Consider the following 288,358-nt stretch of genomic DNA (forward strand, 5'->3'; position numbering starts at 1 on the left):
TGGCGTTGCTGGGTTGAATGCTCCTAATATCGGTACAAGTTATTTGCTGCACTCTGCTGCACATGAAGAGTTAATGTTGTCCGTTGTGCCTGAGAATTTCGGATGCACCTATGTTTGTGGTAATTTGGATCCTCAGCTAGTTGTATTGTCAAAATCAATGATAACAATGGGACATGTTTTCAACCCAATGCTATCGAAGAGGAAAGAGGTTGCAGACTACTGTTTCTTGAATGATCATAATATTTCGTAAGGGTAAGAGCTCGTTTTTATTTTAAAAATTTTCCGCTTTCTGTTTAACATATTATACCGCTTTTTGTTCTTCAAAAATATATTTATGTGACTCTTATTTTTCCTATTTATTCGGTTTTGAAAGGAGAATCTTGTCACTTGGGGTGTTCATAGTTACCTGAATCGAGAGGATATGGAATCCATGGTTCCAAACTCAATGATAATGCTTGGTGTTGTGGACTGGTGGTCCCTCTTTCTTAATGATACTTGTATAAGAGGAAGTCCAAGTCGACTTTTCTTTGGGATGGGTGCAACGGTTAGTTATTCTATCTTATCGTGTCTTTTACTTTATTTTTCATTTTGCATCACGTTTCAACTCTTTTCTCCACTTTGTGTTTAGAGTCCATTGGGGCGAATTTGTATGCCGTCGAAACATGAGAAGGCTTCCAGGAGTGATTTATGTGCGGAAGTCTTATTGTCATTTACTGTGTTTGTAAATAATAACAAGAGAGATTGTGATCTTAATTCTGATATGGTATGTTTCTGTACTTGTGTGTATTCTACTATTATTCTACTATTACTCTACTGTTATTCTGCTGTGTTTCTGCTTTTTTTTTTTAAAACTACATAATTAGTAACAATTTTTTTGGCCAAATATTTTCCCATATTTTCATCCCAATTCTTTTGTATGAGCACTTCAGCTGTTTTTGCATCAACTTCAATGCGAAGAGGGTTGAATATCTTGATAATGTATTTCAAGAGGCGTTGTTTGCTGATGATCAACAGCCGTGTGTACGTTTGGTGTATTGTCAAACTGTTGTAAGTCATTTATTGTGCCTAATTTTCTCTTGGTGTTTTGCCTAGTTTGTTGAAGTATTGTTACTAATTATGTTTTCTTTTTCCTTGCTTATTTGAAGGTGATTTTGATGTCTGATTTCCTGGTAAAAAAAGGAGTTGCCTAAGGCGGGGAGGTTAAATATTATAAAATTGTCAACGTCCCTTTTACCTGGCAAACCGCTGCGATTGAAAATTTGGACTGCGGTGTATATACGATGTTGCACATGCTCTTTTACCGTGGAACTGTTTTTGATTTTGACTTGGGTAATTCTGATTCAAGAGCCCTTTACCGCGCCGAGATCGCTGCCTTGTTGGTGCTGTCTGATATGAACGAGTCCAGGGAAGATGTGTTGAAAACTTTGGAGGAGTTGAACAAGACGAGAAAGGAAACCCTGAGTGTGCTTGAAGAGACACTGTGTATTGAGGATACGGAAGCGAGGGTTTCTCAAAGCGCTAAGAAACGTCGTGGTTTTGGCAGGGTGAAAACTGTTGGTAAGAAGGTTAAGACGACGCAGCCTGTTGTTGAGCCCGTCGCTTCTCCTACTGTCATTGATAGCACTGAATTCTCTATAAACACCCCTACTGCCAGCCGTCAAGTGGGAAGCATGGGTGTGGATAGCACCGTGTGTCCAAAGTCGGCTTTGGGTAGCCGTAAAAGGGGTAAGTCAGACGATGGGCTGGGTTGCTCTATGGATTGCGGGCCAGAGGATAGTAGTTTTGTTGCGGTGTCGGATTTGTTTTAGAAGAACAAAAAACAGTTCTCTAAGACGCTGAAGGTGCGGAAGCAAGTGGTGGACTTTGTTCTTCGTGAAGACGCTCACTTGAAAAAAGAGTAGGTGTCGATTTTCATTTCTTTGATTGTGGTGTTCCTGTTCAGTTAGTCTTTCTGCTTTCCACTGTTATTCTGCTGTTAATCTGCTGTTATTATGCTGTTATTTTGTCAAACTAGTATCAATAATTCCACTGTTAGTTCCCTTTGTTATTCTGCTATTATTGAACTGTTATTCTACTGTTATACCACTATTATTCCACTGTTAGTCCACTGTAATCCCACTGTTAATTCCCTTTTGTTATTCTACTGTTATACCCTTATTATTCCGCTGTTATTCCACTATTATTCTAATGTTATTGTTTTGTTATTGAACTGTTATTCTACTGTTATACCACTGTAATCCCACTGTTCTTATCATATGTTATTTTTTGTGAATGCAGTGAGATGTTAGTGTTGTACAACGACGACGTCGGCGTGTTTTTGGACAGGGAGGATATTGTTTCCATTGTAGATGCAGCTGCTATGATGTCAACAAGAGTAGTCGATGTTTGGTCGATTCTTTTGAATTCGTTGGAGTTTGAGGAACGTTCAGAACCAAGCTCAATGTTTTTCGGACTTCGTCATATGGTATTTTGTTTTTTCCTTTGCTATTTTGCGTTATTACCTACATATTTACTCACAAGTAGTGATATAAATTTAACACTTGCGCACTATTTTTGCTTTGTTTATGCTTTCTGTTTAGGAGGATGCTCTTTATTCACTCTTAGAGAACTTTGATTCCTCAAGCCCTCTTGACGGTCCGGGTAAGAAGTTGTTGAAATTCTGGAATGTGTTTTTCGATTCCTGCAATGGAAGATGTCGTCTGAACTCGGACCTTGTGTTTGTGCTGATTCTGTACAATGATCACTACTCTTGTTTCTGCATCAATTTTATGAATGAATCGATTGATTTTTTGGACAACATGACTCACGATGCGAAAAAATTAGCCGAGTACAGAAGATTGGCCGAGATTGTGGCAAACTATATGTATGTTTTTATGGAGGGTCATAATGTTATGAAGTCTCAAGATTGCCGCAATTTTGAAATCGTTGATGTTCCTTTTAAATGGAAAAAGAAGGAACTGTTGAATTCCGAGTCTGGGTGTTTCTTGCTGTACACGATGGCCGAATATGGTGGCAGCGTGTTTGAGTCCAATCTTCACAGCAAGATTGCTCGTCGAAGCTTCTGTGTTGAAATATCAGCTTCCCTGATCTTGGCGGATATTAATATTTATAGGCAAGTAGTTCTTGATAAAGCGACGGCTTGTGAGAATCAAAGGCCGAAGACGTTGGGTTTGGGGTCAGCTAGGAACAAGTTGAAAGAATTGAAACCCCAATCATCTGCTGCTAGTGAAGAATCAGGCGTCGTAGTGAATGCTATACCTTTGACTGTTGTGTATCCAAGAAAGTCAGACTAAGTTAGTGTAAACTGTTTGTTAAACAATTAGTATGCTGTTATTGCACTGTTATTCTATATAATAATTAGTTTATTGTGCTGTTATTCCCGTATTATTCTGGTGTTATTCCAGTGTGTACTCTAATTTAATTGAGTTTTCATATTACTTGTACTTTTTTCAAACACCATCCATTTTTACTCTAATCCCCCTGTTATTCTGTTGTTATTGCAGTATTATTCAGCATAATGAGCAGTTACTCTGCTGTTATTGCACAATTAGTCTACAGTTATTCGACTGTTATTCTAGTTTAATTAAGCTTTCCTATTACCTTTGTTTTCTACAAACACTATCCATTTTTATTCAAGTGTAAATTTAGTCAAGTGTAAAAGCAGTGGTTTAGACTTACCATTATTCTGTTGTTATTGCAGTATTATTCCGCATAATAAGCAGCTACTCTGCTGTTATTGTACTATTAGTCTACACTTATTCTGCTTTTATTCCACTAGTTTAATTAAGCTTTACAAACACTATCCATTTCTACCAAGAATATCCATTTTCTATTCAACTGTCAATGGCTGTTTTTTCTCAACTGTGATCTTATTGCACCGTTATTCTGCTGTTATTGCACTATTATTCCGCATAACAAGTAGTTTATTCTGCTGTTATTGTAGTATTATTCCACAAAAGGACTAGTTTATTCTGCTTGTTATTCCACTTTGTTAGTCCAAATTATTTTGTTAAAACTATTCATTTTTATTCAAGTGTAAATTTAGTCAAGTGTAAAAGCGGTGGTTTAGACTTTGCTTTTATTCCACTTTATTCTACCATTATTCCGCTGTTATTGCGGTATTATTCTGAGTAATTAGCGATTATTATCTTTGTTATTGCACTATTATTCTGTAAAGACTTCGTTATTCCAACATTACTTAAACATAGTAGTAAATAGTACTTAAAGATAGTACTTACATAATAAACATTCACGTTCTAAAATATTAAAGCCATTATTTTTAAAGCAATAAATATTTAAAACATATTTTAAAGCAGCAGCCCTGGACCATCATCGTTAGATTTTTATATCTTTATTCTATTCTCGACGCTGCGCAGTCCTTGGACAAAGTGCTCGAACTTCCACCGACTCATCCTGAAAAGGGTTTTTGTATCCTTCCATAAGTTCCATGGCTTTCAGAATCGGTGTCCAATCGGCGAGAGATTGAAGGATAGACTTGATGTAATACTTCTTCAAAGCATTCACACCAAAGCAATGAATTGATTGTCCATGTCGGCTTCTGTGTAGTTCCTATTTTTCTTTTCCTTCAACTGTCTACGCATACGTTCATTTTGAAGTTCAGCAACCTTCAACTGTGCCCTAACATTGTTGACCTCTCTTATTAAGGTCTCTTCACGGTTTTTTGCCGCCTCTACATTTGTCCTTGTCTCGATCAACTCTATCGAAAGGGACTCTATCTTCCGTTTCGCTTCATTGATTTCCTCCCTTGTTGGGGACCTTCGGTTATCGTCGATTCGTCACTCATTCTGCAGCATTGGAAGTATGAAACTTTTTGCATTATAAAAAGATGTTTAAAATATTTCAACCAAATTAAAAGCATACCAAAGCAGAAGAAAGAGAATTACCTTTTCTGCAACATCCAGTATAGTGTAGACAGTTAAGAAAAATAAACATCAAAGAAAAATAAAGAATAGAAAGATAAGAAATTACCTTTTTGCAGAGGAGATAAAGTTTTTTTTTGGAATGGACTTTTTCAGTGTGTGTGTTTGTTTTTTTTACTCGAAATAGCAGTATTTATAGGGGCTTGGGAAATACAAACAGTTTTTCTGTAATAAAGTATAGAAAGATAAGAAATTACCTGCCTACCAAAAAAAAAAGATAAGAAATTACCTTTTGCAGAGGAGATGCAGAGTTTTTTTTGGAATTTACTAATTCAGTGTGTGTTTTTTTTACACGCAATAGCAGTGTTTATAGGGGCTTGGGGAATACAAACAGTTTTTCTGTAATAAAGTATAGAAAGATAAGAAATTACCTGCCTACCAAAAAAAAAAGATAAGAAATTACCTTTTGCAGAGGAGATGCAGAGTTTTTTTTTGGAATGTACTTATTCAGTGTGTGTGTTTTTTTTACATGCAATAGCAGTATTTATAGGGGTTTGGGGAATACAAACAGTTTTTCTTTAATTATATTAGATTAGGTTAGGTAACTGTTTTTAATAAAAACTGAAAAGTGGAACTGCTTTTTATAAATATTACTAATCTGTTATTATTCAACTATTATTGTATTGTGTAAATGCAGTTTTATTTTGTGGGTGGTTTGTGGAAAACAGTAAGATAATATTATAAAAAAAAAATTAAAGTAACTAGTATTAATTCTCATATAATGTAGGTCTCACTTTATTATCTAGAAGTAACATTTTAGGATAAAATGTAATTCAAACAATGACAAATAGTAAAAGTCTTTGACATTTAGGCGAGGTCTTCATCGTAGCCGCTGTCTTTTGCGTCTCTTTTGTCTTTCTCAGTTCATGCATCTGATTCATATTCCTGCAAATTTTTGCTTAGTATTTGTCATTGAGGTAACGTAACAATTAGAGCAAAAATAACAACACATTAATAGAAGAATAGCAGTAGAATAACATTAATAGCAGTAGAATAACAATTAGAGAAAATTTAGTCAAGTGTAAAAGCAGTGGTTTAGACTGCTTTTATTGCACTGTTATTATACCATTATTCTGCTGTTATTGCAGTATTATTCCGCATAATAAGTAGCTACTCTGCTGTTATTGTACTATTAGTCTACACTTATTCTGGTGTTATTCCACTAGTTTAATTAAGCTTTACAAACACTATCCATTTCCACGAAGAATATCCATTTTCTATTCAAAATAACAACACATTAATAGCAGAATAGCAGTAGAATAACACAACAGCAGCAGAATAACAGAGTAACACCGGAATAATAGGGGAATAACAGTAGAATAAGAGGATAACATTAGAATAATAGGAGAGTAATAGTTTAGATTCATACCTCTTCATTTTCTGATTCTTCTTCATCATCGTCATCAGAAGGGGGACTTTCAGCAAATGAAAGATTACAAGTTCTACTATTGTGGTTCACCCACTTCTTGCAGTTACCGCATCTTCGCTTCCTCTTTTCTGGCTTGCTCTTGGCCTTTTCTTTCGACGACCTGAATCTTTTGCCACTGACCTTATTCTTGGCCTTGTTTGGCGGTCGAAGGTCAATATCATTTGAAGCTGTGATACCAAGAAGATCCTCGATTTCCTGGTTTTTAGTTTTCGGTTCAATTGGTCCTGTGATGTTCTCCCTAAACTGTGTCAGGGTTTTCTGCAGTTGCTTCATCTGTTTAACCGTAGCATAATTGTCCATCACCCCGACAGTTGCATAAATCTTAGACCAAACCTTTGACATCTCAGCTTTCTTGATGTCAGCTTCGTCAATGTCTTCTATGACCTTTCCATTTTCACCTTGGACAATTGGCTTGTAGGATTTCTTTGTCCATCTAGCAAGGACATAAGGCTCAGGTATCCTGTGTACCTGCCTACCATTCCACACCCACAGTATATGCCGACAGACAATGCCATGCCTCTCAAACAGCTTACATGCACATTTGCTCTCGTTAGTTTTGGTGTTAAATTCCACTCGGAAGTTTCTGTGCTTCAGTCCATCACGAACGTCATGGTACTCCACTGTCCCTACTGTTGTCAAACCCTCGACCCCCATGCTGCATATCGCATGTTTGACTTCGTTCTGAAAGTCTGCAAAGATGGATGTGTGTAGACAAGTGAGGCATGCATCTCTACCTTCATCGGCCCTACTTTCTTGAGCATACTATGCTCGTTGGCAGTGTCCATCCTCCTTTGTGAATGTCTTTGTTGTTCTATTGCCGAATTGTACCTCATCCAGAACTCGACAAGGGTTCTAAAGTGGCTTTCAAACCGTTTGAAATAGCTGTTTGAACTTTCGAATCTCTAGGTTGTCCGCAGCAAACAACCTAGAGGCAGATCGCGAAAGTAAGCGGGTATCCACTTTTGTCTGATTGCGAATACATACTTCAACCACCGGTTACTTTGCATACCATGTGCTTCAATAACGGTTTGCCAGTTTTGTTCAAATGCTTCTGTTTCTAAGTCGACATCCCAAACAACGGCATTTATGTCTGTCATAAATTCCGTGTCATTGAAGATTGCCCTTCCCACCTTCTCAGGTATTTTCTGCATGATATGCCACATGCAGTACTTGTGCACAGAATGCTTGAAGACATTTGGGCATGCCTTTTTAATTCCAGGGCATTGGTCTGTAATTATACACTGAGGTTGCTGCTGCCCCACTGCTTCGAGGAATTTTTTAAAAATCCACTCAAATGAATCCTAACTCTCGAAGTCAAGTAATCCAGCTGCAAAAGTTACCGTCTTCTTGTTGTGGTCTACTCCGGTGAACGGAATAAACACCATAAAATATTTGTTTGTCTCATAAGTAGGGTCAAACGAGATCGTGTCTCCATATAACTTGTAGTTGTTTATCCCTTCCTTATCAGCCCAAATAACCTTCATCAAGCATTTGTTCTCATCTTGATCATAAGCAAAATAGAACCCCTTTGTTTCAGCCAGCATTTTGAAATGCCCAATGAACATTTTAGCATCCTTATCCCCAATGTAACACTTGATATTTCGTTTGAAATTTTTGAAGTCTAGCAAAGAGGCACCGATATTCTGATAACCATTTGAGTATTCCTTGAGAATTCTGAAGCTCAATGTTGGACCTATATTGAGCTTAGTATGATCAATAATGGTCCTCTTAATGTAGCCATGGACGTCCCTTGAGAGCTTTTGGAACTCTTTGTTTTTGACAGAGTAAAGAGAGTGATTGTGAACGTCTACAAAGACGTCCACAATATATCCAAATGATCAATCGTCTGTTTTTTCACAGGTTCTCAACCTCATGTGCGCCTTGCAGCCACACCTTGTCAGAGCATGCTTCTTTGGTTGTCTAATTCTGCGCTCTTTGTTCTCTGTTATACTCAAATTACCAGCTTCGTGATTTGTTGCTTCAAGTCGATTTTCTTTTCATATCTCTATACCCTTATCTGCATTACTGGACAGGTGATTTGACGCCGACGCCCCCCTTATATTTCGCATTTGTGTACCTTCTCACATCAAATCCAAGCAAGCCAATGCGTATATCTTTGTAGAACTGCATCTTTGCATCCTCCAAGGTAAGAAAGAACATTCCACGTTTAGGCGTAAAATCGATCTCAACGGTCCTTACCTTTGCTCGGTACCCCGGGTGTCTTCTTTGTAATGAAGAGTTGGAACAAACTCATCGTTTTCTTCGTCTGAACAGGTTGGGCTGGTGAATATATTGTTATCAGAAGAATCCTCAATAGCTAAGACTGCATTGTCTTCAATAATAGAGACAGTAGATTATTATAATGAGTACAGTCAATGGAAAACAAAATGACAATAACATCAAAATAACAGTAGCATGGGGGAGAGATCAACATTGCAGTAATGTGACAATAACAATATGATAACAGCAGCTTGGAAACAGACGACAATCAATAACATCACAATAACAGTAAATGTGTTTTTCTTATGCTACTCTCTTATCAGCCGTATATTTTCATACTAATGCACAATAATATCACAACAATAGTACCATAATATCAGAATAACAGTACAATAATATCATCATATTTCTCTACTTTTACAATAATAGTACAATAATATCGAATAACAAGATTACTCGATTCTCTTTGTATTATAATACGAGATAATCTTGTATTTTTTATGCTACTCTTTTACAAGCCATATATTTTCATGCTATTGCACAATAATAGCACAATAATATTACAATAATATCACAATAACGATCAATAATATAATCATGTTCTTGTCTTTTTACAATAATAGTACATTAATATCGAATAACGATTCTCTTTTTCTACTCTAATACAAGCCAGACAGATACAATAATATCGAATAACAATTTGAGAAACACATAGAAATCAATAATTGATTTATAAACAACGGATAAAGAGATAAGAATCAATAACGATTACTTACTGTTTCCATATTTACTTTGTCGAGTTGATTTCTTCGCTACGTTGTTATTAATATCGTTGTCCATCTTTTATACCTGAAAACAGTAAAATCAAGTATTCAATTCAATTAAAATCAACGAATTTCACGAATTTTACATTAATTTCGAAAATACGATTGAATACACTAAAAATCAACGAATTTACATTACTTGTAATTCGATTGCAGCTAAAAATCAACGAATTTGTGTAATCTTATTAGGTTTTTTATGAGATTTATATAGTCGGCGTTCTGATTTTTGTGTTTCTCTGTTTTTGATTTGTAGAGAGATGTAGAGAGAGAGAGAATATCGTTTGAATGAAGTTTCTGTTTTCATGTTTCAGCTGCTTTTGTATTTTTCGATTTTTCCTTTTTTTTCCCTAATTTATCATTTAATCTCAGCCCTTGATTTCTTTTAATCTCAGCCCTTGATTTCTCCAATTCACAACTCACCATAAGACCCCAACTCACGAGATCCCGCATATATATATATATATATATATATATATATATATATATATATATATATATATATATATATATATATATATATATATATATATATAGAGAGAGAGAGAGAGAGAGAGAGAGAGAGAGAGAGAGAAGGGTTCTTATAAGGTCCTTATACCATATAAGGTCCTAAGTCCTTATAAGAGCCCTTGAATAGAAGGGATGGAGGGATGGGATTGTCTCTCAATGAGTGGCCACAAATTAATCCCATCTAATTACCTCCCTTAATCCTTCTAACTTCTTAAACATTCAGCCTCTCATAATCTCCTCTCATTATCCCACCACCCTCCTCTCTCTCTATATCTCTCTTTTATCTCAAATTCCCAACAAAATAAAAACCTAAAAATCCCACCACCTTTCTCACCCTCCTCCTCTCCTCTTTCTGAACCCCTCCTCCAAACACCACACCCGACCCACCACAACCCCACCACACACCACAGCCGACCCACAACCCGCCACACACCACCCGCTTCCCTCCTCCCTCCACCACCGCAACAACTCCACGACAACGGCAGGTGCGAGTAGTCAAGGAAATCAATACATTTATGAACAAAACTTTGTTTTTCATTATGTTGAAATGTTTTTCTTTTTTGTAATTTTCATGTAATTTGTTTGGATTGTTTTACTGTAATTTCTTGTTGTTGCACCATACCGACACAAGGCTGTTTGCCTCTTGCTTCCCTAATTAATTAATTAATTAATTTGCATTCTCTTAAAACTGTACTCCATTATTAATAATAAAAGTGACAAGATCGACCGGTTGCTTTTATAACCGATGGTGTTACATACTGTTTGTGCTTGTGTTGTTTGGTTTTGTTTTTTTTTTTTTTTCAGATCTCCCCCTCTATCATTTTGTTTATGTCGTTTCTTTTTTTTTTTAATTTAAAATTATCCTTTTTTTTAGAATTTGATTTCATATCTAGGAGTATTGGTTTATGGCGTGTTTTTATTTTCAGATCTCCACCTATTTCCTTTTGTGAATTTCGGTTTTTTTTTTTTTAAGTTTGGTTTTTTTTTTGGATTTTTTTTTTTCAGATCTACTTTTTTCAATATTGTTGGTTTTGTTTTTGATAGATTTCGAAAAATGAACCAAAGTCATACAACAATGAACTAAAGTTATACAAAAAATTGGACTAAAGTTATACAAAAATGAACCAAAGTTATACAAAAATGAACCAAAGTTATACAAAAATGGACTACAGTTATACAAAAATGGACTAAAGTTATACAAAAAAGGACTGAAGTTATACAAAAATAGACCAAAGTTATACAAAAAAAGACTAAAGTTATACAAAAATTGGACTAAAGTGATACAACAATGGACTAAAGTTATACAAAAATGAACCAAAGTTATACAAAAATGAACCAAAGTTATACAAAAAATTGGACTAAAGTTATACAAAAATGAACCAAAGTTATACAAAAATGAACCAAAGTTATTCAAAAATCGACCAGAGTTATACAAAAATGCACCAAAGTTATACAAAAATTGGACTAAAGTCCTACAACAATGGACTAAAGTTATACAAAAAATTGGACTAAAGTTATACAAAAATGAACCATAGTTATACAAAAATGAACCAAAGTTATACAAAAATGCAGCAGAGTTATACAAAAAATTGGACTAAAGTTATACAAAAAATGAACCAAAGTTATACAAAAATGAAACAAAGTTATACAAAAATGGACCAGAGTTATACAAAAATGCACCAGAGTTATACAAAAATGCACCAGAGTTATACAAAAGTTAGTCTATTTTTGTATAACTCTGGTTCATTTTTGTATAACTTTGGTTCATTTTTGTATAACTTTGGTTCATTTTTGTATAACTTTAGTCCATTTTTGTATAACTTTGGTGCATTTTTGTATAACTCTGGTGCATTTTTGTATAACTCTGGTCCATTTTTGTATAACTTTGGTTCATTCTTGTATAACTTTGGTTCATTTTTTGTATAACTTTAGTCCAATTTTTTGTATAACTTTAGTCCAATTTTTGTATAACTTTAGTCTTTTTTTGTATAACTTTGGTCTATTTTTGTATAATTTTGGTTCATTTTTGTATAACTTTAGTCCATTATTGTCTTAGATGAAAAAAAAGTATCTCACAAAAAAAACGAGATTTAAAACACGAAATCTTAAAAAAAACGTATACCAAAAAGAGATTTAAGAAAATGAATAATAAATGAGAACTAACAAAATAAAAGACAACTAAAATAATATAAAAGACAAAAAAAATAATGAATGGAAAAAACAACTCAAAACATACAAATTAACACAAAACGAAAAAAAAAAAAAAAAAAAAAAAGTTGAAAAAAAAAAAAAAAAAAAAAAAAAAAAAAAAAAAGGCGGCGGTGGGGTGGCGGCGGGGGTTGGTGGGTGGTTAGTTGGTGTCGGGTGGGGTGGTGGTGGGTGGTGGTGAATGAGGAAGAGAGGAATGAATGATTTATTTGAGTTTTTTGATTTATTTGGATTTTTTGGGTTTTTTATTTATTTGGATTTTTGGGTTTTTTTTATTTTTTTGGGTTTTTTTTTTAGAGTTTGAGAGAAGAGAGAAATGAAATGTGTAAGATGAAAGAGAAATGGATGAGTGGAAAACAAAGATATAGTAAATTAGTGATTAATTAGAGTGGATTAGTGAAGGAGGTGAGAGATGGTGAGATAAACTTATAAACACACTTTTTTGGGGTTGATCTCATCCCTCCATCTCCCTCCATCCAATGGCTTATAATAGAACTTATGGACTTAATATATCTAAGGACCTTAGTTGATCTCTTATATATATATATATATATATATATATATATATATATATATATATATATATATATATATATATATATATATATATATATATATATATATAACCATTACTAAATCAGTCGACGGATCACATACGTTCCTCACATCTATTTCAGCAAATAATTTCGTTATATTCTACACACGTGACTAAGACTAGTTATCCAACCGGCAAAGATCAGTCTATAACATCACAACACCACACTTCGTGGCGCATCACTACACCGTTTTCCATACCGTATGACACAACAAGTTAAAAGTAAATCCTTCGACTTAAACATGCCACAACACAAAGGTATTTAACAATGCACCCATCGTAATTTCTAATCCCCCCCTTGACAAACCTTTCAACTAGCTCAAAACTTACCATCATCACATGTAAGACTCATATTATTACAAGATGTACGGCCAACAATCGCACACGATAAACACTCTACAAACAACTACTCCTATTAGCTACCCTTACTTGTGGCTGGCTTAAGCACGATGGGGCCATGATTTTGAAATGAGGGCGCCTACTCACCCAAAATCTAGCATCGGCTGGGGCTCCCAACGTACATACACCGGGTTCATTTTAATTCGACACCCTATTTCATTTGGTTCTTTGGTTCAGGTTCTAAAATCGTCGGTTCTGATACCACTTTGTAACACCCCCGTACACCTGGATGCCTTACCAAGGACCATCTCAGTGTATGAAGGTGTTACCATCTCGGTTGCCCGAGGTAGTACATCAAATAGACAATAAAGAACATTTACAAGTTAATTACTTAACACTTTACAACCAAATACAAACTGATTACAAGTGGTGACGCAGACTACTATGGACTCATGCCTCTGCACATCTAGACCGGTAGCGTGGTGACTCGGTTCCCTCCATGTCCAACAGCAACAGACCAACTGTACCTACTAAGCCAACTGCTCACCATCCCTGAATGGATCACCACAGTTTTGAAAACATAACACGGGTCAGTACTGCACAATCAAGATAAGACAAATATGATAAGAAACCAGTTGATTGTAATACCCCGTATTTTGATAATAATTTCTGAGAATAATTTATGTACATTAATAATTGATTAAAGACATTTCTAATAATAAGTATAGGTAAGACGTTAATTAAATAATAAATTAAGCATCCAAGTCGGGAATTGGGCTTAGGTTATATTTGTGCTTTGGGCCGTGTGCCATTATCATATGGACCGAAATTTATTAGTATAGTATGGGTGTGATCGTGTTTTTATATCAGGAATTAATAATAAATAATTTTGAAATAATAATAATATGGGAAAATAATAATAATTATATTAATATCTTAATAATTAAATTAGTAAAAGAGATGTATGGTAATCCTACTTATGGTAAGACTAGTATAATAATAATAAAGAGAGAAACTTTCCTAAAATAATACTACCTTACTAGTATATAAGCAAGGCTAACCTAACCATAAATCCTTATTCCACATAAAAACTCATAATATCACATAAAAGATAGAGAGAATTAAAAGGGAAAATAAAGAAGAGAAGTTCATCATCTTTTATTTTGTAAGTTCATCTTTAATCTTTCAATGTTTAGAATAAAGTTACAGCTATTCAATAAATCTGTAAGTTGTCTTAAACGAACTACCAGACTATCTTAAAGTCGTTGTCTTCAAAAACGTAAAGAATAGACTTAGGTTATTATCAAGTCTTGTTGATGCCTATAAAATTCCATAGCAATTGAACGTGTAGATTTTCCAGAATAAATTCGTTATGAACATGTCGACTGAGAATCCGCGAATGCACTAGTGGTCTAAAGTTTATTTTGCAAACCTAATTTATAAATTGAAATTGAGTTGAGTCTTTTGAAAACATTAAAATTGGAGAGTCTAGATTATGTTAGGCTTTTGTTTCACTTTAAAAGGATTTGTTAAACTTATTTTAGAGGTCAATACTTTTTATGCGACGGAATTCGTCAGTATTTATGATTCCTTCAAGAAAACCCTGATAAGTCTGGAAATTGAAGAAAGTCTATTTCACAAGAATTGTATATATGTGTCTTAGGGTTCCAACCTCACTGGTCTTGCATCGTTTTGATTTTTGATGAATTAATTATGAATTTTATAGCGAGACTGAACAGTGCTGTAAAACGGTAGAATTAGAGATTTAGCTTTGAAGTTGTCAAAAGGATTAGGACGTGATGGGATTAGGATAAGTGCATGATTAGTTGGTTAATTATTGGTTATATAGTAATTGTACATAATTATTTTATGTAGGTTATGAATTGGTAAAGAATCAATTTTGATTGCTTGTGTGACTCGCGTGACTCGAAGATTTGCCAAAAGGTAGGATAACTACTCAACTCGTCTTGTCTTTGTTGGTTTGTGGAATTTATAAAAGTATTGTGAAATTGGATGGATTAATGGATGTGGATTATATATCATTGGATTGTTTATTATTGATTATTTATATTGGAATTTCGTTTGCATTGGATACCTCAGCTCGTGTCTGAGATGGTTTTTATAACTGGCATGGTGTATAATTGGATACCTAAACTTCGGTTGGGATGGTGAATACCTCAACTTCGGTTGCGATGATGAATACCTCAACTTCGATTGGGATGGTGAATACTTCAAATTCGATTGGAATGATGAATACCCCGGGCCAGGGATTGGCTGGATGAACGGGTGTTTCAGGTGATGAGCACAATTGTGCAAGACATTTATTTAGCAAGACATTCCCAAATAAATAGGACCTTAGATGAAGGCTAGATCACATATATAGTTATATCACTTATTTATTTTCCGCTGCGAGTTGTAAATATCTTATATTAAGTTTTAGTTGGTTAATTTGTAATAAACATGTAATCATTAAAGTTTTTAATTTAAAGTACTTTGGTGAGTTGGTCTTTGTTATTCACTACCTCGGGAAACCGAGATGGTAACGGTCCTATTTATTTGGGAATGTCTTGCTAAAGGTTTCTAAATAAATGGGGGTGTTACAAAGTGGTATCAGAGGAAAACGATCCTCAGGCCTAACTAATGAATAATAATGAACTTAGGACGTGTCTAAATAAAATGAACCCCGGGTAGAAACTGTTAGGAGCCCCTCTTAGTGCGGTTAAGAAGCTAGCCTTAATTCGTACCATGGCCCTCTCAGTTTTGAACCCGGAACCTTGAGAGAATACTTGAGAGTTGGGGTAATTTAAAAGGAACATTGCTTATTTTGTTTTGAAAGTTTTGTTGCCTTGTTTGAATGTCGTTTCATTAATGCTTGCGATTACGTGGACATAACTTTGCTCTTTCGGTGAAGGGATGTGATATGATTTATTTTAAGCATTGTTATAAGTATGTTGATATGAGGAAGTAATTTGGCATGTATGTGGAAGGTGTGAATATGATTAAGCATGTGAAGTATTAATTATTGTGTGGAATTGGGAAGAATGCGATTTTGGTCGACTTCATAAGATTTTTACCCTTGATTGTTGTGGCTGCCATTTACTGTCTGTTTAAATTTCTTTTTCGAGATTTTTATGTGTGATAGCCTTGTGAGTTAAATTTCATATGTCATAGGTTTCGTGTTCAAATAACATACGGTTTAGGAGAAATAAATATTTTAGTGGACAGTGGTTAGAATATTCATGTACAGTGATGTTTTTGCGCCATGTTTTTGTAAAATTTGCCACATAAAAACTACCTGTCGATTTAGTGTAATTCCAACTACATTGTTTAAAATATTTATATATGTTTCTAAATTGATAAGCCACGTTGCAAGGTAAATTTTTGACAATTAAAAGTGATTTTTACAAATTGACCTAAGTTTATGACAAGTTGCTGTAAAATTTCTGTTTCGACCAAGTAGTTTGTAAAATGCATTATAAATTGATCTTATGAGCTTTGGCCTTCATTATTTTTCTCATGATTTATTAACTTTATGTGTTTTTCTAAAAAGTATATGTTCTCAATAAGTAGTTATGTTATTATGTATTAATGATTGTTAGGAGTTATGACGTGTTTTCCTAGCCTTGAAGATTGTTAGAAGTTATAACATGTAAAATGTATAACAAGTTTTGTTTTTGATCTCTTGAACATTATATTTGATTTTTTCAATTATGTGAAGTAGAATAACATGTCTAGTGATATGCGGAATGTGTTGCCCTACGCCATATATATGTTCACGATAATTGCATCCATGCTTAAGTTAGATGACGTTAGGTAAGGATTAAAATGAACGAAAAATAAATTTAAATCAATTATGAAGGAAGGGTGGATAGTACCTCATTGGCTTAAGTGATCATTATACTAAACAATTAGGCGTATTTTGTTATATATTATTATTTAGTCTGGCAATGTATTCGTCGGTAGTTAAGTAAAGTAGTTGAGTTTAAATAAAGATTGGTTCGAATATACTATACAATGTGGTTTTGCTGTTTAAAATTAGTTATGTTATCATTCGATGTTCTGTTGAAAATAATAGTCGTCTTATGTTACAATGTGTATTATATGTTCTGGTGATAAATGGTCTAATTATTTCCGTTGGTTGTTATCTCTAACTTCGAGGACGAAATTTATTTTTAGGGGGAAGGAATGTAATACTATGAATGTCTGAGTTATTGTTGTGATACTTTGTAATAATCGTAAATGGATGATTGTGTTGGATGGTGCTTAGTTAGGAGAATGTATATAGGTGTTGTGGTGATAGTTGGGGGCGAACTTCGGGACGAAGTTCATTTTAAGGGGGGAAGACTGTAATACCCCGTATTTTGATAATAATTTCTGAGAATAATTTATGTACATTAATAATTGATTAAAGACATTTCTAATAATAAGTATAGGTAAGATGTTAATTAAATAATAAATTAAGCATCCAAGTCGGGAATTGGGCTTAGCTTATATTTGTGCTTTGGGCCGTGTGACATTATCATATGGATCGAAATTTATTAGTATAGTATGGGTGTGATCGGGTTTTTATATCGGGAAATAATAATAAATAATATTGAAATAATAATAATATGGGAAAGTAATAATAATTATATTAATATCTTAATAATTAAATTAGTAAAAGAGATGTATGGTAATCCTACTTATGGTAAGACTAGTATAATAATAATAAAGAGAGAAACTTTCCTAAAATAATACTACCTTACTAGTATATAAGCAAGGCTAACCTAACCATAAATCCTTATTCTACATAAAAACTCATAATATCACATAAAAGAGAGAGAGAATTAAAAGGGAAAAAAAAAAGAGAAGTTCATCATCTTTTATTTTGTAAGTTCATCTTTAATCTTTCAATGTTTAGAATAAAGTTACAGCTATTCAATAAATCTGTAAGTTGTCTTAAACGAACTACCAGACTATCTTAAAGTCGTTGTCTTCAAAAACGTAAAGAATAGATTTAGGTTATTTTCAAGTTTTTTTGATGCCTATAAAATTCCGTAGCAATTGAACGTGTAGATTTTCCATAATAAATTCGTTATGAACATGTCGACTGAGAATCCGCGAATGCACTAGTGGTCTAAAGTTTATTTTGAAAACCTAATTTATAAATTGAAATTGAGTTCAGTCTTTTGCAAACATTAAAATTGGAGAGTATAGATGATGTTAGGCTTTTGTTTCACTTGAAAAGGATTTGTAAACCCTATTTTAGAGGTCAATACTTTTTATGCGACGGAATTCGTCAGTATTTATGATTCCTTCAAGAAAACCCTGATAAGTCTGGAATTTGAAGAAAGTCTATTTCACAAGAATTGTAGATATGTGTCTTAGGGTTCCAACCTCACTGGTCTTGCATCGTTTTGATTTTTGATGAATTAATTATGAATTTTATAGCGAGACTGAACAGTGATGTAAAACGGTAGAATTAGAGATTTAGCTTTGAAGTTGTCAATAGGATTAGGACGTGATGGGATTAGGATAAGTGCATGATTAGTTGGTTGATTATTGGTTATATAGTAATTGTACATAATTATGTTATGTAGGTTATGAATTGGTAAAGAATCAATTTTGATTGCTTGTGTGACTCGCGTGACTCGAAAATTTGTGAAAAGGTAGGATAACTACTCAACTCGTCTTGTCTTTGTTGGTTTGTGGAATTTATAATAGTATTGTGAAATTGGATGGATTAATGGATGTGGATTATATATCATTGGATTGTTTATTATTGATTATTTATATTGGAATTTTGTTTGCATTGGATACCTCAGCTCGTGTCTGAGATGGTTTTTATAACTGGCATGGTGTATAATTGGATACCTCAACTACGGTTGGGATGGTGAATACCTCAATTTCGGTTGGGATGATGAATACCTCAACTTAGGTTGGGATGGTGAATACTTCAAATTCGGTTGGAATGATGAATACCCCGGGCCAGGGATTGGCGGGATGAACGGGTGTTTCGGGTGATGAGCACAATTGTGTTTGCATTATATATCATATCATTTCACTTTGACTTGTTGTTGGTTATTCCTACTCAACCTCGTGGTTGACTGTGTATTCGTGAACACCTGCGGTGAACCGTTTTATGGGGAGCAGATTTGACAGGTACCAAAGATTAGCTGACTTGGGAGCATTGGGATGAGAGCCAAACTTGGAACCTTAGATGAAGGCTAGATCACATATATAGTTATATCACTTATTTATTTTCCGCTGCGAGTTGTAAATATCTTATATTAAGTTTTAGTTGGTTAATTTGTAATAAACATGTAATCATTAAAGTTTTTAATTTAAAGTACTTTGGTGAGTTGGTCTTTGTTATTCACTACCTCGGGAAACCGAGATGGTAACGGTCCTATTTATTTGGGAATGTCTTGCTAAAGGCTCCTAAATAAATGGGGATGTTACATTGATCATCCTCTATCTCCAACCTCCCTCCAACCTCCCCGAATGGATCACCACCGAAGTGTATAGCCCCGCCAGATTACCCATCGCAACAAGTAATCCTCGCCGCCAGTGGGGGACCGTAGCCAATCCCCACCTAAATCCCCCACATCAACGAGCGAAATCCCTGTCCCTTAATGTGCACATCCCCTCCCGTGACGGGTTCCACGGAGGGCGAACTAGGGCGTGAAGCCACTCCCGCAAGTGACTCCACCACAACCATCACAACATCATCACAACCACCTCCACAACACGAACACTCCGATGATCAGCAGAAAACAGTCATACATAATACAATCACATTCTTAAATCAATTAACAGTAACTGAGTAGGGAAACCCTACCTTATCGTCAATCATGCAAGTGCATCCACACACAGCAAAGCAAGACTCCGAGACGCATTCTACAACGACGACCATATCCTATTATACAACTATTCCCAACAATCAACTGAAAAGACAACAACCAGCGATTTACCTAATAACGCAGACCAACGGTGACACGGACAACGACCACGCACGCATCCTTCCTATGCAAACCCCATCCTTCCCATTGTTGAGGTGTAGACTACGTATAATAGAGTGTATGGAGGTAGAGGTGATAGGTGAGAGAGATAGGCTAGGGTTAGAGAAAGAGGAATTGTCGAACAAATGAGAAATGAAATGAATCTTGCGAATTTATGTTTTTATATCAACGCGTCAACAACAGCCATACTCGGTCCAGTACTCGCATACTCGGTCGAGTATAAACAATAATCGGTCGAGTAGTCCCCGTTAGGTCGAGTAAACACTCTCATAATATACCTATTCTATCCTAGTCTCTCATCCATCCCTTCCTAAGGTCTTTTCCTTGTCAAAGGATCGGTCAAAAGAGTCCTAAAACATCGTGGGTGTTACACTCATAATCTGAAATAGGGTTACAAGAGGCCCTATTTATACTCCTACTTAGCTTGATTAATAAGCTATATTTCCTAATCCTACTCGATGTCACAAATCTGACTCGAGATCTAATTCCTTAGCTTGCTCCTCAAGCTATCTACTCTTTTCCTAAACTAACTTGACTAATAAGCTATATTTCCTAATCTTTTACAAGTGGCCCTATTTATACTCCTACTTAGCTTGACTAATAAGCTATATTTCCTAATCCTACTCGATGTCACAAATCTGACTCGAGATCTAATTCCTTAGCTTGCTCCTCAAGCTATCTACTCTTTTCCTAAACGAACTAGGAAAGTTATTAAACTAATAATAATTAAAATACAATCAGATTTAAAGTACTCTAATTAAACTAGGATTAGGAAATAACAAGTTTTCCTAACTTGACTAGAATTAGGATATAAGCTAACCTTTTCTAATCTTATTCGAAATTAAATAAAATAAGCTAAATCTAACTCCACACGGTTTAGGAAACCGAGTCTCCATACCTCGAACTCAGAATCCGTGTTACTTGCTTGCCAAGTAATGCAACTCCATTGCTTTTTCACCAAGTAATCCTTGTATCTTGCTCCTTCCAGATATGTTCATGCATCATTCTCCGTAATACGCACTAGGTGTTGCCTCGTAAAAAACCTTGCCTGGAAAACCCGGTGGGACAAAACCATGGTTAAGGGAAAAAGAATGCAATGCGTATTTACTCCCCCCATTAAAACATCACATGACATCCTTGAGACGACGTAGCCCAAGTTGATTGATTAGCTTATCAAATGTCAAGTGCCTTGGTAAAAATATCTGCGAGATTTTCACTAGAGCAAATTTGTTGAATACTAATGACACCATCTTTCTGAAGATCATTAGTAAAAAAGACTTTCGGCAAAATGTGATTCGTTCTATCACCCTTGATGAATCCTACCTTGAGTTGAGCGATGCACGCAGTACTATCTTCATGTAAAATAGGTAGTGACTTATTTCTTGGAGATATATCGCATGATCCTTCAACATGATGAATTACTGATCTCAACCATTCACATTCTCGACTAGCTTTATGAATCAATAACAACTCAGCATGATTTGAAGAAGTGGCGGCTATAGTTTTCTTCACATAGAGCCATGAGATAGGAGTATTACCACATGTAAATACATAACCAGTTTGCGAGCGACCATTATTTGGGTCAGAAATATAACCTGCATCTGTAAAATCAACTAATTATGTATTGCATTTATTAGAATAATATAAACCCATATCAGACGTACCTCGAAGATATCGGAGTAAATGTTTGACTCCATTCCAATGCCTTTGAGTTTGAGAAGAGCTATATCTTGTTACAAGGTTTACAGAAAATGATATGTCGAGTCGCGTATGACTAGCAAGATACTTCAAAGCTCCAATTGCACCTAAGTACGGTACTTCAAGACCAAGGACTTTCTCATTTGCTTCACGAGGTCGAAACTTGTCGTTCTTCACATCAAGTGTTTTTACAACCACAAGAGTATTCAATGGATGTGCTTCATCCATTTTAAATTGCTTTAGCACTTTATCTATATAGGTCCCTTGATGTAACAAAATTTCATTGCCAAGATGTTCAATTTGCAGATCAAGACAAAATTTTGTCTTTCCTAAATCTTTAATCTCAAATTCTTTCTTCAAACATTCGACAACTTTTTTAATTTCTTCATAAGTTCCAACAATATTCAAATCATCAACATAAACAGCAATAATCACAAATCCGGAATTTTGACCTCTTTATGAATAGACACGGACAAATAGGGTCATTTTTATAACCTTCTTTTAAAAAATATTCACTAAGACGATTATACCACATACGCCCGGACTCTTTCAAACCATACAAACATTTGTTTAGCTTGATTGAATATTGCTTTCTTGGAGTTGATTTTAATGTGTCGGGAAGCTTAAAACCTTCAGAGAGTTTCATGTATATGTCATTATAAAGCGAGCCATACAAATAAGCTCTGACAACGTCCATAAGACGTAAATCAAGTCCTTCCCTCATAGCCAGACTAATCAGATATCGAAAAGTAGTTGCATCCATTACAGGAGAATATGTCTTTTTTTAATCAATACCAGGTCTTTATGAAAAACCTTGTTTAACTAAATGAGCCTTATATCTGACTATTTTGCCTTTTTCATTTCTTTTTCGCACAAACACCCATTTGTAGCCTACTGGTTTTACTCCACTGGGTGTGCGAATTACTGGCCCAAATACTTCTCGTTTAGCCAGTGATTTTAATTTTACTTCAATAGCATCTTTCCATTTAGGCCAATCAATTCTACGTCTGCACTGATCAACAAGCTTTGGTTCATGATCTTTAATTTCATGCATGATATCAAGCGCAATATTAAATGCAAAAACACCATCATCGACGTCGACTTTATTTCGGTTCCATGTTTTTCTAGACATGACATAATTTATCGAGATCTCTTCACAATCTTTATTTTTATGTACCTGAATCTCTTCTAGATTAATATTATTAGTCATGTCTCCAAGCTTTTCAAGGGGTTTTTCAAAAGCTATCTTATCCTCAACATTGCCATTATTAACTTTTGCTCCTTTTTATTTCGAGGATTTTTATCTTTGGAACCAATAGGTCTACCACGCGTCATGCGTACTTTAGACTCATTTGCAATTGAAAGTCCTTCAGGGACATTAATTTTAGCTGGAGAATTTACAGGTGGTATATGAGATTTTATCACGCCTTTTGGATCAGTGAAGGCATCTGCCAGTTGGTTTGTTACCCGTTGTAAATTAATTATCCTTTGAACTTCAAGTTCACATTGTTTAGTGCGAGGATCTAAATGAGATAATGATAATTCATTCCAACTTATCTATTTTACCAGTTGCGTATTTTCTCCTCCTAATGTTGGGAAAAGTGATTCATCAAAATGACAATCAGTAAAACGGGCGGTAAATAAATCTCATGTAGACGGCTTTAGATATTTAATAATCGATGGGGATTCGAACCCAACATATATTCCCAACCTTCTTTGGGTCCCACCTTTGTATGTTGTGGTGGACTAATTGGAACATATACACCACAAACTAGAATTCTTAGATGAGAAACATTTGGTTCGTGACCAGAAACCAACTTTAGGGGAGATGATTTATGATAACTTGTTGACCTGATGCGAATTAATGCTGCTGCATGTAAAACAGCATGCCCCCCATGCCGAAATAGGAAATTTAGACCTCATAAGCATTGGTCTCGCAATTAATTGAATGCGTTTTATTAATGACTCAGCAAGACCATTTTGAGTGTGAACATGTGCTACAAGATGTTCAACACTTATCCCCATAGACATACAATAATCATCAAAAGTTTGTGAAATAAATTCACCAGTGTTGTCAAAACGGATAGTCTTAATGGGATAATCTGGAGAGTGAGCTCTTAATCTTATCAATTGAGCTAGTAATCTCGCAAAAGCCAGGTTGCGAGTTGACAACAAGGACACATGTGACCATCTAGTTGATGCATCAATTAATACCATAAAGTAGCGAAATGGTCCACTTGGTGGACATATAGGTCCACATATATCACCTTGTATCCTTTCCAGAAATGTAACAGATTCGTTTCCTATCTTTGTAGATGATGGTCTAATAATCAATTTGCCTTGTGAACAAGCGGCACATGAAAACTCACTAGTTTGAAGAATCCTCTGATTTTCTAATAAATGTCCACATGAATTTTCAATGATTTTTCCCATCATTAATGATCCGGAATGGCCAAACCGGTCATGCCAAACAATAAAGTTGTTTTTATCTGTAAACTTTTGGTTTACTAGTTCATGAGATTCAACTGCACAAATTTTAATATAATACAAGCTAGAAGATCAACGCTTGTAGTTTTTCCAACACACTTTTCTTGTTCAAATTTGAACGTGTGATATATAGGTATTCAACCTCATTCTCATTTTCTGTCTCAACATGAAATCCATTTTTACCGATATCGTTAAAACTCAGCAAATTTCTTTTTGACTCGGGAGAGTACAAAGCCTCATGTATTTCAATATTTATTCCATTAGGCAACAAAATATTAGCTCTTCCTGAGCGTTCAATTAATTTTGTACTACCGGCAATTGAACAACCATTTGTCTTTTGCTCTTTCAGACAAGTAAAATACTTCTTATTTTTAAAAATTGTGTGCGTAGTTGCACTATTTGCGAGGCATACATCTTCATGTGTAGATGTGTAGTTCCCATAATAATCTTCATGAAACAAATTATGTACAATAAGGTATATGCATAAAAGATACAAAATAATTTCATACATTCATATGTCAAAAACATTGGACATGTTATAACTAATTAACAACATTAGCATTAGACAAAATAAAATTGTATATGAAAATACATGTACAGACTGAATTTATCATAAGACAATTTTTTTAGTATGTAAATTTAGCGCGTAGTACGTAAATACAGAGTATTGTTAGCAGTTGTGTACGGTTACATGTGTATTAGGCACTTTGTCTTTATTGACTCATGGTCTTAAAAGAATATAGTACGTACACATATTGTCACATCCATAGTTTTACGTGTAAAAAGTGTGGAAAAATAGTGAATGGTGCATCTCGTGGGACAACTCAATTAGTGTACATATTACGGAATATGTGCGTAATTATTTAAAAGAGAATTCATTGATCATATTATAATTATTTGTAGTATCTGGGAATGCCTATACAAACTAGTAGACTCAAAAAAGTGGATTGTGCTTGTCTTATTGAGAAGATATGTGGCAGGATCCATAATTATGGTGCAAGGAAATTTTCCTATGCTGGATGACGTGCCTTGGTGAAATCTGTACTTAACACTCTGCATTCTTACTGGGCATCTATGTTCATCATACCTAAAGGCATCATCAAGAATATTGAAGCCATCTGTAGGAATTTTCTTTAGAAGAATGGCACGGAATACAGAAGGGTACCCCTTGTGGCTTGGGATAAAATCTGCAGGCCAAAGGAAGAGAGACGTTTAAGGATCAAAGATCAGGGTGTGTGTAATAAGGCCATGGTTGGTAGACTGATAGCTTGGGTGGCTGAGAAAAAGGACTCTATTTGGGTTCATTGGGTGTATCAGAATCACCTAAAATGAAGGGACTGGATGAATTATATCATTTCTGCTAATTCCAGCTGGGTTTGGAGAAGGATATATAAAGTCAAGCAGGATATTGCCCATGGGTTTGTGGGTGGGGACTGGGTGGTACAGCCGACTGGTTATACTCCTGCAGGGTGCTATGAGTGGCTCAGGGAAGCCAGGCCACCAGTCCAATGGAGTAAGGTGGTATGGAATGACTGGGTAGTTCCTAAACATCAGTTCTTGGGGTGGTTAGTAGCTCATGAGGCCCTCAATACAGTTGATAAGCTTATTCAATATGGGTTGGAAGTAGATGACAAATGCTTGTTGTGTGGTCGGTTAGAGGAAAGATTATCACATTTGTTCTTTGAGTGCCAGTACAGTATGAGGGTGATATTGACTATGCAGCAGACTACTCGTTGCCAGTTCCCGATAACTCTTGATCTGGCATGGTGGACCAACAGGGGAGGTACTACTGTCCAGAGAGGAGTTCAAGTAGCATTGCTCCTGAGTGCTTTATACTCTATCTGATATCAAAGAAACAGAAGTAGAATTGACAGTGCATTGATGCGACCAGGCAAGATAGCAGAGCAGGTTATTAAAGGTGTGAAAATCAGAGTTAGAGGCCGAGAATCTGAGTATGAATGTAAATGACTTGGCCTGGCTGAGTCAGAAGAACTTATGTAATTAGAGGACTGCTTATCTTGTATTTCTCCCTAGTTTTGGTATATATACTACTCACATTTCAACAACAAAAAAATTATTTGTAGTATCCGTAAAATAAACTTAACACAGACGTACACTTGATAAATTTCGAAAGCAAAGTAATAGCTAAATTAAACTAAACGAAAAATAAATAACTTAATTAATACAAATAAATTTAGTCCAATTTCGGGACACTTACATCACCAATCAAAGGGCCAATTTCTCCATTAGGATCAAAGGTCATGAAATCTGATATGTCCAAATCCATAAATTTTCCAGATTCTAAAGGTAGATTGTTATCGCCATCAGCATAATTCGTCTCAAAATTTTCATACTCTGCAGCAAAATTTGCTTCTATATTCTTCTCTTTGTTATTTTTCAAAGACTCCTTGTAAAGATCAACCAGATGTTGCGGCGTATGACAAGTATTAATCCAATATCCTATACTACCACAACGGTGACATGGATTTTCACCAGTTTTCTTTATCTTATCATGTGGACGATCCTTTTGTTTCCCCTTTCAATGAGAATACGATCTTTAAATTTTCCACCTCTACCACCACGAAAATTGCTTCGTCCTCGTCCACGTCCACGTCCAAGGCCACTACCTCTAGCTAGTGTGACCCGGATATTTATTTGTCGCATTCACTATAAGGAATGGGCCAGAAACTGCGCATTCACTTCTGGGAATGGATCAGTCCAGTAGGACGGGACTGGTGGCTTTTTTTTAGCAGGATTTCATTATTTTGCTCAGCCACCAATAAGCATGAAACTAGTTCAGAGTATTTTTTAAAATTTCTCTGACGATATTGCTGTGAAAGTAGCAATTGTGAACTATGAAAAGTATGATATGTTTTTTTCCAACATATGCGCATCAGATATCTTTTCTCCACATAAAGTTAACTGTGAAGTTATTATGTGCATGGCTGAGTTATAATCAGTAACCGATTTGAATTCTTGTAACCTTAGGTGTATCCAGTCATATCTTGCTTTAGGAAGAATTACTGTTATAAGATGTTCATACCTTTATTTCAGATTTTGCCATAAGATCAAAGGATCTTTCACAGTCAAATATTCATATTTGAGTTCTCATGGAGATGACGACGGAGAAAAATCATGGTCTTGGCCTTATTTTGTTCGGATGCTGTATTTCCCACTTTAATAGCATCACCAAGTGCATATGACTTAAGATGCATCTCAGCATCTAACACTCATTCAGAATAATTACTTATAGAGATATCCAAGGCCGCTAATTAACGTACACAATGTAAAGTAATAATAAAGGTAGGGTTAGAGATTTGTACTGATAACGTGTTATGAATAATCATTATATCTATAAAAGAGGAATGATAAAAAGCTGAGGTGGCACAACGTCCTTTAAGAATTAAGGCAATGAAGCCCTCACATTCAACCTCACAAAATCAATTCTTTTTGAGCCAATCACGTTTTGCAATATGGCCACATCAGCACACCAAAAAAAAAAACAAGGGCAATTAAATCTGACGTTTAATTACCAAAAAAAAAAAAAATCAAAAGGTCCAATTAAATCTCAGTTCAATACTTCAATTCTAACGTTGAATTACCAAAAAAAAAGGGTCCAATTAAAACTCACGTTCAATTACCCTAACCCTTTGTCATTCTCCATGCTATCTCACGTTCAATTACCCTAACCCTTTGTCATTCTCTATGCTACTTGAGAATGACAATGAACAATTAGAATTACAAATTCCCAAGAGACTCAATAAATTTTCCAGAACACAAGCCTTTCTCCTTCCCAATATTACTTTATAATTGCAAATGAAAATAGCCCAATTGTCTTCATACTATCTTCATTTGCTAACGTATACATCACTTTTCATCACTTTTCAACCTGTAAACAAATTATAGATCAATTTTCACCACTTTTCAATAATTTGAAGCAAATTTCTTCAATTTCTCAAATGACAATTGCACCCCTTACTATTAGTCAACTCAAATATGGAGTAAGGCTTACAGAAATGAATGTTAGAGTGGTGCACAAGTGGTCAAGGCCGTAATTCATCAACAAATACAAGAGTGAAGATAAGAAGAAAACCGAAGCCATTGAACTTTTGTTTGTTGATTCAAAGGTATGTCTAATTTTTTTTTTCCAAGCAAATATTTCACATCAGATAAATACCCTTTATTATTAACTCCAATTGCAGCCAAATAATTCCCACAAACCCTAATTTATGATCCAATTTACTAATATTTGGCACTTGCAACACACTTGAAATTAGATGAATATATTTATGCAAAAAAAAAAGTTGGCAGTAAGATATTTAGTTCAAGTTTAGAAAAGAACGTAACTTTATATGTTAATTCAAAAATAAACAAATACCCAGATTAGAAAATGGGGAGATCTAATCAAATTAGATGAATATATTTATGCAAAAAGAAAGTTGGAAAATCAGTTGGCAGAACTCATCTAATTTAAAGTTAATTAAACAATTTTATGTGTGATAAATATTTTTTTGGCAGAACGAAGTCATCCAAGCTACTGTTAGGAAACAACTAATTTCCTATTTTAGCTCTAAACTCTCTGTGGGTGAAGTTTACACCATCCGTAACTTAACCGTAGACAACAACACCGGACTAGACAAGGCTACCCCTCATAGTTATCGTTTGAAGTTTGAGTTTTCAAGTAAAGTTCAAGCCACAACTGATTCATCTATTCCGATGCATGGGTTTCGTTTTGCTGATTTTAAGGATGTTATTGATGGTAGAGTTCCCGGTACCCATTACATAGGTATGACCCTTTCACATATCTAATGTTTCGTCACTGGTAATTTTTTTTCCTGCAATTTCTTTTACTTACAATTTTTTAAAATGTTCCACTTTTATGGCTATAGATGTTATTGGAAAAGTTTATGAGATTGGTCCAATCACTGAAACTACACACAAGCATAAGTGTCGCACCACTAAGCTAGAAGACCTTGAGTAAGTGCAAAGCCATTATCAGTTTGTCACTTCTTTCGCCTTTTTAATTGGCAAAACAAAATAAGGTACAATTTTGGGTTTGATGCAGGGGAAATCAACTATGTTGCACCTTATGGGAACCACACACGGTTGAACTCCCTGCTGCTCTATCTAAGCTACCTAATCCGGACCAGTCTAAAGTTATTGTCATACAATGTGTGCAGGCTAAAAGATTTGAGGGTACTATTACTTTGTCACCTTATGATGAATTGTTGTTTAATATAAAAAATTAGTTTAAATATAAACTTATAAAATTATATTTTTAGGTGTTTGGCGTGTCCAGACAACTTTTAACGCAACTGTATTTCATGTCAACCCCGATATACCTCAAGTGAAAGATTTTGAGCCAAGGTATCAATTTGTTTATACTCTTCTTCTTAGTATCATTTTGCACGCCCTATTTAATTATCAATTTTGAACATTCACAATTAAGCGAGAATAAACATAAAAACAAAATTGCACCACTTACCCCTACTTCTTCAATATATGTAGTCTTTCTACTCCGGCACCAAGTAACTCCTTGCAAATTATTGAAATTCCTGACGACGACGTTGACGATGATTACATGTCAAGAGAAAATATAAGGAGTATCAGTGACCTAAAAGAGAATGAAAAGGTGATTATTCTTTGCTAAAAAGCCTTTTGTTTGGCTACGTCAAAACAATTAGAAATACTAAAACAACTATTAATGCAGGCGGGTTATTTCTATACATATGGAAAAATTGTTAACCTTGATTGCACGGCCGGATGGTACTATGATAGTTGTAAGCTATGCTGGTCTAAGTGTATCAAAAATGACAAAGGAAAATGGGTTTGTACACGTGAACAGTGTGATGGTTACATAAACCGTGTTACGACAAGAATTCCTAGGTAAAATTATTAAACTTTATGCATTTTTTACAATTGTGCCATATAATTTCATTAACCTCACAAATTTTTCCTTAAACACCTTCTTTCCTACAGGTACCAAGTAAAGTTCGAGGTTACTGACCCGTTGGATGATTGCGTCCACTTTGTGGTTTTTGATACTCAGATCAATCAATTCATCACTCCAACCGCTGCGGAGATGCTTGCAAAAATTGAAGAGGTTTTATAATATCTAAATTTTACCTTTTACAATCAATTTTAAGGAAAATTCCACCAATATTCAATCATGGATAAAAATTACCGCCTTTAATATTCTATTTTATGTGTCATTTTTTTTGTCATAGCTTGGTGGTGATAAAGAAGATATACCTCGCGAATTGGATGCTTTCATTGACAAGTCATTTCTTTTCAAGGTCTATGTACATGAAAAGTTTAACGTGAGTCAAGGCTCAACTTCATACACGGTCTCCACATTGTCTGACGACGCAGACCTTGCTAACAAATGGCTTTCCAAGTACACTGAAATGTTCAAGGTCGGTTACAATTTTCTTTGTTTTCATACTTCCCTCTTATTGTGAGAATTAAACATAACTTCTTCTTGAGAATATTGTAACCGACTTTTCCTTTTCCAATTACAGGAGGAGTTTCATTGTTTTAAATCGAGGACTAAGCCTTTGCTTATCAAGGAAAGTTCGAAGGCCTTAATTGACATCATTAACGCTGAGGTAAATAATCTGGGTAAAACAATAACTTTACCGAAATCGTGCCCCAAAAATAGTTTCTTATACTAACAACTTTTAAAACTTTAAAATTTAGGAAGAAGAAAAGTCTCAGACGGACAGCAGCAGAATCACTCCTCTCAAAAGGTCCCGCCCAACCGACGACTATCAGTCTGCTGATGGTGATGCTAGCTCCGCAACAAAGAATAACGTCATTGTTAAGAAAGAAAAGTGATCCATCTCCATTTTATAATTGGGATTAGCATGAAGTATTTTGGAATGTTTGTCTTTGGAGTAGACGTTTCTATTTTAATTCCTTAATGCATCGTTCATCTTTTGGAATGTAACCTAAACAAGATATTTTTGTTGTTTTTATCTTTGACGATATGTTTTTTTTTATTTCTCAATCTTCAGCTTTTAATTATTTTCTATGTAATGCAACCTACTACAACTTAAATTTGATTTTTCATGTCGGTTTAAACATGTTAGGCGACATAAAAAAACATACGAGCAAAAAATAAAATAAAAATAAAAATAAAAATAAAAAAAAGGAAAAAAAGGATTTTAGGTTTAAGTTAGAATTTAATGAGGAAAATTGTGTTGGGTTGAGTTAACTGGAAATGAAATATGAAAAAGCTTAGTTGATTGATGACTTGAAAGCGAGCAGTGTGGATATAGTTTTGGTCAACATTATCGAAACTATGGTCAAACCAGCAAAAAAAAAAAATATGGCCACAACAGGAAAAAAAAAAGGTAAAAAAAAAAAGGCGAAAAAATTCAATGCAACGTGACATTGGAGAAATTAAAAAAGGATAAGAAAAAATTGCATTCAACCGTGTCAAAAAACGTGTACTTAATAATTTCATAACCAACCTAATTAATTTAACCCTTTGTCATTCTCAAGGTTACTCGAGAATGAGCCTCTTAGAACCTTCTAAAGCAGTCCCTTAGAATTCTAAAAAGTGCACACAAAAAATATGACTACAGCAGCAGCAGCAAAAAAAAAAAAAAAAAAAAAAAATTCAAAGTGCACTGCAATTATAGCAAAACCTAATTAATCTAACCCTTTGTCATTCTCAACGTTACTCGAGAATCCCAATCTCACGGGAATGATATATGATTTCTTAGCTGTTCCTTAATTCTCTTCCTCAACTTCAACTACCTATACATATAATACTCACACCATTCACTGTGACAGTCTCTGAATAAGAAAAGATAAACAATTCTACTTCTACTTTTCACCCATGTCTGGATCAAGTTCTGAACAACCACCAAGAAAGAAGAGTAGAAGAAAAAACAAAGAGGATGGAAAAGGTTAGTTTTTGTTTTAACTGCAGATTTTTTTTAAAACAACCCTTTACAATGATTTTCCTCTTTCACGCTTCTTTGTAGAAAACTCGGAATTTTCAAGAGCAACTCCTCAAACAATCCTTATACGTTCTTTAAACACCCCAAAATTAGGTATGTTATTTCATCTCAGATAAGAAGAAGGATGCCATTGAACTTCTATTTGTTGATTCAAATGTATGTCTATTTTTTTCCTTTTTATCTTTTATTATATAATGCAAATCAGAATTTGAGGGTTAAAGGTTTATATTATCAATCATTCATGCCAAGAAAACATAACAATAAGGTAATAATTCATTCAAGGTGTCCATCCAAGAGAATTGATGACGGATATGACAAACCGCAGACATATATCGATCTGCATGGAGAGATTTGTGTCTCTGTACGGTATAGTTCTAAACATCTAATTAAACCCTCAGAATTCAATGAGCAGAACTCATTTAATTTTTTGAATAATTTTAGTGTTCGAACTAAAAGAAAACTACTTTAAAATGGTAATGCAGTTAGTGCCAGGGAGCTAAGGGTCGGTAATATGAATTGCAGCAACCAGCACGTGTATAAAGTAGTCAAGAGAAGAGAGAGGATGAAGAGAGAACAAACCCCAGCTCGCATTTGATTAAGGCCGTCGTTAGTATGAACAAGTAGAAACCCCCTGGAGTCTGCTGGTGCTGCATATATACATCACATAACAGAATAACATTAGTATTTCAAAGTTTCAGATGATAACTAAAATTAAGCAAAGGAAAGATTGATCTCTTAAGAGTATATGAATCATTAGGGCTGATACAAGGCACGAAATCACGATGATTTGGAGGCATCTTCCATAATGATTTACTAGCACCAACCAACTGTCAATTCTTACCAACCATTCTAATAGAAAATTCAAATAATAGATCTAATAGAAAATTCAAATAATAGATCGAGTTGTGAGCCACAAATCGCTTACTAAAAGGACATGATTTATGTATGGAAACCCCATGCTCAATTTAACCCATGCAAATTAGATTAATATTAAGCTAAATGCAGTAACAATTTTTGTAATTGTTTTCTACACAAGTTTATTACCATGTTATTAGGTACTCCTACTTTACCTCTACAAGATTTGACAAACCAACAAATGCCAAGCCATGCTTCAAGTCAAACAAATAAGGGTAAAGCACCACTCTACCAGTCTTAATCTCAATCTCAATTTGGTACGTCTCTCAGTGTACGGTTTTACAAATATAAAACATGCATAAATTAATATTTCTAATACTTCCCATAGCTTTAATTATGTTACTACATATTTTATATTAATTTTGTTGTATATACGGTTTTTTAGTACTCTTAAATTCTTAAGTTGCTCTTACACTCTCAAATTGTTAAGTCAATAATATCTGAAAGTACCTTTAATTGACAATCTTTTAAGTAATCCATTTTTCCCGCTTAGTGGGATAACAACAAACTGCCATATTCAAAGTTACTCAACTACACAATCAAGGAAGGGTAAAGCAGCTCTTTACCAATCTAATTCAGGTATTTGTATCAATCTTCAGTTAACAAATTTAACTTTTTTCTACATAAGTTCATTACTATCTTAGTTTGTAACTTATGTATAATTAGCAACATTATTAGGTACTCCAACTCTACCTCTACATGACTTAACAAACACACAATTGCCAAGGCATGCCTCAATTAAACCTGATAAGGGTAAAGCACCACTTTACCAATCTCAACCAAAAAGTGGCAAGTCTCTCAATTTACGGATAATTCAGTTCATATCATGTATCAACCAATATTTTAAATTCTTTCGTAACCTTTAATTATGTTACTCCCAATCTTATTACGCAACTAAAGTGAATGATTTTACGCAATCATATCAATCACATGCAGATAATACTCCACAACTACAATTGGCTAATTCTATAAACAATTTCTGGAGAGGTAAAGATCTTTGAACTCTCTTTTTATAAAAATTAAGAATTACATATTGTATTTTTCTTTTAGCCTCTATTGTTTACACTTATCCGTCTAATAGATTATCAGTACGGGAAAAGTGTAAATGACTACTATATGGCACAAAACGCAAGGAAGCAACAAAAGCTAAGACTATCCCAAAAGAGAACTAATGAAAATCCTGGAGTTGGTGTTTCACATAACAATGTGACACAACAACGTCAACTGTATGCGAAATTAGCGAGACAAAAGAGGAAGCTTATCTTAAGTCAAGAAAGGATGGCTAGGAATTCTTCCATGTTGATGTCTACAACTCCATTGAGCACTATCACATTTGGTAATTATCATCGTTAATTTTTTAATAGGTAGTAAGAAACAAAAAATATTTTACTTATTAGGTACTATTTGTGTTTGTTAAGTATGTCAACAATGTTAGTGTCCTCTCATAATCTAACCCTTATTTGGTAATTGTTCAGCTAATTGTGGAGTTCAACTCTCCGGAAATCAGTTTCTACCCACTAGCAGCACTTCCGTGCAAACTACGAATCATAGGCAAAACATAATCGAAGAAAGGATGGCTAGGAATTCTTCCATGTTGATGTCTACAACTCCATTGAGCACCATCACATTTGGTAATTATCATCGTTAATTTGTTAATAGGTAGTAAGAAACAAAAAATATTTTACTTATTATGTACTATTTGTGTTTGTTAAGTATGTTAACAATGTTAGTGTTCTCTCATAATCTAACCCTTATTTGGTAATTGTTCAGCTAATTGTGGAGTTCAACTCTCCGGAAATCAGTTTCTACCCACTAGCAGCATTTCCGTGCAGACTATGAATCATAGGCAAAACATAATCGAAGAATTGGCAAGGGATCTTTCAACAGCCTATGATGTGTTTGAAGCTACCAACCATAGGTCAAATTCGGATGTTAACATTCCAGGTTAAATTCGTCTTCAATTTCAGTAAACTGCATTTTTTATTTTACGTGCACTTAGGTTTTTAAATTTGTCATTATCTATTTTCTTCATATCTTTTCTTCCGATTGACCTTCTTAATTAATAACAGAAGGGTAACATGATATCGGAGACCCTACTTACACCTGCACAAAATGTGGAGCTCAGATGTGGTATGATGAAAGAGATCGTATGGATACCAAGCCCATAGTCCCCTCTTTTACCATGTGTTGCAAAAATGGAATAGTTGAACTGCCCTTTATTAAAAAACCTCCTAAGTTGTTACATGATCTTCTAATGCGAAAACATCCCAAAAGTAAACATTTCATGGAAAACATACGTTCATACAATAATATGTTTTCCTTTACATCTATGGGTGGTAAAATTGACCATGCAGTCAACCGAGGTAGGGGTCCTTACACATTCAAAATAGGTGGGCAAAATACACATTTAATTGGAAGTTTATTACCTAATCATGACGGACCACCTAAATTCTGTCAACTTTATATCTACGACACGGAAGAGGAGTTGAGGCATAGGAAGAATGCAGGAAGGTGAGCCTTAAATTTATTTAATTTTTTTTAATCTTAATATTGTTTCTTATTCTTTAATTTATTTTTCAATTGTAATCGCAGTTCTACAAATCCAGGTCAATTTGATGATGGACTAATCGATGATTTAAAAAAAATGGTCGATCGTTACAATGTTTTGGCAAAATCATTTAGAATGGCAAGAGATAGACTTAACGAAGGTGCCGGTGGTGAGGTAAGGTTGAGGCTCATTAGCGGACGACAAACAGATGGGAGAACATATAATCTACCCACTGTGTCGGAGGTGGCTGCCCTCATTGTTGGAGATCTTGAGAACACGATTGATAGTCGGGACATTATTCTTGAGGAACGCAGCGGTAGACTACAACGTATATCAGAGCTACATGCTTCTTATTTAGCCCTGCAGTACCCTCTTCTTTTCCCACGTGGAGAAGATGGCCATAGGCTTGGTATCCCTCATAATCCACGTTCTTTAAGTAAATCAAGAAATAATCAGAGCTCTCGGGATAAGCTCACATTGAGGGAGTGGTTTGCTTTTCGCATCCAAGATCGATCGGCAGATAGGGAAGCTCCGACAATTTTGATGGGAGGTATAAGATTTGATGCCTAATTTATTATGTTGACAATTACCTTTCTTATGTTTTTTTTTCTCAGTCCAAAGTTAATACAAAGCTAAGTAAAATAGTTTCTTTTTTTTTTAGTTTGAACGTTTTTTTTTTAATGGCAGGTAAACTATTTCAACAAATCCTTGCTGATGGTTTGACAATGATAGAATCTCAACGGTTAAAGTATTTCCGTCTTAACCAACCAAAATTGCGATCGGAAAATTTCAAGAATCTCGCAAATGCTGCCGCTACAGGTCAAACTAACCCGTCCTCGGCTGGTGTTCGTTACATTGTACCGTCATCTTTTGTAGGTGGTAAAGGTTACATGAGGGAAACATATCAGGATACAATGACCATATGTAGGTGGTGTGGATATCCTGATTTGTTTATTACGTTCACATGCAATCCAAAATGGCCTGAAATAACTAGGTTTGTTCAAAAAAGAAATCTGCGGCCAGAGGATAGACCTGATATACTTACTCGACTATTTAGGTTGAAACTCGAAGAGCTAATGAGGGACTTAAAAGAACGACATCTTTTTGGACGGACAAGGGCAGGTGATGAACTATACGTTTTCATCGTATTTTTATTTTCCATTTCCAATTTTTTTTCCGAAGTTTTATTATTAACATCGACTATATAATATTACTTTGCTTGAAATTATCAGTTGTCTATACTATTGAGTTCCAAAAACGCGGCCTCCCTCATGCTCATATTTTGCTTTTTTTACACCGAGAGGACAAGTTTCCTGAAGCCGCTGACGTGGACCGCATTATAAGTGCTGAAATCCCAGATCCTGCGGAAAGCCCAACACTATATGAAGCAGTGAAAAATAGTATGATTCACGGTCCATGTGGGGATCTTAACCCAGATTGTCCATGCATGATTGACGGAAAATGCTCGAAAATTTTTCCAAAGAAGTTTAATGAAAGAACAACAATCGACGGTGATGGTTATCCTGTTTATAAGAGACGAGAAAACGGACCGACAATTGAGAAAGATGGAAAAACAATTCATAACGGATATGTTGTTCCTTACAATGCAGATTTGTTGTTGAAATATCGGGCTCACATTAATGTTGAATGGTGCAATCAGGCAAGATCAATCAAATACTTATTCAAGTACATTAATAAAGGATATGACCGTGTCATCGTTAGTGCAACTCGCAGCAACAATGGTTTAGTCAAATCCCTTCTTTTCTTATTTAACTCCTATTGTTCCATTCGTTTTTGTTTGAATGTTTTAATAACTTGTGTTTTTTTGGAATGTAGGTAGTCAGGACCCAAATCAGATTGATCAAATACAACAGTTTTATGACTGTCGTTACATTTCACCATGTGAAGCTGTGTGGAGGAGTTTTGCCTTTGACATTCACTACAGACACCGCCTGTTTTACTTACCGGATTACCATCTCCCCAATGAGCAAAATGTTATTTTCCATGATGATGACCCAATTGATGAAGTTGTCGAAAGATCTCACGGGATCCAGGACAAAATTCACTGCATGGTTGGAATATAACAAAAACCATTCCGATGGTAGAGATTTGACGTATTGTGAGTTCCCAAATAAATATGTCTGGAATAAAGACACAAAGGCCTGGACTAAAAGAAAAAAGGGCTTTACTCTCGGCCGAATATATCATATGTCTCCAAATGGTGGTGAGAGATTTTATTTGAGAACCCTACTGAACTTTGTTAAAGGACCAAAATCATATGAAGAGATTCGAACTGTAAATGAAATACCTCTCCCAACTTTCAAAGAAGTTTGCTATGCTTTAGGCTTACTTGGTGATGATAAAGAGTATATCGATGCCATTAAAGAAGCGAGTGAATGGGGATCTGGATATTACCTTAGGAATCTGTTTGCTACCCTTCTGTTGGCAAACAGCTTAGTCAAGCCAGAATTAGTGTGGGAGGAGACTTGGCCACTATTATCAGATGATATCCTATACCGTAGGAGAAGAGAACTACGTAATTTAGGTACTTTCTTAATTGTTTAAAACTCTTAAACTAATACCTTCATTATCGTTTTAATTTTTGCCTTTCCTTTTTACTGAACTTTAAATTTTCCATGTTTGCATTTCCATAGATCTCCAGCTGTCTGACGAGCAATTGAAAAATTACGCGTTATCTGAGATTGAAGCTTTGTTGCAAAGAAATGGTAGTTCATTGCGTAAATTTGACAACATGCCATTCCCAGATTCTGACATTCATGCTATGAATTCGAATAGGCTATTGGAAGATGAATTATCCTATGACAAGGAAGTTTTGAAGAAGGAACATGAAGTTCTCACTTCTTCCATGACTGATGAACAAAAAAGTGTTTATAGAAAAATAATGTGCTCTGTTCAAAGTGGTCAAGGTGGTGTATTTTTTGTTTATGGTTACGGTGGTACAGGTAAAACTTTTCTCTGGAGAACTTTGTGCGCTGCAATAAGGTGTAAAGGTGATATCGTTATCGCTGTTGCTTCAAGTGGCATTGCCGCTATCCTTCTTCCAGGTGGACGAACAGCCCATGCAAGACTTAGCATACCGATAAACGTAGACGAAAACTCCACCTGCCCTGGTATAAGACTAGGAACTGATTTGGCAGAGCTATTACTGAGGGCAAAGCTCATCATATGGGACGAGGCACCTATGGTTAATCGTTTTTGTATTGAAGCTCTTGATAGAAGTTTGAGAGATATCATGCGATTTTCATCAGAAGGAGATCCTGAGAAACCTTTTGGAGGGAAAGTAGTTGTGTTTGGCGGTGATTTTCGACAGATTTTGCCAGTTGTACCTAAAGGAAGCAGGCAATATATCGTTGGCGCCGCTATCAGTTCCTCTCCTTTGTGGAGATATTGCAAGGTTAGAAAGGTTTTTCTTTATTTTGTGTGTTCTTTTGTACGTTTTACTGTTTTAGAAGTCCTTATTTTAAATTTAGTAATGAAATTTAGAACCTTTAATTTTTTCTTCTTTGTTTGTTTTTTTAGGTTCTAAAGCTCACGAAAAATATGAGACTTCAAGTTGGAAGTTCAGAGTCAGACATCAATGAAATCAGACAATTTTCGGAGTGGATTCTCGAGGTTGGAGATGGACTAGCAGGTGGCCCAAATGATGGTGTAGCTAGCTTTCAGTTGCCCGAAGATATTCTTCTTCATCCTGGTCCAAATCCAATAGCTACCATTGTAGAGAGCACTTATCCATTGTAATACTACGGTTTTATGAGCCTCTGGGTACTCTATCGAGTAGGCCTTACTCTGTCGAGTAAGGGTGTTTTGTTTTTTTTAAAATAGTTTCTGACCTGTAGGGTACTCTATCGAGTAGCCTTAGGTACTCGATAGAGTAGCAGGGTACTCTATCGAGTAGCCTTAGGTACTCGATAGAGTAGCCGGCACTCGATCGAGTACCTCAGCTACTCGATCGAGTAGCCGGTTTACGGGGTGATGAATTGTCGGGTTTTGTTAATAGTGCGATTTGGTATATAATTACTTCCGTCACTTTCTTTAAACACTTTTATAAACCTAATTGCTTTCAAAAGAGAAAACAAACTACGTTCTTCGCATCAATCGCATTGTTGGCAAATCCCGGAGCTTGGAAGGTCGGATTTTATCTTTCTTTATACCTTTGTGATCCTTGCGTCGAGGGTAAGATCTACATACCAATTTTATAGTATTTCGTTAAGTTTCGTTAAACCCTAATTTTGGGATTGGGGGTTTTTTGTTATGTTTCTTGATTGGTAGCAATTGCATGATTATATGTTAGGAGGAGGATTCGTAGGAGAGGAATTTTGATACACTTTGTTGAGACCGTCGATTGTGTTCTTTATTCCGGTAGGGTTTCCCTACTCGGTATTACTTACATAATGTGTGGTGATTGTCTTGTAATTAGTGTGATTGATTGATTCGAGACGGTTGTGCTTATACATTGTTGATTGGTTCGGACGGTTGTTGATATTGTGATTGTGATTGTTTGTCTGTGGTTCTCGAGATGCGTTCTCGGCTGAGTGGAGTCACTTGCGGGAGTGGCTTCACGCCCTAGTTTCGCCCTTCGTGAAACCCGCCACGGAAGGGGATGTGCACATTAATGGGACAGGCTTATCGCTCGGTATGATGAGCGGGGCTTAGGTGGGAACGGCTGCGGTCCCCCATCGCGGGTCCGGTCCAAAGGGACGATCGGTGACGGAGATGGAGTGGAGTGCCCGATTGTGTATGATTGCTTGAGCCGTGTTGGTTGTTGTCTTGTTGATATATAACTTATGTAAATAGTATCGACCCGTTTAAATGTTTTAAAAACGTGGTGATCCATTCGGGGTGGAGAGCGGTTATTGAGCATGTATGATATGATGCGTGCGGGATAACGGGATGAGTCATCACGTTGCGATTAGAAGTCTTCCGCTATGTCGACGATGTCTAGTAGCTTGATAGTTTTATCGATGAGAGCGATTTGAGTACTCTTGTAATTCCTTTGACACTTTTGGTTTGAGATATGTAATCACTTAAATTATATTTACTATTTAAATATGTTTCTTTATTGTCTTATGATTATCATTGCCTCGGGTAACCGAGATGGTAACATCCTTATACCTGGGTGGTCCTGGTAAGGCACTTGGAGTATGGGGGTGTTACAAAATGGTATCGAGCGATGATCCCGAAACTCGTAACCAATGAACCCAATAAACATAGGGAGTCAAATAAAATGAACCCGGGGTAAAAGTTGTAGGAGCTAATGCAAAGACTTGGGAGACGTCCTAAAGTCGCGAACTCGCCCTACAATTTTGAACCGGTCACTGTGGGATATGAGTCGGAATCGCTATGTGTTTACCTTGTGTAGTGTGTACCTGTGTAGTGAAGTGTGGCATGAATCAGTGGATGTATGTATGTTGAGAATGGGGAATGTGTAGAAAAGATGGTGATGATGTGATTTCGTAAGTTATTGATTGAAAGCATGATAGTTGTTTTACGATATGGCATTATAGAAATACGGAAAGGAAATTTGTTTGATTGGAGTTATACATAGAGTTATGTATACATATATGTTGTTGGTAGTGTTGTACGAGTTTATATAGCTGAAAGTTTGAGTAAGAGCATGAATAATTGGTGGAAAAGATGATAATTGTTGCATGATAATATGATATTTTTTTTATAACGCATGTTGTATGATGGAAGAAATTTTATAAGGTTGTTATGCTAGTAACAGGTGAATATGATACTTGATGTCATATAATTGTGATTTTGTTTACGTAAAGTTATATAATAAAAACATGTGGTTAATATGTGATTGGTAAGTTGAATGATATATGTGCATCGAGTTATTTGTTGCTTGGCTTTTGAAGTTAGTAACATGTGGTTAGAGATACTGGTTTTATGAGCATCGAGTTGTTTTTGTTTACCATGTTGTCGTTTAAGTTGTTGGGAAGTAAAATCAAGTAGTTGTGTTTTCGATTATAGGGAGGTTGTCTTTAAACTGTTATAACTTGAGATGCATAAATTATTTTAATGTGATTCCAATTGGAGGTGATAGCTTGTCCTTTTACGATTCTAACGATAGGTCACACACCCAAAACGACCAAGAAATGAGTGAGTTATGACTGTTTTACGAAAACTGGACAGTGCTGAGAAATGTGTAGGTACTCGATCGAGTAGCCTTGGTACTCGATCGAGTAGGTGGGGACTCGATCGAGTACGTTAGTTACTCGATCGAGTAGCCCTGGTAATTTGTTTTACGTGCTTCTGATCTTCACCTACTCGATCGAGTAAGTCACTTACTCGATCGAGTGTCCTGTACTCGATCTAGTGACCCCTGTTTTGGGTCATGCTTATCTTTTGAATTCGTTGCATATTATGTTTGATTCAAAGTTGTTACTTTGCTTCTTTATGCATTGTTTTACATGTACGTTGGTCTTGACGCGTAAGTTACCCAATCTTGTGGTGTAGTGAGTGGCACTTGTGGTGAGTATGAGTTCGGTGGGAGGACATGAGTTATACGTGGTTGTGATAGATAGTGGAAAAAGAAAAGGAAGATCGTTATGGCTTAATTGAGACATAGAGCATGTTTTCTAAGATGAAATGAGATGAGTGATATGATTGTGTGTTGAGTAACGTAAAAGTAAGTGAATGTGGGCAAGGGATGATGTGAGTTTATGGAACGTGAGAATGAAAAGATTGAAATGAGGGACGCAAATGGTGGCATCTTGAGATGTGTAAAGAATCATGGAGGGGGATGGTTAGGAGTCGTGTGGGTTAAGAATATACATAGTGAAAGTTCGTTTTAAAAGGGTGAGAAGAGTAGTATATAGTGAACTTTGTGGAGACATGTCGCGAGGTGGATTTGTAGACAGTGAATGAGTTTGGGAAATTTGGTTTATTAAGAGATGAATCTACTGTGTGATTTCTTTGGGCAATTAGCGGTATGAAAGGAATTTTGATTTCTAGAGATGTAATTGTTGAACAGTAAACGTTGATTCTATGGATGGATTAGTGGCAAGGGTGATTGATGACATAATAAGAGAATATTTGTGATAAGAAAGAGTGAGATGATATCGATATGAAATAATTAGATGTGAGTTTTGGAGCAGTGAGAAAGTAACCGGAACACTAAAGAGTTAGGTAGAAGTGATAAGGAGTTGAATGGTTAATTGATTTTGTCGAGTGTACAAGAAAACAATGAGGGGAGTAAAACTAGGAAAATGTTGATCGGAGTTATGTGACATAAAAGTAAGGAATCGTCGAGATGTATGATACTATCAAGAGTAAGTAAGTTAGTGATTATACAGAAATTTCAGGACAACATGATTAATCATGAGTTTCGAGGAATTAAGGGAGTAAGAAGTTGGTGGAGAATTTGCACGATAATAGATAATTGGTGGAGAGTTAGATGAAAATACGAGTAACATAGTACTGGGAATGATGTTGATGTAATTTTGTTGGTGAATTTGATGATAGTTATTTGGAATGTTAACCGAAGATAGGAAAGAAATCGTGATGTTTAGAGATGAGTGAAAGAGGTTTGATGTCCGGACAGTGGTGGTGTTATGGTTTGTGACTAATGGTTAAGAGTGATGGTATATTAGAAAGGTAGCAATTCAAAAGAGGTTGAATTGGTAGGGACCTGATTGTTGTGTATAATTGTGAGAAGGTATAAGATGTGGTTAGATGAGGCGGATGCTAATAGTAGAATAGTAATGGTATGATTATACTTGGCAAGAAGTGATGGTTGTGCGAATAGGGAAAATGTTGTGAGGGGCATATGAGTTAAGCTCGGGCGGCAGGTAACCTATGTTGAGTGGTAACTTACGTGATCAGGACTGACCAGTTGGATGTGATTACGGGTCTATGATGTGTATAAATGTTTGTGTGAGGTTTTGACCTCACAAGAAGTGGTATAGTGTGATTATTATAAAGTCATATTTGAATGTTCTGTAATGCATGTGGGGTATGCTAATCTAATTGAATGGTATTCAAAAAGGTAATAATTCGAGTGATCTGGCGTGACTGGTTATGCTTGTATGTATTCATGATACATGTTAATCTGTGATATGGTAAGGGGATGATATTCATGAGGTTATCTGTTTAATTCATACAATATGTTGCGATGTGATTTAGTAAAGTCGATTTGAATAAGTTTTTCTTGTCTGAGAAGTTATTTTGAGTCAGTGTTTGTGGGAATTGTATGTAGCTGTGATGTCTATCGATGTGGTTGTGGTGCCTCGGGTGGTGATCCGGGCACGGTATTTAGTATTGTGATGCGGGTATTTTCGCACTGTGGTGTGGCTGGTGGTGGCGGTGTTGCGATGCCGTCACCGGTTGTGGTGGAGTAGGCGGGATGATTATGATTCGAGTTTCGAAAGTTCATACCAGTCATATATAGATTGTTGTTTTGTTTGATGTTGCTTCCTGTGAGTTTCAGTTTGTACAGATAGACAGTTGTTTTGTTTATTGATGTTTCTTACCAGTTAAGTTTTGGTATGAGGGTAGAGTATGATATGAAAGAGAGTTGTATATGTTTTCCTTGTTGTCATGGTATAGTGACATTCTGTTGATGGGACACAGTTGTCGGAAGTTGTTCTGATTTTTTGATCTTATTTTAAGATGAGGCTTTAGACATAATCATGGTAAGTGATTGGTGGAACATGAGTTGTCTTGATCCGGGCGCCGCAGTGGTTCATAATCGAGATTTTGGGACAAAGTGAGTGTAGGGTGTGGGGAATTAGTGTCATGTTAAGTTTTGTATGAGTTTTGCGGTAATAAAGAAAAGAACTTGAGGATCTAGTGTGAGTGTACGTAACGAGTGTAGATCGTGAGTTATGCTTTTGGGAGATAGGTGCCTTACATAGAGAGGTATGTTGTTTTGCAGTAAGAATGGAGAGTTAGTATGGTGATTTTGCCACGAGTTTTATGGTATAGATTAGGTGGTGTGCCGTATGAGTTGAGGTATGAAAAATGCTTAAGTAAGAAAGCCTTGGATATGTGCATGGCGAGTGTTTAGGTTATAGGTGATTATCTTTGACATGCGGTGGTGATGAGAAAATGAAAAGATATATCTAAGATTTAGTATTAGTGAGTTACGAGGACGTAACATTTATCTTAAGAGGAGTAGGATGCGATAAAAGAGATTTTGATGGTTGTACATATGGTAGTATAATTGGAAGTAGAGTGTTGGTGTAGCATAAGGTATGGATTTGTATATATTGTGGTTGATGTTGTTAAAAGGCCATGGTCGTGCTTGTAGTAGCGTGATGTTTAGGAGTGTGAGAATATTTCACTAGTGTTGACAGTTGAATGATGAGGTTATGAGTGTGAGTAAACTTCGAGGACGAAGTTCCTTTTAAGGGTGGTAGAATGTAACATTCCGTTTAATTTCTATGAGTGTCTTGATATTGGATTTGGTAGTGGATGATATATTATGGAGCTAGCAGCATTAGTGGATGGTAGTTGGTAGTGTATGAAGTTAGTGTTGGGAGAGTTTATGATGTAGTTGATACGACATCGTGAGCGATATGTGGAGGTAGGAATAGTTGGTGGAGTTTGTGTTAAGAGTTCATGGTTTCATGTTTTATAAGTTGGGGTGTTGTTTTAAGTTCTTAGTAGCTTTGTTGCGTCTTAACCGAGTTAGTATGTTTGTTTTTATGTATGGGTTGAACTTCGGGGACGAAGTTCGTTTTAAGGAGGGAAGACTGTAATACTACGGTTTTATGAGCCTCTGGGTACTCTATCGAGTAGGCCTTACTCTGTCGAGTAAGGGTGTTTTGTTTTTTTAAAATAATTTCGACTGTAGGGTACTCTATCGAGTAGCCTTAGGTACTCGATAGAGTAGCGGGGTACTCAATCGAGTAGCCTTAGGTACTGATAGAGTAGCGGACTCGATCGAGTACCTCAGATACTCGATCGAGTAGCCGGTTTACGGGGTGATGAATTGTCGGGTTTTGTTAATAGTGCGATTTGGTATATAATTACTTCCGTCACTTTCTTTAAACACTTTTATAAACCTAATTGCTTTCAAAAGAGAAAACAAACTACGTTCTTCGCATCAATCGCATTGTTGGCAAATCCCGGAGCTTGGAAGGTCGGATTTTATCTTTCTTTATACCTTTGTGATCCTTGCGTCGAGGGTAAGATCTACATACTAATTTTATAGTATTTCGTTAAGTTTCGTTAAACCCTAATTTTGGGATTGAGGGTTTTTTGTTATGTTTCTTGATTGGTAGCAATTGCATGATTATATGTTAGGAGGAGGATTCGTAGGAGAGGAATTTTGATACAAATTTGTTGAGACCGTCTGATTGTGTTCTTTGTTCCGGTAGGGTTTCCTACTCGATTACTTACATAATGTGTGGTGATTGTCTTTGTAATTAGTGTGATTGATTGATTCAGACGGTTGTGCTTATACATTGTTGATTGGTTCAGACGGTTGTTGATATTGTGATTGTGATTGTTTGTCTGTGGTTCTCGAGATGCGTTCTCGGCTGAGTGGAGTCACTTGCGGGAGTGGCTTCACGCCCTAGTTTCGCCCTTCGTGAAACCCGCCACGGAAGGGGATGTGCACATTAATGGGACAGGCTTATCGCTCGGTATGATGAGCGGGCTTAGGTGGGAACGGCTGCGGTCCCCCACGGCGGGTCGGTCCAAAGTGGACGATCGGTGACGGAGATGGAGTGGAGTGCCCGATTGTGTATGATTGCTTGAGTTTGTGTTGGTTGTTGATCTTGTTGATATATAACTTATGTAAATAGTATCGACCCCGCTTTTAAATGTTTTAAAATCGCTGGTGATCCATTCGGGGTGGTGAGCGATTATTGAGCGGTATGATATGATGCGTACGGGATAACCGGGATGAGTCATCACGTTGCGCTTAGAAGTCTTCCGCCGTGTCGACGATGTCTAGTAGCTTGATAGTTTTATCAGTAGACGATTTGAGTACTCTGTAATTCCTTTGACAGTTTTGGTTTGAGATATGTAATCACTTAAATTATATTTACTATTTAAATATGTTTCTTTATTGTCTTATGATTATCATTGCCTCGGGTAACCGAGATGGTAACATCCTTATACCTGGGTGGTCCTGGTAAGGCACTTGGAGTATGGGGGTGTTACATCCATCTTTAAAAGAACACTTAGGTGACCCTCAATACTTCAAGGAAAGGGCTGTCCTTGCTCCTACTCACGATATCGTGGAGTTGGTAAACGAGTTTGTATTGGATCAAATTGATATGGAAGAGAAAGAATACCTAAGCTCAGATGAAATAAGTAAAGAAGAGACAAACGGTGGGGTTCGGGAACTCTGTTCCACTGAGTTTCTAAACACTATTAGATGCTCTGGTCTCCCAAATCACAACCTAAAGCTTAAAGTTGGTGCTATAGTCATGCTTCTTAGAAACATTGACCAAGCAAATGGTTTGTGCAATGGCACCCGACTAGAGGTAACTCATTTAGGAAAACGAGTTATAGGTGCAACTGTTATTTCTGGAAGTCATATTGGCAGTAAAGTGTATATTCCCCGCATCACCTTGACCCCTTCAGACACCACTAGATTCCCAATTAAGTTTGAAAGAAGACAATTTCCTTTGGCAGTTTGCTTTGCAATGACTATTAACAAGAGCCAAGGGCAATCTCTATCCCGTGTTGGTCTTTATCTTCCTAGACCGTCTTTACCCATGGACAACAGTTACGTTGCTCTCTCGCGGGTTACAAGTAAGAAAGGTCTGAAAGTCCTTATTTTAGATGAAGACAAAGGCATGACTTCTACAACAACTAATGTTGTTTACAAGGAGATTTTCGAGAAATTATGAGATTGTCCGAGACTATCCTAATATCAGATTTTACTCTATTGTAGATTGTATTTGAATTTCTTCTAATTGCTTAATGTTTGACGTTTGTTATCTTTTACTCTTTTCAAAATGGCTATCCTTTTTGAAAATTAAGTTGGTGCTGCATGTGAACTCTCTACAAAACTTTTACATTTCATGAGAATTAAGAAAATAAACATTTTTAAACGAATGCAAGAACCTATGTATTTTTAACATTTTTAAATTAATGCACTATTTAATTGTCAATTTATATCATGAACAATTAACGAATTCTAAACATAAAGTTAAAATTTTACGAGGCTAATTTTTAAGAAACTAAACATTTTTAAGTTCATGCAAGATTAAGATTTAAGAAATTTTCGTCCTAGAAGTTGATGCAAGATTAACATTTAAGAAAATTCTAAACATCTGTAACTAACGTATAATTAATAATATGAAAAAAAAACTATTGATATTTTGACAAATAACAATATAAATTTCCAACAACAAAATTCTAAACAGAACAATTGAATTACGGGTATTCCCCCTATTCACATAACACAGAGACTTGACATTTTAACAGACAACCTTGAAACAACTATAATTTGATCAGCTAAACAGAACAATTGAATATATAACTAATGGCAAAGAGAGGCACATACCATAAGTTCCAAAGATATAGACCGCTGTCTATATCGGTTCAGGTAGGACTCTCTCAAGTTGATTAGCATTAGCTATACAATCGGTTTTCACAGATCTGGACTAACCACTATTTTCTTCCCTCATTAAGTGCATCAAATGGTAACATGCAATCATAAAAAACGTGTAAATCACAAATTGCCATTATAACAGTAATTAGAAAAAGGAAAAAAAATCGAAAAAATTGACTTAATGATCACCTTTTCATTGCATGTACCCAATCTTCATTTTTTCGAACCAATCGCCGGAAAAATCTCCTTCATCTTCAATTTTTTGCTACGAATCTACCAATTTTCGCAATTTTGATCTGAAAATTGCTTCTCATTAATTGAAAATTGTCTTTGAAATGTAAATCTGAAAAGAAGGACGACGAAATGAGGAGAGAAGAAGGGAAATGGAAGAACGAAATGGCTGAAATGGAGATGAAATGGCTGAAATGTGGATGAAATATTGAAATGCGTTATTGGGTGAGGGAGATATGAGGGGAGAGGTAGAAGATAAGGCTTGATTGGTTTTTGTTTTGTTTTTTTTTTTTTTTTTTTTTTTTTTTTTAATGTAAATTTAAATTAACTATACCTACTTTACGCAACAATTTGGTCTACTCGGTTTTCAGTCTTTTCATTTTGTGAAAATTTCAGTTTTATTAATTTTACTTACGTCAATAATTTTTCATATCCTAAATATTTCAGTTCTAACTTATATAATGTTCTTACTTAAATCTTCGTTAAACGTTTCATATTTACTATAGAATTACGGGTATTCCCCCTATTCACATTTTCATTTTTTTAACTTATTCTTTATTGTCAACAATATTTTAAAATGCCCTTATATATATTTATCGATTTTTATTTTTATTTATAAAAATCTGTACATTTTCATAAAATTACATAATCGATTATCTAAGTTATTATAATATAACGTCTCCTTTAAAAAAAAAGTATACAACACCGTGAATTTTCACGGGTGTTACACTAGTAGAGAGTTATAGAGAGAATATGGAGACCAGAAAAAGTATAGCTTTATTCATAGGAAAAGGTATATATAGTACAAAAGTACATCGGAATATGGTAATAGAATATTTTCTAAAGAGATAGTAATATATGGACATTCATATAATATCTAAAGATATTTCCTAACATAAAAGTCTAAGATCTTCAATTAAGAAAAGTACAGTTACGAGGGAGAAAAATAAACAGATTTGGCGCCAATAGATAATTCATACTCGTAGTTGATACTTGAACAATTGAAGCCCCCTTTCTGTATTCTTTAAACCCTTGCTCTTCACCACATTTTTCCGTAGTCTCGGGATTAATTTTTTCCCATGTGTACGATTGATTAAAACCCTTATGGCATACTCTTGTGTTTTCTTATCTTCCAGTTTTATTTTATTTTATTACTTGACTATTTTGCATAACTGTAGTTGTTGAGATGGGTATGTCAGAATTTTAATCTGTAGTAAAGATATGAACAAGAATTATGAATTGGATATTTGTTAGTTTAGCTAAAGACTGGGAATCTAGATAGTGTATGCCAATTGTTCGACGAAATTCTTGTGAAAAAATCACGATGTTTGGGGAAAATGTAGCAAAGATGCAAAGGGGTACAGTTGATAGAATTTCGGATCTTCCGGATTTTATCCTGCATAATATTCTCCCAATACTCGATACCAAAGAGGTTTGTCGCGCTAGTGTATTGTCTAAGAGGTGGTATGATGTTTGGTCTTCTATTCCAGTTTTGGATTTCCAGCTTCAGTACTTTAAGGTACATTGGAACAGTTCGAAATATGATTTTAATTTTATTATGACACTGATACGATTCAGATTTCAGAGTTTTCTGGGGTTCATATATAGGACTATGTAAAGGTATTTCACTCAGAAGTATGGAATAATGAAACTTAACCTTGAGCTTCCTATGGTGAATGAAAATATAGAACTTTTGGTTGATAAATGGTTGAAGATTGTGGTGAAAAGTCAAATCGAGGAGTTGGAAATTGGAATTCAAGGCACATGATCAAACATTCACCAGACAACATGCTGTCTGAGATTCTATTTCGGTCAAAATCGTTGAAAGTTTTGACTTGTGGGAATGTAGTGATGCCATATTATGAGACCATGGAACTTATATCTCTCAAATATCACTTTTAGCCCCTTGGTTGAATTAGATATTACAATAGAAGAGATTGAAACACTTTCACTTCCTTGGACAAGAAAAGTGAACGAGGCAATCAAATTTGTTGATGGTGAAATAATGCAATTAAACTTCAAAGCTTCCCCACCTAGAACGTTTGTATACCATGGTCTCTTTTATAGTATTACGTGGCCATGGAGCATGAATGTGGTTGCGTTGAAGAGCTTGAAAAAGTTGGATATTGTTTGTGCTATTATAACAGATGATACAGTTTTTTAGTTGGCTCACGGGCTTGTAGCTTTAGAACGCTTAGTATTAGCTGCATGCACAAAGCTGAAATGCATTAAAGTCTCAAGCACTTCGCTCAAGGAACTTAAAATAGTTGAGGGCTTAGACTTAATAGAGGTTACAGTTGCAACTGTGAATTAGAGACCCCTCTCTTGTTGAGCAGAGTGCTAGCTAGATCATTGCAATGCTCAATTTTTCCTGTTGTTGGTGTTGGATTGTATCACTACAGTTTGGCTTCTTAAGCTAAAGGAGTTTCTCGTAGAAACAAACGCCTTCAAATCTTTGTTGATTGAGTTGCCTAGATCTCTCGAGGTATGACTTTATACCCGTTTGATGATTTATTTACTTGCCTAAGACTATGTTGGCTTCTGTAGATTGAGAATTTGAGATAGAGGAGGAGCAACTAAGGAATGTGGTTATTGGCCCGTCATACAGAGTCAAAGAGCTAAAGCTACGTGAAAAAAAGTGCTTGGGCCTCTACGGAATCTTCACTTACGGGATTTATGGATAGACTGTTTTGGTGTTGTCAGCCTGATATTCTGTCAATAACAAGTTCACATAATTTGACTGCTAAGGTATGTTGCTTGCTGTTGCCAGCCTAATATTCTTCCAAATAACTTGACTAACCATGCTATGTTGCATGGTGGTGTGCTCGTGTAGTAGTTGTCTGCTCTATTTGATTATCTGCTTTGCTGTCCTATGAAATTAACTTTACAGGTCTTGTTATCGCCGTAATTCAAAATCTCCCTTATAAAAATGGTAGAATTGGGATGCTTTGCTTTGATGCGAGGGGGTGGTGGAGGAACTTTACCCCTTGACATAATGCATCACCCTAAGCAGGTGTTGGGTGACTGTTCCACTTCTCATATAACCTCGTCAAGTGTGACTTGACATGACCCAACCCAACTGTATCATAACTCGTTGAATTCTTTGTTGGTTTTCTTGTTTATATTGATTATCTTTTTAGGTAAAATGTGACCCTAGATGGAATGGGTGTACTTCTTGATTTACATATATACTTCCTCCGTCCCGATCAATTGTTGTCAATTATTGTTCTTTGATTTGATACAAAGACCATTTTGGATGGTTACAAAACCTCTTTTCATCTTTCACCATTGGAAGAATACTCTTTCTTGTGAAAACTTGGAAAAGTCAATTATATTTGTTTTCTATCAATTGTCTTGACCTTGAAACCCTAGTTGACCCCTCTATAAAAGGAACACTCTTCTCATTCATTTCTTAAGACTTTTTCTGAGAATTTCAAAGTGTTTTAAAAGCTTAAAAGCATTTCTCTTGTTTTCAAAATATTCCAAGTCTTCAAGTGCAACAGTCTTTACTACCGTTGTTTTAAATATCATATTCTTTTATCTAGAATCGTTTGATCAATAAGTTGTCCTTATCAATTCTTCTTGAATCAGTTTGAGGAAACTTGATCGTGTAAACATACCAAGGTAGAGTGTCGAGTTCTTAGACGGAGTAATTTTTGAAATATTGTCGCAACCGGAGTAGGTTATTGGTCCTTTTTATTGTAAGGGCTTTAGGTTGTCGGAGTAGATCACTTAACTAATCAATAAAAAGAAGATTGGACTAGGCCCTTAGAGCGTTGGCCGAACCAATTCAAAAACATTGTGTTGATCTCTCGTTACTTTCAATTCCGGTGCATTTATTTTACTCGTACTTCATTTGCTTTCTTCTTTAACAACGATCCTGAATACTGTTGATTTGGTTTGTAGCCTTAATCTTATTTGTTAAGACAAACAACCAACAGTCAGAACAACCATTGTTTTTCATTTGAGCAATCTTCTTCAACAAACGTGATACACTTCTAATTACTCAATTTATTTGATGTATCCACTTGTTCCTTATATCATTAATCAGCTTACTTTAATTCAATAAAGATCAAATTGAAATTTTTTAAATAGTACCTAATTCACCCCTTCCCCTCTTAGGTACTTAGAATCATAAACTCTTCACTCTGTCTAGGTATCTTACATCTTTTTTTTTTCCCTAAATGTTTAGTTTAAGTCTTGTCTCTCTAACATGGCATCGAATCCTTGTACTTTGAGAGGTTGAATGAGCAATTGTGCCGTTTTTCTGACTTTCTTAAAAAAAAAAAAAAAAATTGGATATTAGTTATATCAATTGTATTGGTCTCGTATAATTAATATCGACTTGACTAAAAAAATCGACTGTTATGGTCCTAGTATAGGCCATGTGATGTACCGGTCAGATAATGGTACCAACTAATGGAGGGCTAATTATGAGAGGTGTGGCATAAATAGACCTCCAAGCTTGTAAAATACCCTTTAATAAACGAAACTTTTACAATGTGTTAGTCAGGGTGTTGAAGTTTGTGTGGCTATGTTGGTCGTGTGGTGCAAGGCGTTTTACTGGCGTGTTTGGGTTGTGAGAGGTTAAGTTCCTTGTGTTTGGGCATGTATTGCGGGGCTGAAACTGATGTAAAAGGGTGTTGGGACTGTCGTGTGTTGGTGAGGCGTGAGGTTATATATGGAGTCGGGGTTGGTGGTGAGTGAGGTTATAAATAGAGCCGAGGTTGGTTGTGCATTGAGTTTAAGTTAGAGAGTTACTCGGTTTTTGTGCGTGGGTCGGGTAAATAGAGGTTAGTGTACCACCATGTAAACATAAAATGCTTTTGAGTATAGATTAATACTCCGTAAATGTGCAGCTTTGATATTTAAACTAGAAGCATGGAATTGCGCAATTAAGTTGATTAAACCATTTAATTAGATAAATTGTATAATAATTAATACATTAGTGAGTTTACTAATAATTATTATGTGTTGTATGTTAAACTCAGTTGTTGTAGAGGAGCGTTTCTAAAGCTACTTTAGTTAAATATGATATATTAATAAGGTAAAGTTAATCCTTAGTAACTCCATACTTTATTAGTAAATTATGTGTTAGAGTCGAATTGTCGTGTGTATAAATTAAGTTTTGTTGGATAATAGAAGTTGGCTTGTGGTTTAAGACAGAGTTAAAAGTATGTAGCTTGAGATTATTGCTTTGGAGTTAGCCCCAAGGGGACAACTCATGGTTCAGTTGATCGCGTACCTCTTTAGTTCTTCTTCTAAGGGTAAATTCTAAAAGGGTGCACCCTCGGAATAAAGGGCAAGAGTTATCATATTATTATTCATAATTAGTGTTTGCTTCTATACAAGCAAATTAGTGTACGGGTCTAATTGAAAACAATTACTTGTATTGAAGCAACACTAATTATGAACATGTTAAATCTTTCATATAGATACTTATATAACATGGTATACCAAATGTACATAAAAATATAACGGAGAGCAATTATAACCAAGAGATTACATGACAGAGAGTTCATAGGAGAGCAGTTATAGCCAAGGTTCGCGCTAACTAAGATAAGCTAAGATGCTAATATCTAAAACATAGATCAGTTGTTGTAGTTATTTCGGTTGTGTTTGTTGTCCTCTTCCCTGACACCAATCTTCTATTTATATAGGATTTCCATATTATCCAAAAAGTGATGGTAACTGACATCTTTCGTAGCAACCGTTAATTAACCTCTGATTTGTAACTTCCCTTATATCAGCTCGCACTTATATCTTCGCTATAACGCCTGATCGCTTGGGCTTGGTCCACTCCAGATTCTTATTGTGTACTTGGTGTTGGAGCTTGTGTCCTCCACAAATTAGTGTGATAACATTTGTAAATCTCTTACAGGTTCACAAGGGTATACTTCGTATATTTAATCAGTTGATTAACGTTTACCTAATAACGGTTGGCTTGCTAGAAAGTTTGACGTTATTATCATACAGATGGCGGTGATCAACTGGTCCCTAAAGGTCGCACCTATAGGATGTGTTTGAGAAATGTGGTTATAGAAATATAATCACATTGATGCCCAAAATGACTAAAAAGTTAGTCAATGTGTTGATGAGATAATTATTTAATGAAAATTAAATAATATTAGTTGAGATTTAATTAATCATCAATTCGTAAATTAAATATAATAAGTTATATTTAGATAAATATATATAATGTTAGCTTGGACGAATTAATATGTTAATTCGTAATTAAATATAATCAGTTATATTTAATATCATCAAGATGAATGTGTCATAGTGGTAATAGTGAGGGTACACATACCTAAGATTTATTCTTTCCTAATTGACTCCAAATCTCGGTCAGTATAAGAAAGAAAGGGAGAGAATTATTCTACCCTAATTCTTTTTCTTGACCTAGCCTCCTCTCTCATCAGAAAAACACAAAACAACTAAATTTTACAGAAGATTTTAGATCGATTTCTAGCATAATCAAAGGGCATATCTCAGATCGTCTTGGGTGCAACTAATAGGCGAATATCAATTTTGATATTGCTCTGATACCACTTGTGGGAAATAATCTGTATATTTCCCTTAAACTAGAAGGATTATAACGAATTTAACAATGATGATTAAAGGTCATAAACAAAATACATAAACAAAGTATAAGGATTTAGAATTAAATTTTTTTATTTTTTTTATTTTGGCCAATTAGTTATTGTGAATCGGTTCACAATTTTATGATACCGAGTTATTTTAAAGCGGTTTAAAATTTTGACGGATAGGAATTCATATTACAAGTTTAATATGGATTGAAATGAAATTAATGTGATTAAATTGCGGAATTGTCACTTAATTTAATTTAAATAGGTGGTTTGGATAAATTAATCAACATAATTAATGAATTGTGTAATGTATGTTTAATTTATTTTTAGTTGATGCTTTTAATTTTGTTGAATGAATCGAATGAATGAATTTTATTTACGTATTTAATTTTTGCAATCAGTTGTATTATGTAATACTTAGTGTGGCCTTAGTCAATCATGTTTTCGTAATGAAGGAAACATGATTTTTATGTAATTATGAGATCTCGAATCTCCTTTTTTTTAGTTTTGGGTTTTTGAAATTAGAATGTAATTAATAGGTTAATTATGTAATTTTAATTATTGTAATTTCAAAGAAGACTAAAGATGAAGATTCAAGCTCACTCCCGCTACATGGATCAAGATGGAACATCAAGACAAGCTTCTCGGGTCCAATGATGGATTCCAAACTTGTATTTATTGTTCATTTTGATAGGATAGGCCACACTAGGACTTTTACTGTTTTTTTTACGTTTTTTTCATTTTATTGCTTTTCATTCACATGCTAGTAATTGCATCATATTCCGCCTAAAACCAAACCACCTACTACTAAAATGCATGAAAATTGACTCATATAGTTGTTTGTTAGTTTTCATGGACATGCAGATGTCACAGTCTATAAGCCATCACTTTAGTTTAAATCATTCTCGCATGCTAGATTATAGTTCACTTAAAATGAATTAAAAATAGTGATGGGATCTTCCTCTAAAAACGGAAATTGAGATTAGTCTTTATAAGGGCAAACATCTATGAGTCCCTTCTTCGTCGGTAGGCCTAATATGACCCCTTCTACGTTGGATAAGTAGTTGTGTTGACTTAGTTTACCTCAACATCATAGTCCGAAAAGTTTCTCGTGATTATGATGGACTAAAGATAGAATTTACAAAAATTTATCGACCAGGAATTCTAACGGTAGAATTAGCTAACAGGTTAGCTTATCAATTTACAGAGAATTGAGTCTTGGGGTCATTTATATAATTCTTGAGAGAGGTCAATTGTATAAATGTTTTTGAGTTTTCGCGTTATGACATTAGTTCATTAGACTTAAAATAAAAACGATGCATGCTTATTATTTTATTCTTCTTTCGCAGTAAAGAACACGCTTATTATCAATAATACTGTTACAACAAATGGCTGGAAATAACGCAATCCCAATGCCTAGTGCCACACTAGATCGTTCATCCTGGCTAAAAGTATTCATGGACCAAATGAATCGGTCCACGCGATCGAAGAATGATGGGTCCAACTTTGCGGACCGGGAGGCGGCACTACGGAATGCCGCCATTGCGACGGTAAGCTCGGTATTTAATCGAGCCAATACCGGTCAACCCAGGCCCAAATGCAGGAGCCAACGAGTCACTCGCTTATAGTGATTTCGTTATGGAAGCGGGTTCGATAAAGAACGTACTCATCTTTGCAATGGAAACCAATTTGCAGAGACGCTTCATTGCCCAAGGTGCAAACAAGATTTTCACCACGCTCACTAATGAGTTCTCAAAGGCACCGAGAATCATCACATATGAGCATACCTGTCGCTTCTTTGATGCGAAACTCCAGAAGGGCCAACCGGTTAGCCCACACATTCTTCACATGATTGAGAATGTCGAGAAACTGGAGTCACTGAATTGTAGAATCAGTGAGAGCATTGTCATTGACCGAATGCTTCATTCTCTTCACGATGGTTTTGCCCTTTTCAGGGCGAACTACTACATGAATGACTTGAAAAAGAGTCCTCATGAGCTACACTCCCTTCTCGTACAGACCGAGAAGGATATGAAATTGAGTGGGAGCATGAAGCACCATGTTCTCACGATTCACAACAAGAGTAAAGGTAAGGGCAAGGCTCATGGCGACCTAGCTGTAGGTAAGCCAAAGTTCAAGAAACCAGGAAACGGTAAGAGTGCGCCTGGTGAGACTAGTGGCTCACAGGGCAAGACAAAGAGCAAGGGCGGTGACATAGAGTGCCACCATTGTCACAAGACTGAACATTGGAGGAGGAACTGTCCCGTCTACCGTGAGGACATCAAGGCAGGCCGCGTCGTTCCTGTTGGTATGTCATCTTATATTCATATGATTGAGATTAACCATGCAAGTTTCGGAACTTGGGTACTAGATACTGGTTGTGGTTCTCATCTGTGTAATCATTTGCGGGGCCTAAAGAACATCATACCTCTCGAAAAAGGTGATGTGGACCTGCGAGTCGGGAATGGAGCACGAGTTGCTGCTGCCTCGAAGGGAACATATGTAATCCAACTCCCTAGTGGTTTTGAGTTATCTTTAAATAACTGTTACTATGTACCCAGTTTATTTAAGAATATTATTTAAGTTTCCGTACTTGCTAAAGACGGTTTTACATTTTCAATAAAGGACAATAGTTGTATTTTCTCTTTTAATGAAATGATTTATGGCAAAGCAGTTTCCATGAATGGAATTTATATCTTAGATCAAACCACGGAAGTATTACACATGAATAATAAGAAATTAAAGGTTGGTGACAAAGATCAAACCTATCTATGGCATTGTCGAATGGGACACATAAATGAGAAACGCGTAAAGAAACTCGTCGATAATGGGACTATTCCCTCATTCGGATTTTCTGCATATGGCACGTGTGAATCACGTCTCATTGGCAACATGACTCGAATTTCCTTCAAAGGTGTTGGAATGCGCGCTAGTGACCTATTAGGACTCATACATACGGACGTATGTGGACCTATGTCAATTACCGCTAGAGATGGCTATAGATATTTTATCACTTTCACGGACGATTTGAGTAGATACGGATATGTCTACTTAATGAAGCATAAAAGTGAGTCCTTTGAGAAATTCAAGGAATACCAGAATAGGGTACAGAACCAACTGGGTAGAAAGATTAAAGCACTCCGTTCAGATCGGGGTGGCGAATATCTTTCAAATGAGTTTGATCAACACCAAAGACTGTGGACTCGTTTTGCGATTAACTCCACCGGAACACCTCAATTGAATGGTGTGTCCGAACGGAGAAATCGAACCTTACTTGATATGGTTCGATCCATGATGAGTCACACGGTAGTGCCTGATTCAGTATGGGGTTATGCTCTTTTGTCAGCTGCTCTTATACTTAACCGAAGTCCGTCTAAAGCTGTCGACAAGACTCCATATGAAATGTGGAAGGGAACGGTCCCCAACTTGTCCTTTATTCGGGTTTGGGGCTGCGAGGCTTATGTCAAGTGGAGACACGAGGATAAGCTCGGCCCGCGATCGGTCAAGACATACTTTATAAGTTATCCAAAAGGAACATTTGGTCATTACTTCTATTCGCCTACCGAACATCGAGTTTTTGTTGCGGCTAGTGCGACGTTTTTAGAGAAAGAATTTCTCGAGAACAAGACGAGTAATAGAACCTTCGAGCTGTCGGAGATTCCAGAACCAACGACCGAGGAACAGATGGAGGAAGCTGTACCTCCAACTGATGATACGGTTAATATTCCTGAGGAACCTAGGAGGTCGGGTAGAGACTCTCATCCTCCGGACAGATACATTGGTATGGTCGAGGAGAATGACGTTTTACTTCTGGAAAGTAATAAACCCGCAACCTATAAAGGTGTTATGGCCTGTTCCGACTCAAAGCTATGGCTTGAAGCCATGCAATCCGAGATGGACTCCATGTATGAGAATAACGTATGGGATCTAGTTGATTTACCTAATAACGTAAAACCTCTACATTGCAAATGGCTTTACAAAATAAAGCGTTCTGTAGACGCGCAACCAGATATCTATTAGGCACGACTTGTGGCAAAAGGTTTCACTCAAGTGCAAGGATTGCATTATGATGAGATTTTTGCACCTGTAGTCATGTTACGTTCCATTCGGATAATCTTAGCGATTGCCGCATTTCATGATTATGAGATTTGGCAAATGGATGTGAAAACCGCCTTCTTAAACGGTTATTTGGAGGAAGAGTTGTACATGGTGCAACCCGAAGGTTTCATAGATCCTAAGCATCCTAAGAAAGTATGCAAGCTTAAGCGTTCCATTTATGGACTTAAGCAAGCTTCTCGGAGTTGGAATCATAGTTTCGACCAAGTGATAAAAGAGTATGGCTTTATTCGACCGGTCGAAGAACCATGCTTATATATCAAGTCGAGTGGGAGCAAGATTGTATTCTTGATATTGTATATCGATGACATACTCTTGATTGGGAATGACATTCCTCTCCTTTCTTCGGTTAAAGAATGGTTGAAGAACCATTTCTAGATGAAAGATCTGGGTGAGGCACAGCGTATTTTGGGAATCCGTATCTACCGAGATAGATCACGACGGACGTTATCACTTAGTCAGGAGTCTTATCTAGATAAGGTTCTTGAGAGGTTCAGCATGACCAACTCCAAGAAGGGGAACCTTCCTATGACGACTGGGATGCAGTTGAGCAAGTCTCAGTCACCCACGACGCCTGAAGGTATTGAGCGCATGAGTCGTGTTCCTTATGCTTCTGCAATAGGATCGATCATGTATGCCATGATATTCACACGTCCAGACGTGGCATATGCATTGAGTATGACGAGTCGGTACCAAAAGACTCCAGGTGAAACACACTGGATAGCAGTCAAAAATATCCTCAAGTACCTACGGAGGACTAAGGATTGGGTATTGACTTATGGAGGCGATACTAAGCTATGCGCAACCGATTCTGTGCAGATGCTAGCTTCCAAACGGATCGAGATGATTCAAAATCTCAGTCCGGGTTCGTTTTCACTCTTAATGGTGCTGCGGTCAACTGGAAGAGTTCCAAACAGAGTGTTGTAGCAGATTCTACTACTGAATCCGAGTACTATGCCGCTTCGGAGGCAGCAAAGGAAGCGATATGGATGCGTCAATTCTTACAAGAGCTTTCGGTAGTTCCTAGTTCGAATGACCCGATCACCATCTATTGTGACAATAGAGGTGCCATCTTCCAGGCTAAGGAGCCAAAGTCTAGCAACAAATCTAGACATGTACTTCGGAAGGCTCACCTGATCCGTGATTACGTGGAGCAAGAAGAGATAGTGATTGACAAGATTGCGACGGATGATAACATCGCAGATCCTCTTACCAAACCGTTGAATTATGATAAGCATGTAGGGCATGTTAATTCCATGAGAATTAAACATGTTCCTGAGTTGTAGTACTTGATTATGAATTTGATACATTATCTTTTTCATATACTATTTATAACTTCATCGTTTTATATATATAATATTTTCTTTTTCATGTGGATTGTACTGACAACTTTGAACTCCACAAAGTGAACTGAATTACATTATATTTGTTTTGGTCCGTAATCGCCAATGTGAGCTGATAACTCCGGCTATTATATTGTGCAGTCGATTGATGGTGGGTTCAACGAGCCATAAGTCAAACGGTTGACTGATTGATCACAGATGCGAGATTATGACGATACCTCGTAGGACAACTTTTTGTGACAACGTAATGGAGTCCTAAATGTTTAAAAACATTCGGTGCCAGGTTGTGGATAGGACATCCATTGTGTTCCTAGAGTCGATTCTTTTGACTATCGACTGTCTCTTGAGATTAAGGCAGTTTTTGGGTGACTTTGGTTTGTTTCTCACGGTCTGCCGTAACTGGAGGCTAAGTAGATTTTTTCTGGGTCATTTCATACTGTGCTTACATCTGCAGGATTCGAGTTGAGGAAAATATCCAACCCTTATCAAGTATAGTTATTTCTCAGGGGCCAGGGCCACTCGAGGAGTTGTAACTGAAATGCATGGCCATGCTCGAATGTTGATTCGTTATCAGTTAAGTTACTCTCTAGTCGGGGAAACCACCCTTGATGATGATCGCTTCTAAAATACGACCTTTGTGAATACGTATTTGCAAATTGTTTTACATTGAGTGGGAGAAATTTTATAGGATATGAGAATCGGTTATCGCACATACACTTGTGAGGACAAGTGGGAGTTTGTTGGAGCTTGTGTCCTCCACAAATTAGTGTGATAACATTTGTAAATCTCTTACAGGTTCACAAGGGTATACTTCGTATATTTAATCAGTTGATTAACGTTTACCTAATAACGGTTGGCTTGCTAGAAAGTTTGACGTTATTATCATACAGATGGCGGTGATCAACTGGTCCCTAAAGGTCACACCTATAGGATGTGTTTGAGAAATGTGGTTATAGAAATATAATCACATTGATGCCCAAAATGACTAAAAAGTTAGTCAATGTGTTGATGAGATAATTATTTAATGAAAATTAAATAATATTAGTTGAGACGAATTAACTGTCAATTCGTAAATTAAATATAATGAGTTATATTTAATTAAATATATATAATGTTAGCTTGGACGAATTAATCTGTTAATTCGTAATTAAATATAATCAGTTATATTCAATATCATCAAGATGAATGTGTCATAGTGGTAATAGTGAGGGTACACATACCTAAGATTTATTCTTTCCTAATTGACTCCAAATCTCGGTCAATATAAGAAAGAAAGGGAGAGAATTATTCTACCCTAATTCTTTTTCTTGACCTAGCCTCCTCTCTCATCAGAAAAATACAAAAACAACTAAATTTTACAGAAGATTTTAGATCGATTTCTAGCATAATCAAAGGGCATATCTCAGATCGTCTTGGGTGCAACTAATAGGCGAATATCAATTTTGATATTGTTCTTAGGCCAATTTTGCTAGGACCGAAGGTTAATTCTAAATCCTTATACTTTGTTTATGTATTTTGTTTATGACCTTTAATCATCATTGTTAAATTCGTTATAATCCTTCTAGTTTAAGGGAAGTATACAGATTATTTCCCACACTTTGGCCATCCTTTTATTGGAAAAACACCTAGAAAACCAAACACCCCGAAAAAAAGGGTACCAATGGTGTAAGGTCGACGACTTATTTGGAAAAAGGAAGTGATGTTTCGAAAAAATAATTGGCTTGGGTGTAATCCCCTATAAATCTAGTGCAAAACAGTGGCGAAAACATTGTCGAATGGAATTAAAAACACAATGATAAAACTAAATAATCAAACTCTGATTAAAATAAAATAATCCAGGGGAAACATTCCCGAAAAGGTGAGCCATACGACTGCAACTTTTGATAAAAAGGGCGAAAATTTAAAACCTCAAAATATGTTCAACAAAAACCGAAGTAAAACGAAAGCATAAGAGTAGGATTTACTACTCACTAGCTCACACCAGATCCCCATCAAAACCATCACATGTCATGTTATAGACATAACAACCACAATAAGTGGCGATTAACTCACGCGTTTTTCCAGCCACATTTCATCAAGTTAAAACAAGTAAATGCTAAAATTATCAAATACTTAAAAACTGAAACCTTTAACAAATCATAATATGTTTAAAAACATAATTAAGTATTGAACAATTATAAACCAAATCAAAGTTCAAAAACAACAAACTGTAAGATACCAATATCAATATACTTCTTATGGAAAACCAGCTTAATATCTTAGTATAGATTTTTACTCGAACTATGCTACAGTACCGCAGTACCAAACTAGCTTCGGAACTCAGTGTTACGTTGTCGGTGACTAATTCCAAGTTTTCGAGGCTCAATGTCACGATGTCGGTAACCAACTCCAAGTCCTAGCTAGGCTACTCAACCAATAATAGAGCGGCGTCTTAGTCCGCAGTGCAAAGCACTAGTTTAAGGTATGTACATATCTTTTGAGGTCTCATTTGACACACAGTTGGACCACTGATAATCCAAATCAGTGTTATTTAGCTGATGGCAAAATCTAAGCATATCCTAAGCTATTATTCTAAACTTATACCAAATTTTTTAATAAGTTATTTAAAATTTACTGCATGAATAATCATTATTCAAATCTTCTTTAAAAGGAAACCTTCCACATTTAGTAACTTCCAAAAATAAAAAATTTCCAAACTTAGAAACTTCTTGAAATAATAACTTCCTAAAATTAGTAACATCTTAGGGCTTGTTTGGTTGTCCATTCAATTCACGGGAATTCTAAAATCTCATGAATTGTGGTTTTTGGAGTTTGTTTGGTTATCCCATTTTTTTATAAAATGGGAAAGTTTCAAATTCCATAGGAGTTTCCAGCTCCTACATGATGGGGGGATTTAACTATCTACCCCCTCATGGTCATTGAAAACTCCTAGGAGACAAACTACAGCATGAGCAACCAAACGTATTATTTCATTCATGTGAATTTTGATGTAAGAAATAAAATCACGTGCATTACAAATTAACAAATCAATTTAATTTTTGTATGAACCAAACGAGGCCTGAATATAGGAACTTTAAAACAAAGCAATTATATTTAAATAAAATAAAATATTAAAATATTTTAAAAAAAGGTAAAATAGACATTCTGGACTCGTGTGAGAAATGACCATAACGCCCTTTTCCAAACTTTAGTCTCAAAACTATTATTTACCTGATTTGACTAAAACAGTGTTGTATTTATATAAAATCGATTTTAACTCCCATACTCATGAAATTTTACATGATTACTTATTATAACAACTATGACTAGGATGTAAAATTTTGTAAACATGTCTTTGGTATTTTAACCGAATTAAAATCCAGATTATCATAAAAACCGGAAAACACCATTTTACTAACTAAAAATAGTTTCTGCCCAAATTAATTACCAATAAATTTTTTATTATTCTGAAATGTTGTATAAATTCAAAAATATATTTTCCATCAACCATAAAAACAATTTACTATAATTGTATCATTAAAACAGCCAAAACAATGTTTAACCAACTAAAAATAGATTTCGACTAAAACCGTTTACAACAAAATTTATACCATTCTAAAATGCATTATTAGAGACATTAGAATAGTTTTATTAGATTTAAAATATCAAAAATTATTTAATACCAATTAAAACCCAATTCGGCCAAAACAACATTTTATCTATAAAAATTATCATTTGAATTAAAGAATGAAACTTTTATAATATTAAGTATTAAAATATACCATAGGATCAGAATAAAAGTATCAAAATGAAATTTAACCATGTTTAGTGTTTTAGAACCCTAAAACTCGATATATTGCGATTATAACAATAACAACATCAAATATAATAAAAAAGGGTTATTTCACAAGAATAATCCAAACTATGTCTCCCCTTCTCATATTAATCCTAACTATTGTTTAACTTAGAATAAGTCATACTATTAACCTCAGCTTCCTATAACACACTCAGTAACCAACTACCTGTTAATAAGGTCAAGCCTTACATAGAAATAAAAAAGAAAAGGGTTATTCCCATTGGTACCCTCGAGTTATCCACTTTTCTCACTGGTACCCTCGCTCACCTTTTCATAATCTCCAATTATACCTCTTAACTTTCTTCTTTACTCCCAACTATTACCATAACTATTTTCCGTCAAATACTTCCGTTAGATTTTGGACAACGTGTACTATATATCTCCCTCCCAAAATCCACGATTAAAATTCATATATTCCTGCTACCTCTGCTTGTTTGCCCTATTCAACTTCCTCTTTGCCCTATTCAACTTCCTCTACTTGTTTTTCTGATTCTTCGTCAAATTTATCAACACACACGAGTGGCAAGTCACATATCAAACTGCAAAAGAGGGGAGAAATGCAAGGTAAGATTATCAATCGTTGTAACAAGATGAATGGCAAGTCACATATCAAACTTTTTGACTCACTAGAAGACTTAAAGGGTGCAATTTTGGGCAATACTGAAACAGAATTTGCAGCTGAAATTGTCAACACCCAGACATCAGCAGCGGCTTCAGTCCATGGTTCATCAAGCAAGGTTCATAAGAGGAAGACAAGATGAAGAATTGCTGATATAATAGTAGTTGATTTTGTATTATGACTGATATGGAATGCTAGTTAGCAAGAAGATCAATCTCCTTTATGTCTTTAGCAGTTGCTGTAATGTTTTGTTTTGGTTCTAAAACAAGAAATTGGCATGTGTTTACAAACAAGAAGACAAGATCAAGAATTGTTGCTATGAAACATGAAAGTTTTTGTTTGAGAAACACATTCATCTACTGTCAAATTTGCTAGATTCCCTCCTTTAATTCCAAGTATCTAGCTTCAGCCTTTAATTACTACACAAAAGCTCTATTAAGACGGTATTATCCGTCTTAAGCTTAAGACATGTCAAATAGCATACGACTTGTCTTACCTATTCAAGTGGTAGATTATTTGACCCGTTTTAATCTTAAGACGGATATATCCGTCTTAAAAGAGATTTATTGTACATCACATTTATCATTCTCCAAAAAGAATCAGAAACAATAGACTAGTGATTTGTTATTAAACCCAACAAAGAAAACCATAGAAATTGCAAATTTAAACATGAAAAACAATCATGGTACAAATGATTAAAACTTAGAAGATGTCAGACAAACCTGGAAAAGAGAAATTGAGTTATTCATCTTCTAATTGGAGATATCAACGAATGTCGAGAATCAAATAGAGTATATTTAGTATAGTGAACAAGATGAAGTGTTGAGGATTAATCTAGTACTCCACAGCCAAGTTTTTCGAGAATCAAATGAAGTATATTCAGTATATTAGTCGTATATAGAAAGTTAAAATGAGATGTCATCACCATAGCCAAACTGCGAAAGGAAAATGAGGTAGGCTTACCTTATGTACAGTGAGCTTTTAGAGTGGACTTTGGGAGAGAGAGAATGTACATTTAGCAGCTGAGTCACAAAATCTAACGGAAGTGTTTGACGGAAAATAGTTATGGTAACAGTTGGGAGTAAAGAAGAAAATTAAGGGGTATGATTGGAGATTATGAAAAGGCGAGGGTACCAGTGAGAAAAGTGGATAACTCGAGGGTACCAATGGGAATAACCCAAAAGAAAAAAAATCATCAAAACAACAAGAAGATCAACTATGTACCAAAAAAAAAAAAGAAGATCAACCGACTAACTCATCCTCTTCAACCCTATATCTCCTCTAACACAATCAGACAATCACCAAATACCAAAAATAATAACTCCCACACCACCGTCCATCACCAACCCCTCATCTCATGTTCTTCGCTCCTGACAACATCTCCCGTCTTCGCCGCAACCCACCAACAACAACAACAAACCTTGTGATAAACAATACTTCACAGAATCAATCAAAAACAACAATTAACAAACGGAAGCGGCAGATTTGAATTCGAAACTCCATGAAATCAGCTATGCACATGTAGCAGTAATTTTTTTCTCTTGCTATTTTTTCTCAAGTGGGTATTTTTTTAGTAGTTTAATGACTATGCAAAAATGGTAGATCAACAAATTAGTGATGTACATGTAGCGGTTGTAGCAGTTGAAGAAGATAAAGATGAATTTACAAGAGGAGGTGAAGATGGTACAAATGATAATTGATGAATCAATAGTGAATATACATTTTAAGTGTATTTCTGTAAATGGGTTTGGGATAATGTGTTCTGGATTTGGTAAATTGTGGTCTGGGTATTAAATTAAAGGAAAAGGTGGATTAAAGTTTGTTTGGGTTGCAGTGGTTAATTTGTTGGACACAATTGGTGTTGTAGGTGAGTTGTATCATATAATAGGTTAAAAACGAGTAAACTATTCTGGAGTTGATAGAATTTATGTGGATATGAAGTTGATAGAATTTTGGGAAATCAATGGTGATTGTTTATGTGAGTGATGGTGGTGGGAGTATAGGGAAGAAGTGAATGGCAGTGCCCGCAGTGGTAGTAGCAGTAAAGGGGAGAAGCAAACATTTTTTGGTTTAAGAACATAACAACGAAGAATAGAACGAGGGAGAAGATGATGAATGGGACCCACCAGCACCTGTTACATTACCGTTCTAGCCAGTCAAAAATTGCATCAGTTCAATACAGGAAAAATGAGGTCACAGTTCAGATTATTATGAGTTAAACAATGGTTTGGATTAATACGAGGAGGGGCATAGTTTGGATTATTCTTATGAAATAACCTTAAAAAATATTAAATATGATAAACAAATAAATAAAATATATTTTGACATATAATGAAATATCAGAAACTTTCATGCCAAAATAACAAATTTTCGAGACATATAAATTATATATCATAAATTTGTTACAAGAACGATAATGTGAAAAATAAGAAACTACTCAACAATAACTAATGAAATACCGAGTCATAACCTTAAGAGTTACCTTGTTCCGGATCCGACTCAATAAAATGCTAGTCTTCAGGTAGATTCTTTACAACACTTCGTTTCCGAAACCAATCTGACTATTTGTCCCAAAAGTTAGCCCACAACAAAGACGTATAAAAGGATGAGTAAATAGGAAAAAAGTGATGATGGTGTACCAAGCCTACCAAATCAATTGGACATAGTTAGTAAACGAAACATAAGGTAAAGAAACAACAAGATACTTTGTACAGAATATTAATATTAATGATGCCGAGGGATGACAAATGATGAGTAAATCATTGAGGATTGTATACTAGAAGATAAAGGACAAATACTATGGGTATTTCATAGTATGACCTAAGAAAGTCGAAGAATTAGTACTGAATGGAGGCAGGGAGATCGAGAAATCTATAGAAATTTTTGTAGGGTTTGTATCCTTATTTTGTGAACGAGGAATGCGAATGGGGACATTTTTGTAATGCAAATAAGAGGAGTGGTTAAATAAAATAAATAACAAATAAATTTCTTTAATCACTCCTAACAACCGGTCAAGCTAGAGTAGGAGACAAAGATTTAAAATGAATTTGTGATCATAAAATGGGGCATTTGATTAAATAGTCGGTCCAAGAAGAAATCAGACTAAAAATCGACTTAAAAAGAATCAACGGTTTAAACAAAAACCGATAAATTTTAAATTTTAAATTTAAATACTACTTATAAAAATAAAATAAATGAGATTAGAAAAGTACGGATGTTACAATCTTCCCTTCTTTTAAAAAATTTCAACCTCGAAACTTAAAATTTTAAAACTGAAAACTCAAAAAAGGAAACACACTTGTAAAAATGTCTGGTGACAAAGACACATGAAAATTGAATATCCGACCAAAATAAATTATTGGATGTCAAAAGATATAATGGAAAGTAATAGTCTTATCCATTGAAACGTAAGGGTGCTTGTTACAGACAAGAAACTTAACGATCCACCTCAAAGACAAATGAAAATAGCGAGACAAAATTTTCATCATTTTTAAATAAGTGCTAGTAAGAGCGATATTGGTAATTAGACGTTTTAAACAATAAGTTCTGGCTTCAACCAACAGCAAAATCCGAAAGATGTGAATTTTTTTTTGAACCCTTAGGACAAATCAAATTTGCAAAAACGACATAACGTTTGAAAGTTTTTCGAGCCATTATATAACTTTATTTGAAACAATTCCGGAATATTTTCAAACGAGTTTTAAGACATTTCGAACCAAATTCAAGTACTAACCAAAAGTAAATCAAAAGTACAGTTTAAAGTTTTGAAATCATAACTACAAAATGTTAACAATTTCCAAGATAATCAAAAATTTTCAAAAGTCAAACCTTTTGTATAAAACAGAAATGATCGAGCAAAAGGGTTAAGGCAAAAGTTAGGAGAGTAACAACTAGAACGGATGTCCAAGAAACAAATATGGAAGTAGATTTAAGAATTATACAAAACTCTCTCAAGGGATATAGAAGAGGTTTATCATCTCGAGATTCTTAGGTCTCGTTTGGTTGCCCTCATAAAAATGGGTGAATTGGAAAATCCCATGATTTGGATAAATGAGGGATGTTTGGTTATCCCAAATCATGGGATTTTCTTTTTCCCATGAATTCACAACTCCTCCATAATGGAGGAGTTTAATTACCTAGCCTCCCCTAGGTAATTGGAAACTCCTGTGTCAATTTAATTTCAGGATGTCAACCAAACAAGTTTTGGGCAATTCACATGAATTGGCCAATTCACGTGTTTTGTAAAATCATGGGATATTAATTCCCGTATGACAACCAAACGAGACCTTAGTACGACTGCTGTATGGAAATTAACATTCCTAATAATTCCATTGAAACCAATATTAAGCTTAAAATCACCAAGCAACTAAGTGGTCGAGCTCGAAGTTGCTAGACTACCCAGACTTTATCCTCCAAGATTACAAGCTAGTACAACTTCCATCCAAAGCATTATACAGTTGATCCACCTCTCAAAACATCATGGTAAAAATCCATCAAGTAAATCACCATCCAATCTACTAAACAACATTCCTCGGGATACCAAAACACGACTAGTCCAATCAACTGATAAGGCTCATAAAACTGTTCAAAACTCATCAAGCTTGCACTCGAGAAATATTCTAAGATGGTGATAGGTTTATCGCGTACCTATGCAAAGATAAATTCCCTAAACACAAATAAATATAGTAATAGGGATCGAACCACAAGGAAACGAGAATTACGTCGTGAATTGCTATGGGTAGATTCTTATCAAGGTCGATTTCGTTTTTAGTTTGGTTTGGTTGTTTAATGATTAACAAAGGTTTTAATGTAAACTACATAATAAAAGGGAGTCTAAGGGGTTCGGGTCACACATGCAAGGGTAAACATATGATTATAATAAATTTGGTACTAATAACATTGTCAATTGCTTAGGCTTAGAGACATCCACCTTACGATATTAGTGTCAACCATAGACCAGGTCCTAGAGAAACTCTCGTCCATGACTAGGTTGTCCTACTATACATGCTTAGTCTAATTCAATTCCGTGCCTCTCGACTTATAGAACGAATGAACAAACTTAATCAATTGAATAAAGCCTTAAACAAAGATTAAACATTATGGCACAAGCATGTGATAGAAGCAATATGAACAATATTATTATCGACCTATTTTATCATGTTATATATTTGATTTATGCATGGCTCCCCTAGCTCTTAGACTAGGAAATTTAGCTAAGATGTAAATTGTGAATTTATATTATAAGAAATGCTAAACATGATTGTATGAATTGTATAAACAAGGCGATATAACATGTATAAGAAATAATGCTAATGTAATCTAAATTAAGTACTTTAATTATAAACTATGTGTAAACTAAATAGAAATGTAAAATTGCAAACTAGAAATAAGAATACCTTAATAGGGAATACTTGTAAAGGAGAAGACAAATAAAACCAAATGCTTGAATTGTATTAAGAACAAAATGTTTAAGGATCAAATGCTTAACAATATTGAAAACTAATGAGGAAACTAATGAGAGAAATTATAATGCTTGAGGCTATTGTAAGTAAACTTGAGACGTAAAAATTGGGTCCCTAAAGCCTTGGAATACCTCTCCTATTTATAGGAGAGGAAGAGAAAACGTAAACAATCAATGAGCATGCGGCCCCGATCGGGGTTGTGTGTTTCCGGGTATTTTCCACTTAATTGTTGAGGAATCCAAAGAACGTGATTAATGACCCTTAATTCACCCGGGTAAACGCTTCATCTATCATCTTTAGATCTCCCAAAAAGTATCCTAAGCATGTTGGAATCTTATGCTTTCCACCTTGACTTGGACTTGGACATTGGGCTTTGACTTTGATTGTTGGCAACATTTACATTACACATAGTGATCCATCAATTTCTCCATGCAAAACCCATTCCAATGCTCCATGCTTAGTCCAACACTTGGTCTTGTTTAGTTTAGTGAACTTGGTGTATAAAATGATAGGAAAAAGCCTCTAAATGCTTAGATTCCTATAAAAATGTAACAAACACAACAATACACCTAGAACACAAGATTAGCTCAAATATATACTAATTAAAGTATGATGAACAATAGAAACCGAGCTAAAATGAGGGGTAAAAGTATGTAAATTATACACTTATCAAACTCCCCCAAGCTAAACCCTTGCTTGTCCTCAAGCAAGAAACCAAATGCCATCAATTGCAATATTCAAACAAGCTATGCAAAATGATTTAAAAACCCGAATCAACATGGGCCAAGGACAAAGCAAAACATGGATGAGATTTACATGACGACGTAGCATGGAAAACTTGAAATGAAACTTTAAGCTCTTGCGTGATCTTTTGACTTATGGACTCTCACGGGGCACTCAAACTCTTTTTATGTAAAAGGACAATTTTGTGAATAAACACTCAACTATCCTCGACTTATAATAATGTGCCCGCAATCTAATATGGTAAACATGTCAAATCTAGTATGCCAAAACAAGCAAATGTGAGCATGATAAAGAAGCCAAATGAGTAGGAAGAAGGCAAATAAACATGGGTAAGAAGGGGGAACAAATGAATTATGGTAATGTGGAGCTAAGTCAAGCTAGCAACTACCAAATTCTAAAGGTGCTCAATCCCAATTCTAACCCAATTTTGCAATTCAAACCATAAGAAAATTCCCTAAAATAAAATGAATAATGCTTGAGAATTTCTCACGTCTTTTCTTCTTCTCTTTCTTTTCTTTTTCAATGCATACTTCTTTTTTTCATGCTTTTTTTTTTCATTCATTCATTTTTTTCTTTCTTCATTTTTTTCATTTTTTTCATTCTCATCTTTTCAATTTTTTTCCATTTCTTTTTTTTTTTAAGCATTAAGACCAAGCTCACATGACTTCAAACAATAAAACATATCCCAATGAGCACCCAAACACTATCCAACTAAGCTACTAGCTCAACAAGGGTAGGCAATTTCAATGATGTAGCTAGGGATAAATTTTGTGAAGGGGTCAAAAAGGCTAAAATATCATGTGAATGGCTCCAAAATGCTACAACAAATGAATGCATGCTTACCAAGAAATGACATGAGAACCATACTTGTGCGTTTTGATGAAACACACATTATAAGGAGACACCTATACTCACCTAAGAGAGACCGGATATGGATGAATCGGTCAAAAAGAGGCTCTACCTTACCATTTTGTAGCTTGCCACAAATCAAGATCTAGCTTATTCGGTTCATTCTTCATCTCCCACCTACTATGTCAAGACATCCCCATGTAGCTAATATCCCATTATGAAAGAATAAATCATTAGCAACAAGCCAATATTAGGATAAGCAAAGAGGAAAGAAGGCTACAAGCAAGCAAAAAGCAAAAATTTCTCTCAAAAATTTTCAAATTTCTACACTACATACAAACTACACTAGATGAAAATGCAATATCTCCCCCTAAGCTAAACATCACATTGTCCTCAATGTGCCAACAATTCAAATTACCCAATCAAACCATAAAAATGGCTTAAGGCACAAAACAAGAAGGACTAGAGGTTATGTTTAATGGGTTGCAAGATCTAAACTAAAATGCAAAGCAATGAAAAACTTACTCGACTTGCTAGCCTCCCCCAAGCTAGCATGAATTCGGGGGATGGAGATGTTTCCTTGTGATCTTTAGTGAAGAAATGCGAAGAAACGAGAGAGAAAGGAGGAAATGAGTACCGTCGGGTATGCTTGAATGATAGAAAGAAATCTATCTTTTTTTTTACCCGTATAAAGCATAGGCCAGGAAGTCACAGAACCACGACCCCGATCGGGGCTGGCAACCCCGATCGGGGTTGACTACCCCTTCGCCTTTTGACTCTTTTCCGCATTTGTTTTCATTCCTTCTCGTTTTCCAAAAACCACGACCCCGAACGGGGTCCTTGCATGGGGCTGCGTGCCAGATTATCTTTTAATTATTTTTCTTTTATTTTCACCTAAAAATCACAAAAAGAAACATCGTCAAGTCGAGTATTTTATTTCTAAACTACGAAAAACAATAAATTGCAGAAAATTAAAAACAAAAACAAATAAAAGCAATAAAAAGCTTGGGTTGCCTCCCAAGAAGCGCTGATTTAACGCCCCGCACGACATAAGAAGCTATTTGATTCAAGTTTTGTTCTTGAGCTTGCCACCAACCAAGCTCCATGTCATAGCTCCTTTTGCATTCCGCAACCATTTGAAATTTTTCAAATAAAATTTCCCTTTCTTCTTTTTGGCACTCTTAGTAATAGTGCCCTTAGCATCGTCACGTACAAAGCAAACAACACCCATATCGTCCTCCAATGGATCCGTTAGTAAATATTCAAGCGTAGTAGAGGCATAAGAAGAGTCCACAGTGCTAAATAAATAACAAGACTCTTGTAACATTGGGCTTCTAATGGTGTTATTTTTAATAAAGGAGACCCGGTCATCACCCACTTCCAATGTCAACTTCCCGTTTTTCACATCAATTAGCGCACCCGCGGTGCGTAAAAATGGCCTACCCAATATAATTGGGGTTTGTGAGTCCTCGGCCATATCAAGTATGAGGAAGTCAACGGGTATGAAAAACTTGCCAACTTGGACGGGAACATCTTCTAAGACACCTAAAGGTTGCTTTAAAGAACGGTCCGCCATTTGCAATGTGATACTTGTGCATTTTAAAGCACCCATGTTAAGTTTTTCACAAAGGGAATATGGTATGACGCTTACACTAGCACCTAGATCGCAAAGGGCCTTATCAATGGTATATGTGCCTATAGTGCAAGGAATAGAATAGCTACCGGGGTCCTTAAGTTTCGGGGGAGACTTGTTTTGTAAGAGTGCACTACACTCTTCGGTGAAAGCAATGGTCTCAACCTCATTGAAGGATCGCTTCTTTGAAAGGATTTCCTTCATAAACTTTTCATAATAAGGGACTTGGGTAAGCAATTCCATAAATGGGATGGTGACTTGCAAATTCTTACAAACTTCCAAAAATTTAGCAAACTTACCTTCCTCCTTGTGCTTTGCTAGAAGATGGGGAAATGGTACTTGAACAACTTCTTTTGGAGGAGCATCCTCCACATCTTTCACTATCTCTTTCTCTTTGGGAGCATCCACCTTCTTTGAAACAACATCACCCTCCTTAGCATTGGGAGGTACTTCTTCATAAATTACCTCATCACTTTCCTTGGGCATAGGGTTCTCAACAACTTTGTTATCAAGCTTGCTCTTCCTTTTTAGCATCAACAACCGATGGGGAAATGGTACACTGTCCCTAACAAGAGGCTCGTCACTAGCCTTCTTTTTGTCATCTCCCCCAAGCTTGGCCTTTTTAAGAACCACTTCTTCATCCAAAGTCATGGATGGCCCATCATAGTTTGTACCACTTCTCAAGGAGATAGAATTGACGGTCTCGTGTGGTGGGTTACCTTGGGGAGGTAGTTGACCCGACTTCCTTGAAGAGCTAGATGAGGCTAATTGAGCCACTTGTTGTTCCAACATCTTGACCGCGGCACTATGAGCTTGATCATTCTTTTGAATTTGAGCCAATAATTCCCTTTGGATTTGGACTATCATGCCCTCTAGCTTACCACCCCCTTGATTGTTTTGTTGGCCATTTTGTGGTGGATTTTGTTGGTAATTGTTTTGTGGGGGCCTTTGTTGATTTTGATAACCCGGTGGAGGGATATACTTTTATTGTTGAGGGACATAGGCATTTTGTTGTGGTGGGGGTTGAGGGTTAAGCACATTGTTGCTAGTGTAAGACAAGTTTGGATAAAATTTTGTATTCGGATTATAAGTGTTGGAAAATGTACCCGGTGGATATGAACTTTGTCTAAAAGCTTGAAAAGCATTTACCTCTTCAATAGGAGCTAGGTAGTGAGCGGCATAATGACCCGCACCTCCACAACCATCACAAACAACGATTTGGCTTGTTGAAGACACGACATTGAGTTATTGAATGGAATCTTTAGCATCTCTATCCACCAATTGTTGTTGGAGCAAGGCAATTTGAGCTATCAAAATGGAGTTGTCGGAGGATTCTTCTTTACCTTTGAGTGTCACACTTCGGGAATTGACATATTGGGCATCATGGACCGCCATAGATTCGATCGTGGCATGAGCAATATCGGTGTCAATTTGATCAAACCGCCCATTGTTGGCGGAATCAAGAATCCTTCGGGACTCGGCACAACATCCATTGTAGAATGTTATTGCTAGAAACCAATCATCTAGCCCATGATGTGGGCATTGTCTTTGATGCTCCTTGTACCTCTCCCAAGCCTCATATAAGCTCTCAAGAGCTTGTTGACTGAATCCGGTAATTTGGCTCCTCAAGGTTTGAGTTTTCTCCGGTGGAAAAAACTTTTGATAGAAGGCAAGAGCCAATGTCTCCCAATTGGTGATTCCCAAGGTGGTGCGGTCAAGGCTATTGATCCATAGTTTGGCCTTGTCTTTCAACGAGAAAGGGAAAAGTATCTCCCTTATTTGGGCTTGAGTAACGCCCGTTTTTCGGATCATGGAGGAATAGTCACAAAAGTTTTGCACATGCAAATTGAGATCCTCCAAAGGACTTCCTCCAAATTGCTTCCTCTCCACAAGGCTAATGAAAGCCGGCTTGATCTCGAATTCCGGCTCGGTAATTTGAGTAGTGGTGATACCGGCCGGAAGCATGGCCGCGGTTGGCTTTGAATGATCGGAAAGTTTCACCATCTTTTCGGTAGTAGATGGTGATGGTGGTGGAGATGATGAACAAGAAACCTCCTCCTCTTCAAGGGCTTCTAGATCAAATAAGACTTTCTAGCACTTTCGGCTTGTACGGGAGAAGAGGCCTCTTTCACTTCTTTCCAAAAACGTCGTCTTCTCCTAAAGGTTCTCTCGGGATCGGAATCCGGTGAAAGCAATTCTCCCTTGCGTGAGGACCTGGGCATAAGACAACAATCTCTAGAGAAATGATAAGTAACAGTCTCAAGGAACAAGTATTCCCCAAGACAAAGGAAAACAAGATAAAAATCGACAATTCAAAATGCAATAAAACCGTTACCCTGGCAACGGCGCCAAAATTTGATAGATTTATCGCGTATCTATGCAAAGATAAATTCCCTAAACACAAATAAATGTAGTAATAGGGGTTGAACCACAAGGAAACGGGAATTACGTCGTGAATTGCTATGGGTAGATTCTTATCAAGGTCGATTTCGTTTTTAGTTTGGTTTGGTTGTTAATGATTAACAAAGGTTGTAATGTAAACTATATAATAAAAGGGAGTCTAAGGGGTTTGGGTCACACATGCAAGGGTAAACATATGATTATGATAAATTCGGTACTAATAACATTGTCAATTGTTTAGGCTTAGAGACACCCACCTTACGATATTAGTGTCAACCATAGACCGGGTCCTAGAGAAACTCTCGTCCATGACTAGGTCGTCCTACTATACATGCTTAGTCTAATTCAATTCCGTGCCTCTCGACTTATAGAACGAATGAACAAACTTAATCAATTGAATAAGGCCTTAAACAAAGATTAAACATTATGGCACAAGCATGTGATAGAAGCAATATGAACAATATTATTATCGACCTATTTTATCATGTTATATATTTGATTTATGCATGGCTCCCCTAGCCCTTAGACTAGGAAATTTAGCTACTCATATTAAGATGTAAATTGTGAATTATATTATAAGAAATGCTAAACATGATTGTATGAATTGTATAAACTAGGTGATATAACATGTATAAGAAATAATGCTAATGTAATCTAAATTAAGTACTTTAATTATAAACTATGTGTAAACTAAATAGAAATGTAAAATTGCAAACTAGAAATAAGAATACCTTAATAGGGAATACTTGTAAAGGAGAAGACAAATAAAACCAAATGCTTGAATTGTATTAAGAACAAAATGTTTAAGGACCAAATGCTTAACAATATTGAAAACTAATGAGGAAACTAATGAGAGAAATTATAATGCTTGAGGCTATTGTAAGTAAACTTGAGACATAAAAATTGGGTCCCTAAAGCCTTGGAATACCTCTCCTATGTATAGGAGAGGAAGAGAAAACGTAAACAATCAATGAGCATGCGGCCCCGATCGGGGTCGTGTGTTTCCTGGTATTTTCCACTTAATTTCTCACTTAATTGTTGAGGAATCCAAAGAACGTGATTAATGACCCTTAATGCACCCGGGTAAATGCTTCATCTATCATCTTTAGAGCTCCCAAAAAGTATCCTAAGCATGTTGGAATCTTATGCTTTCCTCCTTGACTTGGACTTGGATATTGGGCTTTGACTTTGATTGTTGGCAACATTTACATTACACATAGTGATCCATCAATTTCTCCATGCAAAACCCATTCCAATGCTCCATGCTTAGTCCAACACTTGGTCTTGTTTAGCTTAGTGAACTTGGTGTATAAAATGATAGGAAAAAGCCTCTAAATGCTTAGATTCCTATAAAAATGTAACAAACACAACAATACACCTAGAACACAAGATTAGCTCAAATATATACTAATTAAAGTATGATGAACAATAGAAACAGAGCTAAAATGAGGGGTAAAAGTATGTAAATTATGCACTTATCAGCTGGAAACAACATTTGTCTCTAATATCCACAAGTACCATCTAACGAAGATAAGACTCTCTTAACCGTCCATGAAATTTCTAATCAAAAAACTGCAACAAACTAGGGGTACTAGCTCAACAAGTTCACAATCTTATTAATAATCTAAATGTCTTCAACTGAAAATTCTTCAAGGTAAATCGAACCAAAGTATTCCATAAAGCGCTTAGATTCCTTTATTAAGCTTAAGACATTAAGATACGATAGGTATACACAATCCTAAACTCCAAGTTCATACATTCCTTAGGTTAACACAATCAATCCAAACTGCAATTGTGCAAAGACATAGTTTATTCTCAAGGTTAACACTAACCAACCCAAAAAAAACTAAAAAATATAATATGGATAACCAAAAGTTCATAGGTTACAACCTTACATCCAGAACTCATCTATCTAAATCCATAAGAATCGGAACTAAAGTTAAATCTAAGTTCATCGATACTCTAACATCATTAAAGAGAACTTGCAAGAGTGTTACAACACACGGGATAATACTCCAAACAATGTCCTACGATGTCCCAAGTTCAAAATATAGTCATTAAGAAATATACTTATATTTTAAGGCTGAAATCTAAGATAAGATCCTTACTCCATTAATCACTAGCCACCATTCAAGACCGATCTCAAGGAACAAATGCTTCTACAGGACTAGGCATCAAAGGTAGAACTTACCATCCTCAACCATATGTAACAAGGCTCCATTAGACCTCAAACACACATAACTTCCATCACAGTTCACCAAGAAAGGGTCAGTCTAACCAATCAATCTTAAGAAGATAAATAGCAAAAGAGGAAGAATCACAAACAAGGATTCATTCACAAGAATAGGAGATGATCAAATATTTGTAAGAGTAAAAGAAGAGGAACCTTGATCACAGACTAACAAGATCTAAGATCAAAGAAGAAATCTAAAAACTTTCAGAGTTGCAAAGGGGTTCACTGGATCACCCCATCTTCGTGCAGAGAAACAAACACACCAGTCTTGGGTCGTTCCAACTGGCGGTTCCACATTGTAATCATCTCTTTGTCTACTGCATCATCATAGAACGTTAGTCTACTCTTGTTCATCTTGTCTGCAGCTTGAGCAAAACTAAATCTGGACTAAAAACCACCATTACATCTTCCTTGCAGCACCAAGTCCTCGTCCCTTCATCTTCTTCGTCGTGGAAGCAAAACATAAATTCAATGATAGTCATTGAGTTACACAAATACGTAGTCTAGCAAACAAGTCCTTATTTGTTTTTACTCAACTCTCACTAATTCATTTTCATTTTAATCAACCAAAAGATCAAAGTGTGAGCGTCGGGAGCAGTGATGCTCTGATAACAACTGTAATCCCCTATAAACTCTAGTGCAAAACAGTGGCGAAAACACTATCGAATGGGATTAAATACACAATGATAAAACTAAATAATCAAACTCGGATTAAAATAAAATAATCCACGGGGAAACATTTCCGAAAATGTGAGTCATACAACTGCCACTTTTGATAAAAAAAGCGCGAAAATTTATAACTTCAAAATATGTTCAACAAAAACCAAAGTAAAACGAAAGCATAAGAGTAGGATCTACTACTCGCTAGCTCACACCAGATCCCCATCAAAACCATCACCTGTCATATTATACACATAACAGCCACAATCAGTGGGGAGTAACTCAAGCGTTCTCCCAGCCACATTTCATCAAGTTAAAACAAGTAAATGCTAAAATAATCAAATACTTAAAAACTGAAAGCTTTAACAAATCATAATATGTTTAAAAACATAATTAAGTATTGAAGGTTAAAACCCAAATCAAAGTTCAAAAACAACAAACTGTAAGATACCAATATCAATATACTTCTTATAAAAAACCAGTTTAGTGTCTTAGTATAGATTTTCACTCAGACTATGCTATAGTAGCGCAGTACCAAACTAGCTTCGGAACTCAGTGCTACGCTGTTGGTGACTAACTCCAAGTTTTCGAGGTTCAGTGTCACGCTGTCGCTAATCAACTCCAAGTCCTAGCTAGGCTACTCAGCCAATAATAGAGTGACGTCTTATTCGACAGTGCGACATCCTAGTCTAAAGTATGTACATATCTCCCGAGGTCTCATTTTACACTCAGTTCGACCAATGATAATCCAAATCGTGCTATTTAGCTGATGGCAAAATCTAAGCATAGCTAAGCTATTATTCTAAACTTACACCTAACTGTTTCATAAGTTATTTAAATTTTACTGCATAAATAATCATTATTCAAATCTTCTTTAAAACGAAACCTTCCACATTTAGTAAATTCCAAAAATAGAAACTTTCCAAACTTAGAAACTTCTTGAAATAGGAACTTCTTAAAATTAGTAACATCTTAATAAAGGAACATTAAAACAAAGCAATTATATATTTAAATAAAATAAAATACTTTAGTCCTTTATTAATTTCTAAAATGCCCTTTTCCAAAATTTAGTCTCAAATCCATTATTTACCCGATTTAACTAAAATAGTGTTTTATTTATGTAAAATCGACTTTAACTCCTATACTCATGTAATTTTAGGTGAGTACTTTTTATAACAACTCTGACTAGAATGTAAAATTACGTAAACATATCTTCTCATTTGGTATTTAACCGAATTATAAACCAGATTATCGTAAAAACCGCAAAACACCATTTTAATAACTAAAAAATAGTTTATGCCCAAATTAATTACCAATAAAATTTGTATTATTCTAAAATGTTATATAAAGTCAAAAATATATTTTTCATAAAACATAAACCATAGAAAACGTTTATTATAATTGTATCATTAAAATAGTCAAAACAATGTTTAAGCAACTAAAAATAGATTTCAAATAAAACAATTTACAACAAAATGTATACCATTCTAAAATGAATTATTAGAGACATTAGCATAATTTTTGTAGATTGAAAATATCAAAAATAATTTAATACCATTTAAAACCCAATTCGGTTATAACAATGTTTTATCATTAGAAATTTCCTTTCAGATACTTAGGGATTCCTATCAACACTGCTAGGCTAACTGTTGACATGTATAATGGCCTGCTGCTTAAAATTCAGAATATTAGTAATAATTGTTCTAGCAAGCACCTCTCTTATGCTGGCAGAATCCTTATTCTTAATTCTATGATTTTTGGTCTTAACAACTTTTGGTGCACTGGTTTGCTGCTGCCAAGAAACATTTGTGATGCCATTGGGAAAATAAGCAGGGATATCTTTTGGGGGAGACATGGAAATACCAGGAAGCATGTTTTCAAAGCTTGGCATAGTATCTGTGCCCCTTGGGAAGAAGGTGGGTTCCAGATTAGAGAAGTTGATACCTGGAACAAAGCAGCTCTACTTAAATGGATTTGGAACCTGGACAATCAGCAAGGTGCCATTTGGAGGTCTTGGATTCAAAGCTACTTCCTTACTCACTGTACTATTTGGGAACTCACGCCTCAGAACAGGTTTCCTGAGAGTCTAAGAGGGCTTCTCAAAGTCAGGGACGCTTGTATAGAGCAGCTTGGTAGCATTTCTGCAGTTAAAGATCTCCTAGCTAGATGCTCTATCAAAGGGAAATTCTCAGTTCAGGCTGCCTATGAGGAGCTCAGGTACAAATACCCTACTAGTCCAGTGTTCAAAGCTATTCATAAAAGTACTGTGCTATCCAGACATAGAATCACTTTGATGTTAGCCGTGCAACAAAAGCTTGCAACCGTGGACCAACTGAATGGAAGAGGTCTTCACCTGGTAAACAGATGCTACCTTTGTAAATCTGCTGCAGAAAGTGCAGATCATTTGTTCTTCAACTGTCATTATACTCAAGAGTTACTGGGCCATATCATGAAGTGGTTGAACATATCAACTTCTTTCACTGATTTGTCCTCTCTCCTTGTGTATCTTGCTGATATGAATCAGAGGAAGGCTTGGAGATGTAGCATGCACAGCTGTAGTATTGGTGCACTGGTTTACTCTATCTGGCAGGAACGAAATGCTAGAGCTTTTGAAGGAAAAGAGCTGCCAATAACTACCCTGATCCGCAGGATCCAGTTCACTGTTAGTGCAGTCCTTCTCAATTCTGCTCCTGAAGCCATATATGAAGAAGTCTTGGCTGCTCTAAACTCCGCTCAATGATAATACACAATGTATAGAATACAGTTGTATAGGGGAGCTAACTGTCAAATTGTATAGAGGATATAGCTTTGTAAGAAATCCCATGTAATCCTTCTTTTTGGAATATATGAGACATACCATTCTTGCAAAAAAAAAAATTTTTATAATATTAAGTCTTAAAATATACCATAGAACCAGAATAAAAATATCAAAATTAAATTTAACCATGTTTAGTATTTTAGAACCCTAAAAATCGATATATTGCGATTATAACAATAAAACATCAAATCTAATAAGAGGAGTAGTTAAAAAAAATAAGTAGCAAATAGATCTCTTTAATCACTCCTAACAACCAGTCAATCTAGAGTAGAAGACCAAGATTTATAATGAATTTGTGATCACAAAATGGGGCATTTGATAAATAGTCGGTCCAAGAAGAAATCGAGCTAAAAATCGACTAAAAAAATCAAAGGTGTAAACAAAAACCGATAAATTTAATAATTTAAATCTCACAAATAAAAATAAAATAAATGAGATTATAAAAGTACGGGTGTTACAATGGGTCTAGTCGGTGGAACCGGTGAACCACAAACCCCTCCTTATTTATGAATATTTTAAAATTAGGCGCACATTGCAATAATTTTGGTTTCCCAACTAATATAAGTGCTAAGAACTACAATATATATTTAATAAATTGGACTATAAAGTGATTTTATGATTACACTTTTGGTGGTACTTGGAACTTTTCTCTTCAGTATTTGATGCTGGCTCTTTGAATGAATGTAGTAAAAAGTTAAAAGCTTTCACCGCCACTGTAAAACTTTTTTATTTCTATTTTTGCGATTGTAAAATTATTTTTTCTATAACTGACATTGTAAAAGTAGATTAATATGTTTATTGCCCTTTTGTAACTTGTTTTACTTGTTATAATAGGTTGCTATTAGCAACATTTTTTCCCCAATAGTCTTTTTTTCCGAGCTTAAGAACTCGTTTATAGTCAATCGAATATTAACTAAAATGTTTGATTTTTTTCTTTCTCAAATGTTCTAGGTGTTATCATTTAACTACTCAAACTTCAAAAATTTAAAGATTTTGAATTTTTTTTTTAACAAAATCTTCATAACATAAAGTTTTAGCAAACAATCTGTGCGTAACATAAATATTTTCTTACGAAAATCTTCAACTTCACTTGACTGACACATAAATTGAAACACCACGTGAATTTAAAACTTTACGGAAATTCTATCTTTTCACTTTAAACCAGACAATCCCTTTTTTACTACTAGTAAGAAAGAAATATTTTATATAAAAGTTTAGTCTACAAATTATTTAATTATGTTATTATAAACATTTGAGAAAGAACAAAAGTTGTAAATGAGAAAACGCAAAATTTTGACGATTAAATTTTTTTGAGAAAAATGCAAGCGGTTCGGTTTTAGTTAATTATGCAGAGAAAAAAATAACTTTAAGGTAAACCTTTATATTATGGAGATTTTGGTAAAAAATTTGAAACCTTTCCTTTTAATAACGTCTTAGAAATTGAAGGACATGACACAAAAGATTTAAGGAAATAAAAAATCAAAAAGTATGATTTGATTTTGGTTTATTAAACGAATTCTTAATTATCTAATAAAAATTTCATTAAAAATATAATTGAATTTGTTGAGGAAAAATTGAACTAATAGTAACCTGCTATAGCAGGTATAACAAGTCACAAATTGGCAATAAACATATTATTTCACTGTTACAATGCCAGTAAGAGAAAAAATAATTTTACAATGGCGAAAATAGAAACAAACAACTTTGACAATGGCAGTGAAAGCATTTAACTCATGTAGTATACTTATAAGTTTCTAGAAGCTTAGGCTCCGTTTGGCACGACACTTCAGGTAGCTTATTTGACCAAAGTAGCTTATTTGACCAAAATTTCAGCTACGTGATTTTTTTGCAAGTGTTTGGCAAGTAGCTTATTTGGTCAAATAAGGTACCTGAAATGAAAAGCTACCTCAGGTAGCATTTAAGAAAATAGGTACCTGAAACGACTTATTTTCCATTTTGTACCCCTTTATTCTATAATATTAAATAATTTTCATATCCTTTTACGTCATTTTACCAAAATCAGCTACCTTTTCAGCTAGTTTGTCAAACACATTTTTATATAATCAGTTACCTTATCAGTTCCTAATTTTCAGCTACTTTATCAGTTACCTTTTCAGGTTGCAGTTAGCTTTTCAGGTTTTAACTACCTTTTTAGATTTTAGCTACCTTTTCAGGTAGTTTTGCCAAACAAAGCTTTAGCCTGATAAAGTACCGTGTTATGATCTTATTCTTTATATTTGTACCTTTATAATGTGGTAAGGTTTGATGTCATTGACTTCCTATTGAAAGTTTGTTTATTATTGAGCTTTCTCTTAGTTATCTTATGTTGGGTTTGATTCTTATAAATGAAACATATGATCTAGTTTTGCAATTAAACAAAATTAAAGGATTTAATTATGAATTTTATGGGATGGTCATAGTAAACCCTTTTTAAGTTTATTTTTTCAAAATTACTAATATGCAAGCATCTTAAACAAAATTTACTAACCAAACACATCCTCGATAAAAAAAAATGTTAGTTTTTCTTTATATCTTACTACCTATACGTTTATTCTTGACGAGTATTTGTGTGATAAATTAGCCAAAAATTCAACTTTATTTTCAACGAAATATTATATATTAGGCAAGTAACTTTTGATCAAAATGTCTTAAAAAGTACACCGTAGTACTTTTGAAAACTAATTTAAAAACCTAGTACAAGTCCCTTTCAAAAAGGTCTATAAGAAAGATAGTAAAATTTTATTTACCCTTTTTCCTACATATTGTTATGCATCTCACAAGAATATTGTGGAAAGCTCAGACAGTTATGAGCTTAAAAAAGTTCAAATGAAACAACATTTTATTATAATATGAAAAATACACCAATAACATAAGAGGGTAATATGTTTCCATTAAAAACAGATTTACCCTATAACATTAAACCATCATGGTGGTTCTCAATTTTTGTGAAAGACACTTGAAAAATCACCAAACGTTTCACCATTATAGCCAAAATGTTGTTTGACAATAACTTCATAAACATGACTTGTCAAATGCCAACCATCCCAATTTACGCGCTTTTCAGGATGTTCACAAACTGGTACTCCCTTCATTCCACATATACTGTTGTAGTTGAAGTTATAGCCGTCATTGCCGATTCCACAACATGTCTTGTAAACAACATCCTTATCAAATCCTGTAATCAAATATTTAATTAAATTTTTATTTAAGATTACTAAGTTCAAAATAAAAGGTAAGAATTGTCACACCAACTAACCATATGCAATTGGCTTTTGAAGAATTTTCCTCATGCTTCCCTCAAGATCCATGTACAAAATTATAACCAGTGGGTGCTTTAATTGAAGTATTGTTATAGCTAGACGTAATTGGTCATTATGAAATTTGGAGAGATCATTTAAGGATTTAATACATTTTAGTTCGTCATAAATATTCGGATCATTTGAATTGGATCCGGCAAGATAGACGGTCATGCATCCCGGTAAAATATTTCCTGGAATAATAATTAAACGAGCACCTAGATGTATCAATTCCTGCATTACATAATCATAGGAGTATTGAGTAGCAAGAAGCATAACATTTATATGACAACCTTTAAAAATGAATAGGAAATTAAGTTGCCTTTAAAATGTACCTTAATTATAACTAATTTAAGATCGTAACAAACTTTAACTTCTCATTTGCAAGCAAAACTATGCTAACCTTGCCACATGTCAACTAACAATGGTATATGTAATCTATTTTTTTTCCAGGGAAGGACCGTGGTACCCCGTTTATAAACCCGATCCACCACCATCTTAACACACCCACCTAAAGATGATATGGTCACCTTTGAGCTCGTTTTTGTCTTCACTTAAGTTCAAAAGTATAAGGCCTTGTTACGAAGTGGTGAGTAAAATCCTTTATAAACATATCACAAGCTTGTTATTTTCCCGATGTGGGACAACTTGATCTCATAACTTCATGGGGTCTTACAACCTCCCCCACGACCACCTAAAGATGAGATGTTCATCTTTCAGTCCATTTTTGTCCCCACTTAAGCCCAAAAGCACAAGGCTTTGTAACGAAGTGGTGGGTGAAATCCTTTATAAACACATCACATACAAGCCTGTTATTTTCCCAATGTGGGACAACTTAATCTCATAACTTCATGGAGTGTTACACCATTATTACTCTAGACTATCTCACATTTCTGACATTTGGTCTCTTTTTGAGATGACCATATATGTTTTAAATGTAAAACGTTCAAATACTCTTCTACATAGATTGATGAGATAAGAGTTTGTTATTGCATTCAATTTTTTTGTATCATCCAAATATTTCACTTGTTTCATATTTAAGACGGATACGTCCATATTAAACAAGAATTTGTGATGCTAATATGCCACTGGAAAATTATTTGACATAATTAGTCAACTTTGTCCATTTTATTATATAACCTTCATCGTTTTGAAGACTAATGAGTAGTTTTGATAATATTTAAGAGGAATTAATGTTCCAAGGTTTTACATTTCACAAGAAATTGGAAGTTGTTTGTTGGAATATTATGAGTGAATTTCACATGAACTCTCACTTATTTAGGTGAACTAAGTAATCAAACTTCTTAGTTATGGATGAATTAGAGTTCCTATCGAATTTCAATTCTTGTGATTTGCGACAGATAAACATGGAGTAATTTAACTAATCCCGTGAATAGTAATTTATGTGATTTAGCGCAAAACCATAATGTTTATATAATATTTTTTCATAATGGTATCTATTAATTTATTTTTACCTTCTGTTTTAGTTAATTTCAAGTTATCAATTGTTATATTTGTATCTTGTTTAGCGTGAGATGATCTCTCGTACCAGATATTTTTTATTGAATTAATCTCATAACCCCACTTTTCTCCACCTATAAACTGTCAAAGTAGACTAGTTCAATTAATTGGATTAAAGTAACGGTGTATCATAAATTTATAATTGTCCTAAGCCTATGTTCATTACCTTACTATTCAACCCTTTAACTTTTGCATATACCTAAGGTCTAACATTTAATGAGACCTTCTTAATTAGTGGTCAGCCCACTAATTAGCAATTAGGCACCCAAAAAAGATAAGGGGCTAAATCACGACATTGCAGATTTACGGAACGAGGGAAAGGATGAGCTCTCTCTTCTCGAAAGAAGGCAGTGGGCTGAAGTGATTAAAAAAGGTCGGCAGCTTTGGCCAAAAGGCTTTTCAGTTTGATTCCGAAAGAAAGACAGACTAAGCAAGTACGAGAAATTGGCTAAGGTCTAAACTAGCATTTGGTCTTGAGATTTTTTTATTCCCAACACTTTCATGACACTTTTTGAAAAATTCTCCTCTACATCTTCAGATGACCATTTATTTTAATTTATCACTATTGAGATACTAATTTCATTTATGTAGTATTGGATTTTACCTCTCTAAAATCAATTATTGATTAATTTAGACTTGTACTCTTTATCTGTTTTAAATTTTTATTTTCTTTCATTACTACGACCATTAACCAGACTTATCAATAAAGGGATATTCGCGAAAGTGGCAATCTACCCCCTTAATTTTGTTCAATAGTAAAATCAAGCCTCTTTAGTTTTATTTGTAGCAATCAAGCTTCTTAACTTTAACAAAAAGTGAAATTTAATCCCGATTTTCATTTTTCACTTAAATCTCACCAAAAAAAATCTATTCATATTCATATTATACATCTAATAATACATAAAAAAAAAGTTAATCGACTTTACTAATTTATATGAACTTAATTTATACATATAAAGAACAATTTTACATTCATCTATAATACACAAAATAAAAATATGATAAAATTTCATGAACCGATCTTACATCTATAATAAATGTATGAATAGTTGCAAAATTTTTAGAAATACTCGTTATTACAATTTTATGTTGTATTTAAGTTATTAGGTTAAAAAAATTGATTTTATATTTAATTAATTATATTATAAAATGCTATTTAGTGAAATATTCATGAAAAATTAAGCAGTGAGGTTTAATTTCACTTTTGACTAAAATTATGGGTTTAATTGCTATAATTAAACCTATGGTGCTTGATTTCATTATTGAATAAACATAAGGGGATAATCCCCACTTTCGCGTATATACATTTCCATTAAAGTTGTAACTAATTTAACATGATATAAATATAGCTACATAACCTACCTATGACGTGCTTTTATTTATTATTTATTTTTTAGGTTCATATGGTTTTGCTAAAAGTACGTACAAATATATAAAGTGAAAAAGATACCTCCACAGCATTTGATATGCCTTGAACCACTTCAGGGACCATTTGATACATTATTTCAGGTGCTTTACCTAAAGAAGTTGCGAAATTGTAGTCATTGCCTCCAATTTCACCAACTATAAAAGCTGCCCTCCACAACTTTCTTCTGCATTCTGGAAAATTATAAATGTTTAACAGAATGTTAGAACCAAAAATCACAAATGAGGCTGTTGTATATACACACTAATATTTTGACTCAAGTTATGTTATATTTTTACTTTATACATGAATAAATGTATGCGTACAACAGTCTTACACAAAATTTAAATTTAGAGATTGAGGTTTATGGTGATTCTCAAATTCTCATGAATTCACGTTATCAATATAGCAATTACGTTTTGGTATTTATTTTACTCGGCGTACATAAGACGGTTTACACAAATCAATATGTGTGTGTGTGCGCATAGTAGGGTTCCGGTGAGAACCACCAACTCAATGAGAACCGTGAAAACCATCGCCAAATCTCCACCAAATTTTATTTCGATTATTTAAGTGAATCATTTACCGTTATTGTATTTTGTTCAAGCATATTATTAGATAAAACAAAATATTAAAAAGGTTATTTAACAAGAATACTCTAAACTATATGTGGTATTCTTATATTACTCTCAACTTCAATTAATTTCACAATATAACGATCTATTAACCTTCTCTTCTCATAATACAACCCGATAACCCACTACCTGCTAGTCAGGTCATCTCTTAAAAAAGAATATCTAAAACGAGTATGAACATAATCTACATAGTATAAAAGTTGGGTTTTTCTTTGGATTCTGATTGGCTAATGGATTTGAGAAAATTGGGTGTATTTGGGACCCCCTGATTTATACAACATTTAATTACTCTTTCTCATCTCCTCTCATCAACTCAATTTCTATTCAGATTAATCTTAATTATATATTCATATTCATATGTTAAAAAGTTTATGATAAAAAAAATTAAATACATTCAATGTTACACTAAAGATAAAATAAATGGAAATTTTGTACAGAAAATTAATACAAACTGGATAGTTCCTTTTCTTCAGAAGCTTTTACTTTCATTTTTTCTAAAACAAATCTTCATTGAACATTATACGTAGTAGAAAATAATCAAGTTATTTCAAAAAAAAAAAATAACAATCAAGTTAATTTGTCTTTGATATTTATGATTGATAAGATTTTTGTCATTAATTAAATTATTAAAAAAATAATTAAAATAATTTTTTTTCTAAATGATAAAATATTTAATAACCAAGGAAAAAAATAAAGTTGCGTATATAAGCCATTCTTTATTTAAAATAAAAAATATCAGAAACATTTTAAAGGAAAAAAAATAAAAAGAATGAATTTTTTGTTGAAATCGAAATAATTTAACTATGGTTCATGACACAAGCACAATAATCATCTGAAAATAATTATGGAAAATAATTTAAATAGTAGTCCAAAAAGAAAGTATATTTAAATTGAAAAAAGAAATTAAAATACTAAATTACCTCATTAATATAGAAAATACTAAATATAAAAATGCTAAAAAGGAAAAAGTCTTAAAAACAGGTTTAAATTTAAAAAAAGAAAGAATATTTGCTTGGAACACAAATACAGGGATGATTTAATACTAAGAAAAGCATCAGATCTACAATAAAGAATATAACAAAAGTGGTGAAAATATACTAAAATAAGTAAAAAGATATATATTATAATGATTAAAGTGTGAAAATATAGTTAGAAATGAAAACTTTAATATAAAATAATACACCGCCTCTTTTGAAATTAGCTTTTCAAAAATTATGAAGACCCAGATACAATGAGCAATAAATCTACAAATTTCGAGGCACAACAACGCAAATATATGATTATTCGCATTGATCACGCTAGAATCATGTTCTAATAGAGTGAAATGGGAAATACATGTGATAGATTTGAAATGTTGGATGAGTAGTAACCGTCATATGCTAATGTGGAGGCGGAGTGATTGGGGAGGGAGAAGGGATGTGGAATGTTGTGAAGTAGTGGACAAATGTTTACAATTAGGCTAATTAAAGAATAAAGGCCGATTAACATTATAGGTAATAAGGGGATAACATTAGGATGGATAATTTTTGAGATGGAGATAGTCAAAGAAAGGACACAAGATGAAAAGTCGGTTAGTAATTGTCAGAGAAATAAGGCGTCTACGGGGTATAGGTAATATGAAATAGGGTAAAATTCTTAGAAAGAGTTGATTTATGTATTTATATATCATAAATTATAGTGTAAGACGGTCTCATACGATGAGACAATCCACTTTTGTAAAAAAGTTGTTCATTTATTGTTAAAATCGTCCTTTTTTCCTAAATTATATGTACATTAATGATGAAAACCATATTATGTCATCAGAATGAAAAGGGTTAATTAAATTATATGTATGTCGAGTTTTCAATTATAGACTTACTTATATTATCACGACATTCACATTTAGTAACGCTCATTTATATGCTCTTGAGCCCGGCCTGTATCCAATAATAACGCATGGTATTATGACCAGTGCATTTTTTTTGCACGGGTTTAAAACTAGTAACTATTAACAATCTCATCCCATTACTTACTTTTCTTCATCAAAATCACTTACCCAGAATCAGTGAACCACTCAACCACCACCACCACCACCTACCTTTCACTCACCACCACCACCACCACCACCATCGTTGTCACTTACCAAAATCAAACATCACCCCCCCCCCCCTCCCCCTCCTATGACCCCCAATATACCATCAAAATCTTTGGATCAAAACACCATTCCGGTTCATCCTCTTTCTTCTCTATTACCGAGTTCACCAATGTATACGACGACGCGCGCAATCCTACCACATGTTGTGGCGGCTCTACTGCTTCCTTCTCCATCGAATTAGACGACGTCGTAGTTGAAGGTGTTGGAGGTCTTGTTGAAGGTTCTTGATCGTTGTCCATCGATGAATATGGAGAAAATGGAGAAAATGAAGAATCCAATGCAAATATGATAAGAATATCTTATCTTCACAAAATCCCCAGAAATAATAACCCGGAATTCACGAGCGCGAAATCCTAGGAGAAATCAATAATTATCGTCGGAGATCGATTCGATGATCAATTATTTCTAGTCGGCATTGTTTGATTGATTCAAGAACAAATTTGTAACTGAATTTGAAATTATTATTAAAAATAAATGGAAGTAATTTTGCCAAAACTTAGATTAATTCCAATTTTTTCCCCTTTTCGGAAATCAAACATCACTGAAGGGTATTATTATTATTATTATTATTATTATTATTATTATTATTATTATTATTATTATTATTATTATTATTATTATTATTATTATTATTATTATTATTATTATTATTATTATTATTATTATTATTATTATTATTATTATTATTATTATTATTATTATTATTATTATTATTATTATTATTATTATTATTATTATTATTATTATTATTAGTACTACATCAGGAATACGTCACCTATTACTTGATATAACAGGTCAAAATTTAGGGGATTCTATTTTGAGAAGAGGGTATACAAAGTTGAGTTTATTTTAAGTTAAAACATAGTTCATATTATTTTGAGAAGATGGGTGATAGTATGGAGTATTCGTATGAATTAACCCTATTAAAAAAAGTATACTTAATGTACAAAAATTCAATGGTACACTAAAACATGCTCTAGATGCAGCAAAAGGAGAATTAGGTGCATGAAAATTGTTACATACATGAAAATGATTATTAGATGCATGAAAATTAATAAAGTGTATTTTGCCTTGATTACCGTCAATAGATTATAATTTTTTATTAAGAAATATGTTATATAGGATTAAAATACGTCCTTATTTTTAAAACTAAAATTTTGTAAGAGGGACTTCTGAATATTATCATTGAGTTAGTGGTTTTCACATGAACCCAATTAGCATCAATTTGCACACATAACTATACTTCTAAATTTCAGCATCTTAATTTACATTATGGTTATTCAATATTAGTGACTTTTTGTGAATAGCTCGTCTCAACCAAAAAATAAAATGGCGGTTGACGTATAGTGTACGCGATAACTCACTTGTTAAATGTTAAAGGTTCCTAATTTGAACTTAGAACCACGTAGTCATCAATCTCTAACTCCATATCAATTCTTATATATACTTTAATACGTTATTGGGTTGTCTCAATCTGTACATTGCAGTTGATAGATCCATTTTATATATAGTTTACTCCCTATTTTAGCTTGGTTTTATTTCACTATTGCGCTTCTATTTGTGTATTTGTGAGCTAATTCTGTGTTCTAGGTGTTTTTGCTCGTATTCATTACATTTTGTAGTAAATGAAGCCTTCTGTAGCTTTTTCCTGTCAAATTAGCAATCACCCAAGTTCACGAAGCTAAAGAGAGCAAGTCTTGACCATGCAAAGATGTTTCGAGAAGCGTAAGGGCATTTAGGAAAGAATTGGAAAATCCCGAGCATTAAACTAATTTCGGTTGATGCACAAATAAAGAAATAAAAATGAAGCCCAAGTAAAAGTCCAAATAATCAAGCGGACTTTCAAGCTTAGGATTCCAAATGATGCTCTAACTCGAGGAATTTAGGAGCATTAACACGTAACATTGGATGCCATTTATCATTTAAGCAAGAATTGAAGACAATTGACCGAGAACACCACGACCTCGATCGGGGTGGGGTGTCCCCGATCAGGGTCACCTCCCCATTGATTGTTTACGTTTTATCCTACATACACCCCTATATAAGGGGTGTTGATCCGGGACCTCAAACACACTTCTTACACACACATTTTTTTCATATGTTTTAGTCTTAATTTTCAGAATAAAATGTAGTTTAGATTTCCTTCAAGCAATTCCTTTATGTTATAAACAATTTCATTCACGCATTTCAAGTTGTATACAAGTTACATTTCAAGTTATTTCCATTTGTTATCTTGTTCTTCATTTCTAAGTTCTATTTCCATTGTCAAGGTAATTTCCTTTCTAGTATTACTTTTGTTATTCATTTGTCATTTCCATTACTAGTTAGTATGTTCATGTTAATCATTTCATATGTCATTGGTTTAATCTTTATTATGCAAGAGTAGTTCATTTGTCTAGGGAATAATAGGGAAGCCATGCATAAATAGTTTTTGCAATTGTTGAATTAGGATGCTATAGTAATCATATAATAGTTTCTATCACATGCTTGTATTAAATTGTTAGTCTTTGATTGTTGACCGCTATCTTAGATTAAATTTGTTAATTCACTTTTATAAGTCGAGAGGCACGAAAATGAATTAGACTAAGCATGTTTTAGTAGACCGACCTATCCATAGCGAGAGCTCTTTATGACCCGTTCTATGATTGACAATAAGGCCGAGAGGTGATTGTCATAAGACCTAAACAATTAACGATATTATCAACTCCTATGTTTAACTTGAGTATTTACAGAATTTGGATGTGTAACCCGACTTTCTTAGGCTCTTTCTTTATTATTGATTTCTTTCATTGCTTTATCATTGTTTTACAAACCCAAACAAACAATCAATCGATAACCGACCTTGATAGAATTCACTTCATAACAACTTGTTTAGCAACTCTCGTCTCTTTGTGGTCGACCCTTATTACTACATTCATTTGTTTCTAGGGTATTTATCTTTGTTAGGTGTGCGATAGATAGCCTATCAACATCAATGCCTTTCAAAACTCCCAAAAATAATTTCATGGTAAGAAAGTGTGCATAGGGAATTTACCGAGTGGGCATGAACAAATGGATGCAAGATGTGATTTAAACCAGTTAACTTGTACAGATAATGAATGATTGGTTACGGTCGGCACGATCCCTTTTGCTATTAAAGCTGATACATTAAGAGCAGTGGCACCAATCACAGCAAAATTCACTCCTTGCTTAAAGTTCCCACTTGTATTTAAATAAGGCTCAATAAATGGTAGCCTAAAGTACTCAGCTGCAATAAGAAAAAAATTAGGATTTAATCAACAATTCCCTACAATATTTAAATACTTCCTAAGATTTAGGATTTTTTTGCTAAATAATGAATTGTTTTTAGTAGAAGCAAGTTATAATTGGCAATGTTCATTAACAAATTTGACTAGAATATTCAGCTAGTACAAATTTTAAAAGAGTTTGGTTACCACAAGACACGAGTTATAAAGTAACAAATTGTTTCTCTCATTCGAAAAATATTGAATAAGAACCTAATAACTACTTATTTCCTCCGGGTCACTTGTTGACCTATTACATTTTAAAGAAAAAATGAAGTTAATTACATCAACTTTGATTACCGGAAAAGTAAGTTCTATGATTAGAAATATAACTCATAGGTAATTAAGTAAAACACAAAAGCAATTTAATTCAAAGTAAGAAAAAAGCTTTAATCGTTGTTCGAGTACTTAAGTTTTACTGAAATATTAGTAAAATAGTGTAGATATCATGCTAATACATGACTTATTAAGATAAGGATATTAGAGAAATTGACAATAAATTACGGGACTTTGATTCTATTTCGAATTTTATCATAAAATATACTATTAATAATATTAATATTAAGAGTTAGAAAGAGAAGTTCAACACACTCACTCTCTCTCTCTCTCTCTCCCATTTCTCTCTCTCTCTCTCTCTATATATATATATATATATATATACATATATATATATATATACATATATATATATATATACATATATATATATATATATATATATATATACATATATATCCTATTAATTGAGGCCCAATCCTTGCAATAGAAGTTGAGCATAAAGTTTTAGATTGACTTATTCTTTTAGTTATAGGGAGATAGGGATATTGTAAGGAAAACTCAAACATTTACTAATATTTCAATATGTATCATTTTGCATTATTTAAGTTAAGATTTTTAGAATACAACTAAAAATCAAATTCGGGGTTTTGAACTTGCATCTAGTGAATGGTTGAAAAATATTTTACCACTACAAAAAACACGCTTTTCTTATTATTACTTAAAAGTTATTGTATATGTTACTTTTTTCTTAAAAAGACGGGTTGGGTCGCGGCCTATATAGTTATCGGCTCGTCCCTCGGCCGCATATTGGATAACAACATATGGGGCTAAGCTAACACGTAAACTTATATCGATCTTCTCGATTTATATGTGACCCCCTTATTCAAATCCTGATATTTACTATAAAAAAACCAAGCATGTAAAAAGCTACCTCTAAAAAGGTTGTCGTACCTAGATAGTCGACGATAAGACGTCCATCTGAAGGACGACCGGTTGGTGTATGGAAGTAGGTTACTCCGTAGGGGGATTGGGCAAAACTTGTATATGGATTCTCCCACTTAAAATTGCCCACATCCGAAAGAGAGTCCCCAAATTGATAAATGCTATCAACCGAAAACCTATAATCCAAACAATTGTAAAAATGTCAAGATAAAAAATAAATTTTGACAGAAATTGATTTCTTATCAATTTTCTTAAAAAAGGGAAAAATCATGTACTACAAAACCCGAGTCAATGAGAAATCATTGTTTTTATTTATACATTATGACATCTATAAAGTACATTGCTATTTTATAGCAATTGTCGTCAAGTTTAATTTCATCATTTTATAGGGACAAATGATAAAGTAGGATATACTGATTGTATACAATAAAAATAGAAACATAATTACGAGTATCATGTTTATATACATGGATTATATATATTTGTTTGTAGAAAATTCGTTATAAAATTGAAGGATGATTTAATACTTTTGCGCCTCATATAAGAGATTATCATCATTTAGTGTAAGTATGTTAGAACCCTTCACAATATATGTAGGCATTGTAAAGTGATGACGATGAATCCCGAACTCTATCTAAAGAAACCTTTTATCAATGCCAGATCTATCAAGATCGTACAGTTTCAGACTCGAAGGATTTTGTGGGAATTTGGGTCTGCTAGTTTTAAAACAGATCTACACTTGGATCTAGTTACTCAAACCCCAATGTTAATCCATCAACCGGTTTTATAATAAAAATAAGAGAAAATTAACACTGACCGTCTAGTATTTACCGTATTTTATATTTTACCACCCCGTACTTTGTTTATTACTCTAACCACTTACATTCCGTTGTATATATCCCACCTCCCATCGTATTTCATTCTCGGTCATCATTTTACTTAATTCCTGACTCATGCAATAAAGAGACCATACTATGACCAAAGTAACCTTCTTATATCCCCCCAATTTCACCAAGTAAGTAACCACGACTACCTCACCATATCTCCAACCACCAGTCATGAGCCACCACTTATTTCCTATACTCATCCCTCTAACGACCTTGACGGCTCGACCACCTTTAATACCCCTGATTTTCCAGTTGTGCACTCGGCCAAGTACAGAAGAGTACTCGACCGAGTGGCACTCACTCGACCGAGTTGTGTGACCTAGTGCCTTTTGGGATTAAACCCAGATTTTTTTCTGTGTCACTTGGCCGAGTGGTTGGTGCACTCGACCGAGTATACAGGTGCTAGCCGAGTGTAATACTACGGATTTCTTAAGTCAAGTACTCGACCGAGTATTGCCTACTCGGCCGAGTAGTGTTGATTGTGTAGTCTGCTTGGCTACTGCCGAGGAATACTCGACCGAGTATGATGAATACTCGACTGAGTAGAGGATATTCGGCCGAGATTACTCTATACTCGACCGAGTATCCGGTCTGGCGAGTAATATTTCAGCGGTTTGATGCGGGAGTGTTTAAGGATTATTTATTCGATAAAACAGTTTCTAAACATCATTTGCAACCCTAATCATTCTTACGACACCCTAATCACTCCCAAACCAAATCTCTCCTCTGTGTGTGTGTGTGTGGACATCGTGATGATCGTATTCAGTCTTTCGTTCTTTCGCCGGTAAGTCTTAACTCTATGTTGTTAATGGTCAATTCTAGGGTTTGCTTTATTTATGAATTTGGGGGAAATGGGATTGTGCAATGTGTAATTGTGTTATGTGATTATTGTTTAGGCGAGGACTTCGTAGAGGAGCCATTCTAGTTGCCTGATTCTCTTCATTGCTATTGTTGCTAAAGTAGGATTTCCCTACTCAGTCTCTGTTGATTGATTTAAGATGCGTTTATGTTATAATTGTTGTTATCTGCTGATCATCGGAGTAATGGTGTTGTGATGACGGTTGTGGCGTAGTGACAGCTGTGATGCTGTGGTGATGTGATGTTGTGGTGTGGTGGTGATTGTGATTTTGACTGTGTTGGTTATGGTGGAGTCACTTGTGGGAGTGGCTTCACACCCTAGTTCGCCCTCCGTGGAACCCGTCACGAAAGGGGATGTGCACATTAAGGGACAGGGGTATCGCTCGTTGATGAGCGGGATTTAGGTGGGCATTGCCTGCGGTCCCCCACTGGCGGCGAGGGTTACCTATTGCGACGGGTAACCTGGCAGGGCTACACACTTCGGTGTGTAGTCCGTTGCTGTGTACGATTGGGAGATTGGTTGGGAGGATGATCAGCTGGTTACATTGTGTATATGTCTTATCTTGATTGAACAGTACTGACCCCGTTGTTGTTGTTTGTGGAATCTGCTGTGATCCATTCGGGGATGGTGAGCAGGCTTGACAGGTATTGCATTTGGTGAGCTTGGGCGGTCATGGGAGAGCCGTCACACCAAGTTGTAGTATCACAGTTACGAGTCTTAGTTTATGATTCATGTAGTTTTAACATTCAGATTTACTTTTGTTGGATTTTGGAGTATTGTAAACATTTACTTTTACAGTACTTTTAATAAATGTGTTTGGACAGACGCTTATGATATATACTAACCTCGGGCAAACGAGATGGTAATGTTCTTTCATGCTAGGGTGGTCCTAGTAAGGCACCTTGGTATGAGGGGGTGTTACAAAGTGGTATCTGAGCCGAAGATTCCGGCACCTAAAACAAATGAACCCAATGAACTTAGGGAGTCTAAATAAAATGAACCCGGGGAGAGTGGTTTGGAGCTACCGCAAAGACTCGGGAGACGTCCCAGAGTCGCAATATGGCCCTCACTAACGTGAGCCGGTCACTGGGGAATGTGTTGAGAGTTGTTTACTGCATGTGCATGTATGTTAAAGTCTAATGGTTGGAACATGTAGTGGTAGGTGAATGTGTACGTGAAATTGGTTAAAGTATATTGAGTATTGGAACGGAGTAAAAAGAATCTATATGTAAAATTTTGTGAAACAGTTTTAGCATGAAAGTGATTGGCATGTTACATGTTTATTATGTGGCATTTAAATTTCTATCGTTATATGTTTGATTGTTGGGATAAAAAGCATGATAGGAGATACTGTGTATTGTTTTTGACTCGTTATTGGCATGACTCGGCCGAGCAGGGCGGGTATTCGACCGAGTACAGGGTACTCGGCCGAGTAACCAGGCACTCGACCGAGTATTGTTGGGCAGTGAGTAACAATAGCTACTGGATGTGTTTACTCGACCGGGTACAGAGATGTACTCGACCGAGTGGGGCTTACTCGGTCGAGTGTGGTCTATACTCGACCGAGTATGATTCTTGTGAATTTGACGTTGGCTACTGGAGTGGATTACTCGACCGAGTATCAGTGATACTCGACCGAGTAGTCCTTACTCGATCGAGTATTGCTGGATACTCGGCCGAGTGCTTCTTTGGCAGAGGGTCATTACATTTTGAGCCGTAGGCTTTTGTGCTTACGTTTCCCTGTTTCATATCAGCTCAAAATGCCGCCTAAAAGAACTGCCGCGCAAATTGAAGCTTCTGAGATGACCATTGATGAGATTGCTCGTATGATTGAGCAACAAGAGGCTCTTCTTGAGGCTCTTAAGAATGTGGGGAAGAGGGCGGAGAAGCCCGTGGATACTACTCAGCTTAGCATCAACATCGCCCGCTTCAACCCACCTACCTATGAGGGCGTTGGGGAACCCAAGTTGCTTGAGAAGTGGCACCGTGAGATGGAAATTCTTATGGAGATGGTCAAGTGTCCGCAGGATATGATTGTTGAACAGGTAGTGTATTACCTGAGAGGTGAGGCCGCCGTGTGGTGGCAAAACGTCAAAGAGGATGCTAGAGCCTTTTACCAAGCTGAGGGTCTAGAGGCTATTCCCTGGTCGGGTCCGAAGAGTGCCATGAAGGAGCAGTTTGTGCTGGAGCATATCCGTCACAAGATGAGGTCAGAGTTCGATTCCTTCACCATGGCTGAGGATATGACAGTCACCGAGTACTATCACCGGTTCCTAGAGTTGTCTCGTTATGCTAAGGATATGCAGCTGGGGCAGAGGGGTTTGGCTCTTCGATTTGAGAGGGGTTTGTCCGCCAAGATCATGAACCGTCTACCAGCTGGAGTTGTCATTGATCTTAAGGATGTGTACCTGAGAGTTGGTCAAGCTGAGAGAATGGTAGATCTCTCAAAAGAGGTTACAGAGAGAAATGCTGCGGAGAAAAGGAAGGCTGATAGTAGAAACAACAATCAGTCGGGTAACAAGAGGGGCAACTTCAACCATGCTAAGGCTTTTTCCGGTGGAGCTGGTTTCTCTGGGGGGTTCTCGTGGATGGGGAAGAGGTGGTGGCCGGAGTACAAGCGATAACTCCAACCTTACATGCTTTAACTGTGGTGGCGTAGGCCACATGAGGCGAGAGTGCACCAGTGCCAAGACTGGAGTAGGTTCGAGAGCTTATCAGGGGAACTTCTCTCAGGGGCCGAGTCAGAGTTTTGCTAGCAACCGGCCGGGTGGATCATGGGGCAGCCGGGGTGGTCATAGCAACAACGGCGGTTATAACCGCAACAGTGGTGGATCTTATCAGCGACAGAATAATAGTGTCACCCAGGATTCGGCAGCTAAGCCAAGTACCTCCAATGCTTCGGTTCAAGGAGGAGGGCAGAAGAGCAGTGGAAAGCTATTGATGATGGATAAGCAGGAAGCTCAGAATGATGCACATGTAGTTACCGGTACCTATCTTGTTCATAATGTACCGTCTTTTGTTTTGTTTGACTCGGGGGAAACACATTCTTTTGTGTCTAAGAGTCATGCTTTGTCTATGGGCTTGGGGGAGTTTGAGATTGTAAAGGATGATGTGTTCATACCTTCTGGGGAGTCTGTGTCATGTGTCAAGTTGTATAGGGGAGTGTCTATGTTGGTTGGACGGGTAGAGTTACCGGTAGACCTGTTAGAGTTTCCTATGGATGGGTTTGAGGTGATTGTCGGGATGGATTGGCTGGGTAAGTATGATGCCAAGATAGATTGTCGGCAAAAGAAAGTGTCTTTAAAGGGTCCTAAGGGTAAAAGGGTGTCTTATAAAGGGTTTGTTGTTAGACCTAAGTGTAAGTTCATAGCTGTGATGACTTTAAATTCATGTTTTGAGGAAGAAGTGCCCCTTGATTCTCTGTCACGTGAGAGATGGCCGAGTAGAGTCACAGGCAGCTGCTGAGATACCAGTAGTAGGAGAGTTTGATTATGTCTTTCCTGAGGATATATTGGGGTTACCGCGAAAGAGGGATGTTGATTTCAGCGTGGAGCTCAAACCAGGAACATGTCCTATTTCCAAAGCACCATACCGTAAGGCGCCTAAAGAATTAGCTGAGCTGAAGAAACAGTTATATGAGTTGTTAGACAAGGGTTATATCCGGCCAAGTGTGTCACCTTGGGGAGCTCCAGTTTTGTTTGTAAAGAAGAACGATTGGAGTATGAGGCTGTGCATCGACTACAGAGAGTTAAACCATGTCACGGTGAAGAACAAGTAACCTTTGCCTAGGATTGATGATTTTTTTGATCAGCTGAGTGGAGCTTGTGTGTTTTCTAAGATCGATCCGAGGTCAGGTTATCACCAATTAAGGATAGCAGATGAAGATATTCCAAAGACAGCTTCCGGTCCCGTTATGGCCATTATGAGTATGTACTAATGCCTTTTGGTTTGACCAATGCACCAGCAGCTTTCATGGATTTGATGAACCGGATCTTTACACCGTTCTTGGATAGGTTTGTGGTTGTTTTCATCGACGACATCTTAGTCTACTCCAAGACTAAGGAAGCGCATGAGGAGCATTTGAGGATGGTTTTGCAAACTCTAAGAGAGAATCAACTTTACGCTAAGATATCTAAGTGCAAGTTCTGGTTAGAGGAAGTGGCTTTTCTGGGTCATGTTATATCTAAGAAGGGAGTGTCCGTGGATCCTAGAAAGATCGAGGTCGTGACCAAGTGGGAATCACCGAAGAGTGTTGCTGAGATTCGGAGTTTCTTGGGCCTTGCCGGCTACTACAGGAGGTTTGTGAAAGACTTTTCTACCATAGCACGGCCTATGACAGCTTTGATGAGGAAAGAGACAAGATTCGTTTGGGATGAGAGTTGTGAGACGGCGTTCCAGACCTTAAAGGAACGTTTGACCACAGCTCCTATTCTAGCTTTGCCAGAGGGATGTGAGAAATTTGAGGTATATACCGATGCTTCAAAGAATGATTTGGGTTGTGTGTTAATGCAAGAAGGGAAGGTTATAGCTTATGCTTCAAGGCAGCTGAAACCATACGAAGAGAACTACCCTACGCATGATCTAGAACTGAGTGCAGTTGTTTTTGCTCTTAAGATTTTGAGGCACTACCTTTATGGGGCAACCTTCAAGGTGTTTTCAGATCATAAGAGTCTGAAATATATCTACACTCAGAAGGAACTTAATATGCGGCAGAGGCGATGGATGGAGTTGATCGGAGATTACGATATGGATATCATCTATCATGAGGGTAAGGCTAATGTTGTTGCAGATGCTCTGAGTAGGAAGAGCGTTCATTCGCTATGTACGGCTATTTCTTTGCTGAAGTTGAGGGATGAGATGTCCAGAATGGGGATCTGCATGATAAATAAAGGGGACACCATCGAGGATTTGACGATCGAGCCATATTTGTATGAGAATATCAAGAGTAAGCAAGAGTTTGATTCTAAGATCCAGGAGTGGAAGTCAAGGGTGGAGAGCGGCACAGTTTCCAGGTTTTCTATCCACACAGATGAGAGTTTTCATTTTAATGGGAGATGGTGTGTTCCTGAGAACGCAGAGTTGCGGAGAGTGATCCTGACGGAGGCTCATTGCACTCCTTATTCGGTTCACCCAGGTGGTGACAAGCTTTACAAAGACCTTAAGAAGACTTTCTGGTGGCCAAACATGAAGAGAGATGTAGCTGAGTTCGTGGCTAAGTGTTTGACCTGTCAGAGGGTCAAGGGTGAGCAGCGGAGACCACAGGGTAAGATTTAGTCTTTGGAGGTACCTGAGTGGAAGTGGGAGTCGACCTCTATGGATTTTGTTGTGGGGTTACCTAGGTCACAGCAAGGTAATAACATGATCTGGGTGATTGTTGATCGGTTAACGAAGTCAGCACATTTTGTTCCTATGAAAGACACCTGGTCTAAGATGCAACTGGCCTTGGATTATAGGAGACATGTGGTCCGATTACATGGTATACCTAAGGATATAGTGTTTGATCGTGATGCGAGGTTTATATCCAAGTTTTGGCAAGAACTGCAAGAGTTGATGGGTACTACCTTGAAGATGAGCACAGCTTTTCATCCTGCAACTGATGGTCAGACGAAGAGGACTATCAAGACCTTAGAGGACATGTTGAGAGCATGTTTTATGGAGTTTGGGGGCATCTGGGAGGACAGGTTGGATCTGATCGAGTTTTCATACAACAACAGTTATCATACGAGTATCGGGATGGCACCTTTTGAGGCTTTGTATGGTCGGAAGTGCTGTAGCTCAGTTTGTTGGGATGACAGTTCTGAGGTAGTGGTTTTAGGACCACAGCTGGTACAGGATATGGTTGAGCAAGTGCAGGTGATTCGGCAAAAGATGAGAGCAGCTCAAGATCGTCATAAAAGTTATGCTGACTTGCACCGCAGAGACATAGAGTTCGCAGTAGGTGACAAGGTCCTTTTGAAAGTGTCACCTATGTGAGGTGTGATGAGATTTGGGAAGAAGGGAAAGCTGAGTCAGAAGTTTATAGGTCCTTATGAGATTTTGGACCGCATAGGCGAGGTAGCCTACAGATTAGCTTTGCCACCGGCTTTGGTTAGAGTCCACAATGTGTTTCATGTTTCACAGCTTCGGAAGTATGTGAGTGACCCCTCACATGTGCTTGAGGTCGAGAACATCAATCTTGATGAGTCATTGTCGTATGCCGAGGTTCCTAAGGAGATCCTAGATCGCAAAGTACGCAAGACAAGGAATGGTGAGACCGTTTTACTCAAGGTACTTTGGTCTAATCACAATGTGGAAGAGGCCACATGGGAACCAGAGGAGGCTATGCGAGAGCGTTTTCCTAACCTTTTCGATCAGGTATATTGTCTTTTTAGGGGGGTAGGAGATGGTCGCATGCGTGTTTTTGTCTGTTTTTGTCTTAGTTGAGCCGGGTTAATCGAGTTGTGACGTTTTAAGCTTGTATAATGTTGATATATGTGAGTCGGGATGTCGTTTGTTTGTGTTTGTTTTGGGTAGAGTATGAACTTCGGGGACGAAGTTCTTTTTAAGGGGGGAAGATTGTAATACTACGGATTTCTTAAGTCAAGTACTCGACCGAGTAGTGTTGATTGTGTAGTCTGCTTGGCTACTGCCGAGGAATACTCGGCCGAGTATGATGAATACTCGACCTAGTAGAGGATACGCGGCCGAGTATACTCTATACTCGACCGAGTATCCGGTCTGGCGAGTAATATTTCAGCGGTTTGATGCGGGAGTGTTTAAGGATTATTTATTCGATAAAACAGTTTCTAAACATCATTTGCAACCCTAATAATTCTTACTAAACCCTAATCATTCCCAAATATCTCCTCTGTGTGTGTGGACATCGTGGTGATCGCATTCAGTCTTTCGTTCTTTCGCCGGTAAGTCTTAACTCTATGTTGTTAATGGTCAGTTCTAGGGTTTGCTTTATTTATGAATTTGGGGGAAATGGGATTGTGCAATGTGTAATTGTGTTATGTCATTATTGTTTAGGCGGAACTCCGCCTGTGAGTGTTTTCAGGCATTCACTGCCGGTCCCAAGCCCGGATAAAGGAGGAGGGTTGCGTTAGGTCTGTGGTAGCCAGCATAAAAACTTAGTCACATTTTATGGACATGAATCGTAATTTGAACATCGTTGGGGCGTCTCCTCAGAAGCGACGCGCTGCACTTCTTAGACCCGGGTGTAGTGAAAAATATGTGAGGGTTGCTAGGTCGTCGCCCGGAAGCGGCGCGCCATCTTTACATCTGGAGATGGTGTCAAATAGGCAAGGGTGCGCTACATCTTCTAGACCCGGGTGTAGTGAAAAATATACAAGGATTGTTAGGTCGTCGCCCAAAAGCGGCGCGCCACCTCGAAGTATGAGTGTGGTGTCAAATAGGTTTGGATCTAGGAAGCATGGTCAAAAGCGGGTAAAGAAATCAGGACATGACTTTAGGAAGGGTAGTAGGTTACATTTTGGTACTTGGAATGTTGGCTCTTTGACAGGGAGATTAGCTGAGGCAGGGAGGGTTATGAAAAGGAGGAGAGTGCATATAATGTGTCTACAAGAGACAAAGTAGGTCGGAGATAAAGCAAGGGTGATAGCGCCTTGGGGTTATAAGCTTTGGTACACGGGTAAAGACAAAAGTCGTAATGGAGTGAGTATTGTCATTGATAAAGATTACATCGATGATGTGATAGAAGTATCGAGAAAGAGTGATAGGATTATGAGCATTAAGCTTGTAGTCGGGGATGAGGTGGTGACTGTTATAAGTGCTTACGCACCTTAAGTAGGTTTGGATGCTTCTTTTCGACGAGCCTTCTGGGAAGATTTCGAAGAGGTTGTAGAACGAGTCCCTATTGGATAGAAATTGATCATTGGTGGTGACCTCAATGGGCATGTGGGTACTAGTCGAGTTGGCTTCGAGAACATTCATGGGGGTTTTGGGTTCGGGGAGAGAAATGAAGTAGGAAGTGACATATTAGATTTTGCTTTGGCATATGACTTGGGTGTAATGAACACTTGGTTCGAGAAAAGACATTCTCATTTGGTGACTTATAGAAGTGGAGGAAATGCTAGTCAAATTGACTTTATTTTGGAAGGAATGTGTGGAGGAAAGAGTACACCGATTGCAAGGTCATACCCGGGGAAAGTGCCGCAACACAAACATAGACTAGTGGTGCTTGATTTTCGGGATAAGAGAGACTTGAAGAAGAGAAAGATAATCAGTGAGGCACGGATCAAGTGGTGGAAGCTACAAGGGGGAAGCCAACAAGCGTTTTTGGATAAGGTTGGAAGTAGCGATATTTGGTCGGATTGCGAGGAGAAAGATATTGATGCAACGTGGGATAAATTGGAGCATGTTGTAAAGGATTTGGCAAGGGAGGTGTTAGGGGAATCTAAAGGGAATAGACCATCAAGTAAGGACACATCTTGGTGGAACGATATGATGAGACAAGCGATAAAGACTAAACGTGAATCCTATAAGGTTTTAGGGAAATGCATGAGTGATGAGAACTTTGAAAAGTACAAGGAGGCTAGACGAGCTGCTAAAAAGGCCGTACGAGATGCGAGGGCAAAGGTTAACCAAAAAGTGTATGCCAGGTTGGACACGAGAGAAGGAGAGAAGGATATCTGTAAACTGGCTCGCATAAGAGACCGAAAGACGAGAGATATTGGGAGAGTGAGGTATGTGAAAGATATGGAGGACAAGGTTCTGGTACAGGATAACGAAATAAAGGCTGGATGAAGTTCTTAGTTTGATACTTTATTCAATGGACATCAGGAGCAAGGTTGTGGGGATGTAGAGGTAACACCAAGCATGGTTAATCGGGAATTTGTGCGTATAATACAAAAGAGTGAAGTTAGAAAGGCGTTAAGGAAGATGGGGTGAAAGAAAGCAGAGGGACCGGATGGTATATCCATAGAAGTTTGGAGGTGCTTCGGGGAGAAAGGGATCGAATGGGTAACCATACTCTTCAACAAGATTTGGAGGAGCAACAAGATGCCATCGGCTTGGAGGAGAAGCACTCTTGTCCCTTTGTACAAGAACAAAGGTGATGTTCAAGAGTGTTCTAATTATCGAGAAATTAAACTTATGAGTCATACGATGAAGTTATGGGAGCGGGTAATCGAGCAAAGGCGTAGGAGATGTGTAGACATCTCGGATAACCAATTTGGATTTATGCCAAGGAGATCGACTATGGATGCGATTTTTATCATAAGACTGTTGATGGAACACCATCGGGACAAGAAGAAGGACTTGTATATGGTTTTTATTGACTTGGAAAAGGCATATGATAGGGTACCAAGAGAAGTACTTTGGTGGGCTTTGGCGAGAAATGGTGTGTCGCGAAAATATATTGACCTCATAAAGGACATGTATGAGGGGGTTAGTGCAAGTGTTCGCACTAATGTTGGGAGAACGGAAGAATTTCCCATTACCATCGGGGTGCATCAAGGTTCCGCACTTAGTCCTTTTCTCTTTGCTATAGTTATGGATGAGTTGACAAGGGATATTCAGGACGACATCCCTTGGTGTATGATGTTTGCTGATGATATTGTGTTGATTGATGAGACAAAAGAGGGGGTGGAGAGAAAGTTGGAATTGTGGAGGCAAACTTTAGAGACTCGTGGGTTTAGGCTGAGCAGGAGTAAGACTGAGTATTTGAGGTGTCAGTTCACTAAGGTGGCGGGGTTGAGATCGACAGAGGCGGAGAGTATTATTTTCGATGGGAATGTTGTTGAGGGATCTGATTTCTTCAGATATCTAGGATCTATTATTCAAAAAGATGGGGAGTTAGATGGAGATGTGACTCACAGAATTAAAGCGGGATGGTTGAAATGGAAGAGTGCTTCAGGGTTTCTATGCGATAAAGATATGCCCCAAAAATTAAAGGAAAATTTTTATCGCATGACAATTAGGCCTACCTTACTTTACGGTTCCGAGTGTTGGGCCGTGAAACATTGTCACATTCAAAAGATGAGTGTGGCGGAGATGCGCATGTTGAGGTGGATGTACGGACATACAAGGAAAGATCGATTAAGGAATGAGGTGATTAGGGAAAAGGTAAAAGTGGCGCCAATAGTGGACAAGATGATGGAAAACCGACTAAGATGGTTTGGCCATGTGAGAAGGAGACCTATGGACGCACCAGTTAGGAGGCTGGAGACTTGGAGAACAGAAAAAGTCCCTAGAGGTAGAGGAAGACCGAGACAGACATGGTTGAGAGTGATAGAGCACGATATGAGATTTTTGGGGCTTGAGGAGAGTATGGTGACAGAGAGGGCACAATGGAGGGAAAAGATACATGTGCATTTTTAGTATTTGATTTTTTTTTTTGACATATTTAGTGTTTTTTATTTATTTAATTTAAAGAAATTAAATTATTTATTCTTCTCTCCTTTATTACACTTTTTTACCAACCACTTTCTTATAGATTTTACTTGGTTCATTTCGGATCCTTAATTCTATTTCGGTTTTTAAAAATCGTTTTAATCTTTTCTCTCGATTTAAATTTTAAGTTTTTATAAAAGAAATCCGGAATTCGATTTTAAAGCCCCCAAGTTTACCTTGACTTTCCATTACATTTTCGTTCTTCTTTTTTGTTTTTCATTTTCCCTTTTTTTATTCGCATTTTGAGGCGTGCTTCACCCATGGACGGTTCGAAAGGATGATTCATGTCAGCCGACCCCAATTCATTTTGGGATTAAGGCTCTGATGTTGTTGTTGTTGTTGTTGTTGTTGTTGTTGTTGTTGTTGTTGTTGTTGTTGTTGTTGTTGTTGTTGTTGTTGTTGTTGTTGTTGTTGTTGTTGTTGTTGTTGTTGTTGTTGTTGTTGTTGTTGTTGTTGTTGTTGTTGTTGTTGTTGTTGTTGTTGTTGTTGTTGTTGTTGTTGTTGATTATTGTTTAGGCGGGGACTTCGTAGAGGAGCCATTCTAGTTGTCTGATTCTCTTCATTGCTGTTGTTGCTAAAGTAGGGTTTCCCTACTCAGTCTCTATTGATTGATTTAAGATGCGTTTATGTTATAATTGTTGTTATCTGTTGATCATCGGAGTAATGGTGTTGTGATGACGGTTGTGGCGTTATGACAGCTGTGATGCTGTGGTGATGTGATGTTGTGGTCTGGTGGTGATTGTGATTTTGACTGTGTTGGTTGTGGTAGAGTCACTTGAGGGAGTGGCTTCACACCCTAGTTCGCCCTTCGTGGAACCCGTCACGGGAGGGGATGTGCACATTAAGGGACAGGGATATCGCTCGTTGATGAGCGGGATTTAGGTGGGGATTGGCTGCGGTCCCCCACTGGAGGCGAGCGTTACCTGTTGCGATGGGTAACCTGGCAGGGCTACACACTTCGGTGTGTAGTTGGTTACTGTGTACGATTGGCAGGTTGGTTGGGAGGATGATCAGCTATTTACATTGTGTATATGTCTTATCTTGATTGAACAGTACTGACCTCGTTGTTGTTGTTTGTGGAATCTGCTGTGATCCATTCGGGGATGGTTAGCAGGCTTGATAGGTATTGCATTTGGTGAGCTTGGGCGGTCATGGGAGAGTCATCACACCAAGTTGTAGTATCACATTTACGAGTCTTAGTTTATGATTCATGTAGTTTTAACATTCAGATTTACTTTTGTTGGATTTTGGAGTATTGTAAACATTTACTTTTACAGTACTTTTAATAAATGTGTTTGGACAGACGCTTATGATATATACTAACCTCGGGCAACCGAGATGGTAACGTTCTTTCATGCTAGGGTGGTCCTAGTAAGGCACCTTGGTATGAGGGGGTGTTACACCGAGATTCCGTGAGTTGGGCTCCGTGTTTTGGGTCTTGCTATATAAACACCTTACTCAGCTTTCTTCTTCACTTTACAAACCCTAAACACTCCCAACTCCCTCTCAACCACCCAAAACCTCTCTAAAACATCCTTAAAAACCTTATCCTTATAGATCTATCTTATCTTGATGATTTGCGCACCAAGCTCCACACTTTCTTATTCTTTGCTTTTTTTAAGTTATTGTTCATTCTTTTTCTCCTCTTATTCTTAGTAGTAACCCTAGAATTTGGGGGTTTTGTCTTATGGGTATTTAATTAGAGTGTTGGGTAATAATATAGTTTAATTAAGGGATTATGAGTATTCTTATTGCTATAGAGCATATTTGTGATGGTACTTCCTTAATTAATTGTAGGAGGAGACTTCATAAAAGAGCCCTTCTAGTGTGTGTGCTTATTGTGGAAGATTTTCTAAAAGGTAGAGTTTCCTTACTCAGTCTTGGTAATATGATTGTTTGCATTTGTGTTAATTGCCATGGATTTCTTAGTAAATGTCATAATTACATTATAACATGATTTATTGAGAAATTAATAGGTGTTGGTTGCATATTATTATTGAAAATTCATTATATCATGATAATGGGTAAATGGTACTCCCTCCTATTCACTATTTTCTTCTCTATTTTCTTAAACGGATTATTCAGGTTTTCTTCCCTTTCTTATTTTGGAATCTTTTACTCTAATTTTATTCATCTCTCTCTCTCTCTCTCTCTCTCTCTCTCTCTCTCTCTCTCTCTCTCTCTCTCTCTCTCTCTCTCTCTCTCTCTCTCTCTCTCTCCTATTATCAAACCTCACCCAACTTTTACTATTATTTTATTCATTCCTCTTTCTTATCACCAAACCCCACCTAACTCGCAATTCCTTATTTAATTCCTAATTATTCATTCCTCTCTCCAATTCACAAACCCCACCATCTTCCTTTATTTATTCTTTAATCATTTCCTAAAATCTTGTGCCTACATCAAAGGGAAAGAAAACCCTGAATAGGAGGGAGTATTAGTTTCACATTGTCGTTGAAATTGCATTATAACATGAAATTGAGAATGAGTGACTAAGAAATTGGAATACTTGTGGGTACATGCACTCATGTCATATTGTGGTTCATGTTAATGTGAAATGGATTTATTTGATATATATTGTGTGGTACTTTGGTTACTTGTAGATGTTGGAGTATGTTGGTGGGATGTTGGTGGAGGATTGTTGGTGTATGATTGTGTTGTTGAAGAGACGTAAGACGGCTCGGGAGACCGTCTTAATATGCTTGGGTCGCTCCTTGGAGTTTCCCACTTCAAGGAGGACGCCCATATTTATGATTTGAGTATGGAGGGACTCGTGTGGTGTCACGACGTCTGGTAGGGGTCCGGTTAACGCCCAGGCTCGGTACTTTGGGCGTGTCCCGAGTATCTTTGACGGACAATAGTCCGGGTGTTGATGGCGGTGTTACGATGCCGTCGCCGGGTTGATTTGGAGGAAGAGTGGTGATTGGAGGTGACTTGTGATTCTCATACTTCACTCCTGCACGTGTTTATTGTATCTCACATATTTGATCTTTGCACTCATATTGTATAGTAAGCACTCGTATAATTGAGGCTGACCTTTAATGTCTTCAAAATTTGTGGTGAACCATATGCTATTTCCGGTCATATGGGGAGTAGTGGATTGACAAATAGCAATGTGCATATTGATGAGTCGAAGGCTTGGAGCGGTCTTTCACTTAGTGTGTCACCACTTAACATTATTAGTTTTTGACATTATTTATTAGACTCTGAGTATTTCTATTAAGTTTGTATATTTGGTATTGTAGCTTAAAGTCCTGGACATGTATTAATTCTCTTAACGCTTAAGCTTATCTATGTTAAATATGCTTCTAAATAGTTGTTCGCACTCACTACCTTGGGAAACTAAGATGTATACCGCTTCTATTGGCTAGGAAGGCCTTGTTAAAGGCTTCCTAATTAATTGGGGTGTTATACCACCCCAACACCGCAGATCACCCAAAAACACCGTACATACCCATCACGAATCACCCCACCACCGATGAAAACCACCCTTACCCCGCCACCCACCATTTCCTATTTCACTACTCACCGCACAATGATGCCAGAAATCAGGCCAACACTACCAAATGCTGGAAATTAACCACCTCATCCACCGAAAACCCTAAATGCAAACTTATGAATTAAAAATGGCGAGAACCATCCTGTGTAAGAAGCAGATGCTCCTGAGCTCTCAAATTAATAAACCAATCTCACTCCCGAACAATCTTCCATAATAGGGCCACATATAGAGGATTGAGATGGGAAACATGGTGAATAATGTGAGTTAATGTTTTGTCGTCGATGCTCCCATGATGCTGATTTTATACTGTCAATTTGCAACTATCATCTTGTATTTTGATTTGATGGAAATTTGGAATTTAGGGTTTGTGATTTGGGGATGTAATGTTTGATTTGAGAGTGATTGGTTGATGGAAATATTTTTTGTTTCTTAGGTAGTATATCAATATAAGGGTTTTGACAGTGGAAAGAGAGTGAAAAATAATTTTGGAGTATGGGTTGAATATGTTTCTTTAGGTAGTGGTCGACGATGTTGGGCTGGATATCGTGGTGGGAAGGAGGGTGGTGGCTGTTTATTGGTGGAGATGTGGTGAGGGGATGCTTGGTACTTTGTAAGCTTGGGGTTTAAAGAAGGTTAAGGGGTCTAACAAGCGTATTTTGGTCAAGTCATTGTTTATTCACTTAGCGAAACGGGAATTGGTAAAATAATGATTGAGAATGAAATATGGTGGGAGATGGGATATATAAATTATAATGTAGGTGGTAAGTTGTTATAAACAAGATATGTGATGGTAACTAGTAAAATACGGTAATTAGTAGATGGTAAGATGTGATTGTTTGTAAAAACAAGGTTTTTTAACTAAGCTGATATACTCATCAAGCATCAGTTACTAGAACTGCAGTCAATCTGCTAGCTATTTGAATATGCTCTCACCTAAATGCTTGTCATCTTGATTTACTAGGGCTGTTTTTTTTAGTTGATTTGGTAGTTTATGAGCTTGCTACTTGTAAGGAGTCGTTTGGTTGCATGCAGGAATTTCCATTGCCTAGGAAGTGAAAGATCACATGAAGTTAGAATTCATGTGAATTAGAAAATGTTGTTTGGTTGTATATAGGAATTGCAATTCATGTAGGCATTCCTACTTACCTAGGGGGACCTAGGTAAGCAACTTCCTCCATTATGGAGGAATTAAAATTCATGAGAAATTCCAATTCATGTGAATTGGGGTAACCAAACAAGTTACCTATTTTGCAATTCACATGAATTATACTTCCTGCGTTTTTTAGTGGGTAACCAAACGACCCCTAAGATTTCCAATTTTGGAACTATTGTGACCTTGTGAAGGATGTTGACAGTTACGAAATAGGCCAATCTAGGTGAACTAATGACAAAACTAAGTGAATTTGATTTGTTAGTCAACGTCTAGGTAGCACGGACATTCCTCCTAACTAGTCGTCCCGTGTTCGAAACCGTGTCGGACACCCGACACTCGTCGGATACACGCCTAAACATGTTATAATTTAGACGAGGAATAAAATGTCAAAAGAGATTGATTAGTAGATGGGTTTGTGTAGGAAATGAAAATTAGTTATAGTCTAGGGTCAAATTTTACCTTCACTTATTTAAATTTAATATCAAATACCTTACAAAAATAAAATCATACGTTATTGATAACCATAAAATATATATTTATTAAATTTAAATAGCGTGTCCCGTGTCTTAAATTTCATGAGATGCCGTATAACGTGTTCGTGTTTGTGTCCGTTTTGGTGCTACCTAGTTCATTGTTGTAGGCTTGTGTTTTATAACTTTGGAATGGCTGTAAAATTACAAATTTTTGTTTTAAAAGAATGATCAAAAATAAAATATTTATCGTTTTGGTTTAGTTTTGAAATTATTTATCAAAATGGTATCTATGTAGACTTGGGTTTTTTAAACCTAAACCACAGAGTAAAAAGGCCACTGGTAATGGTGTGTGTATTGTTACTAGAAGGACACATGTTATAAAACAAACACGCAATGGCGTGTATATAACCAGAAACACGCCATTTCAAATGGCTAGACCTAGCAAAAGAATCAATTGAGTCTGGTTTCGGTCGGGTCAATCGGCATTTGGGCTATTCGGGTATGCAAGAATTCGGGTCGGATCGATGGGTTATTTTCGGGTGAATTGTTTTCAAGTTATTTGGGGATAACAGTCGTTTCCGATAGTAAACAGTCGAATCGGCTTGAATAAATTTGGGCCAGATTCGGGTGCTCCATTCGGGTGCGGGTCGGGTTATTCGGGTCAGGCCATCAACCGAGTCGGTTTTACCAGGTCTACTAATGGCATGTCTTTTCAGTTTTACTGACTTGAGTTAGAGGAGGTTTTGATCTCTATTAACCAAAATACGGGACTATTAGTGGCGTGTCTATAGAAGCGCACACACACTAGCAATGGCATGTCTAGTTAGCTATATCGACTGGACTTACAGAAGGTCCTAAGTTCTATATATTAACCAAAAACATGCCACTATTATTGACGTGTCTATTTATACTATATTTTTTTATAAAATATATTGTCCAACACCCCTTTATGCATACTTATGAAGCTTAAAATGTAACTAGACCCGACTAGATTGAACCAAGGGGACTAAATGCACTATACTTCCTCTTATTCATTATAATCTTCCATTTGTTTATGGGCACAAGATTTAAGGAAAGGAATAAAATATGAGTAAAAGGGTTGGATAGGGTTAGTGATTGGAGAGAGGTGAATAATTAGGAGCTAAATAAAAAATTGTGGGGCCAAAGATTAATGAAAGTAATAAAATAAGAGTAAAAGAGTTAGATGGGGTTTGGATCGTTTGGTGATAGGAAAGATGAATGAATAAAATAAGAGTAAAAGTTTTCAAAATAAGAAAGGGAAAGAAAACCTGAATAATCCGTTTTAGGAAATAGGGAAGATTATAGTGAATATGAGGGAGTATTATGTTTTCTTATACCAAATTTTGGGAAGAAAAAATCACGTGAAATTATAACTCCATTATTCGAAGTAATTATAAAAATTATTCATCTAAATTATTTATACTAATCATAAGCTTAAATATTTTTTTTATATATATCGTAAATTTATGGATCAATTGATAAAACCACCCTTTAATATTCCATTTTTTGAAAATTAATACCTTATAAAAAAAATTAAAATTTAATACCTTAATGTGCACTCCGTCAACATTTTGGTACCTTAAGTGAAAGTGAATTCACGCAAATAAAAAAGGAATATTTCGACCATTTTTTAAAATTCCCACCAAACTCCATATTTTATCCCTATTATCATTTATACCCTTATGCTATTTTCAGTCTCTTCCCTTCCCTCTTATAACTACACGCTATTCAATTCTCAATCTCTCAGCATCTACATAGTATAAAAGCTGAGTTTTTTTAAATTTTCTAATTGGTCGAGAGATTTTAAGAAAACATGCATTTGTTTTGTTAGTGGTGGGCCCATTTGAAAAAACAAAGTACGTAATTAATTTCGGTCTTCTTTTGTACGTTTAGTTTTACAAATTTATATATGTATTTTTTATATCTAGCTTAGTGTATTTATGAACGTCATGTTTACTCTTTTCACATTTTTTAGTAACAATTCATTATTAAAAATACCCGTACATTTTTTGCACGTGATTAAAACTAGTTTCAACTAATTCTATCACTTCTATAATTTCATATTATCACTTTAAGGCATTTCATAGTTTCACTTTAAGGCAATATGTTTCTTTCATTCCATTCTTCAAATTTATATCTATTTTGTTTCTGTTTTTTATTTTTACTTTTATTTTGTAAAGTTAATTGTTGGTCTCAATATATAATTAGGGTTCTTAAAATTGATTGTAATTTTTTTAATTTTTTTTTCCAAGAAAATGTCAATGAGTAGGTGCGATTCTACCTCAAGGTATTCTTGTGATGTTCAACGAAAGAGTGAAGATACTTAGCAATGGACCAAAAAAAACTTGATGTTTTTATTGTTAATGATGATCACTTAAGTTAATCTGGGTTTCAATTTCTAAATTTTTTAAGCTAATTTTGGGGAAATGTGGTAATTTGGGTGTTTTAACTGAGAGAGGAATGAGTGTTGTGTGTTGAGGAAGAGTTTTTATAAAGACAGGGGTAAACTGGATATGACCTGAATTCATTTAAGAAACCAAAATGTTGACGGAATGCACATTAAGGTATTAACTTTTGAAATTTTCTTGATAATGTGTTAATTTTTAAAAAGTGGAACATTTTTTTTTTTTTTTTTTTTTTTTTTTTTTTTTTGACAGCTGTAAAGATAAAAAGTCCTAACTATCTAGGCATAGCCTTACAAGCAAGGCTATGCGCTACTTCGTTTGTCGACCTTGGGATATAGCTAAAAGAAAGACAATGGAAAGAACTGCTAATGGCAAGGATTTCTTCAAGGATCTCTTTAGTCAGGTGGTGGGCTTTCTCCATTCCTGCAAAAAAAGCAACTAGCGGTAAACAGTCCGACGAAATTTCCACATGCCACCGTCTTGCCTCCCTAGCCCAAAGAACTGCCGCGCGTAATCCCATAGCTTCCGCTTGTAGAGATGACTCCGCCTTAATTGTCATACACTTTTCAACAATTTTCTGACCCGTTTCCGTGTATGCCACCCATCCTATGCTTGCCTTTTCCCATGTCTTCCATCCTGCATCAACCATTACCCTAATACACTCACAGTTATAACCTGATCCAACTGCATAAAAAGGTTTACTCTCCCTTAACCACCTCCTCCTTTCATCCTCCATATCGGCCATATTTCTAATCCTTTTCTCTCTTTCCTTAGAATATTCAACTAAAGCCTCTTCTGCCATACCAACTTCTAGGACCCAGTTGCTTAAGAGGGTAGTTGGGTGGAATTTTTCCTTTTTGAAGAGAATTTTATTCCTTACACCCCATAAGCACCATAATGTAGCCATAAATCTTAACAACAGAACATTTGCCTCCTCAAGTTTACCCATGTAGTTAACCCAATGTATTATCCATTTCCTAATGTCTATAGTACTATCATGTGTAACTCGAATACCTAGTTCATTGCAGGCCCAAAACCTCTTTGAAATCTCGCAATCCCTAAAGAGGTGTTCCATTGTCTCAGTCACCATTCCCTCATTATTACATAATTTACAACTCGTCTCAGCTGGGATCGTCCTTTTTAGAAAATTGTTTCCTACCGGTAGCGTATCAGTAATGATCCTCCAAAGCAATAATTTCCACTTTGCCGGTCCCGGTAGTTTCCATAGTTTACTTCTGCAAAATTCCTTTTCCTCCCACCCAACTCTAGACCTATCCTTTTCCGACCCATGCATTTCCATGAAATTCGTGAATACCATTCCATATCCACTTTTCACATTATATTCTCCCGTGCTACTATGCGGCCAGAAGATAGAATCCTCCCTTCGGGACAGAGTAATTGGCATTGCCAGAATTTTGCTTGCAGTCTCCTCCGAGAATAGCTCTCGTATCTTTTCCTCATTCCAGTTTCCCCTTTCATCCTCCTCCCCCTCAATGTAAAGATCCTTTACCTTAAGGTTTCTAATGTTACCCACATCTACTGAAAGATTATTATTTCCAGCCTCCGCATACTCCCCTTCCACCCATTTACTAGTCCACACATTTAGTTTTGATGATCGTCCAGGTTTCCATCCCATATGTTTCTGGATTAGATTTAGACCATGGAGAACACTTCTCGAGCCCCAGGAAAAGCCCGACTTCTTCCTAATAGATCCCTCATCTCCTACCATGGCATTGCCCAATAATAATTTCCTGAAGACACGACTAAAATAAGAATCATGCCCTTTGGCAATCCTCCATCCATGTTTAGCTAACATGGCTTGATTTAAGCATTCAATGTTCCTTATGCCCAGCCCACCTTCGCATTTCGGGAGACTAAGGAATTTATGACTACACCAGTGGATTGTTTTTCCAGATTTACATCCTGCCCACCAAAAATGTGACAAAAGAGAGTTGAGTCTATGAGTCACACTTACCGGCACTTTGAACACCGATAGAAAGTAATTGGAGAGGTTTGATAGGACAAAAGAAATAAGGGTTAGTCGTCCCGCTGGGGATAGAAAAATTCCGTTCCACGATGTTATGCGCTTCATTACATGATCAATCAAGCCTTTAAAGAAAGTCTTCTTTGAACCCTGCACCTCAGTGGGTAAACCCAGATATTTACCCATTCCTTTGTTTCCTTTTATTTTGAGAATCTTCATGCAGGTCCTTGCATTCCTAATCTTCGTGCTAGGACTAAAAATTATCCCAGATTTTTCCTCATTTATAACTTGCCCTGATGCATCACAATAATCAACTAGCAATTTGTGAAATTCCTTTACAGACTCATCCTTATCCTGTAGGAAAAAGACCGCATCATCCGCAAAGAAAAGATGAGTCAATTGTCTTTCCCCTTGCGCTAGAGTGATACCCCGTAGAGTACCCTTGTTTTGTAGTCGTAATACATTTTTGGACAATACATCCATACACAACACAAACAGATATGGCGAAAGGGGGTCTCCCTGTCTCAGGCCACATTTTGGTTGAAACAATGGAAGGGGGGCACCATTGAAGAGCACCTGATATGACACTGTCGTTACACAGTTCATTATAATAGTCACCAGTCTGGGTGGTAATCCCACCTTAAGTAATACAGCCTTTAGAAAGTCCCAGTTAACCCGATCATACGCCTTACTCATATCAGCCTTGAAGGCGAATCGACCATTCTTTCCTTTTTTGTGTGAGTTGACTTTGTGCATGGCTTCATGAGCAAGTAGGATATTATCTGAGATGTGTCTACTTGGGAGGAAAGCGTTCTGAAAATCTCCGATAAGATAACCCATCACCTTTGCCAGCCTATTTGTGATACATTTTGATACAATCCGCATGAGAACATTACAAAGGCTAATCGGCCTGTAGTCATTAACCCCTTCTGGATTATCACATTTAGGAATGAGGGTGATGAAAGTTCTGTTCAATTCTTTGAGGATCGAACCCGAATTAAGAATTGATAGGATCGCCTTCGTAACATCCTTCTTGACAAAAGCCCAAATTTCGATAGAAAGTAGCGGTATTCCATCCGGCCCGGAGATTTTAGAGGGCCCATCTGAAAAACCGCTCTCCTGACCTCCTTGCTCGTGAAAGGTCGTTGTAGCCAGTCAGCATCATCACTTTTTATAGTTGAGTTCCAACTCATCAAAAGTTCCTCCCTTATTTGCGTATGATTGGCATCATGATTCCTGCAACCTGGGTTGAAGAGATTCACAAAATTTGCTTGGAAAATTTGTTTTATCCGGTTTGAGTCAAAAACCCAGTTACCGTCCTCCTCCTTGATGCCTAAGATAAAATTTCTTCCCGCCCTCCCCTTAACCCAGTTAAAGAAAAATTTAGTACATGTATCACCTTCCACCGTCCATCTTAGCTTAGCCCGTTGTCTCCAAAAAATAGCAGCAGCTTTTGAGAATTCCTTAACATTTTCATTACATCTTGTATACTCCTCATCCTCACCATTTAAGATGGCCATGTCCATGCCCTTTTCTAAATCCTTATCAAAATCATCCCATTTTTTGTTCCACATTTGTCTCTTATCCAACGCCCATTTCTTCACTTTGTGTCGCACCAGTGCCGTTTTTCGTACCACCCGATAAGCAGGAGTTCCTATAAAGGCAGTCATCCATGCTGCCTTTATAATTTCCATACACTCCTTATCCGCTAATACCCAAGCATCTATCTTATACGGTTTCTTGCTTGTATTTTGTGTCAGATGAAGATCAAGCTCAATCGGCGCGTGGTCCGAAATTTGTATCGGATAGTGTTTAATTCCAGTATTCGGAAAAATACTCAACCAGTCCTTGGACCCCATTGCACGATCAATTCTTTCATAGACGCGTTTATCACCTTTTCTATTATTGCACCACGTGAATCTTGGTCCTTTGAATGGGATGTCGACCAACTCATTGTTAATCCGCCATAGGTTAAATTCATAAGCCCCTTGTATAGTTCTTGTACACTTACTTTGTTTATCATTCCCATATTCTACTTGATTGAAGTCACCCACTATTATGTACGGGTGTTGCAATGATGCAATGCAAGTTTCCAATTCCTCCAAAACCGCATGTCTCATTTGAACACACGGTGCCCCGTAAAAAAGAATAAGATACCATAAACGACCATTGCATTTCTTCACTAAAAGCACGATAAAATTATTACAAGACACGACATGGCTCATACTAGCCTCCTTACGCCACCCTACCCACAACCCACCCGAACTTCCAACAGCATCAACACCAACAAAATTTGCAAAACCAAAAGGTCTAAAGGTAGGGTAGAGGTTACACGCATTACACTTCGTTTCAATAAGGAAAACAAATTCATAGTACTTACTACTTAGTAACGCTCTAAGCTTCGGAATTGTAGGGGCGAGCGTATTATTAAGACCCCTACAATTCCAGATTAGGCCAATCATGGGGAAAGAGGAGATTGATCTGGCTCAACCTCCGCAAAACCCTCCTCAGTTGCAGCATCCCATGAGTCAGAGGAGTCTTCCATTTCCACATCATCAATACTCATTCTGAAACTTTCCTTGATCTTCATCGCATTCTCCTTCCAGCTTCTAATCCCATGGCATTTCTTTTTTGCCAAGTGAAGCAGGTAGCCTTTTGCTCTATCAAAAGAGCTCACTGCCTCCTCAGGAACCAAGTCTTCAGTAATCATTGTGGAGCATTTCAATTGATCAATTGATCCTAAATTTATGGAAAATGAGTTAGCGCCACCCGGTGGTGCCGAATCTCGGCGCCACCATCTCACATGCAATAAGTGGGGACTCCCATAATAATGGGTATACCCATTACTATTAAGTGGAGACCCCGATAATAAAGACTGCATGAGAGATGTATGTAACATGTTTTTGTAAGTAGTTTGGACCTTAGGCTCTGTTTAGCAGCGCAAATCAGATACCTTTTTTCACCAAAGTAGTTTTTTTGCAAAATGTTTCAGGTAGCTCTTATTTATTTGCAAGCGTTTGGCAAGTAACATTTTTTAGCAAATAAGCTACCTGAAATGAAATGCTATCTAATGTAGCATTTGACATTTCAGGTAACTGATTATATTTTAGATACCATTTTTACCCCTTAACATAAATGATAATAATATTAAACCATGTCTTATTACGTCTTTTGACACATATCAACTACCTTTTCAGTTAGTTTGGCAAACAATTTTAATAAAAATCAGTTACCTTATCAGTTCTTAATTTTCAGTTACCCTTTCAGGTACCATTTCAGGTTTCAGGTACCTTATCAGGGTTCAGGTACCTTTTCAGTCAATTTTGCCAAACAGAGCCTTAGCCTATTCTATGATCCATTCAATTTAGTCTAGAACGCAAACGAAAACTGAAATAACATAAACATTGAATCTTGGGACATACTCCGTACTAAATAAAGGCTGGTTTGAACCGGATCAAATTAGTAAAGACCTTTTTACAATCATACCCAATAGTTACGTTTGGTTTCCTTTTTTTTTCCCTTACGTATTCGCTGAACTATTACTTCAATCGAAGTACTACCGATTACATTACATAGAGACGATCGTTCGGTAAATGTATTATATCGACCAATAATTTTGGTCGCATAATCTCTCAAATCGGTAAGTTAATTTAGTTATCGGCCAATTTAAACACTAGGAGCACACAGGGAAATTGTATGTTGCTTTAGGAGCAGGGAAATTTCAACATTATGTATATGACTTCTATTTTTGAGTATTAATTTTACTTACAATTGCGAAACCGTGTCCTGGGCTGGCGCCGGTCTCCCCCTTGAATTTCTGCAAAATACACCCCAAGGTTCATTGAATAAAAACCATCACTTGTAAGTTTTAACTAAAAATGCTCATTAATTATTAAAATGTTAACATGAAATTTATCAAACAATGCAGTACATACGAGCGACGAGATAAAAACCGGGAAATATGATCATGCGAAATAGAGACGATATCAGAGGGTTCCATGTCATGTAAATCATTCGACACTAATCTTGCGGGATTATCATCATGGACCGCGTTGGATAATGATAATCTTTCGAAACAGGAAATAATAATTAAAGCTTTTATGAATAAGAATGAGGAGATAGTTGAAGCCATAGCTCAATAATTAAGATAATTATAGCTATTTGATTAAATTTTTAGGGTTTATACTCTTTATTTTTGTGGAGTGCCCTTTACGTATATATAGTACACAAAAATTAGTAATGCTTGTTAATCTTGATCAGATTTTCCGCAACTTGTAGTTCACAGATGATTTTCTTATTAATATTAAATTTAATTTAATAGTATTAAAAATGCTTTGCACGATGAGTATCTTAAATTTCACTTCACACTGAAATACTGAATCAATCATCTCCTGATTCTGTTTTATGGTCTTCTGTTTCGTACGTGATCCAGTTACTTACACGGGTTGAGTATATAAAAATCACAAATCATTTAAACGGATATATCTATCTTAAGTTTAAAACAAGTGAAGTATTATCCCATTTTTATAGATATGACCAATATCTTGGTATTTTCTAGGCATTTCAATTTGTTTTTGTTATTAACCTCTATTTATTTGTATGAGGTTAATGTACGTCTTATTCCATCTTATCCAACCAAAGGTAACTTTCACTATTTATGGGTCAAAATTCAAAAATGTTGACCATAAATATCGCGAAAGGTATAAACTATGAAAGACGAAACTTTATATATATAGTTTTGTTGTGAAAAAAATCTTTCATAAAATTATAATTTTGGAAATAAAAAAAAGTCGCGTATATATGAGGTTAATATCACTTTGAATATCATTCAAAAGTAAGTGTTATCTTGGTGTGGATGAGAGGCAATATAATATCACTTGTTTATTTATTATTCGATAGTTAGTTACGGTTTTATAATCTCACGATTGATTCTTTCGATCGTTAGCCTACTTAATTAGCAGTGGATATAAGTTGACCAAGACCTTAAATCATTTGAATTCCCCTAAAAAAACCCAAATTAACGATATCATGTTTATTAATTGCTTTAGTTTAATTAGTGTTAGTTTATTGGACAAACAAATGTCCCAAATTGATTACTTTATTCTACATTCTTTTACACTTTTTCACGCTAATCTTATCTTTATTAATTCAGAAGACAATACTCAATCCAGGGCGTGCCACGTCATTAATTCAACTTTTTTTTTTTGGAAATACATGTTATGGTGGGACCCGTTAGTGTACAATGTATTTATTTCTTCAGAATTCCGGCTATACAAACATGCGACACATTCCGTCTTAGAACAATTACTATTAAATAATACTATGAAATAATTTTATACATTCCGAATAAATGAAATTAATGGCATATAAGCGGAATGAATTACAAATCGGAATAAATGAAACTAATTAGAAATAAATGAATTACATAATTTTTTTAATAAACTTAAATAATAATAAAATTACATAATTACGAAAAGAAATTACATATAATTACAGGATTGAATTACATATAATGCGAATAAATTACATGCATAATTTTTAAAAACTAGATAGTACGATATATTTTTTTTTAAAAAAAAAATATCCTTTGTTATTTCCTCTTAAACCATTGAATGGAACACGTATTTGTAACAAGTTTAAATATTAATTATGTAGATCGCTGATTTAGAGCAACTAGATAAGTACAATAGAAATGCAAAAAAAAAAAAAAAAAAAAAAAAAATCTAAAAACATTAATACCGGCCCAAATATATACCCGTGCCATTTTACACGGATTTAAAACTAGTTAATATTAATCCATTTTAATAGGTTTAACTCTTACTTTCGTTATATTACTAGTTTAGTAGTCTAGTCAGGTAAGTGATTTAGAATTTACTTTGGTGTGAGCACATGACCTTGAGCTTGTTAAATTTTAGCGTCATTACCAAGAAAGATAATAGTTTAATTTTTGTGTATTAGTATGGGGAGTTTAGTTAGTTTGTCTTAGTGAAGATTTAGTTGGCCATAAAGATTTTAATGAGTTTTAAGTGGTCTTAATTTATGGTTAATGTTTATTGTTCAAATGACAGTTGGATTAAATTTTTCTCAATTTAAGAATGATCCATTTACATATATTTTGACATGCTTTATTATGTGAACAATCAGTCCTTCTCATTGTGACTCGTAGTGGGGATCATTTGTCATCTTTCATTAGCTAGGCATTGTTACTAATTATGCTCAAGAATAGTCTATAATGAATCATTATTAGACAAATGAGGTAAGAGCATGTATTTTCAATGTTGGTATTTTTTGATCTTTACCTTGATCATCCGCCGTTCTTCTTTTGTAATTAATTTTAATAGAGTACATTTTTCACTTTTAGACCTTGCTTGAATTGAGGATAAAAGGAGAGGAATGAATATGAGAGTAATAGTTAAGGTGCATTTTCCATGTTTGACATGAGAGTAATTATTCACCTCCCGAATCTATTACCCTTATGAAAGGTAATACATCACCCACCCTCCTCCCGGGTAATGATTAAGGGAGTAGAACATCTACTCAGTAATTATTACCCTTATGCCAATCCTATCATCAATGAACTTATTACCCAAGTAATAAACTTCCCCGGTAATTATCACCCAATTAAAATTTACCCCGAATTATTCCATGGATTCCATTAATAAAAACGCAAGTGTAAGAAGAATTAATTTTATTAATTTTTGTTACTGTGGTCGCCAAAAACTTGTTTGTGTGCAAACAATTAGCATTGTACCTTTAAAGTACTCTGAAAGTCGTAACTAACCTACTGCATCATGTAATCGCCTTAAATGAGAAGCGCTTTCCCATGGAGGATTGGCGTTTGCCAAGGTGATTACTTGTTTATACAATTAACACAAATAAAGAACAAAATATATCTAGAGTAACGGACACTTTGAATTTTCTTTAAAGACACTCATATGCATGGAGTATCATAAAGTACCAATTATTAATTAGCTATATATATATAAAGTTAATAGAGTTTATAAATGTCACTTTTTATATTGTGGGTACAATCGTCGTAGAGTATAATTTACCCAGAAATATACGGCGAACAGGCACATACCACGTGTGTCCTTCTGGCAAGAGAAATATAGAATACATCAATCTTAAAAGTCTCCGTTTTAAGTCGTGGAAGTATACAAAGATTATTGAAGTGGTATCATTTTTTTATATTAGTAGAAGAGTCGCTATAGGAGTAATAACACAAATTTTTATTTAACATTATTTATCTTAATTTTAACACGGGTCAAATATATATCAAATTATATGACAAGTTGTCTAAAAAATAATAAAATTTTTGTCTTTATTACCTTTAAAGAGCTTAAACCGAATATATCTGTTTTAAACAAGATTTAATAGAGTAAGAAAATGCTTAGAGGCGAAGGACTGAAGGAGTTGACCGTGAGCACATTCAAGTTGTTAAGAACATGGTTTACCGGATTCGTCACAAATTTATGACGGGTCAAATATTACTTATATAGGTAAATAAAAATAACTCATTTGTTATTTTCTAGGCATTTTAATTTTTGTCTTATCTACTTATGTGGATGATATTTGGCCCGTTACAGGTTTGTGGTGGATATACCTGTCATAAGGAACTGTCTCGTTCTTTTTGGCTTAATTTCAGCTCATTTCAGTTGACTTTAACTCTATTTAGTTTAGTTCAATTAGTTCAGTTAAGCTCGTCACTTTATAAATTGACTCTTACTTCATTTCAGTTCAGCTCTAATAAATTTAATTCAGCTTCATTAAATTCAATTCTGTTCTATCGAAAAGAACGTGACCTGCTGGAAAACACAAATACATATCACGAGCATTGTGAATTGATAAGGCCGCATCACGCATGTCACATGCGTACCGGCATATATAGTGAATTCGATGACCATGGTACTTCTAAGGAAAATTTTTAAGGAAATTTTTTAAGTAATATTTAAAGTGCTAAAAAAGGAATGAAAATCTTAAATCAAGCATTAATGACATTAATTTACGCGTAATTGTGTCTTAAATTCCTAATTTAATTCCATTTTGAGAAGTAATTTAGTTCTTAAAAGGGCTGTATTTATCATTACCGAATTTTTAATATGCCCTCAAATTGTTGGAGTATACCCTTGTGTTACTTGATATATACTCCAATAATTTGATTATGATCTTTCACGAGTAACTGGTTTACGCATGCATTTTATAGTATATGCTTTTAATTTCTAAGGACCAAATTTAATATGTGGTCATTCACTTTGTTAATATGATATTTAAAAGGCATTACAAATGTTTTGCATGTTTAGAATTAGTACTCGTATTTAATTATGGATACGAATTCTTCTATCCAGTTTTGCGTGCTTGATAGTAGCCGTGATTGTATGTTATTGTCTTCTGTTTCCGGTTTTCGGCTCCAGTTACTGAAAAGTTTGGCAACAATTTATCTCTCTTTTCTTTGGTAACGTACCATTTTGGCTCACCAGTTATTTGGAAATGTTTAGTTATTAAGACTCTTGAACAAACACAACTAGTCTTGCTTGTGACGGGCTAATCCCGTTCTCATTGAAGACATGACATATCCGTCACAAGCTGAAGACGGATACCATTTTACCTCACAATGTACCCACTTTTTCTCTCTCTGCAACACTATTCATGTGGTCCCCTTTCTCCACTAACTCATTTTATTACCATTTTATCTCACAAAATATCCGTCACAAATGATAACCCGTCACAAGGGAGACCAATTGATAACAAATAGGGTGTTACAATAAAATGCACTATATACAAAAATAAAAAAATAAGGAATAGTAAAGCCTTACAAAGTTACACTAGTTATATAATGCTTCCTTTGAAGTTTCCTGAAATAAGGGTATACCTTAGTGCGAAAGCGATCGGATTGTTGTGCTCGCTAACTGTCCATTATTGTACCTTGTACCTCGGCGGCTACTAGAGTCCCGGAATATGTTCACACCCCAAATCCCAAATCACAAGTCCCATATTAATGGTGGACTCCCTAAGAGCATACTAATATATGTGTTGGTATATGGGTATGTATATCGATGCTAATATGTCTTATATTGAACCCCTAATATATTGTCTCACAAAGAGATGTTACAAGGGAATTGAATACCACTTAATGACATAATAATATGGGATTAAAGGTATACAATGGCACATAATAACACACAATTATTATGAGCATTTTCAGTTTGTAACTTCCACATGGCCGTTACAAATTTCAATACTCCCACTCGGCCACAAAACCAAATCCTTAACTGTAATACCCTGTATTTATAATTATATATATTACATTATATTTCTACGAGTTATGTATGAGACTGAATAATAATAATAATAATAATAATAATAATAATAATAATAATAATAATAATAATAATAATAATAATAATAATAATAATAATAATAATAATAATAATAATAATAATAATAATAATAATAATAATAATAATAATAATAATAATAATAATAATAATAATAATAATACCTAATACGATACAAATACACATATACTTATATTACCTTATAATCTACCATACCCTTATCCACCCACCTTATCCTAACACAATCTCAAAACCATCTCCACCCAAAACACTCATCCTTATGTCATTTCATTTTTCCACCACAAAACTTTAGAGAAAAAGAAGATTAGAGAAAGAGAGATTAGAAGAAAATGGAGATTTTGTCTCTCCGCCTCGAGATGGTAAGGTAAAACCGTCTTAAACATGTTTATATATTATTTAATTTATACCGTTGATCAGCCTCGACGACCTTGACCCGCCCTAGGACCATCGTTGACCACCATAGGACCATCGTTAACCGCTCAAATGGTGGTTTGACCGAGCCGCCTTTATATGAGTTTTTGTTGTTGTTGTTGTTGTACGACCGTCTTAAGACGGATTTTTACCTAGGTTATCGTGACTGATTTAGGGAGGCTTTGGGTGGTCATTGTTGTGGGTAGTGTGGGGATCACGGTGGTGGTCATAGGTGGTTGATGGGGCGGCAACAAGTGGTAGAAAATGGGTGGTTAAGGGAGGTGTACAGATGTAACACCCCCATACTCCAAGTGCCTTACCAGGACCACTCAGGTATGAAGACATTACCATCTCGGTTACCCGAGGCAATGATAATCAAATAACAATGAAGAAACAACGTTTAATTATAAATACTTAGCGAAGAGTTACAATTCTCAAAACCAAACCAAAAGCACGATACATGTTCTCAAACTGACTGTTCTAACTGAAATGTAAATAACTAATAAGCTACAGCGGAAGACTCCTATCATCGGTCGTGGCAATCCCAAATATCCCAAAGACTCATCTCAATACCTGCTCAATATCTGCTCACCATCCCCGAATGGATCACCGCAGTTTACAAAACAACACCGGGGTCTGTACTAATCACACAATTCAATATATACTAACAATAAGATAAACAGACATGACTTAATCACACACACACAATCACGCCAAATCCAATCATCTCAATCACCGATCGTCCACCGGACCGCCACGCCATGGGGGACCGCAGCCGTACCCACCAAATCCCCGCTCCACATAGTGAGCGATAACCCTGTCCATTAATGTGCACATCCCTTATGTGGCGGGTTCCACAGAAGGCGAAACTAGGGCGTGAAGCCACTCCCAAGTGACCCCACTCGGTAGAGGCCACGCCTCGCGAACCATAAACAACGATCACAACCACATTCACAATACAATTACTATATCAAACAATCCAAACACAACACATCAACCAATATCCCATTATGGGACTAATACTGAGTAGGAAATCCTACCTGGTAAGCACACAATCAGACGGTCTCTACTGCTGAATCAAAAAGCTTCCTCTATGAACCCTCCTCCTATCATACAACATATAAAGCCTACCAAATCACATACTACACATAAACCCCCAAATCTCTAAATTAGGGTTTAACCAAATCAAAGGAAAGACAATAAAAAGGGTACATAGATCTTACCCTCGATGCAAGGAACTCAACGGTATAATCAACGCTAAGAACTGACCTTCCAAACTCCGGGTATTGCTAATAATGCGATTAGTATGAAGAACTTGCTTGCTTTCTCTCTTAAACAGTAATTTAGGTTTTGCAAAAGTGATTTAGAATAATGACGACAAAGCTTATATACCTTAATCGCATAATTAACAAAACCCGAGAAAACTCCCCGTAAAACCGGCTACTCGATCGAGTACCCGAGGTACTCGATCGAGTACCCCCTTACTCGATCGAGTGACCCAGCTACTCGATCGAGTACCCAACAGGTCAGAAACTTTTCTAAAACGCAACTTACCCTTACTCGACAGAGTAAGGCCTACTCGATAGAGTACCCCAAGACATAAATACGGAGTATTACAGTCTTCCCTCCTTAAAAAGAACTTCGTCCCCGAAGTTCAAACCACTACTAAACAAAGGTACTCCCATAACATTCCCGACTCAACAATCAAACAAAATTCAACATAAAACATGTTACTAACCCAACTCATCCCGACACAACATATAAAAGGGGTATAAAACTCTTAAAAACTGTTCGCGATCATCTCCTACCCCCCTAAAAGAAACAAGGTTACGTCCCCGTAACCATACATACCTGATAAAAAAGGAAAGGGTAACGCTCTTTCATAGCCTCCTCTGGCTCCCATGTAGCTTCCTCGGTCTCGTGGTTAGACCAAAGGATCTTGAGCAGAACTGTCTCACCACTCCTAGTCTTTCTAACCTTTCGGTCTAGAATCTGTTTAGGCACCTCAAGATATGATAAGGAATCATCTAGCTCTAAATTCTCGGCCTCTAACACATGTGACGGGTCACTCACATACTTCCGCAGCTGCGATACATGAAACACATTATGCACTCTCTCTAATGCAGCTGGTAAAGCCAGACGATATGCAACTTCCCCAACCCGCTCTAAGATCTCATACGGCCCTATAAACTTCTGACTTAGCTTGCCTTTCTTCCCAAATCTCATAACCTCACGCATAGGAGACACTTTCAGAAGAACCTTATCCCCAACCTGAAACTCTATATCCCGGCGATGTAGACCTGCATAACTCTTTTGTCGATCCTGAGCTGCTCTCATCCGTTCCCTGATCATCTTAATCTGTTCCACCATCTCATGCACCATCTCTGGTCCTAAAACCGCTGCCTCAGCACTATCGTCCCAACAGATTGGACTCCTACATCTTCTCCCATACAAAGCCTCAAACGGTGCCATACCAATACTAGTGTGATAACTGTTATTGTAAGAAAATTCTATCAAGTCCAACCTCTGCTCCCAGCTACCACCAAAATCCATCACACAAGCTCGCAACATATCCTCAAGAGTCTTGATTGTTCTCTCGATCGCCCGTCTCGCCGCAGTGAAATGTCTTTACTCATCTTCAAAGTTGTTCCCAACGATTCCTGCAACTCCTTCCAAAACCTCGATATAAACCTCGCATCTCTGTCAGACACTATGTCCTTAGGGACTCCATGTAACTTAAGCACGTTCTTTCGATAGGCCATAGCCAATTGTGCCTTAGTCCACGTATCTTTCATTGGAACAAAGTGAGCTGACTTGGTCAGTCGATCCACTATTACCCAAATCATGTTGTTACCTTGTTGACTCTTTGGCAAACCCACAATGAAGTCCATGGAAATGGATTCCCACTTCCACTCAGGTACCTCTAAAGACTGAATCTTACTTTGTGGTCGTCGCTGTTCCCCTTTAACTCTCTGGCATGTCAAACAACGGGACACAAACTCAGCTGTCTCTTTCTTCATCCCAGGCCACCAAAACGTTTTCTTCAAATCCTTGTATAGCTTGTCATCACCCGGATGTACTGAATATGGTGTGCAATGTGCCTCTGTCATGATAGTCTTTTTCAACTCCTCATCATTAGGAACACACCACCTACCATCAAACCTCAAACTACCATCTGTATGAATAGAAAATCGGGACACTGTCCCTTTCTCTACTCCAGCTCTCCACTCCACTATCTTAGGGTCCAACGCCTGCTTACCTCGAATATCATCATAAAACTCAAGTCATCTTGTCATATCACCCATGGCATCTCCTTTCGCATCATATGTATCCCAAAGCTCGCTACCTCATCTCTCGGCCTCATCAAAGATAGATAGAGCCGTACACACGAGAATGTACACTCTTCCTACTCAAAGCATCAGCTACAACATTGGCCTTCCCTTCATGGTAGATGATTTCCATGTCATAATCGCCAATCAGCTCCATCCACCTCCTCTGTCTCATGTTCAACTCCTTCTGAGTGAAGATGTACTTGAGACTCTTGTGATCAGAAAAAATACCTTAAAGATTGCTCCATAAAGGTAATGTCTCCAAATCTTGAGAGCAAACACCACAAATTTCCAACTCTAGATCATGAGTAGGGTAGTTCTCCTCATAAGGCTTCAATTGCCTAGAAGCATAGGCAATCACTTTACCATTCTGCATCAACACACATCCTAGCCCATTCTTCGAGGCATCCGTATAAACCTCAAAGTTCTCGGTCCCTTCAGGTAATGCTAAGACTAGAGCCGTGGTCAAACGCTCCTTTAATGTTTGGAACGCCGTCTCACAACTCTCATCCCAACGAAACCTGTTCTCTTTCCTCATCAACGCTGTCATAGGTCTAGCTATCTTGGAGAAATCTTTCACGAACCGTCCGTAGTATCCAAATAAACCCAAGAAACTCCTAACCTCGGCAACATTCTTTGGTGCTTCCCACTTTGTCACTTTGCTTCTATCTTCGCGGATCCACAAACTACCCCATCTTCAGAGATCACATGCCCCAGAAAAGCAACTTTCTCTAACCATAACTCACACTTGGATAGCTTAGCATACAACTCATGATCCCTCAAAGTTTGCAACACGATCCTCAGATGCTCCTCATGCTCCTCCTTAGTCTTAGAGTAGACTAAGATGTCATCGATAAATACCACTACAAACTGGTCCAAGAACTGTCTGAAGATTCTATTCATCAAATCCATAAACACTGCCGGTGCATTAGACAACCCAAACGGCATCACCACATACTCATAATGGCCATACCTTGACGTGAAAGTTGTCTTTGGTATGTCCACCTCTCTAATCTTCACCGATGGTACCCCGACCTCAAATCAATCTTGGAAAAGACCGATGCACCACTCAACCGATCAAACAGGTCATCTATCCTTGGCAAAGGATACTTGTTCTTTATCGTCACTCGGTTCAGCTCCCTGTAATCTATGCATAACCTCAAACTCCCATCTTTCTTCTTCACGAAAAGAACTGGTGCTCCCCACGGCGATACACTTGGTCTAATGTATCCCTTCTCTATCAAATCATCCAACTGCTTCCTAAGCTCCTCCATCTCCTTAGGACCCATATGGTACGGTGCCTTAGAAATTGGCCCCGTCCCTGGTTTCAACTCAACGGTGAAATCTATTTCCCTCTTTGGTGGCAACCCCGGAATCTCGTCAGGAAAAACATCGGCCAACTCCCCCACCACTGGTATCGCATCAACTGTCGGACTCTCTATCCGGTCATCTCTCACATGGCACAAGATCAAAGGACATCCCTTCCTCGGATAAGACTTCAAGGTGACAAACCGCAATCAACTTAACTTTGGGTTTGACTAGAAACCCACGATAAGACACACTAACACCCTTAGGACCTCTTAAAGACACTTTCTTTTGATGACAGTCTATCTTAGATTTATACTTTCCTAACCAATCCATCCCGACTATCATCTCAAAACCGTCAAAAGGAAACTCTAGCAAGTCTACAGGTAGATCAACTTGCCCAACTATCATAGATACATCTCTAAACAATCTCCCACATGATACAGACTCACCCGAAGGTATAAAAACTCGCTCACTAACAGACTCATATACCCTCAAACCCAACTGTTTAACATGACTCGAAGACACAAACGACTGAGAAGCCCCCGAATCAAACAAAACAAAGGTAGGAATACCATTTACAAGAAAAGTACCGGTGATAACGTGCGCATCTTCCTCACCGCTTTCTTCTCCATCATGAATAACTTGCCATCGGTCTTCCGCCCACCTCCCCGGACAAGATCTTGGTGATGTGGTCGGTTTAGCACCCGACCCTTGATTGTTGTTGTTGTTCGTTGGTGGTTTCTGATAAGAATTACCGCCGTTGCGGTTGCCTCCACTCTGGTAACTCTGACTTCCCTGGTTTGGCCATGATCCAACCGGTCTGTTGCTCGCGAAGCTCCGTGCAGGTCTCTGGAAAGATCCCGGTGCACTTGTGCACTCATGTCTCTTGTGGCCTACACCACCACAGCTATAGCAGGTCACTCCCCAACTACCACTAACACTTCCACGGCCGCGCCCAAAGGAAGCCCCAGCACTGAACCCTAACCCAGAAGAAAATCCCTTAGACTGATTGTGGTTGCCTTTCTTGTGATTAGATTGGCCACCACCCTCGCTCTCAGACTTCCTCTTCTCACCACCTAACCTCTCCTGAGCCATCTCCACCAACCTCTCAGCTCTCCCAGCCCTCTCATAAGCTTCCTTAACATCAGTAAGGACTCCCACGGGTAACTTATCCATAATCTTAGGGGTCAACCCCCTCTCAAACCTCAACGCCAGGTTCTCCTCACTCAAACCCATATCCTCAGCATACCTAGACTTCTCATTGAATTGTCTGTAGTACTCGGCCACAGACATCTCAGCGGTCATCTTAAAACTGTCAAACTCTTCCCTCAACTTACTCCTCACATGTTCCGGCACAAACTCCTTCCTCACAGCCCTACGAAACTCCTCCCAAGGTATAGCAGGTAACCCTTGGTTTGTATATATCTCCTTAGTACTCACTTTCACTGTATCCCACCACTTGCCAGCTGCCTCCCTCAGATAGAACGCAGCGTGTTCCACTCTCATCTCATCAGGACAATGAACCAAATCTAATATGTTCTCCATCTCTCTCAGCCAACTATCAAGAAGGTTAGGCTCCCCAACTCCCTTGTACTCTTTCGGGTTAAACCTCGCGATATAGAGGCTGATTTTAGAATGATCAACCTCCTTCTCCTTATCCTTATCCTTATCTTTCCCCACAGTCTTTAAAGCCTCAGTGAGAGCATCCTGATGCTCCAACATCTTAACGATGTCATCTATGTTCATAAGCTCAGCTCTCGCATACAAAGCGCTTCTTGGGCAAGATCTTGAAACTATATATAAGAAAGGGTAGACATAAACACACGTACTAAACCTCAAAACATGAAAACACGCTGCCCAGAACCTACTCGATCGAGTTCCCACACACACTCGATCGAGTAACGGGCTACTCGATCGAGTGCTCAACATACTAGATCGAGTACCCAAACATCAGACCCCAAATAGACCTTCTGATCTCTTACATACTTGACCGAGCGAGTGACCCCCTACTCGATCGAGTACCCCTAGTTACTCGATCGAGTACCCAAAAACACGATTCTGGACTCAAAATCATCAAAAACCCACCCGATCAAGTCAGTCCCACTCGATCGAGTCATGCTAACTCAGAAACGCTACCCGCATGCTATATCATACGCTAACATGCTAAAAAAAAAACTTTATAAAACCACATATTATAACATAACTAAGCATATAATGCTACGCATCCTTTCGTACGATCTACGAGATCACTATATCATGTGATTAAATGCCACCTTATAAACATCCAACATGTTATCACTCCAACAACAAGTCTACATATTTCATTAACCTTTCTTTCACATTCTCAACCTTCTACTTCAAACATCCAACAATTAACACATTTCATCACATTCTTACACAAGTTAACCAAACACACATACGACTCGACAAACACTCCCCCCATGTGACCGATTCAAAATTGTAGGGCGACTTCGCGACTTTAGGACGTCTCCCAAGCCTTTGCATTAGCTCCTACAACTTTTACCCCGGGTTCATTTTAGTTGACTCCCTATGTTCATTAGGTTCATTGGTTACAGGTTTCAGGATCGTTGCTCTGATACCATTTGTAACACCCCCATACTCCAAGTGCCTTACCAGGACCACTCAGGTATGAAGACATTACCATCTCGGTTACCCGAGGCAATGATAATCAAATAACAATGAAGAAACAACGTTTAATTATAAATACTTAGCGAAGAGTTACAATTCTCAAAACCAAACCAAAAGCACGATACATGTTCTCAAACCGATGTTCTAACTCGAAATGTAAATAACTAATAAGCTACAAATAAAGACTCCTATCATCGTCGTGGCAATCCCACTATCCCAAAGACTCATCTCAATACTGCTCAATATCTGCTCACCATCCCCGAATGGATCACCGCAGTTTACAAAACAACACCGGGTCGACTAATCACACAATTCAATATATATTAACAATAAGATAAACAGACATCTTAACTGTCACACACACACAATCACGCCAAATCCAATCATCTCAATCACCGATCGTCCACTGGACCACCCACGATGGGGGACCGCAGCCGTACCCACCAAATCCCCGCTCCACATAGTGAGCGATAACCCTGTCCATTAATGTGCACATCCCTTATGTGGCGGGTTCCACAGAAGGCGAAACTAGGGCGTGAACCCACTCCCGCAAGTGACCCCACTCAGCCGAGGCCACGCCTCGCGAACCATAAACAACGATCACAACCACAATCACAATACAATTACTATATCAAACAATCCAAACACAACACATCAACCAATATCCCATTATGGGACTAATACTGAGTAGGAAATCCTACCCGGTAAGCACACAATCGACGGTCTCTCTTTCAATCAAAAAGCTTCCTCTATGAACCCTCCTCCTATCATACAACATATAAAGCCTACCAAATCACATACTACACATAAACCCCCAAATCTCTAAATTAGGGTTTAACCAAATCAAAGGAAAGACAATAAAAAGGGTACATAGATCTTACCCTCAACGCAAGGAACTCAACGGTATAATCAACACTAAGAACTGACCTTCCAAACTCCGGGTATTGCTAATAATGCGATTAGGATGAAGAACTTGCTTGCTTTCTCTCTTAAACAATAATTTAGGTTTTGCAAAAGTGATTTAGAATAATGACGACAAAGCTTATATACCTTAATCGCATAATTAACAAAACCCGAGAAAACTCCCCGTAAAACCGGCTACTCGATCGAGTACCCCCTTACTCGATCGAGTGCCCCAGCTACTCGATCGAGTACCCAACAGGTCAGAAACTTTTCTAAAACGCAACTTACCCTTACTCGACAGAGTAAGGCCTACTCGATAGAGTACCCCAAGACTTATAAATACGGAGTATTACAACAGATGGGTTATGCTGTTGTTGTCGGTTATGGTGGTTGCTGGTGGCGACAAGGGGCAGGGACGTCGTGGGGTGGTTGGTGGTGGCCGACCATGGCCAGTGGTGGCCGTGGTTGAGCCGTTGCTGTTGTTGTTCATGTTGGTGTTGGTGTTGTTGTTTGTTGTTAGTGTGGAGCTGTGGTGGCTGTCATTGTTGGTCGTGGCCACTATGGTTGGTGGTGGTAGTCCACGTTGGCAGCCACTGGTGGGTGGTGGTTGGCCGTAGGTGTTGGGTCGTTGTTGCGGGTTTTGGGTAGCTTTAAGACGAATTTTATTTATTTAATTACGTATTTAATTTAATTAGATTAATTAGTAATTATATTAGTTAACTATTATATTTAATTATCGTAATTAGGTGCTGACTTTATGGAGGAATATATTTGTATCCGGTTGCTTTATTGTTTAGCGGGATTTGCTAAAAGGTAGGTTAATCCTACTCAGTTTTAATATATTGTATGGCCATGTGAGTCGTATTTTAGTACTCAGTGCATTATAACATATTGTCGTGAATTCATATGTTACGGGAGATGATTTGATTAGTCGGTAATTGACATATTGTGTGGTATCTGGCATTTATTGTGTTTGTCATGTGTAATGGAGGGCATGACGGTTTATGTTGGTTATTTGTTGTTGAGGCGACGTGAGGCGGTTGGGAAACCGTCTCACGCTCGGGTCGCCTCTATAAGCTTCCCACTCCAAGAGGGATGTGCACATTAATGACTTGAGTACGGAGGGACTTATGTGGTTGAAACATGACGTCTAGCAGGGGATCTGGTTGGCTTCCGGACCCGGTGTAACACCCTCATACACTAAGGTGCCTTACGAAGACCACCCTAACACATGGAGATGCTACCATCTCGGTTACCCGAGGCATAGTAATCAAAGTAGAACATAAAAAAACGTATTTTAAGTAATAAAGTTTAATGTGCGTACAACAAAACCAAACTGAAAGTAAAATACAACTGTCTCAACAAAACACAGTGGAAGACTAAAGACTCCGACAAGTGATGACTCCATCCCCAACTAGATCCCCGCGCGTACTCCAAGGAAATACCTGCTAATCAACTGCTCACCATCCCCGAATGAATCATCACAGTTTTATAAACATTTAAACGAGGTCAGTTACTGTATAAACAAAATAACCAATCAACACATCCAATTATACAATCACATTCCTCCAACTCCATCTCATCACCAATTATCTGACTACACACTAAAGTGTGTAGCCCTGCCAGAATATCCATCGCAACAGATATTCCACACCGCCAGTGGGGACCACAGTCGTACCACTTAAGCCCCGCTCAGTACCATAGGGCGAATAACCCATGTCCATTAATGTGCACATCCCCCTTGTGACGGGAACCACAAGGGGCGAATCAAGGGAGTGAAGCTACTCCCGCAAGTGACTCAACTCAGCCAAGGGTGCACATCATGAACCACAGACAAACAACAACTAAAACACAACACCAATGTAAACAATGCCAATTCCAACCAACGATAGAACAAACATGCCAATCAACTAATAAAATCATCTTATAATATTTACACAATCAACTGAGTAGGAAAACCCTACCTCAGACAAAATCACCAACCATCAACGTAACATATAAAAAAGGCTCCTCTACAAAATCACCTCCTATAATCAAAACCACATAATCACAAATCTATCACATAATACTCCCAACCCCCCCCAATTACCCAATTAGGATTTAAAAAACATTAACTATCTGACATAAAAACAATATAGGAATCTTACCCACAATATGACGATCACAAAGGTACGACTAACTCAGAAATCCGACAACCCTAGCCTTGATTTGATAGCAAAGAGAGAAGAGAATTGAACGTCGCTTTGTTTTTATTTTGTAAAAGGTTTAAAAAATAAGAGTAAAAGTGAAAGAACTGTCAAAATCACTTTAAATACCTCTTCACGCATTACTATCAAACCCGACCAAAAAACCGTAAAACACGACTTACTCGACCGAGTAACTAACATACTCGATCGAGTACCCGCTACTAGATCGATTAACTACAAAACAGAACACTGTCCAGAACGCGTCAAAGACTTAGTCGACAGAGTAAGCCCTATTCGATAGAGTACCCAACAGCTCAAATATCTAAGGTATTACACTCGGTACGTCTGGGCGTGTCCCGGTACCTATTTATAGTTGTCGGTATATCTGGGCGTGTCCCGGTACCGTGGTGGTTGTGGGTACGTCTGGGCGTGTCTCAATACCAGAGTGGAGATTTTTTGATAGTATTTTGTTCATATTATAAACATGTTGTATACTCACACACTTTAAGTTGTGTCACACTTTATTTATTGAAACTGACGTTTGTGTGTCTGTGTAATTGTCACCTATTTCCGGGGTAGCCCGTGTCGATCCATATGATATTTCTGATCATATGGGGAGTTGGTTGAGTACAGATTTTGCTTGTTGACGTGATCGAGATTTGGGCCGCGCTACGGACTTTGGGGTCGAGTACATAGCCATTAGATAGATGATATAGTCATAGATGAGTTGTATTTCATTTATTCATTAGTTTATGTTTATAATAACCAAAATAGTTATTTATTTAATGAAGTTTCTTAATTTGTAATTCCAATTTCACTGCCTCGGGAAACCGAGACGGTAACATTTCCTAATTACCTTGGCCGGGTAAGAAGGAGGTGTTACAAAGTGGTATCAGAGCGACGATTTTGGAACCTAAACCAATGAACCAAAATGAACATAGGTGTGTCTAAATTAAATGAACCTGACATGAGTATAATAGGACGGTTTTGGGTGAGTAAGATCCCTCATTTCAAAATTAGATCCTATTGTTTTGGTTGGTCACTACGTGGGTGGTTATGAGTCGATAAACGTGAAGTGACATGTTGCATGATTATGCTTGTGTTATATTTTTGTTGAACATCTTGCATGATATGGTGGTTGTGTGGTAAACGATAACATATGATAGTTGACATAATGGAATTAGAATGTTTACTTGAATGAGACGAATGTGATACGAGTACAGGATTGTTTCATGTGAAATGCATTCATTTGTATGAGTATTGCATGTTTGAGTATGATGAGTTTTAAAGCCTTAATTTGCATAGTTGATAGCATTCTTACATAATGTAATTATTCATTTGGTACATGTTAAAATATGAAAATTGGATGAAAAGGACAATGTTGTATAACATGTTTAATTTGAAGGTGGTTACTACGAGTTGATGTGTGAGAGGCACTAGCCGCGTCCTTTGGCATGTTAATACCGCATATATGTTTGAATTTCACTAGTGCCATATTAAGGTGTGATTAGTAATAATTGTTAGTAAAATAGTCGGTAGTATAAGAAAAGTATTCTTTAGTAGGAAATTGCAAACCATAGAGAGGCACCTAACCGAGTGCGAGCTAGTACTTGACCGAGTACCAGTTACTCGACCGAGTGAACCCTACCACTCGATCGAGTAGACTAATTTCCAGAAACTTGAAAGTTTCTGGAAGTGAGACACTCGACCGAGTAGAGAGGGCACTCGACCGAGGGGACGACACCATGTGCCATTTTCTGGGTTGTAAAATTCGCGAGATTTGTATTATTACCTTAATTCTTGCATTTCTTCATCACTTTTCATAACAAAAATACCAAAATACTTTTAAATTTTTTCCAAAACTCCATGATGATGTTTGTTTCTTAGACTTAAAACTTTCTACTCCATTTTATTCTCTCAATTCTTGCTAATTAAACAATGTGAGTGGTTTTCTCATTGTTCTTAATTTTTCCTAATTTAGTTCCGTTTAAATCCACGATATTCCCTTCAAAATTTGTCAATTAATTCCATCTTTTGTTTAATTCATGGTATTAATCACCTTTTTCGTCATTTATGATGTCAAATATGAAATTTTCAAGTTGAATTTTACCCTTTTTTTTTTCTATGAACTCGAAAATATATTTCCTTGAGTCAATAATTAAACTTTATTGTTTGTTACTTGGTTAATTGTTTAACAAGGACTAAAGTTTGGTTAATATTTCTAACACTTGTCATACATTTGAAATTTTGTCTCGAAAATTTTGGAACTTGTAATGTTCATACGTTAGTTTTGATTTTTGGTGTTTAAAAACTTAGTTTAGTTGACTGATGAAGCTCAAGAATTTTCCTGTGCTTAAGTTTTGATTTTTCTTTGTTGGTAACGTCATGTATCACTTTGAATAAATTTTACCTTAAAACGTTGCCCGAAAAACTTCATTTTAAAATGAATGATTTTGATCTTTGTACTCAAAACATGATCCAATTGTTCCTTGTTACTTAGTTTTGTTGTTGTTGCATTGTGTTACTTTAAACTAGCAATTTTGCTTTACAAATCGCCTCAAGTTTTGACATGTAAGTTAGTTATACCAATAAATTCGATTTGTACTCCATTTTCTTTGTCTAATTATGTCATAAGGATTTAAATATTGTTTAATGATGTTAGGCATGCTCTCAAAATTTGAAAATTTTGTTTTAATGTTTTCTTAAATTAATTGAGTAATAATACTTCAATTTCCATTAGTAATGCTATGTATTGTCTTAAGTTGGTAATTTCGCCTTAAAATCTTGACCAAATTTTGATTCCTTCTTTTATCTTAAACTTGGTTTATCGGTGTTATAGGCAATAATCCTTATGAGTATCACTGTAATAACATGGTTTAAATCAAAAATTTCTTTCTAAAAATGGACCAAATTCTTTTAAGATTTCATGTGTACGCCACAAAATTTTGATTTTTGTATTTGAAATGTGGCTTAATTGTTTCATAGTACCCAACCTTTGTTAATGGTGATATTCGTGGAAAAGTGTTGATGCTCATATTTGGATTTTTGCGCTTAATACATAGTCTTATTGTGCCGCAAGCTTAAAATTTTGTTAATGATACGACGTATTGTCTTAAATCGAGAATCTTACCTTAAAATTTTGTCCAAAATTGTTTTTTTTTATATACCATACCGTATATGATTGAATTTTAAATTTTATATTTGAAACATAGTTTCTTTGTCCCATATTGTTGTAATCTTTGTTAGTAATGTGTTGTTTGGCTTATATATAGGAGTAATACCCGCCCTGTTAGGGACCCGCTGACAAACCTTAAACAATTGTTGGACCTTTTGGGATCTTTACAATATCGGCCTTGCGTCTTAGTAACCTTGGGGGATTGGGAACTGGATCTAGCGTAGGCCCGTCAATCGAACAGTTTTGTGACTTGATTGAGTAGAGGCCACTCGATCGAGTAGGTTCCATACTCGTTCGAGTATGGCGGGTTCAACATTAAGATATAAATTGTGAAGTCGAGAACCCAAATCAGTTTTCACTTTCATTTCTCCTAAACCTAGATCGACGACACTCTTTCTCCCACATCACCCTTTTGAGTCCCTCACTCTTGGAGTCTACCATAGGGACGGAGGCTCGAGTCGGGTTGCGTTCTTGTCACCGGTATGCCAGGTATATGTAAGTCATCATCATCATCCTTAGGTTTCGTTTATGGTTATGGTTGTTAGTAATAAGGGTATGTCTTTGTTGTTAGGTGTGGTAGGTGGTTACCATGCAATCGTAGGGATGTGATGCTAGCTGGGAATCGCTAAAGATAGGTTTTCCTACTCAGTACTGTTGATTAGTGGTTATGTGTATTGCGTGGTAATTCTGATTGTGTGGTAGTATGATTGTATGTGGTTTGTGAGGTGCGCCCTCGGCTGAGTGGACTCATTTTCGGGAATGGCTTCACGCCATTGTTCCGCCCCTTGTGGTTCCCGTCACAAGAGGTATGTGCACATTAATGGTCCTTAGGTTGTCGCTCTATGATTTTGAGCGGGGCTTAGGTGGTAAGGTTGCGGTCCCCACTGGCAGTGTGGATTACTGGTTGCGATTGGTAATCTATAAAGACTGCACCTTGGTGCTAGTCAGGTGAATGGTGAGTTACCGGAGTTGGAGGTTTGTGCTTGTTTGTACCTTGCCTTGTGATGTTATTCTTCAGTTACTGACCTTGTTTGGTTTTGTTTGTGTTTCTATCTTGTTATATGTCTGCGGTGATCCATTAAGGTGAGCAGTCATTCTTAGCAGGTGTTGATATATGAAGCTTATCTGGGTGCGTTGGAGGGACGTGTCTTTCACTAAGTCTTGGCATGGAGTAGTCTAACCGTAATTGTTTTGTTTCATCAATTGTATCTTTCCTTTTGTTGAGTTAAAGCTTGAATTGTAACTAACTATAATAGTTCTTTTATTGGCATTATGATATACTATTCCTCGGGCAACCGAGATGGTAATGCTCGTATCTGCTAGGGAAGGTTTTGTTAAGGCTCCTTGGTAGATGAGGGTGTTACAAAGTTGTATCAGAGCGACGATTTTGGAAACTGTAACCAATGAACATAATGAACGTAGAGAGTCGAATAAAATGAACCTGGTGTATGTATGTTGGGAGCCCCTTTGGCATTGATTTTGGGTGAGAAGGCGCCCTCATTCCAAAATCCTGTGTAACGCCCCGTAATTTCGGACCGTTAGTATATTTCGGAAATAATTTATTAATCAAATAAAATTTGATATTTAAGTATTTAAAGTAAAAATAATTCAAAGAAATATAATTTTATTATATTTTGAAGAAAAGTATTTATTTTGATAGTTTCGAAATGTTTAAAAATAGTTTAAACCGTGTAAAAACTTTTTATTTCGAAAAATGGGCATATCGGGGAAAATGACAACTCTATTGAAAATTGGGTAAACGATTTTGGAAATGGGTCGTATGAGTATTCAATTTTCTTGTAATCTCGTGTTTAAGAACTTTGGTCTTGTCGGAATTTGTATTTGACCAACGGTTTTAATTATTATCGAAACGAGCCAAAACCGACTCGTAAAATCCCGACTAAAACCCGCTCTTTCCTTTCCTTTCTCCCTTTCACGCGGCACCTCCCTTCCCCTTTCTATTTTTTCTGATTTTCTTATCAACTTCATCTTCCTTAACAAAAAAAAACACCATTTTATCTTAAATCTTAAGCTTTTCAAGCTAAAAATCATCATAACTTTCTCGTTTCTTGTCGGATTTTCGCATAATTTATATTTCCGGAATCCTCTCGTCGAGATCTACAACCTAGTATGTTTTAATTTCAGTTTTCTTGAAATTGTTTTAAGACGAATTTTGGTAAATTTCGGTATTTATACTTATATATTGTGTTTTTATTGTTTAATTAGGTGAAGAATTGGAGGACGAGTTTGGGGACTCGTATATTGTCGAGGATAGCGGCTAGTTGCTTGTTAGGGTTTGGGTTTAAGGTGCTAATTGCTCATTTTCTAGCTTAAGGTAACATATTTCGAGTTACTCGACGAAAAATCGTCACAATCTTTGATTTTTGTATGTTTTTGTGATTTTTAATTAAGTAGTTAATTTCACATGTTAAAATGATTGCATGCATGTTTAATTCATGTCCTTTGGATAGTTTAAGTTAATATGTTAGTAATGGGGACGATTAATTATGTTTCGAGACGGTCTTATCTTTTGAACAAAAACGGAAAAATGGAAGTGTGGGGGTGGCGGCGAGCCGCGCAGCGGCCGGCAGGCCACGGGGGCCCGGTCGGCCCGTTGCTTGTTTCGCGATTTTCCATGCTTTGTTCGTCATTTTAGGTTCATTAATGATATAATTCGAATAAGTGACATATGGTTAAACTTAGGGAATGAATCATATTAGTAGTTAAAAATTATGTTAATGGTAAAAGTTATGCTTATATTGATAGTTTTCACATGCTAGGATAGTTTATAAAATGAAATTGTAATGATTAGGCTCAAAATGAATTTTATAGTGATAATTGTAATGTTTTGTTGATTGTCCGAAAACCGAGCCTTGGTCCCTTTGATCGATTCGATGTCGATTAATTGAGTGATTGGTCGGCCGCAATTTAACCCGCACTGTCCGCAGGTCAGGTTGCGGGTAAAAATTCGGTTGGATGAAATTTTATATGAATTGGATAATCGGCCTTTTTCTTGTTTTAGGCCATTTATCAAGTTTTAGTTCACATGTAAAGTTGATTGAATTTAATAGTTCTTATATTGTAGAAACGTCCCTAGACTCCCTGAAGCCTTTAATATTGTTAAAATTGCTAGAATTGGAATGGGTATTGAATATCTCTTGCAGGTTGTTGTGTTTGTCATAGATAGGTCTTTATAATCTCTGACGAGTATATGTTCACTGCTTAATAGCCTTTGTGTTCCTGACTAGTGGATTTATATCCAAGTTGGGGCATGACCTCGTTACTTATTTTGATAGTAAGTGGTCAGCTTAAGTACTAGCCAACCCTTTGGTGGACTCCTTAGGGTACTCACTTTGTTTTAGAAAAATTGTGGGTCTTGGGTGCGGTGGTGTGTATCCGCATGTCTAGGCCTGCGCAGATTTTAGGCTAGGGTTGTGTTGTGTCTTGGCCATGTTTTATTAATATTAACCGCTGAGCCAAGATACCGGTTCGATTACCTTCCCTACTTCGTGGTATAGACTCGAGTTACAGAGTGACTATTGACGGTACTAAGAACTTATGCCTGTCTTTGATATATTGCCCTTTCTTGTTTGATGATTCTATGAATCATAGAAGGTGAGATGCAAGCCGGCTATGGTTGATAGAGTTTGGATTACTACTTGTTATATTTTTCACATGATAGTTTAAATTAGTCAATTTAGCATTCATATGTTAGAATACTTGGAAATTAGATTAAATTTTCATATAGTTTACATGTTTCATTACATGTTACATTAAATTTGACGTTTCGTGGCTGGGAGGACTCGAAGTTACTCCCCACTGAATTGTGGCTTTCGTGTTTGTATAAAATGCGATTGACAGGTTGAAGATTTAGATGGGGTCACAGACGAGCTAGTGAGCATAAGGAACCTTGGACCTAGTTTGGCTATTCTTATAGTAAACCTTTTAACTTTTGGTTTTGTATATAATTTGAAGGGACATATGTCTCCCTTTTCTCTTTTGGTTTGTATCATTATTTTTCCGCGTCTTTAGTTATGTATGTAACTTAGTTTGTTAGAAATTGCAGGTTATGACACTCTTCTTCTGGAAATGTTTGTGAATGGTTTAGGAAATTTTTTGAAATTACAGGTTTTATCTAGTTGAACCAATTACAAACATATCCTGTCAGTTTTTCCGTAGAATTTACGCCTTAATTTATCGCTAAATTTAAGGGTGTCACAGTTGGTATCAGAGCCTGTTGCTCCCGACGCACGTTTGTGCACCCCACCTAAAATTACTTGACCTTTAAATAATAAACTTGAGAGATGGGTAGGATGGGTAGAGTTAGGATTTTATGTGGTAGTCTGTTTGTGATTGCTAATTGTTAGGTTTGTTGATTGTTAGTTATTAATTTTGGTGCCGTTAAAGATTGGTTATGCCAAATGAAGAATGCTTCCACTTTCTCGATATTTCTTTCCGTTTTCAGTGTATCTTACCTTAATCTTCCAATTTCGTTGTTCATTCGTCTTTCAAATTCCTCTTATCTTGCCTTGGTAACTACTCTTCAATTCTTTCTCCTGATTCATCCTTGGTTCGTTTTCTCCTTATAACAGAAGTCCATGTGGACACCTTCCTTTTATTCCGCAGGATAGTCCCCTTGTTCAAGAGAACCCGGTTTTGAGAGAATGTAACTTTGGAGGGCGTGAACGAGTGAGAAATTGATTGCTTAAGGTTTGAGTTGAATAGGAGAATATAACTTGGGATCCTTTGGTTAGTCTTGTTAGTTGTGCTTGATATGAGAACTTAGTGAAATGAGAAACACCTTGGGATTTATGTCTATTGAGAGCTTGTTTGTTATAGATGATTGAGCATGGGTACTACCATAGCACATAAGATGGAATGAACCTGAGCTACTTCATTTGAGAGTCTCGATGTTTCCTGTGGAGAATTAAAGGAAAGATAGTTAGCACTAATCCTTGTAGGCCTTGAAAGGAATACAATAGGACATTGATGTTGCTTAATGGATTGGTATTGTACTTTGGAATTAGTTAGTTTGTTAAACCTTTTGAGTTGACCAAATCTAGTATAGAGTAGCCCTTGTTGACCTTTCGAAATTTGAGAACACGTGGTTGACCTTATTAATCATATCTGGATTTGGGAATTTTGGTGGAATGTTGTTCGATGTAGTTCGTGAGTTCAAGGATGTGATTCTAATTTATGGTATCGGAGACTAGAAGTATTAAGTCGTGAGATGAGGGAGTAAACAAGCCATGGTACTTGGGGATGACATAGTAAGTGAAGTTCGATGATGAGAATGGTAAAGGAGATACTTTGGGACATGGGTGGTAACAAATGAATTTGTGTGGTGAATTGATTTTGGCTCTTAGAACCAATTGAGTTGAGGAATACCTACCATTGTGGAGTCCTTGTTAGTCTTATAATTTGGTAGACTTTTGGGGCTTTGTTGAGCACCTTAGTGATGTAACCTTATCACATCGATCATAAGCTTTGATGAGTGTTTGGTAAGCAAGAACCCTTTCATTATGCTTTCTTCGTTCTCCTTTCCTTCTCTTTAACGATCATTGAACCCTGTTTTTATGCCAAAGTTTACGTGTCTTCTTCTTGCCCGAGATATCTTCTTAACTCGAATACCTCTTATTTTTGCCAACCGTTATCTTTACGGTCCGACTCCTTAGTTTCCTAATTTGTCAGGCTCATGCACCCTTCGAAAATATTTTACCGTTTCCCTATCCCGTTATCACTCCTTATCTCCTTAGTATAGTTGGTACCTTGTTGACCATGTTTACAGAATTAGTGAGATGTGACTTGAGGATACAGGATTGACTAGGTAGTCGAGTTTGTGATTGGCTTCCATAATCACTTTGGAGATGAGGGTTTGATAATGTATATGTTACCGTGTGAGAAATGTTAAATGTGGGATTATTAGTTGGTTTTAGTGAGTGATATTGATTACTACTTGAGGTATGGTATGAGAGTGAGAGTAAGCTACATTATTGGGAGGTTTTAGCACTTGTTTTGGTAACTAGAAAGGGGTTGGTATGTTACTACCTTGTTTTGAAATGAAAACCTTGCAGAATATTTGAGGAACCCATAGTTGACACTAGTTGGATACGAATATAACTTTGTTGGAAGCCTTGACCTTAGGCTTGTGAAAGTTGTTTTGGAATGTTATTGTAAATTTGGACCTTATATTTAATCCTTTGAGGAATCTTTCTATTGGAATTGGAATATTGTTGGGAAGTAGGATTGTGAATCTTGAGTAAACCAATCAGATGGTTTGTGTGATGAACCCATTTATCTGACAATTAGTGCTAATTATGGATTGGATAGTGCAACTTGTTGCATGTGGGTTGGTTTCAAGCATGAATGCGTTTTGGGAATATTGTATCTTGGTAAGGGTATAATATTGTTACTAGTTTCGATTTTGATTTTTGATTTTGTTCGGTGGAGGATATTGGTGGAAACATTTTGATTGGGATATGGTTAAGTTATAATTGTAGAGGATAGGATTGTCTCAAGGATTAGCTTATGCATAGACTTGTCGATGAGTGGTTCAGATGGCTCTTTGGATTAGTGTGGCCTCTGGTTGATGCCCTGTTGATGTTCGGAGGGCCTAGTAGGATGACTCTGTGGTTGGAAAATTGAGTGAACCTTTCTCGATGTACCGATCTTCCTAATTCCGATCTCTGACAATTGTCATTCTTGCTATTCTGGCTTGTTCCGTTGTGATCGCCTTTATGGAACTCATTTGACCTCTTTCTATAACATTTGAAAATGATTTCTCACTCTCTTTCAACCCTAGTGTTCAATTAGATACCTAAGCTATTTCTCGTTTTGTGTAATGATTCCTTTTTCTTACTCCTTTTCCGAGTTACTAAGCCATGTTTAATCATAATTAGTAAAGATATTATTCTTATTATAGAACTTTAAACTAAAACTTTGGAAATGTTTTTATGATTTTTAACGGTTTTAACATTAATGAGTGTTAAATCTCGTTGTTGGAGACGTCCCAATAATGGGTTTTCTCATTTATTGGTGTAAAAATATTTTTATGTCTTGATATGAATGTGGATGTTCTTGTCTGATCAACAAGAGTATCACCGTTTCATTGAAAAGATACCTATATTTTCTTATAACTATGATTTCTCCTTCTAAGTTTCGAGGGCGAAACTTTTTAAAAGGAGGGGTGATTGTAACGCCCCGTAATTTCGGACCGTTAGTATATTTCGGAAATAATTTATTAATCAAATAAAATTTGATATTTAAGTATTTAAAGTAAAAATAATTCAAAGAAATATAATTTTATTATATTTTGAAGAAAAGTATTTATTTTGATAGTTTCGAAATGTTTAAAAATAGTTTAAACCGTGTAAAAACTTTTTATTTCGAAAAATGAGCATATCGGGGAAAATGACAACTCTATTGAAAATTGGGTAAACGATTTTGGAAATGGGTCGTATGAGTATTCAATTTTCTTGTAATCTCGTGTTTAAGAACTTTGGTCTTGTCGGAATTTGTATTTGACCAACGGTTTTAATTATTATCGAAACGAGCCAAAACCGACTCGTAAAATCCCGACTAAAACCCGCTCTTTCCTTTCCTTTCTCCCTTTCACGCGGCACCTCCCTTCCCCTTTCTATTTTTTCTGATTTTCTTATCAACTTCATCTTCCTTAACAAAAAAAAACACCATTTTATCTTAAATCTTAAGCTTTTCAAGCTAAAAATCATCATAACTTTCTCGTTTCTTGTCGGATTTTCGCATAATTTATATTTCCGGAATCCTCTCGTCGAGATCTACAACCTAGTATGTTTTAATTTCAGTTTTCTTGAAATTGTTTTAAGACGAATTTTGGTAAATTTCGGTATTTATACTTATATATTGTGTTTTTATTGTTTAATTAGGTGAAGAATTGGAGGACGAGTTTGGGGACTCGTATATTGTCGAGGATAGCGGCTAGTTGCTTGTTAGGGTTTGGGTTTAAGGTGCTAATTGCTCATTTTCTAGCTTAAGGTAACATATTTCGAGTTACTCGACGAAAAATCGTCACAATCTTTGATTTTTGTATGTTTTTGTGATTTTTAATTAAGTAGTTAATTTCACATGTTAAAATGATTGCATGCATGTTTAATTCATGTCCTTTGGATAGTTTAAGTTAATATGTTAGTAATGGGGACGATTAATTATGTTTCAGACGGTCTTATACTGAACAAAAACGGAAAAATGGAAGTGTGGGGGTGGCGGCAGCAGGCCCGGCAGGCCCACGGCTGGCCCGGGTCGGCCCGTTGCTTGTTTCGCGGTTTTCCATGCTTTGTTCGTCATTTTAGGTTCATTAATGATATAATTAGAGTAAGTGACATATGGTTAAACTTAGGGAATGAATCATATTAGTAGTTAAAAATTATGTTAATGGTAAAAGTTATGCTTATATTGATAGTTTTCACATGCTAGGATAGTTTATAAAATGAAATTGTAATGATTAGGCTCAAAATGAATTTTATAGTGATAATTGTAATGTTTTGTTGATTGTCTGAAAAATCGAGCCTTGGTCCCTTTGGATCGATTCGATGTCGATTAATTGAGTGATTGGTCACCGCAATTTAACCCGTACCTGTCGCAGGGCTGGGGTTGCGGGTAAAAATTCGGTTGGATGAAATTTTATATGAATTGGATAATCAGACTTTTTCTTGTTTTAGGCCATTTATCAAGTTTTAGTTCACATGTAAAGTTGATTGAATTTAATAGTTCTTATATTGTAGAAACGGCCCTAGACTCCCTGAAGCCTTTAATATTGTTAAAATTGCTAGAATTGGAATGGGTATTGAATATCTCTTGCAGGTTGTTGTGTTTGTCATAGATAGGTCTTTATAGTCTCTGACGAGTATATGTTCACTGCTTAATAGCCTTTGTGTTCCTGACTAGTGGATTTATATCCAAGTTGGGGCATGACCTCGTTACTTATTTTGATAGTAAGTGGTCAGCTTAAGTACTAGCCAACCCTTTGGTGGACTCCTTAGGGTACTCACTTTGTTTTAGAAAAATTGTGGGTCTTGGGTGCGGTGGTGTGTATCCGCATGTCTAGGTCTCATGTGATTTAGGCTAGGGTTGTGTTGTGTCTTGGCCATGTTTTATTAATATTAACCGCTGAGCCAAGATACCGGTTCGATTACCTTCCCTACCTCGTGGTATAGACTCGAGTTACAGAGTGACTATTGACGGTACTAAGAACTTATGCCTGTCTTTGATATATTGCCCTTTCTTGTTTGATGATTCTATGAATCATAGAAGGTGAGATGCAAGCCGGCTATGGTTGATAGCGTTTGGATTACTACTTGTTATATTTTTCACATGATAGTTTAAATTAGTCAATTTAGCATTCATATGTTAGAATACTTGGAAATTAGATTAAATTTTCATATAGTTTACATGTTTCATTACATGTTACATTAAATTTGACGTTTCGTGGCTGGGAGGACTCGAAGTTACTCCCCACTGAATTGTGGCTTTCGTGTTTGTATAAAATGCGATTGACAGGTTGAAGATTTAGATGGGGTCACAGACGAGCTAGTGAGCATAAGGAACCTTGGACCTAGTTTGGCTATTCTTATAGTAAACCTTTTAACTTTTGGTTTTGTATATAATTTGAAGGGACATATGTCTCCCTTTTCTCTTTTGGTTTGTATCATTATTTTTCCGCGTCTTTAGTTATGTATGTAAATTAGTTTGTTAGAAATTGCAGGTTATGGCACTCTTCTTCTGGAAATGTTTGTGAATGGTTTAGGAAATTTTTTGAAATTACAGGTTTTATCTAGTTGAACCAATTACAAACATATCCTGTCAGTTTTTCCGTAGAATTTACGCCTTAATTTATCGCTAAATTTAAGGGTGTCACATCCTGGCCCCATTATGCTTAAGCCAGCGACTTTGAATGGGGGTATTGAGTCGGGGACTGTATGAACATGTGTGTGATGTGCAAGATTTATGTATAGAGGTAATGTCATGTGTAGTTGATAATGTATGTGATGCGTGATCGCTTTTATAATTGTGTACGTGAGTATGTGGATGGGACAAGTAGGATGTATTAGAAGCATGTGTGTGGATATATGGTGGTATATATGTTTGATAATTGGTTTACATGTTTGCATTATTTGATAAACTGTATGAGCATGTTATCGTTGTAGGATTAGATATGGATGTGAATAAGATAGAACACCGTTGCCACCATGGGTAGACATGTGGGCCAAGGTACGTAATACTAGATTCTTATGTTATATGTAACGCAAAAGAGTAGCGTTATAATGTATTGGTTGCGATGCTTTTGTTATATGGAACGCAAAAGATTAGTGTTATAGGAGATAATTAGTGACGAGTTCTACGTATGCCTTAGACTCCGAGCGATTTGTTATTTTGCAGGAACGATCAAACATTCATGATCAGCTGTTGGTTATTTTCGACTTACTCGACCGAGTAGGCCTTACTCGACCAAGTAAGCGGGTCACTTAACCGAGTTCGCTGGAAACAGAATTGATGTCAATTCTGCCAAATACCAAAACTCGACCGAACACCCCTAACTCGATCGAGTACCTCAGACACTCGACCGAGTTTCACTATTTCAGAACACTGGATTTCTAAGATTTTCGGGGCTTATATTTTTAAACTTCCTCATTCTTTACACCTTATTTCTTCTTTCACAACACCAAATTCCTCATAAACTTTACTGTTTACAAAACTTTGGTGAAAAAATTTGTGCTTTTGTCCTTCCAAATCGTTCTAAGTTCATCCACCTTATTCGATTGCAAACTAATTCAAGGTAATTTCACTTCCTTCTTTTGATTTTGATGCAATTAGAAGTATATGGTAGTGTTATAATTTCTGAAATTTTTAATCTTATGCCTTAAGATTGTATTATAATTGCTAGATTTTAATAAAACTCCCTTGAATCCTTGTTATTTGATGCTAGAAACAACAATTTGAGCCTAAATTTTGATGTAATTAATCCGGATTTTCTAGTATTTATCCCCAAATTTTCGACTTCTTTCATCTAATCCATCTTTAAAGGTTGGAAAAGGGTAGGGAATGCTAGTATTACTACATTTAGTGCTTGGTTTTAGGTATTCTCATCGAAAAATTCGTCTTAAAGCTCCATATTTTGAGTATACAAATTTGAAACTTTGTCCCAATTTTGCTACAAAAGTCGAACTGTTGAGCTAAATTTTGGTAAAAATCAACTCCAGATTCTTTCTAGAACTTGCCCAAACTTCGTATTTGGAGATTTTAACCCATCTTTTGTGATTTGAAAAGAGTAAAGGAAGTTAGTAAGACCATGTTTTGGTTTTAAATTTTACATATTTTGCGAACAAATTTATCTTAAGCATCGTCTTTTTTCATATATAACATTTGAAACTTTCCACTTTAAGTTTGTAAAACCCGATGTTTGGCTAACTATGTTAATACAGATGCCGAGAGCAGCTGCCACACGACCCACGAGCAAGAGAATTAGAGCAGCTACGACCGCCGTAGAGGAAGTAAGAGAGGGAAGTCAAGGGCCTATAGTTCCATCGGTACCCCAATATCCGACGGCAGTTTTCGCTGACTTCAAGCAAAGGGACGCCTTTGTGAATTCGCTAGATCACACCTTGCAGCCAACAAGTTATATAGATGTGGGTTTGTTGGAAGAGCTAAAGATTGAGGTTGATGTCTATCATATATTCGAGATTTTGGGTACGAAGGGTTTATATAGGTTAAGGAAGAATTCTTATGATTTTTTGACTCTTGAGTTCATGAGCTCCTTTTCTTATGACATAGCCGGGAAGACAGTGAGGTTTAGGTTGATGAACATCAATTTTTACCCGACTCTTGACCAGTTTGCTGACCACCTGAGGCTTATCCGGCCTAAGAAGGGTTATATTAGTGATGTCCTGACTGAGTGTGGAGCTAGTAGTTACCTGCCCTTGCTCGACCCGCCCCTACCTCTAGTGTTATGCTGATTAATGATTTGCAGCACATGACTCTGAATATTTTCCTTCGATTGTTGACTTGTTTTTTTTTATAGGAGGAAGGATATGAGTAAGATGAACTCACACAAGGTTATGTTATTGATCTCTTATCTTAACCCCACCCGACAGAAGCGTTTTGCTTATAGTGCCCCTGCGATAGTGTGTGCTAGCTTAGCTTTGATGGCTTAGTCTTCGACTTGCCATATCAGTTGCGGCGCTATCGCCACCCGTTTGGCTAAGAGGTTGACAAACTTTGAGGCTTCACCTGCCCTCAATCATATATGTGCCGTTATCTCGACCTTGGATAGGGACTACTTCATACATCAGAAGTGGTTGCGAGTGTTGGAGGGTGGAGGTCTAGCTTGGAGGGTGAGGGGTAGGAGCTAGATGAGAGTAGCTGACGCGGACCATCTTCCTATGACCGAGCCTTTGGCGAAGGCTGACCTTGGTAGTGAGGAGGCTGACCTTCCTCACCAGACCTACTTGATCATCGACGACCTTCTTAAAGAGATGTTAGAGCCGGTTGGGGGAGACCGTGCTAGGAGGGAGGATCAGGTGCCGAGGGAGGGTAGAGGACCCCGGAGAGTTAGGGAGGTTGTTCGAGAGTCACAGTTTGTTCAACAGGGACCACCTCAGTATCAGTACCCCGATTACCCAACTTCTATTAGCCCCCATATGCAGATGAGTGAGCTCATGGAGAGGGTGTCAAACGCTTTAGTGCTCCGGAACCTACATGAGATGGCTTATCTTCAGGACGCGGGGACTAACTTGGCTCAACCGGTATGGTGGCGTGGAGTAGGGAATGATAGTGGTGTGTTTCACTGCTACGGGGTGGATAGGGCCACACAGGGAGTCCCAGAGAGCTATGCTTATGTATGCCTTGCATCGTGGAGGAGCGAAGGAGACCCAAGGACATGAGCTGCCACCGGAGGGGGGGGGGGGGTTGGACCAGGTACAACTCCCACAGCAGGAGCTGTCACTTCAGGAGCTGGAGGCAATGACAAGATGGAGGAGGGCTTTGGCAGTGACCCTTGAGTGACAGTTCTTTTATTTTATGTTGCGTCATTAGACTTGTATCAGATTTTCCGTCTTTATTGAGGTCTTTGGATTTTATTTGGTAATGTAATCGGCAATAAGGCCATACTCGTGACTGGTTTTTAGACCTTCACTACTACAAATCCAGGCAACTACAACGCCCCTTTAACAACGATTATTCACGAAAATCACAATAGACGTTGTAGAATGTATGGCGCGAATTTTACTAAAATCAATTACAACGGGTATGGTTATAAAAACCGTTGTTATTAGTTTTAACAACGGGTCACACATGCACAACCGTTGTTAATAATTTGGCGCAAAATTGGCGCAAAGTTAGTGAAAAGTAATCACAACGGTTATTTTTGAAACCCGTTGTTAAAACTTATTTAACAACGGGTGTTTTTTACAACCGTTGTTAAAACTTATTTCACAACGGTTGTTGTTTAATAACCGTTGTCAATACCTTCCATACTATAAACCACACAAACAGAAGTCTGCTGCAGCCACAAAACACAACCCTTAATACACAAACACAAACACAAACACAAACACAGCAGACAAACAAACACAAAACACATACACACTCTCTTTCTCTATTTCTCTATTTCTCTCTTTCTCATCGTCGCTTTATCTTCTCGCCGTCACTGTGATTTCATCGTCTATTACGTTCTGTATTTATCAGGTAAATCTCGCCGTCACTGTTAGTTTCATCGTCATTATTTTTTTTTCTATTTATTTCTTTTGCATGTATGTGTTTTTATCGACCATTATGTTATTTGTTTAAGTATTGTTCGCATAATTAGTTAGTAAAACAATGAAGAAGCAAGATGAAGAAGTAAGATAAACATAATTAATATATATATATATATATATATATATATATATTTATAAATACATAAATTAAAAAAAAAAAATTACATATGTAAAAATGCAATTCTTATATTTTCATGGAGGATCTTATTCTGCTCTATCGTATCCGTCCTCTTCTCCTTGGCTATTTGGAGGTTCCGTTCAGCAGTTGCTATATCGTCATATAGCTGCAACTGCTGCTGCTCCGTCAAGCCATCTTCTTTGGCGTGCTTCAGTGCGGATCGAGCTTCCGCAAGGTAGCTCCTGAAACTTTCTTCAATATGGAGGAACCGGCGGATGAAGTTGTTGTTGTTCTCGATCATGGTAAGAGTCTTAAGGATGAAATCATTCATTTTGTTGGAGTTTTTTGAGTTTGATTTGAAAGATTAAGTAGAGTTTGTTTTAGCAGTTAGAGTTTGGAGATGAATATATGAGATAATGGAAATGTTAGTTGAGATATGCAATGTATTTATACTAAGCAATGTGTGGGTTGAGTTAATTGCTTTTTAATTAATATATATGTTAGGAAGTTGTGCCATAATCATCATCATATCTCTCAATAATGCTGCTTCAAATCCTATTACTAACCCTTCTCATTCCATATTATCCGTTCATATGTACAAAGATGTCGTAATAATGCATGCATCGGAATTCTAACAGGCCGTAATTATGCATGCATCTAGTAATATTTAATTTAATTTTTTTTTATTTTTTAAGAACAAACAACAACGGTTATTTTAAAACAACCCGTTGTCTTTAGTTATAACAACGGTTTTGTATATTAAAACCCGTTGTTATAACTTTCCCCCCAAAATTGAGTCACACTTTCCACAACGGGTTTTTATACATAAAACCGTGGTTAATAGTTTTAACAACGGTTTCCTTAAGTAAACCAACCGTTGTTAAAACCTTCTACAACGGACGCTTTAACAACGTCCGCTTTTTTTATATAACAACGGTTTTTGACCGTTGTTATAGCCTGTATCTGTAGTAGTGCTTGTGTATAGGCATAATGATGTCGGGAATAAAACCCTGAAACTTTGCATATTTCTTTGCTTGATGGGGCATTCGATTGAATCAGGGAGAATTCAGATCTACAGATACTCGACCGAGTACCTTGAACTCGATTGAGTATCATGTATGTTGCATATATTGAACATTCTGACCTGAACATACTCGATCGATTATGTCTAACTCAATCGAGTACGGCTAACTCGATCGAGTGCCACTATATGTACATGAAGACCATTTTTCTCGTTTGACATGGGATAATATAGGTATTTTGTAGAGCCATATGTCGTTATTATGATCATTAATGATTACCTTTGTGCTCTTTACTTGTGTATGAGTTGTATCCAAGAAGTGTGCAGTAATTGTCGTTCTATGTGGTTGCTAACTTTTGTTTAGTCATTTGGCGACCATTTCGGGAGGGGTTATGTTGACATCCATTTGCCGCGTTGGTATCATGGTGTAAAACCCCCATTTATTGAAGTGCCTTTAGCAAGACATTCTCAAGTAAATAAAGGTGTTACCATCTCAGTTGCCTGAGGTAGTAAGTATAAAGTCAAACAATTACCAAATACTTTAAGACGATATAAATTAAAGTGCCTCAAAATGATTTTATTACAAAATTCCAACGAGATAATTAAATATTACAAAGTACGTTTAAAACAATTGCATCGGAAATAAAATAAATAGTGTCTGAATAAATTTAAGGCGATTTCTAGACTCAAGTGATAATCTCGTCCCAAGCTCGCCCTTTAAACATCCAGCACTTCTCACAAGCTAACCTGAAATCAATCTGCTCCCAAATATTTGGTTCATCACAGGTGTTCACGAATACATAGTCAACCACGAGGTTAAGTAGGATAACTAAGCAACAACAATAATACGATAACCTGCAATAAGATATAATTAGGAACTCAAACCAAGACTGTCACACACACGGCTCAACCGTGTGTAGAGTAGGCAATGGGCCGTGCTGGGCCGGCCCGCGTGCTTCCCCCAAAATTGGCCCGGCCCAGGTACGGATATTGGGCTCCTCGGGCCGTGCCGTGCTAGGCCCACTGATCCAAACCTATGCCGCGACCCGCTCAAGGCACAACCATTTTCGTGCTCGGGCCGTGCCTGGCCCATGGGTTTTTCGTGCCTTGTCCGTGGGCCGGCCCATATGCTTTAATATTTTTTTTATTTAAAAAAAAAGTTATATAATTGATATATTTCTAGTACTTTTTGTTTAATAAATGATCATTAATGTTTTAAATATATATTTTATTAAATATTAATGTACTTTTTGTTTAATAAATGATGATTAAAGGTTTAAATATATATTTTATTGAATATTAACATACTTTTTGTTTAGTAAATAACAATCAACGGGCCATTCTTCGTACCGGGCCGTGCCAAGCCCGTCGTGCCGGGCTCCACCGTGCCTGGGCCGTGTTGTGCTTAGGCACGGATTTCTGAAAACAATCGCAAAGGAGCCCGTCTCAAGCCCAGTCGTGCCGTGCCCGTGCTTCCTCAATTTTATTGTTGGACCGGGCCGTGCAGTGCCGTGGGCCGTGCTTGGCCGTGCCGCCCACTGGCCCGCGGCCCTTTATGTCAACTCTAACCGTGTGCCATGTCACATGCCACAACCAACCACAACACAACTGACACCACACAGTGTACTGCTCAGGTCCACGACAACAACTGAACACCGTCGTGCCTGGTCGACCAAAACCGTACAGGACCACGGCTCTTCCACATCCTCGTGCATGACCGACCAAATAATCTCAAAGCATTGCCAATCCTCTTTCACAATACCAACCAACAATAGACAACCAACCAACAATGATAATAATATGATTATGAGATGCGCAAGACAACAATTATATCAATATGCTCAACACAACAATTATGACGATATGCTCAAGACAACAATTATAACAAATCAATGTTTTAACCAACAACAATTACCAAATAACATAGTTGAGTAGTTAACCTACCTTTTGTAACACCCCCATTTATTTAAGGGCCTGAACTAGGACTCCTCAGATAAATGATGGTGTTACCATCTCGGAAACCCGAGGCAGTAGATAACAAAGGAAAGAAACACAGTACTTTATTATAATGTTTAAAGTGACATTACAACTGAAATTAAACAAAGTCTCCAAATACGACCAAAAGATAAGTCTGATAAAACTATTAAAAGGACTAAGGTGGGCTAGGCACTAAGTCAGTCATCCAAGCTCTCTTCCCGGCCAGCTCCCATCAGTCTCTGAATACTGTCAATCTGCTCCCAATAATTGGATCATCACAGCGTACACGAATACACGGGTCGACCACGAAGGCGAGTAGGTAATACAATAACAAGAACATAAAACACATACTCCTCCATCACCAACACCGTCATCACAACTCACAACCCGGACAACCCACCATACCGATCCCCCGTAGACTATAAATATCGACCGTAGCCGATCCGCCACTTCGCACTGAGGACACCAGGGCAAGTCTGCGAGAACCCGCCTGGGCCTTATCACAATGTCATCATCACCACCTCCACCAACTCCAAGGTAATAATATAATAAAACAGTTCAACAATAGTACTTAACGGAATTAAATCGACAATCAAATTATAACATGTAAATCACCGATTCATAATCCAATCACATAATACGATATCAAGTCCAGTGTATTCCCCTACCTCAAATAGCGGTGATAAGCTAACTGCAGATCAGAAGTACTCCACCCGAAACTCGCCACCTAAACATTTATATATAACATAATTAATTCTCTTACTAATCCCGTTCCCATAATCAAAAGTTACTATAAATAGAAACTTTCCCAATTTAGAAATTACTAAAAATATAAGTTACTCAAAATAGAAAGTTTCCTAAAATGGGGAGTTTCCCAAAATAGCAATTACCACAAATAGCAAGTTACTAAAAATAGTAACTTTCCCGAAATAAAATCCCGACTCAAAGCTTGATTACATTATTCCGTCACCGCTACTTAAATTTAACTTAATAATCAAAACTAAAATTGTAAATATTAGAAGTATACACATTCCCGACTCATTAAAATAAAACCCGTAACAAAACTAATTCAAAAACAACGCACAACTCGACACACGCACACCCCCCTTTTCAACCCGTCACAAACCGCCCCTCAACCACCAATCCTCACCGCCGACCACCAGGCCTGACACCAGGTGTCCGGCCTGGTCACCTCCCACCACCACCAATGTGGTCGACCCCGCCGGTGGTCGAACCACCACCACCAACACCCCTGTTCACACCCGGCCGCCACCAAAACGCCATGAATGTACCCCCTTTTTAACCCGACAGCCACCACGACACAACCCCTCCTGCCTACCAACCACCACCCCTGACACCACCGTCGCAAGGCGACTCTGACACACGTGGCACCACCGATTCGACCTCCCCCGAGTCCACGGTGGTGCCACCCCTTTTCCCTATGTCTGAAACGCAACCAAAAATCCCCAACCAACCCGACACCTAAACACCACCACTGAAACCACCACCAGCCACGACCACCACTATAACCACCACCACCTGACTCGACTCCACACCAACAACGCATCCCACAACCCCACGACCACCACAACAGTCCCTAAAAGACGCAATACCCAATACAAAACAGTATGACAGAAATGAAAACAGGGAACCTTACCGTGACGGCCAACCCGAGCTTTTCCGATCAAGACAACCACCCTCGACCCCTAGCAACGACTCCCCGGACTCTGGCCGCAGACCCTACTCCCTCCACACTCACCGGCGTGCTCTCTTTGGCCGTGTAAAAGGCTTGATCGTGAAAGGAAAAAGGGGTTGATGCTTGTGATGTCAAAATGACGGTAGGGAGGGGAATAGGGTTTTAAAGGTGTATTAGGGTTTGATTTTAGGGTTTGGTGAGGTAAAAAGGTAAATGGGTAAATGGGTAATAAGTGGGTAAATGGGCTATGACCCCTCGACCCAAAAATGCCACTCAATTATAAACCCGACTCATCTCGCGATATAAATTAAACAATTATTTTTTTACGCCTTTACCATTACCTTTACGCTACCATTAAATAATAAAATTCGCCCAAACGATAATAAAATACGGGGTATTACAGTCTTCCCCCTTAAAAGAACTTCGTCCCGAAGTTCGCTCCCATACCAAACATGTCATACGAAAATATAAAAGACATCTCGTATAACTAACACGGTCAAACACACAACTAGACTATATAAACACGAAATGTTACATTCTACCCTCCTAAAAAGAAAGTTACGTCCCGTAACTTACCTCAAGTGAACAGATGTGGATAACTCTCTCTCATCGCGGCCTCGGTTTCCCAGGTAGCCTCCTCTGCTTTATGATTAGACCACAACACTTTCACTAAAGCCGTCTCTCCGTGCCTGGTCTTTCTAACCTTCCTGTCCAAGATCTCCTTAGGCGTCTCGATGTAAGTCAACTGCTCGTCCACCTCGACCACATCATGGCTCAAAATATGCGAAGGGTCACTCAAGTATCTCCGCAACTGAGAAACATGGAAGACATTATGTACCCTGGCTAAAGCTGGTGGTAGAGCTAGCCGATATGCCACTTCTCCAACTCTATCCAGGATCTCATATGGCCCAATAAACTTCTGGCTCAACTTTCCCCGCTTCCCGAATCTCATCACCCCCTTCATCGGGGACACTCTAAGAAGTACTTTCTCCCCCACCTGGAAAGAAATGTCGCTTCTCCTAGCGTCGATAGCTCTTCTCCGGTCTGGCTGGCAGCCCTCATCTTCTCGCCGAATGATCTCGCACTGTTCAACCATCTCTTGAATCATCTCTGGTCCCAAGACTACCGCATCAGCTCGATCATCCCAACACACAGGACTCCTACACTTCCTGCCATACAGAGCCTCAAATGGAGCCATCCCAATACTAGCGTGGTAACTGTTGTTGTATGAAAACTCAATCAACCCAGTCTATCCTCCCAAGACCCGCCGAACTCCAAAACACAAGCCCTCAACATGTCCTCGAGTGTCCGAATAGTCCTTTCTGTCGACCATCTCGTAGCTGGATGAAAAGCGGTGCTCATCTTTAATCGAGTACCCATTAGTGATCAGTAACTCTCGCTGAATTTGGATAGAAACCTTGAGTCTCTATCGGAAATGATGTCCTTGGGTACACCATGCAGCTTCACCACATACTGAACATAAGCCTTGGCCAACTCAGCTTTACTCCAAGTATCCTTCATGGGGATAAAGTGAGCCAACTTGGTTAGCCTATCCACGATCACCCAAATCATATTGTTACCTTTCTGAGTTCGAGGCAACCCAACAATGAAATCCATGGAAATGCTTTCCCACTTCCACTCTGGCACATCTAGTGGTTGAACCTTCCCTTGCGGTCTCTTATGTTCACCCTTCACTCTCTGGCATGTCAAGCATCGAGCTACGAACTCAAGATTCCCTCTTCATATTCGGCCACCAAAAGGTCTTCTTGAGGTCCTTGTACAACTTATCTCCCCAGGATGAACCGAGTATGGCGTGGCATGTGCCTCGGTAAGAATCTTCCTCTTCACTCATCATTATCCTAACACACCACCGTCCCCCAAACCTCGGACTACCATCGATGGATAACAAACCCGGAATCAACCCCGCCGCTTTCTTTCTCTTTGTCTGCGCCACTTACGGATTCTAGCATCGGTTTTCGTAGCTCTCGATCTCCTCATATAACTCCGGCTCAACGGTCAAGTCCCCAAGAGTCTCTCCTTGCCGGATCACGTGGATTCCCATACCCCGCAGCTCATTATGCATCCTCACTCTAGATCTAGCACTGCTCAAAGCATGGATGGATTTCCTGCTCAAGGCATCGGCTACGACATTAGCCTTCCCCTCGTGATAAAGTATCTCCATGTCATAGTCGCCAATCAATTCGATCCATCTCCTCTGCCTCATGTTCAACTCCTTCTGTGTGTAAATGTACTTTAAGCTCTTGTGATCGGAAAACACTTTGAAGGTAGCCCCATAAAGATAGTGTCGCCATAGTTTGAGCGCAAACACCACAGCCCCCAACTCTAGATCATGAGTAGGGTAATTCTCCTCATAGGTCTTCAACTGTCGAGAAGCGTAAGCGATTACCTTCCCGTTTTGCATCAATACGCACCCCAGACCCTTCTTGGAAGCATCAGTATACACCTCGAAATTATCATTCCCATCTGGTAGTGCAAGGATAGGAGCTGTAGTGAGTCGTTCTTTGAGGGTTAGAAACGCCTCCTCACAACTCTCATCCCAAACAAACCTGTTCTCCTTCCGCATTAAGGACGTCAATGGCTTGGCGATCTTTGAGAAGTCCTTGACAAACCTTCGGTAATAACCTGCTAGCCCCAAGAAGCTTCGGATCTCACCCACATTCTTAGGACTCTGCCATCTCGTCACTGCCTCAATCTTGCTAGGATCAACCGACACCCCTTCCTTGGAAATCACATGGCCCAGAAAAGCAACTTTCTTCAACCGAACTCGCACTTGCTCGACTTGGCATATAACCGGTTCTCCTCCAAGGTTTTCAAGACTAACCTCAAATGTTCCTCATGTTCCTCCTCATTCTTGGAGTATACCAGGATATCATCGATGAACACAACCACGAACTTGTCCAGGTAAGGACTGAACACTCGATTCATCAAGTCCATAAACACTGCTGGTGCATTAGTCAACCCGAATGGCATGACCACGAACTCATAGTGCCCATATCTTGTTCTGAAAGCGGTCTTAGGTATATCCTCGTTCTTAATTCTCAACTGGTGATAACCTGACCTCAAATCGATCTTAGAGAAAACTCCGGCTCCACTCAATTGATCGAACAAGTCATCGATCCTTGGCAAAGGATAACGGTTCTTGACGGTCACATTGTTCAACTCACGGTAATCCACGCAAAGTCTCAAGCTTCCATCTTTCTTCTTGACAAACAACACTGGTGCTCCCCAAGATGAAACACTAGGCCGTATGTAACCTTTCTCTGCTAGCTCATCCAACTGCTTCTTCAATTCCTCCATCTCTTTCGGCCCCATACGGTAAGGTGGTTTAGAAATCGGTCATGTTCCTGGCTTCAGATCAATGGAAAAGTCCACTTCTCTTTTCGGTGGTAACCCTGGAATGTCCTCCGGAAATACATTCTCGAACTCCCTCACCACTGGAATCTCAGACACCTTGGGGGTCTCCGACTCACTATCCCACATCTGGCACAAGATTAACTGGTCCCCTTTCCTCAGACTCGACTTTAGGGTGTTAACGGATATGAATTTGACTCTTGGCTTGACCACGTACCCCTTATAAGACACTCTAGTTCCCTTAGGTCCCCTCAAAGAGATTTTCTTCGATAGCGATCGATAAAAGCCTTGTATTTCCCTAACCAGTCCATCCCCAGAATCACCTCAAAACCCCCCAAGGGAAACTCTATAAGGTCACAGTGAAACACAACCTCTCCGATCTGAATTGGTACCCCAGTGTAGACTCTATCACAAGACACCGACTCCCCCGAAGGTACCACTACCGAATCAACAATTCTATCATATGACTTAAGGTTTAAGACTCGGCATGTTCCGCGAGATATAAAGGAATGTGTAGCTCCGGAATCAAACAACACAAAAGTGGGTTTAGAGTTAACAGAAATGTACCGGTCACCACATGAGAGTCATTCTTAGCGCCTCCTTGCCCATGGCGAAGAGCTTGCCACCGGACTTAGCCCCACTCGACTTGAAGAAGCCGCTCCAGTTGTTTGTTCCCTTCATTTGCGCCTTAAAAGTTGGTGCTCCCACTCTGTTGGCTCTGTTGATTACGGTTCGTAGTTGTTGTAGCTTCCTTGGTAGTCTGTTACTAGCTCCGGACCTCGCATCTCCCCCATAGCCGGACATAGGTGTGCGATAACCGTTATACCCCGACCCCACCGAACGTGACCCATCGAACCCGGACATAGGTGCCCTGTATCCACCGGGACCGATTCGCCCCGGATGATCGGCATTCAAACCTCTTGTGTCCCGTCTTTCCACAGCCAAAACAAGTAAGCCCCACGAACTACCTCCCCCGCCGGTGCCCCCGGCCGCCTCCACTCGAGCTCTCATACCCCCGGGGCACTTTGTTAGTGGAGTACCCACCATATCTGCTCAACTCGCTTCTTTGCCCCAGATTATCACTTGTGGTCTCCAGACTTCCTTTTCTCGGCCTTGCCTTTCTTACCACCTTGATCTGTTCCGAGAGTCTTTCAAAGCACACCCCTCAAGTAAATGTCCTGAATCAGTAGTGGGTGGAGCCGCGTGAGCCTCTTCTTGATGTCCATAGTGAGCCCCCGCTCAAACCTCATAGCCGCATAGCTTCATTCTCGCCCAAAGTCATCGGTGTATGAGGATAATCACGAAATTTCCGATGATAAGTCTCCACTGTCATGTCTTCTGTCATCTTGAAGGTGTCAAACTCCTCCCGTAGTTTGGCTTTTTGGAACTCGGGCATAAACTCATTCTTCAAAAGCTCTTGGAATTCCAACCAAGATACATGTCCCGTCTCAAGATCCCTAGCAACCTCTCGTATCTCCACCTTATTCCCGGTCCACCACCACCTACACAGGAACTAAGATAGTGGGCGACTTGATCCACCCGCACTCTTCCGGACATGCTAACGGTTCAAACAGGTTGGTGAATTCTCGGCACCATTCCCCAAAGAATCGTGGTTCCCCCTCTCCAGTGAATATTGTGGGGTTATGCCTTGCCACAACGGTACTCATCTTTCCCGGATCAATCGTTTGGCCTTTAGGGCCTCATTCTCACTCGAGCCTATCCAACTCCGCTTGGATGTCGTTAGCGGTATCCCTTCTCGGAGGCATGTCTATAAAAATCAAGAGAGTTAGTGATGTTCCCTGCAACACTAGAATTACTTAGTCAATTCTACCCTACATATCTAGCTAGCATGGTTCAGGGATCACATAACCGCATATCACTAGACATAACATCCATCTTAATTTCTTAAGCATCATGTACATAAATATCTCACTTCCTTATTATGAAAATTCCTGCCTCTGAATCACCATTAACACATGTATACTTATACTAACTGTATATCACCTTGCCTAATTCTCACATCATGGAATTCATGTTCAATATCACACAACTTTCCTACTCTACCCTTTGCTCTCGTATGATCTCAAGGTACCCGGGTCAAACTGAGAGGGCCAATGGTTCGGTGTGAGGGGGCCCCTTACTCATCCCTTACCTTTAGTGTGCTCCTAACAGTTCTATCCCGGGGTTCATTTTATTTGACTCTTCCTAAATTCATTGGATTCATTGGTTTAGGCCTGAGGATCGTTCGCTCTGATACCACTTTGTAACACCCCCATTTATTTAAGGGCCTGAACTAGGACTCCTCAGATAAATGATGGTGTTACCATCTCGGAAACCCGAGGCAGTAGATAACAAAGGAAAGAAACACAGTACTTTATTATAATGTTTAAAGTGACATTACAACTGAAATTAAACAAAGTCTCCAAATACGACCAAAAGATAAGTCTGATAAAACTATTAAAAGGACTAAGGTGGGCTAGGCACTAAGTCAGTCATCCAAGCTCTCTTCCCGGCCAGCTCCCATCAGTCTCTGAATACCTGTCAATCTGCTCCCCAATAATTGGATCATCACAGGCGTACACGAATACACGGGGTCAGCCACGAAGCTGAGTAGGTAATACAATAACAGTAACATAAAACACATACTCCTCCATCACCAACACCGTCATCACAACTCACAACCCGGACAACCCAGCCATACCGATCCCCGGTAGACTATAAATATCGACCGTAGCCGATCTGCCATTTCCAGTTGAGGACACCAGGGCAAGTCTGCGAACCCGCCTGGGCCTTATCACAATGTCATCATCACCACCTCCACCAACTCCAAGGTAATAATATAATAAAACAGTTCAACAATAGTACTTAACGGAATTAAATCAGACAATCAAATTATAACATGTAAATCACCGATTCAGTCAATCCAGTCACATAATACGATATCAAGTCCAGTGTATTCCCCTACCTCAAATAGCGGTGATAAGCTAACTGCAGATCAGAAGTACTCCACCCGAAACTCGCCACCTAAACATTTATATATAACATAATTAATTCTCTTACTAATCCCGTTCCCATAATCAAAAGTTACTATAAATAGAAACTTTCCCAATTTAGAAATTACTAAAAATATAAGTTACTCAAAATAGAAAGTTTCCTAAAATGGAGAGTTTCCCAAAATAGCAATTACCACAAATAGCAAGTTACTAAAAATAGTAACTTTCCCGAAATAAAATCCCGACTCAAAGCTTGATTACATTATTCCGTCACCGCTACTTAAATTTAACTTAATAATCAAAACTAATATTGTAAATATTAGAAGTATACACATTCCCGACTCATTAAAATAAAACCCGTAACAAAACTAATTCAAAAACAACGCACAACTCGACACACGCACACCCCCCTTTTCAACCCGTCACAAACCGCCCCTCAACCACCAATCCTCACCGCCGACCACCAGGCCTGACACCAGGTCTGGCCTGGTCACCTCCCACCACCACCAATGTGGTCGACCCCCGCCGGTGGTCAGAACCACCACCACCAACACCCCCTGTTCACACCCAGCCGCCACCAAAACGCCATGAACAAATTTTTTTTAACCCGACACCACCACGACACAACCCCTCCCCGCCTACCAACCACCACCCCTGACACCACCGTCGCAAGGCGACTCTGACACACGTGGCACCACCGATTCGACCTCCCCGAGTCCACGGTGGTGCCACCCCTTCCCTATGTCCAAACGCAACCAAAAATCCCCAACCAACCCGACACCTAAACACCACCACTGAAACCACCACCAGCCACGACCACCACTATAACCACCACCACCTGACTCGACTCCACACCAACAACGCATCCCACAACCCCACGACCACCACAACAGTCCCTAAAAGACGCAATACCCAATACAAAACAAGATGATGAAATGAAAACAGGGAACCTTACCCGTGACGGCCGTCGACCTGAGCTTTTCCGATCAGTACAACCACCCTCGACCCCTAGCAACGACTCCCCTGGACTCCTGGCAGACCCTACTCCCTCCACACTCACCGGCGTGCTCTCTTTGGCCGTGTAAAAGGCTTGATCGTGAAAGGAAAAAGGGGTTGATGCTTGTGATGTCAAAATGACGGTAGGGAGGGGAATAGGGTTTTAAAGGTGTATTAGGGTTTGATTTTAGGGTTTGGTGAGGTAAAAAGGTAAATGGGTAAATGGGTAATAAGTGGGTAAATGGGCTATGACCCCTCGACCCAAAAATGCCACTCAATTATAAACCCGACTCATCTCGCGATATAAATTAAACAATTATTTTTTTACGCCTTTACCATTACCTTTACGCTACCATTAAATAATAAAATTCGCCCAAACGATAATAAAATACGGGGTATTACACCTTTAGCAATTCTTCTCATTCAATAAAATAATCAAAAAGCCTCTTCCACAAATTCACCACCCAAAATAATCCCGCAAAAATCGTCACAAACACGCCCCCATAACACGGTTGACCCGATAGTGGTCAAACCTGTCGGTCAACGTCTCCCCTCCACGGTCACGGTGTGGTCAACGGCCACGGTCAAGGTACGGGTCAAGGTCAACCGTAAATAATTGATGTGAGGCGGTAAAACAACTTACCACAAATAATTTGTGCGAGATGAAAAATCCGTCTTAGGGTTAGTCTCACAAAAGCTCTTCCTCACAATTATATGTATTTAGTTTTTGAAGTGGAATATTTATGATGGTGAGGCATAGGGTATGTATTTATATAAGTTGGTAGGTGAAGGTAGAAGATTCTAGGAAGATGATTTTAATATTAAATTAATAAAAATATTTTAATACATAGATAACACCCAAACCACATACCACCTCCCCTATACACGGTCCAAGTCGTGTGCTACACGGTCCAACCCAACCGTGGTCTTACACGGTCCAACACCCATCCGTCTTATTTGTTTATTTTGTTTTTCTTTTCTTTTTATGACCGCAATTTATAATTTATTCACATCTTATAAATATAAGTTATTAATTATTATTAATTAAAAATGCGGAGTATTACAGTCTTCCCTCCTTAGAAAGAACTTCGTCCTGAATTTCACCACACCTCACTACCCAAACTAAGCAATTGAATGGTAATTGACACATACTTAGTTAAATTACTATCATATATGACCAAAATCACACGCGGTGTTATATTCTACCCCCGTAAAAGAAAAGGTTCTGTCCTCATAACCAACATACCTAAAGCAAACAAATGAGGATACTTCTCTTTTATCTCAGCTTCAGCTTCCCAAGTAGCTTCCTCTACATGATGATTAGACCATAACACTTTTACCAATGCAATCTCACTATTTCTAGTCTTTCTCACCGTTTGTCTAAAATCTCCTTAGCCATCTATACATAAGAAAAATTCTTATCCACCTCAACTGTCTCAGCTGCTAATAGATGAGTAGCACCACTCACATATTTCCTCAACTGTAAAACATGAAAAACATTATGAACTCTTGTTAAGGCTGGTGGTAGTGCAAGATGATATGCCACTTCACCAACTCTATCTAAAATCTCATAAGGTCCAATGTACTTCTGACTCAACTTTCCTCTCTTGTCAAACCGCATCACTCCCTTCATTGGTGACACTTTTAACAATACTTTGTCTCCCACAAAAACTCAATCTCACTTCTCTTTAAATCTGCATAACTCTTCTATCGATCTTGTGCAGCTCTCATTTTCTGTCTAATTACATGTACTTGCTCAACCATCTGCTGGATCATCTCCGGCCCCAGTGTCACGACACCAGTGACATCGTCCCAACAAACTTGACTCCTACACTTCCTCCCATACAATGCTTCAAAAGGTGCCATACCAATGCTAGCAGGATAACTATTATTATAAGAAAACTCTATCAAGTCTAACCTCTCTTTCCATGAACGTCCAAACTCCAAGACACAAGCTCTCAACATATCCTCTAAAGTCTGAATAAACCTCTAAGTCTGTCCGTCTATAGCTGGATGAAATGCAGTACTCATCTTCAAAGTCGTACCCATACTACAGATACCCAGTATCTGTTGAGTCTCCAACAAACACCGATGATTATCGGCTTACAACATGCTTAAGAATCGATACGTTTAATCGACGGTTTTGTATAACTATACGTCGGAATACTTAAAACGATTCGAAAACAAAACATTTCAAAACTTTTCAAAAGTACCTGGAGTGTTTAATGCATGACGACGGGGTCGCAATGACACTAACTAGAGACAAAACCGACACCGGACCAAAAACCGACTAAAAAATTCAAATCCCGACTCCAACGACGAGTCAAAACAAGTCAAACACAAAAACCAAAACTTTTCAAAACTTCCATGTTAAGTAATCCCGGAATGCTTCACGGTCAAGTACAAATCATGTCATCCAAAACATAGGATAGAGCAAATCATGATTTCAATTGCGTGATAGTGACAAGAGAACTCGAAGACCCGCGAAATGGCTCGCGCCTCTTCGAGTAGCCCATGCGGCCATGTCGCTCAAAACGCACACAACCACCCGTTTCTCTATAAATACCCACCTTCACGCACCATAATCCTTACACGAGTGTCCTCCTCCTCATCTCTCCCTTAAAATTCTCGAATCGACTTCGTAAGTCACAAACCGACACGTATTTTCGACCTACCGATCGAAAATGCAAGCCTTACACATTGTTTGGTACCGTCTTCGTGCATTAAATCACTTGACCGACCATCTCGACAAACTACACCATCACAAAACTTAACAAAACACTCTTTTACATTGTTAAAACGGTTTTCAAACCGAGTTTTCCGACCAAACAAGTTGATACACTTTCGTCGATTTCTCGTCTCAAGCCTAGCATGTAAGTATGAGGGTATAAAAATTCTCTTCTATCATGTTTTTCATCTATTTTACGACTATAACATGCTAAACCATGCATAACATGATTCAAATATAGGTTAGATAAGCCAAAACTGGATTTTGGCCGGAGACAGGGGCTGCTTGCATAGCAGGGAGGCTCGCGCCTCAATGCCCTCTCAGGCTTTAATCGAGCCGTGTTTGATCTCGTCTTTCTTTCTTTATTTCATTTCTTATTTGCAATCAGTTTTTATCATTTCAAATATCTAAAATCATTTTTCATGACAAATTTTTAACCATAAAGCATTTTCACCCTGGGTTCCTCATAGCATGACGATTTATCCTTGTTTCGGTGATAATATTTGGTTAATTACATTTTAAAAGGTATTTTACAACCTTTTATTTCATTTATTTACATTTCAAAAGAAACATATTAGTCACAAATACAAAGTCATCCTTGGTTCTATATACCATGTCGGTTTTTAACCCGAGTACGATGATGAACATTGACTAATTACAAACAAATGAACTTAAAACAATTAGTTCATAATCATTTTCAAAACTATTCATGCCAAGCTTGAAAAACCGAACCCGACATCGAATATTGTCAATACAATGATGATTATTCAAGTCTCGTTCCTCACATTAACACAAAATTAGTCTAAACAACCTTTCTAACCAAGACGGGTTCAAATACCCTCTTTTCAAACCATTTTACAAATATTTTAATAGTCAGAAGACGTCCCTTCGGCAGTCTGATGACTCGCGCCTAAACAGGCCAACCATTTTCCAATTTTCAAACCAGGACATGCCTGTTTGCATCGCCAGATGGCTCGCGCTTCAATAGGCTGCCTGATGCAGAACCCGTTTCCTTCCAGCACATGTCTAGGACGATCCCGACTTCGGTTAACCCGAATACAGGACGGATCAGATGACAAATATGCTCTTTTTACATCGTATTTGCAAAATGCCTTACTAAAACAAATGGATCACGTTATGCACCATAAACCTAACTCGGTAAATGGATGTTTAATTTCCGTCTTGCATGCAAATCAACTTTAAATCCAACTTGATATCAATTCGTTGATATTTGGATAGATAACAGACATAGAAAGCTCACATGTTAGGTTCAAACTTGTGGATGCGCATTCATGCATTTACCCGTTTTATCAATTTTCGCATTTAACCAACCAAGATCGATCAGTAGAGGCCGTTACCGCGGGCAGGATTGGGTGTCCGATTAAAGGCCTTCCCAATACGTACCTTCACCTCTTACTCAGAAACTTTGGATAGTGGATGACCTTATCCAGGGCGAACGAAAGTCTTTCGAGATATAGAATGCTAAAGAGGGACGACTCCTTATCTTTAGTACCTATGTTAAACACTGCTTTTTTCCTTGGTTGACCTAGGTATAAAGTGGATTCAAACGGGTTCCAAACATCCCACAAATGCTTGGTGGCGATCCAAACATCTCTTGCATCGTCTCGAGACACTTACTGAGATGAAATCAACCGATATAAAAAGATCCGGTCGAAAGCAGTTTTACGCCACCGAGCGTGGCTTTGAAAAAACCGATGTACGTGCACATATTGGCTTGGCGTGCATGTGGCCCATGTCCACAGATTGGCGACTCCACTGGGGATAACTAGGACACTTGTGTCTTTGTGATCCCTAGATGGTGAGGCTCGAACGAGGTCTTGGTTGAAATGCATTAACTGATATTACGGTTATAAGTCGGGTTCCTTGTACGACCCCACAACCTAACGCTTTTCGACCAGTTGGCTCGTCCCGTCGGCGTGAGTTTTCTCATGCCCGCGTTTTGAATTTTGATTGAGTCAATCATACCGTTGACATTACACATTTCTGTTTCGTTAAAGCACTTTCATTTCCTTCGAGCACGGGGCTAGGGCACCCTCCTTACACATTTTGTTTGGATTGGTACCCCTCTCGAAAATCAATGTTTGATCGCTTGGTGTGTAACCCACCCTTTTAAGCCAAAACCCGTGTCAGCAATATACATAATATAATGAAACTTCAAGTGCTTATGTGTTACGTGATCATAAGTCCTTCCGTGTTATTTCAATCTTTTAAAAACACCTTTTGCGTCGTTATAATGGCCATTTCAAACCCCAGTCTTTCGTCAACCATCGCATTTAAAAAAGCACGCCTTTCTAGGCCGTCGTAATGACGATTTTCGAACTCGGTTTTTTACAACATATCAAAAAGCACATCTTTCTAGGCCGTCGTAATGACGATTTTCAAACCCGGTTTTCTACAACCATTTCAAAAACACCTTTTTATGCAGTTATAATCGCCGCGTCAAGACATAGATTTTAACCCGTCTCGTGCCGACACAATGGCTCTTTCAAAATCCGAAAATGGCACACACCCATTTTTTGAGGCTTTTCAAATCCCCGGGACCATACACCGTCCCTAAGACCTTTCCAAACTTTTCAAAACTCGATTTTCAAAACATACAATTTTGAATTTCAAAAACATCTTTGGAAACGGCACATTGTTTTCAGAGCCGCCTCAACTCAAACTCAAACCGTCTTTTGAAAATAAACTTAAGACAATCTTTTCAACTAACCGACTTTTCAAGATCCTTACTTTTCGGAAGCCGTCCATAAAGCGACAAACGAATCTTTTTGAAAATCTCTATTTTCGAAAACTTCAGTCCACCATTCCAATTCCGCCTCATGTCTATCGAGCCGAAGCAAGGGTACATATGGGTCTTTACCTATGAGTCGTCTCACCTCGAGACTCGTTCAATGGTGTCATGCCATTACGTTGGACGCGAATCAAAGTCCGCTCAACACCGTCACATTATATATCGAGTCATCACCGAGGCACCACACACGTTTACCCTCGTCTTGTTGAGTCTGATTTGTTTTTTTCCATTTCTCGTGTTGTCTGCGTTTGGTCGCTAAACCATGTCGGATTGGGATGTAACATGAGCCATTTTCTGCCTCAGAGCCATGGTTCCGTCTTCAGCTTCGTCCAACAACAACGAGGATAACAAAGATCTCACGACTGCTCAGCTAGCCAGCCTACTCACCGCTCATAAGGTCACCCTGGACCGTGTCGAGACCATATCGACACCCTGTAAAACAAGGAAACCGAAGAACAAAACACTCTGCCTTTTACTGAAATAGAGAAGAGGCTCAAGCTCTTGGAAGAATAACTCCTAGCCCGTGGTAACAATATCCACCTTGAGAACAATCAAAGATTCGAATCCGTTGGGGATTAGCTACCCGACAACTTTACCTTGACTAATATACCCAAGTTCAAGGGAGAGGAGGACCCACTCAACCACATTCGAGCCTTCAAGGATTACATGTCCATCAAGGGGGTCATACAAGAACTCTTCACCCAGATCTTTCCATCATCCCTGGAACCGATTCCCCGCCAATGATACTATTCCCTCGACCCCAAGAACCTTTCTACTTGGGACGAAGTCGCCGTCGAATTTGATAAATAGTATGCCGACAACGCCGAAACCCAAGCCAACACCCGTACTCTTGAGGTCCTGACCCAGAATGATAAGGAAGGGTTCACAAAATTCCTAACCCATTGGAGGAGGGTAAGCACTTAACTGGTCAGTAAACCGAGTGAATCAACTCTGGTGGAGAAGTTTGTCAATAACCTCCGCCCGGTTTATGCCAACCTGCTGAGATATCAAAACATCAGAACGTTCCAGGACCTACAAATCATCGGAACCCGCATTGAAGACGACCTCCGCAATGGTGTCCTAGCCAAAACCACTGGTAGAGGCTATCAGGGATCTACATCAACCATATCTCGCCCCTATGGTCAAACAAACAAAATCGATGAGGTCAACCTCCTCGAACCAACCACAAAGAAAATTAAGCGTCCTCAAAGGGTATTCACAAATTTGGGGACGACCTATGCCAGTGCCCTAAAAAGACTCATGGACCAAGGAAAACTACAGCCAATTGGGCCGACTCGGGACCCGTCCGAGGCCAAGAAAACCGATTTTTGGAATCCCAGTGCCTACTGCCAATACCACCAGGGTAAAGGTCATGACACGTAGGCCTGCTTTAAACTGAAGCACGCCATCCGAGATATGATCGAAATAGGAGAACTACCTTTACCTCCACCCACTAAACTGAATAACAAAACAAATCCCTTGGGAATCCATGCCATCTCTGATGACGAGCCAACTCTGGATTGCTCACACTTCATCCTGCCAATTGATGACGAGGTGAATGCCTTGGGAAAAGATACTCCGAACGAGATATTCGTATTCAGCGCCGCAACAATGCTCACCATGTTTCAACAGGTTGAAGAAGCCACAACAAGTCTCTCAGAAAGGATTACCTGACTTAAGGATGCCTACCACCAGTTGATTTTCAACCCACCAACACCGACACCGCATCCAAGGGAGGGTCCTCCAAACACCCACAACTCCCCTCACCAGAAAGGATTTATCCCGCGACCATTCTGGCATGTTCCCCACAATAATGAACCTCACAATAATCGACCCCACATTAATCAACCTCACAATAATCAACCCACAAAAATTACCCCCACAAAAACTTCCCCTACAAAAACTATCCACCGAGGAATATCCCTCCAGGGTACCCTTGAGATCCCGAAATCAACGGTATCTGGAGAGATGATATAGAAGATGTCTACATTGTTCCATGAAAGGGGAAACAAGCAAAAGAGATCAGTCACCTTACCCGGTTCAGACTCCCCTATTGAAATCCGAACAATACAACAACCATTCCAACAACCAATGACCATATTGTTCCGGACGTGGACACTCAACCCAAGGTTCCCGATAAGTCAATCCTTAAACAACTACAAAAATCAAAGGGCGAAATTTCAATCTGGCAACTTATTGCTACATCCTTTGAACATCGGCAGGCTTTGCTACAAGCCTTGGGAAAGTTGACAGTTCCCTCTACCTCCTCTCAAGAAGAGGTGGTAGCACACATGACAAGGGATGCCCCAACCTGAGCAACCCAATCATCTTCTCTGACGAAGATATCCCTCCATTTGGAGCCAACCATAACCTGGCCTTGTACATCACAATGTAATGCCTCAAGAAGAATGTGCCTATAGTGCTAGTGGATGACGGATCTGCGGTCAAAGTCATTTCCCTCAAGACGGCTCACAAATTGGGTATCAAATAACCTGATTTGGTCCCAACCAATCAAAGAGTCTGCGCCTATGACGACACTCGCCGTAAAGTTGTGGGACTTATCACCTTGACCATTGCAACTGGACCCTTGGAAAGACAAGCGAGTTTTCAGGTAGTCGACATCGACGCCTCTTTCAACATGCTTCTGGGACGCCCCTGGATTCACACCGTCAACTCAACCCTCCATCAGAAAATCAGGGTCTCTTTCAACGAGAAGACAATCACAATTACTGCTTCCCCGATCAAGGCTATCATGAAGAAGGGAATAGCCTTTCAGGTCATTGAAGAGGACGACAGCGAAATGTGGGTATTCCAAGCTGTGAATGCCCTAACTGATTAATTAACATCCTTTGATTCTGACCCGTTCTCCAACCTCACAGTCAACCGCATTTTGATGCACCAAGGTTATTTCCCAGGTCTACCTCTCAATCCGCTGAAGAGCACCTTGCCTCCCTTGAAAGAGGCCAAGGTCCCTAACATCCCCTTTGGGCTAGGCTATGAGCCTAACGATGAAGACATCCAGGAGATGAACCTCCTAGTACGGAAGTGCAAAAAGCACGGAATCATCCTCCATCCCTACCATTTGACTCTCAATGGGTACTTTGTCCTCGAGGGAGAATCTGAGCTCTATAACAGCTTTCCTAAGCCAATATACAATCCCGTAGCTAAGGTTAAACACCCGGGTGTAGAAGTCTTTCAATACTTCTACTTCATCCCTGACAACACCAAAGCTGCGTCGACCAAATCTCAGTCGACCCATGCCTGGACGGACAAGCCGTCGGTCCCCTCTTCGGGGAAGACAACATCAAGCACCTTGGCTATGAGGACATATCAACATTGCTCTAAAGGATGACCAGTTGACCCCACCGCCTTAATCTCTGATACTGACCCAGAGAAAGTTACACAAGACTGGAGGAAAAACGTTAAGTGGACCGATCGTCAAGGCCGCATTCTCACGATCACCACTGGAGAAGGCCCCATGTTCAAAGAGGGAAGTGAAGATGAGAAGGAGTCCGAGTCTGAGTCTGAGTCAAAGTCTGTTTTATAACAAACTTGTGGCCGCTTCAGAGGCTGAGTCAACTAGGGCCATCCCCACTCCCGCAGAAGGTAGCAACCTGGAGCTTGTTCCTGGGGCCACCTCCTCTACAGTGTCGCCTCTGAATGCCCATGAGTTGTTTGTTCTATCCGAGCTTTTCACTCAAGTCGACTTAATAAACGCTAAGTTTTCTTATGACTCGTCTCAATTTAACTGCAATGCAATTCTGAACGAATATGAAGAATTTGACTTGAGTGACTACCCACCTCACCTAGCCATAGAACTTGAAAAAAAAGAGGATAGGGCCCCCATAATTGAGGAGACCAAACCTATTAACGTAGGAACCGACAATACACCTCAAGAACTTAGGATTAGGACCACCCTTGGCCCCTCGGAAAGACAACAGTTCATCGATCTTCTATACAAATACAAGGATGTATTCGCTTGGTCCTACAAAGACATGTCTGGGATCGACAGGGAGATTGCAGAGCACAGAATACCCATTAAACCCGGAGCTAAACCCGTGAAATAAAAATTGTGCCGAATGCGCCCTCAGAATCAAGGAAGAGGTAGACAAACAATTCATTCAAAGCCGGATTCATCAAAGTGTCCGATACTCTGACTGGGTGGCCAACATAGTCCCTTTACCCAAGAAAGACGGGTGAATTCGGGTTTACGTCGACTTCAGGGACCTAAACAAAGCAACTCCAGAAGAAGACTTCCCTCTGCCACATGTTGACATCCTGGTGGATAACACCACTGAGCACGCCCTATTATCATTCATGGACGGGTATGCTGGGTACAACCAGATCAAAATGGCTGAGGAAGACATGCACAAAACTGCATTAACTACACAGTGGGGTACATATTGCTACACGGTTATGCCCTTCGGCCTAATCAATGCCGGAGCAACCTACCAAAGAACCGCCACCACACTCCTACATGACATGATGCATAAGGTGGTGGAGGTATATGTCGATTACATGATCGTCAAATCAAAAGGGCTGGACGGCCACATCAGCGCACGTCGAAAATTCTTCGTTCGCCTTCGGAAATACAGCATGAGACTAAATCCTCAGAAGCGTGCATTCGGGGTCACCTCTGAAAAACTCCGGGGATACGTCGTCAGCAAGAGAGGCATCGAAATTGATCCTACCAAAATCAATGCTCTTCAACAAATGCCTCGGCCTAAGAACGAGAAAGAGATTCGAGGATTTCTTGGTCAAGCCCAATACATCAACTGCTTCATAGCCCAACTCACTATGATTTGTGAACCAATCTTCAAGAAGCTTCGCGCCTCCGATCACACCGATTGGGATGACGACTGTCAAAAGGCCTTCGACAGGATAAGGGAAATCCTATCCAAACCTCCTATCCTCATGCCACCTCAACTAGGAATTCCCTCATCCCTATACCTGACTGTCACCAACACAGCCATGGGAGCGATGCTAGCACAAACAATCAACGACAAAGAACGGGCCATATACTACATCAGGAAAACGTTCATCGAGTACGAGACAGGTACACCAAACTGGAAAAGTCATGCCTTGCCTTGGTCTGGTCAACAAAGGAGCTGCAGCATTACATGCTCAGCTACACGGTTCACATCTACTCCAAGATGGACCCGGTCAAATACATCTTCGAAAAACCCGTACTAAACGGAAGGTTGTCTAGATGGACACTCATGCTATCCGGATTTGACCTAAAATTCGTACCCCTCAAGGTCATCAAAGGAAGAGCAGACACCGATTTCCTAGCAGAAAACCGCGTCAACGACGATCCAACAGCCGACACATGGTCACTTCCTGACGAAGACATCCTTTGTATCGATACCGACGTGTGGGACCTATACTTCGATGGTCCATCAAACCTGAGAGGCTTCGGGGTAGGAATCCTCCTAATATCACCAGAAAGGGAATATGTTCCAATCTCAGTCAAGCTAGACTTCGTCGTCACCAACAATGCCGTCGAATATGAAGCATGCCTCATCGACCTACAAGCAGCCATAACACTTGGCATCAAGAGACTGAGGGTCCACAGTGATTCCTCACTCATCATCAGTCAGGTGTCTGGATCATGAAAATCCGAAGCGACAGCTTAGCACCCTACCGAGCAAAAATCAATCAAGAGGCCGAATTCTTCGACCAAGTCGACACTTCCACCTGCCACGGGAGGAAAATCAATTTGCCGATGCCCTGGCAAAACTCATCGTGCTCGTCAACATACTTGACGACTTGACATCAATGCCCCTATGTGTCGAGAGAAGGAGCGAGCCAGCTCAAATTTACACCATCAACAATGACGAGGAAAACCATTTCGAATCTTGGTACCAAGCCATCCTCAACTACAAAACCAAAAAAGAATTCCCTCCCAACTCTGATACAAGCGGACAAAGAGCCATCCGTTTACTTACATCCCAATACGAAGAACAACTATACAAAAGAACACCCCAAAGAATTCTTCTCCTTTGCGTCGATCACCATAAAGCCAAAAAAGTCATGGAAGAGGTCCACGACGGAGAATGCAACCCTCATATGAGCGCAATGATGCTAGCCCAAAAAATCATGCGGTTAGGCTACTACTGGACCACCATGGAAGCAGATTGTGGAAACTACGTCAAACATTGCCACAATTGCCAAACCTTCGCCAACATATAACATATACCACCATCCCATTTATACACCATGACATCACCCTGTCCTTTCTCGACCTGGGGCATCGACATCATCGGGAAAGTCAACCCGATAGGCACAAAAGGGCATTGCTTTGTCCTTGCGTCATCGACTACTTCACCAAATGGGTGGAAGTACAGTCCTATGCAGTCTTGACCGCCAAACAAGTGGCCAAGTTCATCCAGGACAACATCATTTGCAGATATGGGGTACCCCATAAAATCATCAGCGACCAAGGCTCCCACTTCCGGGCGGAAACACAAGCCTTGCTGGACAAATACGAAATCAAGCGACATCGATCATCCCCCTATCGTCTCCAAACCAACGGAGCAGTAGAGGCAGCAAACAAAACTCTCATCACCATCATCAAAAAGATGTAAGATAATTACCGCGATTGGCCGAGCAAACTCCCATTCGCACTCTGGGGATACCGAACCTCCATTTGAACACCAACAGGAGCCACACCCTTCTACCTAACATACGGTATGGAGGCGGTTCAACCAATAGAGTTGGAAATCCCATCTATATGCATCCTACTGGAGAGTCAAGTTCCTAAGGCGGAATGGACCCATCGAAGGTTCGAACAACTCACGAACATTCAACAAAAAAATCAAACCCAGGAACATCAAAGAAGGTGACTTGGTCCTCAAGTCGGTCCGAGGTGGAAATTTAAACCCAATTGGACCGGGCCATATGATGCGTGTATTTTATATAGACTTTTTGTACCGTATTTGCATGCATTTCTATGCATATTACGTAGTATTATGCTACAAATGTCTCCCGAATTGTCTACTTTCGTTTCTCTTGTCCTATTTTAAGGAATGAACCGGAGAGGAGCATAATCAAGCTTAAAACATGTCCCTATGCATGCATTTAGGAGATTAGTTGAGTTGGAGCTTGGAGACTACTATTTTGAGAAGCGTATAGAAGTAAGGAAGCTTAGCGGACAAAGGAAGAGCTTCATATTACTAGTGCCTAATTTGAAGAGCCATTTATCAAGTTATACAAAAGATAATCAGGTAATTCCAATTGAAGATGAAATATTATCCTCTTAACTTTGCAACGCCACTGAAAACGCTCTGTTTGCCCAAGTAACGAAGAAACGGCGGTCGTTTGAAGTTCAGTGCGCGAAGCAGGAATTACTCGCTGGAAACCACTCGATCGAGTACTATAGTGCTCGATCAATACTTAATGTTCTCGATCGAGTGGTGCCTCTTTGATAGTGCTCGATCGAGTACTTAATGTTCTCAATCGAGAGGTTTTTGCTAGGAGTTACTCGATCGAGAAGTTCTAAAGTCCTCGATCGAGTACTTCTCTATGTGACGCAAGATTTTAATATCTTCTCATCGTATATTAGGAAAATAATTATCTCTCCAATAAATAGGAGAGACTTAATTACGTTTTCGGATTTTTTATATACAATTTTTCCTCTGTTTTTCTTATTCTATTCGATGTTGCTCTTCCCTTTCCGGATCCGAACTCTTGTAATTTCTTTTCTCTCTTTTATGTTATTTCCCTTTTGCACATCTCTTTTTATCATGTTGTTTATTATTTCTTTATCTTTCGTTCTTGCTTTATTTACCATTATTCATAGCTAATTTCTCTAATGCTAGGATTAGGGGAGCCATGATAGTATAGCAATGATGCGATAATTTGGTTTAGGAGGTTTTGTTGTGAGAATTGATTCATTAGCAATATAACTGTAATTATTAGGTTGAATTCATGCAACTGAAATAATTAAACTGGTTAAATTCAGACCTAGAACGAGAGATTGGAATGAATAGGCCTGCTATGAACAATAGACTACATTAATGAGGGCGAGAGCTAAGTTAGTAGTATTTTAGGGCGGATAGCGGACCGAGAGGGCCTTTCCACTACCCTTATCACATCAGACTGACTGACCTACTTTTAGCTGATTTTTGTGATATCATGGTGAACCGACATCCTAGTATCTCTTTCTATATTTCCTCTCAATCCCTTTCACTTTTGCCTTGTTACTATTTTCATTTCTTTTAGTTTAGAAATCAACTCAAACCCCCCGTTTTGTGACATTAGACAGACCGAATGACAAGTAGATAGTGACCGTCTCCCTGTGGATACAATACTTGACGTACCTCTGCTGCATTAGTAGAGCTAATTGGTTTTATTTTTCATAGGGTTGCGACAGCCGTGTCAAATTTTGGCGCCGTTGCCGGGGAGGCAACTATTTTATTTACTTGTTATATTTTTGTCTGTCTTTAGCCTCCAGGAATTTATTCCTTGAGGCAGTTCTTATCTTTTCTTCTAGCTTTGTTTTGATAGGTCCTACCTAGACATATATAGGTAAAAGATTATCAAAGGGAAGGCTTGAGCATCTTTGATCTTCCACCTATATTCCATCCTATGGCACAACATGTGGTCTACTGTGAGAGATGTGGTGCTGCTGGGCACAATGCTGTTATTTCCTTGGCGGAGAACGACGAAGTCTATGCGTTTAGGCAGCTTAGACAAGCCGGTCAGCCCTTTGCATATGTGCCGCCACATCCACTTCAGAAACGAGGCTATCCAAAGCCTCCATTCGTTTGGCCACCGCAAAAACAAGCTCCTCCTCGTAATAAGCAGAAAAATGAGATTGCTGAATTGAAGTCTTTGGTGAAGACGCTTGCACTTCAACTGGAAGAGAATGATAAATCAAGAGATATCAAGGAATTTGAGTCTCAAATAGCTCAATTGGCTGCCGAGTTAGACTTTAGGAACTCAGAAACGGTATATGCTACTTGTACCAAAAGCGGTCTTCCCCATGAAAGACCTGAGTTGCCTATTGACAATGATGATATGTATGACTCGGAATCTGAAGATTTATCTGAAAATAAAGCATCGTACGAAGACTTCTGCACTATACAACAACAAGAGCTCGATCGAATAGAATTCATCCTTCGATCGAACACTTTGCACGAAGAACCACTCGATCGAGAAGTTATATGTGATCGATCGAGTTATATCCAAAAGGAAAACTCTCGATCGAATATAATTTTTGCTCGATCAAACACAATGGCCACGGAGAGTAGTGTTATGTCATCTAGGACAGTTTCGGATGACGATTTGGAAGAAGACAATGGTTATGGTGAATCTCCCATTTGGAAATCCGAGCTAGATGCTTTAGAGGCTGCAATTTATGGGACAGAACCCCATAAAGGAGGGGAACGAGAAAGTAGCTGAGTCAGTGAATGCTTCTAGCATGATAGAGGTAATGTACTCTTCTGTCACTGATTCTCACGTTTGGAGCGACCGACCTAAGGTATTTAACAATAGCTTCTTGATTATTGTTATGACTAATAGTAAACTACCTCATGTGACTTCTGCTCTCTGTTTTAATGCTCCACCCTCTTCCGGTTGGACAAATAGGTTAATAATGTTTCACCATATTTGTCATCAGAAATTTGTCAAGCTGAGACGGTATCTCACATTGCTTTTATAGGCTCCTTTTCTATTTTGGTGCTACTTATGCTTTTGTATAGCACATGCGCAGATTTATGATCAGTTGCTAAGAGCTTTGATTTGCTTTGATTGTGACCACTGGATTAGCTGAGGTGAAGACAAAATGAGGTCGAGATGGGACCTATCTGAAACTAGCGCTGACCGGGAGGCAACCCGGAGTTTTAAACTTTTCAGTTCAATTTCAAACATTTTAGTTTTTGTTGTGTGTTTAATAATTGGTCTTCTCGACTGTAGACTGCAGAACATTTTAGACTTCGTTTTTGGTCGTATTTGTGGTCGCTATTTTGCGTGTCTACAGGTACTTATCGATTGAGTGTATAATCCTTCGATTGTATGCACTGTGAACTCGATCGAGCACCATCAGAAGTTGACCACTCGATCGAGTTCTTTACTTCCTTCGATCGAGCATTTTTGCAGCCCATTCTACTCGATCGAGTACTTTGCCCTCTCGATCGAGTAGATTCATTTTGATTCGTTTCTAATGACGTTGCTATAAAGCTGTTTGTGACCTCCCATGTTGCTGGCTGGTTTGGGGAGGTCCTTACTTCACGTTATCTTGTAAGTTTTCTACAGCTTCACTCTTCTTTTCAGTTTGCATTATCTTTCCCTATTTTTGAGTATAATGATGGGATTGTACAGTTTGGTTTGAGGAGGTATATGCATCCATATCTGTGTCTATATTCAGTTTTTATTGCATTTCTGTTATCACGTTTAATTTTTGTATGTATTGTCTTTTATTTCCAAAAATTCAATAATCCTATAAAAAATTAGAAAATTCTATAAAAATTCAAAAAAAATTCACGTTTACTTTTGCATATAGGTTGAGTCAGAACGATAGATTTCGATGATGAAAGTGCACTACTTTTTGTCATTTTGCTTAAGCCTTGTAAAAATTAATATCTTTTAGCTTTGTCTTCTGCATATCTACGAGTTATGTTAAAATTTAGCTGAACGATTAGACTTGACCTGAAATTTTGGCAACCTACTCATATATTCTAAGTTTTAGAGCCTTAAAACTGGTGTCATTTGTTTTTTTTGGTGTAAACCGGGGTGCAGTGTATAATCCTCTCGCCGCGCATGCTCCCACGAAGAGGTAAACGGCCGGCCAAAGAGTTTGCTCCATTCCCATTGGCAGGGATCGAACCCCTGACCACATGGTTAAGGTATGAGGTGAGCAACCACCACACCAAACAAAACTGGTGTCATTTGTGAACGGTTCATATAAGATTGTGAGTAGTTACTCCTTGCATAGCATGTATCATTAATTTGCACATATATGAAATTCAATTACTTTTTGCCTACATACATTCGGGTTAGTGGTTGGTGTCACATGCATGAAGGTGCTTACATTTTCTTTTAATTTTTACCCATTAAACTCCACATTTAGCCAAATTTGCCTTTTGACCCTTAACTACATCCAAATTTAGCCTGCCTTGTCAAGCTAGTTTAGTGTATGTTTTTGTGGTATATAATTTATCGTACCGAGTTTGGTTTGTATTGTATTAATTTGGAGTTGGTAATTTATGAAGGAGAAAGAGGATGAAATGAGAAAAAGAAAGAAGTTGAAAAAAAAAAAACAGAATTTGAAAAAAAAAAACCGAAAAATGAAAAAAAAACCGAAAATAAAAGAAAAAGAAGAAAAAAAAAGAAAGAGAGAAAAGTGAAAAAAGGAGTTTGGTTAGTTTCGGTTTTGCTCCTATGTTTTATTTTGATCTTACGAGGAGTATGTTTTTGGTCGAGTGAGCTGATATGCCGATTCAAGGGCATTTTGTTCAAATTTTGAGATGGTTTAGAAGCGGATGCGGCTTTATTTGGTTGTGTTAGATTACTAGCTTGGCTCATTACTTCACATTCCCAATAATATTTTGCCTTTTCTTACCCATTACCTCACTTTGTCATACTTTTGTAAGCCCTCGGCTGTGACAGACCTTGTTTGGTTGGAATGTGTGTACGGTAGCTAGAATTGTCTATCATATTAGATGCATGCATGTTTATGTCGGTCGTAGTTTAGGTGAGCAACTACTTTTCTTTCTCTCTTACATTCATATACTTACCCTTTGCTTCATGAGAGAAGAGTGACCCGTGAGAGTCCATCATTAAAGATCTTGCAAGGTCGACGGTTCAGCTTTATTATAAACATCTCATAACTCGTTTGCATTTGACAGTTTTTGCTATAAGTATTAGTGCTTGCATTAAATCGGTTTAAGTGGACAATTTGTGGCTAGTTCTAAGTTTTCTTTTCTATTCCATTAGTTTTTCATATAGTTTGCTTAGGGAAAACAAAGGTTTGGTTTGGGGAAGTTTGATGCGTGCATTTTATATAGACTTTTTGTACCATATTTGCACGCATTTCTATGCATATTACGTAGTACTAAGCTACAAATGTCCCCCAAATTGTCTACTTTGGTTTCTCTTGTCCTATTCGCAGGAATGAACCGGAGAGGAGCATAATCAAGCTTAAAACATGTCCCTATTCATGCATTTAGGAGATGAGTTGAGTCGGGGCTTGGAGACTACTATTTTGAGATGCGCATAGAAGTAAAGAAGCTTAGCGGACAAAGAAAGAGCTTCATATTAATAGTACCTACTTTGAAGAGCCATATCTCGAGTTACACAAATGATAATAAAGTTATTCGAATTGGAGATGAAAGCTTATTCTCTTAGATTTCCAACGCCACCAAAAACGCTCTGTTTGCCCAAGTAACGAAGAAACGGCGACTGTTTGAAGTTCACTGCGCGAAGCAGGAATTACTCGCTGGAAACCACTCGATCGAGTACTATAGTCTCGATCGAGTACTTAATGTCCTCGATCGAGTCGTGCCTTTTTGATAGTGCTCGATCGAGTACTTAATGTTCTCGATCGAGAGGTTTTTGTTAGGAGTTACTCGATCAAGGAGTTCTAAAGTCCTCGATCAAGGAGTTCTAAAGTCCTCGATCGAGTACTTTTCTATCTGACGCAAGATTTTAATATCTTGACATCATATCTTAGGAAAATAAATATCTCTCCTATAAATAGGAGAGACTTAATTAGGTTTTAGGATTTTTTATATACAACTTTTTCCTCTATTTTTCTTATTCTATTCGACGTTGCTCTTCCCTTTCCGTATTCGAACTCTTGTAATTTCTTTTCTCTCTTTTATGTTATTTCCCTTTTGCACATCTCTTTTTATCATGTTGTTTATTATTTCTTTATCTTTTGTTCTTGCTTTATTTACCATTATGCATAGCTAATTTCTCTAATGCTAGGATAAAGGGAGCCATGATAGTATAGCAATGATGCAATAATTTGGTTTAGGAGGTTTTGTTGTGAGAATTGATTCATTAGCAATATAACTGTAATAATTAGGTTGAATGCATGCAACTGAAATAATTAAACTGGTTAAATTCAGACCTAGAACGAGAGATTGGAATGAATAGGCCTGCTTTGAACAATAGACTACACTAATGAGGGCGAGAGTTAAGTTAGTAGTATTTTAGGGCGGATAGCGGACCGAGAGGGCCTTTCCACTACCCTTATCACATCAGACCGACTGACCTACTTTTAGCTGATTTGTGTGATATCATGGTGAACCGGCATCCTAGTATCTCTTTCTATATTTCCTCTCAATCCCTTTCACTTTTGCCTTGTTACTATTTTCATTTCTTTTAGTTTAGAAATCAACTCAAACCCCCTGTTTTGTGATATTAGACAGACCGAATGACAAGTAGATAGTGACCGCCTCCCTGTGGATACAATACCCGACTTACCTCTGCTGCATTAGTAGAGCCAGTTGGTTTTATTCTTGATAGGGTTGCGACAGCCGTGTCACCATACCTGGTCAAGAAGATACTTTCGGGGGGCGTAGTGAGACTGAGGGACCTAGACGGGGAGGATTTCACAAACCCGACCAACCTAGACCAACTCAAGAAATACTACCCTTGAAACCTAGCAACCAACGAACCTCTCCCTAGTTTCACAACTAGCGACCACAATAACCCTTTCAAGTCAAGTTCTTAAACGCGTTCTGATTTGAAGTTGCATGTTTTATCGAGTCTAAGTTACGACACCTTGCCACGTTTCAAACGTCCTTTAATCTGTCAAAGGCAACATCCATTTGCACTCAAACAAAACACCTGAACTATGAGCATAGTTTGATTTCACCTTTTCAGGTGGATACGTAGGCAGTCCTTTCTTACACAAGAAGGATACAACCACAACACCCAAAAAAAAAAAAAAAAAACATTCGAACTACGAGCATGGTTTGATTTCACCTTTTCAGGAGGATACGTAGGCAATCCTCTCTTATACAAAGAAGGATACAACCATCCCCACAAAAAAAAAAAAAATATCACCCATATCAACTTAAAAAAAAAGGGAAAAACATTCCCTTTTCCACAAAAATACACAAAAAAGAAACGACCTTTCTCCCTTCCCACAAAAATCCCTTTCACAGGTGCAATGTTTAGGATAATTCAAACCGAATTGCCTTTAAGAAATGGATGAAAGAAACAACAAGCGTTCACAACCCCTTTTAACACAAGCAATCCTCTTGTTTAATTAATAATGAGAAGGATTACAAATTTGACACTAAATAAAGCTAAGCAAGTCTACAACTTGTCAAAGCTAGAATGTCGGCTAAGACATCTCATATAGTAAAACTAGCACAAAATACACAATATATAGCTAGTACAACATAATAAAAACTCACAACACTATTACAACATAATAATAAAACGTGTAATGGAGGTATTCATTCTTCCATTCTACCCTTGCCTTTCCCCTTGGGGTACATCTTCCCCTTACTCTTCTTGTTGGCCCGTCTAGCATGTACTTCCTCTTCGGAACGGATCCTCAACGGATCTACAATGGCGACGGCCTCCGGTCTCTTGCAAGACCCTATACTCGGCCGAAACCGAGCTCATACGCGGCCCACTACTTCTTTGGGACCCGAGCTTCTCCTCTTTGGTGGCCTCATTTCATCCGGGCTAACATCATTGGCAAAGTCGTCAAAGAAGGCACGATTGGCCTTGCCAACTTCTATATACTTCAAGTCGATGACCTCGTCCATACGAGACTTGGACCTTTCCGCCAAAGTTTGAGCTCTTGACCACTTGACATAAGCGGGAGTCACCCACGTCGTGGCAACGGGGTTTGGTACCTCCCAAATCGGCCGAGTGGCCCACCATCGTTTGAAGACCTCCACAAGCTCGGAATTTCGATAAACACTCTCTTGGACGAGAGTATCTTGAGCAGGAACCTTTTGTTGACGCCCCATTTGCCTCATGAGCCTTTAGGGATAAACGAAGAAAGCAACCTTTAAGCCCACCACCATCAAAGAATAAGAACTAGCGGTCGAAGCGGGCAACTCTGTGAAGGACCTCTAGTGCCACCATGGCACCACCCAACGGATATGAGGACCACCCTCCTCTACCAATCTTGAGGTCCAATAGGCCTCGGTGGATGCAAAACTATCCGAGTACAACTTCTTCCTCATAGTAAGGTGACAGAATGAGTAAGAAGAAGAATCGGCCGGAGGCTCTACATACCTTAGCCTCTCCAATAGCCACACTTGAAGGATCCTTGGAGATTCGAACGAAAAAGCTTCTCCACAAGAGCCCTTCTTGTCCAAAGCTTGGATGATCTCGCCAAGCACCAACCATGATGGATTCCAACCGTGTTCCATTTTCTCAACTATATGCACAAGGGTCATACTACCATAACATTTTGACCCCTCCTTCTTCAAGGCATCGACAAGGAGGTACGCATGAACTAGGCAAAAGGCAAGAGCCCTTGTCCTAGCCACCTCCGAGACATTGACATCCAACCGGTTTGAGAATATGTTGATAAGAGCCAACATATCCCCACCATGGGGAGAAAGGAAAAAGTTCACTTGGCTCGTTGACAAGCCAAACATTGAACGAAACTTCTCTTTGTAACATAACCGAGTCGGAGGAAGCACCGGAGTACGACCTAGCCATCCACCAATGGCGCCCACTTCTTCGACAAGAGGGCAAATTTCACCTTTCGGGAAAACGAAAACATGATTTTTCAAATGCCAAAACCGATAGCATGCATCAAGGAATGAGGATTTCACCTTGACTTGACGAAGCACCAACAATTGACCAACTCCCATGACAGCGAGTTGATACTTCTCGGGAGGCGACAAATCCCGGCACCAATGTCGCAACCTATTTTCGAATGTATCCATGAACTATTTTATGGAAGAAGAAAAAGAAAGGTTTTCATAGAGATGTTTTCGTGTTTCGGATGATGAAACAATGAAGCACAAACGTCCCTATTTATACAAAACAATCAGCGCTTTTTTCCGAAAAAAGGGGAAGCTCACTTCCATCGCTTATGGCCTCGCGCCTCATTGGGCTGGTCTCCAGGATCCGCACCTTGATTTGTCCCTATCAAGTTGTGTTTCTTCCTGACACCTAGATTCTCTCGCCTCAAGGCTCGCGCCTCTTCGGGCTTATCAGAGAATTTTTGTGTTTTATCACACTCACATTTCCTTGTTTTCGCGTTTTACAAAATTCGACACGGTTTCCATGACGTAGCTTTAAACATACGGGTTTTTCTCTTCTTTTGTAGGGGGGAAGGGCTAGTCACCCCGATCCGCGACGGATCGTTTCCATGTCAGTCGAAAATTCCGAAAATTTTTCGCTTTTTCGTATTCTCCACAAAATTCGAAAATTGATAACACGGTGTCAATTTTCTTCAAAAATTCAAGCTCTTGCAAATCCAAGTCTTGATCTCACAAAAATAAAATCAAATACACTCGCAAAATCTCTTTTAAAATTCAGCTGTGATGGTTTGAGTTTTAGATTTCGAATTACAAATCAATTTTCGGCAAAATTCGATGCAATTTAATTCAAACACGAATTAATTTCTCGAAATTTCAAATCAATTTTTTTTTTGGAAAATCCAAACGTGACGACCTGTCGCGGAATTTTCAAAATTTTAATTTTAACTTCGAATCATCATGGTTATTTTTGTTTTCATCAAATGCTTTTGCATGGTTACGTTTATGCGTACGTGCTACCTGTTGCATGCTATCTACACTAACGATGCAGGATCAAATGCAAAGCAAAGGGGAATCAACCGCTGACCGCGCTTCTCCGAAACACAACACAAAAAAGCCAAACACAAATAAACTACAATTCAAAATCACATACATACAAACCGCCTCACGCAAAATACATCAACCTACATTTGATACAAACGACTGACCATACAAACAGGATCTGATACAAGTATTTATCATAAAGACACTGGCCTAAAACAAGGAACTAGGGGCTATCCGCCACCTACCGAACTAAGCACTCTCTATCCTTCTGATCGGAAAAGAAAAGGAGCAACATGAAAAAAAAGGAGTAACCGCGGAAGTAGAGGTGGTTATCATGACGGTAATACCCCATTCCTACTGCGTAACAAAAAGGGAAAAAATGCCTGGCAGGTTTCGGACGACATGACAATCAGGAATTGTGACTTAGTGCGTCACCCTGACGTTAAACCCCAATCGTCGGAATTCGGCGATGATAAGGAGCCATGACATAGGCGCCACCCCGATCTTGAACCCCCAATCATCAGAATTCAACGACGATCGAAGAAGGTAACGTAGAACGATGCACCCGTTTTGACCCCCAATCATCAGACGTCTGAATCTCTGCAGACAACATCCAATGATCAACACTTGATCAAAGGTTGAACAAAGGCCACCAGGGAGAAACACAACTCGACAAGGACATGGCAACAACTATCTCTCCTCTTCCTGGGCCATCCTCTTCCTCTAAAGCCTCAACAACAGACCAAGTGGGCCCAAAACACTCGCCTGGAATCAAGACAAAACAAAAAGACATCATCTAAAATTTCGGCATAACGACGACACAAAATGGACAAACCCAAAAAAAAAACCACCTTCAAATGTAAAACAAAACAAGGGCAAACCCGCCCAAACCCAATCTACAAAAACACTTCACAAAAATCGCACAAAAAACGACTCGCCCTTCTTTTCAAGCAAAAGACGAGTCAAAACAACAATAAAAATTTCAAAAACAACTAAACACCTCAAGGCCCACACAAGGCCCACAAAATAAACAACAAAAATTCCCGACACAACTGAGCATTTTTCACAACTCAAAAGGGCAATTTTACGCCAATTCGGGCACAAACAGGTCAAATTAAATTCAAAATACGACCACAACAAAACAACGTGATTTGATCACGTCTCAAAGATACTTTCTTTTGATGAAAATTGATGAGTCATAATTATATGCATATTTATGCCTCCCCTTAATTGCTTTTGATACGGTTTTCGTGCTAAGTTTATATTATTTACATGCCTTTTTTGTTAGAACGTTGATACTTCCGCTATTTGATGTTTAATACAGGAATGACGCATTTGAGGAGCAAAGGAATGAAATAGGCATCACGGAGTAGGCATGAAATAATTCACGAAGTATGGCACGGGAACCCATAAGAATGAAGGAAGAGAAGTTAAGAAGACAACACGAAGAAAGGAGCTGAAACAGGGGAGTATAGGCTCGATCGAGGAACCAAGTTTCCAAATTTTTCGCACTTTCCTTAAGTCGGTTATGTTTTATTATAAATACCCAAATCCTACCCTAGTTTATTTTACGCCTTATTTTACCTAGTTTCGTATAGCTACTCTAAAAACTCTCTTAGAATACTTTTAGTTTAGTTTATTGTTCTTACTTCCGGATCTAAGCTTGTTCTTCATTATTATGGTATTACTATTCATCTTTCCTCAATTATTACTATTCAATCATTATTCATCTTTTATTATTGTTCATCATGTTTGTTATTATTGCTATTTTTGTTCTTCCCATTAGTATGAGTAGTTAAGCCTTTAATATAGGGTGAAAAAGGGGATCTAGGTTGTTAGACAAGGGTTAACTTATGAATTGATTGTTAAATTTCTTTTGATTGTTGTTTAATTATCGTCTTACATCTAGTTAATTGATTACTGATCAGAATTGGTTAATTAATCTTGGATATACTAGAATTTTCACCGCCCGGGTTAAGACTAGTATAGGCCACGATAATAGAATTAGACCGACTTAGTAATAGCGATTGCATGTTAAGTTTAGATCTAAAAAGACATATTAGAATCGACCGATCATATGACTCTCAACAATATAAATTGCTCAATCAATGAATTAAACCTTACCCTTGGATGACTACCTAGTGAACCCGATCCCTAAACCTTTTAATATTATTGAGTTTGTCTTTATTTACCTTGCAATTAGTTATTAGAAATCAACCAAACAAACCCCCAAGAAAATTGGTTATTTTAAGACGATCTAAATATTAGCAAACTAGAATAATTAACTCGCCTCCATGTGGATTCGATACCTGACTTACCTCTAGCTATTTGTTAGTACTAAGCTATGATTTGTTTTGATTAAGGCCAAACGGCTGAAAATAACCTTATCAAATTTGGAGCCGTTGCCGGGGAGGCAACAATTTTTCTGTTTGTTTTTGTTTATTTTTGTCTTTTGTCTCAGGGAGCATATGTTCCTTGAGATAGTTTGATCTTTTCTTGTTGTTTTCGTGTATGCCCAGGTCTAACAAGTTAGAGATTATACCTTTTGATCCCGAGCCAGAGAAGAATTTTCGCTACAGATGAAAATTTCAAAGAGAAGTAAGTCAAGTGGAAGGCTTGAGTACACTTGACTACAAGCGGTTTACTTTTGCAGAAGATTCATCCTTTGAAGAGGACACACTTATTTCTGCACCAGTTATTTCTACAACATTAAAGATGCTGACCTTGGAAAGTCATTCCAAGCCCACAGTTGATTTTATTCTTAAAGACATTAAGCTCCCTACCACTGATAAAGGGACTTTTGAGATCAAGCCTTCTTACATAAGCCTAGTTTAGAGAAATCTATTTGGAGGAAAAGCAGGAGAGGACCCCGCCAAGCACATGGAGAAAATTGTTACATATTGTTGTTTTATTCCTTTGACAACTGGGGTGACTCAAGATTGACGCGTGTCTTTTATATAAGGTTTTCACCTCATTTTTACACGCATTTCTGTACTTTTTATGTAGCATCTAGCTACAAATACCCCCGAATATCCTACTTTGGTCCGTTTATTGTAATTTGCAGGAATTGACCGAAGAGGAGCTAAACCGAGCCTTAATTTGTCCCATTTGCATGCGTTTATGGAGAATGAGGAGCTGGAGCTTGGAAATCTAACACTTGGAAGACGCGTGAGCTGGTTTCGGAGGGCGTTTAAAAGCCTAGCGTGCCTATATAGCTCGATCGAGTAGTTTACCACTCGATCGAATGCTTTATATACTCAAGACTGGTCGATCGACCAGTTTAAGGAGTCAATCGAGGAGTTTTAGCAAGAAGAGCTCGATCGAGTAGTTTATTTCTACTCGATCGACTGGTTGGACGCATAGTTACTCGATCGAGTGGTTTATTTCCACTCGATCGAGTGGTTTACCCTTCTTCAGCCTTTTTTTCGCCTAATCATATTATGGGCTTTTGTAATTATTCCATAGATTAGGTTTTAGGATGAATTTTTGTATAAGATAGAGCAGGAGGACTACGTTACTGCTCTCTCTGTTTCTTCGTTCGTTTTTGCTTCACTGTATTCCTTGCTACCGTTCTTTGGATTTTGTTCTTCCTTTATACTTTACTACTCGGATTTGGATTTTGCGATTGGTATTATCATTCGACTTTTATTCTTAATCTTATTTATTGCTTTGGATTCCTCTCTATTTATCGTTGTCGTAATAATTGCTTGATTCAATCTTTATTAGTTTGTTATAATGTTTAATCCCAATTACCTATTTATCGTTATTGTTAATTCAATGGTAATGAGTAGCTAATTTCCCTTGGCTAAGACTATAGGGGATCCATAATCATGAGGGAACAGTAATCGATTTATTGGGTTAATGCTAGTATAGTCTTCGTTGGTTAAATGCTACAATTAATTGTAACCGCCTAATTGAGTCGACGCAATTAGACCTTTAATTCTTAGTGATCCTTGACCTGGACCGAAAGGTTGGAAAAGGCGAGACTAGTAGCGAACAATAGGGTATTGCAGTGAGGGCGAAAGTTAAGCTGTTTACGCTTTAGGGTGAATTAAGGACCGAAAGGTGACGTTCGCTATCCCTTAGACCATATTTGCATTGACCTGAGACCTAGATCACTCGACTAAATGATTATGGTGAACCGTCTGTCTTAGCTATTTCTCTTTATCTGCTTGATTTCTTCTTCTTATTTCCCTCTTCCTTATTCTTATTAGTTTAGAATATCACATTTAAAAACCCCCAATTGGTTACCTTGACAAACTTAGATTAAGCTGATAATTTCCTACCTCTCTGTGGATTCGACCCGACTTCCCTAGCTATATTAGTTAGAGCCAGTTGGTATTTTTGACAGGTATACGACTGATGTGTCAAATTTTTGCGCCGTTGCCGGGGAGGTGGTGCAATTTTGTTGCTTAAATTAAGTTGTCTCTCGTCTCAAGGAATTTATTCCTTGAGGCTGATCTCATTTCTGCAAAGTTTTGATTAGTTTTGCAGGTTAGTTGTTGCTTTGGAAGTTTAATTGCCAAGATGCCTACGATTACGGAGCATAAAGAGCCATGTGGTAGATGTGGCACGGAAGGGCATGACCCTATCCTATGCATGGAAAGTGTTGAGCGCGTTCTTGCCTATCGAAATACAAGCGGGGAGTTCCTTTCTCTCACTGTATGAAGAAATAAAGAATGTTCCTACTCCTTCTCAAGCGCCAAGACCACAAATAGGTCTCTCCTTCTGCAAATGAAGAAATTACCGAATTAAAATCTATTATGATGAGTATATCACGGCAATCTGAAACGGTCATATCGGAATTGAAAGAACAAGTCGCGCAGTTAACACTCGCGAAAGACCAAACCAAGCTTCTTCCAATATGCGATCCGGTCAGTGCAATGAATTTTCAAAATGACCTTATTCATGAAGAGGACGAAGTTTCTATAGCTGAAGATACCTCGGAGGACGATCTAGAGGAATTTTTAACCGAAATACTTGCAGCGTGTAATCAAGATTCTCGATCGAGCGATTTCTCTACTCGATCGAGTGAACCAATTCATCCTATCACTCGATCGAGTGATATTACTGGTCGATCGAGTGGTGCACAGTTTGCTGTTGGTCAATCGAGTAATATCCTTACTCGATCGAGTGAGTTTGCTGCAGAAGTCACTCGATCGAGTGACAAAACGGGTCGATCGAGTGAAATAGAAGAAGGAAGTGGTCGGTCGAGTGATAAAAGCACTCGATCGAGTACTTTAAGTGGCGGAGGTCCTATTTTGCTATCTAATGCCGCTACCGTGTCATCTTCCTCTGCTGTGGAGACGTCACGCATTGATAAAGGTAAAAGAAAAGTTATGGGTCCACTCGTTGCAACCAGGGTACCCTTTCCAGGCCGTCTGAAGGACGCAAAGATCGAGCGACAGTACGGTAAGTTTGTGGACGTTGTGAAGAATCTCCAGGTAACTGTCCCTTTTTCCGAACTTGTTACTCAAGTACCCACTTACGCCAAGTTTATGAAATATATTTTGACGCGTAAGAGAAATTTGAGTGAATTTGAGACAATTTCATTTTTGGAAGAGTCTAGTAATTTGCTTTTAAACAAGGCCCCTCCAAAAATGATAGACCCGGGCAGCTTTTCTATTACTTGTGTTATAGGCAACATGGTTATTGATAAGGCCCTTTGCGATTTAGGTGCCAGTGTCAGTGTCATGCCCCTTCCTGTCTGCAAAAAACTGAAGATGAGTCATTTTAAAGTGACTAACATTACCCTACAGATGGCTGATAGATCTGTTAGGAGGCCCTTAGGTGTCTTAGAGGACGTGCCTGTGAAAATAGGCAAGCTCTTTATTCAAGTAGATTGCATTGTTTTAGATATAGCTGAGGACACGCGGACCCAAATTATCTTCGGAAGAACATTCCTTTGTACAGTTGGGGCCGTTATTGATGTCAGACAAGGGCGTTTGACTCTTGCAGTAGGGGATGACGCTATCACATTCAGTCTACCTAGTACTTTAGCTCGCCCAATGATAGAGGACACTTGCTATTCGGTTGATATTATTGGCGAGTCTATTTATGACTTCTGGTCGGGTTCTTTTATGAAGGACCCACTAGAAACCCTTATGCTCTTTGATGAGTGTGCAGATAGCCCAGACGACGATGACGCTGTGTTGGAACTGCTTGTTGATGATTTGGATGAGCATGAGGGAGAGCAAGTGGAACAAATGATTAGCACTCTTTGATCCATTGAGGTAAAAGTACCGGAACGTAAGCCTCTCCCTTCTCATCTTAAATATGTTTTCTTAAACGATACAGAGCAATATCCAGTCATTGTTAGTGCCAAGCTTAATGATGATCAGCTGACTTCTTTGTTAGCTGTACTTAAGAAAAACAGGAAAGCAATGGGTTATTCACTGGACGATATCACGGGGATTAGTCCCGATATTTGTATGCACAGGATAGAGCTGGAGGAGGATCACAAACCTTGCAGACAGGGTCAGCGCCGGCTAAACCAGAAGATGCAGGATGTTGTGATGGCTGAGGTAATGAAGCTGCTAGATGTAGGTATTATTTATTCTGTCGGTAATTCTAAATGGGTGAGTCCAGTACAGGTGGTTCCGAAGAAAGGAGGGACAACTGTTGTTAAGAATGAAAAGAATGAATTAATACCTGCTCGAGTAGTGACTGGTTGACGGATGTGCATAGATTACAGACAGCTGAATGCCGCCACCAAGAAAGATCACTTTCCCCTTCCTTTTATTGATCAAATGGTAGAAAGGTTAGCTTCACATAAATTTTTCTGCTATTTAGACGGGTATTCAGGGTTCTTTCAGATCCCTATCCACCCGCATTTATCGGGCTAAGACTACATTTACTTGTCCTAAGGGCGTTTTTGCGTATCGCAGGATGCCTTTTGGTTTGTGTAATGCCCCTGCCACCTTTCAAAGGTGCATGATGGGGATATTTTTAGAGTATATTAAGTCTATCATGGAAGTTTTTATGGACGATTTCAGTGTATATGGAAGTGATTTTTCTAACTGTCTGTCTAACCTTGAGAAAGTGTTGCAGCGCTGTATTGAGGTCAATCTTGTGCTGAACTGGGAGAAGTGCCACTTTATGGTCAACGAGGGAATTGTCTTAGGGCACTTAGTCTCTGATAGGGGAATAGAGGTTGATAAAGCAAAGGTGGAAGTGATTCAGCAATTACCACCTCCTGTTAATGTTAAGGGGGTGAGGAGTTTCCTTGGTCACGTCGGCTTTTATCGCCGGTTTATCAAGGACTTTTCATAGATTGCCAAACCACTTACACAGTTGCTGCTTAAGGACGCCCCTTTTGTGTTTACTAATGATTGTCTTTCTGCTTTTAACAGGTTAAAGCAGGCTTTAGTCTCTGCGCCGATCATACAGCCTCCCGACTGGGACTTGCCGTTTGAGATCATGTGCGATGCGAGTGACTATGCACTGGGAGCGGTGCTTGGCCAGAGGAAAGACAAAGCTTTGAGTGCTATCTACTATGCGAGCTGAACTCTGGATGAGGCTCAAGTGAAGTACACCACCACTGAGAAAGAGCTGTTAGCTGTAGTTTATGCCTTAGAGAAGTTTCGTACTTATTTAGTTGGGTCAGAAGTCATTGTTTTTACTGACCATGCAGCTTTGAGGCATCTCCTTGCTAAGAAGGAGGCTAAACCACGGCTACTGAGATGGATACTCCTTCTTCAGGAGTTTGATTTTCAGATTAAGGATTAGAAAGGAGCTGAGAACGTCGTAGCTGATCACTTGTCGCGACTGATGCGACAAGAAGGGGAAGATTCTCTACCTATTGATGATTCTTTTCCGGACGATACTTTTATTGTTGTTATATCGTCTATTGTTAACCAAGAACCTTGGTATGCAGATATAGCTAACTTCGTTGTCAGTCGCAAGCTGCCGCCTGGCCTTTCTCATTAGCAGAGGAAGCGTTTTCAGTATAACGCTAAGCAGTACTTCTGGGATGATCCTTACTTGTTTAAGGAATGTGCAGACGGTCTCTACAGACAGTGTATTCCGCAGTGGGAGACCAAAATAGTCCTGGAAGGCAGTCACTCCTCTTCATATGGTGGTCACCACGGTCCATCGCGCACCGTGGCTAAGGTACTTCAGTCTGGTTTTTACTGGCCTTCTTTGTTTGCTGATGCCAGGTCTTTTGTTTCAGCTTGTGATGCTTGCCAACGATCAGGGAACATTTCTAAGAGACATGAGATGCCACAAAACGGCATCTTAGAGGTTGAGGTCTTCGATGTCTGGGGCATTGATTTCCAAGGACCGTTCCCATCCAGTAAAGGTAACATGTATATCTTAGTGGCTGTAGATTATGTGTCCAAATAGGTTGAGGCAATTGCCTCACCTCATTGTGATGCTAAGACCGTGATAAAGATGTTTAAAAAGATTATATTCCCCCGATTTGGTGTCCCTAGGGTCGTCATTAGTGATGGGGGAATGCATTTTAAAGAAAAGAAACTCACTTCTATTCTGTCTAAAGTTGGTGTCCAACACCGGCGAGGTTTGGTGTATTATCCCCAAACTAGTGGTCAGGTCGAAGTCTCTAACCGCGAGTTAAAAGAGATCGTGTCTAAAGTAGTTTCTAAATCACGGAAAGACTGGAGTCTTAAGCTAGATGACACACTATGGGCTTATAGAACTGCCTTTAAAACACCAATTGGTGCATCACCTTATAGGCTAGTCTATGGAAAATCGTGTCACTTACCTGTTGAATTGGAATATAAGGCCTGGTGGGCAATTCGTGAGCTTAATTATGATCCTAAGTTGTGTGGTCAGAATCGTCTTTTGCAGCTGGATGAGTTAGAGGAGTTTAGGCTTAATGCCTATGACAGCTCGCGGATTTACAAAGAAAAGACGAAGAGATGGCATGACAAGAGAATCTTACCTCGTGAGTTTCATGTTGGCCAAAAGGTGCTGCTGTTTAATGCCCGGTTGAGATTATTCCCTGGCAAGCTGAAGTCCAGGTGGAGTGGTCCTTATACGATGACAGCTGTTACCAAATTTGGATCCGTGGAGCTCGAAGATTCCGAGGGTCATAGATTCAAGATGAATGGCCAATATGTGAAGCATTACCACGAGGCGAGTGAAGCAGACAATCGTGTTGAAGTCTTGCGCTTCGACGAGCTTGACGCGCCAGTTAATTAATGCCAGAAAGGTCGTGCGGGACCTCTTAAACCAGCGCTCTCCGGGAGGCAGCCCAGACTGTTTTATTGCACTTTTGTTGAACATTTTATTTTCTTTAGCTTTACGTTGAACTATAGACACTGTTTTACGAACTCCTTATGTTTTTCTAGCTTTGGAATGCGTGTTTTGCAGGACACATCACTCGATCGAATGGTTTTAGGCTCGATCGAGCACTTTTTGGGGAAGATTTCACTCGATCGAGTGATAATTGTGCTCGATCGACCAAAGTCAAATTCACGCCCACTCGATCGAGTGGTTTTTCACTCGATCGAGCCCTTCCAATTGCCAGATCACTCGATCGAGCTGTTCCAAGTGCTCGATCGAGCGGTTATGCTTCCCAGCTGCTGTTTTTACGTCTATGGAGTTACTGCTTGACTTTCTTTGACCTCCCATGTTCATGGTCGGTTTGGGGAGGTCCCTCTTTATGACGTTTTGTAAGTTTTCCGACTCCACTTCTCCTTTTCCTTTCAGTTGCATTTCTTTCCCCTATTTTTGGTACAATGAAGGCATTGTACGGTTTGGTTTGGGGAGGTATGCATCCATATCTATGTCTGTCTGCATGTTTTCTTGCATTTTCGATTGCACGTTTAATTACTTTTGCATGCATTGTTGTTTTAATCAATTCAAAATAAGCATAAAAAATTCAAAAAAAAATTCGAAAAATTTCAATAATTCAAAAATTTTCATGTTTAATTTGAGTCGGAACGTTTGAACATTGACGCTACTTTGAATCCTTACTTGAGCCTAGCATATTCTTGACATTTAGTTGGCATGATTATGTGCATAATCTACGAGTTTTTGTTTCTCTCTTATCTGAACGAATAGACTTGATTCATTATGTCGGCAAGCTACATTACATTCTGAGGTTAGAGCTTTTTAAACTGGTGATATTCATGACCGGTTTCATTTAGGATGTGAGTAGTACTCTCTTTAAGGCATGTAACATCGATTTGCATAAGCATGAGTCCAGTCTTCTTAATACCTGTATGCATTCGGTCTGTGGATAGTGACACATGTTAGGAGAGGCAGTTCCCTTTATTTCATTCTACCCATGAGCCCCACATAGCCAAATTGCCTCTTTGTCCTATTAACTACTTTCTATAATACTTTCTACCCTAGCTGAGCTAGTGACGAGTAGTTCGTGGAATGTTTTATTGCGATTTGGTTATTTTATCTGTTTTCAGAAGATGGTGGAAGAATTGAAGGGAAAGAAAAGAAAAAATGTTGAATTGAAAAAATGGAACGAAAAAAAAAAAGAAAAAAAAAAACAGAATGAAAAGCGAAAAAGAAAAGAAGAAAAAGAAAGAAAAAATCACATATGAGAAAAAATAATGAGAATTGTATGATGATTCACACTCCCATGTCTTATCTATATCTTATGGGGAGTTGACGATTTTTTTGTGTTTTGTGAGTTAGTGCATAAATTTTTGCACCGTTTCATCTTGCTGTTTTGAGTACGAAGTTGGGATGCAGTTTATATTTGGATCCGTTGTTGCTAGCCTGGCGATTAACCCGACATATCCAAATTCATTTTAGCCCCTTCTTACCCATTACCTCACTTACCCAAATGTAAGTCCTCGGCATGTGTCTTGGTCATTAGTATGGTTGGAATGCATATGTACGGTTGTAGAGATTTTATTTATGTTAAATGCATGCATGTTCTTGTAGGTCGAGTTAGGTGAGTGTCTCTACTTCTTTCTATCTTTCACATATTTACTCACCCTGTGCCTAATTTTGAGTGACGAGCGGCCCGTGAGAGTCCGACATCTTTTGAGTCTTGTAAGGTCGACGGTTCAGTAAGTTTGAAACATTGATTTAACTCGTTTGCACTTCTCATTTGCCATTTTGTCATTTTGTCGCCTTAAAATTGGTTCTAGTGGATGATTTGTAGCTGATGCGTTGGTACCCGTTCTATTGTTTATTCTTAGTTGCATTCATATTTGCTTGGGGACAAGCAAGGGTTTGGTTTGGGGAGATTTGATGCGTGTCTTTTATATAAGGTTTTCACCTCATTTTTACACGCATTTCTGTACTTTTTATGTAGCATCTAGCTACAAATACCCCCGAATATCCTACTTTGGTCCGTTTATTGTAATTTGCAGGAATTGACCGAAGAGGAGCTAAACCGAGCCTTAATCTGTCCCATTTGCATGCGTTTATGTAGAATGAGGAGCTGGAGCTTGGAAATCTAACACTTGGATGACGCGTGAGCTGGTTTCGGAGGGCGTTTCAAAGCCTAGCGTGCCTATATAGCTCGATCGAGTAGTTTACCACTCGATCGAATGCTTTATATACTCAAGACTGGTCGATCGACCAGTTTAAGGAGTCAATCGAGGAGTTTTAGCAAGAAGAGCTCGATCGAGTAGTTTATTTCTACTCGATCGACTGGTTGGACGCATAGTTACTCGATCGAGTGGTTTATTTCCACTCGATCGAGTGGTTTACCCTTCTTCAGCCTTTTTTCCGCCTAATCATATTATGGGCTTTTGTAATTAGTCCATAGATTAGGTTTTAGGATGAATTTTCGTATAAGATAGAGCAGGAGGACTACGTTACTGCTCTCTCAGTTCCTTCGTTCGTTTTTGCTTCACTGTATTCCTTGCTACTGTGCTTTGGATTTTGTTCTTCCTTTATACTTTACTACTCGGATTTGGATTTTGCGATTGGTATTATCATTCGACTTTTACTCTTAATCTTATTTATTGCTTTGGATTCCTCTCTATTTATCGTTGTCGTAATAATTGCTTGATTCAATCTTTATTAGTTTGTTATAATGTTTAATCCCAATTACCTATTTATCGTTATTGTTAATTCAATGGTAATGAGTAGCTAATTTCCCTTGGCTAAGACTATAGGGGATCCATAATCATGAGGGAACAGTAATCGATTTATTGGGTTAATGCTAGTATAGTCTTTGTTGGTTAAATGCTACAATTAATTGTAACCGCCTAATTGAGTCGACGCAATTAGACCTTTAATTCTTAGTGATCCTTGACCTGGACCGAAAGGTTGGAAAAGGCGAGACTAGTAGCGAACAATAGGGTATTGCAGTGAGGGCAAAAGTTAAGCTGTTTACGCTTTAGGCTGAATTAAGGACCAAAAGGTGACGTTCGCTACCCCTTAGACCATATTTGCATTGACCTGAGACCTAGATCACTCGACTAAATGATTATGGTGAACCGTCTGTCTTAGCTATTTCTCTTTATCTGCTTGATTTCTTCTTCTTATTTCCCTCTTCCTTATTCTTATTAGTTTAGAATATCACATTTAAAAACCCCCAATTGGTTACCTTGAAAAACTTAGATTAAGCTGATAATTTCCTACCTCTCTGTGGATTCGACCCGACTTCCCTAGCTATATTAGTTAGAGCCAGTTGGTATTTTTGACAGGTATACGACTGACGTGTCAAAGGTCAAGTCAAACAGACTTTATTTCCTTTCTCTCTGAGAGATGATGCAAAAAAGTGGCTACGTGACTTGGATATGGAGGTTGATTCAATCACTAACTGGACTTCACTAGCTCTTGCATTCTACAAGAGGTATTTTCCACCGCAGAAGACTAATGCTCTTAGAAGCCAGATCACGATTTTTAAACAGGGTCCAACTGAGGACTTTACTGAAGCTTGGGTTCGTTTCAAAAGGCTAGTTTGATCCATTCCCCATCATGGCTTCCAAATTTGGTCACTTTGCAACCAGTTTTACAACGAGTTATATGGCGATCATAGAGCTTTGCTTGATTCAGCTGTCAATGGGAGATTCAAGGATAATACTAATGACGGTAATGCATGGAAGTTGATTTATCAGATAGCTACTCACACTGCTGATTATGGTAACCCTAGAGGTAGTAAGAGAGGTAGTGGTTCAGACAATGCTATTGCGGCACAGCTAGAGGCTTTAACGGCTCAAATAGCCGAGTTGAAGACTACCCAGTCTTTGGCTATTAAGCAAGAGAAGATTCATATGGTTCAACAAGATGTGTCCTGTGAGAGATGTGGGATAGATGGCCACAGTGCGGCCAAGTGTATGAGTACCATTGAACAAGTCCATGTTTTCCAATCTTTCAAGCAAGGTACTCCTTATTCTAACTTATTCCCTGAAAGGAATCAGAATGTTTTTGCTCAAGCTCTGCCGCATAATTCTTATATTATTCCTCCAAATTGTGGTAATCAACCACAAGGAAATTTTGTTTAGCAAAATTAAGGAGGTTTTCAACAAATGCAACCTCCTCCTCAAGAGATGAAAGCTCTTTTGCAACAAAGTATGATGATTCAACAAAAGCAAACGGCTCAGATTTCCGAACTAATGGCTCAAACCAAGATGTTGGATACTCAAGTTGCTCAAATGGCAGCTCAAAATCCCTCAAAACAGTTCGGCAATCTTCCTCTTCAAGGTAAACAAGAACACAAGCAAGTTAATGCTATTTCTTTGAGGAGCGGTACCCCTTATCAAAGTCCGGATGTACCCATATTGAAAATGAAGTTCCTTTTATGCATCTTAAGGGATTGGCCAATCTCGAGTTTAGCGATGACGAGAAAGAAATTTGCAAAGATCAAACACGGGATAAGCAAAAAGACGAAAAAAGGAGGACTAACGAGAGTACTCGATCAAGCCAGTCCAGGATTGATCGAGGAACATACGTACTCGATCGAGTACTACATGGGCTCGATCAAGGCACTCCCCCATGTTGATGATTTTTTGCGTGTTTCAGCTACGGCATTGGAAGAAAATAGGTTCTTCGATCGAGTCCAGTACCTGACAATAATGCTTCCAAACGTATTTCTAAAGCTAAAGAAGCCGAGCCAATCAAAATTCAATTACCTATTCCCCAAATATTGCAGAAGTCTAAGCTCGAACAACAATTTGGGAGGTTTATGGGGGTAGTAAAGAATCTTCAGGTGAGTGTACCATTTACTGAGTTGGTCACTCAAGTGCTGACGTATGCTAAGTTTTTGAGAGAGATCTTGTTAAAGAAGCGGTCTTTTGATGAAGTTGAGACAGTAGCATTTACTCAAGAGTGCGCGACCGCATTGCAAGCTAACTCACCACCAAAGCTAAAGGATCTAGGGAGTTTTACTATTTCTTGTCATATTGGTAGTATAGCGATTGATAAAGCCCTTTGTGATTTAGGGGCTATTGTTAGTGTCATGCCGTATTCAATATGCAAAAAGTTAAATATGGGTCAACTACATATCACTAATATAACCTTGCAAATGGCCGATAGATCTTTAAAGAAGCCATTGGATATCTTAGAGGATGTGCTAGTTAGATTAAGGAAGTATTTCATTCCAATTGACTTTATCGTTATGGATATGGCTGATGACTCTCAAGTACCCATCATTCTTGGTAGACCATTCCTTCACACTGCAGGAGCACTCATAGATGTTAGGGATGGTAGTCTAACACTAAGATTTGGAGATGACACTATTTAATTTGTTCTTAATAAATTTTTAAAGCGTCCCATTTCAGTGGCTCCTTGTTATATGCTTCATGTTGTTGCTCCTACTATTAATGATTCCTTTGTTTACTGTTTGGACAGGAATCCGTCTGACGCCCCTACTGCTGCGTCATATCCATCGAGCAAGGAAGTGGATGTGATAGATAAATTGATTTATGGAGATGAGCCTCCTCCTGAAATAGTTTATAGCTGTGATGAGAGTGTTGACTTGGAGCCCGAGTTGGATGCCTTGGAGGCGGAGATATTCAGAGAGGAGCCCGTCGGAATTTATGAAATGAAGCAAGCTCCTATGATGGATGAAGTTCCCTATATCCTTCCTCAAGAAGATGACATGAAAAGCGATGAACATACTTTCTCCTATTTATTTTAGAATTTGAGTTTGATGAGCCGGAACTTTATTCATGTAGATACCCAGTATCTGCTGAGACTCCAACAAACACCCCATGATTATCGGACTACAACATGCATTAAAATCGCAGTGTTTGATCGACAATTCGTGTACAACTTTACGTCGGAAAACTTAAAACGATTTCAAAAATAAAACATTTCAAAACTTTTCAAAAGTACCTGGAGTGTTTAATTCATGACGACGGGGTCGCAATGACACTAACTAGAGTCAAAACCGACACCGGACCAAAAACCGACTCAAAAATTCAAATCCCAACTCCAACAACGAGTCAAACCGACTCAAACACAAAAAACAAACCATTCAAAACCTTCTATGCTAAGATTTCCCGGATTCATAAATGGTCAAGTACCAAACATGTGACTACAAATCCTAGGATAGATCAAATCATGATTGCGTTTGTGTGAAAGCGACAAGACACCTCGAAGACCCGCGATGTGGCTCGCGCCTCTTTGAGCAGCCAAGGTGGCCACGTCGCTTAAAACTCACACAACCACTCATTTTCCTGTAAATACCCCTAAAATGCAACCATTTGAGGATTAGCGAATTTTCGCCCCTCACCTCTCCCTTAAACTTCAAGACTCGACTTCCTAAGTCATAATCTGACACGTGTTTACGACCTACCGATCATAAATACAAGCCTTACACATTGTTTGGTACCGTCATCGTGCATTAAATCACTTGACCGACCATCTCGACCACTATACCATCACCAATTTTAATAAAACACTCTTTTACTTGCTAAAACGGTTTTAAACCGAGTCTTTTCCGACCAAACGAGTTGATATACTTACGTCGGTTTCTCGCCATACCCAAGCATGTGAGTATGAGGGTGTAAAAATCCTCTTTTTATTATGTCTTTACTTGTTTCATGACTATAACATGCTAAATCATGCATAACATGGTCCAAAACATGGGAAGAACGAGCCAAAACTGAGTTTTGGCCTGAGACAGAAGCCCCTTGTTATGCACAGAGGCTCGCGTCTCAATGGGGTGTCCAGGTCAGACTCAACCGTGTATTTTCTCGTCTTTCCTTCTTAATTCATTTTCATATTTGTAATCGGTTTTTACCATTTTAAATATTTTCAAATCATTTTTACAAGTTTTAACCATAAAACATTTTTCACCCTTGGTTCTTAATACCATGACGGTTTAATCCGTGTTTCGGTGATAATATTTGGTTAATTACATTTAAAAGGTATTTTAAAACCTTTTATTTCATTTCTTTACATTTTGGAAGGTATTTTAAAGCATTTCATCATTTCTTTACATTTTCAAATAAATGTATTAGTCACCAACACAAAGTCATCTTTGGTTCTACATACCATGTCGGATTTTAATCTGAGTACGATGATGAGTACCGACTAATTATATTCAAATGAACTTAAAACAATTAGTTCATATTCATTTTCAAAACTATTCATGTCAAGGTTGCAAAGTCGAACCCGACATCGAGTATCATCAAAATAATGATGATTATTCAAGTCTCGTTCTTCAAATCAACACAAATACGGCCTAAACGGTCCTTTCAAACCAAAACGGGTTCAAATACCCATTTTCAACACGTTTTATAAACGTTTTTCAAATGGTCAGAACATGTCATATACCGTTGACTGACCCGCGCCTAAACAGCCCATTTCTTTCCTATTTACAAACCAGGGGAGACCCCCTTACATCGCCAACAGGCTCGCGCCTCATGTGGCTTCCTAGTGTAGGGTCTGTTCCCCTTCCAGCATTAGTCCAAGACGATCCCGACTCTGGTTGTCCCGGATATAGGACGGATCAGACAACTAATCCGCTCATTCAAAAATCATATTTGCAAAATGCCTTACTAAGACAAATGGATCACGTTATGCACCATAAACCTAATACGATGAATGGATGTTTAATTTCCGTCTTGCATGCAAATCAACCATAAATCCAACTCGACATCTTATACTTGATACTTGGATTAAATCAACCGACTTAGAAAGCTCTCACTTGTTAGGTTTAAATTATTGGATGCGCATTCATGCATTTAAACCGTTTTATCAACTTTTGCATTCAACCAACCAAGATCGATCAGTAGAGGCCGCTTCCGTGGGCGGGATTGGGTGTCTGATTAAAGGGCTTCCCAATACGTACCTTCACCTCTTACTCAGAAACTTTGGATAGTGGACGACCTTATCCAGGGCGTACGAGAGTCATTCTAGAGATAGGATGCTAAAGAGGGATGATTTCTTATCTTTAGTACCTATGTCAAACACTGCTTTGTGCTTCGTTTGACCGAGGTATAAAGTCGATTCGAACGGGTTCCAAGCATCCCACAAATGCTTGGTGGCGACTCCGAACATTTATAATCGTTTCGAGACCCTTACCGAGACGAAATCGACCGATCTAAAGTGATCCGGTCGAATGCACTTTTGCGCCGCCGAGCGTGGCTTTCAAGAGATCGCTGCACGTCCACAAATCGAAGTGGGCTTGCAGGTGGGCCATGTCCACGGATTGGCGACTCCGCTGGGGAGAACTAGGAAACTTACGTCTTTGTAATCCCTAGATGGTGAGACTCGAACGAGGACTTGGTTGGAATGCATTAATTGATATTACGGTCACGGTCGGGTTCCTTGTCCGGGCCCACAACCTAACTGTTTTCGACCAATTGGCTTGTTTCGTCGGCGTGAGTTTTCTCATCCCCGCGTTTCTCATCCCGATTGAGTCAAGCATACCATTGACGTTACACATTTCTGTTTCGTCAAAGAGCTTTCATCACCTTCGAGCACGAGGCTAGGCCACCCTCCTTACACATTTTGTTTGGATTGGTATCCCTCTAGCAAATCGGGGTTTGATTGCTTGGTGTGTAACCCACCTTTTTAAGCCAAAACCCGTGTCAGCATTATGCATAATATAATGAATTGTGAGTGCTTATGTACTACTTGATCATAAGTCCTTCCGTGTCATTTTCAAACTTTCAAAAACACCTTTTTGCGCCGTTATAATGGCCGTTTCAAACCTAGGTCTTTTGCTGACCGTTACTCTTCAAACAAACCACGCCTTTCTAGGCCGTCGTAATGACGATTTTCAAACCCGGTTTTTATAACCATTTTAACACGCTTTTCTAGGTCATCATAATGACGATTTTCAAACCCGGTTTTTATAACCATTTCTACACGCCTTTCTAGGCCGTCGTAATGACGATTTTCAAACCCAGTTTTTTTAACCATTTTAACACGCCTTTCTAGGCCGTCGTAATGACGATTTTCAAACCCGGTTTCTTATAACCATTTCAACACGCCTTTCTAGGCCGTCGTAATGACGATTTTCATGCCCGATTTTTATAACCATTTCAACACGCCTTTCCAGGCCGTCGTAATGACGATTTTCAAACTCGGATTTTACAACCATTTCTAATCTCCTTTTTACGCCGTTATAATCGCCGCGTCTAGACACATATTTTAACCCATTTCGCGCCGAAAATGGCTCTTTCAAAACCCGAGAAAAGCACACACCCTTTTCTCGAGACACTTGCGAGATCCCGATGATCATGCACCGTCCCCGAGACATCTTCAAACATTTTAAACCTCGATTTTCAAAACATACAATTTTGAATTTCAAAAAACTGTCTCGGGAAACAGTACATTGTTTTCCGAGCCGACTCAAACTCAAAACCGTCTTTTACAAATAAACTTAAGACCACCCTTTCGACTAACCGACTTGCGGAGATCCCTATCTTCGGAAGCCGTCCATAAAGCGACCAATGAATCTTTTTGGAAATTTCTATTTTCGAAAACTTCAGTCCACCACTCCCATTCCGCTTCGTGTCTATCGAGTCGAAGCAAACATACTTATAGGTCTTTACTTATGAGTCTCTCGCCACGAGACTCGTCCAATGGCATCACGCCACTACGTTGGACGCGTATTAAAAGTTCGGTCAATACCGTCACGTCATAAATCGAGTCAGCACCAAGGTGCCACACACGGTCACTTTCGTCTTGTTGAGTCTGATCCTTGTCTCGTCCTTTGCGTTGTCTGCGTTCAGTCTTTGAACCGTGTCGGATTAAGTTGTAATGTGAGCCGTTTTTCTGCCTCAGAACCATGGCCCCGTCTTCGACTTCGTCCATCAACGAGAATGATAACAACAGAGATGTCACAACGACTGCCCAGCTAGCCAGCATACTCACTGCTCTTAAGGTCACCCTGGATCGTGTCGAGACCCGTATCGACACCCTGGAAAACAAAGAAACTGGAGAACACAACACTCTGCCTTTGACTGAAACAGAGAAAAGGCTCAAGCTCTTGGAAGAACAGCTCCTAGCCCGGGGTAACAATATCCATCTTGAGAACAATCGAAGGTTTGAACCTGTTGGGGATCAACTACCCGACAACTTTACCCTAACTAATGTGCCCAAATTTAAGGGAGTGGAGGACCCACTCAATCATATCCAAGCCTTCAAAGACTACATGGCCATAAAAGGAGTCAAACAGGAACTTTTCACCCGGATCTTTCCATCATCCTTGGAACCGATCCCTCGCTAATGGTACTACTCCCTTGACCCGAAGAATCTCACTACCTGGGATGAGGTTGCAGTCGAATTTGCTAAGCAATATGCTGACAACGTCGAAATCCAAGCCAATACCCGTACTCTTGAGATCCTAACCCAGAATGACAAGGAGGGATTCACCGAGTTCCTAACCCGTTGGAGGAGGGTAAGCACTCAGTTGGCCAGCAAGCCGAGTGAATCAACCTTGGTGGAAAAGTTTATCAACAATCTCCGCCCGAATATGCTAATTTACTAAGGTACCAAAACATCAAGACGTTCCAAGATCTGCAAATCCTTGGGACACGCATTGAAGACGACCTCCGCAAGGGTGTCCTAGCCAAAACCACCAGTAGAGGCTACCAGGGATCCACATCAACCGGATCTCGCCCTTATGGTCAGACAAACAAGATTGATGAGGTCAACCTCCTTGAACCAACCGCTAAGAGAGCTGAGCGCCCCCAGAGAGTGTTCACCAATATAGGGTCGACTTACGCAAGTGCCCTGAAAAGGCTCACAGACCAAGGGAAATTACGATCAATCGGGCCCACCCCGGATCCGACTGATGCTAAGAAATCCCGCTTCTGGAACCCTAATGCCTAATGTCACTACCATCAAGGGAAAGGGCATGACATGGAAACCTGCTTCAAACACAAACACATCATCCAAGACATGATCGAAAAAGGGGAACTGCCTTTGCCCCCACCAACTAAGCCAAACAAGAAAACCAACCCTTTGGGAATCCACGCCATCTCCGATGATGATCCGACCCTGGACTGCTGACACTTCATCTCACCAATTGATGACGAGGTGAATGCCTTGGAAAAGGATGCCTCGGACGGGGTATTTGTGTTCAGTGCCGCGACAATGCTCACCATGTTCCAACAAGCTAAGGAGGCTATAGCCAGCCTCTCCGAAAGGATAACTCGACTTGACGAAGCTTACCACCGTCTGATTTTCAGTCCTCCAGCACCACGCCCGAGGGAGGGTCCCCCAAACACCCAAAATTATCCTCACTAGGATGGATTTCTCCCGCAACCATTTTGGCATGCACCCCACAATAATCAACCTCAAAATAACTACCCCCACAATAATCAACCCCACAAAAACTACCCTCACAAAACTTCCCCTCACAAAAACTACCCATCGAGGAATACCCCTTCAAGGTACCCTCCGGATCCCGAGGTCAATGGCATCTGGAGAGATGATGTTGAGGATGTCTATATTATCCCAGGGAAAGAGAAGCCGGCAAAGGATATCGATCATCTTACCCGGTCCGGACGCCCCTATTAAACCCCAACAGTCGTTCCACTAACGAACGATCAGGTCGTCCCGGACGCGGACACTCAACCAAAGGCTCCTGAGAATTCTATCCTCAAGCAACTACAGAAGGCGAGAGCTGAAATCTCAATTTGGCAACTGATTGCCACGTCCTTCGAACATCGACAGGCTCTGCGGCAAGCCTTAGGAAAGCTAACTGTACCCTCTACCTCCTCCCCGGAAGAAGCGGTGGCCTACATGACGAGGGATGTCCCTGCTTTAAGCAACCCAGTCATCTTCTCTGACGAGGATATCCCTCCCTTCAGAGCCAACCATAACCTGGCCCTGTACATCACCGTACAATTCCTCAAAAAGAATGTGCGTATGGTTCTTGTGGATGACGGATCTGCAGTGAATGTTATTTCCCTCAAAACGGCTCACAAACTGGGTATCAAAGAAGCTGATTTGATCCCCACCAATCAAGGAGTACGCGCTTATGACGGCACTCGTCGTAAGGTCGCAGGGCTTATCACTCTAACCGTCGCAACCGGACCACTGGAAAGACAAACTAGTTTTTAGGTAGTCGACATCGACGCCTCCTTCAACATGCTTCTGGGACGTTCCTGGATCCACGCTGTCAAGGCAGTTACTTCTACTCTCCACCAGAAAATCAGGGTCCCCTTTAACGGGAAAACAATCACAATTCCTGCTTCCCCGATCAAAGCCGTCATGAGAAAGGGAATAACCTCCCAAGCCATTGAGAAGGACGACAATGAAATATGAGGATTCCAAGCCGTGAATACCATAACTGATGAATCAATACCCTTTGATTGTGACCCGTTTTCCAACCTCACAGTCAACCGCATCCTGATGCGCCAGGGCTATTTTCCGGGTTTACCCCACAATCCACTGAAGAGCACCTTACCTCCCTTGAAACGGGCTAAGGTCCCCAACTTCCCCTTTGGACTGGGTTATGAACCTACCGATGAGGATATCCAAGAGATGAACCTCCTAGTTCAGAAGCACAAGAAGCACGGAGTTATCCTCCGTCCCTATCATTTGACCCTCAATGGAAACTTTGTCCCCGAGGGAGAGTCCGAGCTCTACCAAGGCTTTCCTGAGCCAATCTATGACTCTGTGGCTAAGGTCATGTACCCGGGTGTGGAAGTCTTCCAGGACTACTACTTCATCCCCGACAACACCGAAGCTGCATCACCCGAGTCTAAGCTGTCATCATGCCTCAACGGACAGGCTGTCACTCTCCTCTTTGGAGAGGACAACATCAAGCACCTCGACTATGAGGACATCATCAACATCGCCCTGAAGGACAAAAAATTTGACCCAACTGCCTTGATCTCCGATACTGCCCCGGAGAAAGCTACACAGGGCTAGAGGAAAACCGTCAAGTAGACCGATCGCCGAGGCCGCATTCTCAAGATCACAACTGGAGAAGGCCCAATTTTTAAAGAGGGAAGTGAAGAGGAATCTGAGTCTGAGTCGGAGTCAGAGTCTGTCATAGCTCCTAACACTCCTGATGTCCCAGTCAAGGTCCCATTCCCACTGTTTTATCACAAACTTGTGGCTAATTTAGAGGCTGAGTCAACTAAGGTCATCCCCGCTCCCATGAAAGGTAACAACCTGGAGCGTGTTCCAGAGGCCACCTCTTCTGCTGTGTCGCCTCTGACCGACCATGAGATATCTGTCCTCTCCGAGCGTTTCGCTCGTGTTAACTTAATGAACGCTAAGTTTGCTTATGACTCATCTCAATTTAACTGCAATGCGATTCTGAATGACTATGAGGAATTTGACTTGAGTGACTACCCACCTCACCTAGCCAAAGAACTTGACAAACGGGAAAACAGAACCCCCCATCATTGAGGAGACCGAACCTATTACCGTAGGAACCGACAACACACCTCAAGAACTTAGGATAGGGACAACCCTGGACCCCTCGGAAAGACAACAATTCATTGACCTCCACCACGAATACAAGTACGTATTCACTTGGTCCTACAGAGATATGCCTGGGATTGACAAGGAGATTGCTGAACACCGGATACCCATTAAACCCGGAGCCAAACCCATAAAGCAAAAACTGCGTCGGATGCGTCCTGAATGGGCCCTGAAAATCAAGGAAGAAGTGGATAAACAGTTCAAGGCTGGTTTCATCAAAGTATCCGAATACTCTGACTGGGTAGCCAACATCGTTCCTGTACTAAAGAAAGACGGGAGAATTCGGGTTTGCATCGACTTCAGGGATCTGAACAAGGCGAGTCCAAAAGACGACTTCCCTTTGCCACATGTTGACATTCTGGTAGATAATACTGCCAAGCATGCTCTCATATCATTCATGGACGGGTATTCTGGGTACAACCAGATCAAAATGGCTAAGGATGACATGCACAAGACTGCAATCACCCCGCAGTGGGGTACATATTGCTATACGGTCATGCGTTTCGGCCTCATCAATGCCGGAGCAACCTATGAAAGAACCGCTACCACCCTCCTACATGACATGATGCACAAGGAGGTAGAGGTATATGTCGATGACATGATTGTCAAATTAAAAGAATGGGACGGTCACATCAGTGCCCTTCAGAAATTCTTCGCTCGCCTGTGGAAGTATAACATGAGACTGAATACTCAGAAGTGTGCATTCGGGGCCACCGCCGAAAAACTCTTGGGACATGTCGTCAGCAAAAGAGGCATTGAGATTGATCCAACCAAAATCAAAGCTCTCCAACAAATGCCTCGACCTAAGAACGAGAAGGAGATTCAGGGATTTCTCGGTCAGGTTCAATACATCAGCCGCTTCATTGCCAAGCTCACCATGATTTGTGAACCAATATTCAAGAAACTTCACGCCTCTGATCACACCGATTGGGACGACGACTGCCAAAAGGCCTTCGACAGGATAAAGGAAATCCTATCCAAACCTCCTGTCCTCATGCCACCTCAACCGGGGATACCTATATCCCTTTACCTGACTGTTACCGACATAGCCTTGGGAGCAATGCTAGCACAAACAGTCGACAGCGAAGAACGAGCCATCTACTACATCAGCAACAAGTTCATTGAGTATGAGACGAGGTATACCCAATTGGAGAAGACATGCCTTGCCCTAGTATGGTCAACAAAGAAGCTGCGGCATTACATGCTCAGCTACACGGTCCACATCTACTCCAAGACGGACCCGGTCAAATACATCTTCGAAAAACCCGTACCAAATGGAAGGTTGTCTAGGTGGACACTCATGCTGTCTGTAGATACCCAGTATCTGCACCTTCCAAAAACCACCCGATGATGATCGGACTATAGTGTGTTTTTGATATGCGTGCGTGGATTGGCTATATATGAGACGGTTTAATGCACTACTCGAATATGAAAAATGATTTCAAAAGTTTTCTAACTTCATTTGCATTAAAATAACATTATTTAGAGTTAAAACCGTCTTCGGACCCAAAACCGACATAGAAACCCACAACTCGAGTCAACCTGAGTCAACCCGAGTCAAACCAAATCTCGAATGTCGAAAATGATGCCATGAATGTCTTTATCATGTCATTTCCATTAAAATGACCCTAATTAGAGTCTAAACCGACAGCGGGCCAAATACCGACTCGAAATTCAAATCCCGACTCACACGGGTCAAATCCGAGTCAAAGACACAAAATACCTACCCCAAATATCACTCAAGATGAAGCTTACACTGCTAAGCAATCATCAAAGACCACAAATCACAACCAACAAAACATTGGTTAGAACAAATGGAAAATCCAAATTTGCGAAAAGGACAATACCCTCATTTGTATCACTAGGTAGCTCGCGCCTAAAGCAGGTGTCTGCTTAGTTTCTACGCAAACTCAACCGACCTACCACCCTACATTTCTCTATAAATACCACCCTTCACACACCATAATCCTCACGCGAGCTTTCGCCCCTCACCACTCCCTTAAACTTCTTGAATCGACTTCCTAAGTCACAAAATCAACACGTGTTTACGACCTACCGATCGTAAACACAAGCCTTACACATATTGTTTGGTACCGTCGCCGTGCATTCGACCGACCCATTTGACCAACTCAATTCATCAATCAACATGTTTTAATTAACATATTTTCAAACAAATTTTCGAAACAAAATCCTTCGAGCACGAGGCTAGGGCACCCTCCTTACACATTTTGTTTGGATTGGTATCCCTCTCGCAAATCGGGGTTTGATTGCTTGGTGTGTAACCCACCCTTTTAAGCCAAAACCCGTGTCAGCATTATGCATAATATAATGAACTGTGAGTGCTTATGTGTTATGTGATCATAAGTCCTTTCGTGTCATTTTCAAACTTTCAAACACCCTTTCGCGCCGTTATAATGGCCGTTTCAAACCTCGGTCTTTCGCCGACCGTTGGAACCTTTTTATGCCGTCGTAATGACGATTTTCAAATCCGGTTTTTACAACCGTTTCAAAAGCACCTTTTGTGCCGTTATAATGGCCGTTTCAAACCTCGGTCTTTCGCGGACCGTTGCATTTCAAACAACACGCGTCTCTAGGCCGTCATAATGACGATTTTCAAAACCCGGTTTTTACAACCGTTTCAAAACACCTTTTTCATGCCGTTATAATAGCCTTTTCAAACCTCGGTCTTTCACCGACCGTTGCCCGCCTTTATAGGCCGTCATGATGGCAATTTTCAAAACCCGGTTTTTATAACCATCTCAATTACACCTTTTCATGGCGTTGTAATGACGATTTCAAACCTTGGTTTTCACAAACCATTTCAAAATACCCTTTTATGTCATCATAATGGCCGTCGTAATGACAAATCCTATCCTCGAATTTTCAAAATTCGAAATCAATTTTTCTTACCGTCGTAATGACGATTTCAACCCATGCAACTTTTCAAATTTCAAATCTCGTTTCAAATTCAAATTTGGCTTTTCTAAGCCGTCGTAATGACGATTTCAATTCTCACGATTTTCGATTTGCATACCTTCTTTCAAGGTTAAAACTATTTTCTAACCCGTCGTAATGACGAATTCAATCCTCATAATTTCCATATTCATATCATTGAAAACAATTTAAACCGTTTTCAAATTTCAAATCAAAACTCAATCTTTGAAAACCAATTTAACCGTTTTCAGATTTCAATCAAATTTCAAATATTTGAAAACAAATCTAACCGTTTTCAAATTTCAAATTCAAAATCAATTTTCAAATTTCAAATTCAAAATCAAACCTTTGAAAACAAATCTGACCGTTTTCAAATTTCAAATTCAAAATCAAACCATTGAAAACAAATTTAACCGTTTTCAAATTTCAAGTCCAAAATCAAATCTTTGAAAACAAATCTAACCATTTTCAAATTTCAAATTCAAAATCAAATCTCTGAAAACAAATTTAACCATTTTCAAATTTCAAATTCAAAATCAAATCTTCGAAAACAAATTTAACCGTTTTCAAATTTCAAATTCAAAATCAAATCTTTGAAAACAAATTTAACCGTTTTCAGATTTCAATCCAATTTTAAATCATTTGAAAACAAACTTAACCGTTTTCAAATTTCAAATTCAATTTCAAACCATTTGAAAATAAATTTAACCGTTTTCAAATTTCAAATCCAATTTCAAATACCCGAAAACAAATCTAACCGTTTTCAAATTTTCAACCCAATTTTAAATCCTTTGAAAACAAATTTAACCGTTTTAAAATTGCAATTCAAAATCAAATCTTTGAAAACAAATGTAACGTTTTCAAATTTCAATCCAATTTCAAGTCATTTGAAAACAAATTTAACCGTTTTCAAGTTTCAACTCAAAATCAAATCTTTGAAAACAAATTTAACCGTTTTCATGGCCATTGTGATGACGATTCCAAATATGATTTTCCAATCCGTGATTCGGAATTTCAAAAACCGTCTTCAGAAACAACATATTGTTTTTCGAGTCGACTCTAATTCAAACCGTCTTTTGAAAACAAACTTAAGACAACCCTTTCAACTGGCCGACCTTCTAAAGATCCCTACTCTTTGGAAGCTGTCCATAAAACGACAAATGAATCTTTTAGAAAATTTCTATTTTTGAAAACTTCAGTCCACCTTTCTGATTCAGCCTCGAGTCGATTCGAGTCCAGTCGGTTTCAAGTTAAGTCGTCTAGATAACGCCGAGTCTCTGCGGAAGTTAGTACTTACCTTCTGGTCTAGGTCGTGTCGCCTAATTGTCGGGACATCTTCAATGGCGTTAGCAGAGTCAAAACTTATCGGGTTTTAAACCCGCAATTCCCCTACATTACGGGTCAATGGCCAAGTTTGTGTACATGTCTTGTCCAACGGCGTCACGCCATAAACACACATCCAAACTGAGTCAGAGTTCATCTTTCTAGGCATCACTATGCCAAAGTCGACACTCGAGTCAAGTTCAACGTCTTGCACTCTGAGTTAATATAGAAGAGGCCATTCACGATCTTATATGAACTCATAACCTAGTCACACCGTCGCGTCTTCACAACAAAACTGTCTTTTGTACATATGTGTCGCACCTGCCTTTGTTTGTGCAATACCTTGCCAAGACAAGTTATAACGCCTATCGTTATGTCAAATAAAAATCACTTGGGTGCCATCAATCGTCAACCAGTAACTCAAGAAACCAATTAATCTGCATCCGCCATGACTTCTGCTGAAACCAACAACATGGTCCTTCGACTCCTGGCTACCGTGGAAAACTTGAGCACTCGTCTCTCCCAAGTTGAGGACAAAATGATAACCGGGAATTTTCCCTCTTCTGATATTGATCAAAGGGTTAAGCTCCTTGAAAGTCGGCTACTTGCCAACAACAAAACCAAAACCAGACGACCTCATAGGTCCTTCCCTGATTTGGGTATGCCTTATGCCACAACCTTGTAAAAGCTACTCGCCAAAGGAAAGTTCAAACCGATTGGTCCAACTCTAGACCCTCTACCAAACAAGCGAGGACGTAGATGGGACAGAAAACTGTTTTGTCAATATCACCAGGGTCGCGGACATGACACTGAGATGTGTCTCCCCCTAAAAAGCGCCATCCTTGATATGATCGAAAAGGGTGAATTACCATTACCCCCCTCAACAAACAACAAAAACAACCCTCTTGAATACCCTATTGGACACAGTCAGGAATCTTCCCTAGACTGCTCTCACCTCATCTCTCCTGACGAGGAAATTCATGCAATTGATGAGGATGGCATACAAAGTGCTATAATGATGCTTTCTGTCTCCATCAACAACATTTTCTCAAAGCTGCAAGTGGCTATCGATGACTTGAACACTCGGGCAGCTAATTTGGAGAAAAGGTTTGGTAATGCCGAAAATGAACCTGACCACTAGGGGGAAGACCAACACCCAATTCCCAACAACCAAATGCTGAAAACGAGGAACCGTCTGATGGTTCCCACACCCAAAAAACCACCAACAAAGAACGTGAAATTGCCTCACCAAAATACCCTTCAAAATATAAAACAACATCCCTAAAACATCCCATTGACAACAACCAAATCCTACTTGAAGAGTCTATTGATCCAAAATACTCAAGAGGGGGGGGGGAGGTGAATTGAGGATTTAAAACTTTTTGAAGCTTTTTCGATTGTGCGTATGTAATTGATTATTTAAAGTTTATTGGTTAAACTTTAACTAATCAACTAGCGATTGTAAGCAAAATAAACGAAACAAACGAAAGAAGAAGAGACACACGGATTTTTGAAGTGGTTCAGTTTCACAAGTCGAAACCTACGTCCACTATTCTCGATTAATAAATTTAGTACCTTTCTACGGATTACAAATTTACTAACCCAACTCGTACAACTAACTCTAGCTGTAACTCAATGAGTACCGTTAAATACTCGAGTGACTAACTTACGCTAATAAGAAAGCACTAATGATTCTAACAAAGGTTCACGTTAATGAACAAGTTAAGAATTCAACTAAGCACTAGTATCTTATAACGATAAACAAAGAACGAGTATGCAAGTTTTATGACACACGACCTTTCAAAATTGCAAATTGGATTTTCTGCTTAAAACACACGGTTTGCTCTTTAAAGATGAAAATAATTTTTATGCTTAAGGTCTCTCTCTTAGATGTTTGTAAATAGCAAAGTATTTATAGGTAACGAAGAGGTAGGCTACACGGTTTCTATACAAACCCTAATAGCCGAAATAATAAGATATAATTACAAATTATATCTTCTTATTATCTCTTTCCTAAAAGCCTTAAAAGATAATAAAGAATATTCTAAAAGATAGAATATAATCTTTCCAAATATTATCTTTACTATAAATTCTAAGATTATGATAAGATTTCCTAAATCAAGAATATCTTTTACCATAAACAAATATATTAAGAAGATATATAAGATATGTAAAGTCTTATTATAAAATAAAATCTTTACCTAATATCTCTTAGGCAACACAACATATCACGGCTCATAAGCTCGTGAATCATGCAAACCCTAATCTTAATATATAATTAGAATTTAGGTTTTAGGAGAGGCTATATGGAAACCCTAATTAGTAGTAAGGTCCAGCTCATAAGTTGATCCATCATAACCACCGATTAACGCTTACCATAAAACCGGACTCCTCACTAAAGCGGGCTTTATAAAATAAATACTTTCATTAAAACATTTAAGATAAACTTTAAACAATTATAAAACAATTTTCGAAATGTTTATTAGTCGTGTATAAAAACTCAGCATTTCAATGTTATAGTAGAAGAGCTATAACATTGAGCTCTTTAACTAGTAAGGTTATAGCTGCAAAGCTATAACTTTACTAATCAAGAAACGCATTCCTGATTACCATTATGAGATAACCACCTATACTATTCTAATCTTCAAAGAGATCTTCGAATATAGGCTACGTCATCATCCAAGCTTGTTTAATCTTTAAACGAACTTCGTCTTCACATGATACTTGAATGAATCTTGAATTGCTTGATCTTGAACGAAGGTTTGAACTTCTCATGCAATTGTCACAATCTTCTTTGTTGCTCGTAATAGGTTAGTTCTAATATACTTAACAAACGATTACACGCAACAAGTATATAAAATGTAAAACACCTTGACATCATCAAAACATAAACATATAAGCTATATGGTCCAACAAATTCCCCCCTTTTTGATGATGGCAAGTCTCCTAAAATTGTGACTAAGTAAAAAGTTCCCCCTCAATATAATACCGTTATCTTGATAATAAAGATTAACGCAAGATCAAGACAAATTTATCAAAACCGAAACTTTAAGGACTTTAAGAGACAATTGGTCTTGACAAGGAGCAAGCTTAGGTAGATGCTTACTATAGACGATCTTTCCCCCTCTTGACATCATCGAAAAGTTAAGAACAAATCAAAAATGACTAGAATAATATAATACGAGACAAGAGATAAAAACGTCATAAGAAATAATAATAACACGCAAGACTAGAAGCATCCAAAAGATAATTAGCATACAAACTAAGAATTAAACATGTTTAAAGCCAAAGTGGGCCGAATGAACACATGTCTAATAGAACACTTGGGCCATAACCTCATGTGCATTCCCAAAATGGGCCGAATAAGAGTTTGTTTAACACACCATGAAGAAAAATAAAAAGAAAAGCTAAATAAGGTAAGGGGTAATGAGGGTAGGACGAAAGGAAATCAGATGTTGCGGGTCTTATACGGGTTCACGTAGTCGGGTCTAGTGCGGTGCTCCAAAGCATTCAGATGGTCAAACGAGCTCCGAACCAACTGTGAAAGAGTACCAACGCTCCTTTCAAAATTAAGCACCTTCAAAGAAAGAGCCTTTGTAGCCTCCAACGTGAGAGCTTGATCACCCGCCATCGCTTTCCCGTGCATCACCAAAGCACCACCATGACTCGTAAGGAACGTGAGACGATCACCGTGTGGGAACACTTCCCCACGAATAGCCTTCAACTCCCTCTCAAAACCCTCTAACCTCTTGTCTACGTCCTCCATCCACGAGTACACCCGACTAGCATCCAAGCCCGAGTCTAAAGACCGAGATGATCCAACTCGTGACAATGCCGTAGCCAAATTAGTCGAATGCTCCTCGAAATTCTCCATTAAACCACTCATAAACCCCACAACTTCGACTCCATAGCTCCTAAACCCGAATCAACCGGGGCTTTCTCAACATCCTTTGCAAGGTGCAACTCGGGTCCATCCACAACGAGACCCATTAGCTTGATCAACTTGTCACACATACAATCCCGAGCACTAACACCGTAACTGTCAGGCCCTACCACTCGCTTAATCTCCACCAAACGAGATATCCACATACCATACGGCAAATCGATTGTAGTGCTCAACTTATCCTTAGTGACCGTAAGACTAGTCTGAATGATACGATGCAAAACGACACTACCCAAATTCATCTTCTGACCTTCCAACCAAGAATAAACCATTATAGCTTCACAACTTGACACCTTATCATGGCCGCCTCTTCTCGGCACTACTGTGTTCCATAAAAAGTTCAAGAGGAACTTAATCTTAGCCGAGAGAGGACGAACCATGATATTGACACCCTCCGTCATCTCCTCAAAATACTTCTTCACTAACAACTCCTTCTCACTCACAACATTAGACCACTCAAGACTCGGATTTAATTCGATTCCTTCATCGGGAACCGAAAAAGCAGATCAAAAATCTGAAACAGAGACAGTAACATCGACTCCATTAACAACCGCATGCAAGACACCTTTCTTGATCGAGACACTAGCAAAGAATTATACCACCTCAACTCGATAAATAGGACCCGAAAACTGACTAATGTGACTCCACCCTTGAAAATCAAGAAAATTAACAAAGAAAGCAAGAGCGTGTACACTAACCAACCAAGATTTCGGATAGTACCGACCACCATGAATGGAATACCTCAAAACTCGATTAACTAAGATGATTTCATCATGAGTAAGCCGAATACGATTCAACCCTTCCTTTGTCGCGGCTTTCGAAGCATCCCTAAGCAGAGTACGAGCAACACCATTCCGAACTATCACCTCGGGTTCCTCCACGACTTCACTATCATCAACAACAACTTTATTTTTACCTTTGAAAAGACGGCGTCTTTTGCCTTCGGATACCATCGTCCCGACTACGAAACAGGGGCGAGTTTGAGTTTGGTTGTGGTGAAAGATGATTCATGGAATGAGGATCATGTGTTGGTAAAGGTGATGTTTGGTTAGGAAAGGCGCGGTTTTGGTGGTGATGGGTTGAGGATCGGGTATTTTTTGCATGAGATGGATGCATGATGATGGTGATTTGTTGAAAAAGGAGATGATGGTGATAGTTTGAGTAAAGGAGAAGAGGTGTAATGATGGTAAAAATTTAGAAGAAAGAAAAGTAGGTAAGTGGGGGATGGGTGGACGGGTAACACGCAAGGGTAGATATAGGTGTAGGTTTAGGGTTAACAAGTGGAGGTGAAATATGGTAAGTGTCTTTAATTAGGAATAGGAAAGTGATAAGTATGGGAATTTATGGTGATAAGACATGAATTAGGAAATTGACTTGATGTAGGAAATATGAGCCGTGTACTTGTGAGCTTATTTGAGAGATTTTTGTGATTTGGAAAGATAAAAAATATGGTGTGTTTTACTTATATGATAAAGAATAAGTTTGTATTTCAATTAACTTCTAAATAGCAAATAGAATCTTATGATAAAAATATTTCTATACACGAAATTATTCATGCAACGCAATACACGGACACAGTCATACAATCTTAACTTAACTAGTCAGTCATAAAAGGATTGAACAAATATAGAAGCTTAGGTACCACTTATTAAACCAATTTCCAACCGTAAAGTCTCAAATCGTTCTCTAGCTAATGATTTTGTCAGAATGTCTGCCCATTGTTTTTCAGTACTATAAAATTCAAGTTTTATATTCCCCTTCTCAACATGGTCTCTAATAAAATGATGTCTTATTTCAATATGTTTGGTACGTGAATGTTGTGCGAGATTTTTAGAAATAATTATCGCACTAGTATTATCACATAAAATAGGAATACATCCTACGTCAACACCATAATCACGTAATTGTTGCTTAAGCCATAAAAGTTGAGTACATACCAGTCCTGCAGCAATGTATTCACTTCAAATTGATTGAGAGAGCAACCGAATTTTGTTTCTTCGAACCCCACGTGATGATACACGGTCCGACAAACGTGGCGACACCTGACGTGCTTTTTCTGTCTAGAGAACATCCTGCGTAGTCGGCATTTGAATAACCGACTAGATCAAAATTGCACTCCATTGGATACCATAGGTATAAGTTGGCCGTTCCAATCAAATAACGTAAAATCCTTTTTACGGCCGTCATATGCGATTCTTTGGGAGATGATTGATATCTCGCACAAACGCATACGCTGAACATAATATCGGGTCTACTTGCGGTCAAATATAACAGTGACCCAATCATCCCACGGTAAGTAGTTTCATCAACTGATTTACCGTTTTCATCCAATGTCAATTTCTTGTTTTCGACCATTGGAGTAGGCATAGCGTGTGAATTTTCCATTCCGAATTTTCGAATCAACTCTTTGATATATTTCTGTTGATGGATCTTAATGCCTTCATCTGTTTGTTGTATTTGCAAACCTAGGAAGAATTTCAATTCTCCCATCATACTCATTTCGAACTCGGAAGTCATCAACTCAGAAAAGTATTTGCATAGTCTTCGGTTGGTCGATCCAAAGATGATATCATTGACGTATATTTGAACAACCAAAAGGTCAGAATCCTCAGTTTTTAGAAATAGGGTTTTGTCGACGGATCCTCTACTGAATCCACTGTCAAGTAAAAACTTAGATAATCGATCATACCAAGCCCTAGGTGCTTGCTTTAATCCATATAGGGCTTTATCCAATTTGAACACGTGATCCTCAAATTTGATATTCTTAAAATCAGGGGGTTGTTCAACGAAGACTTCCTCTTGTAAATATCCATTTAAAAATGCCGTCTTGACGTCCATCTGGAAGAGCTTCATTCCCTTGTGTGCAGCGAATGCTATCAGAAGTCTAATAGCTTCAAGACGAGCAACAGGTGCGAAAGTCTCGTCATAATCTATTCCTTCTTGTTGATTATACCCTTGAACCACCAATCTTGCTTTGTTTCTGACAATGACTCCAGCATCATCTAATTTGTTCCTGAAAACCCACCGAGTTCCAATGACTTTACGATCTTTTAATCTAGGAACTAAATGCCAAACCTTGTTTCTTTCGAACTGTTGAAGCTCTTCTTGCATAGCTATAATCCAATATGATTCAGCAAGAGCTTCATTGATGTTCTTTGGTTCGATTATGGACAGAAAAGAGTAGAAAGAGCAGAAACTGTTCAAGGAACGTCTTGTTTGAACACCCTTCTTAATATTTACAAGAATATTATCCATGGGGTGTGAGTTCTTGTATTTCAACTTCGTCGAAGTGCTTGGTTCTTCCTCGTTATTTGAGCTTGACCCAACTCCATTTGGTTCGGAATTAGAGAGAGTTCCCCCTGAATCCAATTCGGGTGTTGTATTTGAGCCGATTATAGCTTCAGACTCAACACCTTGATTTGAATTCAATGTTACAGTAACATCATCTATAACATTGGTTTGGGAGTTCTTATCTTGAGTCAATGTTATAGTATCATCAACTATAACTTTGCCTTTCTCCTTTTTATCTTTTGAGGAACGATCAAGTTCATCGTTTATTCCCTCAATCTCATTATCCTCTAATTCCAAATACGGGGGATCGTCTCTTGAAAGACGAAAGTCGGGTTCATCCAAGTCTTCTTCCTCAACCTGTAAAGGCTTATCGAACACGTTATCTTCATCAAAGATAACGTGGACACTTTCTTCAATACAAAGAGTTCTCTTATTGAAGACTTTGTAAGCCTTGCTATGATCTGAATATCCTATAAAAATTGCCTCGTCACTCCTAGGGTCGAATTTACTTAAACGGTTCTTACCGTTATTGTGTACAAAAAATTTACTCCCAAAACAGCGAAGATGGGAGATATTAGGTTTCCGACCTCTAAGAAGTTCGTAGGGGGTTTTCTTAAGGATAGGTCGGATCATAGCACGATTATGGATATAGCAAGAAGTACTTATGGATTCATCCCAAAAGTTACGAGGTAAACCACTACACAAAAGCATTGTACGTGCCATATCTTCTAAAGTTCTATTCATACGTTCAACAACACCGTTTTGTTGAGGAGTTCTTGGTGCAGAAAAGTTATGTCCTACACCATTAACTCTACAATATTCTATAAAAGTTTGGTTGTCAAATTCGGTGCTATGATCCGTACGAATAGATACAAGATTAGTCTTATATTTATTTTGAACACGTTTCATAAGACAATCAAATTCATCAAAAGTTTCGTCTTTTGAATGAAGAAAGATAGGCCATACATACCTTGAGTAGTCATCTACAATAACAAAGACGTACCTGGATCCTCCTCTACTCCTTACCTTCATAGGTCCACATAAATCCATGTGTACCAGTTCCAAGGCTTGATTTGTGCTTACTACTCTTTTTGGTTTGAATGATGATCTTACTTGTTTACACCTTGCACACGTGTCACACATCTTTTCTTGGTCGAACTTGATCTTAGGTAATCCTTCAACCAAGTCCCACTTTTTGAGTTTGTTCAAGGTTAGTGAGCTTATGTGACCAAACCGTTTATGCCATAAACAAGGATCATCAAGTGTAACTTTCATGAATGAAAAGGAGTTAGTAGGCACAACATTTAAATCCACCATATAAACATTCCTTTTTCTGTGGCCTTCAAGAATAACGTTGCTAGTTCCTTCAATAATAATGCGACAACTATCAGTATGAAAAACTACTTTGTTACCTTTGTCGCATAGTTGGGATATGCTTAGCAAATTGTTTTTAAGACCATCCACGAGGTAAACGTCACTTATTGCGTGAGATTTAGAAATTCCGATTTTGCCAACGCCAATAACGTTTCCCTTTTTATTGTCCCCGAACGTTAATTTTCCTCCATTGAAGGGCTTGAGTGAAAGAAACAGATTCTTATCTCTGGTCATGTGTCTTGAACATCCACTGTCAAGATACCATTGATTGTTTTCTTTCACTTCTTCCTGCAGAAAGGATTAGATACAGTTTTTATGTACCCAAGCTAAGTTGGGTCCCTTATGATTAGTTACTCTAAATACTAAATCCTTTCGAACCCAAACACGTCTAATGACCGTTTTTTTAACTTTAGGTTTGCTTGGCTTGGGAGGAGTTCTAGGGTTAGGGTTTTCTCTAGGTCTAGGAATTTCTTTAGGTCTTTCTTGACTACTTCCCTTGTGAATAGGTTTACTGGGTTGAGGTCGACAAGGGTTTTGTGAAGTGCTAGGTTTCTTAGAGTAGTCAAAGGCCATATCATAGAACCAACGAAATTTATTATTTCTTTCTTCGTTAGGTTCGTTAGTGGGGGTTTCCTTATCCTCGACAACTGTGTTGGCAGTTTTGGCATGTTCGGCATTCTTTCTTATATCATGAGCCTTTTTGACACAATTGATTTGGATGTGACCTGTATGACCACAGTAATTGCAAATCAAGTATTCAGGAAGATCAGCATACTTCCTTTTTCTAAAATCAAAGTCCGAAGGTGTTGATTTGCATTTAGAGTGATCTCTACGGCTGTAGCACTCATGTCCTAATCCCATCTTCATATTATTATCGGATTGTTTGGTTAGGAAGTTTAGGACTTTTGTGCTACCTTCCCACTTGTCATGGACCTTTCTAGCGTGTAGAAGTAGGTCTTTTAGGGTTTTAATTTCCTCTTGACATTTCGTGTGATCTACATCATTATCCTTTTTAAAGTTTTCACGAAAGTCTTGGAATCGTTTGTTAAGAATGAACACAACATCGGTGTGGTGTTTCTTAACATTGATCATATCGGTCTTAGATTCTTTCAATTGCTTTGAAAGAGAATCTATCTCTTTCTTTTGATCCAAGATCACTTCTTCATTAGATGTGACCTTAGTTTCCAAGAGTTCTTTGACTTTTCTAAGTTCTAAGGTTATAGCTTCATTAGCTATAACTTTGGCTTGAAGGTGCTTGATGTTAAGCTTTAGGTCGGAAGTTATAGCTTCATTAGCTATAATTTTGGACTCTAATTCCTTCTTTTCAGCTATAGTAGAATCTAATGTTGTAGCTTTCTCAGCTATAACTTTAGATTTCAACTTCTTAGCTTTAGTCTTGAGAGTATGATTCACTTCCGCGATTTCGAGAATCTGTTCCTTTAGATCTTTCAATTCCAAATCCTGTTCGTGACACTTATCAAGAGATTGTTCAAAGTATTCAATTAAAGCACTTTTAGACAATTTCCTAACACGTTTCTTATGCTCAAGATAACTTACCTCTTCATCGTCGTCTTCGTCTGATTCTCCAAGAAGGCAGTAGTTTGAATGAGAATTTGTGCTTTCATCGTCACTGTCGGAGATTAGGTCAAGACTCACACTGCTGAGACACAGGTTTGCAACTTCGTCGTCTTCAGATTCCTCGTCATCTTCTGAGTCAAGGTCTCCCCAACACGAAGCCATCATAACTTGCTTGAATTCTCTCTTTGTCTTCTCACGTTTCGTCTTGTCCTTTATCTTTTCCCATGTTGGACAATCCTTGATCATATGTCCGGATTCTCCATACTTGAAGCAACCTCTATTTGCAAAGGACGACTTCGAGTCATTAACCTTTTTGTTGAATGACTTGTTGTTATTGTTGTTATACGATGATTTTGTTTGTTTATTTTGGAAAATCTTATTTTTAAAACGTCGTGCAAACAAGACAGTTTCATCCTCTAGGTCAGAGTCCACTTCTTCGCTCTTTAAGGCCATACTCTTATTGCGACTTGGTTCAGCGTCGTCTTTGTTAAGAGTAATTTCATGGGCCATGAGAGCACCAATGAGTTCTTGATAGGATAAGGTTTCAAGATCTCGTAATTCCTCCATTGCGGTGACCTTAGCACGCCACTTCTTAGTAAGGCTCCTAAGAACCTTCTAGCAATGTCCTCAGTACAGAATTTCCTACCTAGGTTTTTTAATTCATTTATTATACTTGAAAACCTTGCGGACATACTATCTAGAGACTCATTAGGCTCCATGATGAATAGCTCATATTTTTGCATAAGCAAATCAATTCGGTGCTTCCTAACAATGGAAGTACCTTCATAAGCTAATTCGAGCCCATCCCATATCTCCTTGGCCGTGGAGCATGAAGAGAACCGATCAAACTCAGTGGAAGTCATTCCGTTCTGCAGAAAACTTATTGCTTTAAAGTTTTTCTCGGCCTTCTTGTAGTCGGCCTCGACATAGTCCTCTTCTTTCTTTTCATAGGTAGTGCCTTCCTCGGATGCCACAGGAATTTTGTGCGGTCCATTTTGAATAATCCTCCAGCACACCCAATCGTGTCCTTTCACATAGTGAGTCATCATGTTTTTCCACAATCCGTAATTCTTCCCATCAAAGACGGGACACTTGAGATATTTGGAATCCATTTATCACGTGATAGGCAGCGGACTATAAAACAATAAGATAAATGAAAAACAAGATAGATCAGCCTCTTTGCGGTTAGGCAATCAAGAGCACGAGGCTCTGATACCAATTGAAGAGTCTATTGATCCAAAATACTCAAGAGGGAGGGGGGGGGGGGGTGAATTGAGGATTTAAAACTTTTTGAAGCTTTTTCGATTGTGCGTATGTAATTGATTATTTAAAGTTTATTGGTTAAACTATAACTAATCAACTAGCGATTGTAAGCAAAATAAACGAAACAAACGAAAGAAGAAGAGACACACGGATTTTTGAAGTGGTTCGGTTTCACAAGTCGAAACCTACGTCCACTATTCTCGATTAATAAATTTAGTACCTTTCTACGGATTACAAATTTACTAACCCAACTCGTACAACTAACTCTAGCTGTAACTCAATGAGTACCGTTAAATACTCGAGTGACTAACGTACGCTAATAAGAAAGCACTAATGATTCTAAAAAAGGTTCACGTTAATGAACAAGTTAAGAATTCAACTAAGCACTATTATCTTATAACGATAAACAAAGAACGAGTATGCGAGTTTTATGACACACGACCTTTCAAAATTGCAAATTGGATTTTCTGCTTAAAACAAACGGTTTGCTCTTTAAAGATGAAAATAATTTTTATGCTTAAGGTCTCTCTCTTAGATGTTTGTAAATAGCAAAGTATTTATAGGTAAAGAAGAGGTAGGCTACACGGTTTCTATACAAACCCTAATAGCCGAAATAATAAGATATAATTACAAATTATATCTTCTTATTATCTCTTTCCTAAAAGTCTTAAAAGATAATAAAGAATATTCTAAAAGATAGAATATAATCTTTCCAAATATTATCTTTACTATAAATTCTAAGATTATGATAAGATTTCCTAAATCAAGAATATCTTTTACCATAAACAAATATATTAAGAAGATATATAAGATATGTAAAGATCTTATTATAGAATAAAATCTTTACCTAATATCTCTTAGGCAACACAACATATCACGGCTCATAAGCTCGTGAATCATGCAAACCCTAATCTTAATATATAATTAGAATTTAGGTTTTAGGAGAGGCTATATGGAAACCCTAATTAGTAGTAAGGTCCAACTCATAAGTTGATCCATCATAACCACCGATTAACGCTTACCATAAAACCGGACTCCTCACTAAACCAGGCTTTATAAAACAAATACTTTCATAAAAACATTTAAGATAAACTTTAAACAATTATAAAACAATTTTCGAAATGTTTATTAGTCGTGTATAAAAACTCAGCATTTCAATGTTATAGTAGAAGAGCTATAACATTGAGCTCTTTAACTAGTAAGGTTATAGCTGCAAAGCTATAACTTTACTTATCAAGAAACTAATTCCTGATTACCATTATGAGATAATCACCTATACTATTCTAATATTCAAAGAGATCTTCGAATATAGGCTACGTCATCATCCAAGTTTGTTTAATCTTTAAACGAACTTCGTCTTCACATGATACTTGAATGAAACTTGAATTGCTTGATCTGGAACGAAGGTTTGAACTTCTCATGCAATTGTCACAATATTCTTTGTTGCTCGTAATAGGTTAGTTCTAAGATACTTAACAAACGATTACAGGCAACAAGTATATAAAATGTAAAACACCTTGACATCATCAAAACATAAACATATAAGCTATATGGTCCAACACTACTCCCGCCTAGGATTGACAAAAACAAAACTCACAAAAACATCCCAAAAAACACCAATGTTGGAATCAGGGGAAAACATCAAAGGGTATTCACAGATCTGGGAATAACATATGGCACCGCTCTGAGGATACTTTCTTCAGAAGGATTACTGTAACCTATTGGTCCCACTCCGGATCCAAAACCCGAAAACATAACCCAATTTTGGAATGGCTATGCATATTGTCGATATCACAGAGGCAAGGGGCATAAAACTGAAGTGTGCTATGAGCTCAAGCATGCCATACAAGATGGAATTGAGGATGGCAGGTTTTCCACCTTACTCTTAACCAGTCCAGACAAAGAAACTGGCGGCCTTATAGAAAGTTCATCGATTTGGGTGATCGAGAAGATGAGTATTCTCCCAATCATTTGGTAAAAAGGAGAAAGGTAACTTCAACTCCATCCTATCAGCAAGGAGATAAGGCTTTAGTTAAACATGTCATTGACTGCCTTCAGCCAAATTATGCATCCCGTTTGAAGGGTTGTAACATCAAAAGCGTCGAGGACCTATCAACAGAAATTTCTCGCATCGACGAAATCATTAAAGGAGGTTCAACATCTGTGACCCCTCCCGAAAAGCAAGCCTTCCGCATCACCAAAGTAAAATTTGTGGAGCCTTCCCCAGAAAGAGCCACACACCCGCAAAGACAATTTTCGGACTTAGGCATGCCTTATGCCATTGCTTTAAGAGTGATTATCTCTGAAGGAATAATCCAACCGATTGGCCCCACTCCAGATCCTACACCTAAGAAGAGAGGCCGATTTTGGGACGGTTCCCAATATTGCATATTCCATAGGGGTAATGGGCACGACGTAGAGATATGCTGGAAGCTCAAACATATCATACAAAACATGCTCGATCGTGGCAAGTTGTCTTTATCAACCCTAAATCATGCATTTAATGGAAATGAATGGTCCTCATGGGCGTCTTTGTGGGAAATATCGGTATACTTCCTCTATAAATAATCGGATTATAACGAAATTATAATTATGAAGAACGAGTCATAAATGAAATTACATAAACAAAAGTATAGAGATATGAATCAACCTTTGGTCCTAGTGAAATTGTCCTAAGAACAATATCGAAATCGATATTCTCCTAATCGTTGCACCCAAAATGTTATGAGAAATGCCCTTGTTCTTGCTAGAATAGATCCCCAAAATTGTTATGAAATTTTTAGGGTTTTTTGTGTGAGTGATGAGAGAATTAGGTCAAAAGAATTAAGAGAATTAATCTGTCTTTTTCCTCCTTGTAACCATGTAAAAATAGGAGTGATTAGAGGAAGATTTATTCTTCCTCTTTTTACTCTTATTTCGGTTTTCACCAACCACAAGAATAAGGAGAAAAATATCTTCTTATTTTAGGTTGGTTTTCAAAATGTATAAATGTGTATTTTATTTCAATTGTCATATTTATGTCGACATGTACTAATAAGTTTATACACAACAGTTTGTAATCGATTTATTAATACCGGTCTGTCAACATTTTATTATGACAATTTCGCATAATATATACTTTAACTATAAATATATCATATTTATAATTCGCTAATTAAATGTAACTGGTTACGTTTAATTACGAATTAACATCTTAATTCGTTTAAGCTAACATTATATACATTTATTAAATATAACAGTTTATATTCAATTTACGAATTAACAGTTAATCCGTCTCAGCTAATATAATTTAATTGTATTAAATAATCGTCTCATCATCACATTGACTAACTGTTTAGTCAAATACATGGACTAACCTTTTAGTCAGGCATCAATGTGATTATATTTTCATACTATCACATCTCTCAAACACATTCTTTAGGTGTGACTTTAGGGACCAGTTGATCACCGCCATCTGTATGATAATAACGTCAAACTTCTAGCAAGCCAACCTTTATTAAGTAAACGTTAATCAACTGATAAAATACGAAGTATACCCTTGTGAACCTATAAGAGATTTATATATGTTATCACACTAATTGTAGAGGACACAAGCTCCAACAAACTCCCACTTGTCCTCACAAGTGTATGTGCGATAACCGATTCTCATATCCTAAAATTTCTCCCACTCAATGTAAAACAATTTGCGAAATTCGTATTCACAAAGGTCGTATTTTACAAGTGATCAATATCAAGAGTGGTTTTCCCGACTAGAGAGTAACTTAACTGATAAACGAATCATCATTCGAGCATGGCCATACATTTCAGTTACAACTCCTCGAGTGGCCCTGAGAAATAACTATACCTGATAAAGGTTGGATATTTTCTTCAACTCGAATCCTGCAGATATAAGCACAGTATGAAATGACCCAGAAAAAAATTGCTTAGCCTCCAGTTACGGTCGACCATGAGGAAGAAACCAAAGTCACCCAAAAACTGCCTTAATCTCAAGAGACAATCGATAGTCAAAAGAATCGACTCTAGGAACACAACGGACGTCCAATCCACGACCTGGCACCGAATGTTTTAAAAATTTAGGACTCCATTACGTTGTCACAAAAATTGTACTACGAGGTATTGTTATAACTCGTATCTGTGATCGATCAGCCAACCGTTTGACTTATGGCTTGTTGAACCCACCATCAATCGACTGCACAATATAATAGCCAGAGTTATCAGCTCATGTAGGCGATTACGGACCAAAACAAATATAATGTAATTCAGTTCACTTTGTGGCGTTCAATGTTATCGTGAAATCCATATGAAAAACAAAATATGTAATAAAATGGTGAAGTTATAAATAGCATATGAAAAAGATAATGTATCGAATCCATAATCAACTAATACAATTCAGGAACACGTTTAATTCCCATGGAAATAACGTGCCCTTCATGCTTATCATATGACAATGTTTTAGTGAGAGGATCCGCGATGTTATCATCCGAAGCTATCTTGTCAATCACTATCTCCTCTTCCTCCACGTAATCACGGATCAGGTGAGCCTTCCGATATACATGTCTAGACTTGTTGCTAGACTTAGGCTCCTTAGCCTGGAACATGGCACCTCTATTGTCACAATAGTTGGTGATTGGGTCATTCGAACTAGGAACTATGGATAGTCCTTGTAAGAATTGACGCATCCATATAGCTTCCTTTTCTGCTTCTGAAGCGGCATAGTAATCGGATTCAATAGTAGAATCTGCTACAACATTCTGTTTGGTACTCTTCCAGCTGACCGCAGCACCATTAAGAGTAAAGACGAATCCAGACTGAGATTTCGAATCATCTCAATCCGTTTGGAAGTTAGCATCTGCGTAACCGATTTCACATAGCTTAGTATCTCCTCTATAAGTCAATGCCCAATCCTTAGTCCTCCGTAGGTACTTAAGGATGTTTTTCACTGCTATCCAGTGTGTTTCACCTGGATTCTTTTGGTACCGACTCGTCATACTCAATGCATATGCCACGTCTGGACGTGTGCATATCATGGCATACATGATTGATCCTATGGCTGATGCATAAGGAACACGACTCATGCGCTCAATCCCTTCAGGTGTCTTGGGTGACTGAGACTTGCTAAAATGCATCCCAGACGTCATTGGAAGGTTCCCCTTCTTGGATTTGGTCATGCTGAACCTCTCAAGAATCTTATCCAAATAAGATTCCTGACTCATTGATAACATCCGTCGTGATCTATCTCGATAGATACGGATTCCCAATATGCGTTGTGCCTCACCCAGATCTTTTATCTGGAAATGGTTCTTCAACCATCCTTTTACCGAAGATAAGAGAGGAATGTCATTCCCAATCAAGAGTATATCATCGACATACAATATTAAGAAAACAATCTTGCTCCTACTCGACTTGATATATAAGCATGGTTCCTCGACCGATCGAGTTAAACCATACTCTTTTATCACCTGGTCGAAACGATGATTCCAACTCCGGGAAGTTTGCTTAAGTCCATAAATGGAACGCTTAAGCTTGCACACTTTCTTAGGATTTTCAGGATCTATGAAACCTTCGGGTTGCACCATGTACAACTCCTCCTCCAAATAACCGTTTAAGAAGGCGGTTTTCACATCCATTTGCCAAATTTCATAGTCATGAAAGGCGGCAATCGCTAAGATTATCCGAATGGAACGCAGCATAACTACGGGTGCAAAAATTTCATCATAATGCAATCCGTGCACTTGAGTGAAACCTTTTTCCACTAGTCGTGCCTTATAGGCATCTGGTTGCCCGTCTACAGAATGCTTTATTTTGTAAAGCCATTTGCACTGTAGAGGTTTTACCTTATTAGGTAGATCAACAAGATCCCATACGTCATTATCATACATGGAGTCCATCTCGGATTTCATTGCTTCAAGCCATAGCTTTGAGTCGGAACATGTCATGGCACCTTTATAGGTAGCGGGTTCATTAATCTCTAGGAGCAAAACGTCATTCTCCTCGACCATACCAATGTATCTGTCTGGAGGATTAGAGACTCTACCCGACCTCCTAGGTTCCTGAGGAATATTAACCGTATCATCAGTTGAAGGAACAACTTCCTCCATCTATTCCTCGGTTGTTGGTTCTTGAATCTCCGGCAGCTCGAAGGTTCTATTACTTGACTTGTTCTCGAGAAATTCTTTCTCTAAGAACTTTGCACTAGCCGCAACAAAAACTCGATGTTCGGTAGGCGAATAGAAGTAATGATCAAACATTCCTTTTGGTTAACCAATAAAGTATATCTTGACCGATCGCGGGACGAGCTTATCCTCGTGTCTCCACTTGACATAAGCCTTGCAGCCCCAAACCCGAATAAAGGACAAGTTTGGGACCGTTCCCTTCCACATTTCATATGGAGTCTTGTCGACAGCTTTAGACGGACTTCGGTTAAGTATAAGAGCAGCTAACAAAAGAGAAAAACCCCATAATGAATCAGGTACTACCGTGTGACTCATCATGGATCGAACCATATCAAGTAATGTTCGATTTCTCCGTTCGGACACTCCATTTAATTGAGGTGTTCTAGGTGGAGTTAACTGCAAAACTATTCCACGGCCTTTAAGGTGTTGATCAAACTCATTTGAAAGATATTCGCCACCCCGATCTGAACGGAGTGCTTTAACCTTTCTTCCCAGTTGGTTCTCAACCTTATTCTGGTATTCCTTGAATTTTTCAAAGGACTCACTTTTATGCTTCATTAAGTAGACATATCCGTATCTACTCAAATCGTCCGTGAAAGTGATAAAATATCTATAGCCATCTCTAGCTGTAATAGACATAGGTCCACATACATCAGTATGTATGAGTCCTAATAGGTCACTAGTGCGCGTTCCAACACCTTTGAAGGAAATTCGAGTCATTTTGCCGATAAGACATGATTCACACGTGCCAAATGTAGAAACATCGAATGCGGGAATAGTCCCATTCTCGACGAGTTTCTTTACACGTTTTTCATTTATGTGTACCATTCGACAATGCCATAGATAAGTTTGATCTTTGTCCCCAACCTTTAATTTCTTATTATTCACGTGTAATATATATGTGGTTTGATCTAAGATGTAAATTCCATTCATGGAAACTGCTTTTCCATAAACCATTTCATTAAAAGAGAAAATACAGCTATTATCCTTTATTGAAAATGAAAAACTGTCTTTATCAAGTACGGAAACAAAAATAATGTTCTTAGATAAACTGGGTACAAAGTAACAGTTATATAAATATAACTAAAAACCACTTGGGAGTTGGATTACGTATGTTCCCTTTGAGACTGCAGCAACTCTAGCTCCATTCCCGACTCGCAGGTCCACATCACCCTTTGCGAGAGGTGTGATGTTTTTTAGGCCCTACAAATGATTACACAGATGAGAACCACAACCAGTATCAAGTACCCAAGTTCCAAAACTTGCATGGTTAATCCCAATCATATGAATATAAGATGACATACCAACAGGAGTGACGCGGCCTGCTTTTATGTCCTCACGGTATACGGGACAGTTCCTCCTCCAATGTCCAGTCTTGTGACAATGGTGATATTCAATGTCACCGCCCTTGCTCTTTGCCTTGCCTTGTGAGCCACTAGTCTCATCAGGCCCACTCTTACCATTTCCTGACTTTTTAAACTTCGGCTTTCCAACAGTTAGGTCTTCGTGAGCCTTGCCCTTACCCTTATTCTTGTTGGAAATCATGAGAACATCTTTCTTCATGCTCCCACTCAATTTCATATCCTTCTCGGTCTGTCAAGAAGTGAGTGTAGCTCATGAGGACTTTTCTTCATGTCATTCATGTAGTAATTTGCCCGGAAGAGGGCAATACCATCATGAAGTGAATGAAGCATACGGTCAATGACTATGCACTCACTGATTTTGCAATCAAGTGCCTCCAGTTTCTCGACATTCTCAATCATGTTAAGAATGTGTGGGCTAACCGGTTGGCCCTTCTGGAGTTTCGCATCAAAGAAGCGACAGGTATGCTCATAAGTAACGATTCTCGGTGCTTTTGAGAACTCATTAGTGAGCGTGGTGAAAATCTTGTTTGCACCTTGGGCAATGAAGCGTCTTTGCAAATTGGTTTCCATTGCAAAAATGAGTACGTTCTTTATCGCACCCGCTTCCATAACGAAGTCACTATAAGCAATTGACTCGTTAGCTCTTGCATTGGGGCCTGGTTTGGCGATTGGCTCGATTAATTATTTGAGCTTACCGTCAGCAATGGCAGCATTCCGTAATGATGCCTCCCAGTCCGCAAAGTTGAACCCGTCATTCTTCAGTCGTGTGAACTGATTCATGTGGTCCATGAAAGCTTTTAGCCAGGACTCGCGGCCAAGTGTGGTACTTGGCATAGGGATTTCGTTATTTCCAGCCATTTGTTGTAACAGTATTATCAAAATAAAACATATTTTACACTGCGAAAAGAAGAAAAATATAATAAGCATACTCATCGTTATGATTAAAGTCTAATGCAATACTGTTATAACGCGAAGACTCAAGCGTTTATACAATTGACCTCCCTCAAGAATTATATAAATGATCCCAAGACTCAATTATCTGTAAATTGATAAGCCAACCTTTTGGCTAATTCTACTTTTAGAATTCTTGGTCGATAAATTTCTGTAAATTCTATCTATAGTCCATCATAATCTCGAGAAACTCTTCGGATTATAATGTTGAGGTAAACTAAGTCAACACAAACTACTTACCCAACGTAGAAGGGGTCAAATGGAGAGTAAGGTCCTATATGCCTACCGACGAAGAAGGGATTCATAGATGTTTGGCCTATAAAGACTAGTCTCAATTTCAGTTTTAGAGGAAGATCCCATCAACTTTATTTTAATTCATTTTAAGTGAACTAATATCTAGCATGCGTGAATGAATAAACTAAGATGATGGCTTAAATAGTGCGACATCTGAATGTCAATGAAAACTAACATCCAAACTATATGAGTCAATTTTTATGCATTTTAGTAGGTGGTTTGGTTTAGGCGGAATATGATGCATTAACTATTATGTGAAGAAAAGCAATAGGAATGGAAAAACGTAAAACAAAACAAAGTCCTAGTGTGGCCTATCTACCAAAATGAACATAAATACAACTTTGGAATCCTTCCTAGGACCCGAGAAGCTTGTCTTGATGTTCCATCTTGGTCCATGTAGCGGAAGTGAGCAATCCAATTTCCATCTTTAGTCTTCTTTAAAAATTACAATTAAAATTACAAAATAAACCTATTTACATTCTAATTTCAAAAACATAATACTTAAAGAAAATAAAAGGAGATTCGAGATCTCAAAATTACATTAAAATTATGTTTCCATCATTACGAAAACATAATTAACAAAGGCCACACTAGGTATTACAAATTACAACCGATTGCAAAAATACGTAAATTAAACCATTCAACAAAACATTCAACTAAATAAAAATGCATCAACTATAAATTAAACATTCAAGACATAATTCCTTAATTATTTAGAGTAATTTATCCAAACCACCTATTTAAATGATCAAATTATGTGACAATTTCTCAATTACTCGCAATAATTTCAATCTTAATACATATTAACTTATAATATGAATTAGTCCAACATTATTTTAAACCTCTTTAAAATAATTAGGTATCTTTTATTTGTGAACTTTTTCACAACTAACAATTATACATTATAAATAATGTATAAAGCTTATTGGCCAAAAATAAAAAAAATAAAAAAATTTATTAATGCTCTCGGCAAATAAAAAAAAAACAGAATTTTTTTTTCTTTTTCAATGCTCACGGCATTGTGCAAAAACGAAAAAAAAAAAACAGATTTCTTTTTCTTTTCTCTCGGCAATTCCAAAAAAAAACAAAAAAAACAGATTTTTTTTATTATTAAAATTGCCCTCGGCATTTAGACCTAAAATAAAAACCAGTTTTTTTTTTCTTGGTGCTCTCGGCTGAAATAAAAAAACGAAAAACAGACCATTTTTTTATTATCGAAAAAAAAACATTAAGATGAACAAATTTGTTTAAAGTTGCTATTAGAACAAGATTGGCATAATCATCAACATTTAAATTAATGAATCATGATCCTTAAACAACAATTTAACATCATGTTTGCCAAAAACTATATAGCAAAAACAAATAATCATCATAAATCAAAACAATTCCCATTTACATTTCAATTTAATTCTCATTAAATTAAAACATCTACAAATTTATCATAATATCATCTTAACTAATTAAAACAACAATATGTGTGACACCCTCATTTTTAGCGTTAAATAAACACGTAAATTCTACAGAAAAACTGACAGGATATGTTTGTAATTGGTTAAACTAGATAAAACCTGTAATTTTTAAAAACTTTCCTAAACCATTCACAAACATTTCCAAATGAAGAGTGCCAAAACCTGCAAATACTAACAAACTAATTTACATAACATTGCTAAAGTCGCGAGAATAAAGTGATACAAACCAAAGTAAAAGAGGGAGACATATGTCCCTCCAAAATATAAACACAACCATATGTTTGAAGGTTTACTACAAAATATAACCAAACTAAGTCCAAGGTTCTTTTGCTCACTAGCTCGTCCGTGTACCCCATCTAATCATCATCAACCTGTCAATCGCATTTTATACAAACACGAAAGCCACAATTCAGTGGGGAGTAACTTCGAGTCCTCCCAGCCACGAAATGTCATATTTAATGTAACATGTAAACATGTAAACAACATCATAAATAATTTAATTATCGAGTATTCTAACATATGAACACTAAACTGACCAATTTGAACTATCATGTGAAACATATAACAAACAGTAATCCAAACTTTATCAATTGTAACCGGCTTGCATCTCACCTATTACAATTCATAAAGTCACCATACAAGAAAGGACAAGATATCAAAGACAGTATAAGTTCTTAGCACGGTCAATAGTCACTCAGAATCTCGAGTCTATACCACGAGGTAGGGAAGGTAATCGAACCGGTATCCCGGCTCGGAGGTTCTATCAAAACATGGCCAAGACACAACACAACCCTAGTCCTAAATCACAGAGACCTAGACATGCGGATACACACCACCGCACCCAAGACCCACAATTTTATAAAACCATGTGAGTACCCTAAGGAGTCCACCAAAGGGTTGGCTAGTACTTAAGCTGACCACTTACTCTCAAAATAAGTAACGAGGTCATGCCCCAACTTGGATATAAACCCACCAAGTCAGGAACACAAAGGCTATTAAGCAGTGAACATATACTCGTCAAAGACTATAAAGGCCTATCTATGACAAACACAACAACCTGCAAGAAGTATTCAATACCAACTCCATTTCAAGCAATATTAACAATATTAAAGGTTTCAGGGAATCTAGGGCCGTTTCTACAATATAAGAAACCATTCAAATCAACCAACAACATATGTGAAATAAAAACATAATAAATGGCCTAAAACAAGAATAAGGCCAATTATCCAATTCACACTATAATTCATCCAACCGAATTTTTACCCGCAACCCCACCCCCCGCGACAGTGCACGGTTCAATCGCGGTGACCAATCACACAATTGATCGACATCGATTCGATTCAAAAGGGACTAAGGGCTCGATTTTTCGGCATAATCATCCAAACATTGCAATTATCGCTATAAAATTCATTTCAAGCCTATTCATTACAATTTCATATCATAACCTATCCTAACATGTGCAAACTACCAATATAAGAATAATTTTACCACCAACATTATATTTACTACTAACATTATTCATTTCATAAGATTACCCATATGTTACATATACTAAATATAACATTAATAAACCTGAAACGACGAACAACGCATGAAAAATCGCGAAAACAAGCAACGGGCCGACCCGGGCCAACCCAGGGCTGCCGTGGGCTGTATGGGCTGCCCGGCCTTTCTTTGGGCCAATCAAGGCCGCCACCACCCCTAATCCTCCGTTTCTCCGTTTTTGTTCATTTTAACACCGTTTTAAGCATCAATTAATCATTCCCATTTCATTTCCATACTAATATGTGAACTTATACTTATAAAAGACATGAATTTAACCCATATTTTCATGTGAAACAAACCACTCAAATAACATTCACAAAATCATACAAAAAGCAAAGAATGTGACATTTATTCGTCGAGTAACTCGAAATATGTTACCTTTAGCTAAGAATGAGCAATTAGCACCTTGAACACCAAACCCTAATATACATGCTAGCCACTATCTTCAACTATGTACGAGTCTCCAAACTCGTCTTCTCTTCACCTAAATAAACAATAAAAACACAATTATAAGCACTAAAATCAAAACCCTAAAAATGGTGGATAAAATAAATTTAGGGCAAATGAATTTAATACATACTAGGATGTTGGAAATGAAGAGAGGATTCCAAATATGTAATCCTTATGAAATTTGGAGTAGAAATGAGTGAATTATGATGAAAATCACCTTAGAAAGCTTAGGTTTTAGTATAGAAATGGTGTTTTTAGTTAGAAGGCTTTAGAATGTTCAAGGAGAGTGAAGTAGGAAAAGAAAAAAAAAACAAAGGGAAGGAGGGAGTAGTGGTGCCGCCCAAAGGAGAGAGGAGACGGGATTTTTGGCGGAATTTCATTAGTCGGTTTTGGCTCGTTTCGATGATAATTAGAACCCTTTGTCAAATGCAAATTCCGATAATGCCAAAGTTCTTAAACACGAGATTACAAGAAGATTGAGTACTCATATGACCCATTTCCAAAATCGTTTGCCCAATTTTCACAAGAATTGCCATTTTTCCCGATATGCCCTTATTTCGAAATAAAAGGTTTTTACATGGTTTAAACTATTTTTAAACATTTCGAAACTATCAAAATAAATACTTTACTTCAAAATATAATAGAATTATATTTCGTTGAATTATTATTACTTCAAATACATTAATATTAAATTCAACTTGATTAATAAATTACTTCCGTAGTATAATAACGGTCCGAAATTACGGGGTGTTACAATATGAATAAATCAAAATGGAAACAAGAACAACAAAACAAAAAAACTCACGGCTGGAAAAAAAAAATTCATTCGGCAAAATTTTTTTTTTTTCAAAACAGCCAAACCTTTTTTTTTTCTTCAAATTTGTTTAAATTCATTTATGAAAATCATATAAAATAATTTCGTGGCCCTGGCTCTTATACCACTTATGAGAAATATCGGTATACTTCCTCTATAAATAATCGGATTATAACGAAATTATAATTATGAAAAACGAGTCATAAATGAAATTACATAAACAAAAGTATAGAGATATGAATCAACCTTTGGTCCTAGCAAAATTGGCCTAAGAACAATATCGAAATCGATATTCTACTAATCGTTGCACCCAAAATGTTATGAGAAATGCCCTTGTTATTGGTAGAATAGATCCCCAAAATTGTTATGAAACTTTTAGGGTTTTTTGTGTGAGTGATGAGAGAATTAGGTCAAAAGAATTAAGAGAATTAATCTGTCTTTTTCCTCCTTGTAACCGTGTAAAAATAGAAGTGATTAGAGGAAGATTTATTCTTCCTCTTTTTACTCTTATTTCGGTTTTCACCAACCACAAGAATAAGGAGAAAAATATCTTCTTATTTTAGGTTGGTTTTCAAAATGTATAATTGTGTATTTTATTTCAATTGTCATATTTATGTCGACATGTATTAATAAGTCTATACACAACAGTTTGTAGTCGATTTATTAATACCGGTCTGTCAACATTTTATTATGACAATTTCGCATAATATATACTTTAACTATAAATATATCATATTTATAATTCGCTAATTAAATGTAACTGGTTACGTTTAATTACGAATTAACATCTTAATTCGTTTAAGCTAACATTATATACATTTATTAAATATAACAGTTTATATTCAATTTACGAATTAACAGTTAATCCGTCTCAGCTAATATTATTTAATTGTATTAAATAATCGTCTCATCATCACATTGACTAGCTGTTTAGTCAAATACATGGACTAACCTTTTAGTCAGGCATCAATGTGATTATATTTTCATACAATTACATCTCTCAAACACATTCTTTAGGTGTGAATTTTAGGGACCAGTTGATCACCGCCATCTGTATGATAATAACGTCAAACTTCTAGCAAGCCAACCGTTATTAAGTAAACGTTAATCAAATGATAAAATACGAAGTATACCCTTGTGAACCTATAAGAGATTTATATATGTTATCACACTTATTGTGGAGGACACAAGCTCAAACAGTCTTACTCCTCAAAAACAGGACAACCTTCTAGGATCTCATCCTTCGGGCGTCCCAAAAACCGAGAGTGAAGTGCTCAAGTGGGTCAACGCTCAAGACCAGACATTCAAGCCGCTGGATGCTGTGAAGGAGACCTTCGAGGGGGAAAGTGATGATTAGGAGTCCGTATCTACGATTGAGTCTGAGTTCGAGTCCGAGTCTTAGGCTTTCTCATATCTATCCTAGCGTCTGTCCTTTTTATTCCTAAGTGACAACTGGGGGCTGTCCCCATGAGTCACATGTATCCATCGAGTCTCTGCTAACCCCTTATTTATCTAAATAAAAGCACAATTTTCATCTATCATACATTCTCCTCTTTACCATTTCCCGTTAACAATGAGAATTGATTTGAGAATTGATTTAAAACAAACAATATGTTCCAATTCAATGTGAGTACACTCGAGTGACGTTCCGTACCGAGTAAGCAGAGGACTCGAAACTCCGTGTCCATTCTCTTTACCTATTCCATGTCTGGCAATAGAAACCTTTCATTAGCACCCGATCTAGAACGAGCTCTCAATCAAAGGGATCCTATGACGAACCTAGATAACAAACCAGAACATCTCCTTGTTCATGATCAATGACGGAAGGCAAGCCCATTCCCCACAAAAACATCCCATCACCAAATATCAACCTCTCACCAACGGGTACATCCCTGTCTGCACCTCTACCTTCCTCGAACGAAGGAAGGCAAAAAACAAATACCCAAAGCGAAAGGCCAAAATCCAAGGCCCAAGCCAATAGCCATTCACCCAAAGTCAAAGCGAAAGGCCGAAATCAAAGACCCAAGCCAAAAGCTATTCGGCCAATAGCCATTCACCAAAACCAAAGCGAAAGGCCAAAATCAAAGGCCCAAGCCAATAGCCATTCAATCAAAAGCCAAAGCGAAAGGCCAAAATCAAAGGCCCAAGCCAATATCCATTCACTCAAGGCCAAAGCCAAAGCGAAAGCCCAAGCCCAAAAGCCATTCAAGCTAACAACCATTCACCCAAAGCCAAAGCTCAAGCCCAAAATCAAAGGCCCAAGCCAATAGCCATTCACCCAAAGTCAAAGCGAAAGGCCAAAATCAAAGGCCCAAGCCAATAGCCATTCACCCAAGGTCAAAGCGAAAGGCCAAAGTAAGAGGCCCAAGTCAATAGCCATTCACCCAAAGCCAAAGTTCAAGGCCAAAGCAAAAACCAAAGCCGAAATCAATTCGCTCAAAGCAAAAAAAAAAAACCAAAGCCAAAGGCTACTCACCCAACGTCACGGCCAAGACCCAAGCCAAAATCATGTTGGAGCTTGTGTCCTCCACAAATTAGTGTGATAACATTTTATAAATCTCTTATAGGTTCACAAGGGTATACTTCGTATTTTATCAGTTGATTAACGATTACCTAATAATGGTTGGCTTGCTAGAAAGTTCGACGTTATTATCATACTGATGGCGGTGATCAACTGGTCCCTAAAAGTCACACCTAAAGGATGTGTTTGAGAGATGTGATTATGGAGATGTAATCACATTGATGCCTTATATGACTAAAAGGTTAGTCCATGTATTTGACTAAACAGTTAGTCATTGTGTTGATGAGACGATTATTTAATCTAATTAAATAATATTAGCTGAGACGAATTAACTGTCAATTCGTAAATTGAATATAAACTGCTATATTTAATTAATGTATATAATGTTAGCTTAAACGAATTAAGATGTTAATTCGTAATTAAATGTAATCAGTTATATTTAATTAGCAAATTATAAATATGCGATATTTATAGTTAATGTATATATCATACAATATTGTCATAATAAATGTTGACAGACTGGTATTGATAAATCGACTGCAAACTGTTATAAGTGGACTTATTAATACATGTCGATATATAGACAATTGGATAAATATACACATTATATATAATTTGAGAATAACCGAAAATAAGAGGATTTTATCCTTATTTTGGTTGTTACTTGAACCGAAAAAAGGGAAAGAAAAATAAAACCCTAATACTCTCCTATCTTACACGGTTTTGAGAGGGAGGAGGGGACTTATTTTTCTAATTAACCTAATTTTCACCTAGCACACTGTGACACCCCTCGTTGAGGTAACTAAAAGTAACAAGTAAATCGTGGCGGAAACACAAGATTTTTAAAACTTTTAAGGCTTCTAATGAAGTCCAACGCGAGGCATCACCAACACGATAAATAAGTTTAGATAGTTAAGTTTAAGTTTACAACACAAGTCAATTTATTGGGGAAAAGATATCCCACGAATTAACATAGTTCAAAAGTAGGTGAGTCTATTAAATGATAACTAAATAAGGTCCGAGGTAAGAACTCGCTAGCTCACACGGTCTTCCCCACTTAAGCTTCATCACAAACCTGTCATTCATAATAAATATAAAAGCCACAGTCAGTGGGGAGTAACTCAGGGTTCTCCCAGCCACAATATGTCAAAATGCAAGTAATTAAGAATTTAATTAAGCAAACAAGCATAAGAGTAAATACTTACGGTATTAAGAAAATCATGATTTGTGGGCATAAGAAAATAGGAATGGTAAAGCACAAATGAGAGAAGAATTATTAGGTCAAACTGTCACATATCAACTCGACTCAAATGTAAGACAATTACAAAGTATAGACTCAAACAAGACAACCCTCTAGACTCCAACCTCTTGGTAGGACGACGATCATAATACGGTCCTAGTCTAAACCCGGCCGGACTCTCGGGATGGACGACACCCGATTCGACAAACGATACCAAATCGTATCCAAGACTCGAAATATGGTACACCTAACCGTGCCCGAAAGTCGAGTAACCTCAAGCGGAACCTTGTCACCTAACCGTGACCCCCGGTCCGAAGAAGGCGGAAGGAAAAATAGCCCAACTCGGAAACAATGGCACCTAACCGTGACCCAATGTCCAAGGGCAAATAAATAGGGAATGTCGAGTAGTCTCACAATGTAAAACGTCACACTCGGGTCCGAACAAGAACCATAACCATTATGCATGATCATAACATTAATGAGTCTTAAAGTAACCAATTATCGATAGGAAAGAAGATGCATGCATAGCTCAATCATTATTAGAAGTCGCAAGTGAAATAGAATAAACAGGGGACTCCCGGTAGGGTGGTGTACCGCCGGCCCCAACCACCTACGGGGGACAACATGCCAAAATCAAAATTTAAATAAAACTTACGATGCACTCCCAGTGGTCAAGAGACCGGCCGCCCACCGGCTGGGAATACGGCCAAAATTTCAAAAACACATAAAACCTTCAGTGCACTCCCAGCCGGTCAGTAGACCGGCCGCCGGTCACCCGGCTGGGAATACGCCCAAACTAAAAATCACCTAAAACCCTCAGTGTACTCCCACTGGTCAAGAGACCGGCCGCCGGTCACCCTACTGGGACTACAGCTTACTAAAATATGTCCAAAACTTACAGAATCTCCCAAATAGGTCAAGATGGCCACGCCACACCCCTACTGGGACTACAAACACGCGGATTCCATGCAAAACACTCCCAAACCATTTGAAACCAACAAAAATCGTTTCCCATCAATTGTTTACGTATCCTAGCATGATTCTAACTCGGAAAAACAACATATTTGAGCATGTGAATGGGTAATTTCGGATTCAAGAGATGTAGCATGAGATTTTCATCCAAACATGTGAGAATTGCAAACAAGCATGACATTCAACAACCAAATTAGCACCAATCATGAAAGATACAACTTTTAACATTCATATGAGATTATAACTACATGAAACCACACAATTTTAACATAAAAGTCGAGTAACCCATCACCGTTACCTTTTTCCACTTCAATCTTCTAAAGACTCGTCAATGATGTAGCTATCCTCCTCCGGGTTGTCCAAGTTCTCCCCTAAACACAAAAATAAAGATATTAAGTCAAGAATCCACATCCTTGAAAGATGAGAATTTCAAAAAAGAGGAAAAGATGGCAACTTTCTTACTTAGAAACAAGGGAAATGAGAAAAGGAAGAGAATGGCGCGAAAAGGAACGAGATTGGTGAAGAATTGAGTGAATTATGGTGATTTTAGGGTTGAGAGCAAGGGTTTAACAATGGTGGAGTGGTTGTTGGGGAAATTTCAGAAATTAGAATGAGGGAGATGAAGTTGTGAGGGTTTAGTTGGGGGTTAGTGTAGAGGAAAGAGGAGAGAAAAGACCCATGAGTCAAGTTAAGCCCAATAACTCAAAATGAGTCGGTATCCACTAGAATTTTCGTCCCAAGTCTACTATAACTCGAGACGGAGAATAATATTATTAAAATCTACACTATTATTACCGTTACACGGCTATGACGATATTTTATGAAAATAAGCTTTAAATAATAATTATTTAATAAAAATTACTTAAAAATTTATTTAAAATATAAGGAAAGCGCGGGGTGTTACAATCATCCCACCCTTTTAAAAAGTTTCGCCCTCGAAACTTGAAACGAAAGGGTGTTACCTTAAGAAAACAAACTAGGGTACTTGACACGCATGGAAGCTTCCGGCTCCCAAGTCTCTTCTTCTACATCACCACACTTCCACAAAACCTTCACCAAGGGCACCACTTTGCTCCTTAGCTTCTTCTCCTTCTTATCCAAGATACGAATCGGTCTCTCCTCGAAAGAAAGACTAGGCTCAAGCTTGGGAATCTCATTTTGCAACACATGACTAGGGTCGCTAATGTATTTCCTAAGTTGAGAAACATGAAAGACATCATGAACTTTACCCAAACTCGGGGGCAAATCCAACTTATAAGCCACGGCACCAATCCTCTTTATCACTTCATAAGGGCCAATGTACTTTGGACTCAACTTCCCTTTGACTCCAAATCTCTTTACTCCTTTCATCGGGGACACCTTCAAGAATTCTTTATCTCCAACTTCAAACTCCAAGGGTCGACGGCGAACATCGGCATAAGACTTCTGTCGATCTTGGGCGGCTTTCATTCTTTCACGGATGAGCTTCACTTGATCAATCGTCTCGGCTAACTTGTCGGGTCCTAGATCACGGACATCACTTGCTTGATCCCAACAAATCGGACTACGACATTTCCTTCCATAAAGGGCTTCATAAGGGGCCATCTTGATAGAAGCATGATAACTATTGTTGTAAGAAAATTCCACCAAAGGTAAGCTCTTCTCCCAACTAGAATGAAAATCAAGGGCACAAGCACGCAACAAGTCTTCTAGAGTTTGAATTGTCCTCTCGGATTGTCCATCGGTAGCGGCATGAAAAGCGGTACTCATCAACAACTTACTACCCATAGCATCTTGCAAAGCTTTCCAAAATCTTGAACAAAACCTCAGGTCACGATCCGAAACGATCTCCTTAGGAACACCGTGGTAACAAACGATCTCATCAACATAAGCACTAGCAAGACGGTCTAAACTCCAAGTCTCTTTGATAGGGATGAACCTAGCACACTTGGTCAACCTATCCACAACAACCCATACGGCATCTTTTCCACCAACGGTCTTGGGCAAAGCCATCACAAAATCCATGGAAATGGACTCCCACTTCCATAAAGGAACATCCAACGGTTGTAGCAAACCACCGGGTCTCTTATGCTCAATCTTTACTTGTTGGCAAGTAAGACATCTTCCCACATATGACACAATGTCATTCTTCATGTTAGGCCACCAAAACTGAAGCTTCAAATCCTTATACATCTTGTCTCCTCCGGGGTGAATCGAATAAGGTGATAGATGAGCTTCATCTAGAACTCTCTTCCTCAAGTCAACGGCATCGGGCACATACATGCGTCCTCGGTAACGAAGGTAACCTCTAGCATCAATCTCACAATCCTTTGCTTTCCCTTCAAGGAGCTTGGCTTGAAAACTTCTAAAGGTAGCATCGTCCACAAGGCTATCTAGAATCTCACGGTGAAGAACGGGCTCGGCAACCATAGCACCAAGATAATCAAAACCACTCTCTACAAGTTGCAAACCTAACTTACGAAACTCGGCACAAAGGTTATCGGGGAGCACACGAATAGCACTCAAGGGATGAGTAGACTTCCTACTAAGGGCATCGGCAACCACATTTGCCTTTCCTTCATGATACAACAACTCCATGTCGTAATCATTCACCAATTCCAACCATCGTCGTTGTCTCATATTCAAATCCTTTTGGGTGAAGATGTACCTCAAACTCTTATGGTCGGTGTAGATACGGCAATGGACTTCAATGAGGTAGTGTCTCCACATCTTCAAGGCATGAACGATGGCGGCTAATTCCAAATCATGAGTGGGATAGTTCACCTCATGAACTCTCAATTGTCGCGAAGCATAGGCAACAACTCTTCTATTTTGCATGAGAACACAACCCAAACCCATCTTAGAAGCATCACAAAACACATCAAAATCAACTCCATCCTCGGGCAAGGTCAACACGGGAGCGGCAGTCAACCTCTTCTTCAACTCTTGGAATGCACTTTCACAAGCTTCGGTCCACACAAACTTGGTCTCTTTCTTCAAAAGTTGAGTCATCGGTCTAGCAAGCTTGTAAAAATCTTTCACAAAGCGACGGTAGTAACCCGCCAAACCCAAGAAACTACGGATCTCACCAACATCGGTTGGACTCTTCCACTCAATCACGGCTTCAATCTTCGAAGGGTCTACCATGACACCATCCTTAGATATCACATGGCCTAGAAAAGACACCTTAGACAACCAAAATTCACATTTGGAGAATTTGGCAAACCACTTTTGACGACGGAGGATCCCCAAAATGAGACGGAGGTGATCGGCATGCTCTTCTTCGGACTTGGAAAAGATGAGGATATCGTCAATGAAAACCACAACACACTTGTCTAAGAACTCACTAAAGGTCCGGTTCATTTGGTCCATGAAGATAGAAGGGGCTTTGGTTAAACCAAAGGGCATCACCTTAAACTCGAAATGTCCATATCTCGTGCTAAAGGCGGTCTTAGGGATATCAGACTCACGAACGGGAATTTGGTGATAACCGGATCTCAAATCAATCTTGGAGAAAGTAGAAGCACCTTTGAGTTGATCAAACAAATCTTCAATCCTTGGTAGAGGATACTTGTTCTTGATGGTAACACGGTTAAGCTCACGGTAGTCAATGCAAAGTCTCATAGATCCATCTTTCTTCTTCACAAAGAGAACGGGAGCACCCCAAGGCGAGGCACTAGGTCTAATGAATCCTTTCTCAATCATCTCATCAAGTTGCTTTCTCAACTCCTTCAACTCGGTTGGCGCCATACGGTACGGGGCTTTAGCAATCGGACCGGTTCCGGGTACAAGGTCGATAGAGAACTCAACATCACGCTCGGGAGGAATTCCGGGCAACTCTTCGGGAAAGACATCGGCGAACTCACAAACCACGGGTACTTCCTCGATCTTCGGTAAGGGAGGGGAGGTAGAAGTCACCACACAAAGGAAGATTTGGTAACCTTTCCTCCTCATACTCATCAACTTCAAAGCGGAAATCAACTTCACACCTTCTTGGGAACGGACTCCTCTATATGACACACGAGTGCCTAGCGGACTCTTGAGGCGAATCTTTTGGTCTCTACACTCGAATCTTGCATCATACTTTGACAACCAATCCATACCCAAAATTACATCGAATTCCTCAAGGGGAAAACGAAGTAGGTTAGCGGGGAACAAGGTTCCCGAAATAGAGATAGGAATGTCGGAGAAAGAAAGGGAACAAGAGAACATTTCTCCGGAAGGTAAAGATATAGAGGTTTCCTCACTAGGAATAGGTTCAATGGCTAGCTTTTCGGAGAATTTGGAAGATATAAAAGATAAAGATGCGCCGGTATCAAATAGAATAAGGCAAGGTTGATCAAAAATTGAGAACATACCCGTAATGATATCGGGATGAGCGGCGGCTTCGGCTCGACTCATGACAAAGATAGTTCCTCTTGGCCTAGCATTTGGAGTAGGAGCATTCTTCTTCTCGGGGCAATCGGCAACACGATGTCCGGGCTTCTTACAATGAAAGCAAGTCAAGGGCTTGCCATAACATCCAACTCCGGGGTGTAGAGCTTGTCTACAATGGTAGCACTTATGGTCCTTCTCAAGTTCATTGGTTGGTGTGGGAACTTGTCCTCTAGATTCTTGAACTCTTGGTCCTTGTCCTCCATGGTCTTTCATCCTTAGCACAAACCTCCTCTTGTTGGCATAGTTGGAAGTAGAAGGCACAAATGGTCTCTTGCCATGAAAGTTAGAACGATAAGAATGAGAAGAGGAGTGGATTTTGGAATCTTCTTCAATGGCCTTCAAAGAGCTTTCGGCCCAAATAGCATCATCATAAACTTCCACAAAGGTAGTTGAGCTTCTTCTCACCATGCTTTCCACCTTAGGGTTCAACTTGTTCTTGTAGAAGTAGACACGATCCTCTTCATCTTTCACGAACTTGGAGGCATAATGAGCAAGTTCATTAAACTTGTCGGTGTAGGCTTGAATTGATAGCTTCCCTTGCTTGAAATCCATGAATTCCTTCAATCTTTGTTGCTTGAGCTCCTTAGGGTAGAAGCGAGTCTCCACGAGTGACTTGAAGCGGTTCCAATCAAAGTTGGGGTCTTGAGTAGCGGTAGGACCGGTCAAAGTCCACCACCTATCGGCTTCCTTCACAAGAAAGTGAGAGGCTAATCTCACCTTGTCCTCCTCTCGGGCATCAAAGAGAGAGAAGTTCTTCTCCATATCACGAAACCACTCCGAGAGAGCAACGGGATCCACTTCACCACCATAGGTCCTAGCCTTGTTCCTTGCTAGTTGACTTGCAATCCAAGCATAACTTCCTTGACGGTTAGCTTCATGAAGAGGGGGAGCGGGTTGAACATTTTGTTGGTTAGCAAGCACTTGAGTGAGGGCTTGCATGATAGCATTATCCACATTGGTCGCTCGTACCATCTTTTTTGCACAAGAGCAAACAAGTTAGAACCTATCACCAAACATACACAAAAAGGCTACCAACTTAGGTCCTTAATTCTACCCATCTCTCATTCATTATTCAAGGTCAAGTAAGAATTTTTAAGTTGGGGTACACGTGTGTGCGTCGGGAGCAATACATGCTCTGATACCAACTGTGACACCCCTCGTTGAGGTAACTAAAAGTAACAAGTAAATCGTGGCGGAAACACGAGATTTTTAAAACTTTTAAGGCTTCTAATGAAGTCCAACGCGAGGCATCACCAACACGATAAATAAGTTTAGATAGTTAAGTTTAAGTTTACAACACAAGTCAATTTATTGGGGAAAAGATATCCCACGAATTAACATAGTTCAAAAGTAGGTGAGTCTATTAAATGATAACTAAATAAGGTCCGAGGTAAGAACTCGCTAGCTCACACGGTTTTCCCCACTTAAGCTTCATCACAAACCTGTCATTCATAATAAATATGAAAGCCACAGTCAGTGGGGAGTAACTCAGGGTTCTCCCAGCCACAATATGTCAAAATGCAAGTAATTAAGAATTTAATTAAGCAAACAAGCATAAGAGTAAATACTTACGGTATTAAGAAAATCATGATTTGTGGGCATAAGAAAATAGGAATGGTAAAGCACAAATGAGAGAAGAATTATTAGGTCAAACTGTCACATATCAACTCGACTCAAATGTAAGACAATTACAAAGTATAGACTCAAACAAGACAACCCTCTAGACTCCAACCTCTTGGTAGGACGACGATCATAATACGGTCCTAGTCTAAACCTGGCCAGACTCTCGGGATGGACGACACCCGATCGACAAACGATACCAAATCGTATCCAAGACTCGAAATATGGTACACCTAACCGTGCCCGAAAGTCGAGTAACCTCAAGCGGAACCTTGTCACCTAACCGTGACCCCCGGTCCGAAGAAGGCGGAAGGAAAAATAGCCCAACTCGGAAACAATGGCACCTAACCGTGACCCAATGTCCAAGGGCAAATAAATAGGGAATGTCGAGTAGTCTCACAATGTAAAACGTCACACTCGGGTCCGAACAAGAACCATAACCATTATGGATGATCATAACATTAATGAGTCTTAAAGTAACCAATTATCGATAGGAAAGAAGATGCATGCATAGCTCAATCATTATTAGAAGTCGCAAGTGAAATAGAATAAACAGGGGACTCCCGGTAGGGTGGTGTGTCTGACCGCCGCCGGCCACCTACGGGACAACATGCCAAAATCAAAATTTAAATAAAACTTACATGCACTCCCAGCCCGGTCGAGAGACCATTCTCGTCCACCTACTGAATACGACCAAAATTTCAAAAACACATAAAACCTTCATGCACTCCCAGTAGGTCAAGAGACCGGCCGCCGATCACCCTACTGGGAATACGCCAAACTAAAAATCACCTAAAACCCTCGGTGTACTCCCACCGGTCAAGAGACCGGCCGCCGATCACCCTACTGGGACTACGGAGCTTACTAAAATATGTCCAAAACTTACAGAATCTCCCAAATGGGTCAAGAGACCGCCGCCATCACCCTACTGGGACTACAAACACGCGGATTCCATGCAAAACACTCCCAAACCATTTGAAACCAACAAAAATCGTTTCCCATCAATTGTTTACGTATCCTAGCATGATTCTAACTCGGAAAAACAACATATTTGAGCATGTGAATGGGTAATTTCGGATTCAAGAGATGTAGCATGAGATTTTCATCCAAACATGTGAGAATTGCAAACAAGCATGACATTCAACAACCAAATTAGCACCAATCATGAAAGATACAACTTTTAACATTCATATGAGATTATAACTACATGAAACCACACAATTTTAACATAAAAGTCGAGTAACCCATCACCGTTACCTTTTTCCACTTCAATCTTCTAAAGACTCGTCAATGATGTAGCTATCCTCCTCCGGGTTGTCCAAGTTCTCCCCTAAACACAAAAATAAAGATATTAAGTCAAGAATCCACATCCTTGAAAGATGAGAATTTCGAAAAAGAGGAAAAGATGGCAACTTTCTTACTTAGAAACAAGGGAAATGAGAAAAGGAAGAGAATGGCGCGAAAAGGAACGAGATTGGTGAAGAATTGAGTGAATTATGGTGATTTTAGGGTTGAGAGCAAGGGTTTAACAATGGTGGAGTGGTTGTTGGGGAAATTTCAGAAATTAGAATGAGGGAGATGAAGTTGTGAGGGTTTAGTTGGGGGTTAGTGTAGAGGAAAGAGGAGAGAAAAGACCCATGAGTCAAGTTAAGCCCAATAACTCAAAATGAGTCGGTATCCACTAGAATTTTCGTCCCAAGTCTACTATAACTCGAGACGGAGAATAATATTATTAAAATCTACACTATTATTACCGTTACACGGCTATGACGATATTTTATGAAAATAAGCTTTAAATAATAATTATTTAATAAAAATTACTTAAAAATTTATTTAAAATATAAGGAAAGCGCGGGGTGTTACAACACTCTCATCAAAAACAAAAACACAAAAAAAACCTAAATTAATTAAGAGAATTTGGGGATCGATTCTAGCAAGAACAAAGGCATATCTCATATCATCTTGGGTGCAACGATTAGGTGAATATCATTGCGATATTGTTCTTAGGCCGATTTTGCTAGGACCGAAGGTTGATTCTTCATCCCTATTCTATTTTGTTTATGTAAATTCTTTTATGACTAGTATTCATAAACATAATTTCGTTATAATCCTTATAATGTAAAGGGAAGTATACCGATATTTCCTACAAATCAAAACAAAACAAGATTGAAACCCTTTTCCCAAAAAGGCCAAAATCCAAAGAAAGCATCCAACACACAAAATCCTGGACAAGTGAGTCCAAAATACCAAGTCCAGGAGCAACAAGTCCAAAGCCTAGGACCAACGAGTCCAACACACCAAATCCCGGACCGACAAGTCCAAAACACCAAACACTAAAACCTCAACCAAAACTCCTTCACCCCTAAGTCCTTCTACAGACTGTTACAGGGAGACCTATATAGGATCCTGGGGAATTCCCTCAAGATCAAAACCAACATCGCTTCACCCTTAAGTCCTTCTAGACACTGTTATAAGGAGACATATCTAGGCTTTTGAGGATTTCCCTCAAGCTCGTAATATCACTCCTTAACCTTTAAGGTCCAGACATGGGATTCTGATCCCACATTATTTACCAACCATTTCATGCTCAGGCCACATCAAGCTTGAGACCCCATTCCGCACCACACTACAAGCCATAACCCATCGGCCTAAACACCACAAAATTCTTGCTCCAGATTTTTATCTGTTAAGCAAACCTATTATTACCAGGCTCCACATTCCATAATGTCGAAGCCATTTTCACCTTGATCCAGATACGGAGTCTTCAAAAAAAACATTGATCCCTAGAACGGGACATGCCCATTTCATTCTTGGAGTCCACTTTTTAGTGTGCTCACATAACAAGAAACATTTTCACAAACTATACCTCTTCGATTCATGATCAAGAGGTAATTCTCTCCAATCAACCTTCGAGTCACCAAACAGAATTTTCCGTCGTGACCCTCGAGCTCCATAATTTTAGCTGTTAAGAAAACCCATTAATACCAAGCTCCACATTCCATAATGTCGAAGCCATTTTCACCCTGATCCAGATACGGAGTCCTCGAAAGCTTTGCTACCGAGAACGGGACATACTCAATTTAACCATTGGGGTCCACTTTTTAGTGTGCTCACATGATAAGGAACATTTTCACAAATTACACCTCTTCGATTCATGATCAAGAAGGAATTCTCTCAAATCAATTTTGGAGTCACAAAACGGCTTTTGCCGTCGTGACCCTCATCACTTTAAGGTCATAACAACTCGCTTAGGCACACACAGTTCAGAACTACGGTCTGGTTTGATTTCACTTCACGTGAATACGTAGGCAGTCCTTCAAGGACACAACCATACACCCCAAAATCACTTTAAGGTCCTAACAACTCGCGTAGGCACACACATGCAGAACTACGATCTGGTTTGATTTCGCACTCACACAAATACGTAGGCAGTCCTATTACGAGGGCACAACCACACACATTTAATTTTCAAACCTTCAAATTGCAACCCATTGCACACACACGCAGAACTACGATCTGGTTTGATTTCGCAAACACGCGAATATGTAGGCAGTCCTATTACAAGGGCACAACCGCACATCCCTTTCAAAACAATTCCAATTTTCAATCCTCAATAACCAACTCAGAACTATGATCTGGTTTGATTTCGCAAACACGCGAATACGTAGGCAGTCCCCCAACAAGGACACAACCGCACACTCATTTCAATCTCAACCATCAACATCAATCCTCAAAAGCAGCCCACCCAGCTACGAAATTTAACACCTTTTTACTGGGGGGCTTCTTCCTTAAGACGTCGCCAACTCCTCAAGTTGTCAAATTCCCACCTTCTCACTCTGGGGGCTTCTCTTTCGAGATGCCACCCGTCCTTTATCCTCAAACATCTTTTGAGTCTCAACTACAGTCTAAAATAAAACCGCCCATAGCCTAGTGCTCGGTTCGGACGATGAAAAGTTCTTGGTTCCGCTCTCCGAATCATCAAAACTCGAGAAGGGATCTGAAACGAGAAAATGAGGGCAAAGATGTCTGGAGAAGATAATCAATTCATGTTCCCCATCTGAGCGGACCTTCTACCGTAGGGATTTGATACGCGTTGTCACCCTTTCTTGGCTAAGGAGTTGCACTTATATGTGCAGAGTCTGTCAGAGTCACCCCCGTGTTGTGTCGACACTGACTTTATGTCACGTTCTCGACTGCCCATATGTCAGTCTGTCAATAAACGTCTGTGTGAGTCAATGTCACAACGGTCACGTGTCTCCAATCTATCAAATCATAGATCTACGAGTAACAAGACTCGCCTTTAAGCTTCACAACATTCAAAACTTCTATTTCCCTTCGCGTGAGATATTACATGCTAGTTGCTTATATGATAACTTCTCACATGCTTATGTGCTTACGTGCTTATATGCTTACGTGCTAGTTTCTTATATGCTAACTGCTCACATGCTTATGTGCTTACGTGCTTATGTGCTGGCAGGCTACATGCTTGTCTATGTGACTGCGAATTTGTGTGGTCACTAACCATGCAGGTAATCTTGAGAAGACAGACACACTCCAACTGAGTACTGGATTCTTCCCAACAAACGACGACCCATAAAGTCCAAGGGCTTTAATCCCGTCGATTACATGGCATACGCTACCTCCCAGCGAGCAGCAACTCATATCCTCGGCGAGTCCTGAGAAGTTTCTAACTCCCCAGCGAGTGCCGACTTTCAAATGGATGTCACACATGCTATTTTTCACAGTTCATCATTCGACCATGAATGGTGATGTGAAATAAAATGCGGAAGCGGATTTTTTTGGCTGAAACAGTCGGAGTGACTGTTCATTTTATGAACTTGAGGTTCCATTATCGTAAAATACACAAATAAAGAGTAACAAGGATAAGCAGACACCGAATTACACCAATAATTCGATGAAAGAGATTGGCTAACCAACACCTATTGGTTCCAATCGAGCGATAGATAGGAAACGCGTCCTAAATAATCACTAGTTTTGGATTATCGCGACAATCCGAGTTTCACAACAGACGTTTTATGGACTATTGAGAAATAGAAAAGCGTAGCTTTGTCTTTTATCAAAATTCATGTGTGTGTGTACAAATGCCATGCAAGCTAGTATAGCTTAACACTTGACCCTTAGACTACTAAACGCACGGTCATTAGGACCTCTTAATTCCCTCCCTTAATTCCTAATTAATAGTTTTAATGACTAATTAATATAATACTAATTACCCATAAATTCTAATGAATACCATGCTAAATGCTAATGATAATTTGAGTCCATACGTCCCAAGTTGACCCCATTAGACCGTTATTAACTAGAATAAGAAATACTACGCTACTTAATTAAATTTAGACCCGTCTTAATTCTTCATGATGCGTGGTAGTTAATTTATCGTTTCGTCATTCGCATCATTCCCTCCTTCTTGAGAAGGAATTGCCCTCAATTCCGACGCCTTTTCTTTTTGCGGCCTACTTGCCTGAATCGCTTGGTAGGGCGAGTATGTAGCTCATAACGCCACCCCACATCAACCCCTACGAACTTTGACATTGCGGTGTCGGATGTGTCCCTCAAGTTGATGACATTGCTACCGACCGACTCCTGTTTGCTTACCAACGATGCTCTGGCAGCCTTGCCCTTGTCCCTCCGAGCGTACGGATTTAACCCAATCCATGGTGGGTTCATTTCGACCTCGTGATGCGTGGGTCGACTAGGCTGCACTCCATTCACAACCGGCCCTAATTCGTCAAATGGGTCGTTATTTATAACCCGTTTGAGGACGAATTTGAGGCTACCCTTCTCCTTGCGCCGTAATTGATAAGAGAATTTACCCTTGCCTTCCTCAACTTTTGAAGCCACTAGAGATTGTTGTAACTCTCCAATTGTGGGACGTTGGCTAGGCTCCTTGACGTGGCCTGGACGTGATGTGGCTTCAACCGGTGTATGGTGTGAACGGTCGAGATCGATGCTAGGAAAAAGCCACCCTCCTCGACACTCTTCTTGGCCTGCTTGTAGCTTGGACAAAACAATGTCACCATCGTCATTGTATCTATCAAAAATTGGTGGTAGGTTAATGTCAAAAAACGAATCGTTCCAAATGGAATGGTACCCAATAGGACCGTCTGGGATTTGGCAATCCGAGAGCCGAGGCTCTGATAACACTAATGATACGAATTTTACTCGAGAGAATAAAACTCGTATGAGTGCAGCGGAAACAAAGAAAGAACAAACAAGATCCGAACGTACTAGGTACGACCCGATCTGATTTGTAAGGATATTTGTTTCGATTTATGTAAATAAATCGAACCAATGGGATATTTGCTATTGTTAGACCTATAACAATAACAATAGGCAATGTTAAACTACACCGATAGTCTAACAAAGAGATTAACGCTCTACACCGATAGAGTTAATCGGGTTTTTCACAAGACGACGCTTGAGATCAACCTTTCGAAATTGTAGACACAACTTCTATGTTTTACTTGAAAATACTCAAATAAAAACAATGGTTTTGTTTGAAATTCTTAACTTGATTGATTATTAAATCCTTCGACAATACATGGCTTATATAGCCTATCAAAACAGCCGTTTTGGCCTTACATATTCCCCTAATGAATGATAATAAACTTAGCTAATTAAGGACTCTAATAATAGCTAATAAAAGCCTAAATAAATTGCCATAAACTAGAACTAAATAGGATAATAAATCTCATCTTATTAACTTGAATAAAAACGAATAAAATGACTCGTAACTAGCAAGAGCCCATGACTTTAATCGCATCATCCTAATGATACGAATTTTACTCGAGAGAATAAAACTCGTATGAGTGCAGCGGAAACAAAGAAAGAACAAACAAGATCCGAACGTACTAGGTACGACCCGATCTGATTTGTAAGGATATTTGTTTCGATTTATGTAAATAAATCGAACCAATGGGATATTTGCTATTGTTAGACCTATAACAATAACAATAGGCAATGTTAAACTACACCGATAGTCTAACAAAGAGATTAACGCTCTACACCGATAGAGTTAATCGGGTTTTTCACAAGACGACGCTTGAGATCAACCTTTCGAAATTGTAGACACAACTTCTATGTTTTACTTGAAAATACTCAAATAAAAACAATGGTTTTGTTTGAAATTCTTAACTTGATTGATTATTAAATCCTTCGACAATACATGGTTTATATAGCCTATCAAAACAGCCGTTTTGGCCTTACATATTCCCCTAATGAATGATAATAAACTTAGCTAATTAAGGACTCTAATAATAGCTAATAAAAGCCTAAATAAATTGCCATAAACTAGAACTAAATAGGATAATAAATCTCATCTTATTAACTTGAATAAAAACGAATAAAATGACTCGTAACTAGCAAGAGCCCATGACTTTAATCGCATCATCCTAATGATACGAATTTTACTCGAGAGAATAAAACTCGTATGAGTGCAAAAAACAAAGAAAGAACAAACAAGATCCGAACGTACTAGGTACGACCCTATCTGATTTGTAAGGATATTTGTTTCGATTTATGTAAATAAATCGAACCAATGGGATATTTGCTATTGTTAGACCTATAACAATAACAATAGGCAATGTTAAACTACACCGATAGTCTAACAAAGAGATTAACGCTCTACACCGATAGAGTTAATCGGGTTTTTCACAAGACGACGCTTGAGATCAACCTTTCGAAATTGTAGACACAACTTCTATGTTTTACTTGAAAATACTCAAATAAAAACAATGGTTTTGTTTGAAATTCTTAACTTGATTGATTATTAAATCCTTCGACAATACATGGCTTATATAGCCTATCAAAACAGCCGTTTTGGCCTTACATATTCCCCTAATGAATGATAATAAACTTAGCTAATTAAGGACTCTAATAATAGCTAATAAAAGCCTAAATAAATTGCCATAAACTAGAACTAAATAGGATAATAAATCTCATCTTATTAACTTGAATAAAAACGAATAAAATGACTCGTAACTAGCAAGAGCCCATGACTTTAATCGCATCATCCCCTCCCCCTTGAAAAGGAATTGTCCTCAATTCATGTGATCGAACTCCTCCGGGATCAAATATGAACACTCCATGCACACAAACAAAAAGAATACCAAACACCATTTTGTGCCTTCCACTCCTCCTCCCTCCATGCACAAGTCTTGATAGCTTACTATAAATCTCATCCTTGAACAAATAATGCAAACAAGAGGAATCCTTCATAGTTGCAGCATCCTTTTCTATTTCAAAATCAACCAAATAAGAATCGGATTGATCTTGAAATTTAATAGACCCAATTTTGCTCTTGTAGACCTTGGGATTTAGATCGAACTCATACCTACAACTAAACGAATCACACGGTGCTTTGAAACCAGAAATCACTCCTTCCCCATCACCATACTCGTCAAAGATAGGAGGTAATCTTGGATCAAACTTAACATTTTGTTCACAGATGCCTTCAAACGAGAATACACCTAACATTTTTTTTTTTTTCGGATGAATAGTACCCCGTGAACAGTAATTTTTGTGGTTTTTTTTTTTTTTTTTTTTTGGGTCAATTCGTACCTTCAAGATCCAATCGATTAAACCTCAACTACCTCGCTGAGTTTAACCTTTGAATACCAATCGCGTTGGATATTCAACTACTAATTGATTGGGACCTCCTTAGGACCGTCTTGATTTTTTTGGGGTGATCAAGAGCCGAAGCTCTGATACCATCTCTGATACCAAATGATGTGAAATAAAATGCGGAAGCGGATTTTTTTGGCTGAAACAGTCGGAGTGACTGTTCATTTTATGAACTTGAGGTTCCATTATCGTAAAATACACAAATAAAGAGTAACAAGGATAAGCAGACACCGAATTACACCAATAATTCGATGAAAGAGATTGGCTAACCAACACCTATTGGTTCCAATCGAGCGATAGATAGGAAACGCGTCCTAAATAATCACTAGTTTTGGATTATCGCGACAATCCGAGTTTCACAACAGACGTTTTATGGACTATTGAGAAATAGAAAAGCGTAGCTTTGTCTTTTATCAAAATTCATGTGTGTGTGTACAAATGCCATGCAAGCTAGTATAGCTTAACACTTGACCCTTAGACTACTAAACGCACGGTCATTAGGACCTCTTAATTCCCTCCCTTAATTCCTAATTAATAGTTTTAATGACTAATTAATATAATACTAATTACCCATAAATTCTAATGAATACCATGCTAAATGCTAATGATAATTTGAGTCCATACGTCCCAAGTTGACCCCATTAGACCGTTATTAACTAGAATAAGAAATACTACGCTACTTAATTAAATTTAGACCCGTCTTAATTCTTCATGATGCGTGGTAGTTAATTTATCGTTTCGTCATTCGCATCAAATGGCTAACGAGCCTCAACGCACTTTCAACATGGCTGGCGAGTCTCGGAACGCACCTTCAACATGGCTGGCGAGCCTTACAACGCACCATGGTTGGCGAGCCTTACAACGCACCGCGGCGGGCGAGCCCCTTCATATCCACATCAAGCTAGCGAGCCTTTGTCCACAAACAAGATACAATTCAAGGACGTATCCCGAAGATGCCTCGGGTAAGACACCTTATCACAGCTGGCGAGCCTTTGTCCGCAAACAACTCAAGGACGTATCCCGAAGATGCCTCAGGTACGACTCCTTATCACAGCTGGCGAGCCTTTGTCCATAAACAACTCAAGGACGAGTCCCGAAGATGCCTCGGGTACGACTCCTTATCACAGCTGGCGAGCCTTTGTCCGCAAACGCGCAAAGACATATCCCGAAGATGCCTCAGGTATGATTCCTTCTTATGGCTGGGGAGCCTTTGTACGTAGTCTAATGGACTTTAAACGACCCGAATAGGAAGTCGACAGACTCTAAAATATTCCCAACGGCAGGTCCTTGACTCGAATCCCTGAGTCACCTCGACGTCGCCCTTCCCGACGGCAGGTCCTTGGCTCAAACCCTTTTGAGTCGCCTCGACGTCGCAATGGTCTTCGGGTTGTAATCTTCTATTGACCTGGAGATCATACTTTGACTTTCGCCCCGTCCAAGCCTCATTCAAAGTGAGGGCTCTTTAGATACCCATTATCTGCACCTTCCAAAAACCACCCGATGATAATCGGACAATAACGTGTTTTTGATATGCGTGCGTGGATTGGCTATATATGAGACGGTTTAATGCACTACTCGAATAAGAAAAATGATTTCAAAAGTTTTCTAACTTCATTTGCATTAAAATAACACTATTTAGAGTTAAAACCGTCTTCGGACCCAAAACCTACTCAGAAACCGGCAACTCGAGTCAAACCAAATCTCGAATGTCGAAAATGATGCCATGAATGTGTCATTTCCATTAAAATGACCCTAATTAGTGTCTAAACCGACACTGGGCCAAAAACCGACTCCAAATTCAAATCACGACTCACACGGGACAAACCCGAGTCAAAGACACAAAATACCTACCCAAAATATCACACAAGAGAAAGCTTAAACGGCTAAGCAACCATCAAAGACCACAAATCACAACCAACAAAACATTGGTTAGAACAAATGGAAAATCCAAATTTGCGAAAAGGACAATACACCCATTTGTATCACTAGGTAGCTCGCGCCTAAAGCAGGTGTCTGCTTAGTTTCTACGCAAACTCAACCGACCTACCACCCTACATTTCTCTATAAATACCACCCTTCATACACCATAATCCTCACGTGAGCTTTCGCCTCTCACCTCTCCCTTAAACTTCTAGACTCGACTTCCTAAGTCACAAAATCGACACGTGTTTACGACCTACCGATCTTAAACACAAGCCTTACACATATTGTTTGGTACCATCGCCGTGCATTCGACCGACCCATTTGACCAACTCAATTCATCAATCAACATGTTTTAATTAACATATTTTCAAACATATTTTCGAAACAAAATCCTTTTTTAAGGCACTCTTTTAAACTTCTTGATCGTGAGTAGTCGCTACGAGCAAACCGTCTCTAAAGTCGTCTACATCACAAAATATCAATACACGTAAGTTTGAGGGTGTAAACAACTCACCTATTTCATGACTTTACTGTTTTTATGAGTTTATATGCATGAACAATGCATAACACGATTCAAACATAGGTTAGACGAGCCAAAACTGAGTTTTGGCCTGAGACAGAAGCTCCTTGCTATGCAGGGAGGCTCGCGCCTCTTGTGGGTGTCCAGGTCAGACTCATCCGTGTTTGTTCTCGTCTTTCCTCTTTATTTCATTTCTTATTTGTAATCGGTTTTTACCATTTCAAATGTTCCAAATCATTTTTATGACAAACTTTTTAACTATAAATCATAATCACCCTTGGTTCCATATACCATGACGGTTTAATCCGTGACTCGGTGATATTAATTGGTTAATTACATTTTAAAAGAAATTCTTTTTCTTTTATTTACCATTTTAATTCATTTTTATGATACATATTTTGACCATTACAAAAATCATCCTTGGTTCTTTATACCATGACGGTTTAATCCGTGTCTCGATGATATTATTTGGTTAATTACATTTTAATGGGTATTTTAACACCCTTTTCTTTTATTTAGCATTTTTCTCATTTGTTTACATTTGTAAACATATTAGTCATAATTCATAATCATCCTTGGTTCTTTATACCATGTCGATTTAATCCGAGTACGATGACAAACTTGACTAATTACAAAGAAATGAACTTAACATAATTAGTTCAAATCAAACATTTTATTTTCTATTTGTAAACTATGCTTTTCAAACATGCAAATCCGACAACAAATATTACTAACATAATAGTAATTATTCCGAGTCATGCAAACGAGTATCACAAAATACGGTTTTAAATAACCTTTTCAAAAACCAGGAGACGCCCCCTTGGGTCAGCTCATGGCTCGCGCCCCAAGAGGCAGCCTATTTCCATCTTTCTGAACCAGGGCAGAGCCCCTTCCCTCGCCAATAGGCTTGCGCCCCAACGGGCCTGCCTGGCACTGTTCTGCCTCGTTTTTAGCACTTGTCTAGGACGATCCTGATTACGGTTAATCCGAATACATGACGGATCAGATTGACAAACTTACGTTTTTACACTTTGTCATTTGACACCCTTTTTCATTAAATGGATCGTGTTAAGCATCATAGCCCGAACTTGGTTAATGGATGTTTAATTTCCATTTTCATATGCATATCAATCTAAATCCAACTTGACATATTATGCTTGATATTTGGATTAACAAACCGACTTAGAAGGCCCACAAGTTAGGTTAAACTTTTGGATGCGCATTCATGCATTTTAACCGTTCTATCAAATTTTGCACTTAAACAACCACGATCGATCAGTAGAGGCCGCTAACGCGGGCGGGATTGGGTGTCCGATTAAAGGGCTTCCCAATACGTACCCTCACCCCTTACTCAGAACCTTTGGATAGTGGATGGCCTTATCCAAGACGTACGAGAGTCATTTTAGGCATAGAATGCTAAAAGGGGGACGAGTCCTTATCTTTGGTACCTATATCAAACACCGCTTTTTGCCTTAATTTGACCTAGATATAAAGTGGATTTCAAACGGGTTCCAAGCATCCCACAAATGCTTGGTGGCGACTCCGAACATCTCTACATCGTTTCGCGCCCTTTGCCGAGACGATACCTACCGATCTGAAGCGATCCGGTCGAAAGCATTTTTACGCCGCCGAGCGTGGCTTTCAAAAAGACCGTTGCATGTCCGCGGATCGACCGGGCTTACAGGTGGGCCGATGTCCACACTGTCCAAGTTTGATCTCAAGTTTTTACCCCTCAAGGTTATCAAGGGAAGAGCAGTCGTCGATTTCCTATCAGAGAACCCCGTCAACGAGGATCCAACGACCGACACATGGTCACTTCCTGACGAAGGCATCCTTTGTGCCGAATCCGACACATGGGACCTATACTTCGATGGTGCATCTAATCTGAGAGGCTTCGGGGTAGGAATCCTTTTAATATCATCAGAGGGAGAACATGTTCCGATCTCGGTCAAACTAGACTTCGCCGTCACTAACAACGCCGCTGAATATGAAGCATGCCTCATCGGCCTACAAGCAGCCATAACACATGGCATCAAGAGACTGAGAGTCCATGGCGATTCCTCACTCATCATCAATCAGGTGTCCGGATCATAGAAAATCCGAAGTGACAGCTTAGCTCCCTACAGAGCGAAAATCAATCAAGAGGCCGAATTTTTCGACCAAGTCGACTACTTCCACTTGCCATGAGAGAAACATCAATTTGCTGATTCCCTGGCAAAACTTGCCGCGCTCGTCTACATACCTGACGACATGACATCGATGCCCCTGTGTGTCGAGAGAAGGAGTGAGCCAGCTCACATCTGTGCCATCAACGACGACGAGGAAATCCACGCCGAACCTTGGTTCCAAGCCATCCTCAACTACAAAACCAAAAACGAATTCCCTCCCAACTATGATTCAAGAGGACAAAGAGCCATCCGTTTACTTGCATCACAATTCGTGATAAACCAAAATCAACTATACAAAATAACACCCCAAGGAATTGTCCTCTTTTGCATTGACCATCACAAAGCCAAACAAGTCATGGGAGAGGTTCACGATGGAGAATGTGGCCCTCACATGAGTGCAATGATGCTTACCCGAAAGATCATGCGGTTAGGTTACTATTGGACCACCATGGAAGCCGATTGCCGCAACTACGTCAAACATTGCCACAATTGCCAAATCTTCGTCAACGTACAACACGCACCACCATCCCTTTTATACACCATGACATCACCCTGGCCTATCTCCACCTGGGGCATCGACATCATCGGGAAAGTCAACCCGATAGGCACTAAGGGGCATTGCCTCGTCCTAGTCGCTATCGACTACTTCACCAAATGGGTAGAAGCGCAGTCATATGCAATCTTGACCGCCAAACAAGTTGCTAAGTTCATCCAAAACAACATCATCTGCCGATATGGGGTACCCCATGAAATCATCAGCGATCAAAGCTCTCACTTCCGGGCGGAAACACAAACCTTGCTGGACAAATACAAGATCAAACGACATCGATCATCCCCCTACCGTCCCCAAACCAACGGAGCGGTGGAGGCAGCTAACAAAACTCTTGTCACCATTTACAAGAAAATGCAAGACAACTACCGCGATTGGCCGAGCAAACTCCCTTTCGCACTCTAGAGATACCGAACCTCGATTCGAACACCGACAGGAGCCACACCCTTCTACCTAGCATACGGTATGGAGGCGGTTCAACCGGTAGAGTTAGAGGTCCCATCTGTACGCATCCTACTGGAAAGTCAAGTCCCTGAGGTGGAATGGACCAGTCGAAGGTACGAACAACTCACTTTTCTAGACGAGCGGTGACTCAACGCCTTACATAACGTCCAGCTATACCAACGACATATACAACGGGCATTCAACAAAAGGGTTAAACCCAGGAACATCCAGGAGGGTGACTTGGTCCTCAAGTCGGTCCGAGCACCATTACCCGTCGATCCGAGGGGAAAATTCAAACCCAACTGGGCCGGCCCATACCTGGTCAAGAAAATACTTTCGGGGGGCGCAGTGAGACTGAGTGACCTAGACGGGGAGGATTTTACAAAGTCGACCAACCTAGACCAACTCAAGAAATACTGCCCTTGAACCGTAGCAACCAACGACCTATGCCTAGTTCTACAACTAGAAACCACCTCAACCTTTTTCAAGTCAAGTTTCTCAAACGCGTTCTGATTTGAAATTGCATGTTTTATCGAGTCTAAGTTGCGGCACCTTGCCCGTTTCGAAGGTCCTTTGATCCGTCAAAGGCAACGTCCACTTGCACTAATTTACAAAACCCTTAACTACGAGCATGGTTTGATTTCACCTCTTCAAGTGGATACGTAGGCAATCCTTCTTATAAATGAGGGATACAACCACAAAACCCAATCAAATTTACAAAACCCTGAACTACGAGCATGGTTTGATTTCACCTCTTCAGGTGGATACGTAGGCAGTCTTTCTTATACATGAGGGATACAACCATAAACTCAAATAAATTAACAAAACCCCTCGAACTACGATCATGGTTTGATTTCACCTCTTCCGGTGGATACGTAGGCAGTTCTTTCTTACACAAGAAGGATACAACCATTCCCATATTCAAAAAAACATCACCCACATCAACTTTCAAAAAAAAAAGAGAAAGGGAAAACCATTCCCTTTCCCACAAAAAATGCAAAAAGTAGGCCTTTCTCCCTTTCCACAAAAATCCCACTTTCCCAAGTGCAAATGTTAGGACGATTCAAACCGAATTGCCTTTACAAAATGGATGGAAGAAACAAGCGTTCACAACTTTTGACACAAGCAACCCTCTTATTTAATTAATAATGGGAGGGATTACAATTTTAACAACAAATAAAGCTCGACGAGTCTACAACTTGTCAAAGCTAAGGTGCTGACTAAAACACCTCACATAATAAAACTAGCACAAAACACACAAAATATAGCTAGTACAACATAATAAAAACTCACGACAATAATACAACATAATAATAAAGTGGGTAATGGAGATCTTCACTCTTCCATTCTACCCTTGCCTTTTCCCTCAGGGTACATCTTCCCCTTGAGCTTCTTGTTGGCCCGCCTAGCATAAACTTCCTCTTTGGAACGGATCCTCAATGGATGTACAACGGCAACGACCTCCGGTCTAGTGCAAGACCCCATATTCGGCCCAAGACGAGCCCATACACGGCTCACTACATTCTTGGGACCCGAGCTTCTCCTCTTTGGTGGCCTCATCACATCCAGGCTAGCTCCATCGATAAAGTCCTCAAAGAAGGCACGGTTGGCCTTGCCAACCTCTCGATACTTCAAGTCGACAACCTCGTCCTTACGGTATTTGGACCTCTCTTCCAAGGACGAAGCTCTTGACCACTTGACATAAGCGGGAGTCACCCATGTCGTGTCAATGGGATTTGGTACCTCCCAAAGTGGCCGAGTGGCCCACCATCCTTCGAAGACCTCCACGAGCTCGGAGTTTCGGAAAACATTCTCTTGGACAAGGGTATCTTGAGCGGGCACCTTTTGTTGACGCCCCATTTGCCTCATGAGCCTTTCGGGATAAATGAAGGAAGCAAACTTCAAACCCACCACCATCAAAGAACGAGGACTAGCACCCGAAGCGGGCAACCCCGTGAAGGACCTGAAGTGCCACCATGGCACTACCCAACGTATGTGAGGAACACCCTCCTCCTCCAATCTTGCGGCCCAATAAGCCTCGGTGGAAGCAAAACTATCCGAGTACAACTTCTTCCTCATGGTAAGGTGACGGAAGGAATAAGAAGAAGAATCAACCGGAGGCTCTACATACCTTAGCCTCTCCAATAGCCACACTTGGAGGATCCTTGGGGATCCAAATGAGGGAACTTCTCCACAAGAGCCTTCCTTGTCCAAAGCTTGGACGATATCGTCAAGCACCAACCATAATGGATCTCTACCATGCTTCATTTGCTCGACCACATGTACAAGGGTCATGCTACCATAGCATTTTAGCCCCTCCTTCAAAACATCAACAAAGTGATATGCATGGACAAGGCAAAAGGTAAGAGCCCTTCTCCTAGCCACCTCTGAAACATTGGCATCCAATCGGTTTGAGAAAATGTTGATAAGAGCCAACATATCCACACCATGTGGAGCACGAAGTAAGTTGACTTGACTTGTCGACAAGCCTAACATTGAACGGAATTTCTCCTTGTAGCACAACCGAGTCGGAGGAAGCACCGGAACACAACCCGGCCACCCACCAATAGCTCCTACTTCTTCGGCAAGAGGACAAATTTCACCTTTCGGGAAAACGAAAACATGATATTTCGAATCCCAAAACCGAGAGCATGCTTCAAGAAATGAGGATTGCACCTTGACTTGACGAAGCATCAACAATTGACCAACTCCCATGCAAATGAGTTGATACTTCTCGGGAGGCGACAAATCCCGGCACCATTGTCGCAACGCATTCTCGAAGGCATCCATGAAATATTTTTGTGGAGGAAGAAGAGATTTTGTAGAGATGTTTTTCGTGTTTCGGATGATGAAACAATGAAGCACAAACATCCCTATTTATACAAAACAATTAGCGCGTTTTTCAGAAAAAAGGGAGAGCTGGCTCCTATCGCCAAGCTGCTCGCGCCTCTTTAGGCCTGTTCTCAGGATTCCCACCTTGAATTGTCCCTTTCAAGTCGTGCTTTCTCCTGACACCTCAAACCTCCCACCGGAATGCTCGCGCCTCTTCGGGAGGGCCCGGGACATTTTGTGTTTCCTCACACTCACATTTCCTTGCTTTCCCGTTTTACGAAATCCGACACGGTTTCCATGATGCAGCTTTAAACATACGGATTTTTCTTTCTTTTTTTAAAAAGGGTGAAGGGCTAGTCGCCCTGATCCGCGACGGATCGTTTCCATGTCAGTCAAAATTCCGAAAAAAAAAATCACTTTTTCGCAATTTTCTCAACAAAAATAAAAATCGAAAATTGATAACACGACATCAATTTTCCTCAAAAATTCAAGCACTCACAAATTCGAGTCTCGATCTCACAAAAAAACTCAAACCAAATACACTCGCAAAATCTTTTTCTAAAATTCACCCCTGGTGGTTTGAGTTTGAATTTTTCGAGTCACAAATCAATTACAACAATTTCAACGCAATTTAATTCAAGATACGAGTTAATTTCTCAATTTTCAAATCAATTCCTTTTGGAATCCAAGCTTGATGACTTGTTGAGGAATTTTTAAAAAAAGTCATTTCAAATTTTAAATTTCAATTTTAACTTCGTGTCACCATGGTTAAATTTTGTTTTCGATCAAATGCTTTTACGTGTTTACATTTATGCATATGTGCTACCTGTTGCCTGTTTTCTACATTAACGATGCAGAAACTAGTCCGAAGCAAAAGGGGAATTGACAGCCGACAGCGCTTCTCCGAAACACAACACAAAAAAGCCAAAATCACAAAATGAACCACAATCTAAAAACACATATATACAAACCGCCTCACGCAAAATGTAAATATGTACAAACAAGAGTCCAAGACACGGACAAGCAACTACAACTACTCGACACCTCCCGTCGGACCAGTCTCGGTCTCACGTGGGGTCGCAGCCAAGGCAGACACCACCATCTGCTCAGGCCCTCTCTCCGGAGAACTCTCCAACGTCTCGTGCTCCATCTCGACATGAAGCTCCTCCGCAGCAGCCAACTAAGCATTGAGAGAGGTAATCTCCGCATCTCGGCTCTGCAACGCGTCCTGATGACGCCTCAACTCCTGGTCTCGACGGGTGATCCCCAACCCCTGGGTCTCGATCGTCGACCTGGCTGTGTCCAACTCAGTACGGACCCGAGCAAGCTTCGCCGGATCCGCGACACCCTGCAAAACACAATACAGATCATCAAGATCTAAAAACGTGAAATGTAACACAAAATACACAAAAACAACACACAAAAAGTACCTGAGAAAGCCGAGCCTTCCTCGCAGCCAGGTCACCGGCAAGCGCCCTCCACCGGTTACCCATCCGCCACAAAACCTGATGACTAACGGTCATCACCTACAACCAAAAAGGTCCTTCAATACAATGCAAGACAAAACATAAATGAGGAAAAATGTTCAGGTCAAGAACTCACCCTCAGAACACTCAACCTCTACTCCATGCCAACGTCGGTCACCTTAGCAACTGCAGGCTCCGGAAGGCTTTACTGTAGCTCCTCACCACCCGGTCCCTGAAAGGTGGTCTCCACCGGGAAAACTGGGGGCTAAGTCCTCATCAACGCATTGACCCCCTACAATTCGGGTCCGCATCAAAGGTAACAAACCCTCCTATCAAAGGAGACAATAAAAACAAGAACAGAGGAAAACGTACCTCGATCGGGTACCAGGCAAGCCTCGACAGCCGAAAGGTGTCATAGTCGACCTCCCGCAGCAACAGCTCCTCACCTCCCTGACCGTGAAGGTGCTCCTCAACCTCGTCGGGAGTCGACTCCTGGAACAACACCCTAGGCGGGTCAACCGGTACCACGAAGATCTCAGTAAGGCACTGACGAGCTAAACGCTCACCTAGTTACCAAACCGGCTCGATCGCCGTCTCAAGGTACAAACGCTAGGAGCTGCGAGGCCGCAAACGCTCCCTGACAACGGCCGGCACCTCCGTGTAGTGCTCCCAAGGCCACCGGACAAACTGCATTCAAGACAAAAGTTACTCAACCGACTGGGGGCTTCCTAAGCTACTTAGTCATCCTATCTCTATCTATTTCTGTAAAGAAGAAGGAGTAAGGAACAACAACTTACATCAGCAACTCGAAGGGCGTTCACACGACGCCTGCAGTCCTCGTAAGTCGACTTAGTCGACTTCTTCCGAGCCACCGTCCAAGCCCTCACAGCTGGGTAAGTCGAGGGGACACCACTTGTAGTCCCCGGATGCAGAGGGACAAAGTAAGCGTACAACCAAGCCTGTAACCAAACACAGCAAAAACAAATCAGCCAATCTTTCAAAAATTGCCAAAATCAAAATCAAACTCAAAACTACAAAAAACGCTCGTACCTCCAAGATGAGGCCGGGACCAACCAAAGCTGGGGCACTACCGTCCCCCAACGCCTCCGGACGCACCGCTGCGTGCATATACTGGATAAAACTCGCCAAAGCCGGCGTAACCCAGTCAAACTAACCCAAAGCGTCAAGGTTAGCAAGGAGATGAAATACCTTGGTCGACAAGCGCTCACCCTTGTCACCAAAGTACGTGGCAGCCAAGAAGTACCACAACCACAACCGCGCCTCCTGCGCGTCAGCTCTAACCTCAGTCTCCAGACTCGCCAACGGCACCGGAGCAGCACCCACCACTCTATCTCGGAAGTGGTCTCTCATGTACGAGCTCGCGATCAGGTACGGAGTAACGTCAGAAGGCTCGGGCAAAACGGCACCGATCATATGAGTAACCGCAGGAGAGGACACTCTCTTCGGTGTCTCTGTGAACTCGACAGACGTCTCGCCACAGGGGAGGCCAGATATCATGGCAAAATCCTCTAAGGTCACACCGACCTCCCCAAACTCCATGTGGAACGACGACGTCGTATCCCAGTACCGATCTAACATGGCACGGATCAGACACAGGTTCGACCTAATCGAAGACCTGTGAAAGTCCCGCCAAGCGGCCACCAATGGCCCAAAATCCGAACTCTCTATCAACGCCCTCGTACCGGCTAGAAGAACGCCGTAAAAGCCCAGGCAGGTAGTGAAGCCCGAAAAAGTCCTCATGGCGCCGATCTCCTGAAATTAAAAAACAAACAATGTCAAAACACCTATTCAGGTCTGACACTTCAAGAACAACGAGGATTCGATGAGGTGGTATAACTTACCAAACCCTCATGTGCACGGTAGGAGATGTGCCTGTCCAGTCGAAGTAGCAACTGGCTACCGTCGAAAACCTCAGCCCAAGCAGGCGCTGCCCGCAGATTCAGCCCCCGCGGGGCTGTAACCCGTCTAGCGTCCCAACTCGTGACGTCAGCGTCATCCTCAACCGTATCCGCCCTCCATCTCTTCTGACCGCAGGACTCGACGTGACGGATATGAGGCATCTCAACAACCCTGAGGACATTCTGTAACGTCCGCCTAGTCGGTCGAGGGGTCCTCCTCCTCCTAGAAACCCTCCTTCCGGAGGTACCAGCCTCAGACCCAGTCTGAGCTCTCTCGGCACCAGCAGCCCTAATAACGGGCTCCTCGCGGACCTCAGCATCCTTCTCGGCCCTAACAGTCTCCTCGGGGTGGGGGTCCCTCCTCCTCAGAAGCGTCCCCCACTATCACGGCAGGCGCACTGGCGGGAGTACTAACCGGCCCTGTCCCGAACAGCTCCTCAATAGTCGTAGCAAGGGACCCAGCAGGTCCCGAACACTCTCCTGCAAACAAAGAACATCAGATGGCATAATATAGACAAACCAAAAAAAACCTGCAAAGCAGAACAAGGGCATCCCGCGGAAACCCAACCAAACAAAAACAATTGACAAAAAAAAACGCACAAAAAACGACTCGCCCATCTTTTCAAGCAAAAGACGAGTCAAAACAACCACAACAACAACGGCACCCCAAGACCCACACAAGGTCTGCCAACAACCCAAAATACATTCCCAATACAATGGGGTATTTTCCTACGGCTCGAAAAGGCAATTTCTACGCCAATTTGAGCGCAAACCGGTCAAAATTTATTTTGCGACCACAACGAGACAACGTGATTTTACCACATCTCAAAGCGACCTAAAACTACCAATGAGGTCCGTTTCATGGTAAACTGACTCAATTCAAGCCCAAACAGACGCTTATTTTGTCAGACGTAAGACCGCTTCAAAAGGCAAAAATTCCGATTTTGCCCACAATACCCAACAAAGGTCCACAATGGCAAATACGGTCTTTCCCGACTACAATGCAACTTAGTGGGACCCACTACCCAAGCAAATAAACTTGGCATTGTGAAATGAGACGGTTTCTTCGCCTCACTCACCTTTTTCGAGCATAGGGAGCGGGAACGGGGACCAAAATGCAAACTAAAAGCACCCCTATACTCCTAAACAGGTTTCTAACCTAATGCAATCATCAATTTCACTCGAAATGGGCTCGATCAAAAACGCCCAAATTAATTTTCAAGGGTAAAAAATTCACCCTAATTTAATATATCAAAAAGACCAACAAATTCAAATGGATTCAAGAGGAAATACATACCATGAGATGACATGTTGATAATGGCATGAACGAAAGCAAGCTATGAACCCAACAATGGCGGTTTTGCGTGTTTTGTCGAAAGGTTGAAGACGATGATTGAGAATGGTATGCAAACCATTCTTGCGTCTTTTACAGAAAAATAGGGAAGCACCCTTGTCTCGCCAGGTTGCTCGCGCCTCAATAAGGTTCTCTGCCTTTTTCAGCGAAATTTTGGGCTTTGGCCCAATTTCCCACAACAAACTTCAAATTTACAACGACGGTAATTTAAAACTGTCATTTTCCAAACATAATAGTGAAATCAAAATTCACTATTTTCCTCCAAAATTTCAACGACGGTAATTTAAAACCATCATTTTCCAAACATAATAGTGAAAATTCAAATTCACTATTTCATCAAATTTCAAACGACGGCGATTAAAACCGTCATTTTCCAAAAATGATAGTGAAAATTCAAAATTCACTATTTCTGCAAATTTTCAACGACGGTAATTAAAACCGCCATTTACAAACATAATAGTGAAAATTCAAATTCACTATTTCTTCAAATTTCAAACGACGGCAATTAAAACCGTCATTTTCAAAATCATGGTTGGAAATTAAATTCCAGTGTTTTCACCACACATGTCAACGGCGGCAACATAAACCGTCACTTCAAACGTAATAGTGAAAATTTAAAACTCGCTATTTCCTTCAAAAATTCAAACAAACGGCGATTAAAACCGCCACTTCAAATTCAAAAACGAGTAGTGAAAAATCAAATTCACTATTCCTTCAAAATATCAACAAGGGGGCTTCCTCGCAGTACCCGCTTATTTTAAAAAACAGTAATAGTGAAATTCAAACTCACTATTTCCACGGCAGCATCAAGAGTTCGCTATTTCCAAAACAAGCCCATCCAACGAGGCTATCCTCACAGTCGATCAACCGACCACCCCATGGCTGGTGAGCCTTACAATGCATCGCGGCTGGCAAGCCCTCCTCATATACGCCCCATGGCTGGCGAGCCTTAAAACGCATCACGGCTGGCGAGCCCTCCTCATATATGCCCCATGACTAGCGAGCCTTACAATGCATCACGGCAGGCGAGCCCTCCTCATATACGCCCCATGGCTGGCGCGCCTTACAACGCATCGCGACAGGCCATCCCTCCTCATATACCCCCCATGGCTGGCGAGCCTTACAACGTATCGCGGCTGGCGAGCCCTCCTCATATACGCACCATAGCTGGCGAGCCTTACAACGTATCGCGGCTGGCGAGCCCTCCTCATATACGCCCCATCGCTGGCGAGCCTTATTACGCACTGCGGCTGGCGAGCCCTCCTCATATACGCATCGCGGCTGGCAAGCCTTACAACGCATCGCGGCTGGCGAGCCCTCCTCATGTACGCACCATAGCTGGCGAGCCCTTATCCACAAACACACGAGGAAATATCCGAAGATGCCTCAGGTATGACTCCTTCTTATGGCTGGCGAGCCTTTATACGTGTTCTAACGGACTTTAAACGACCCGCACGGACAGTCGACAGACTGTAAACTTTTCCCGACGACAGGTCCTTGGCTCGTACCCTCGATTTGCCTAGGCGTCGCCCTTCCTGACGGCAGGTCCTTGGCCTTAATCCTTTCGAGCCGTCTTGACGTCGCTTGGGTCTCCAGGTTGTAATCTTCGATTGACCTGGGGGGCTCTACTTTGACTTTTGCCCTGTCCAAGCCTCAGTCAAAGTGGGGGCTTTGTATATACCCAGTATCTTCTGAGACTCCAACAAACACCCGATGATTATCGAACTACAACATGGTTTGGAATCGCAACGTTTGATCGACAGTTCGTGTACAACTTTACGTCGGAAAACTTAAAACGATCTCGAAAATAAAATATTTCAAAACTTTTCAAAAGTACCTAGAGTGTTTAATGCATGACGACGGGGTCACAATGACACTAACTAGAGTCAAAACCGACACCGGATCAAAAACCGACTCAAAAATTCGAATCCCGACTCCAACAACGAGTCAAACCGAGTCAAACACAAAAAACAAACCATTCAAAACCTTCTATGCTAAGATTTCCTGGATTCATGAATGGTCAAGTACTAAACATGTGACAATAAATCCTAGGATAAAGCAAATCATGATTGTGTTTGTGTGAAAGCGACAAGACACCTCGAAGACCCGTGACGTGGCTCGCGCCTCTTTGAGCAGCCCAGGTGGCCACGTCGCTCAAAACTCACACAACCACTCATTTTCCTATAAATACCCTCAAATGCAACCATTTGAGGATTATGCGAGTTTTCGCCCCTCACCTCTCCGTTAAACTTCTAGACTCGACTTCCTAAGTCACAATCCGACGCGTGTTTACGACCTACCGATCGTAAACACAAGCCTTACATATTGTTTGGTACCGTCATCGTGCATTAAATCACTTGACCAACCATCTCGACCACTACACCATCACCAAGTTTAATAAAACACTCTTTTACTTGCTAAAACGGTTTTAAACCGAGTCTTTTCCGACCAAACGAGTTGATATACTTACGTCGATTTCTCGCCATAACCAAGCATGTAAGTATGAGGGTGTAAAAATCCTCTTTTTATTATGTCTTTACTTGTTTTATGACTATAACATGCTAAATCATGCATAACATGGTCCAAAACATGGGAAGAACGAGCCAAAACTGAGTTTTGGCCTGAGACTCCCCTTGTTATGCACAGAGGCTCGCGCCTCAATGGGGTGTCCAGGTCAGACTCAACCGTGTTTGTTCTCGTCTTTCCTTCTTAATTCATTTTCATATTTGTAATCGGTTTTTACCATTTCAAATATTGTCAAATCATTTTTACAAGTTTTAACCATAAAACATTTTTCACCCTTAGTTCTTAATACCATGACGGTTTAATCCGTGTTTCGGTGATAATATTTTGTTAATTATTTAAAAGGTATTTTAAAACCTTTTATTTCATTTCTTTACATTTTGGAAGGTATTTTAAAGCCTTGCATCATTTCTTTACATTTTCAAATAAATGTATTAGTCACCAACAAAAAGTCATCCTTGGTTCTACATACCATGTCGGATTTTAATCCGAGTACGATGATGAGTACCGACTAATTATATTCAAATGAACTTAAAATAATTAGTTCATATTCATTTTCAAAACTATTCATGTCAAGCTTGCAAAGTTGAATCCAACATCGAGTATCGTCAAAATAATGATGATTATTCAAGTCACGTTCTTCAAATCAACACAAATGCGGCCTAAACGGTCCTTTCAAACCAAAACAGGTTCAAATACCCATTTTCAACACGTTTTATAAACGTTTTTCAAATGGTCAGAACACGTCATATACCCTTGACTGACCCGCGCCTAAACAGGGCATTTAATTCCTATTTACAAACCAGGGGAGACCCCCTTACATCGCCAACAGGCTCGCGCCTCATGTGGCTGCCTGGTGTAGGGTCTGTTCCCCTTCCAGCATTAGTCCAGGACGATCCCACCTCCGGTTAACCCGGATATAGGACGGATCAGACGACTAATCTGCTCATTCAAAAATCATATTTGCAAAATGCCTTACTAAGACAAATGGATCACGTTATACACCATAAACCTAATACGGTGAATGGATGTTTAATTTCCGTCTTGCATGCAAATCAACCATAAATCCAACTCGACATCTTATACTTGATACTTGGATTAAATCAACCGACTTAGAAAGCTCTCACATGTTAGGTTTAAATTATTGGATGCGCATTCATGCATTTAAACCGCTTTATCAACTTTTACATTCAACCAACCAAGATCGATCAGTAGAGGCCGCTACAGCGGGCGGGATTGGGTGTCTGATTAAAGGGCTTCCCAATACGTACCTTCACTTCTTACTCAGAAAATTTGGATAGTGGACGACCTTATCCAGGGCGTACGAGAGTCATTCTAGAGATAGGATGCCAAAGAGGGACGATTCCTTATCTTTAGTACCTATGTTAAACATTGCTTTGTGCTTCGTTTGACCGAGGTATAAAGTGGATTCGAACGGGTTCCAAGCATCCCACAAATTCTTGGTGGCGACTCCGAACATCTCTAATCGTTTCGAAACCCTTACCGAGACGAAACCGACCGATCTAAAGTGATTCGGTCGAAAGCACTTTTACACCGCCGAGTGTGGCTTTCAAGAGACCGCTGCACGTCCACAGATCGAAGTGGGCTTGCAGGTGGGCCATGTCCACAATTCATCATTTATTTTCTTTGCTTGGACCATTTATTGGTGCTACTTATGTTTTTGTGTGGGACATGCACTACTTTTTTATTTACTATTACGTTCTATAATTTGTATTGATTGTGGTTTGCATGGCATTTGTTTTAAATGAAGAATTTGTGCTAGCGGGATAAGTACTCGATCGAGTACTCACGCTTTTTGGGTCAGAAACGTAGCCAGACGATGATAAGAATTGTACGGTTGATTATTTTCCCCTATTTTTGTAGTTGGTTTGGGGGAACTCCTACGCTATTACCTGGTATTCTCTTCCCTTGTATCTACTTTTATTGTATTATCTCTAGTTATTTCCCATTCCTCTTGTTAGGTGTGTCCTTTAGGTTGCTGGAAATTTTGTGTGATTCTTATGCTGTAGGCGTCACAATGAGGACATTGTGACATTTAGGTTTGGGGGAAGAGTCTGTAATTATGTTGTGTGATTTACTTATGTTGTGTGTATTTATATAAAAAATCCATAAAAATTAAAAATATTTCAAAATCCAAAAACATGTTTTTACTTTGTTTTAGGTCGAGTCTTGGTGAATTAAATAACAATGATGTTAAATTGCATTGTTTTTGCATTTGAATCCCATATAGTTGTCCATGTACTTTGTTTTGACCCGTTATTCATGGAAACAAAGCTCATAATTCAAGTCTTAACCGTATTGGCATGCCTTATGCTAATTAGGTTTGACATGATTATGTTGGTAAACTACTTAAATTCTGAGGTCTATAGAGCTTCCTAGGCCAGGAACATCAATAAACTGGTCTCAATTGTCAATTATGCTTGAGTGTGGTTTCTCCTTTTGGAATGTGTAATATCAAAATGCATAAGTGTGACATTGATTTCTTGATACTTTTATTGCTTTCATTTGACTAGGTACATGTGGATAGGCGGTTCTTACCGTTCAAATAAGCCATATAGTACCTTTTTGTTAGTTCGTTTGAATCATTATAGCCAATCTTTAAATTACATCCTATGAGCTACAACCCAAGAATCTGCCTACCTTTTCAGGACAGTCGCAGTTTCTTATTTATCTTGTCTATTTTGCTATTATGGTTCGGTTGGGACTTATTATTGTCATATGGGTATAGCAAAGTTTTTATTAGCAATTGTGTTGTATCCTTGTGTTGGAAAAAGAAAAAATATGAAGCAAAAGAAAAAGAAAGAAAAATAGAAAAAAAAAAGTCAGAAAAATAGAAAAAAAAAAGAATTGAAAAAAAACAGAGAAAAGAAATTTATTGCTTCATTTGGTTTTGTCAAGGATCAAGAGGATGGTCGTTAGAGTCTAATGCATATTTGAAGAGTATTTCATTTGTTCTCATGTGTTGTAAAGTTAAGATCATTTCTCTAAGTTGGGTTCATTTGTATTTATTATCATAGATTTGGTTTTAGTTTTTCTTTAGCGCTGTGACTACCGTCTTAGCTCCACATATCCATAACGTGCTTTGGCACAAACCATTTCTATCCCTTTAGCCCATTTTCCACCCTTATTGCCCTTAATACATGTACTTTTATATACATATTGGATGCATATTAGTTGGAGAAATTTCTATTACATTAGCTTGCATGCATGTTTCATAAGTAGTGTGAGTGTTCTACTTCTTTCTATCTTACATATAACTCATCCTTACACACTTATGAGTGCATGAGTGAATCTGCGAGAATCCGACTAATTTGTCTTGCAAGATCGAAAGGTATTTGGCATTTGTCTATAGTATGGTGACTTAAGACTTGAGCTACGTTTTCTATTACCCATACCTTTGAATTTGTTTTATTGGTACACTTTGGTAATTTCTTTGTTACAGATATGGATAGCTTGGGATTTGTATGTGCATCAACATTAACTCTGAGTTATTTGTTCGCCATTTGTATGATTGTCTTTTGTATTATGTGTTGCTTTGTTTGAGGACAAGCAAAAAGATGGTTTGGGGGAGTTTGATGAGTCATAATTATATGCATATTTATGCCTCCCCTTAATTGCTTTTCATACGGTTTTCATGCTAAGTTTATATTATTTACATGCCTTTTATGTTAGAACATTGATACTTTTGCTATTTGATTTTTAATGCAGGAATGATGCATTTGAGGAGCAAAGGAATGAAATGGGCATCGCGGAGTAGGCATGAAGGAATACACGAAGTATGGCACGAGAACCCATAAGAATGAAGGAAGAGAAGTTAAGAAGACAACACGAAGAAAGGAGCTGAAACAATGGAGATCCTCGATCAAGCATAAGGAGGCTCGATCAAGGAAGTCATGTACTCGATCAAGTGCGTAGAGGCTAGATCGAGGAACTAAGTTTCCAAATTTTCCGCAATTTCCTTAAGTAGGTTATGTTTTATTATAAATACCCAAATCATACCCTAGTTTATTTTACGTCTTATTTTACCTAGTTTCGTATAGCTACTCTAAAAACTCTCTTAGAATACTTTTAGTTTAGTTTATTGTTCTTACTTCCGGATCTAAACTTGTTCTTCATTATTATTACCGTATTGCTATTAATCTTTCCTCAATTATTACTATTCAATCGTTATTCATCTTTTCTTATTGTTCATCATGTTTCTTATTATTGCTATTGTTGTTCTTCCCATTAGTATGAGTAGCTAAGCCTTTAATCTTGGTTGAAAGGGGATTTAGGTTGTTAGAAAAGGGTTAACTTATGAATTGATTGTTAAATTGCTTTTGATTGTTGTTTAATTATCGTCTTACATCTAGTTAATTGATTACTGATCAGAATTGGTTAATTAGTCTTGCATAAATTACGATTTTCACCGACCGGGTTAAGACTAGTATAGGCCACGATAATTAATTAGACCGACTTCATAATAGCGATTGCATGTTAAGTTTAGATCTAAAAAGACATATTAGAATCGACCGATCATATGACTTTCAACAATATAAATTGCTCAATCAATGAATTAAACCTTACCCTTCGATGACTACCTAGTGAACCCGATCCCTAGACCTTTTAATATTATTGAGTTTGTCTTTATTTACCTTGCAATTAGTTATTAGAAATCAACGAAACAAACCCCCAAGAAAATTGGTTACATTAAGCCGATCTAAATATTAGCAAACTAGAATAACTAACTCCCCTCCCAGTGGATTCGATACCTGACTTACCGCTTGCTATTTGTTAGTACTAAGCTAGGATTTATTTTGATTAAGGTCAAACGACTGAAAATAACCTTTTCAACAATCTATAAAGGCTCTATTTTTACTCAACCAATCCATCCCCAAAATAATCTCAAAACCACCCAATGAAATTTTATTAAGTCCATAAATAATAAAACCTCTCCGATAAGAATATTTATGTTTTTATATACATTGGTACAAGATATCGACTCCCTGGAAGGTATTGTTACTTCATATTTTATTATTACTGGGTCAACTAATCCCAACACCTTAACATGGTCACTTGATATAAACGAATGGGTCGCTCCCGAATCAAATAAAAAATAAGATGGTTTCAAGTTGGTTAGAAAAGTACCCGACACCACATGTGCGTCTCCCTTAGCATCCTCTTTTCCCATCATGAAAACCTTCCTATTGTTCGTTGCCCCACCCTGCACCATAGATGTCGACGTCGTGCCCTGCTTCACGGTGCTGTTTTGTGTCCCTCCATTTCCATTACCTTGATTGTTGTTGAAGCGATTCTGAAAATTGTTGTTATTGTTATAGCTCCTCTGGTTATTCCATGATCCATTAAAATGATTGCTTCCATAGCTAGGTGCTGGTGTCTTGTGAATCCATTTAAATTTCCACCACCAAATCCTCCATTCATACTATTCCTCCTTGTAGTAGCCCTACACTCAACAATCTTATGAATAAATCAACCACATCCATAACACTGTGTCTTGTTCGGACCACTCGCTCCACTTGTCACTCCACCGCGGCCGAAACCGCCACCACTCCTGGCCCCACCGGCAGAAAACGGTACTGATTAAAATTCTGCTTCTTGCATCCGCCAGCTCCTTCACTAGTAGTCTCTGCCTTTCTCTTTTCTCCCTTGTCTTTCTTTTCCTCCTTCACCATGTCATCAATTCTCTCAGCATGTTCCGTTATTTGATATACTTCCTCTATGGTAGTTGACTCTCCAGCTGCAAGCTTCTTTTTTATACACGTAGTTAAACCCCTCTCAAACCTTAAAGCCAACACCTCATCCCTATAGTTCTAGTCCGACACATATATACTCATCTAACTCCATGAATCTGTTATGATAGTCTTGTATTGTCATTTCCTCCGTCACCTTAAATGCATCAAACTCTGACCCCATTCTACTCCTAACATGTTCTGGTACAAACGTGCCTCTCAAGATATCCTTAAAGCCCTTCCATGAGACAAAAGGTTCATCACTCTCCCTCCAAGCTTCCCTTATCACTGCTTTAATACGATTCCACCACAACCCATCCTTTCCTTTCAAGTAGTGAGCAGCCTGATCCAACTACATCACCTCAGGGCAGTTTAACAGTTCAAAGAGGTTGTCAAACTTCCTACACCAATATCCTAGCAATGACGGTTCACCAAGTCCATCGTACTTCATCGGATTATAACGAGCAATGGCAGCACTCATCTTAGCAGGATCCATCGTCGTAGTCTTTGATTTCAAAGCAGCAATTAAAGCATCATTCATTACAATAACCCTATCAATCTCCTCCTGTGACATAGTTGTGGTTGTATATATCTCTCTTTGGTGCCATTTTTTTGGGTTCTAATAAGAATAAAGAAGAAACATAAGTTTTCGTTCTAAGAAGTTTGTGGCATAAGGTATAAGATAAAATTCCTGCATACAAAAGAGTGTGTGATTGGTCGAGCTGGTCTTGCCCGACCAACCACCGTGACACACAACACCCACAGCCTCTCACGGCCTTCCTCAACCTTTTTCCCAAATTAATTATCTTGATACACGTTTAGTCTTTAATTCATGCAATTTCATAATTCCATGCTTACAGGTTAAGGGTAACACATACCGCATATCTCTAGACATGAAATTTTACTAAACATGTAATTCACGTATATACAACCAATTCATATAAAGATGCAACAATTCATGATTCATATTTCTCCATCTTATACCGTTTATGATATGTCCAGAAAATTTTCTTGCGTAATCATGCTATGAATTAAAACAAGCTCAAAAACAATTTCAATCCATGGTACTGCTGTTACATAGGCCACACGCCTATCACCCTTCACCCGTCTCAAAATTTCTTACCTTTTTGTTCTCATCCTGCAAATAAAATTAGTACATTTTGCAACTTCATGACACAATTAGACCCTTAAGGTAAAGCATCCACTCTAACTACCCTTATCTCTCCTTAACCTTCCTCGAGGTGACTAACTGAAAACAGAAAAGGGCCAGATCAAAGACGCCTCCCTAACCTAGAAGAGGGCTCCTAAACAGTTTCTACCCAGGGTTCATTTTATTAGACTCATCGTAAGTTTATTAAATTCATTTGTTTAGGCCTTAAGAACGTCCGCTCTGATACCACTTTGTAACACTCCCGTTTATTAAAGAGCCTTTAGCAAGACATTCACAAATAAATAAGGTGTTACCATCTCAGTTTTATGAGGTAGTAAGTATAAAGTAAAACAATTACCAAGTACTTAAAAACGATATAAATTAAAGTGCCTCAAAAAGGTTTTATTACAAAATTCCAATGAGATAATTAAATATTACAAAGTACGTTTAAAATAACTGCAACGGAAATGAAATAAATAGTGTCTGAATAAATTTAAGGCGATCTCTAGACTCAAGTGATAATCTCGTCCCAAGCTCCCCCTTTAAACATCCAGCACTTCTCACAAGCTAACATGAAATCAATCTACTCCTCAATATTTGGTTCATCACAGGTGTTCATAAATACACAGTCAACCACAAGGTTGAGTAGGATAACTAAACAACAATATTAATACAATAACCTGCAATAAGATATAATTAAGAACTCAAACCAAGACCGTCACACACACGGCTCAACCGTGTGCCACGTCACACGACACAACCAACCACAACACAACTTACGCCACATGGTGTACTGCTCAGGTCCACGGCAACCGTCGAACACCGTCGTGCCTGGCCGACCAAAACCGTATAGGACCACGTCTCTTCCACATCCCCGTGCCTGATCAACCAACTAATCTCAAAGCATTAGCAATCCTCTTTCACAATACCAACCAACAATAGAGAACCAACCAACAATGATAATAATATGATTATGAGATACACAAGACAACAATTATATCAATATGCTCAACAAAACAATTATGACGATATTCTCAAGACAACAATTATAAAAAATCAATCTTTTAACCATCACCAATTACTAAGTAACATAGTTGAGTAGTTAACCTACCTTTAGTAATTCTTCTCAATCAATCAAATAATCAAAAAGTCTTTTCCACAAATTCACCACCTAAACAAACAATTAAATTATGTATAATTATTAACTAATCTTATTATGAATTTAGGATATAAACTACCCAAAATAATCCCGCAAAAATCATCACAAACACGCCCCCATAACACGGTTGAACCGACGGTGATCAAACCCGTCGGTCAACGTCTCCCCTCCACGGTTACGATGTGGTCAACGGCCACGGTCAAGGTACTGGTCAGGGTCAACCATAAATAATTGATGTGAGGCGATAAAACAATTTACCACAAATAATTTGCGCGAGATAAAAAATCCGTCTTAAGGTTGTCTCACAAAAGCTCTTCCTCACAATTATATGTATTGAGTTTTTAAGTAGAATAATTATGATGGTGAGGCATAGGGTGTGTATTTATATAAGTTGGTAGGTGAAGGTGGAAGATTCTAGGAAGTTGCCTTTAATATTAAACTAATAAAAATATCTTACTACATAGATCACACCCAAACCACATACCACCTCCCCCTATACACGGTCCAAGCCGTGTGTTACACGGTCCAACCCAACCGTGGTCTTACACGGTCCAACATCATCCGTCTTATTTATTTATTTTGTTTTTCTTTTCTTTTTACGACAACAACTTATTATTTATTCACATCTTATAAATATAATTTATTAATTATTATTGATTAAAAATGCGGAGTATTACAACCTTCCCTCCTTAGAAAGAACTTCATCCCGAAGTTCACCACACCTCACTACCCAAACTAAGCAATTGAATGGTAACCGACACACATCTAGTTAAATTACTATCATATATGACTAAAATCAAACGCGGTGTTATATTCTAGCCCCGTAAAACAAAAGGTCATGTCCTCATAACCAACATACCTTAAGAAAACAAATGAGGATACTTCTCTTTTATCTCAGCTTCAGCTTCCCAAGTAGCTTCCTCTAAATTATGGAAGTAATGGTTTGTATCTATGTATCTATTGTAACACCTCGGCCCAAACCTAGGGTCGGGAGCGGTCACTCACGGTAGCTCGACAGGCTGTGTACATGCCCCACAAATCAACACGGGTCCTTTCCAGCACATTTTGTCCTCACTCATGCGCATCCAGGGAACCTTCCCATGAGATCACTCATCCTAAGACTACTCCCAGCCAAGCACGCTTAACTGTGGAGTTCTTTTGCATGGATAACCAGAAAAGAAAGTGCACTTTGTTGATACGAGTAGTACTTTCAATCCCTTAAAGCACTAGTTAGATTTTAAGTCTATCAATGAACCTCTTCAAGGAAATACCCCACCCGAATAACGTCTTCGGTTCAGTGGAGTATTACACACCCCCACTTGAAGAACGCAACGTCCTCGTTGCGCCTGGCAGCATCTGACCGCAACCACTGAGCCAATCCCAGAATCCTCCCCCGCTAGGTTGGTGACCTGGGTACTCCAGACCACAGGCCCGCCAGACGGTCGCAGGGTTGCTCTGATACCACTTGTAACACCCCGACCCAAACCTAGGGTCGGAAGCGGTCACTCACGGTACCTCGCCAGGCTGTGTACATGGCCCACAGATCAACACGGGTTCTTTCCAGCGCATTTTGTCCCCACTCATGCGCATCCCAAAAACCTTCCCAGGAGGTCACCCATCTTAAGACTACTCCCAGCCAAGCACGCTTAACTGTGGAGTTCTTTTGCATGGATAACCAGAAAAGAAAGTCCACTTTGTTGATAATTCTGATTGTGTGGTAGTATGATTGTATGTGGTTCGCGAGGTGCGCCCTCGGCTGAGTGGAGTCATTTTCGGGAATGCCTACACGCCCTTGTTCCGCCCCTTGTGGTTCCCATAACAAGGGGGACGTGCACATTAATGGTCCTTGAATTGTTACTCTATGGTTTTGAGCGTGGCTTAGGTGGTAAGGTTGTGGTCCCCACTGGCGGTGTGGATTACTGGTTGCGATTGGTAATCTGGCAAGACTGTACCTTAGTGCTAGTCAGGTGAATGGTGAATTATAGGAGTTGGAGGTCTATGCTTGTTTATACCTTCCCTTGTGATGGTTTTCTTCAGTTACTAACCTTGTGTGGTTTTGTCTGTGTTTCTATCTTGTTATGTGTCTGCGGTGATCGATTACAGTGAGAAGTCAGTCTTAGCAGGTGTTGATATATGGAGCTTATCTAGGTGCATTGGAGAGACGTGTCTTTCACCGAGTCTTGGCATTGAGTAGTATCACCGTAATTATTTTGTTTTATCAGTTGTATCTTTTCTTTTGTTGAGTTAAAGCTTGTAACTAACTGTAATTGTTCTTTTATTGGCGTTATGATATACTATTTCTCGGACAACCGAGATGGTAATGCCCGTATCTTCTAGGTAAAGTCTTGTTATGGCTCCTTGGTATATGGGGGGGTGTTACAATGGGTCTCAACGTTGTTTATCGTGTGAGTTGTATGGGGTTGATGAGTAAAGACTTATAGACACACGTGGTTATGATTGAGAGGATGAGAAAGAAAAGTGAGTCGGTGAGCTTATGAGGATAAATGGGCAAGTGCTAATAATGTGTGATAAGTGATGTTGTACCTGAGAGTTATGAATGTGAAACATGTGTTTTATTGGGGATAAAGTAAGTTGTCCGTTTGATGTGGATTTGAACCGTGTAAGTAGGTATGTTTATGATTAATGTTTGGAAATTAGGAGTAAGATAAAGGGGCTTTAGCTTGCGTAAGGTGACTTAAATTGGGTACGATGATTGAATGAAGTAATTTGTGGGTAATGTGTGATGTCTAATCTAGGCTGAATATTTGTTAAGTTGTTGAACTTATGGATAGTGAACGAGGTTTGAGTGGCATATTAAGGAATATTATTGTTGAACACGACTTAGAAACTTTGGTTGATAAATAATTGAGACGTATGATGGTGGATTTAGTATTATCAAGTTTAGTTTTCGGGATCAGGAGAGTAAGAGTGTGGCATGTAATGCTTGAGAATTCAATCATATTGTTGAGGTAGTTAATCATTCGTGTGTAGAGGGTAACCGTTTAATTTGAGTAGGTGTGTATAAGGATGAAAGTGGTTGTGTGGGAATCCAACCCTATGAGTGGTAGTATAAATGTTATTTTAAAGTTGCCTCTCAATCGTCTGGTAAAGGGTATGTGGTATACATCGTGATCTTGTAGTAGTGTCCATTTGAGGGGTGATGTTATTATTGCTTGAGAATACTGAGTGGTTAGGGCGTGTCCATGAAATAGTATGTCATGTCGGTAGTATGCTCGGATAGTTCATCTTAATGGTGTAATAATCATAGCTATAAGGCCAAGAATTTGTCTTTGAATTTGGTCATTTGATGGTGTATTAGTCACCATCGGTGTCTATTTGCATTTGTGTGATGAAATAGGAAAGTTTGGAACCGACGTGAGAATGAAAACATTCTGCCCAGGTGACACTAGACCGAGGGCACCATGCACTCGACCGAGTGGTCGCCTACTTGACTGAGTGGCCTCCTACACTCGACCGAGTGGCCTGCTTTGACCCTTGTTTTGTTAAGAGGATATTGAGTGTGTACCCTTATTTCGCGGTTTATATTACTTGACTTGTGTTTGGATGAGCATGTTGACCTTATATGGTTGATATTTTGTGAATTATTTACGTTTGATTACATGGTGTGGTATTTTTCAAGTAAATGGAAATTGTTGATTCGACTTGAGTGGATTCATGACAGAAATGATGTGATAAACATGTTTGATATGTGTTAATCAATGTGATTTTATTTCGCCGCGTAAAAGTAAGATGAAAAATGCAAATTATGTGTCACATAGTGGTCGTTTGCATGATCGTGTGGTGTGGTCTTCTGTTTGAGCGAAAGTGTTGATGATAGATGGGAACGGATATGGAAACATGTGTGTGATCATGTGGTAGATTTGACGCGGTACATGCGTGACATAGTGTGTGGAAATGAAAGTCTTGTTCATGGTTAAGTCACATTACGAGTAATTTTGGCATTGTTTAATTGTTGTATGGAGTCCGCATATTCGTGATTGATGTGCACACATGTTAATTTATGAGATTTGACGTGATATAGATACGTATTACGTAATAATAAATGAGTTATACCCCGTGATAGATATGTATAACCAACATGAATGGGAGTTAGTTATGGGATTATAGATTGGAACCGTGGGTTTTGACCTGACACTTGACCTTTGGGAGGCTTGTAGATGGGGGATTATATCATTGAAATTATAACTACATGAGGTTTGATTACGGATTTGCAATGAGTGAGAGAGCGTGTTGAACCTAAATCATAGTCGTTTGTGGAATTTAGTAATGATCGTATGAGAGCACACTGTGAGGTTTGATAGTTGAACTTCGAGACGAAGTTCTCTTTTAGGAGGAGTGAATGTAACAATTCGCAAATTAAGGAAAGATGAAGCACAGAATGTGAGAAAGCATTGAGAGTGGAACAAAAAATTCGATGTGAGAATGATAATTAGAAACAGCATATACGGTTGATAAGCATTTGAAGCGAGAGAGAGTACATGAGAATCAGTTATGAGACGTGAGGAGACTTGGGGAAATGAGAGAATGGGGCGAACTTCGGGGACAAAATTCATTTTAAGGAGGGAAAGACTTTAATGCCCCGTATTTGTAATTATATATATTATATTATATTTCTACGATTTATGTATGAGACGGAATAATAATAATAATAATAATAATAGTAGTAGTAGTAGTAGTAGTAGTAGTAGTAGTAGTAGTAGTAGTAGTAGTAGTAGTAACAACAACAACAACAACAACAACAACAACAACAACAACAACAACAACAACAACAACAACAACAACAACAACAACAACAACAACAACAACAACAACAACAACAACAACAACAACAACAACAACAACAACAACAACAACAACAACAACAACAACAACAACAACAACAACAACAACAACAACAACAACAACAACAACAACAACAACAACAACAACAACAACAACAACAACAACAACAACAACAACAACAACAACAACAACAACAACAACAACAACAACAACAACAACAACAACAACAACAACAACAACAACAACAACAACAACAACAACAACAACAACAACAACAACAACAACAACAACAACAACAACAACAACAACAACAACAACAACAACAATAATAACAATAACAACAATAACAATAAC

The 288,358-nt window shown here is 38.5% G+C and overlaps 7 protein-coding genes, 1 long non-coding RNA gene and 1 other non-coding gene across 9 annotated transcripts; 6 read left to right on the forward strand and 3 right to left on the reverse strand.

Annotated features, from left to right (window-relative positions):
• Positions 1 to 4,520: 4,520 nt before the first annotated feature.
• On the reverse strand, positions 4,521 to 7,520 carry LOC141608251 (uncharacterized). The gene is made up of 4 exons (XM_074427614.1): positions 7,379 to 7,520; positions 6,310 to 7,058; positions 4,905 to 4,909; positions 4,521 to 4,593 (listed from the first exon to the last, which is right to left on the reverse strand). The coding sequence occupies exons 1-4, from the start codon at positions 7,518 to 7,520 to the stop codon at positions 4,521 to 4,523; spliced, it is 969 nt and encodes a 322-aa protein (XP_074283715.1).
• An 18,069-nt stretch (positions 7,521 to 25,589) lies between these two features.
• On the forward strand, positions 25,590 to 26,093 carry LOC141608252 (uncharacterized). Its single transcript, XM_074427615.1, has one exon. It carries the CDS (start codon positions 25,590 to 25,592, stop codon positions 26,091 to 26,093), a length of 504 nt encoding a protein of 167 aa, XP_074283716.1.
• A 5,889-nt stretch (positions 26,094 to 31,982) lies between these two features.
• On the forward strand, positions 31,983 to 200,377 carry LOC141605971 (uncharacterized). Its single transcript, XM_074424925.1, has 14 exons — positions 31,983 to 32,164; positions 32,243 to 32,311; positions 33,274 to 33,712; positions 33,800 to 34,120; positions 34,215 to 34,469; positions 34,609 to 34,764; positions 34,904 to 35,077; positions 35,203 to 35,644; positions 35,726 to 36,231; positions 36,369 to 36,803; positions 36,914 to 37,192; positions 45,957 to 46,511; positions 191,413 to 191,824; positions 200,080 to 200,377. The coding sequence occupies exons 8-12, from the start codon at positions 35,259 to 35,261 to the stop codon at positions 45,983 to 45,985; spliced, it is 1,635 nt and encodes a 544-aa protein (XP_074281026.1). The 5' UTR covers positions 31,983 to 32,164; positions 32,243 to 32,311; positions 33,274 to 33,712; positions 33,800 to 34,120; positions 34,215 to 34,469; positions 34,609 to 34,764; positions 34,904 to 35,077; positions 35,203 to 35,258; the 3' UTR covers positions 45,986 to 46,511; positions 191,413 to 191,824; positions 200,080 to 200,377.
• LOC141606935 (uncharacterized) lies at positions 37,322 to 39,440 on the forward strand. Its single transcript, XM_074426319.1, has 4 exons — positions 37,322 to 37,423; positions 37,518 to 38,226; positions 38,336 to 39,105; positions 39,222 to 39,440. Exons 1-4 carry the CDS (start codon positions 37,322 to 37,324, stop codon positions 39,438 to 39,440), a joined length of 1,800 nt encoding a protein of 599 aa, XP_074282420.1.
• LOC141608253 (uncharacterized) lies at positions 46,808 to 47,515 on the forward strand. The gene has a single exon (XM_074427616.1). The coding sequence runs from the start codon at positions 46,808 to 46,810 to the stop codon at positions 47,513 to 47,515; it is 708 nt and encodes a 235-aa protein (XP_074283717.1).
• On the forward strand, positions 49,778 to 50,617 carry LOC141608254 (putative F-box/LRR-repeat protein At5g02700). The gene is made up of 3 exons (XM_074427617.1): positions 49,778 to 49,972; positions 50,087 to 50,213; positions 50,373 to 50,617. Exons 1-3 carry the CDS (start codon positions 49,778 to 49,780, stop codon positions 50,615 to 50,617), a joined length of 567 nt encoding a protein of 188 aa, XP_074283718.1.
• On the forward strand, positions 75,167 to 75,274 carry LOC141609695 (small nucleolar RNA R71). Its single transcript, XR_012527614.1, has one exon. It is a non-coding gene; the product is annotated as a small nucleolar RNA R71 (small nucleolar RNA).
• Positions 84,509 to 121,089, reverse strand: LOC141609196 (GDSL esterase/lipase At5g45910-like). Its single transcript, XM_074428354.1, has 7 exons — positions 120,860 to 121,089; positions 120,694 to 120,741; positions 95,258 to 95,424; positions 93,778 to 93,990; positions 88,020 to 88,168; positions 85,009 to 85,282; positions 84,509 to 84,927 (listed from the first exon to the last, which is right to left on the reverse strand). The coding sequence occupies exons 1-7, from the start codon at positions 121,054 to 121,056 to the stop codon at positions 84,689 to 84,691; spliced, it is 1,287 nt and encodes a 428-aa protein (XP_074284455.1). The 5' UTR covers positions 121,057 to 121,089; the 3' UTR covers positions 84,509 to 84,688.
• Positions 200,378 to 282,493: 82,116 nt separating the features above from the next.
• On the reverse strand, positions 282,494 to 283,519 carry LOC141609197 (uncharacterized). Its single transcript, XR_012527282.1, has 3 exons — positions 283,460 to 283,519; positions 283,154 to 283,213; positions 282,494 to 282,934 (listed from the first exon to the last, which is right to left on the reverse strand). It is a non-coding gene; the product is annotated as an uncharacterized LOC141609197 (long non-coding RNA).
• Positions 283,520 to 288,358: the final 4,839 nt, after the last annotated feature.

The sequence above is a fragment of the Silene latifolia genome, chromosome 10 (genome assembly GCF_048544455.1).
Source record: "Silene latifolia isolate original U9 population chromosome 10, ASM4854445v1, whole genome shotgun sequence".
NCBI lineage: Eukaryota > Viridiplantae > Streptophyta > Magnoliopsida > Caryophyllales > Caryophyllaceae > Silene > Silene latifolia.

Bases quoted from the DNA above. Each gene is read 5' to 3' on its own strand.
- LOC141608252 (XM_074427615.1), top strand. From the start codon at position 25,590: ATGAATTATATCATTTCTGCTAATTCCAGCTGGGTTTGGAGAAGGATA.
- LOC141605971 (XM_074424925.1), top strand. From the start codon at position 35,259: ATGTGGTATGATGAAAGAGATCGTATGGATACCAAGCCCATAGTCCCC. The intron at 36,804-36,913 runs GTGATGAACTAT...TGAAATTATCAG, and splicing joins TTTTGGACGGACAAGGGCAG to TTGTCTATACTATTGAGTTC. The intron at 37,193-45,956 runs GTGATGGTTATC...ATTATATGTTAG, and splicing joins TGAAAGAACAACAATCGACG to GAGGAGGATTCGTAGGAGAG.
- LOC141608253 (XM_074427616.1), top strand. From the start codon at position 46,808: ATGGGGGTGTTACATCCATCTTTAAAAGAACACTTAGGTGACCCTCAA.
- LOC141606935 (XM_074426319.1), top strand. From the start codon at position 37,322: ATGTTGAATGGTGCAATCAGGCAAGATCAATCAAATACTTATTCAAGT. The intron at 38,227-38,335 runs GTACTTTCTTAA...GCATTTCCATAG, and splicing joins AAGAGAACTACGTAATTTAG to ATCTCCAGCTGTCTGACGAG. The intron at 39,106-39,221 runs GTTTTTCTTTAT...TTGTTTTTTTAG, and splicing joins GATATTGCAAGGTTAGAAAG to GTTCTAAAGCTCACGAAAAA.
- LOC141608251 (XM_074427614.1), bottom strand. From the start codon at position 7,520: ATGCAGAAAATACCTGAGAAGGTGGGAAGGGCAATCTTCAATGACACG. The intron at 7,059-7,378 runs GTATGCAAAGTA...CCATCTTTGCAG, and splicing joins AACCGTTATTGAAGCACATG to ACTTTCAGAACGAAGTCAAA.
- LOC141608254 (XM_074427617.1), top strand. From the start codon at position 49,778: ATGTTTGGGGAAAATGTAGCAAAGATGCAAAGGGGTACAGTTGATAGA. The intron at 49,973-50,086 runs GTACATTGGAAC...TATTTCACTCAG, and splicing joins TCCAGCTTCAGTACTTTAAG to AAGTATGGAATAATGAAACT. The intron at 50,214-50,372 runs GCACATGATCAA...TGGTTGAATTAG, and splicing joins GTTGGAAATTGGAATTCAAG to ATATTACAATAGAAGAGATT.
- LOC141609196 (XM_074428354.1), bottom strand. From the start codon at position 121,056: ATGGCTTCAACTATCTCCTCATTCTTATTCATAAAAGCTTTAATTATT. The intron at 120,742-120,859 runs GTATGTACTGCA...TGTATTTTGCAG, and splicing joins CGGTTTTTATCTCGTCGCTC to AAATTCAAGGGGGAGACCGG. The intron at 85,283-88,019 runs GTATCTTTTTCA...TATGTAATGCAG, and splicing joins GCATATCAAATGCTGTGGAG to GAATTGATACATCTAGGTGC.